General features: G+C 40.4%; 2 protein-coding genes across 3 annotated transcripts; both read right to left on the reverse strand.

The window, feature by feature from the left end:
* Positions 1–1,028: 1,028 nt before the first annotated feature.
* Positions 1,029–221,703, reverse strand: LOC126483731 (EH domain-binding protein 1). Of its 2 annotated transcripts, XM_050106838.1 has the most exons (24): positions 221,233–221,703; positions 210,504–210,711; positions 192,221–192,402; positions 190,905–190,987; positions 170,137–170,235; positions 163,204–163,399; positions 152,615–152,678; positions 125,568–125,740; positions 118,942–119,117; positions 117,368–117,548; positions 95,780–96,029; positions 81,522–81,613; positions 68,612–68,684; positions 66,747–66,845; positions 66,296–66,415; positions 61,782–61,887; positions 61,548–61,672; positions 48,401–48,613; positions 48,195–48,315; positions 42,240–42,339; positions 36,445–36,518; positions 27,334–27,448; positions 14,714–14,812; positions 1,029–5,767 (listed from the first exon to the last, which is right to left on the reverse strand). In XM_050106838.1, the coding sequence occupies exons 1-23, from the start codon at positions 221,334–221,336 to the stop codon at positions 14,731–14,733; spliced, it is 3,036 nt and encodes a 1,011-aa protein (XP_049962795.1). In that variant the 5' UTR covers positions 221,337–221,703; the 3' UTR covers positions 1,029–5,767; positions 14,714–14,730. The 2 variants fall into 2 exon arrangements, with proteins under 2 accessions (XP_049962795.1, XP_049962796.1); XM_050106839.1 differs by lacking the exon at positions 66,296–66,415.
* A 5,014-nt stretch (positions 221,704–226,717) lies between these two features.
* LOC126484969 (piggyBac transposable element-derived protein 3-like) lies at positions 226,718–243,206 on the reverse strand. Its single transcript, XM_050108571.1, has 2 exons — positions 242,313–243,206; positions 226,718–226,894 (listed from the first exon to the last, which is right to left on the reverse strand). Exons 1-2 carry the CDS (start codon positions 243,204–243,206, stop codon positions 226,718–226,720), a joined length of 1,071 nt encoding a protein of 356 aa, XP_049964528.1.
* Between the last annotated feature and the right edge of the window lie 45,152 nt (positions 243,207–288,358).

Here is a 288,358-nt window from a genome sequence, read left to right on the forward strand (position 1 = left end):
GAGCAGTTGAGTTTGCACAGAGTAGTCAGTGCTAACAGACAAGTAAAATTGAGTGAAATAACCACAGAAATCGATGTGGGACATACAATGAAATTTGTTAGGACAGAGTTGCACAGTTTGGCATTAACTGGCTATGCCAGTAGATGACCGATGCATGCGCCTTTACTAACAGCACGACATCACCTGCTGCACCTCTCCTGGGCTCGTGGCCATATCAATTGGATCCTAGACGACTGGAGAACTGTGGCCTGGCCAAATGATTCCCAATTTCACTTTGCAAGAGCTGATGGTAGGGTTCGAGTGTGGCACAGACCCCACAAAGCCATGAACCCAAGTTGCAAAGAAGATACTGTGCGAGCTAGTGGTGGCTACATAATGGTGTGCCTGTGTTTGCATGGAATGAAATGGGTGCTCTGGTCCAACTGAACTGAACATTGACTGGAAAGTGTTATGTTTGACTACGTGGAGACCATTTGAAGCCATTCATGAACTTAACAGTCCCAAACAACCATGGAATTGTTATTGATGACAATGCACCGTGTCATTAGACCACGTCTGTTTGTTGAACAGAAACACTTTCACAATTATAGACAGCTATAGAGTCAGCACGGCTCAATACCTCTGTAGGGGACATCCAAAGACTTGCTGAGTCCATGCTACATTGAGCTGCTGCACTATGCCAGGCAAAAGGTCTGACACAATATTAGGAGGGATCCCATTACTTTTGTCATCACAGTGTACACATCAGAAAGTTTGCCCTCTTATACTTGATTGGTAACATGGCTGTTACTGGTCTTACAGAGTTGGTCATTTAGTACATAACACAAATATTTAAATTTGTAATTTCATCATGATAAAAACTTGACGGTGACATCTGTCACACTTGTTGATAGAACCCGAACTATTTTTTACAAATGCTTTGTATCATCACTGACCAAACAGTTCAATATAACTTGCATACTGGGAATATATTTAGTAGTATATACAGGATCATCTTTCACTCAGCTACTACAATTCAAGATAAGAAATCCATTGTACACAAATATTTATTTTCTGAAATGTACACTAGTTAGTTATACTTAAAGTTGTACATAAAATGGCAAGAACTATGGTAACATTAGCACCAAATGACAAAATCAACAGTAAAAATGACAACCTGGCTCATTCAGTGATGTGTGCAATCATTTACATCATCATATTTTAAGTACAAAACTGAATTCTGAAATGGCCATAAATTGCTTCCCATTTCACAGACGGAAAAAAAAAAAAAAAAGCATTAGTGAGTATTCTAGTGAATAAGAAATAAGAGTATTATCAACTTTAAGCACATAATTGAAACTAGGGACAACAAAACCTAGATTTCCATGTTGTAGGCAAACTGTAGTGATCCAAATTGAAATAAATATAGCATCTTACACTAACAGATAATCTTGATAAGACAAAAAGGTACTGTTGGGAATTTCTATACAACAGATTGTACACACTATATATATCACACACCAAATCAGTAACACGAGTATATACCATTAAAAATGATTACATTGAAGCTTTATGATACAAATCTTCAATATTACAAGATATGGCACAAATTTGTAAGTAGACAGAATTTTCTTTATTACACTTGTGAATATAGGCTAACTTGCCCACCTTGAAATTTGTTGTGCTTGTATACCCTGACAATTCCCTTTTATGGCCTAAATAACTCTGCAACATGAGTGTTAAATTATATCTATATATAGACATTAACAAATATCAGTTTCACAGAATATATACAGATAGAAGAAATTATGTTGTGGTGTGACTCAATATACACGTAGCATTATAAGCGCAATGTTAATAGAACAAAAGCTTCCAACTACTGATTTTTCTTTGCAATACTCAATTTACTGTAGCTGTAGATCCTCCCCACAAAGCTATAAGTTATGAAAACCATGGAATGAAAGGAAAAGACCCATACTGCTTGACGAAACTGCTGAAATAAACCTTATGTGTCAGCAAAATTAAATCACACAATAATGGGTTTAAAATATAACACACTAAAGTATGTCAGTACAACTTAAATTTCGATGATAAAAATAATGGTATTATTTTACAGCTAAAGTGTGATGTATTTCTATAAAAACTGAAGCTTACAATGTAAAAGACAAAACTCACTGAATTTCCTTCACACAAGAAACTATCACCATACAGATGAACTTCCCATACCAGTACATATTATAGAATGTATACTTTCAGGCACGTATGTAATAATATTTTACACACAATTGTAAGACTTATTCTGCCATCAAAATAAGTGCATAAAAACTGATGTTACTTGGAAAGTGTATCTTCTATCAGTCACACCAGAAAAACGTCAGTCAATTTCATATTTATTTGTATACTGTTTTCTTACTCAGCTACAACACTTGCATCTTATTACTTACATGAAAGCTACAGTTACAAACATGGGGTAAATTTTTAGTTTCTTCATAAATGAAAGAAAAAATCATATCTTGCACAAAATGGTCTACAGTAAGGAATGGATATATGTTGCAGAGTTATGTCATAAATTGATTGTATTGTCAGAAGAAAATTATCATAAAAATAAATTACAAGAAGCATTATAAAGAAAACAGTACATTTTTATCAAAGACAAAATAATGTAATTACCTTTCAATCAGAACTTCACAATATTTCATATTCTACATACTAATGAAACTCAGCATTCATCAGACAGACAACAAGAAAATGTAGTAAATGTAAATGAATAACACACATCATTCCTGAGATTAGACTCACATTCACATCCTAAACACACAAAAAAGAAAGAAAGAAAGGAAGAAATTTCTCAACTTTTGCAGACACACAATCATGGAAATAGGAACAAAACTTATCACAAGTACAATTAAAAAGACCGTAACACAAATAGTTGCTAGTGAGTATTTGCACTTCAAATTAAAAATTATTCACTACTGTATACACATTCAACAATATTTTTACAACCTTGAACTTTAAAAACTTGCAACATACATGTGGGTGGTCTTACAGTAGTGCACAAAGAAAATGGAACATTGATTTGTGCATTTTGGGCATTAGATTGAGGCATGAAATATCCACTTACAAACATTTAACCAAAAATGAGTATAACATTATAAATGTAATAGGAGTGCAACATGTTGGGGGGAAAAGCAAGGAGGGAGAGCCAATAAATCATAAAAAAGACTACAAAGGGTAATTATCACAACACAGATGGTTTCATTCATCTTTCAACCGTCAAATAAAAAAATTGTCACAACCACATGCTAAACTGTTGTTTCATAAATTAATATATAAACAGCTTAAAAGGTTTTAAAATTGCACATCCAATATGACAGCAATAAAATGGAAGCATAATTTGTAATGAAATTGTAAATTTTTCTAGAAAAAATGCTGATCTATTAATATTCATTATACAAATATGCAGCTTTAAAGATAATGTCAATGGTACGGAAGCAACAGTGACCAAACTTGATGCTGAGCTGATATTTATTGAACATTTAAGAAAAATAAAAATTATGGAGCACTGTTCCCCACAAACTTGTGATGGATCAGAAGAAATGCTTTTCATTCTCATAAATTTTTAAAGAAAATGAGGAAAAGGGAGGGGAGAGAGAGATAGAGATAGAGAGAGAGAGAGAGAGAGAGAGAGAGAGAGAATTTACACAATGCCTTTCGATTTGACACGATATTTATATAATCATGACAGTTTAATATCACAGGATATGTTGCAGTGCACAAAAATAATAATCAAGCATGCATGTCACCAGCAGACATATGACCTAAAGAGACACTGTCACAGAAGCTAATGTAGCAAGTGAACTTCGTACTCAGAGAGTTGAAGTATTTCCACCCTTCAGTGTGAAAGACTGAATCAGCTATGATTGACTGACCTGTCACAGGCATTTGTTAGCATGTTAACCAAATTCAGAGTTTAATAATACGAGTTCAGGCTACACACAAACATTTATTTTGTTAACTAAGACATGAATGAAATTTATTGAACATAATAGCTCCATTATTATGAATTCAAACACAGAAAATTGTTACTAGTATCACTGTAAGTAATGAAAGGCATATTGTTTTTCTAATATTTAAAAGAGTACTGGTTGCCAGAAGGCAACTGTAATTATATCTTCCCACATTTTAGACAATATTTTCTGTTGTTGTCTCCAACTAAAAACAAATTCTTTTTATATTATTATGTTCAACAGGTGTTTTTCTTTTAAAATTTGTATCACACAGGGCAAATTGTCTGCAGTATGCCACACATCTACAGCTTGCACACACTCATGAAATTCTGTATAAAGTGTAATTTTGATCAGCTGAACCCACCCAAGTCTATCTGATGTTATCTACAACAAACTTGCTTGTTTATCAGCTCATAAAATGGCAGCATGCTGATATCATTCAAGAGTGAATTAGTCTCATGTTGTCCAAGTTCGATTACCTTTATGAGCCAAGAAGGATAGAAATTTTGAAGGCTTTCTGTCTTATTCTTTATAAATCTATAATCAAGAAGACATGAAAACTTTCACAATTAGATGGCAAAATCACTCAGAGCCCTGTAAAAGTAAATCCAAGAAATATTTTCTCGCCTTTATTAGTCCACATTTAACTTGCTGTCTATGTTTTCAATGTGTTCATTTTCTCCACATTTTACACAGCATCAAACTTATATGTTCCTGTATTACTGTGTGTTAAAAATACCACTACTAAAGAAATGAATCTGTCCTGTGATGGTTGATAGCTAGTGACTTGCTTGTCCCCTTAACTAAGCCATTTCTTTTGTATTAACTGCGTTTTATGACTATGTTGATTTTAGAAAGTATTTGACAAAGCACAACCATGTAAATCACAAGTGTCTGACAGGGCAGCAGCAACATTAAAAAACAGAAAAGGCCTAACATAAATTAACAAACAGACCAGCATTTCTGTACAGAAAAGTATTACACATGAAATCTGATGCAGCACATACAAATAAAATAAATCACATAATATTCTTCTCGGGTGTGCAGCCGGATCATAACGTCATCTTGACACAATATTTCAGGGGTCCAACTGGCCGCCATCTTCAAGTGAGAGTGTTGGTACACAATCTCACCAGAACTGACTTCTCAGCGGAAGCGGCGGTCCCTATAAAGGCCACAGAAGGCTGCTTGCACTAGAGGGCAGTTACGGCACCTTCTTGCACACGCGTTGTGGGCCTTCTGCGGTCTTTATAGGGGCCGCCGCATGCGCTGAGAAGTCAGTTCCGGTGAGATCGTGTACCAGCACTCTCACCTGAAGATGACGGCCAGTTGGACCGTTGAAATATTGTGTCAAGATGACATTATGATCCAGCTGCACACCAGAGCAGAATATTATCAGTTATTACGCCGGGAAAGCCTTCGGCGTCACAAAATAAATCAGTCTCTGCCAATTACATGCAAGCAGACTCATTGTGCACTTCAACATCTCTCTGTATTTCCAAGAAACAAAGTGGGATTTGGGTGATTGTGCCAAGACAGAATCTGCACATATCCAAAAGAAACAACAACAAAAACTGAGAACACAAATTAATTTCTAGGTAGCCACAACAGTCGCACATATACACACTTGTGTTCTTATTACATAATGGAGTACAATTTTTAAAAAAGTGTAAAAACAAGACCCAGCAAGGAGCACACGGCAGCGATATGATGATGACTATGGTGATCTTTGGCAGCACAATATTTTAATGACAGCCATATATGTATATACAGTCTTGTATCTGGAAAAAAAGAAAAATAATTAAAAATTCCTGCTCACTCTTTTACACTATAGGCACACGATAAAATAATTTCTAAGACACCACAATTTATGACACCACAGTTTAAATGTGAAGGAATACATGTTGGTTTATAGCACAGCTGTTCACTAAATTACAAATGCCAGAAAAGTTGTACAAAATGAAATAAGAATAAGCTTTGGACAAAACAGAAGATACGCACAAATCAAATTTTTAACTACAGTGTTTGATACTTGACAAGGAATTCCAACAATTACCACGTACATAATGATATTTTACGTCATACTGTTACACTAAAGACTTTGGTAAACAAGACAATATTTTTATCATTCTTTGAAAAATAATAAGTCATTATTTCAAACAATCCTTTTTTCCTTGTACCCACTTCCCATACTATTGTGTCTGTCAGGACATCATACACAAGATGCAAGAATTTTTTTCAGCTACTGTTCCTTTTTAACACTATAAATCAAAGTGGCTGGGCATGTGGATCAAGAACCACAACTATAAGTGCAGGAATTCTATTCATCATTCAATTATGTATCCTCCACAGGTCACCTCTTTGGCCTCTTCCTGTAAATGATGCAAAGCCCTATCATTTGGTTAAATTAACATAACAAACTCCTCCTTTCATTTTGTGCATTTGATATTACCTTTTCATTTTCACATTAAGGTCAATACTTTCTTAATCCCACAAGGACTTTTAAACTTCTTGGCAGATCAAAAGTGTATGCCAGAATGGAACTCAAACCTGGATCAAGTGATCTACCAGCTGTGCTATACAAGCACAGATCATGACCTGCCCTCACAATTTTCCTTCCACCAGTATCTCTGCTCCTACCTTCAAAGCTTCACAGAAGTTCTCCGGCACATTTTGTGAAAGGCAAAGGTCCTAGGTTCGAGTCTTGGTCTTGCAATAGTTTCAATCTGTCAGGAATTTTTAAATCAGCACACATTCACTGCTGTAGAGTAAAATTTCAGTCAGGCCAAGGACACTTTTGTCTTTGGTAAACTCTAATCACAATTACTTACCAATCAGATGTATCTGAAAGATAAATACAGCTGAACAGATGTGGATTTCAATACTGCCCATGTGTAAAGGAAGATAGGCATAAATAAATGCCCCTTCAATAATCAAAATTTTTGAGGAAGAGCAAAAATCCCATTGAAATAGTCAATGCTTATTCATGATTTCTGTGGCAAACATCCATGTGGGACAAACTGTTTTACATCCTGTACACCAAGTACTTTTTATCTTTACAGACAGTAACTGTTTAAAAATTACAGCTTCTAGTGTGCTAAGGTATACAACAGGACTTCAAATAAGTCTAAAAACTTCCATTCTGTCAACTAAGTTTAAAAATATCTGTGCTGATCCACCATTAAAATTTTTGTCGAGCAGAAAGCAAGTCAGTAGGAAACAGGAATTACAAAACTGTACTTGTGTAAAAACAGTGTGTAGTGCGTTTAAAAATATTCAGAAGGCTACTGAACATTTTAAAGCACAATGCATTGTCGCTGATGAAGCCAACGAAAAGGCAAAGGATGCTGCATATATTAATTTCCAAGGATGAGTTTTAACAGAATTGCTCGACACTCAAAGAACAAGACTGCTGTTTAGAGCTTCATATTGAAGATTGCTTCAAAGTGTACCACAACGAAAGTTTATTTTAAGGGAACATGTACATTGTCCAACATAATAAAGGTCTAATATTAACAATTCTTGAAACTCTCGTTAATTATTAGTAAATAACTTCTACACTATAGCAATTTTTATAATGCTGCCTTCCTGCACCAGCTGGCCTAAAAAACCATTATCACTATGCTAGTCACAAGCAGACACACTACTGGCTTTAAGGGATAATTGCTTGGATGGGAAAGCCTGTACTTCATTAAGTATTTTTCAAAATCTTTAAACATAATGGACCTTTGTGTATACCTATTCAAACATCATGTATGGCACATTTCCATAATGCAACAGCCTACTAATTAACAATGGAGAATTTATGTTGTTCTCTGTCTTTTATATAATCAAGTTTGCCGTCTTATCTCTTTTTGCAAGGCCTTCATGTACAAGCACTGAAGCCACTAAATAAAACAATGGAAACTCCACATACGAATATTAACACTGTAGGAAAAGATAGATTGCTACTTACTGTAAAGAAGAAATATTAAGTTGCAGAGGGGCACAATTAAGACACACTCACACAAAGTTTTCAGCCACAGCCTTCATCAGCAAAGGCAAACAGAGAAACACATCATTCATGCACACAGGCAGGCAGACTTCACACACATGTAACTGCCAACTCCAGCAGCTCAGACCAGACTGTAACTACCATGTGGGATGGCAGCAACAATGTAGAAGGAGCAGGGGAGGAAGTGCAACTAACAGCACCTGCATTTCGACAGCCGTCACTCCTTTCACACCAAAAAATCGCTTACAGCATGGCCACCTGGTAATGGCATATCTACAGTGAAAAGAACTTCCGTGTTCAGTATGCCGAGGGTCTCACCAAGGCCTTCATGTACAAGCACTATTCCCCAGACCTAGTCTGCAATCAGGTCTCCCGTGCGATTTCGCTCCACACCTCCCATTCCCCCACCAACCCAAAGAACTTGCCACAAAGGCGAGCCCTCTTTGTCACCGAGTACTACCCCAGACTGGAACAACTGAACCTTATCATTTACCAGGCATTTGATTACCTATTATCATGCCCTGAAATGAGGGAGATCCGTCCCACCCCTCCTAAAAAGGTGTTCCATTACTCACTAACCCCCACAAGTCTTAAGTACATCCCTATGCCATTCCCAAAACCTAACTCATTGCTACAAGGATCATACCCCAGTGGAAGGCCCAGGTGCAAGACCTGTCCAATCCACCCAACTAGCACTAACTATTCCAGCCCTGTCACATGTTTATCCTACCCTATCAGTGGCTGGGCCACCTGTGAAAGTAGCCATGCCATTTACCAGCTCTGCTGCAAACATTGCATAGCTTTTTATATTGGTGTGAATAGCAACCATATATCCACCAGGATGAAAAGCAGCCACCAAACTGTGGCCGAGAGCAAAGTAGACTACCCTGTAGCACAACATGCAGCTAAGCATAATATGCTCAATTTCTATGGCTGCTTAACTATGTGAACCATCTGTATCCTCCCCTCCACCACCACCTTTCCTGAACTGTGCAGATGGGAGTTATCCTTTCAATACATTCTCTACTCCCGGAATTATCCTGGCCTCAACATAATGGTAACATACTGTCCCCACATTCTCCAACCAACAGTTTCCACCCCTTCTATCCTATCATTTACTCCCCATTCTCATTTACCAGCCTCTGCCAATGCACCTGCCCGTCTTTCCCCACTCCTCTCCTTTTCGCTGCTTTTTTCCCCATCTCCCTGCCCACAACCTCCTGACACTGTGCCTGTTTCAATCTAGTCCCTGCACACTTCACCACACAGCATTCGTCTCTCTCCCCAACCATACACTACTAACCATTTGCCTTCCCACCCCATCCAGATTGCTGCTTGCATCCCACACAATGATGTATTCCGGCCCAAGATGCTGTTGGTTGTCATGGGTGCATGAGGTATGCTTGCTTGTGTGTATGAGTGGGGTGTGTTTCTCTTTTTCCTGTTGATGCAGGCTATCACCAAACGCTTTGTGTAAGTGTCTTAATTGTGCCTATCTGCAACTTAACACGTCTTCTTTACAGTAAGTATAAACCTATCTTTTCCTACAGTATTGATATTGGAGACACTAACAATCCAGGTAAGTATTATATCTGAAGTGGCGAAAAACACTGGAATCAATTTTTAACCACAGATTATGAAAACAGCATTCAAATTTTAACACTTTTTTTCCCTTGGTGGGTATAATATAATCAGCCTAACCCAGCAAAAACTCACAAATACAGGCTATGCCCAGCGACCAGAACACCTTTTTAATTGCATTCCATCTATCTTTAATTTGGGCATGAATCCGTATGATTTACATCTCTGTGATTGAAACGACACAGTTTTATGTTGCCTTTTTATCTTTTTCTATATAAAATGCCTTTTGTTGCCTTTTGATTATTTATTTATTTCTTAATTATTAAAAACAATAGTGATTGTCATTGTAAGGAGAGTAGCAGTAGGTATGGATTCAATAATCACCTGCGTTTATCAGGCACCCTATTGAATAATATTTCCTTACAAAGCAATAATCAGTGCCACAATTAAAACTCGGTAGCTGGCCTACGCTTTATGATGACGGCGTGGGAGAGGGCCGGGGGTGGGAGAGGGCCGGGGGTGGGAGAGGGCCGGGGGTGGGAGAGGGCCGGGGGTGGGAGAGGGCCGGGGGTGGGAGAGGGCCGGGGGTGGGAGAGGGCCGGGGGTGGGAGAGGGCCGGGGGTGGGAGAGGGCCGGGGGTGGGAGAGGGCCGGGGGTGGGAGAGGGCCGGGGGTGGGAGAGGGCCGGGGGTGGGAGAGGGCCGGGGGTGGGAGAGGGCCGGGGGTGGGAGAGGGCCGGGGGTGGGAGAGGGCCGGGGGTGGGAGAGGGCCGGGGGTGGGAGAGGGCCGGGGGTGGGAGAGGGCCGGGGGTGGGAGAGGGCCGGGGGTGGGAGAGGGCCGGGGGTGGGAGAGGGCCGGGGGTGGGAGAGGGCCGGGGGTGGGAGAGGGCCGGGGGTGGGAGAGGGCCGGGGTGGTAGATGGTTGGGGGTGAGAGAGGGGGAGGGGGAGAGCGATAGGGGGGAGAGGGATAGGGGGGAGAGGGAGAGGATAAGTTGTATCTAGCAAGGGGAGGCCGCCAATTGTGAAATTCAGATTCGATTCATACTGCGCATAATAAAAGCTTATGGCCAGAGGAGTAATGTGGCAAAGCACCAAGATGCACTTCTCAGCCGTTGTCGAGAAAATCGACAGTTAAAAGAAACCGTTGCGGTGAAATTCTCTCTACGATTAATAATTTTCCAGAGCGTCCTGGCGCAGCGGTAAGCACTCGGGTTCGTAATCTGAAGGTCGCCGAATCGAATCCCGCGCCATGCAACTTTTTTTTATACACACACACACACACACACACACACACACACACACACACACACACATCCATCCACACATATACAGACACAAGCAGACATATTTAAAGACAAAGAGTTTGACTTATATATATGGTTGGGGGAGAGCCCAAGATGCCCTTTGTCTTTAAATATGTCTGCTTGTGTCTGTATATGTGTGGATGGATATGTGTGTGTGTGCGCACGAGTGTATACCCGTCCTTTTTTCCCCCTAAGGTAAGTCTTTCCCCTCCCGGGATTGGAATGACTCCTTACCCTCTCCCTTAAAACCCACATCGCATGTTGGTGAAGGCGGATCGCTCTCCAATTGTACCGCCTCCATTTTTCCGTTTGTTTAACAGGGTGTACCAAAGCTCTCCCGTCCGCACTGATTTTCGACGATGTTATAAGTTGCGCTAGGGACCGCATCTACCGTCTTTCGAAGTTAGCAGGCAACTACGCTGTTATGTGGCGGCTCGTTTCGGCCCATTCAACATCTGTCCTTCAAGTGTAACGAGCGAGTAACGGAGTTTATATTTCATACCTGCCACAGCAAATTTGTGTTCGTGGGGTTTCTATTCTAATTCGAACGTTTGACTTATGCTATACGTATTCGTTTCGGAATATCGTTTCTACGTCTTCCGTTAACTATATGTGGTTAACATTATGAAGACAATTAATAACATTTGTGAAATACAACTTCGTTTGCGGAAAACATAATGATGTTCGAAGTCGCCAGTTTTTCCACGACAAACGACTTTTAACAACTTATTATATGCATAATTGTTGCAACTGATTGCTGGGAATTATATATACTAAAAAAAAAAAAAAAAAAAAAAAAAAAAGGTTTGCATGGCGCTAGATTCGAACCGGCGACCTTCGGATTACGAACCCGAGCGCTTACCGCTGCACCACAACGCTGTAGAAAATTATTAATCGTAGAGAGTATTTCATCGTAACAGTTTCTTTTAACTGTCGATTTTCTCGACAACGCCTGAGAAGTGCATCTTTGTGCTTTGCCACATTACACCTCTGGCCATGAGCTTTTATTATGCGAAGTATGAATCGAATCTGAATTTCACAATTGGCGGCCTCCCCTTGTAAGTGAATGTATGAGCATATGCTGTCCAATTCATAAGAAGGCCTTTTGGTCGAAAGCCTGCTTGTTTAGTAGCCTTTATTGTGCCGGTCTGCAACACAACATCTCCAGTAAACAGTGAGTAACAGTCTATCCTTTTCATAATACCATCAGAAACTTAGGTTAGGCAGATGCCACTTGTAAGTTACGATGGCAGCTGGCACAGTAATGATGTCAGAAGAAAATTCTTTAAATGTTTCTTCCATTTCATTTCTTGAATTATACACATAATTAATAATGAAGATAATGACTATCCACAAGTAATGGCAGATGAATCACACTGCCATGAGCTGTCTTGTTTAACACGTTGCATAGCAGTTCGTTTCGCTGGCTGACATGCTGCTGATTGTTAGTTCAAACCACCACTAATCTTTTATTATTTATGATTTCTGAAAGTTTCTCAAATTTTCCTGTTTGTAATGTTTGCGTATTGTAAAATACCCAATGTTTGTATAAATAGAAGCACACACTATCCAGGAGTTCAGCTCTATCTGTCTCTTGGTGGTCTAAGTAAACATGCTTTCAGTGCCAAGTGTTGTACTTCACTGATGACACTGATTCTGTATGAAGACTCAGTCGTGGTTCTGACGTGACACAGTTTGCTGGAGATTTACATCACCGTGGCTCCAATTATGCAAGGTAAAAGCCGCCATGTACACAGATAGGAAATGGAATACATGCAATAACTCATTCCAAAGGACGTCTGTGTCTTTAACAAACTAATGGATTCCACAATGTAGTAAGTCAGTTACACATCAGGCATCCAACAGTGTCACCCGGGACAATGGTCAGGATTCAATGAAATGTCTGACAGGATTTGACTGGGTTGCCAAATACAAGAGGTAGGATGACAATAAGTGTCTGGCAAATGTGAACTTTTACTTAGATATTCCAACCGAGCACTGGTTTGAGAACAATTATGAGAAGCTCAATAGCTGGGATGAACTCCAGGCCAAACTGGAGAAAACATCTGATAGCTAGAAGCAATAACTTCTAGCATAAAAATAAATGATAAACAGGGCACAGTGTCCTGGGGAAATGACACAGTCTTTCATACAGAATGTTTTGGCCCTATGCAACAGTGCGAATCCTCCGAATATGACAGATGTCAATGAAGTATCACACTTAATGGAAGGAGTCACAAAAGATGTGTCTTCTGACCACTTCAGAGCAGTTTCTTTCACTCTTCTTCTTTGGAATCCTTCCAGATTCAATACTCTTTCTCTAAACATTTCATTGGTTGCTGTTTCTTCAGCTTTTTTGTTATTTTTTTCAAAATCCTTTTGTACTTCATGGATCAAATTTCTTGTTGACATCTTATCCCACAAATATTTGAGGATCTTTACGGAAAATCTATTGTTTTGCGTTTGGTATAAATGCCAAAAAGTATGGTCTACTTTTTCTCGTTACTTCTTTTTTAAATTTTTTTCCCTACAGAAATTCTTAAGCCGGACCTATTAGCTATTTGTTCTAAAAGATTAATTTGTGTTGTAAGAACTCACATTTACATTAAGTATAAAAATGTCGCCTACAAATCGGAGAGTTTATTCCAGTTTTTTATTTCATCTTCCCAACTGTAATGGTGAATTTTGATATTCATTCAACTTTCCATTCTCACTGTTTTTTTCTCTGACACAATTAAAAACAATTGGGGACACGCCATCATCTTGCCATGCAATTGTCTTTATTCTGAAGGGCTGAGGTATTTCGCCCATAAATTTCACTTTAGATGCTGTGTCTGTAAGCGTTTGAGAGATTAGAGTTGCTAATTTAGACTTTACACCAAATTCTCACATTATTTTACCTGTTCTTTATCTGTTAAAACAATCAAATGTCTTTTTGAAATTAACAAACATTACTACAATATCTTTTGAATTCAGTAATCTGTGGTGAATCACTAAATTACATATTTGTTCAGAACATGATCTGACATTCCTAAAACTATCTAGATATTCACCAAAATGATACCCCAATATTGTTTCTATTCTGTTAAGTACAATCTTGGAAAATTTTTTACAGGCAACTGGTAGCAAAGAAATCTCTCTAATTTTTAACATTTTGTAAATTGCCTTTCTTATTGTAGTGAATGTATCAAGACTACCTTACAATCTCCTGGATTTTTTTCCATTTTTGAGATTTCCTTAAAGATTAATAATTTTAACTCATGTTTATTTTTTGTGGAGACCATTTCAAAAGTTCTGCTATAATACAGTCTCCCAACTAGCCTTACTGTTTTTTAAAGGTCTTCATTACTTCTTCAATTTTTCTGGTAGAGGTAAATCTTGTCCAAGATTTTCATGATTGTTTGAGAATCCCAACGTATCGATTGGTTCGGAACAATATACCCTTAATCAAGCGAGGTGATGACATGTGCGTCACTTCCAACAAACCGCAGCTGGTCTTCCTCCTACTTCCATTATTGACCAATTAACAAGATGTCAAAAAGTAAAATTTCATACATCACTACATAGCCAATTCAGAGAAGAAAAATGAAAGAAACAGGTGATGTCCTTGTTGAACAAACCGTCCTGACATTTTTCTTAAGTTGCACAGGGGCTCTACAGGAAACCTCAAAATGGATGGCTGGGCTGCTTTAGTTCTCCAAAGAAATTAATTCACTTTCTCTGTCAGTATTGCTACTAGTATATACAAGAAAGTAATCTGGAGAAGGGGATTAAAACAAAATGTAATGCTTTATAGAGTTGTACACCAATTGCAATAAGTATACATACAATGAATTTGGAATTACTTACATTATAGGAGCGACGCTTCACTGAATTACACAATTTCGGTTTTGTTGGCCAATTCCAACTCTGCTAACATCTCTCTCAATTTCATCATCATCTTCAATACTGTAATAAAAGAAAACATAATGATATCAGTTCTTAAAACTCAGAGTAATTGGGGTTCGCACATAAACTTTCAGCGAAATCAGAATATGACAGAATTGTACTCACACAAACATTGTACTAAGTTATTGTAACAAATGCTTACATATCATGGCAATAAATTATACTTTCTTAAGTGGTTTGATTAGCTGATACATAGTAAATGCTATAACCAGATCTATAACAACTTATTTAATTTTAGCTTGAGAATTAGGACTTCTAGTTAAATAAATTTTAAATATATCAAGGGTGCAGCCCACTGATATAAATCTTCAATTATGCTAAGAGTGTGGTGCAAGAAATTTTTTTAGGGTCTGGATCCATTATCATGGATAATTATTTTTCAGTTTCAATTCCCAAAAATTTATTCAGGAAGGGACTTTATTTAACTTTGCATGCTGTCTTCTAACTTTCCATCATCCATGTCTAATAACACATTTTGCATTACACACTGTAGAATCAAGATTTTTATCCTTTGTTTTAAAAATCATGAGAGCACTTGTGGTACTTCACTCTTTACTTTGCACCAACTTAACTATTTGACTAGAACAATTAATATACAATACGAAACTTCCTGGCAGATTAAAACTGTGTGCCGGACCGAGACTCGAACTCGGGACCTTTGCCTTTCGCTGGCAAGTGCTCTACCGACTGAGCTACCCAAGCACGACTCGCGCCCCGTCCTCACAGCTTTATTTCTGCCAGTACCTCGTCTCCTACCTTCCAAACTTTACAGAAGCTCTCCTGCGAACCTTGGAGAACTAGCACTCCTGAAAGAAAGGATATTGCGGAGACATGGCTTAGCCACAGCCTGGGGGATGTTTCCAGAATGAGGTTTTCACTCTGCAGTGGAGTGTGCGCTGATATGAAACTTCCTGGCAGATTAAAACTGTGTGCTGGACCGAGACTCGAACTCGGGACCTTTGCCTTCGAGTTCGGTCAGGCACACAGTTTTAATCTGCCAGGAAGTTTCATATCAGCGCACACTCCGCTGCAGAGTGAAAATCTCATTCTGGAATATACAATACAGTTTATGCACGTTGCAGCTGCAAGTACTGGATACAATTAGCACACTGAACTCCAATGGACAATGAACACACTACACTGATCACAAGATTGAATGTCAACAATAATTGGGGACATAAAATCAGTATCATATATTGAACTTGTAAAATGATAAATGAATTAATGACTTCACTGTCTCCCACAGATCCATGAAGGACGATCCTCAGGTACATGGAATGAATCCAGCCGAACAACATAATAATATTTGTGCCTGCCTCAATTAAGCAAGAACTAGTGAATTAGTAGAAAAGTAGCCATTTAAAAAAGAAGTGCTGCTTCTTCAGGTTATTAAATAGCTGCTGTTTATCTCTTTATGTTGACATGAATCCATTGATATTTTTAAAGAAAGTAGTTCCCTACATCTGTAATGATGGAAAGTTGTTTAAAATATAATACTTATAGGAATTTTTAACACTTGAATCTAAACAGATAATTTGCAGTAGTGACTAATGTGATGAGCTTTTAATTTTCTTTTGAGTAGGCTATTTTCTTATGTTAAAAATATGGTTCGGTTTGCTGTTATTCGGAGTGATTATAACATTCAAATACGGTCAATATTCTCACAAAATATCTCTTATTTTTATGTAATTAAAGCTTAAAAGTGATTAAATACCAAGATTTGCTCAAGTGATCGAAAACACACTGTTATCGGCTGAAGCTCCGGTGATGTCACAGACTAGGAGTAAGATGAAGCTATATGTGTGTTACAGGAATGTTAGCCGCAGTTACTACATTTTTCTGTATTTTTTCTGCAAATAGTTTAGCTATTTAGTGGTGGAAAATGCATTTGCAACTTAAGTAACAATTGAAAGGAATTTTCTGAACACCGATAATGGAAACCTTATGAAAATGGATGCATTTATGCTCCACTCAATTCGGGCAGTGATATCTGAAAGACGGACATTCTTTTCCCTGCTCCCTGCAACATCGTTAAGGAACTGTGGAACATTTGCAAATGGTTCTGTATCTTATATCTAAATTGTCAACTATCAGTCATGAAAAATGACCCAAAGCACAATAAAATTATTCTTGGCAAAGCTTAATGCCGATTCCTGCTACACAAGATGCTCAGCAGACACACTGCCAGATGCACACGCTCTGTGGTGCAACGGATAGCATGTGTGACTGTGGGTAAGATGAACACAGGTTTGTATCCTGGAAGGATCATAAATTTTTATGAAAGATGAAAAAAGTGTTAGCAGGCACTCATTGTAGCAGTTGTTTCGAGGCTGGGATGTATTGTATATAGCTTGGCATCAATCGTAACCTGAAAAATGGGCAACTGAGGGTAAATGCATGTACTTTGCTTACAAACAATTACCTGTTTTGGAAAGCATTGCTAGTAGTGTAGATAACACCACACTCCAACAGTACAATGAGGTGTAAGACGACGAGGTTTTGGATGCAGAGAGATATAAAGCACGTATGACATGCAGGTAATACAAATTTAACGGCTGTGCCGTTTGCGAGTGTAAACTAATGTCAGTGTCTGAAGCAGACTGAATTTCATTTTATGTAAGATGATGAAACTTCAAAACTTAAAGAGTGAGAATCCTAGCTGGACAGTATACATATATAAACAACAACATTGTTTCTAATAAAGTAAAAAGCATGTGGTCATATTAACTAGAAATTATCTTTTTGAATGAGGTGTGTGTGAACAGGTATTGCAAATATAAGTGCATGTAAACACCAAGGAAAACACAATAATACTCTGTTTCTAATTGTGGTGAAGTTTTGTAATTGTGATGCTGTTTTCATTCGAAAGGACTGTTGATTTGTTTTATAAATAAGTTAAAATATTATTGCAAGCTAGATTTAACAGCAACCTACAATTATCATTTTTGATATTTGACAGTCCACTGCTCTACAAACTGAACTGCAAATAATGAGTAATAATTTTTACCACGAGTTTAATTTCAACGACTGATGCTATCCTTTTTTGTAGCAGTGGGCAACCCTATCTTGGAGGTAAATTAATGTTAACTTCAGACTGTAACATATTTTTAATTTAAGTAAGGGAACTTTAGCATCGACATAGTGGTACAGAGCAACCAATTTTTACGTACATTCTCATTCTCTGGAACAGTCCAAATCAATTTTTTTTTATGGGTGCATTTGTACAGTGTGGCCCATTTGTAATCCATTTTCCAAAACATAAATTCCAAAACAAGGCATCACTGTGAATTAGCTTTATAACAGTAGCAGCAGTGAGCTCGCCAGTGACACAAATGGAGCATTTTAGTGGGCTTTCAAATTATTTGAATTTCATTTCAGTTTTTGTAAAAGAATACTGAGCATCTTATGAGCATAAAATGACATAATTAACCATTTATGGCTACTTCCAGAAAACAGTCAAATATTCTATTGGCAGTGGTGCCTAATGTCTTTCTTCATCTTAGCTGGGAGCTTGTTAAAGACTTTTACACCAGGCTATACAATTCCATTCTGTGCTCCCGCAGGAAGGTAATGTCTAAATGCAAATTATCCATTTGTTCAGCATTGTCATTCTGGAAATCACAGTTCAGCAGACACTGATTGTATCACCAGCAAAAAGTACAATTATGGGATAAATGTGCTGCAAAATGAGTGTAATAATTCCAAGATCCTTAAAACTGCCTCTGCAAGAAGTGTGGTTATCTACTTGATTCTACCGAATAAATATTTTATTTGGTTTAGATGCACTGTCCCAGAAGGGAACACAGCAGTGAGGGGTAAATATGCAAATAAAGTCAACACATTATTTCAATTGAAACAATGAGAAATACTTGTGGGTACCATGCAAAACTGAACTTTTGCATGTCAACTTCATTTTCACTTTATACCCAGCTGGACCATTTGAAAGGGATTTTACACACCATGTTTCTTTTAGTTAATGAGGATTAACGTTTGCCTGTGGTACAGGAAGGACAGTTTTCTGGTTTTATGTATCTTATGAGTCTCTGTAAGACTAAGACGTTCTGTGTAGCCTGTGAACCAGTTTTAGACCAGTTCATATACCATCTGGGCTGTGTATGGTAAAGTTGAGTTTCAGTCCTTGATTAGTATGCTTGTATCATCATCATCATCAGCAAACATTAGAGTTTTTGAATGGCCTTTTAACAAAATTCATGTACACAGTGTTTCACAAACAATGCTTGCGGGAAGCACAGAGCTCACTCAGCAGATTTACTGGCTGTCGCCCCCTGCATCCGTTGCACGATGGCAGCGTGTACTTCTCACAAATTGAGCGTAAACAATGAATCAGTCTGACTAAATTAAGCTCACCTTTATTTACAACACATGCTCCCAATGATGTCCCTCCATGGTAAGTGCAGCCTGAGATCTTCTGAACACATTACTAAACACCTGACAAATTTTGGCTTGTTGGTTGGTTGATTTGAGGGAGGGGACCGAACAGTGAGATCATCGGTTCAATCGAATTAGGGAAGGATGGGAAAGGAAGTCGGCCATGCCCTTTCAAGGGAACCATCCTGACATTTGCCTGAAGCCAAAATTTGGGAAGTGACTAGTCAAACCCTGTCTTCTGTTCTGAGTGTATGGGGATTGTATGCATACACCTGATATTTTAACATTAAGATAAGAACCACAGTGTTTTAGATCTGGAGATGATTGAGGCCAGTCAACTACCCTATCATCAAAAACACTTCATATTGCTGTCATAAAAGCATTGGTGATGTGTGGTCTTGCATTGTCCTGTATGAAACGACTGTAGGTGTTAGTTCTCTTTTTAAAAGAAAGAAAGAGAGAGGGAGAGGGAGAGGGGGAGGGGGAGGGAGAGGGGGGGAGAGAGAGAGAGAGGGAGAGGGGGGGGAGAGAGAGAGAGGGAGAGGGAGAGGGGGAGGGGGAGGGAGAGGGGGGGAGAGAGAGAGAGAGGGAGAGGGGGGGAGAGAGAGAGAGGGAGAGGGAGAGGGGGGGGGAGAGAGGGGGGAGAGAGGGGGGGAGAGAGAGGGGGGAGGGGGGAGGGAGAGAGGGGGAGGGGGGAGAGAGAGGGGGGAGGGGGGGAGAGAGAGGGGGGAGGGGGGAGAGAGAGGGGGAGGGGGGGGGGAGAGAGAGAGAGAGAGAGAGAGAGAGAGAGAGAGAGAGAGAGAGAGGGAGGGAGGGAGGGAGGGAGAGAGAGAGAGAGAGAGAGAGATATGCAGTATATTGGTCACATACCTATCAGAAGTTAATGTTTCACAGAAAAAGATTGGTCCAATCATTTGTCTTGCACTAACTGCACAACACACTCCCATTTTCACATCCTGCAGAGACTGCCAATGTAACTGCTGAGGATTTGCAGAACTCCAGTGTTCACTGCTCTGTGAATTAATGTACCCTCACAAATGCAGCCACACTTAATCAGAAAAAAAAGAGCATTTCAGGATCTACCTCCCCATCATGCACAGACTGTAACAGCTACTTCCGATAAAGACACTGAGCAACAATATCAGGGTTAGTCAGTTGATGCAGTACCACTATCTTGTAGAGATACAGTTTGAGTTTGTGCACAGCAGATACTACTTACTCACCAGTCTGAAGTGTTGAATGGAATGGTGATTTTCTCGGACTTCTTCCGAAGGCCTCTCCTACCTCATCTAATTCATTTTCAGTTTAAGGACTCTAGACCTTCATTTGTCTAACATGCGTCCAGCCTCTTGAAATTTTTTCACCAAGCTATGTATTGTTGAATCACTGGGAATGTGTACACCAGGAAATGTTCGAACAAATGCAAGCTGACATTCCACATAAGATTCCGTTTCACATAATTCAATGAAAGAAACATACTTAGATCTTTTGTCTATACTGTAGAAAATGGAAACTTGACAACAACTTGAAAGAAAACACCTGTACACTCAACTGGAGAGTACAGGAGGCACGCACACACAGAGCACAACTTACATCATCGCCAATTTAGTAATCGCAAAAGAAGGCTGCATAAATGGATGAGACATTGAGATTCTAAAAGGTTTCAGACAGATTACATAATGTTAAGACAAAAATTTCAAAACCAAATTTTAAACTGGAGAAAATTTCTAAGGGCAGATGTGGACACTGATAAAAATTTATTGGTTACGAATTGCAAATTGAAATGGAAGAAACTGCAGAAAGGTAAGAGATGTAGGAGATGGGAGCAGATAAATTGAAAGCATCAGAGGATGATTAGAAGTTCAAACAGAGCATTAGGCAATAACTGATTGGGACTAGGAAAATGAATGCAATGGATGACAAACGAGCTGCTTTGACAGGTGAAGTAGTGTGGGCAGCAGGAGATGAAATTGGAAAAAGAGCAAGGCCCAGTAGAAATATTGCATAACACAATATACTGCATTTAATTTACGAATGTACAAAAACAAATAAATAAATAAATAAATAAATGCTGCCAATGAAGGGCAATAGGGAATACAGCTTATAAAAAAATAGAAAAATGGGCAGTCTATAGGCAATGAGAGCTTTGGAGAAAAGAAAAGCACCTGCATGAATAATGAGAGCTTTGGAGAAAAGAAAAGCACCTGCATGAATATTAAGAGCTCAGATGCCATGCCAGCACTAAACAAAGAAGGGAAGGCTGAAAAGTGGGAAGGACGACACTCAGAACTATACATGGAAAATGAAATTCAAGACAATAACACAGAATGACACAGGAAACAGATGAACATAAGAGATATAACACTCCGAGAAGAATATGACAGAATAACAGAAGACTAAAGCTGAAGATGGACCTTGGGAATAGGATGTAAAGAAGAATGTAAAAATTCCGGAGGTGACATCTGCTTGCAGGGATTAATTTTACTGAACCATTATGTTTAGTAAGTCATGGTTGCAAAATACTATCACAAATTATTTACAGGTGAATGGAAAAATTGCTAAAAGCTGTCGTCTGTGATTATCAATTGGATTCTGAAGAAAAATACGAATACACGAGACAATATTGACCTATGACTTATCTAAAAGATAGATTCAAGAACAACACATTTACCTTTACATCACTTACATTTACACTTGTATGTTTAAGTAAAGTTTTTGACAATGTTGACTGGAATATACTCTTTGAAGTTCTGAAGGTAGTAAGGATAAAATACAGGGAGCTAATGGTTATTCACAACTTGTCCAGAAACCAGTCTGTAGTTATAAGATTTGAAGGATATGACAGGGAAGCAGTAGTTGAGAAGGGAGTGAGATAAGTGTTGTAGCTTACTAAATTTGTACACTGAGCGATCTGCGAAAGTTGGAAAAAGAATTAAAGTTTTGCAGAGAAGATATAAAAGCTCTTAGGTTTGCTGATGATGTAATTCTGAGATAGAGTGCGAAAGTCTTGGAAGAGCAGTTGCCTGGAATGGATAGGGTCTTGAAAAGAGGTTATAAGATGAATATTAACAAAAGTAAAACAAGGTTAATTGAATGTAGTCAGACTAAATCAGGTGATACTGAGGCAATTAAATTAAGAAGTGTGACACTCAAAGTAGCTAATGCATTTTGTTTTGCATTATTTAGGCAGGAAGACAAGTTATGGTGGGCAAAATACAGAGAATATAAAAAGCAGACTGGCAATACAAAGAAAAGATTTTCTGGAAAATGAGGAATTTGGTACCACACTATATAAATGTAAATGTTAGAAAGTCTTTTTTGAGGGTATTTGTCTGGCGTCTTTTGTGGAAGTGAAACGTGCATGATGAACATGAACAGGCAAGAAGAGAGTACAAGCTTTTGAAATGTGGTACAACAGAAAGCTGTTGAAGATTAGATACGGAAGAGATACCAAATTGAATTGGGGAGGAAACAAATTTGCGGCACTGCAAGGAATACGTTGACAGGCATCAAGAAATTGTCAGTTTGGTAATGGAGCAAAAGGTGTGGTGGGGAGGACGGGGAGGGGTAAACATTGGAGTGAGACCAAGACTTGACTACAGTAAGTGGGTTCAGACAAACATAAGTTGGTTGGGGGTTGGGTTGTTTGGGGAAGGAGACCAGACAGCGAGGTCATCGGTCTCATCGGATTAGGGAAGGATGGGGAAGGAAGTCGGCCATGCCCTTTCAAAGGAACCATCCCGGCATTTGCCTGGAGCGATTTAGGGAAATCACGGAAAACCTAAATCAGGACAGCTGGACACTGGATTGAACCGTCGTCCTCCCGAATGAGAGTCCAGTGTCTAACCACTGCGACACCTCGGTCGGTACAAACATAAGTTGGAGTATTTATGCAGAGATGTAGAGGATTGCACTGTTAGCATGGAGAGTTGCACCAAACCATGATAACAACTTAATTCACAGAATGTAAGTTAAATGTGATCTTCCCACTTTTTTACAAAGCTACTCAAATCTCAGTGATGTTCCACAGCTTTTTAATTCTCTTTCTAAATCAACCAACTATTAAAAACACTTCTACACTGAAATTTGCCACCATTTCCATACCAAAATGTCCCTCCGTTAGAGCCTTGTAACTTACAAGTGCTGTATCTGCAGTAGTGAGCAACTTCTGTTGATTCCATTATTAGAATGGTCTTACCTTCACATGTTGGCACACTTGGTCAATAACAGGACTCTCAAATGGTATTCTTAAATATTCATGCACACCCATTAGTAAAAAAAAAAAGTGTGTGAAATCTTATGGGAGTTAACTGCTAAGGTCATCACTCACTAAGCTTACACACTACTTAACCTAAATTATCCTAAAGAGAAACACACACACACACACACACACACACACACACACACACGCCCGAGGGAGGACTCAAACCTCCGCTGGAACCAGCCGCACAGTCCATGACTGCAGCGTCTTAGACCGCTCGGCTAATCCCGCGCGGCATTAGCTAGCCACAAAAGAACAACTCCATTATTATATATTATCTGGAACAAATTAAGTACTTTCTCTGTGAAAGCTTTTACTACCATTTAAAACCACCTGAAAGGAGAAACACTCCCCCAAAATGTCTCAAAATTTACATCCCATCAGTCAGTTAAACTGCAAAATGTACTTGCCACTTGTTGCTTATTCTTCCTTGGTAGCACTTTTAAATTCTTAGTCCGTTGCTGAAAATTGTTAGGACTATTTAACTAAATTAAGAAATAACACAAACAACATCATAGGTTTTTAGTTTACGTATTGGCATAATTACTTTGACTTGCACCCAAGTGAGCAAAGACCATTTCTTTATGCAATCCCTCATCTAATTTTCAGTTTGTTGTATGTCACTGAGTCAACCAAGCAAGCGATCCTACTCCTCGATGTCCAACACTGGTACAATAATTCTGTGGTACCTTTTGAACAAGTTCACAACTAACATTTCTCTTATCCCTCTTTCACATTCTTTCTTTCTTTGTTTCTTTCGCTTGTGCCTTGTCCTGCAAATTTCACAGGGTCGGCATTGTTACAATCAGATTTGGCATGGTTAATTTGAAGAGGTGGCCGGATGCCCTTCCTGCCACCACCCCGTACACCCCTGGATGGAATCAGAGCACCCAAGCTGTTTGCGTCTAGTGTAAATCATGAAATAGTGCAAACATGTTTTAAATGACTGTGAGTCATGTAACTGAGGCAGGATGTGGGGACCAACCCGGTATTCACATAAAAACCACACTGCACTTGCAACCACACTGCAAGCAGCAGCACCACTGGTTTTTATGTACATATTGTGATTACAAGATCTGACTTAGATATGTTGCTTTAGTGATTGCTAGCTCCAAAATTTTTACAAATAAGGCAGCTGGTTACACACAGCTATTCACTGGTTGAATCCTAACTGCCAATATATGGTTGGGGTGTGTATAAAGACTGGTGTTATGATATTCTGTGAACTCCATAATCACATTTTGTGTATAATACTGCAAGGTGGCTATTTAGTGCTGTTGTAAATTCATTCAGCCCAATAATATTTTGGTTTAACTGTATGTTAAGTGATCACAAAAGTACAAAAATTCAAGGTACTGTCTGAATGATACACTGTATGCCTACAAGTGGACCTATGTTCACGCAAAATTTTGATGTTCATAATTTTGCTAATCTGGACTATTTTCTAATTAGTGGTTTAATTTGGAAACTAAATGCATTATACGATTCAGGAAAATCATAGCAACAAAAGTTTAACACCAAACCTGCCAATTACACAAGCTGAAGAGCTTAAATGACGAAAGTGCTTAGGGCAAGGCAAACCTTTAACTGAGGATACTTTCTTAATTAATGAATTTTTGAAAAAGGTAAAGTGACTGCTGTAATGAATGGAATTATGGCTATCCAACTAGCTACCCAAGTTTCCTCAGATTTCTTCTTCTTCGGTTATCAACCCACAGGTTGGTTGGCAGCAGCACGCCATTCCGTTCTTTTGTCAACTTTCTTCTTCATATCTGCATAGGTCTGGCACCCGATGTCATTTATTACTTGTTGAATGTAGCTTAATCTAGGTCGTCCTCGGCGAGTTCTTCCTTCAATGATTCCTTCTAATATTCTCTTAATGAAGTTGTTATGCCGTAAAATGTGACCTATGAAGGTTATTCTTCTTTTCTGTATATTTCGCCAAAGAGATCTGTTTTCTTTCACTCTTCTGAGGACATCTTCGTTTGTAGCCTTGTCTCGCCAGCTGATTTTTTCCATTCTCCGGTAGCACCACATTTCGAATGCCTCTAATCTTCTCTTTTCTTCTTTTCCACTAGTCCAAGTTTCACATCCGTAAAGGGCTGTACTCCACACATAGGTTTTCATGACTCTCTTTCTTACGTCTAAACTAACATTTCTACTCGTCAGTAAGTTTCTTTTTCCATTGAATGCTATTTTGGCAAGTTGTATTCTGTTTTTAATGTCACTTTTGCTCCTTCCATCTGCTGTTATTTTGCTACCTAAGTAGTTAAATTCTGTAACCTGCCCTAGTTTCTCTCCCTTTATTGTTATTCGTATGGGTTCATTGTAGTTCAGGGCGCCACTCACCATCACTTTAGTCTTTTTCTTATTTATTTTCATTCCATACTGTTCTTTTAAGGTGTTTTCCATTTCATTGAGTGCGGCTTCTAAATCTTCTTTCCTTTCTGTAATTATGGCGATATCATCTGCATATCGCAACATATCTATTTTCATTCCGTTAAGTTTTATTCCTACTTCAATATTCTCTCTTATTTTGTCTATTGCTTCTTGGATATATGCGTTGAAAATTACTGGAGATAGTGGGCATCCCTGTCTCACTCCTTTCCTTATTCTTGCTGTTTCTTCTTTGTTTTCCTTCTTAACTAAGGCTGTTTCATTTTGGTATATTTTAAAGATTATCCTTCTATCATTATATTTCAGACCAGCCTTCTTCAGAATTCTAAACATTTCTGGCCATACAACATTGTCAAATGCCTTTTCGAGGTCTACGAAGGCTATAAATACTTGTTTGTTTTTGGAAATTTGTTTCTCAATTATTAGTCTTAAAGATAAGATTGCTTCCCTCGTCCCTACACCGCTTCTAAAACCGAATTGGTCTTCACTTAGAGTGCTATTCAATTGGTTTTCAACTCTTTTCAAAATTATTCTTATTAGAATTTTTGATGCGTGTGAAAGAAGACTGAGTGTTCGATGGTTTTCACAGTCCATAGTAGATGCTTTCTTAGGTATGGGGAATATGATGCATTTCTGATAGTCTTCAGGAACTTCACCTGTTTTGTATATTTTCTGTATGAGTTGCAGTAATGTAGCTTTCATTTTGTCTCCTGATTTCTTAATTAGTTCAGAAGGTATATCATCAACACCTGCCGCTTTCTTATCTGGTAGTTCTTTTAGTGCTTTTTCAAATTCATCTTTCAGAATTGTGTCCCCTAGTTCTTCTTTCTCTACTTCTTCGCTTAATTCTATCATATTATCTGTTAGAGGGTCTCCTTGATATAGCTCTTCAATGTATTCTTGCCATCTCTTCAGCGTGTCATATCCAAATAGTACCTTGCCCTCTTTGTTCTTTATAGTTCCTGAAGATTTTACTTTCCGTTTAGCAAAGTTTTGTTTTATTGTTCTGTAGGCCAAGTCAGTTTTTCCTTTAACCTCAGATTTACTGATTACTAATGACTTTTTCCCAGCTGCTTGGCACTCTAACAACTTCAACTACTGATTTATTTCAGATTAAGAAGTTTCCTGTAAATCTAACTATGCCTTGGGAATCAGTAGTTGTTAAATTAAGAAGTACATAATACAATTGTCTCAAGTATTACTTAATTGAGTACTTGACATTTCTGTATACACTTGCTATGTACATTATGTACATAATTGGAATTATTTGTAGGAGAAGAAAAAAATTATTAGGCAAAAGAGTAGAATGGTAGCAGGTGGATCACACCCAATTTCCCATATTTGAAAGCACAAAGAAAAACAAACTGACAATTCATATAACTAGGTCCAGCTTGACCACTCAGTTACAGAGCATACTGCTAATTACAAGGCACGCTCACACATGTGCTGAAATAATTAAATATATTATACTCACGCTCTTTCTTGGGTGTCCAAATGATGGACAAGCTCATCTCTCTTGTTTACAATGGTTACCAGCTCATCTAACAGCAAATTTTCACGCACCTTCTGCTCTTCTGTTTTCTGCCACTCTGCAATAAACACACGATTTTAAATAATGAGATGAATGCTGCTTCTACATATGCCACATTTTAGAGTTTTGAAAAGTTGAAGCATGCTTTGAATAAAGAAGTTCCCAACAGACATGTTAGGTTATCTCATTCAACACAGCACATTCAGTTTGCAGCATCAATGGGTAACATTAGCTGCAATTGCAAATTTACGAATACTGTATTTACAATCATCAGATGGCATACTTCTATCTACAAACAGCACTGCACTTTATTGCTCACTCTGATTTGCTCAAGCCCAGTGGTGCAGCCTGTGTTGTTGGTATTCTGCAGCAACAACTTCACACCAGTATGTATGCCAACTGCACTATCAGTAGTACCACCACAACAGCCAATTGTAATGTAGTAGTTATTCTGTAAACTATGTCAACCTCTAACTGCTTCTTTGGTGACACTCCCTCCTTTTTGTAGACACTACCTTGAACAACTGTGTTAAAATCTGCCATATTTTGCCCTTAGTTTTGAGTATCTGTGTTACATGTTCCATTCCATTTTTCATATGACTTGTTCCTAAATTTTTTGACAACTTAGTTTTTGAAACTTCCTGGCAGATTAAAACTGTGTGCCGGACTGCAACTCGAACTCGGCGACCTTTGCCTTACACGGGCAAGTGCTCTACTGACTGAGCTACCCAAGTACGACTCGCACCCCATCCTCACAGCTTTTATTTCACCAGTAACTCATCTCATACCTTCCAAACTTCATTTTGGGAACTTACTTGTTCTTGTACTGACATGATATAGGCCTTGACACCTCCATTTTCATGATACTGAACCTCTAGTAACCCTCTGCATCATATATGATAAGTCTGTTCACATTATGTCTGTTTATGAATTGTACAATGTTTCATATAAACTCTGATTACAACTTATCTAACCCTCTGCAGAATAACCACATCAGGTATTTGTCACTCACAGAATAACCGTCATGTTTCAGGAGCAACTATTAACAAGAGGTTCCAGAGTATTTGTGCAACTGCTACCACCTATGGCCAAAAGATACAATTATCTTTTGCACATGAAAAAAAAGGGCAAATCAGTACACAAGGAACAGTGTGTTCTGAATACGAGTACTTCTCAATTATTTCCTAAAAATATGCACCGACAGAAAAAACACACAACAGTAAGAAAGTGTTGTGTGACGCAAATGAAAGTTGGTAGGTGTGTTTCTACATCTGAACGATAATGTCTGTTCCAATCTCATGTCAGTCACATAAGAGTGGTGCTGTTAGTGCCACTCTGAGAATGTAAATAAGGTTTGATTTAAGTACATGTTGTAACAGACATGAGCATTAGTTACCTTTGAGTTTGGATGTGGTCTGAGTTGATGTTAGTCAAGGATGCCTTTAAGGTGACAAAGATGCCGTTACGAACATCTCACCGAGTTCGAATGGGGTTGTGTAATAAGACTATGAAAAGCCGGATGTTCCTTCTGCGATATTGCAGAAAGACTTGGCACAAACGTAGCCACTGTACACGACTACTGGCAGCGGTGGTCATGAAAACGTACAGTCAAAAGAAGACTGCGTTCCGGATGGCCTCCTGGCACTACTGACGGGGAAGACCATCATGTTCGGCATATGGCTGTGGCACATGAAACACAACATGTAGCTGCATCTTGAGCGGAAGTTGGCACTACATACACAATGAACTGTTACAAATTGGTTTCTTCAACGACATCTAAATGACATGTAGTGTACATTTCACAGACCCCAACCACCCACATTTGGGTTTTGGTGATGTCAAGCAAGATCTCACTGGAGGGCAGGATGGAAGTCTGTTGGGTTTTTTGATGACGGGTTCTGCATCAGTGCCAGTGATGGCCAATTGTTGGTTAGGAGGAGGACAGTTGAGGGCCTGCAACCAACCTGCCTATGTGCCAGACACACTGGACCTACACATACAGTTGTGTGTGTGGGGTGCAATTTTGTATGACAGCAGGAGCACTCTCGTGGTTATCCCGTGCACCCTGACTGCAAATTTGTACGTCTATCTGGTGATTCAACCTGTGGTGCTGCAGGATAATGCTCGCCCACATACCGCTGTTGTAGCCCGCTCTACAGAGAGTTGACATGTTGCCCTCGGCCTGGTCGATCACCAGACCTTTCCGCAATCGAGCACACGTGGGATATCATCGAATGACAATTCCAATGTCCTCCACAACCAGCATTAACCGTACCTGTACTGACTGGCAAAGGGCAACAGCTATGGAATTCCATCCTACGAACTGACATCTGGCACCTGTACAACAAAATGCACGCACATTTGCACGCTTGCATACAACATTCTGGTGGTCGCACCAGTTATTAATGTACCAGCATTTCACATTCGCAATTACTTATCTCACGTTTACCTGTGATCTTGCAATGTTAATTACTTAAAAAAATGTTACTGAGACAAGTATATACCTGTAATTTCATTATTCTACATTAATTAATAGCTGTTTAAGATATCTTGAGGAAGACTAGGCAGAAAGCATAATATGTGTGTACTCAGAAAATGCATTTGACATGGACTGGGAAAAAAAGGTTTCTGGGCAAACTTAATCAGGTATAAAATAATTTGTGAAAGTTGTGTAAGAAATAAGAGGAGTATTAAGAGTGTCATGGATGTGAGTCAATAAAGCTGTTTATTATCAAATTAGTTCAAAACACATTTTAAAGAAGTAGTAAACAACTGTATTCAGTATAAAGAATATGTAATAACAGCTTAAATAGAGGGCTGAAGTTGTAAAATTTTTCAATTATATGATGATATTGTATGGCTAAGTGTAACAGAGTAAACTCAAAGGTACGCGGTTTAGTCCTTGTCAGCCTGGGATTTTTCGTTGTAATTTTGTAATTTCTTCCACATCTGGAAATGCAATGATTTATTACTGTGAAAATTGTCAAGTTGTACCATGGTTAGGAGTCAATATTAAGCTGTAAGGAGCCCCCCTCCCCCCAAATACATGATTTGGCAAGTCCTCATAATGGTTGGAAATGAAGTCCCAAGGTTCTTGACAGAGCGTAGAGGAACGATGCGAAAGATGTGCACCACCGTACTAGGAAAGGTCCTAATGGAGGTGGTTTGCCGTTGCCTTCCTCCGACTGTAATGGGGATGAATGACGATGGTGGTGGTGATTACGAAGGCAACAACAACACTCAGTCATCTCGAGGCAGGTGAAAATCCCTGATCCCATCAGGAATCGATCCCGCGACCCCATGCTTAGGAAGTGAGAACACTAATGCGAGACCACGAGCTGCAGACTCCTAATAGTTGGAGGGAGGTAATGTCACGCCAATTCCAACAGGATACCTAGCTGTATACTATGGTTTTAAAATCAACTTCCAGTTATGAAACTTCCTGGCAGATTAAAACTGTGTGCCCGACCGCACACTCCGCTGCAGAGTGAAAATCTCATTCTCAACTTCCAGTTATGTTTTACTTAAGTATTATTATTATTATTATTATTATTATTATTATTATTGTGTGTTTTGCCTATTAGGCAAGTACATCACAGTAAGTTCAGCATTCACAAGTCCACCCACTCTTCTACCATTTTTTTTGTAGCTGCCTGTGATACATTTATCCTGATGCTGTCTGTTAACTGGTATGTTCCCGAAGAGCAATTCTTGGAAATTACCCTCCATCAATTCACCACCTGTGTAAAATTCTCACTCTTTTAGCAAAGTTTTTAAAACTTTCTTGAACTTATGTAAGGGAGTCAAGTGAGCTGTTTTGACTTGAAAAATGTAACGCTCATATGTTAACGGGTTTTTTGTGTGTGTGTGTGTGTGTGTGTGTGTGTGTGTGTGTGTGTGTGTGTCTTAAGTGTTTAGAACCGACGAGTTCTGCAAGTCTCTTGGGGGGGGAGGGGGGGGGGGATGGGGGGGGGGGCAAACAGAGAATACATCTAACGACTTTCTTCTGCCACTGAAAAATGTAAGCTGACTATGGCGCATTTTCGCACAGCAGTACTTCATATTGTGGGTGTGAGTGGAAGAACACATAATAAGAGCAAATTAGCAGATTCTTAGTGACATTTTATCTTAATTTACGTAACAAACCAAAACTCTTGCTAGTTTGCTTCTAAAGTAATTTGTGTGTCCACGCCCCGACAGTCTTTTGTCAATCACACGTCCAAGTAATTTCACATTCTTATTGTCAGACTTCATTTCTAGTTGTTCTGTTTATTTACTGGACAGCTGGTTAGCCAGACACCAGTGATTTTGTCACCTCAATTATATCTATATTGTAATTCTGAATACTTCGAAACTTTTCACCTGTTGTTGTCAATGTGATGTCAGCATACAGCACATTCTCACATGGTATGTGATTTGAGAAATTATTTATATACCAACCTCCCAACACAGATGATACAATTGTTGAAAGGTTCAAAGAAAATCTGAGTCTAATTTCAAACACATACCCAACTCATACAATTATAGCTGGTGGTGATTTAAATTTACCCTCAATATGTTGGTAAAAATAAATGTTTGAATCCAAAGGTGCACATGAAATATCCTCCGAAACTGTGCTAAGTACATTCTCTGAAAAACTAGTAGAAGCCGACCTCGGGGAAGATCAGTTTGGATTCCGTAGAAATATTGGAACACGTGAGGCAAAACTGACCCTAAGACTTATACTAGAAGAAAGATTAAGGAAAGGCAAACCTAAGTTTCTAGCATTTGTAGACTTAGACAAAGTTTTTGACAATGTTGACTGGAATACTCTCTTTCGAATTCTGAGGGTGGCAGGGGTAAAATACAGGGAGCGAAAGGCTATTTACAATTTGTACAGAAACCAGATGTCAGTTATAAAGAGTCGAGGGACATGAAAGGGAAGCAGTGGTTGGGAAGAGAGTGAGACAGGGTTGTAGTCTCTCCCCGATGTTATTCAATCCGTATATTGAGCAAGCAGTGAAGGAAACAAAAGAAAAATTCAGAGTAGGTATTAAAATCCATGGAGAAGAAATAAAAACTTTGAGGTTCGCCGATGACATTGTAATTCTGTCAGAGACAGCAAAGGACTTGGAAGAGCAGTTGAACGGGATGGACAGTGTCTTGAAAGGAGGATATAAGATGAACATCAACAGAAGCAAAACGAGGATAATGGAATGTAGTCAAATTAAGTCGGGTGATGCTGAGGGAATTAGATTAGGAAATGAGACACTTAAAGTAGTAAAGGAGTTTTGCTATTTGGGGAGCAAAATAACTAATGATGGTCGAAGTAGAGAGGATATAAAATGTAGACTGGCAATGGCAAGGAAAGCGTTTCTGAAGAAGAGAAATTTGTTAACATCGAGTATAGATTCAAGTGTCAGGAAGTCATTTCTGAAAGTATTTGTATGGAGTGTAGCCATGCATGGAAGTGAAACATGGACGATAAATAGTTTGGACAAGAAGAGAATAGAAGCTTTCGAAATGTGATGCTACAGAAGAATGCTTAAGATTAGATGGGTAGATCACATAGCTAATGAGGAGGTATTGAACAGAATTGGTGAGAAGAGGAGTCTGTGGCACAACTTGACTAGAAGAAGGGATCGGTTGGTAGGACATATTCTGAGGCATCAGGGGATCACCAATTTAGCATTGGAGGGCAGTGTGGAGGGTAAAAATTGTAGAGGGAGACCAAGAGATGAATACACTAAGCAGATTCAGAAGGATGTGGGTTGCAGTAAGTACTGGGTGATGAAGAAGCTTGCACAGGATAGAGTAGCATGGAGAGCTGCATCAAACCATTTTCAGGACAGAAGACCACAACAACAACAGTTTATGAGCCCACTTTGTGGCAAAACAAGCCGAGATATTTTTACTTCCCCGCTTCTTTTGCCATCTGCCTATTTAAATGTGTTTCTTAATTTTTGAATTAAGTCCCATTAACAGTGAATATAATCTGCATTTTCATAAAAGAGAAAGGTTGGCCATCAGTTTTAAAGAATAACACCAGATCTTATTCTGAGCTTAGTTTTTTGTATGTAGTTGATTTTCTAATTTATTTGGACTATTATAGAGTGAAATCAGTAATTGTTTCATAACTTGAATTCTATTATTGATATATAAATAAATATAAATTCTGTATTAATCATAAACATCTGGAAGACGATATGCGAGTGATCTTAAAGTATTTATTTGGCTCCGTTTGAAAACACGTTAGCAAAGTGAGACCTTAATTAATTCCAAAGTAATTAATAGTTTTGTCAAAAGTATTGTTTACGTAACTATATTTGTCAATTTCATGATTAAAGCAAATAATTCGGCTTAACCCTTGTAGTAGAAGAAACTTAAAAAGAACCAATTTTTCAATGTAGTCAGTTAATTTAATGAGTTAAGTTTTAATTGTAATTTCTGTAAATTAAACTTCGAACAATATGTAGTTTCAGCGCCTATTATTGCGAGGATATGTAAGGGCCCTATTTTTGGTCACAAGACAGTCGGTCCACGGCCAAATTTCAGATAAGGAACCTGTGTAGGTTAGAACAACAACAATGCGTCAACAGTGAAATAAGTGTTACACCAATAGGCCGTGTGTTAAAGTCTGTAAGTTTAACACCGCTTTCTTAACGTCTCCTACTTTTATCTGTAGTTTTCATTTTTTATGCAGAAGTGGTTAATGAGGAGATATGGAATATTACATCTTTTTTGCAAGGGACTTTGAGACTTTAATGCATAAGTATCTTTCCTTTGGGCAATGTCATCTTGGATGAGACTGCAGCCTTTGCTCTTTTACAATTGCCTTTCCATTTACAACTATTAGTATTGTGTCAGATGAAATAGTTTACATTGTGGATTCTACTTTGGAAATAGATCTTTTAGCAACAATAATAATAGCATTGGAAAAAAAAAATTGCACTTTTACGGCCCTGCACACTTGTAAGCTTCAACATTTGGGAGTCTACTCCACATATTGCTATTAACAGATCAGCTCATGCAAAATGGAGATGATGTGCATTGTGTTCCCTTTTAACGTGCATCTTTCTGGAATTATCACAGATAGTTTGTCCCTTACCAGCCAGTGTGGTATGTCCATAATGTTAGCATTTATAGCAGAAACAAGGAATTTAGATCAAATTTGCAAGCCTGCTTTGATATGTTATGGCAGTAATGGTAAGTGTTACTACGAAATGCAGCAGTTCTTTCTACCCCCGCACTCATACATTTGATATGTTACTCACACCTTTCAGTGTGCCAGGCACTGTAACTATGGGTGAAAGGACTACATGCTTCGACGAAATACTTATGTTGAGTCTGATGTCTCACTTACACAGTCTCCAGACTGTTGTTGTTATCCAACACTGAACATATAAACAAATGGCAGTAGGGTGTGGTGATGAACTGCTAACATTTTAAGCTTCTAATGTTTGAAAGACAGGCAAAGAAGAAAAAGACTATGGTCAGGGTCAGTTTTTCTTGTTACAAGTAGACTCACATCTAATTGCGCTCGTTTCTGCCCCCCCCCCCTCTCCTTTTTGTAATTTTTTTTTATCACATAGGGCATTTCAGACTATGTGCTTCTTTAAAAGAAAAAAGGGGGAGGGAGGATGGGTATGTAAGCAAATGGAAAACTTCAAAATTTTAAAGAAAAATGGTTTTTATTAATCACAAATTCCCTTACACCTGTTTGTATAAACAGTAAATATCTGAGGGTGCATGATTATATTGATGATGCTGGAGGACTTTTCTTCCAAACCACCAATGTTCTACCTGGAATGTATGTGAACTATGTGACACTAGTGGCCACTGCCCACCTAATCAAGATGATGATATAGTATGTGAGGAGAAAAGCTCAACAGGGATCTTGTTGGTGATGGCTCAAATTATTCCATGGAAATGTATAGCTTCATACTAGCAGAGCAGTTCAAGAGATGTAGATACCTTACACAGGCCAGGCTGCATACATTCAACTGTACCTAAATATGCTGAAAGGGTCAGTGTATTGTGCTAAACTAAATTTTGTTATTGTTATGTTTACATATGTATATATTTTAACTAAGAAATTAATTTTGATGAAGTGTCCTCAGGAAAGGTCAACAGCCCACTGAGAAGGCCAAGAGAATGGACCTATTATGAGGTAACAGTGCATTTGGGCAGCCTGTGCAGGTGGTTGACTCACATCCTACACAAAATGGATCTCTGAACACTCATAGGTGGACTGTAGTTAGAATAATTAAACAAAATCAAAGGCATTGATTCCTGAGTTAAGGAGCCAATCAATTACGAAAGTCACATAATTTATCCAGTAGATCACTGTGGCTATGTTTATATACAACCACCTGAGCATTACTTCTGATTTCTTCTCGTTAGTCTGTTCTGGTCCATTTTGACAATTGCTTCATCTTCATTTCTTCAATGAAGCATCACTGACTTCTTATTATGGATTATGCACCTTTCTGAGCCTTTAAGATCTTTATCAGTAATTTGGAGTAGATGATGCAAGTGAATCTCAATAACATTAAGTTCTGTAGATTATATAACATAAGGGCTTTACATTCAAAGAATGAAAGTATCAAGCAACTGAATATCTGCTAAATTTGATCTTTAACAGACAGATCCTTGGCTTCTCAACATTTAATTAACCACAAACCACTTTCATCTCACCTAACTCCTAGTGGAAGATACTTTGGGACTAAGTTTTTCCAAATCTCATTGTGACAACATTTCAATCAGCACTGTAATTTTTCCACTTGAAAGTACATCCCACTAAAAATAAATCTAAAGGTTATGGATATATTGTGCAGAGCATTCTACAGTTTGGTGTTACTTTCCACATTCAAAAAGATTAAGTAAACAGAAAATACTTTTTGTAATTTGGAGATGACTGTTAAAATAAAAGATAGGGGCCCTATGTTATATGTATCTTATTCCCAGTTGTTTATTTCAATGTTAATTTCAATTCAGTATTTACAATAAGGAACCTTGCATTTTGGAAGCAGCAGCAGCAGCTGCTATTGTCGCTATTCATACATACAAACTTACCTTCAATCGCCAATATACTGCGAAGTTCTCTGTTTAACAGCTCAGATCTTCTTTCTAGATCATCCTCTTTCTCACTGAAAATAAAGCATATATTTCAAATAGTAAAATACTGGAACAAAACTGCTGCTGTACATTGTCTGAATTTAATGTCTCCTCAAAATACGAGGGCCGTTCAGAAAGTAACCTCTGGTTGATTTAAAAAAATACACCAAGTTAAATAAAAATATTTTAATATATACATCTTACAACTACATCTTTGCACTATTTTTCTACATAGTCTCCATAGCGATTGAGGCACTTATCGTATCTCTTCACAAGCTTTGAAATTCCTTCTGCATAAAAATCACCCGCTTGTGCCTGGAGCCAGCCTGTGACCGCATCTTTGAGCTCTTCGTCGTCATCAAATCGCTGTGACCCAAGCCATTTCTTCAAATGCATGAAGAGGTGATAATCACTTGGCGCCAGGTCTGGGCTGTAAGGTGGATGGTTGATAACGTCCCACTTGAAGGACTCAAGAAGGGCCGTTGTTCTGCGAGCAGAGTGAGGACGGGCGTTATCGTGCAAAAAAACGATACCCGAAGTCAGCATACCATGGCGTTTGTTCTGTATAGCCCGTCGTAACTTTTTTATTGTTTCACAGTACACGTCTTGATTAATGGTCGTACCACATTCCATGAATTCAACCAACAACACCCCTTTGGCATCCCAAAACACCGTTGCCATCAGTTTTCTGGCAGAAAAATCTTGCGAGGCTTTTCTTGGTTTGGTAGGCGAATTTGAATGTGCCCACATCTTTGATTGTTCTTTTGTCTCAGGGTTCATGTACTTAATCCAGGTTTCGTCACCGGTCACGATTCTGTTTAACAATGGTTCTCCTTCGTCCTCATAACATGACAGAAAGTCTAATGCAGAGGCCATTCTTTGAGTTTTGTGGTGGTCGGTAAGAATTTTGGGCACCCATCGTGCACAGAACTTATGGTAACCCAATCTTGCTGTCACTATCTCGTACAAGAGAGTCTTAGAAATCTGTGGAAAACCAGTAGACAACTCCGACATTGAGAAACGTCGATTTTCACGAACTTTTGCATCAACTGTCTGAACGAGTTCGTCAGTCACTAATGATGGTCTACCACTCCTCTCTTCATCATGAACGTTTTCTCGTCCACTTTTAAATAAACGTACCCATTCACGGACAACTCCTTCACTCATAACTCTTGGTCCGTACACGGCACAAAGCTCACGATGAATAGCTGCTGCAGAATATCCTTTGGCTGTAAAAAACCTTATGACAGCACGCACTTCACATTTGGCGGGGTTTTCTATTGCAGCACACATTTCAAACTGCCACAAAAACTAAACTAGCGCAGCTACGACGTTCACTCGACCACGGCTTGATGCCGACTGACCTGTTGAGTGCGTGAACACACAGATGGCGTCGCTACTCCCCCCACAACCCGCACTGTGACCAATCGGAGGTTACTTTCTGAATCGCCCTCGTAAAAAAGAACATGTTATACAGATTTCAATCCTATTGTTACAATTACAATTAATTTATGATTTCCAACAAACAATTCATTACGACATACTGTTCCAAATGTATGCAAAGCATCTTCAACTGCCTGGTACCATTATTCAAAATACACTACCAACTGAAAATATTTTACTTCTGTCAGAGTTGGATTTTTCAGTACATTTAGGAACTATTTCACGAAAACTCAGTGTACATGCACTAACATTATTGAGAACTTGCAACACCAAATTCTGTGATAATGTGAGCTACACCTTTCCACATGGCAACAACAGCAGTACTGAAAAGTAACAGGAATATGCTTGCACTTAAACAAAAGATAAATTGATTGCTACCACAGCAAATGATAATACAGACCTAACACAAATTTAAATCAAACACATCTACATAGTACAGAGCTACTAATAAATCTATCTGTTTTTGAATGGTGTACAATGACTGTGGCTGGCGACCATGGGGCCCCAAGCTGAGTCCTGGCATTGCTTCCACTTACTTATGCCAGGCTCCTCACTCTTATCTTTCCTATCTGGCCACCCTCGGCCAGCTCTTGTTCTTTTCTGACCCTGACGCTATTAGGTTGCGAGGGCTAGGGGTCTTTCATTTTCCAACCTATACTTCTCATGCAGCGTCTGACATGGAGCGGGCGGCTGCAAAAAGCGTCTGTATCCCATGTTAGGGGCGGCCTCCAGAACTGTGGAAGGCAACAGAATACCACCGCAGATTATCTTCCCTGCATAATGCAGTCTCCATTTTATGCACAAAAAATGGCTTCCTCTCATGTTAAATCAGTGTCCGGAGACAAAATAGTCCCCCATTCGGATCTCCGGGAGGGGGGGGACAACTTGAAAGGAGGCAAAAAATCAAAACGAGAATTGGTACCTGGAATGTCAGAACTCTGCTACAAGCAGGAAAACTAGAAAACCTTAAAAGAGAGATGGAAAAGAATCATATGGACCTCGTAGGAGTTGCTGAGGTAAGATGGAATGGACATGGAGAGTTGCAGTCAGATGAATATGTATTCTACTACTCAGGAGGAGAAGTAAAAGGAATTAATGGAGTAGGAATGATTATGACAAAGGAATTGGCTAAATGTGTGGAATATGTAGACTATGCAAATGACCGGGTTATTGGTGTAAGGCTGAAAGGAGCACAAAAAGATTTACTGATTGTCCAGGTGTATATGCCAACTTCAGAACATGATGACCAAATTTTAGAGGAAATGTACAATGTAATAGAGAGGATAATGGACGAAAATAAAAAATGCTGCAAAATAGTAATGGGAGACTGGAACGCCATTGTGGGAGAAGGGAAAGAGGGAAACATAGTGGGCAGTCATGGTCTTGGAAAGAGAAATGACAGAGGTGAATGGTTAATTGACTTCTGCAGGGAAAGGCAGCTGATAGCGGCAAACACATGGTTCAAGAACCATAAGAGGAGGCTCTACACTTGGAAATCACCAGGGGATAAATATAGAAACCAAATCGATTTTATACTGGTAGAAGAAAGATACAGGAATGGAATCAAGAAGGTGCACACATTACCAGGTGCAGATATTAATAGTGACCACAACTTACTTATGGCAGAAATAGAAATAAGAATGAAAAACTGAAAAAGGTGACAATGGTGAAGAAATGGGATCTAGAGAAGATAAGGTCCAACAAAGAACAAATTACAGAAATGCTGTCTCGGGACTTTCTAAACACATTACGAGACAAAGAAGCACCTGATAATGCCAACGAGTACTGGAATATGCTGAAAGAAGGAATCATTAAAGCAGGACAGCAAAATATAGGATATGTAAAAGGGAAAAGGTCAAAAAAACCATGGGTCACACAAGAAATGATTTCCAAGATGGAGGAGAGAAGAAAATTGAAAAACAAGAACACTGAAGATGCAAGAAAGATATACCGAAGGTTAAATAACGAACTGCGAAGAGAAACAGAGCAGGCTAGGAAAAAATGGCTAAAAGAGGAATGTGATGAAATTGAAGAACTGGACAGGAAGGGAAGATACGACTTACTATACAACAGAGTAAAGACTATGACATGGGAACAAAACAGAGCAGGAAGTGCTACTATGGAAAATTTGAGTAAAGACGAAGAGGTAGTGTACAAAGATCGTGACGATGTCCTCCAGAGATGGGAAGAATATATAAAAGATCTATATGACACAAATAGCAAACCAGAAACTCTGGAACTCGAATCACACAACAGTGTAAGTGATGAAGAGAAAGGACCGACCATCAAAATGGCAAAGCAGTAGGTGCAGATACAATACCGGGAGAAATACTAAAATGCTTGAACCACAATGGAATAAGAGAAATATTGAGGTTATGTAATAAAATATATGACAGTGGTGAATGGCTTGAGGACTTTTTGACAACAGTAATGATTCCATTACCGAAAAAACAAGGAACCAAGAAATGCAGCGAGCACAGGACAAACAGCCTCATTTCACATGCAGCCAAAGTGATGTTAAGAATAATTAATAAAAGACTTGAAAAAGTAATAGAGGGCAATCTTGGCGAGGAGCAGTTTGGCTTTAGATGGAATACGGGCACCAGAGATGCAATAGGGCTCCTACGAATCTTGGGAGAAAGGTTTATTGAAAAAGGAAGAGACCTATATATGTGCTTCATCGATTTAGAAAAGGCATTTGACAATTTGGTTTGGGACAAGCTGGCGACTATTATGAGGGAAAACAGAGTGGACTGGAAAACCAGAAGACTTATAAACTCATTGTACCTTAATCAAAAAGTTTCAGTTAAAGTGAGAGGAGAAAGTACAAACTGGATCAGACTAGGGAAAGGAGTAAGACAAGGATGCTGTTTATCACCTACTCTTTTCAACCTGTACTTGGAAAATATGATTGACCAATGCTCATTAGATGACAAAGGAGTAGAAATTGGAGGAAGAAGAGTAGGGTGCTTGAGATTTGCTGATGACATGGTCCTTCTAGCCACAGGGGAAAAAGAATTACAGGATTTGGTGGACACCATTGCAACTAACGGAAAAAAATATGGAATGAAAATTAACACAAATAAAACAAAAGTATTGGCAATAGGAGGAAATAAGGAAATAAAAATTGTGCTGCATGGAGAAACACTAGAACAGGTGCAAAATTTTAAGTATCTTGGAAGCAGGATAGACACCGACTGGAAGTGCACCACAGAAATTAAAACAAGGATAGCAATGGCAAAAAAGGCGTTTTATAAGAAAAGGAGAATCTTCTGCAGCGGTCTGGACAGAGAACTCAGAAAGAGACTCATAAAATGTCTTGTATGGAGTGGTGTTCTATATGGCGCTGAAACATGGACTATGAGGAAAAAAGACAGAGAAAGGCTGGAGGCTTTTGAGATCTGGACATGGCGGAAGATCGAAAGAATAAGTTGGATGGACAGAGTAAAAAATGAAGAGGTACTGAGAAGAGTGGGAGAGAAAAGGCAGTTACTAGATGTAATAAAGAGAAGAAAAAGAAATTGGATTGGGCATATATTAAGAAAGAATGACGGACTGATAAAAACAGTTGTAGAAGGTTATGTAGAAGGGAAAAGGAAGCGAGGAAGGAAGAGATTCCAGTACTGGATGACATGATTGACGGTACAACATACAGCAGCCTTAAGAAGGAAGCAATGGATCGCAGAAAATGGAGAAGCAAAGGACCTGCTAATATAGCAGATAACTGATGATGATGACAATGACTGGCCAGTACTTACTTTAAGCGGGCAAAATTCGAATACTGCTGATAGCTACATTTAAAAGTGAAACCACTAATCCTAGATTTTTTAACTATTTGAGCCTTCTTAAGGGAGGATAGAAGGAAAAGTTGCAGAAGGTTAGAAGGAAGTGGCAATTTACTCAGACACCATCTGTTGCGAGGACGAGGAGGAAGAAGACGAAAGCTAGGATTAATATTTTTACTTTTGAATTTCTCTATAGGCAACAATACAATTTTTCCTTTTAAGGGTAAGTACATTCCAACCATTCTGTCTCTTTGTAATTTCTTAGTTTTCTTCACCAAATTTGCCTTTTGAAATGGTTTCTTGTAAGTGACAATTTGATGTCGCTTGACACATTCTCTTTACTTTTTTTTTATATTTAGTCTGAGCATTATTTTTTACTATAATTTTTCTCAATGATTTGATAATTAAGACATTCAGACTGTCACTGGCGTTGTGCACTATCTAAAGAAAAACTTGTCTTACATGAATATGGATCTTTAGAATATTATCACTCCTCAAACATTTACACTTAAACTGTGTACTTACAGGATATTCAGCTGCATTTGCCTCCTTAGCAACGCATTTTTCTTGTTGACTAATGTGAACCATTTAGACATAAGTATTTCTTCTCTTTCCCTGTCGTTACCTGCAATTTACATCACATACAGTAACAACTGCAGATAAAAAGGGAATAACTATTAGTGCAGAGAGGGATGCTACGGAGATTTTAATTGCAAACATAAATACACAAAAATAAGTTATGAATAAAAGGGACCACTCAGTGAACAGCAGAAGTACTGATTTGTCGACAGGGACATATGCAAAAGAGAATGAAAACTCTTTAAGGATTTCTTCTGAAAGCTAGCAAAGTTTTCATTCTCTTGTGTGTGTGTGTGTGTGTGTGTGTGTGTGTGTGTGTGTGTGTGTGTGCGTGCGTGCGTGTGCGTGCGCGCGCACGCACGCCCACGCACGCCTGTTGACAACTTAACACTTCTGCTATTCGGTGAGTGCTCTCTTTTACTCCCAACTTATTTTCACTTTTTCAGGAATTTCCTTACTACATTTATACCATCACTAAATGATACACATTGTATTTCAACATGTATGTATGAAACAAAAAGACTCCCTATGGACTCCAATCTTTGTAGTTTGTACACGGCAAATAAAGACTTTAGGAGATTATCTCCAATGAAACATTTTGTCAACATATCGGCCTTATCACCAGTAATGCAGAAGAAGAGAATCACTTATTTCATACAAATTTTGTAGCTCCCAAAACACACAATCATAAGACAATGAGAGATGAGAACTTCAAGAATGAAAATGAGAGGAAAATTGATCCATGTCAAAGCAGTTGAACTTCACATGGCAGATTCAGAAGACAAAAATAAAATCGACACGCTCCTTAACAATTACAAATTTTCAACAGAAATCGAGTATAGAAAGGATACAGATGTTTCAGTTGAACAGAGGAAAATCATAATCAAAATTAAAGGAAAGGTACTGGGTATATTAAATGAACCAAACAGCATTTCAAAGAAAAAGTTAGCATGACCAGTAATGAAAATAGTAATTAATTAGTTTGAAACAGTTCATGGATGAGCTGCCAGATTCCAGTGTCCTACAGGCACAATATTTTGGCAAATGACCATGTTGCCATCATCAGGTGTGCTGATGAACTGACTGATGGGGGCTGGCACCGCACTTTAATCTCCTTCCCCTCTCCCTCCAATTGGCCACTCCACAGATGAAGTGGCCGATCAAAGGGAGAGGGAGAGGGAGAGGGGGGGGGGGGGGGGGGGGGGAAGAGAGATATGCCTGGTGCTGGTCACATAATCATTTCGTGAAATATTGTGCCAATTGCACACTGACATCTGTTAGTTCACAAGTTAACTATTTTGACATGAAGTGCGGTGGGAGAAGCTGAAGAACCACAATTAGTTACATTCACACTGCAATTTTTTAAAAGGATATACACATGTGAGTTACTAATTTCTACCTATTACCTTTTACATGTCACAATAACAGAAATTCTTCTACAGAATAGAACGAATTGTGGCGAAACTTCCTCAGTTTGTTTTCAAATTTTGCTTTTCTGTGCGTCAGACATTTTTTTATCACTGTGTAACTGATCACAAATTTGTTGCAGCATTGTGTACACCTTTCTGTGTTAAGAGCTACCTTAATGTGGAGTACTGGATATCAATTTTCTTTCTGGTATTGTAAATATGCACATCATTGTTCCTTTTGAAATGTTGTGAACTATTTGCAACAAACTTCACACGGGAATAAATATACTGTGAAGCAATAGTCAGAATGTCCAACTTCTTAAACAGATGTGTGCATGACGGTCATGAGTGAGCACCCTCACTGCTCTTGCAGTATCCTTCTGAACAATGAAGACTTTCTTTTTTAAAGATGAGTTACCCCCGAAAACATTATTCCATTTGGCATTATTGAATGAAAATTTGTGCAACATGTCGTCTCACTGATTTGTCTCTCCCCAAGATTTGCAATGATCCTAAGTGCAAATGTGGCTGAACTGAGTTTTTTTAGGAATTCCAGAATGGGCTTTTTCCAGTTTAAATTCTCATCGATATGGACACTTAAGAATTTTGAAGTCTCCACTCCATCTAATTTTTCCTCACTTATCATTGGTGTAGTACCCCTGGAGGTGAAGAACTCAATACAATCTGTCTTTTTAAAACTGAGGGTGAGACTATTCACAGAAAACCAGTCAATGATACTTTTAAGAACATTGTTTACCATTTTTTCTGTTTCATTACATATGCTTTGACTGAACACAATACTAGTGTCATCTGCAAAATGAACTAATTCTGCTTGTTGTATGTTAGATGGAAGATCGTTTACATATATGAGAAGCGATAGTGGACCTAAGATTGAGCCTTGGGGAACCCCATGTGTGATTGATTCCTACCCAGTCAGAATTAGGTCCCGGACTATATTGGTTGAATTACTAGGTAAAACTTTCTGCATTCATTTGGTTAGATATGGCATTAACCATTACCAACAATCTTCTAACACTCCAGTTTATCTAGGAGAATACTGTGATTCACACAGTCAAATGCCTTAGACAGGTTGCGAAAAATACTGACTGTTTTATTATTTAATGGTTGAATGAAAAGACAGTGAGTGTGCTTCTCTTAGAACCTTCTGACAGCATGAAGTATTGCTGTCACAGTCTTTTTTTTAAAAAGAGTGACAGATCGCTTTGAAGGTTCATTTTGTACTGTCCATTGTACATTAAATATCTGGATGTATTGACTGCTTTGTAATTACGTCCAAATAACAATGAGCAATTATATTTTTAAAATAAAGTATTTGTAAAACTCAAGGAACTAGAAAGTCGTGACGTAGTGGAGTTTTCCCTCTCTTTTGTTTTAAGAAATTACAGATTATTATTGAAGAGGGGAAAAAAGAAGTGATAAGTGCTGCATCCAAAGTATGACAGTAGACTTTTCTGAAATATCTATAGTTACAGAATGGTGTGAGAAGCAATGATTTACAAATGTTAGGTACAGGGCAACATGGGCACAGCATCTGGGTGACCTGGTGATTCACATCTATGAGTGCCATATGAAACGAGACCAACAGTGTAGTCTGTGCATGACCTGCTGAAATAACATGTGATGTCATTACAGGTGAACATAGGACCATCAACCTCATTTACTGCTGCAAAGTAGCAAATATTCGAAAAAGGTTAAGAAAAGAAATAGATTAGGACAGATACATCACTCCAGACGTGTACGGGCAGGTAACAGCAGGATATGATACAGCAATGTACACAGTTCCAGATAAAACTGAATGTAAAACATATTTTATGTATGATGCAAGCACTGTTTCTGTAGTTAAATGGGGACCAATACTCTTGTAGGCAAGCTCTGATCACTGCACAATTGTGAGACCCATTGCTCAGAGTGGCAGGTGGTTAATCAGTTTTAACAGAGAGAAAAGTACATAGGTTAATGAGAGGCCTTGGTATCCTATTATCAAAAACATGTAATGATACTGCCATGGATTTTTGAGGACTCCTGCATTGTCCTGAATGAAATAACCAGATGTCTTTTCATTAGTTGTTAGCTTTTTGAAGATAGGTTGTAATGTACTGTTCATATACTCATCAGAAATCATGGACTGATGGAAAAAAATCAATCTCATAATTTGTGATGGACTAATTACATACAAATTCTTGTTTTCACAACATGCAGATGCTCTATGTGTCACTGGCGAGGATTTTCAGCACCCAATGTCAACAGTTCTGTGACTTCTTGTAACTGAGGCTATGCTTCATCGAAAAAAGATCAGTTCAAGATCAAACTTGAAAAATTTACTCCTATACATATGTACACACTTTGCAAGCCATGATATGGTATTTGGCTGAGAGTGCCTTGTACAGCTAATAGTCATTTCCTCCACTGTTCCACTGACAGATAGAGTGAGGGAAAAATGACTGCACTGCTTCTGTATGAGCTCTAATTTCTCTTACAACGTACGCTGGCAGCAGTACAATTTTTCTGTAGTCATCCCTAAAGCCACTTCTCTAAATTTTCTCAACTGCATTTTGCATACTGGACAATGTCTTCCCTACTGGGATTCCCATTTGAGCTCACAAAATGTTTTCATAATACTTGCATGTTGATTGAACCTAACAGTAAAAAAAGTAGCAGCACACCTCTGAACTGCTTCAATGTCTTTCTTTAATCTGACCTAGGATTCCAAACACTATAGTTGTACTCAAGAACAGGTCACACTAGTGTCCTATATGCGGTCTCTTTTACAGGTGAACCACTTTCCTAAAATTCTACCAATAAACCAAAGTCTTCTCTACTACTGACCTTACATGCTCATTCAAGTTCTTATCACTTTGCAATGTTACACCTGGATATTTAATTGGCATGACTATGTCAAGCAGCACACATACAATACCGTATTCGAACATTAGGGGATTATTTATTCTACTCATCTGCATTAACTTACATTTTTCTATATTAAGAGCATGCTGCCATTCATTGTAACAAACAGAAATTTTGTACAGACCATCCCGAACCATGAACAGTCACTTAATGAAGATACTTTTCCGTATACCACAGGGCCATCAGCGAACAGTTGCAGTTTCCTGCTCACCTTGTCCATCAAATCACACTCTCTGGGCACTCCTGATGATATCCTTGTCTTTGACCAACACTCACCATCCAGGACAATACACTGGGCTCTATTACTTAATAAGTCTTCACAGCATTCACATGCCTGGGAACCTATTTCATATACTCAAACTTTTGTTGACAGGCTGCAGCGAAGTGACGTGTCAAATGCTTCCCACAAATCTCAGATTATGGCATCCGCCTGTTGCCCTTCATCCATGGTTCACAAGATATCATGTGAGAAAAGGGCAAGCTGAGTTTCAAACGAAGCTTTTCGGTCTCAAGGAAATTTAATATATTCGAACTGAAAATATGTTCAAGAATTCTCCAGCAAACCAATTTTAAGGATGTTGGTATGTAATTTCGAGGGTTTGTTGTTTTATGCTTCTTTTAAACAGGAGCCACCTGCTCTTTTTTCCAGTAACTTTGGACTTTGTACTGGACGAGAGATTTGTAATGCAAACTAACCAATAGGCCAGTGATGATGAGTATTTTTTAAACCTTAACTTGATTTCTATCTGGACCTGGTGATTTGTTTGTCTTTAACTCTTTCAAGTGTTTCCCCTACACTGGGGATGCCTATTACTATGTCCTCCACACAGGAGTCTGTGCAACAGTCAAACTCTTGCACAAATGATTTCTTATATGTGAAATTTAAAACTTTGGCTTTCCTTTTGTAGTCTTCTATTGCCACAACAGATTGCTTGATGAATAAATGGATAGAGGCCTTTGACCCACTTAGATATTTTACATAGAACCAAAATTTTCTTGGGTTGTTGTCCAGATCTTTTGCTTTTCAAAAGTGCTCCTAATTTGTCTAGCTTAACCTGCTAAAACTGATAAGACACCTGCTGAACACTGAGTGACATGCCAGAAGTGGTGCTCAGAGCTTGCTTATGGTATATCGGTTGCCCTGCAATGGTGGAGACAATGTTCACATCATATGTTAAACACCCTTTACATCACAAGCTTTAATCATGTTGAAAGTATCACTTCTTAGCATGCAATGACTACACAGAACTGCCATGTTATTAATTTTTTGTTGATTAAATTTACATTTATTAATGAATATGAAATTGGGCACTTCATGGGCTTGAATAAAACTCAAATTTAAATTCTGTGTTATAACTGCTTACATAAAAAATTTTTGTGATTCTTTTTTTTTTTAAAAAAAAAGAAAGAAAAACCTGTTGAACAAAATGAAATGAATAAGTAGGTTTAAAAAACAAATTCCAAAAATTTTCAAATTTTATTTCTACCACCTGCATAGGGTTTTCCTTCAGTTTTTTTGAAACTATTTCTGTGTATAATTGCTGCAAAAGGTCTCAACAAACCTTACCTGCTTCCATTACCTTCCGTAGATCTTTTTCAAGCAATGCTGCCTGTTTATCTATTTGTTTCTGCTCTCGTTCTAATGCTTCCAGTTCATTCTGTATGTAGTTATTTACATCCTTTCCACACTAGAAACAAAAATCATAAATTAGTATAGAACAGTATGAATATGGAACAAAAACCATTTATTCCACTTAATTTGTAAGTACAGACCCCTCTTTGATGAGCGTCTGGAGACTTTTCTGGTGAAATTCTATCCATAAGAGCAGAGAATGAATGAAGTGGTGATATTGCTGGTTTATTAGTGTTTGCTTCATCCATAATATTTTGTGCAACATGACTATTATCAGAGGTCTCCAAAACCTTTGTGGGACTAGTCGGACTTTTCGTTGGACTCCATGGTGTGATGTTACCATTCTGTTCATCCTTTAGACAAAATTAATTCATTTATGTGGTTGGTAAAAACTGTGTAATTCAAACGAATGTTTCTGAACTAAAGAAAATATGTTAAAAAAATTTGAAGTGGCACAATTGTAAAGGACAGTAACTTTTACACTAAAGACACTGCTAGTTATAAATGGTGCCTCATAGTCCATTACAGTCAGAGAGAAAAGTTGTCAATACTATATCAATAGAAAACTGTAACTCTGGGAGAAAATTTTGTCCTTAAATTTCTACTAATACTTGTTAAAGCATAGGTGAACAATTTAGCAGGGCGTGCAGCAAAATATAACCACAAATTACAGTAAGCAAAAATATATTTTGCAAAAAGTAACTAAGGAGAATGGTGTAAAGAATCTTGGGTATAAACTGAAATAGAAACTGAATAGAAACTGTTTGCTATTCAGCATTTTTTATGGAGCAGCAACATGGCTTCTATTCTATAGATGACTTTATGGGTTCACAGCTTAGGATAAAGGGTACATAATACTGTGCGTTATTTCTGGTGCTTGTGTAGGTTTGTGTGTAAAAAAGGTAATACTTATTGTTCTGTAATACGCTTAATGTATGCCAATTCTGTCTGTTGTTGCCAGTCCCATAACTTTGTGAAAGCACAATCTAATAATTGTGGGCTGCTACTAATGAGATGGTGACGAGGAAAGGACACGGAAGTGACAATTTAACTGGCATCACTCAAGGTTTGGCTGATGAATTGATCTAGAATATCTGAAGAAGACAAGGAAAGCATCACAAGTTAAGGAAATTTGGGGCACAGCATAAAAATGCAAGGAACTCTAAAATAAGCTAGAAGAAAAACAGAATCAGAAAAGAAGATATCTATTGCTACACAGCAGTCGTGAGAAGCATGCAGGCCAGCAGCCAAAGGAAACAATTCATTCAGAGGAACAGGTAAAAAATTTTAAGAAACCAATTGCTAGTCTTAGTCATGTAGCTAAAGAGGTAAGAGATTTAAATAAGCAAGGAATAGCTCTATCAACAGAAAGAAGAAGACTGCAACCATCACACAAAGGCTAATTGATGTGACTGATGGGTTAGAAGTTCTAGTGTTGCATTCGAAATTCAAGCACACAATATTAAAAGAAATTAAACAAACATGTACCTCCAATTAATCACATAAGAATGGGGGTATGTGAAACCACAGTGACAGACAAAATTTTTGATGACAGTGTTGCTGTTTCCATACTTCCAGTTGAGATTCCTGGATTTCACTAAAGCTTGTATCAGTTCTTTTAATTAAATCTGACATGCACTACACTTCTTTATACTTTTGTAGTACTCACTATCAAGTCTGGTGATAATGGCTACTGAGAGTTCAATGATAAGAAAAAGCATATTCCACTCCGAAGCACTGCTTACAGTAGTGCAACAAAGGTTGGTACTTATGTGAAATAAAAAGTTTTGAAAAATATGAAGCTTTTATAAAGTTTTGTTAACTAATTTGAAAATCCTGCAAGATATCACATACAGCTGGACACAAAATGTTAGGCGCAGGAATCGCAGACTAACATCCGAAAATATAAGTTCTCTCTTCACGAAATATTACTCACACTTTATAATGTTATGGCAGAAGGCTCACTGCTGCAGGCAACTGCTTGGGGCAATATGCTCACACAATATTGCACCATGACACCCACACAGGCGACACCACCCACCTGCTGGTTTGTGACTGAGTTACCAAAACAACGGGCATACTGACATGCAGTGTACACAACATTTGTGTCGGACACATCACAACACACCCACTTTGGTACATTTAAATACTGGCTGCTAGGTCAGGCAGGTCATCTGGTCGAATTGGCAAGTCGTCATGTCAACGTCCAGTATGGCCTCAGCTTCAACCATGAAGCCAATACTGCCCCATCATTACCATACCACCTACCAGAGCATCCAGCCACAGCACAGATGGCCTGGGTGTCAAATTGGGGGCCTCCTAGCCACCAGTCAGGAAATGGATGGGCAGAAAACCTGACAACCAGCCTATGCGTCAGGGCAGCTAAATAAGGCAGAACTACGAAGGAAGAGGTCCTCAAGGCGATTTATGGTATTACATATTTTTATTGCTATCTTTGAAGTCATAACAGATTATGTAGCATCAAATGGATGATGAGCCTTAGGGATCCAACTAGTCTAACACTTCTGAGATTGAGTTAAGTCTCAAGGCATAATGTTTTAATGTATTATGTCTTTACTACTATTGGGTTGGTTCATAAGTTCATAGCATTTTCTGAAGTTAAATGAACACAACAGATACACATAACATAGAATTTAGTCATCAATAATATATTCTCCTGTGCTATTTACAACAGTCTGCCAATGCTGGAGTAACTTTCCGATTCTGCAATGATAGAAATTATTTGGTTTTGAGGCAACTCGCTGAGCCATGGTCGAAGCGCATTTTCATCTGGGAAGGAAGTTCCTTGGAGGCTGTTCAATACAGAGTGGAAAAAGGTGAAAATCCAAGGGCACAAGATCAGATGACTTCCCAACCCAATTCCTGTAACTGTTTTTTGTCAGTCCAGCAGAATGTGGGTGGACATTATTGTGGAGTAGTATCACTTCACACAGTCTTCCTGATTGTTGTTCTTAGATTGCATCTGCAAGATTCCCAGTTGTTAAGAGTAAATGTCAGCAGTGATGTTTACACCTTGGAAAATCAATTCAACAGTACACCACACCATCATTGTTCCACCAAATGAAATAACATTAACTTTTTTTGGATGTGCGCATGTCTTTGTAAGGGGACTTGCTGTTTTATTTGGGCACAACCATTCCTTTCTTTTTCTTATGTTAGAATGAAGATGTCATTTCTCATCACAACTAATGATACAGGATAAGAATGATTGATGTTGTTCATGAGCCAACTGAAGACCAGCAAGCAGAGCTGCAGATTTTTTTTTTTTTTTTTTTTTTTTTTTTTTTTTTTGACTGGCTTAGAACATGCAGTATCCGAACTCCTGATTTTTGAACCGTCCCCCATGCAAATGTTGCATGGTGGTAGAATGATCACAGTTCAAAACATCTGCCAGTTATTGAGTAGACTGATGTTGATCATTGTGGGTTAATGTGTTTAAATGATCCTCATCAAACCCCGGCAGTCTTCCTGAACATGGAGACACACTACTGTCAAAAACAGTCCTCCTTAAAACGAGAAAACCATTTTCTTGCAGTGCTCTCTGCAGTGGCATTATCCCCACACATGGCACAAATATTTCTGGCAGCTGTAACCCCCCTACTAAACTCAAACAGAAGAATACCTCAGAAATGTTCCTATTTCTCCACTTTTCTAGCATCCATAGCTCATTTCACTATCTCTGAGTCACAAAACAACAATATGCTAGCTCAAATAGCAACACTGAAGTACAAATAAAAAATGACAATTGATAAATAAACCAATAGCAACTGGAATACCAACATGCACAACAAAAGCATGACAAACTTGTGCACCAATCTAATACATTTATTCACATTAAATTTTGCAAACAGAATCCACATTATATACTAGTCAATGTACAGGGCTATTACAAATGATTGAAGCGATTTCATAAATTCACTGTAGCTCCATTCATTGACATATGGTCACGAAACATTACAGATACGTAGAAAAACTCAAAGTTTTTTTCGGCTGAAGCCGCACTTCAGGTTTCTGCTGCCAGAGCGCTCTAGAGCACAGTGAGACAAAATGGCGACAGGAGCCGAGAAAGCGTATGTCGTGCTTGAAATGCACTCACATCAGTCAGTCATAACAGTGCAACGACACTTCAGGACGAAATTCGACAAAGATCCACCAACTGCTAACTCCATTCGGCGATGGTATGCGCAGTTTAAAGCTTCTGGATGCCTCTGTAAGGGGAAATCAACGGGTCGGCCTGCAGTGAGCGAAGAAACTGTTGAACGCGTGCGGGCAAGTTTCACGCGTAGCCCACGGAAGTCGACGAATAAGGCAAGCAGGGAGCTAAACGTACTACAGCCGATGGTTTGGAAAATCTTACGGAAAAGGCTAAAGCAGAAGCCTTACCGTTTACAATTGCTACAAGCCCTGACAGCCGATGACAAAGTCAAACGCTTTGAATTTTCGGCGCGGTTGCAACAGCTCATGGAAGAGGATGTGTTCAGTGCGAAACTTGTTTTCAGTGATGAAGCAACATTTTTTCTTAATGGTGAAGTGAACAGACACAATGTGCGAATCTGGGCGGTAGAGAATCCTCACGCATTCGTGCAGCAAATTCGCAATTCACCAAAAGTTAACATGTTTTGTGCAATCTAACGGTTTAAAGTTTACGGCCCCTTTTTATTCTGCGAAAAAAATGTTACAGGACACGTGTATCTGGACATGCTGGAAAATTGGCTCATGCCACAACTGGAGAGCGACAGCGCCGACTTCATCTTTCAACAGGATGGTGCTCCACTGCACTTCCATCATGATGTTCTGCATTTCTTAAACAGGACATTGGAAAACCGATGGATCGGTCGTGCTGGAGATCATGATCAGCAATTCATGTCATGGCCTCCACGCTCTCCCAACTTAACCCCATGTGATTTCTTTCTGTGGGGTTATGTGAAAGATTCAGTGTTTAAACCTCCTCTACCAAGAAACGTGCCAGAACTGCGAGCTCGCATCAACGATGCTTTCGAACTCATCGATGGGAACATGCTGCGCCGAGTGTGGGAGGAACTTGATTATCGGCTTGATGTCTGCCGAATCACTAAAGGGGCACATATCGAACATTTGTGAATGCCTAAAAAAACTTTTTGAGTTTTTGTATGTGTGTGCAAAGCATTGTGAAAATATCTCAAATAATAAAGTTATCGTAGAGCTGTGAAATCGCTTCAATCATTTGTAATAACCCTGTACCAGCAAAATTATGTCATTGTTGGGTTGTTTTGGGGAAGACCAGACAGCGAGGTCATCGGTCTCATCGGACTAGGGAAGGACGGGGAAGGAAGTCGGCCGTGCCCTTGGAAAGGAACCATCCCGGCATTTACCCGGAGCTTATGTCATTGTACAACACATGGTTCAGAAGATATAATGTCTATGGTCATGGGCCAGAGGCCAAGTGCAACTCGAGCCTGTCACGAACATGATATCCCGAAGATCTTTCTGGTTAAGTGAACCTGATTTTGAAATAGTACACTGCCCTGGGTAATAACATGGCAATGCTGATGGATTAAGTCACAAGGTACAGGTGTTAGTATATTTCTGCAGACAACTGGCATACGGCTTAGACCACTGACAGACTGTCAGCAGTCTGCAATGCACGGCCAGTTCTGCGCTGATGAGCCAGCAAGTCAATGCGATGAAGTATTGAGGCAGGTTCACAATTATCTCAGCAGCACAAGGACACTGTCTACCTACCAGCATCATTTTGTGAAAAATTATTGATGGAGAATGCACAAGTGGGACCCGAAGCATTATGTGAAAACTGCATACTCACTGCATAAAGGGCTGAGATCAACCTTCAGCGAATTGTATTACAGCGACTACCAGAGGTCAACAGACGTTTCCAAATGATCGGTACAGATATCCTCAGACCATTTGCACAGACACTGACAGGGAATTAATGTATACTAACAACAACTGATCATTTTACGGAACATAGTTCTTATTATAGGAAACAGCAATCTATAATTATTATAAATAAACTGGAAGCAGTCTTAATCGAATAAATTTTTTAATGTGGTGACCGGTTTCGATCTTATTCTAATCGTCTGCCAGAGGCGGCGGCACATGGCAACCCTCTTGCTTGTGGCTGGTGGTTTACTGCCACAGTCTGGTCTGACGATGATCTTATAGTAAGATCGAAACCGGTCTCCACATTAAAAAATTTATGTGATCAAGACTGCTTCCAGTTTATTTACAACTGATCACTTTTCGTGTTATTTGGCTATGACTGTTGTGTCAAGCCAGTAGGCAGAGAAGCTGCTGATGCAATGGTGAACCATTTTGGATCACTGTAAACTGACAATTTATCTGGGCACCTATTCCATGTCAGAGTTAATAAAACAATTATGAGGTGTGATGAAAATGGAATTTTCATTTTTCTCCAAAATCTTTATTTATTCAACAACATCAATTTTGTCCCCTTCAAAGTAAGAGCTTTTTTCCAATCTTGGTTGCACTTCAGGAATTCATTTTTCGTTATGGCATTCAGCTCCTCCAGCAATTCTGTTTTTATCCCATCAATGGTGGTGAAACAATTACTTTTCGTGGTTTCTTTTTAGCCTCAGGAATAGAAAAGTTGCAGGGGGCCACGTCCAGCAAATACGGTGGCTGAGGTAACATAATTGCTTTATTTATTGCCAAAAAATCATGATCAAGCATTGAGGCAATTTAAAAAAGTAGTTTTGCCACAACTCTTGTCATTTTCTTCAGACTGCTTCAGGTTCATACAAACAGTGCACAACTTCCAGGAAGTATCCCTTATTGGCCGTACAGCCATAATGCAGGAACTCATGATCCACTATCACATTGTAATTGAGGGGGTTGGGTTGTTTGGGGGAAAAGACCAAACAGCGAGGTCATCGGTCTCATCGGATGAAGGAAGGATGGGGAAGGAAGTTGGCCGTGCCTGTTCAAAGGAACCATCCCGGCATTTGCCTGGAGTGATTTTGAAAAATCATGGAAAACCTAAATCAGGATAGCCGGACGCGGAACTGAACCGTCGTCCTCCCGAATGTGAGTCCAGTGTGCTAACCACTGCGCCACCTCGCTCGGTGTAATTGAGGGAAATGGTGAAAAGAACCTTCACATGTGATCAAATTTGTAGAATTTTTTTTGGTCTTGGTTCTTCAGGAAGTTTCCAGTGGGATGAATGGACCTTGGTTTCAATGTAATACCTACACACCCATGTTTTGTCATCTGTTATAAGAGACCACCTTAGAAGTTCTGGATTTTTGTAGAATTGATTCAGCAATTTCTGAGCAATGTCAACATGACATCAGTTTTGTTAAAAATCCAACAATTTTGGAACAAATTCTGCTACTACATGTTTCATGCCCAAAACACCTGAAAACATTGCTTGGCATGAGCCAAAGGATATGGTGAAACCATCAGCAAACCCTTTGATGGTGATTCAGCATTTTCCCGAACCATTTTCTTCACTTTTTCCACACTGTGGTCAGTAACTGATGTGCTAGGGCATCCAAGGGCAGTCATTGTCTTAAACATCTTCTCGACCCTCTTTGAAAGGTTTATACCACTCCAAATCTTGTCTTATTCATAGCAGAGTCACCAAAAGGCACAGTCTCCATTTAGATTGCGATGGCGTATTTTATTCCATTTTTCAAGCAAAATTTGATAGAAATTCTTCGATCCATCTTTTTTGAAAGAAAAATTCACTGAGCACCCAGAAACTTGTACAACCATTTCGACTGTCAACAACGAACTAAATATTCTAAACAGCTGAAAATGTGATAATACATCAGGACTGCATGTAGCAAGAAGATTAAGTTTGAAAATCTGACGTATAAAGCCATCTGATGTATAAAGCTCTCAAAATTAAAAATTATTGTTACTTTATGATCACATCTCTTACGTTTTTTGCAGGTTTAGAAATTGGAAATGAGCATATTACATCCAACATCTAATGGGAGAACAGAGTGAATGTAAAGAAGCACAGGGAAAATGTTGAGCTGTTACGTGAACAGTGTTCGCCACCTTAGCTGGGTGGCCAGTTCATCTGACTGCCGTGCAGCGGGCCCAGGTTCAATTCCCGGCTAGGTCAGAGATTTTCTCTGCTCGGGGAAGGGTGTTATGTTATCATCATCATTGTCAAACAAGTCGCCCAATGTGACGTCAAGTGAGAAGACTTAACTTGATGACAGAACTCCCACAGGCGGCCATCAATGCCATACGATCATTTCACTCCATTTTATGTGAACAGTTGCCATAGTGACAGGGATGCTCTCTACTATTGTATTTCTGTAACTCAAAGGTACACTGAAGTACAGGAGTATCACCGAACAAGCTCTTTTTTAGTCCCCTTTAGAAATGTCTGAACCACTTCCTGGATAAGATGTATCAGCTGTACATTATTTACCAAGAGGTTGAGGGGCATTTGGTGGTAGGTTCAAACAGCAAATACAAAAGAGCTGGGCTTGCAGGAAGAGATACAAAAAGAGATGGCCAAGCTGCCCAAGTACCAAGTTGGACAATGTGTAATGAGTAATGTTGGTAAATCCCTTTGTTCCCATGGGAAAAACAAAGAAATTCATTATACAGTACCAAGGGGCTTACTCGAAAACCGAAATGACCTCTCTGGTCAATGTTAAGTTACAACTCCCAACCTGGTATGTACTACTGTGGTGCACATAGAACCATTTAAAGGTGGCCTGAAAACACTGCCTCAGCTGCAGGTGGCTTCCTCCAAAGGGGAGTGAGTGAAATGGGGGAGAAGAAAGACAAGGCCCACCAAAAAAAAAAATTAGCCTTATGATTACTCCAGCTTATTCATATGCTCTAGGACCATGGTGTGGTCTAGTGAGCTAATTGAGGATTTTCTCTTCCTCTAGGGCACAATATGTATGCAAAATTTATCTGTGCTTTCTCATATTAGTTACTGTGTGTGTGTGTGTGTGTGTGTGTGTGTGTGTGTGTGTGTGTGTGCGATTATATTTGTGCACATTAAGAAATAGTGAGATTCAAATCATAAAAAAGTATTATATTTATGAAGGAGGTTTATAAGCAAGCACAAGGGAAACATTTTTCTGTAGTTAAAATATGTGTTTAAATAAAATTTTAAAGGAAATTTTAGGTGAGACTTCTATTTATGAGGAATGTGTAATGATGCAAAGAAATTTAGCACCAATGATTTCAAGCTCAGTAATGTGTACACGAATGTGCTAAACTCAGCAAAGACAGTTAATAATGTTATTTTCAAATCATATTTAATGGATAATATTAGTTGAGAAATTTGTATGTCTGAAGATAGGGGATGTACTGCTGGCTGCAACTGACCAGCACTTGCAAAGAGTAGGCCCACAAGGCTCTTTCCAGTGGCAGATCCAGCAGCTGTCATCTACATATGCTATGACCAGGGTCAGTTAAGGAACATGGAATGATCAGAACTGCAAAGGCAGAGTCTGTTAATAATCAATAGCACTCATTGTGACATCTTGGGTCATCTGTTCCTGCTAACTGCCACCATTACTGGAACCGCATCCATAAATACCTCCTTTTCCTTACTCTACCAACTCGCTTTTGCCTCAAAATTCTCTCCAGATAAATCCAACCTACCTAAATGCCACCCTGGACTCAACCTTTCTCACCTCCACAGATCAAATGCCAGCTATCCAGAATGGTTGGACTTTGAGGGAGCTAACGCAACCACATACTTGGGAATATATGACAGCACTGTAATGAACATTAGCACAGATTCATCACATGGGGAACCTCCATATCAGTCACACTCTTAATTTTGCACTGTCTATTACTGTCTCAGAGACAGAATTGCACAATCTTCCACCTGAAGGCTTATACTAAGCATCAGGTCCTGTGAGGAAGTAGCTTAGTTGATGAAGTGTTGTAGAAGACTAAAAATAATGTAACTCAAGTCCAACACAATGTGTCCATGAAGGAGTGTGAAAGTTAACTGGTTCTAGGTACAGCAGCAGAGAGAATTCGGAGAGCTGAATTTTTCCACAAGGAGAAGAGTGGTACGGCGTGAGCCTTACGCAAGAAGGCTCATTTCTGTAAGCAGCCACTTGCTACAATAAGGTGGTGTGATATTGCATCACGCCATCCACATAGGTGCCACCAGCTGTCTGTGTCACTTCAGCATGCAGATGTACGGCTGCCCAGCAAGGCCGGTCATTGGGTCACATCAGTGAGTCACTGTTTGCTGTAGTGTTGGCTTCCGCCACGAGGCCACTATCACTGCATCATTATCCTGACAGGACTGCCTACTGTGGGGTCCAGCCACAGCACAAACAGGTCAAGGGTCAAACTGAGGTGCTCATAGCCACCTAGCCATGGGGCACCCGCCTCGCATCCCAGACATCTACGCTACCATCACACACCACAGCTCGGGGAGGTGGCCAACATGTCCTGTACTCAGCTGGCTCCACCAGCTCCCGACACAACTCTGCTCAACCACTCTGCTGCCCAGTCAGGAATACTCGTGCTGCACATTTGGTTCACTGTAGTGTCAAACTGGGCGCAGTCACTATTTATGTCTCCATGACAACACTTCACAGCCGAAGTCCACAGAGTTCGACACCTATCACCCACCGCTGACCAGATGGGGGCACAAGCCACTAACATGAACTGCTGAAAAGTAGTAAAGGGACTCTGCTGTCACTGAGTGGCTTTTGACTCACCTCAACCCACCATTCTCCACCAGAAAACACCAGCCAGCACCCTTTACACTAAGACTGTGATGAGATGAACTGTAAGGAACTGTCCCAACCACTCATCCCCTTTTTCTTTTCAGGTTTCGTATCATCATCTAAGCCAAATGTACTGCTCAACCTGGTTTCTCTTCAAGGTTTATGCAGTGTCCATTTTCACTTGTTAGTTCATCTCTTCTATGGTTGTCTTGTTCATTTAACCAGTCATATTTTATTTGTTTGCCCTCTTGTTTAGAAACCTGTTTTTCTTTCTTTCTTCTTTTTTTTTTTTTCTTTGAAAACTGGCTGGCTATAAACTGAATACGTGGAGTACAGAAATGCAAAAAGTTGGTCCAAGCTGAGTTTTTCTGTAAAGACTGATGCTGCAATGACAGAACAATGTGCTCAGTCACTTCATGAAATCTTCTCAGGTGGCTAACTGAAAAAATACCAAATGTTGGATCAAATAGCCGAGTTTGTGTCCCAACCACAAGATAATTTTCACAGCCAAAAATGTCTATTTTACTGAATGCAGCCACAGAGAAAACAGACTCTACTAGAACGAAGTGTGTAAGTAACCCAAAAAGGAATATGTACAAACTCATAGTTAGTACAAATATTTCTCATGTAGTCAAATGACACAAAACAGTTATTAATGGGTAATACTGAACTATTATTTCATGAACCACTGAACCAATTTAACATATGCTATCAGCAACTTAGTAGCTAAAAGTGAAGATTCAGATGAAGGAAAGAATTCTGTAAAGGAGTGGGAAAGTGGCACCCAAGCATAAACCTCGCAAATTGAAATGTACATACATGGTGATTCAGCTGCCCCTACCAATGCCGTTTTATGCAGCCTGCAATGTTGTATCTGGCCTTCAAAAACCATATGTGAGATTTACATATTATCTTGCTTAATACGCGCAGTCTATTAGTCACACAGAAGAAATGAACATGACCTCTTTGTAGAAAATTTAATGCAGTTTGTCCTTTATATGCCACTGGCTGAGTCTAGAATTTACAAATTGTAAAACTGACATTTGTATAAATTTTATTTAACAATTTTGTGAATTTTAACAATATAAAATAAATTACATTATCATTGTACTTGCGCGGCCTTCTGACTCCAAAACTACTGTGCTTATAACGGTTAAGTTTGAATCAAGGAAGGAAGGCTGACTTTAACGTCCTGTCGACATCGAGGTCATTAGAGACTAAGCACAATTGCCAATTGGGCAAGGAAATTGACTATGCCCCCTCAAAGGAACCATTCCAGCATTTGCCTGGAGCGATTTGGGGAAATCGCGGAAAACCTAAATCTGGATGGCCGGAGGCGGGTTCGAATTGTCCTCCCGAATGCGAGTCCAATCTGCTAACCACTGCACCACCTTCCTCAGTACATTTGGACTGAATTGTCAATCCAATTAGTTTTAGTGTAACATTTCCAAATTTCTCTTTTCTTTCATTACCTTCATGGCCACATTAACAAAATAGGTGACTATGCCGGAAGTGTAATGACCCAATCAATAGAGACTGAAAAAGTTTAAATATTGGAAATAGTTTGTGTAGTCACAAATTTTTGCACAATTGCAGGAGGGAGTGCCACAAACAACAACTAGAAACCCTGACTGGTGAGGGATGAGGGTGGAGATGGAGTTGGGTTTGAAGATAACTTTTGTATGTTTTTCTTGATTAACACAAAAACTATGGCCTCCAGAAAAAAAAAAAAGCTAACCAGTACAAATTTTAACTACGTTAAATTTCCTACAAAATTGTCTTATTCATTTTTTTCTGTAGGATTATTAGTTTGTGCACAGCAAGTGAGAGACTATGAAAATCTCGGGTGTGGTTTCTGAATGTCAGATATGAGACTGTTGTTGTTGTTGTTGTTGTGGTCTTCAGTCCCGAGACTGGTTTGATGCAGCTCTCCATGCTACTCTATCCTGTGCAAGCTTCTTCATCTCTCAGTACCTACTGCAGCCTACATCCTTCTGAATCTGCTTAGTGTATTCATCCTTGGTCTCCCTCTACGATTTTTACGCTCCACGCTGCCCTCCAATACTAAATTGGTGATCCCTCGATGTCTCAGAACATGTCCTACCAACCGATCCCTTCTTCTAGTCAAGTTGTGCCACAAGCTCCTCTTCTCCCCAATTCTATTCAATACCTTCTCATTAGTTATGTGATCTACCCATCTAATCTTCAGCATTCTTCTGTAGCACCACATTTCGAAAGCTTCTATTCTCTTCTTATCCAAACTATTTATCGTCCATGTTTCACTTCCATACATGGCTACACTCCATACAAATACTTTCAGAAACAACTTCCTGATCTCCTAAAGACAAAGCTCAACTTCAGCAATAATCAACAATAAATCAACTTTAATGTGATGATAATGTCAAATTATTGCCATTTTATGTCACTTAGGAGACAGTTTTCTGACTTTCATAGAAATATTGATCTATTGATTAACATTATACAAACTATCTTACACAAATTTAGTGGGATCTGTTCACAAAGAAAATGGGAAGAGTGACAAACTGACAGGCTTTAGATCTACTGCCTGACTTACTTTATGCTCTGGTGATTGCACTGGAGATGATTCTTTCATTCTCTCCAAGGTCCGTGATAAAACATTATTCTGGTCATCAGACTTTTCATTCTCCCTAGAAGGACTATTATCACTAGCACCTGTGACTGCAAAAAAGATTTTAAAAAAATGCAACCTGTCAAGTTTCAGTTTTACAGTTTTACAGTTTCACGTACATAGAGATGTATTCAAAATAGAACAAAATTTCTTTTTTACCTTTGCTGTTAAACTCATTTGGTGAAGTAGGAACAACACCCATTCTTGCTTCAGCAATAAGCTTTCGTGCTCTTTCTCGTAACTGTTGCTGCCTCTCCTCATCATCCTGTAACACCAACAAACAGTAAAACGTAACAAATTTATAAGGACTGAGTGATTTCTCAGCATTGTTTTTAACCAGATTTTTAAATTACAATGTAATGTTATCTACAAAGTATTGATTGAGAGTTGTGGTAGTCATACAAGTGTGTTGTAAAACACACACACACACACACACACACACACACACACACACACACACCTCTGTATTGTGCTGGCTGTACATACAATTCTGAAACTGGAGTTTGGCTGGTTGACTAGGGTAGGGGTGCGTCAGATGGGGTGGTTAGAGGAGGAGCGGAGAGGCAGGAAAAGGGGGGGGGGGGGGGAGTTTGGGACAGACAGCTAGCAGCTCAGCAGGATGCAGCAGGTGTGCAGACTAGTAATGTGGGAGGGAGGATAGCCATGCAGCACACAGGACCAGAGACAATGAGACTCAGAGCATGATGAAGGTGATGTGGAGCAGTGTATTAGGAAGGGGTGAGAGGACAGAGGAAGGGGAGACAGTTGGGTAGAGGGTGTGGGGTCAGGGGTTAGCGGAGAATGAAGCCATGCAGATTATGGGAGCGAAGGATACGTTTCAAGGACAACCCCCATGTAAGTAGTTCAGAAATGTTGGTACTGGAGGGAAGAACCCATATGGCACATGTTGTGAAGCAACGCTTGAACTTTAGCATGTTACGCTCAGCAGCATGTTATGTGACTGGGTGGTCAACTTCGGTCTTGGCTACAGTTTGGTGGTGGCCATTCATTCTGGCAGATGACTAGTTGGTGCTAATGTCCACATAACATGATGTGCAGTGACAACTACTATACAATATGGATGCATTCACAGGTGGATCTGCCTCTGATGGGATATGATAAGCCTGTGACAGGACTGGTGTAGGATGTGCTGGGTGGATGAATCAGGCATGTCTTACACTTGGGTCTTCCACATGGACATGATCCATATGGCAAGGGGGTTGGGAGTGTGAGTGGCATAGGGATGCACCAGAATGGTGTGCAGTTCGGGTGGGCGATGGAATGCTACTTTGGTTGGGGTGGGAAGGATTGTAGGTAGAATGTCCATCATTTCTGGGGCATGATGATAGACTTGTGAAGAATATGGTTCAGTTGCTCCAGCAGTCTGGGCTGACGCTAGGTGATGAGGGTGGCACTTCTTTGCAGCTCATTCTTGGGGGTGGGGGAGGGGGTTAGGGGTGTGTGGAGTAATGGCATAGGAAATGGTCTATGGTCTGCATTTGGGGGTTAGTGACTGCCCTGAAGATGTTTGAGAGACCATTAGCATACTGGGCGAGGGAATTCTCGTCACTACAGACATGCCATCCACAGCTGGATGAGCTGTGTAGGAGGTGTTTTTTGGTGTGGAAAATGTGACAGCTGTCAAAATGCTGGTACTGTTGGTAGTTAGTGGGTTTAATGTGGACAGGGTTGTGGATGGTGCCATCAGAGAGGTGGAGGTTAATGTCCAGAAGAGTGGCATATTATCTTGAGTATGACCAGGTGAAGCAGATGGGCGAGAAGGTGTTGAGGTTATGGAGGAGTGAGGCCAGAGTGTCTTGGCCAGTGAAGTGTATGAAGAATGAGATAGTGTGTTTGGTGTTGGAAGGACTTCTGGAGAGCCAGTGTTTAGCTGTGGCAAAGACATGGGCATGAGGGCTGTTGGTGTATAGTGAGGTAGCACGAACAGTGATGAGAAGAGGTCCAGGAGGTAATGGGGTGGGGATTGGTGAACGAAGCAGTTATTATCTTTCAAATACAGGGAGACAACAATTTACCCACAAGCATACACTGAAGTTGCAGTCCATCTTAATAATTATTTAAAAAAGTACATAAGTGAAACTGGATTGTGTGACTGCTCAGATGGTGACAAGCACAACTCTGAATGGAATATAACAAAAAATTATGCACCACAATGCACATGAACAGATCATACAGGAGATAAGGTAAGGGACAGATTGTGCTTCAATCCCCCAGAAGGATGACAATGCTGGTGACGAAACAAGCTTGTGAAGACACAGACAACAGCTGAGAAGCCAAGTTAGAATTTGTTGTGGAAGTTAGGATCCATAGTTAAATTTAATCTTATGGTAAGATTATTTGTGGTAAGGATAGAAGAAACTTCTATAGTCTTCTTGAATGGACACACTATTACAGTTATCATTTGTGGGAATCAAGATGGTGACATTAAATCTTGAACTTGTTCTTTTCTAGTTTATGTCCAATATTTCTACATCACAAAGAAAACAGAGAAACAACTTACACTGTTTGAGGGGATAGTATAAGTTAAGAAAAGAAAGATAGTGTGTTGGAGTCTATGGGGCAACTGGCAATAAAGTCAGTTGAAAAGAGAAGAAACGAATGAGTGAGCAACAAAAAAATCAAAGATGACAGGGACCATGAAAACAGCTTTCAACTTAACCAAACCTCCATTCACACTATCTACATAGCATAGCTGTCTGGCACTGTAACAGCCAGAAGCCACCTTGCTCATACAATCTGTGATTACCTCCACTACAAAATCTATGCTACAGACCAAGTTGTTATCAGTTTTTTGAATTCAGGCAGTGTGTAGTATCATTTAAGTAATAAAATTAAGAAGATTTTTAAGAGCAATGCACGAGAATTTTTAATTTGCTGTCCACCATCTACCTTCTTGCTTCTTCAGTGAAAATTATAAATGGAATTATCCAGCATTATTCAGACTATTCTTGTCTTGTTATTGGACTGTTACTGATACTGATCTATGTTTCCATAGGCACATGGCCACCAAACTGTATTGTGTCTTATTTTTATTAATAATATGGTAGAGTCAATTTACATTCGAATTCAAAATTCTTACTGTGATCAACCTTGTCATTAATACATGCATTATAGTCTTTACAGATATTACAACTTCCATTGTTTGAGTGTGAATTACTGATATCATTTACCAAGCACACAGATTCTTGCATGTGTGGTTTAAATAACATGCAAGGATGTAGATCTAAGTCTGATTTAGAGAAAGTTAACAAGTTATTGGGACTTCAGTCAATATTTATGTGGTCAATATTTTCTGCATTTAGTTACTAACATCATTACTAAAAAATATACAAAAGGGTGATCAAAAATTTTCTGTTTGAAGACCATACAGTCCAGAATCAGTATGCCAATCATGCAAAATCATAGTGAGCATTGAGGCAATCAACCCTCTGATACACCAGCTGAAGATACCTGCTGCATGAAGAAGTCCGTAACTGCCTGCTGCACATCCTCATCAGACAGGAATTTTTTGACACTTCAGGGCTTTTCTTAATGGACCGAAGGCATGATAATCGCTTGGGGACTATAAAGCGGGTGCTCAAATGTCTCAAACTTGAGTTGGCGTAACTTCTACTTTATGATATTTGCGATATGGGGATGTGTCTTATCATGAACTTGCCAAAATATTCCAACATGATGGTTTTTCAACAGACATGCCGCCTCATGCACATTCTTCATTCTCTGAAGGAAGTCTAGGCAGTGTTTGCCCTTCAGCGGCCAAGTAAAGAACAACAGTACAATGGTCCTGTTTGGACTCATCATTTGTTCATAATGTCGCCATAGATCATGTTTCCACATTTAATGTACGCATGTCAGAAAGACACAAATACTACATTAATCCCTTGCCTACACGTCATGTCAGTGTTTATATACTCACATCCAAACCATGCTACACTGCATATACACTGCAACAACTCCCGCAAATGGAAACTTTTTTATCATCCCTTACAATGTAAGTGGTAGCGATACAAAATATCTGGTAGTACTTACATCACATGTTTTATCAACAAGTACTGGTCAACATTCTCAATTAAAAAAAAAGACTAATGATAGTAAGGGAAGTTATAATATTTTACTGCAAACTATTCAGTTACATGATATCGGTTCCACCCCTTAAACACACACACACACACACACACACACACACACACACCTCATCCCAGTACCATCATTTCAACAGAAAAACTGATTTTTTTTTTCCCTCATAGTACGTTGGAATTTTATTCTGAAGGTTATATCTGTTTCTGTCTTTCTGAGGTAAAATATATTCAGGCTACATAGTAGCTTATGGCTGATTAATTCTTCTAATATTTCACAAAAGGTGAATGTTTCCAAAGTTGGGGCACCACACCAAATCAGAGGCAAGGGGATACATTGTGAAACAGAAAATTGTGAGTTAATTATCATGACCTGCTCTGGTTTAGCTCACTTCTGTAGTAACATATGAAACTGCTTTGTATGCCATTAGCAAATATAAATAATTTTTGTATGATAATCCTGCAACAACTGTTTGCGCACATATAATGATCATTATTTTATACAACATTTTCAATATTAATACATATAAACTGAAGTTCATTTAAAAGGAAGAATGACAACCAAATTATACATACCTTGACTGGTGACTGAACTGTTAAATGGCTGTTAGTCCCACGAATTGTTACTTCTCTTCTGGCTTGTTCCAGGAGCTGACGAGCACGCTCTCTCAATTCATCATGACGTGTTAGAATTTGCTGACCAAGCATCAGTTACATTATTATTATTATTATTATTATTATTATCACTCATAATGGATAATTACATATTTAGTTGTGAAGAAAACTCACATGCAGTGAATGACATATTGTTCTATTTTTCAGAAAGCAAAAAGTTCAACTTTATCTAGACAAACAAAAAAATATCACGGTGTCTACAAATAAAACAGTATCTCACAAATACAAACAATGTTATAAGCATGGCAAGGGGAGGAAACATAACTGGATGCTATAATAAGAAAGTACACTTTTTTACTACTACAAAAATACCACACACCAGTTTAATATTCACAGCAAAGTAATTACTTACATGCCGCGTAAGTGGTTCACTATGGGCTGGTGAAGCAGGCTGGTCCTGCAAGTCTGGATTCTCTTTGTTCATCTTCGTGTCATATGATTTAACAGATTGCTGAAAACAGAAACAAAGCCCATCAATGTAGCTATCACTAAACATGTTAAGGGATTACTTACATATTTCTCACAAATGTAGATACCAATTTTCCAAACACTGCAGGCGTATCCAGTTGCCAAAGAACATACAAACATACTAATTTAGTAAACACAAAGGAGGAAGTCCGTGACAACTATGCTGTTACAGCTTCAACTATGACAGGGCTTCACCCTCTCTCTTCTCTCACATGCATTTAAAATACAATACGCTTCAGAACAGAAAGGTACCAAGTGTGCAAAGCAGGATTACCTTTCCCATTAGGGAGTGGAGCCTTCCCTCAAGGTCATACAGCCAACAATATCAAATGGTTATCTTTAACTGAATCTGTTGAAGGAATTTTCCCCCTCGCCAAGTGGGGAAAATAAATAAACTTTGCAGATTATATGGGTAAATAACATCCAAAGTTCATTTCCAGAGTTTAAAAAGATGGAGTATTAATACATAAAATTTACGAATACTGTATAAAACAGTTTATAAATTGTGCCAAGAAAGATTGTGAGGAGTGGTTCAATCGCCATGTCGGAAAGTTGCTACAAAAGCAATGAGTAATTCATCAGAGATTTAAATGGTGTCAAAGCCGCTTTCGCAAACAATAAGTGAACAAAGCCAGAAAGCCATAAGGAGGTAAATCTGAGAACCATTGAAAGTAAAATTCTATCTATCACTCAGAGATACTGAGATAAGTGATTGTGGAACAGAAAATCAACTAAAATGACTTAACACAAGAGAAAATGTAGATGAATCAAATGTGATTCCTACATAATCTTACATAGAATATTTATCTCTTTCTATCAGCAAATTTATCACTGGTTACAGGAGCAATGAATAGTTCAAAGTGACTAGAAAAAGGTGATAGTCAATCTCCACTTTTCAAGAAGGGTGATTGGACAAATACCCATAACTATGGGGCATACTGAAAGCATCAATCTGTTATAGAATTATGAATCATATTTTATGTATTTGTATTATAACTAAGGGACTGAAAATCTCTTCTGAAGGATCTACATGGATTTTGTGAAGCTCAACTCATTATGTTCAACAATAAGATAAGCCCAGCATTCCTTGATTTCTGGAAGATATTTGATACAGTGGCATACGAGGCACCTAATGTACAAAATAGAAGAGTATGCAATACCAGATCAGCTTTGTGGCTGGACCAGACAAGTCCCAACCTACAAAACTCAGCACATAATTCTTAATGAGGAGAAAGTAGCTTCAGGTGTACCCCATGGGAGAGTAATAAGATACCTGCATTACTTTAACAACTATGTTGAAACTGACAATTTCTGAGATTATTACATTAGTGGATTGATACAAAAAAGGGCACTGTAACTACTGTGAGGGTATCAAGGTCATGGTCCTAATCAGCATACTAATAACCATTGCAAATGTTATAAGTAAGAAAAATTATAAGCTGGTCATTCAGAATATCACGACATATGGTTTTTACTGCCACATCTGATAGTCTCTCTGTCTTTGTGGGATCCTGAAGTTCAAGAAAAATTATACTCAAATTCAGACATCATTTCCAACATTGCCCTCTGTATGCAAGGACTATTTACACTTCTTTTCTGCTTAATATTTCCCCCAATATTCCATGTACGTTTCTTTCCATATTCTAAGTAATCCATACGGACACTGCCATCATGTGTTTCTCCTCACCAAATGAACCACAAACCTGCTTGGATATCAACTATATTGCACAGTATATAGCAAATACTTACATTGTCTTGTGACAAGCGATAGAGGGACACCGTATTTGTTGGAGATTTCTTTTCTTCGCCATCATTTTTGGGACTGAAACAAACAACCCAGGTGGGTTCCTTTAAAAACTATACTGAGGGACATCAACTACAACACATAACACAGCAATGTAGAGGTGTTCTATGTGATTTTATACTATCCCTCATACAAAGTATTTTTTCCTTTTTTTGGTCTTTTATATATATGATAAATATACTGTGTGTATCTGAAATCCTTAAATTCTTATATGTGATGTTACTTTCTAAAATTAATGTTCACCAAGTAGGTTACATGCCACTGATGCTGGAGAGCTTATTATATATTTTACTTTAAGATATTTTCAACATTTATGATACCCACAAACTATGTGCACTTGAAAATTTGAGCCTGCTAGGAATTATTTGTTGAAAGATTGATATCCTTTGTTTGAAAGCCATAATTCCCCTCTTTTTGGAAAACAGTTTCTTTTTCAAAATCATAATCTTTCAGAAGTTAGACAATGGAAAATCCAGGATGGAATAATGCCAATATCATGAAATGCAATATTCCTATTCACCATCTACACTATATGGCGAACAACAACTTTTCTTTTCATAATATTGTCATTTTTCAGAAGTTATTCTCATAAGAGGTTGTCACAGTCTAGAATTTTAGAATCTATAAATCCTATTCTTTCCAAAATTCAATGTAATAGTTTTGTTGCCCTGATGTTTCTGAATACGAAAATGCATAATTTCACTAAACTAACATGTTAGTTTACAAAATAGTCTAATTAGAAATTTCAAGTTTCCAGAAAATTTTTCGCGGCCTTGGATGATCGAATTGCACATTCAACATTATGCACCATCAAGCAGTACTAGCAGTTTTTGCCATTTTTAGACCATATGGTTTATAGTTAATCAGAAAACTACCTTCTCTAGCACATATATATGGGTTAATCAAACAATGGAAAATCCAGGATGGAATGCAACAATACGAGAGAAGGAAAGCTGCTACTCACCATATAGCAGAGTTGCTGAGTTGTAATAGGCACAATAAAAAGATTCACTCAATTAAAGCTTTCGGGCATTAAGGCCTTTGTCAGCAGTACACACACACACACACACACACACACACACACACACACACACACACACAGTCACTGCTGATGTGCGTGCAAGTTGTGTTTATATGTGTGTGTGTGAGTGTGTGTGTGTGTGTGTGTGTGTGTGTGTGTGTGTGTGTGTGTGTGTACTGCTGACAAAGGCCTTAATGCCCGAAAGCTTTAATTGAGTGAATCTTTTTTTTTGTGCCTATCGCAACTCAGCATCTCCGCTATATGGTGAGTAACATATATGGGTTACCTATTTTTCATGTCTTTTAGATTATTATTGAGAGTACAACTATTAGTCAATTGCATTTTTACAAAAGCTTCACTCCACATGCATCTACATATTAACAATATACACAAACTCAGTCTTGTAGAGTTATATTAGGCTAAACGGAGCTTATATATAAGGTGCTGGCCTGGTGTTAAGAGCTTTGATAACAACTCAAAGCACTTATTTAGTCATCAGCAAGGAAAGGAGGAGATTTGGAAGACTACTGAGGCATTGAATAAACAGGTCAGTAACCTTAAAATCTCTGTATCTGAAGAAGGAAATTACCTATTCATACACTAAGCTCTGATCATCAGAATGCAGAGGAATTTTCCTGTTATTGTGAGGGATCAACCCTCTGAGCCTAAATTTCAAACAAGTGAGGTGTTGCCTAATGGGATAATCACTGTTTTTTAATGATAATGTATAAGGATTTATGTTTTATTGTTCCAGGTGAGCATCCAGCTGTCTGCTCACTAGATGCATTCTGGACGCCTACCTGGAACAGTCCACATCACGAGATCATAATGGAATTTTATTGTTCTGTTAATGTTGGTGTTGTGATTCGCCGATCTTTCAAAGTGCCGCCGCGCAGTTATGAGCGTCCTCTACATGCGGCGCTGTCTGCCAGCCATGCAGCAGCCGCGCCACCTAAGCGACCAGCCAGCCAGCGGCCGCTAGACTTGGACTCAGTGCTGATTTAACCGTTACAGTGTACACAGGTCTTACTTCGTTTACTTGATCTGTGACTTACATGTTTTGTGTCGTCTTAGAAATATATTTGTTCAACTTAACGTTATAACAATTGGCGACGAGGTAGTGAAAATTTCTTTTTCATCGTTGACCCACAGGTTTCCATGGCTACTTTAGAGGAACTATTGCAAGGTCTCTCAGAACAGCAAACGCTTCTCACATCGGCGATTTGTGATTTCACCGCAGCATCAAATGCGGGGTGTGTCTTGTCATTGTCTCTACCTCCTTTTCCTCCTTACGACGAGACGGCGGAAGACTGGTCTGATTACGAAAAATGTCTTCGACAGCACTTCTTGGCATTTCATGACGACCAAACATGTAAGTCTCTGTTCCTTTCATGGATTTCACCTCAAATGTATCGGTTGTTGTCGCAATTGGCTCCTTTGAAGGATCCTGCGTCCTTGTCCTTTGCTGAAATGTGCTCACTTCTATCCGTATATTTTCAAAAGCATACGCATGTGGTAGCCTCTCGTGTTGCCTTTTATCGCTGTCAAAAAAAACTGAATCAATCCTATCACGCTTGGGCTGCTGCACTTCACGGCCTCAGTTGAAAGTGTCAGTTTGTTACTGACGTTCACAAAGAATCTTACACCAATTCCATGGTACGGGATGCTATTATCCAGTCAGCGCCCAACAAAGAAGTTAGGCAACGTGCCCTTCAGTTGGTAAATCTGACTCTCGATGAAGTCCTATCCATCGCTCAGTCTTCTGAAATTTCTCGCGCCACTGGAGCACAAACAGAGGCATGGGGTGACGTCGGGGAAGACAACCTCTGTGCGCTGTTGACGAAGCGTGCGGCGTGTCCCTGGTGGCCGACGTGGCCGCAGTACGCTCCGAAGCGCAGCCTTGGCCTAACCATAAACAAACTCCTAAGAAACTGCAGCAAAACCCATGGCAACTTCCTTCACGTCCGCGGTGTTTTACGAAACATTCGCGGGAGGATTGTCCCCAACGTTGGACCGTGTGTTACAAATGCAAAAAGAAGGGTCATGTGTCATCCATTTGCAAATCCGACCGCATACCTGACGTCCATGTATGTGATGCTGATTCTGCTTCTGTGCTGTCTGTCAATGGTACTTCCTCACTGTCCAAATCCTCGGTCGGGATGTTCGCATGCAGGTGGATACTGGTTCTGCTGCCACTATCATCAATTCTCAGACGTATATTCAGTTGTGTTCTCCAGTCCTGTCACTTGTCACTAGGCAATTACGGACGTACAATAAACAGAAGATTTCTCTCTTGGGCCAATTTGATGCTGAGGTATCTGACAAATCTGTCGTTTGCACTGTTCCCATATTTGTGGTCGACCATAGTAACGTGGAGAATCTTTTTGGTTTCGATGCCTTTCGCGTTTTTGGGTTCTCCATAGATGACTGTCAATATCGTCTCTGATGCTATTCCTTATCCTCAATTGGATTCCTTGTCGACAACATTTTCGTCCCTTTTTTCTCCTGGGTTAGGCCATGCAAATGACTTTGAAAGTCATATCACGCTCAAACCCACTGCTCGGCCTAAGTTTTTTCGGACTCGGCCCATTCCTGTGGCCCTTCGTGATCGGGTAAAATGGGAGCCGGATCGTCTCACTGCTTCAGGGGTCTTGCTTCCTGTCACTTCCAGTGAGTGGTCCTCTCCTGTCGTCGTCGTTGCTAAGCCAAATGGTGATCTTCGTCTCTGTGGCGATTTCAAAGCCACTGTAAATGCTCAATGCCTCATCGACACTTACCCTATGCCCCGACCTGAAGAATTGTTCACCAAACTTGCTGGAGGCCAGTATTTTTCTAAACTTGACCTGTCAGAAGCTTATCATCAACTTCCTCTCAACGCTGCTTCAATGCAGTTCCTGGTCCTTAACACGCTTTTCGGCCTCTATCAATACCAACGATTGCCATTCGGGGTTGCCAGAGCCCCTGCTCTCTTTCAGCGATTCTTGGAACAATTATTGCTCGCTGTCCTTGGGTGTATAAATTACCAGGATGACATTGTTGTCACTGGCTCCCCCACTGAAGAACATCTTCAGAATCTCCAAACACTTTTTCATGTCTTACCTACTGCCGGTCTTAAGTGTAATCTTCAGAAATCAAATTTTTTCAGGCATCTATAACGTACTTGGGGCTTCAACTCTCTCGGGATGGTATTCGTCCGCTTCAGCAAACTGTTGCTGTGATCGATGCCCTTCCTCACCCTACATCTGTTAAGGAACTGCAGGCCTTCTTAGGGAAAATAGCATACGATCACAGGTTTTTACCATCTGCGGCTTCGGTGGCTCAGCCGTTGCATCGCCTGTTCCATAAAAACGTGCCCTTTCACTGGTCCGCGTCATGCAATGCGGCTTTTCAGAAATTGAAGACTATGCTGAAACAGGCCCCGTGTCTGGCTACTTATCGACCTGGCCAACATCTTGTTCTTGCCACGGACGCCTCTCAGTACAGGGTTGGTGCAGACCTTGCGCACTGTTTTTCTGACGGTTCTGAACAACCCATTGCTTATGCCTCCAAAACACTCGCGGATGCCCAACGAAAATATTCTCAAATTGGAAAGGAAGCTTTAGCCATTGTTTATGCTCTTCATAAGTTTGGGGTTTTTCTCTATGGATCCAAATTTCATCTTGTTACGGACCACAAACCACTTGTTTCCTTGTTTCATCCATCAATGTCGCTTCCTGACAAGGCCGGACACTGCTTCCAGCATTGGGCTCTTTACTTGTCTCGTTTCAATTATGAGATTCATTTCCGGCTGACGGCTCAACATGCAAATGCTGATGCACTGTCTTGCCTTCCCATGGGTTCTGATCTGGCATTCGATAGGGATGAACTTTTGTGCTTCCACCTGGATGTTGCCGAGCAGCAGGTTGTGGACAAGTTCCCATCACCGGGGACCGGCTGGCGGCTGCTATGGGTTCTGATCCTACCCTCTCCCGGGTTTTACGCTGTATTCAGAAGGGCTGGCCAGATCGTCCATCCGCTAACACTTCTGATCCGTTGTGGAACTACTACGCTTTGCATTACTGCCTCACGGCTAGGGATGGTTTTATCCTCCTTTCCACCGACAATGCTTCGGCGCGTGTTGTGGTACCTGCTTCTTTGCGTGCTTCGGTCTTGCGCCTCCTTCACTAAGGGCACTGGGGTGTCTCTCTCACAAAATCTCTGGCGCGCCGTCATGTGTACTGGCCCAGCATCGACTCTGAAATTGCACACAAGGTCGCTGCCTGCGGCCCTTGTGCGTCACAGGCTGCCACCCCTAAGTCATCTTTGTCACCATGGCCTTTGCCTGAGAACCCCTGGGAGCGTATTCATGCTGACTTCGTGGGACCCTTTTCAGGTACTTTTTGGCTTCTCGTTATTGAATCCTATTCTAACTTTCCTTTCATTGTCCATTGCATGCCGCCTACCACCGCAGCAATCACCAATGCTCTAGCTCGTATTTTCTCCTTGAAAGGCCTTCCCTCTACTCTTGTTACTGATAATGGTCCGCAATTTGCCTCTTCCGATTTTGCGGGTTTTTTGTGCCCGTCACGGCATAATGCATGTCACGGCCCCTCCGTTCCATCCACAGTCAAACGGTGAGGCTGAATGACTGGTCCGCACATTTAAGGCTGAGATGAGGAAACTCCTGACTTCTTCTGCTGCTGATGATGCGCTTCTCCATGGGCGACCACAGCCCAGCTGAGCTCTTACATGGCCGACAGCCCTGCACACTACTTCATCTTCTGCGGCCTTCCACCTCATGGCAGCGGGTGCCTTCGCTTGGTCATTCACCGCTGGCGACCTTGTATGGGTACGGGGATATGGCAGGCAGCCAAAATGGAGTCCTGGCCACATCTTACGACACCGTGGCTGACGCCTGTATGAAATCCAGACGGACACGGGTGTTGCAGTGCGTCATTCGGACCAGCTTCGGCCTCTTGTGCTGGCAACGCCTGTTCCAAATGCCGCTACACCACCTTCGGCTCTACCTGATGCTCGGGATCTTGGAATCTCTCATTACTCACAACACAATCCTCTCACCATCATCTCGGTGCCATCACAAGAGCTGACGCCACCAGGACACGTGCCCATGCAGGAACCAGACGACCATCATCTGTCGGAGCAACTCTACTCGCCTCCTTCTCCTATGGATGCCGACACATCGCCCATGCCTCCTTTTATAACAACCGGACTTGCCGCAACGGGCAGATTGGGGCAAGGGGCCCCAGCAGATTCGACCCATTATCATCGGGGACACTTCCGTCCGTACGGGAAGCCGCCTCCTCGAGACTTTATGGCCAGTCAAACAACACCTATGGACGTTAGCAATCTACAGGCCACCTCCATCAAGACCAGTGCAAAAAATTCTAAGGGGGGGGGAAAAGTGTTGTGACTTGCTGATCTTTCAAAGTGCCGCTGCGCAGTTACGCGTGTCCTCTACATGCGGCGCTGTCTGCCAGCCATGCAGCAGCCGCGCCACCTAAGCGACCAGCCAGCCAGCGGCCGCTAGACTTGGACTCAGTGCTGATTTGAGCATTACAGTGTACACACGTCTTACTTTGATTACTTGATCTGTGACTTACATGTTTTGTGTAGTCTTAGAAATATATTTGTTCAACTTGACATTATAACAGTTGGATACTACATTATCGAACCAAATTGGTTTTGTATGTAACTAAAAAAGAAAGACACTATTGATTATAGTCTCACCTTATAACATAGTAATCTATATTAGATTCATGATAAATATATATAGCCTACTCTCAACTGATGTATAGTTTTGTAGACTCGAGCTTAGCAATATTTATGAAAACATGCATCAACAAACTTCTTACATAAAGTTTATGATGGAAAGGTACTTGTAAGTGTTTTAATAAAATGTGAATGCACAAACTGCATAGATGTAATGACTAATTAATTAGAAATTAACTTGTGAGCTAACAAAGTAAAAATATTGCATATAATAAATTGATATGAAGGAAGACGACAAGAATTTTAATTCTAGTTGCATTGGAGCATCACACTTGCCATGCTGGTCAAAGGAGATGGAATGAAGGGATTGGGTAATGAACTTAATGGTTGAATGGACAATTTGGAAATTAAAATTAACAACAAAATTACAGAAACCACAAATATAAGAGAATGATGATATAACATTGAAGAAATAGTAGCCAATGATTATGGAGAGTGTATTTTGAGTATAGATGAACATGAAATGGTGTAGTGTATTTAATAATCAGGTCACTGGGATGTTACCTATGGAAAATATTGTGCAGTGTAAAACCCATACATGTTCTAAAAGTAGTGTGTGTGTGTGTGCTTTCTGCACATCTCTCCTAAACCTTTGGACCAATGTCAACCAAACTTGGTACATATATTCCTTACCGTCAGACAACAATCACTGTGGGGGTAACAACCGTCTACTTTTTACACTTCAGAACATAGACGTCACAAACAATGAGAAGCAGGAAAACTGCTGCATCATGCATTACTTTTATATCCACACATGCCACTGGATGTATCTACAAAATTATATCAATGTGTGAAATACAGATCAGGAGATATGACGCCATAAACACTGAGATGCAGGAAAAAATGCTGTGTCATGAATGAAATTTTAAGACATTTTTTCTTTATTACTAGGACACTCCTACAGTGGAGTCAACTTACAGAAATGCTTGACACCTGGTAGCACTTTTGGCAGCTTTCGACTATGAAGTGCAAATGGCTATAGGCCTAAACAAAAGCCATCTACAGAGTATGAAGATGCATTGAACATAGACACATTTACAAAATCACATTGTAGACATGTGAAGCAGCTGCACCCAGTATACAGATCATCTCACATGGAGTCTGCTGTAGGAGTACACATAAGGTTTCGGTTTTACAAGGGTGGTTTGAAAAGCTCTCGGAATCGAATAGAAAAAAAAGACTTGCATCACTGAAACTTTTTTTTAAAATTTTCCAATGTAGTCTCCTTGTAGATTAATGTGCTTGGTCCAACGATGATCCAGTGCCTTGATCCCATCTCGAAAATTAGTTTCCTCCTGGCCTGAAAAATAGTAGTCAGCTCTGGCAATCAATTCTTCATTTGAAGTGAATCTTCATACACCAAGAAAAATTTTCAGTTTTGGGAAGAGATGGAAGTCCGACAGAGCCATATCAGGTGAATAAGGTGGGTGTGGCAACAATTCATACCTTAGCTTGTGTAATTTTGTCATAGTGACAGCACGTGTGTGCAGGCGCGCATCAAGAGTTGCGGCACCCCTCTTCCAGATAATTTTTTCATTTCTAATTCTTCAGTTAAAATGTGATATACCCTTTCAGATGATGTCTGGCAAGCATGAGCAATTTCATGCACTTTCAATTGGTGATCCTCCATGACCATTTTGAGCACTTTTGCGATGATTTCTGGAGTAGACACACATCTTGGCCGACCACTGTGCTGATCATCATCTAAACTCTCCTGACCAAATTTAAATTCATTTGTCCACTTGGCCACAGTTGAATATGAAGGAGCAGAGTCCCTCAGTGTATTCTGGAAATTGAGATGAATGTCCTTTGCTTTCATACCTTTCTTTACGAAGTACTTAATCACTGCTTGAATCTCGATTTTTCCACCTTTGCAAATCACTACACGGGAACAACAACAGAGCCACCACAGCTCTCCTCCAAGAGCACTGACATGGCACGTGTTTACAGGCAACAATCAAATGAATATCACGTGAACAACTCATTGCGCTAGCACTGACCTCTCATGGTGATTCTGAGAACTTTTCAAACCACCCTCGCTCGTAATATAAAATTGGCAAATTGAATACCTGAGAAATGCCAAGTTTCGTCAGCTAGCAGAATACATAAGGAACAAAGAAACACGGTATACAGCAAATTCACCAACTGCATTACCAGGTCATAAAATGCAGGTTTTAATAACCGAGATTTGCATCCTTGGTGATTTTTGTGATAAGGGTCCTGTTATACAGCATATTTCTGTGCTTAATGTCTTATCTTCATAATGTGGAGACATCATCAGACTACGAAGGCTATATCACAATCCAGTCATTGTAGGGATATGTATAAACAGTTCAGCTTGCTTAGCTTGTTTGATTCTGAAATTACTATCTGAGTCTTCACAGGCTCTGATGATGTCTAGATCATTATGAGATGAAATGTTAGGCACAGAGGCATGCACTAGGCCATGGCCTAAAATTTCTGAAGGATGACCAAGTATGGTAGGATGTGCTTGCTCGTGTGAATGTGTGTGCGTTTCATTCGCTGAAAAAGGCTTTGGCTGAAAGCTAAAATGCATAACAGTCTTTTGTTTGTGGCTGTCTGCAACTCAATGGGTCATCTTTACAGTGGGTAGCAATCTATCCTTTCTCTGATATTGTTGATATTTCAACCTGACTTTCTGTTGCACTTTTTAGGTAGTGAAGCAAGAATAGTGCCTGAAGATACCTGTGTATTAAAAAACCATGATCATATTTTTAAAAACATAGTGAAACTAATTAGTACAGTTGAAGTGGAAGGCTATGAATACAACAACACACTACACAAGAAACTAAATTGTGAACAACTGAGAAATACTGTCAGATAAAATGTGAATGCTGCAGTTTAGCCATAGGAGCAAATCAATAGTCATTTATCGTAGTGGTACTGTTGTTAAGCGTTGTTACAAAATGCAGCAAAGAATAGTCAAAAGAGAAATGACTACTCTCATAACAATAAATAATACTCAGTGGATCATAGGTCTGCTAATTCTGACAGAACAAGTTCCAGACATCATAGCCATGGCAATTATTATGGAAATACTAAAAGGTACACAATCTATGGTTAAATTCCTGGGAGAAATTTTTGAACACTTTGAAAATCCTATCTGCTGACAAAGGCGCCACCACTATTTTTTGAACTGCAAGGATTACCTAGCAGAGGAACTTCACCAACTGTCAGATTCATTCGCCTAGAAATCCTGCTACAGTGACCCAATTCCAGAAATCCAGCGGCATCTCCAGTCTCTCCTCACATCCTTGGCCTCATCCCAGAACTGCTCCTGCAAGTCTATCTCTCTTGTCAGGCCTCTGAAGTCCATAAACTCAACTACTCAGGATGGCCCATTGTGGCTAGTTAGCGTGTGCCTCCACTGGGAGAATCTCTGCTCTCACAGGCCAACAACTTGAACTGATTACCTGCAACTTACTCTCCTATACAAAAAACACCAATCATTTCCTCCACCAACTGTCCTCAGTTTCTACTCCTTTACCATTGATACCAGATCCCTGTATACTAATACCCAGATGCCCCTAGTATCACTGCTATTGAACACTAGCCTTTTCGAACGCCTGACTGACTCCAAACATACTACATCCTTCCTGGTCACCATGACCAGTTATACTCTTACCCATAATTACTTCAGTGCAAAGGCATCACCTACAAACAAATGCGTGATATAGCGATGGACACCCGTACGGCACCATTCTACACCAACCTATTCATGGGTCATCTAGAGGAATCCCTGCTAACCACCCTGAATCCCAAACCCCTTACCTGGTTCAGAATCATTGATGTCATCTTCGTGATTTGAATCAAGGGTGAAGACACCCTATCTACATTCCTCCAGAGCATCAACACCTCCCGCTTTCACTTCACCTGGTCCTCCTCAACTCAACAGCAATCTTCCTTGATGTTTACCTCCACCTCAAAGACAGCCACATCAATAGCTCCATCCATATCAAACCCACAAACTCCACTCTGACACTGCCACCACTTCCACTCCAAGAAATCCTTCCACATAGCCTAGCCAACCATGGCCACCACACCTGTAGTGATGAGCAGTTCCCCTCCAGATACACTAAGAGTCTCATTCTGGCCTTCACAGACCAAAATTATCCTCCAAACCTCGTACAGAAAAAAATTTCCCATGACTTATCTTTCATATCACCCACCCCCTCCCAGAGGCCCACTGTCCAGTGACAAAGGAGCACTCCCCTTGTGACTCATACCACCTGTATCACCCATGACTGGAACAACTGAATAACATTCTCCATCAAGGTTTCAATTACCTCATCATGCCTTTAAATAAGGAACATCGCTGCCCAACACAATGTTCTCCATTTCAATGACTGCTTCACTGCCTGGTGCCACTTGCATCATTCCTAGCAACATAATTTTTTTCTGAATTGTGCAGGTGTGAACTCTCCCCGCAATATATATCCCATATTCCTGTAACCCCCCCCCCCCCCGGCATCAACCTTCATTAGACACTGTCCTTCAGCCATCTGTCCCCTTCCCTGCTCCTCCAACTCCAACTCCAACTCCTCTCCCCCCCCCCCCCCTTCCACACACACACACACACACACACACACACACACACACACACACTCTTCACCTAGCTGCTCTATCTTGCCCCACCATGTTCCTATACACTCCCACAAGCACCACTTTACTGGCCCCCAACCTTAACCTGCTATCCCCCCCCTCCACCACCACCACCACCACCACCACCACCACCACCACCACCACCCAGATTGCTCCTCTCACCATTCGCAGTTGCTTTCAATCTGGCCTCAACAGCAGTCGTGTGTGAGAGCTGTGCTTGTGTGTGTGTGTGTGTGTGTGTGTGTGTGTGTGCTTTAGAAGATGGTCTTTCAGCTCAAGTGTTTAGTGGTCTTCTTCTTGTACCTGTCTGCACTTGACATTTCCACTATGTGGTTAGTAGCAATCTATTCTTTCTATAATATTGTCATTATTCCATCCTGGTTCTTTCCACTGTTTAGTTGCAAAATTCGTGCCCCAAAATGGAAATAGCCTTAATACTTACAAAAGACTTCTATAGCATAAAATTCATCTCAAAATATGCAAAACTGAGATACTACAACACTTATCAAACCAGAATATCTTTAGGTGACTGAAATACTAATTTTAACCAGAAACAGAGGAATTAAAAAATCCAAAACAACAGAGAGAAAAATGACTGACTAAAAATATTTTAAGTTAAAATTATACTAAGAAAGAACATACAAGATTACAGCAAATAACGAAACTGAAAAGTATACAAACATTTATTTGTATATATAGAAAAAAAAAACAGGCTAAAATTTTATGGTACATTAAAAGAATGGAACTAACCAGATGAACTAGACACATTGTTGAACACAACTACACAAAATGACACAAACATTTTTCGACAGAAAATTCATGACTGGATAGTTGCCCAGGTAGAAAAACTCCAGGAGACTAGAGCATCTTGGTCCAACAAATGGAAAAGAACCCGCTCTGAGGAAATGAAAGCAATTGGGGGTGGGGGGTGGGGGGGGGGGGGGGAGCAGAAGAACCAAAATTCTGAAAATACCCTTTGTTGTGCATTATAACAATAACAATAAACACTCGTTCATTCTTATTCTCCCATAATGTAATCCACTGATATTGTAATGAGGGATATGAGGCAGGTATGTGGAATCTGTGTGTCTATTTTGTATATGCATGAAACAAAAGAAAGAAAGTATGTAAAAGAGAGAGACAGAGAGAGAGAGAGAGAGAGAGAGAGAGAGAGACTGAGAGAGTGTGTGTGTGTGTGTGTGTGTGTGTGTGTGTGTGTGTGTGTGTGTGTGTGGTTTGACGGGGTGGGGGTTTGAGCAATATTTATTTTCGTCAATCTTATGACAGTCTGTCAGTCTTTGCATTATGAACATCTGGATATTTATCCAAAATTAATGTAATTCATTACCATGGGCACTAATTCACAATTTTGTATTTTATACTCTTCTGTGAAGGGTCAAGACAGTAAGTTAGTAATAGTTTACTTTAGAGCATAACATCACCTCTCATCTTCTTCATCTGATGCAAACGGATCAGTCAGTTGACGCCTTGTCATAAGTACTGGACGCTGAGTATTTGCTACTGGAGATTTACTCTGTAAACATACAATGATCGAAAAGAGATATAGAACAGCTACAATTATTTTAAGTCGTGAACAATGCAAGTCTATAAAACTGAAACAGGAACTAAGGCTCCTAGTAATATTATACAAAGGATTTGCTAATTTCTGTTATATAAGGAGCGATCAAAAACTTCCTGTTCACAGTCCTTCCAGTCCAGACTCAGTATGCCAATCAGAGGCAAAATTACTGAGAGCATTGGGGCAATCACCCTGCTGATACACCACGTTGAAGATACACAGTCAGTGAAACTTCATGCCCTGCTGCATGAAGACGTCTGCAACTGCCTGTTGCACATCCTAGCCCACAGAAATCATAGACCCTTCAAGGCCCTTTTTAAGGGACCGAAGGTGTGGTGATTGCACAAGGAGAGATCAGGACTGTAGGGTGGGTGCTCAAGCATCTCCCTCTGGAGTTGGCATAACTTCAGCAATAAGAGAACAATGTGTCATCATGAAGCAGGAGCACCCCTTGTCACGTATCATTCCACAATGGTGGTTTTAGACAGACATGATGCCCCATACACATTCTTCATTATCAGATGGATGCCCATCATGTTTGTCATTTGGCAGCCAAGAAAAGAATAACAGCACAGTAGTTTGGATGTATTTGGTAATAACACCACCACAGTTTATATGTTTCCACATTTACCACACGTGTGTCAGAAAAACACAAATGCCACACTAACACCCTGCCTACGTGGTTGGTGCTTTCATAACCACTTCAGAGTTGTGCTACATTGCATATATGCTGCAGCAACACCCTCAAATGGAAAGTTTTTGATTGCCCCCTTATATAAGATGACTGAGGCAAAGTCAGAGAAGTCACATTGCTGCTAGATTCTCCCAACACACTGTTTTTGCTTTTAAGCCCAACAGAATGCATTCCAGTGTACAGAAAAGAACTATTTTGTCTGATCATCATCAGCACTATCAGTGGACTCTCATAGCATTTTATAGTTTTTTATAAACTCAAACAAACTGAGTTTAAGAAACAAAGACTGGTGGGGAAAAGAAAAAGGTATATTCTCAGTGTTTTTTTCCCATAGCACGAAGTATAACAAATCAGTATTAAATAATCTAGTTTACAGAACTATTATGAAAACGTACAATTATAATTAACAGTTATAAGCTAGTTCATTACTTATTAATATAAATTGTAGAAATATTACAGTTAAAATCTTCAGACTCTCTCAGGGTGTGCCGAAATCCCAGAACTAAAAAAAAAAAAAAAGAGGTGGTGATGGGTGGGGATGGGAGGGGGGGGGGGGGAGGAGTGAAATATGTTTAGCACTTTTCAAGGGTACTGGTAAAACCAACTGTGATGGAATGCATAGAGGAAACAATGTAGACATAATTTTCTACATTGTGCACATTGATCAAACTAATTTTAGGACGCATTTCCAGATGTGCCTACTTCAGTAGCAGCAGCAGCAGGTAAGGTAAACGAATGAGCAACTGCAAGTATTAGAAACCTCTATGAGGCTCAGCAAGCTCCAAATTACACAGTCTGCAGATTACCCGTGTATAGTCTGGAAATTTTTGAAGAAATAAGAAATGAAAGCTGAAGTATTCTATTACAATCAGAATAAATATTTTCATTTAGAATACACTATTACACTTGTGACTCGTGTTTTACCACCAGAAGATGAAGCCATCCCCAGTCACACTGTTGGATGTAACTGAAATATTTTTCTGTTGTTTTCCCATTTCACCTTCAAGTAAATGTAGAGACTCTATCCTGATACGTTCATGGCAGATTTTCTGTCTGTCTGTCAATTTAATAAATTCACTTGCAGTTAAGAATTGATAGCTTTTAACTCACATAAAACTGATAGTAAAAGAAAATGGTTTAGATTTTCTTCTGGGATGCTTCCCTTCTTTTTCTAGGTTGATAAGAAATGGCAGCATACTTTTGAAACACCACCAGCAGGTATGGGTAGCCAATCATACTTTTCTAGCCATTGACAATCGCAGCAACAACCTACCTCTGTCATCCTGCAGAAAACGTTCTTGTTTTGTATGAAAAGATGATTTTTGTGAGTTATCTTCCGCATCACTCACACAGCAAATAAACCAAGCTGTTATTGTGACAATGAAAATACATTACCCACTGAACAGTGAAAAAGCTTGTGCAAGAACGTTTTAGACGTCCTCAGTTTCTGGAAATCCTTATATATTCCTGATGCAATCAGCAGTATTTGTAAGGCCTGTGACAACCTGAAGACAACAATAACAGCTAACTCATGGAAAAAATTGCAACATCATCTACAAGTGGCTTTCAATGCTATAGTGGTGATGAGCATGACGATACCGCTACTCAACTTGCCAATCTTGCAAAACAAATTTCTTGTTGGGAAGACGTAAACGATAAAATTTGGCGAGTGGTTCAACAGTGATGACTTTGAACCAGAATTTCAGCTGCTAAATAATGTGGATATAGTGAGCAAAGTTAGTTTCGTACAGAGGACATTAAGGAGCTTATTAACACACAAACTGAGACACCGAAATGCGTTAACCTGTTATTGCAGTAATACATTTAATTAAAAGCACGGTGTGCTTTATTTCCCAGACTGCAAGCATCACACGCTCATGGACACTCTTGCCTTAGTAAGTAACCAAGTGTCAGAGTGTGCTTCTGAAGTGGAGATACTGCATGCATATTGTTACACTGTGCTTCATAGATCATTCCCTCCCCCCCCCCCCCCCCCCCCCACCATGAACCATGGACCTTGCCCTTGGTGGGAAGGTTTGCGTGTCTCAGTGATCCAGATAGCTGTGCCAAAGGTGCAACCACAACGGAGGGGTATCTGTTAAGAGGCCAGACAAACGTGTGGTTCCTGAAGGGGGGCAGCAGCCTTTTCTGTAGTTACTGGGGCAACAGTCTGGATGACTGACTGAACTGGGATTGTAACATCTACCGAAACAGCATTGCTGTGCTGGTACTGCAAATGGCTGAAAGCAAGGGGAAACTACGGCTGTAATTTTTCCAGAGGGCATGCAGCTTTACTGTTAGTCCCCCATTCGGATCTCTGGGTGGGGAATACTCAGGAGGACATCTTACCAGGAGAAACAAAACTGATGTTCTAGAGATTGGAGCATGGAATGTCAGATCCTTTAATCGGGCTGGTAGGTTGGAAAATTTAAAAAGCGAAATGGTTAGGCTAAGGTTATATATAGTGAAGTCTGAAGCCAATACGAACAGCTAGTCATGTGGATACAGGGTTGCAAATACAAAATCAAATAGGGGTAATGCAGAAGTAGCTTTTTTAAAAAAAAGTAGGAATGTGGATAAGCTATTATGAACAGCGTAGTGAATGCATTATTGTAGCCAAGACGGACACGAAGCCCGTGCCTACCACAGCAGCACAAGTTTATATGTCAACTAGCTCTGCAGATGAAGAGATTGAAGAAATGTATGGTGAGAGAAAATAAATTATTCAAATAGTTAAGAGAGACAAAAATTTAATAATCATGGAGGACTGGAATTCAATAGTATGAAAAGGAAGACAGGAAAAGCAGTAGATGAATATGGACTGGGGGTAAGGAATGAAAGAGGTAGCCGTCTGGTAGAATTTTGTAGAGCACAACTTAATCATCGCTAACACTTGTTTTAAGAATCATGAAAGAAGGCTGTCTACATGGAAGGGACCTGGAGACACCAGAAGGTTTCAAACTGATGATATAATGGTGAGACAGATTTAGGAACCAGGTTTTCAATTTTATGACATTTCTACAGGCAGATATGGACTCTGACCACAATCTATTGGTTATGGAATGTAGTTTAAAAGTGAAGAAACTGCAAAAAGGTGTGAATTTAAGGAGATGAGACCTGGATAAACTGAAAGAACCAGAGGTTTCAGAGATAGCATTAGGGAACGACTGACAAGAATGTGGGAAAGAAATACAATAGATGAAGAATGGGTATCTTTGACAGATGAAATAGTGAAGGCAGCAGAGGATCAAGTAGGAAAAAGACGAGGGCTATTAGAAATCCTAAGGTAACACAAGAGATACTAATTTTAATTGATGAAAGGGGAAAATATAAAAATGCACTAAATAATCAGGCAAAAAGGAATACAAATGTCTACAAAATTAGACTGATAGAAAGTGCAAAGCAGCTAAGCGGGAATGGCTAGAGGACAAATGTAAGCATGTAGAAGCATATATCACTAGAGGTATGAAAGATGCTGGCTACAGGAAAATCAGAGAGACCATAGGAGAAAAGAGAACCACCTGTATGCATACCAACAGCTCAGGTGGTAAATCAGTCCTAAGCAAAGAAGGAAAAGCTGAAAGGTGGAAGGAGTATGTAGAAGATCCATGCAAGAGCGATGTCCTTGAGGGCAATATTATGGAAATGGAAGAGACATAGATGAAGATGAGATGGGAGATATGATACGGCGTTAAGAATTTTAAAGAGCACCAAAAGAACAGAAGTAGAAACAAGACCCCAGAAGTAGACAACATCCCGTTAGAACTACTGATAGCCTTGGGAGAGCCAGCCATGACAAATCTCTTTGATCTAGTCAGCAAGATGTATGAGACAAGCAAAATACCCTCAGACTTCAAGAAGAATATAATAATTTCAATTCCAAAGAAAGCAGGTGATGACAGGTGTAATAATGACCGAACTATCACTTGAATAAGTCACAGTTGCAAAATACTAACACAAATTCTTCATCGACGAACGAAAAAACTAGTAGAAGCCGACCTCTGGGAAGATCAGTTTGGATTCCGTACAAATGTAGGAACACATGAGAAAATACTGACTCTACGACTTTTCTTAGAAGCTAGGCAAACCTACATTTATAGCATTTGTAGACTTACAAAAAGCTTTTGGCAATGTTGACTGGAATATTCTCTTTCAAATTCTAAAGGTGCAGAGGTAAAATACAGGGAGTGAAAGGCTATTTATTATTTGCACAGAAACCAGATGGCAGTTACAGGAGTTGAGGGGCACAAGAGGGAAGCAATGGTTGAGAAGGGAGTGAGAGAGTTGTAGCCTATCCCTGATGTTATTCAATCTGCACATTGAACAAGCAGTATAGGAAACTATAAAACAATCTGGAACAGGAATTAAAATCCAGGGAGAGGAAATAAAAACCTTGAGGTTTTCCAATGGCATTGTAATTCTGTCAGAGATAGCAAAGGACATGGAAGAGCACCTGAACGGAATGGACAGTGTCTTGAAATGAGTATATAAGATGGACATTAACAGAAGGAAAACAAGGATAATGTAATGTAGTTGAATTAAATCAAGTGATGCTGAGGGAATCAGATTAGGAAATGAGACAGTTAAAGTAGCAGATGAGTTTGCTATTTGGGCAGCAAAATAACCGATTATGGTCGAAGTAGAGAGGATACAAAATGTAGACTGGTGATGGCAAGGAAAGTGTTTCTGAAGAAGAGAAATTTGCTAACATCAACTATAGATTTAAGTATCTGGAAGTCTCTTTTGAAAGTATTTGTATGAAGTGTAGTGATGTATGGATGTGAAACATGGACAATAAACAGTTTAAACAAGGAGAGAACAGAAGCTTTCGAAATGTCGTGCTGCAGAAGAATACTGAAGGTTAGATGGGTAGATCACGTAACTAATGAGGAGGTACTGAGTAGAATTGGGCAGAAGAGGAATTTGTGGCACAACCTGACTAGAAGAACGGACTGATAGGTAGGACACATTCTGAGGCATCAAGGGATCACCAATTTAGTACTGCAGGGAAGCATGGAGGGTAAAAATCACAGAGGGAGACCAAGAGACAAATACACTATGCAGATTCAAAAGGATGTAGGTTGCAGTAGTTACTCGGAGAAGATGAGGCTTGCACAGGATAGAATAGCATGGAGCGCTGCATCAAACCAGTCTTTGGACTGAAGACAGCAGCACCACCACCACTTCACATTACATCTCCTACCTTTACATTCTGCACCAAGCTGAGAAAATAGAGATACAAACTTTCTCTACTGTAGGTAGGCTGGTAACACCACTTCCTTCATATCACAAAATACTGAATATAAGAATGGTACAGAGGGAATCACAGCACATGGTAAACACACTAGCCAAAAAAGTTCCCCTCTTGAGTATACAGAATCATATTGACTTTGATATCAAAAACTAGGAATTCATTCGAAGCACAAGCAAAATGAATAAACATCACTTAATATTCAGAATCCATGGTAATTACTCAAACTAGTATAGAAGAGAGAACTTCAGCAGTGGTCCCACGGCATCATCTGTTTCAATGGGTGGCTATGAGGTATATCATGCCAATTTCAGTAATGTCATGTTCGACCACTACACTCTTGGCACAATACAAGAGGTTTGTGTGACCCAATCATACCACTTCTGTGGCTATTAAGTTTTTCTTTCTGCAAAAACAACTAAGGTCATAAGTGCCCATGTCATAACCTTAGATAAAAAAAAACTTAAAAGTGACTATATGTTAAGCCTTATCAACAGAAAGAATGTGAGCTAAGAAAAAGGACTTCCTTGTGGAGAAAGGTGCCCAAATTACGCAAAGAAAACAGCAGGCGTCCCAAACCATAGATTCGCCATATTTCTATGACGGATAAAAAGTAAAATGCGGTCGAAAGCCTGCGCATATTTCACTAAAACAGCTGATAACTCAGATGGAAAATATACAATAGAATGTAAGTGGTTAAGAAAAGGGCATCAGGATAGGAAATGGCAAAACATATAAAGTTGACAACAATGAGCACTAAGCGGTGGGGAATCACCACTTAACAGATGGTGATGGCTAAAACGACAGTGCCCAATTCGTAACAAAGCTAAAATAATCTCCTTGTGGCGAGAGGGTCGAGATGAGGTCAGCCAAGCCGTTGGGATAGCTTTAATTCCCTGGAGCTTGTTTCCATGGAGAGAAGACCAGTGGTGAAACCAAAGTGACACCACCTGCCAACAGACGGCAACATATCCGAAGGGATGGAAGAGCTAGCAGACCGAGGTAGATGGACTTCAGCCTTGGCAGAAGCATCAATGGCCCCATTTCCCATCAGACCGACATGACCTGGAACCCCCATGAATGTCACAGTGGCTCCCTCAACAGTAAGTGGAAGCTTTCTTGAAAATGCTGCACTAAGGAGTCGGCTGTTTACCGGACACACAGGCTCTGAAGGACGCTGTGAGAATTGCAACATATGACAATTAAAAAGCCTGTATTGCCAAATGTACTGGGTGGCCTGTTTAGCAGTGTTCTGGAAGTCGATACCGAAAATGGTAGGTGCCAAGAGTGCACACCTAACCCCATGGTTGCTCTTAGAACCATTAGTGTACACATCAGATCAGTGTACATGAAGATGCTGTCACTAAGTTGTGTGCGAAGGTCGAGAAACTTAATGCGATAGACCAAATCTAGAGTACTTTCCTGAGGAAGTGAATAAAGTCCAAGATGAACAAGGGGCTGCCACACAAAACTAAGGTGGTGAAGGGTTCACACTCATCAGGAACATGGCAGGTTGCATGATGTTAAGCTGCTGGAGCAGGATCCAAAAGCAAACTCTGGGAGGTAACAGACAACGTGACAGCGGTAGTTCGGCAGCTTCTGGATAAAGGCTCTCAACCAGGCTGTGTAAAAGGCACCAGTCACCAAATGGATTCCATAATGGTGGATTGTGTTAAGACTGTTTAAGATGGACGAACGTGCAGATGACTAAACAAAACACCCATAGTCTAGTTTCAAATGAACAAGGGGTCGGTATACATGGAGAAGGGTGTCTGATCCTCTCCCCAGGAAGTACCACTTAGGACATGTAGGAATCGAGAGACTGGGTACAGTGTGCTGTCAGGTAAGACACATGGGAGGTCCAAGAAAGTTATCTATAATGCAAGAACGCCAGGAATTTTGTAGTTTCTGCAAACAGAAGAGCAACAGGCCCAAGATGTAAAGAAGTTGGAAGAAACTCTTTGTGCTGCCAGAAATTCATACAAATGGTTTTGTCAGTGGAAAAACAAAAGTCTGGACAAGTATAGACGATCAAGACATTGCTGAAGACACCACTCGGAGACAAGTGCGTGGAGAACAGCAATAGATCGCAGAGTTGTCAACAAAAAGAGAGTTGGAGATCCCTGGTGGGAGACATGCTATAATAGGGTTAATGGACATATCTCATGATGGAGCTTTGAAGCACCCCATTCTCCTGGTTGACGAACTCAGGCTTGGACGAACTCACACATAACTTGAAAATGTGATCTTTTAAAAATTCCTGAAGGAAACGGGGTAGGCGGCCTCAGAACCCCACGTGTATAGAGTACGGAGGGTACCAGCCCTCCAGCAGGTGTCTTAGACTTTCTCCAAATCAAAAAAAAACATGGTCACAGTGCGGTATTTCCTCAGAAAACCACTCATGATACGGGTTGGCAAAGTCACGAGATGGTCAACTGCAGAACGATGTACTCAAAATCCATACTGTGCAGTGGTTAGCAGATTGTGAGACTCAAGCCACCATATACGACCCAGCTTGAATCCATCCCTTTGCAAACACAGATAGTGGGAGAAATGGGGCAGTAGCTGGAAGGAAGGTGTTTGTCCTCATCAGGCATAGGTATGGGTATGACAGTGGCTTCACACCAGCATCTGGGAAATCTGCGATCTGACCAGAAAAATGTGATTGTACGTGTGGAGGAGAAATTGCTTGCCCACAGGAGAAAGTGCTGCACCATCTGAATGTTAACACTGTCCAGCCCTGACCGAAAGATCGCGATGAAGTAAGAGCAAGATCTAGCTCCCTCATAGTACACGCAGCTTTGTAGCATTCATGATTCTGAGAGGAGAAAGGTAATACCCAAGTTTCCTCCACTCATTTCGGAAGGAGGAAGGCATGATCGTAGAGAGTGGAGCTCAAAATCTCAACAAAATAGCAGCCGAAGGTGTTGCAGTTAGCTAAAGGGTCCACAATGACATCACCTGTTACAGTCAGACCGGAAATCTGGGAATCAACCTTGGTCTCCGAGAGCTGACCGAGATTGACCAACACGTCAAAAGAGGAAGTGAGTTGTTGAAAGAACAGGTAAATAAATCAAGCTAGCTTTTTTGCTATCACAAAGAATGCAACAGCACTGTGCACATAATTGTTTATAATGGATACAGTTCACCATTGTAGGATGGCAGTTAAAAAACTCTGATGTCTCTGTGAGAGAACTGTGTCACAGCACAGAACATCTCAGTCCACCAGGTGACTGGGACACTGTGCAGGAAAGATGAAGTAGGAGGTATGGAATGTTTTGCAGTGGCAAGAATAACGATCATGAGGTACTTTACCTGGTCATCACAACTGCAAAAACGTTGTTCATCGAAGGTCAGCAAAGAGGATACAGCCTCCAGTCATCCTCAGAAAGCTGCCAATTGGGTTTATACATAGGTGGGGTAGGAGTCAGCAAATGTATAGCACATGGGAAATGGTCCCTTGAGTAAATGTCAGAGAGAATGGACTACTCGACCAACAATCTGGGCAGCACAGAATGAGAGGTCCAAATGGGAATAGCAGTGCATGGAGTCTGAAAGGACCATGGGTGCTCCAGTGTTAAGACAGATGAGGCCGAGTTGATTGAGAAGGTCAGCCAACAGGGCACTTCTCAGACAGGTTCTGGAAGAGCCCCAAAGTGGGATGTGTGGATTAAAGCCACCAAGCAACATAAAGGGGTGACAGAGTTGACCAACAAGACGGAAAAAGTCTGCTCTGTTGACACCGAATGAAGGATGGAGTAGATGTTGCAAAGAGAAAAGATGAAGCAAGGAAGGATCATGTGGACTGCAACAGATTACAGCCAAGTGTTCAGTGAGATGGTTTGGCTATGAACGTCATCCCAGATGAGCAGCATGACTCACCCATGAGATGGAATGCTGTCCTCGGGGGAAAGTTCAAAGCGGACCGGAAGGAAATGCGAGAGGTCAAAGCAGTCGTTAGGACGTAATGTTGTTTCTTGGAGGCAGAGAACAAGTGCACGCTGGGATTCTAAGAGCAGTGCAATTCCTCCTTGTGGGACCTAATGCCATGAACATTCCATTGTAGAAGAGGCATAATGGGGAATGGGACGCAGGGAACAAATGAAGAGTAATCACCTCGGCAGCTGCTGAGTGTCAGGCTTTCAAGACTTGTTGCTACAGGACATAGAGGCTATGAGATCTACAGAGGCGTTGGCATTCTCACTGGGTTGGCCTGCTGATTCCAGGACAGAAAAAAAGGTAGGCAGTGCACATAAACATAATGGAGGTCAGTTGGGTGACGGTACCACATGAAGACATTGTTTAATAGCATCTGCAAGTCAAGAAAGGAGATGATCATTTGCTTTTGTTTGATTTCTTGGAGTCTTTGCAGTTGGCAGATGAAGACTCAGATGTTTGTTGGCTAGTGGGATGTAGTAAGTTTTCATGGGAATATTATGTCTTTTTCCTGGCCCATCAGTTGTGTAGCAGGCAATTCACCACCAGAGGTGAAGATTTGGTGACTTGTTGCACAGCTGGAGGAGAACAGGAATGGGATGCTACAATTATACTGGGCAATTTTACAATTGCAGTGCTGAACTGGAGGTCACAAGTTTGTGTGGCCATGGCCATGTCTTTTGTGGAGCGAGATGTAACAATAACGGTGCCGTAAGTGCAGGATGGTGACATGCAGAGCTTTCGACAAGCCAACAACTTGCAAGCAAGAGGGTAAGGTACTTCTTCCTTCACCCAGATCTCCTGGATGGCCTGCTCATCTAGATACATATGACATTCATGAGATAAGATGACACAGTTGCCTTTACAACTGATACAAAGGGGAGGTCACCTTTGTGAGCATCCCTACAATAAGTAACACATTTGGCCATGTTTTTACAGGACAGGCAAGTGTGGTTGTAATGTTGATGTTGGTAGCAATGCACTGGGTAGGGAATGTATGGTCAGACTGTGATGACTTCATAGCCTGCTTTTATCTTCAATGGAAGCACTATTCAATCAAACATACGGAAAAAAGTGTGTTTAGGCATTAAGATTGCAACAACCTTTTTCATTACCCGACGGACAGCAGTGACACCCTGATCAAAGCAGTAAGTTTGGATTACTCCTTCAGTCAGACCATCAAGCAGCTGAATGTAAATACCATAACATGAAGAATTCAGCGTTTGATGGGCCTCGACATGAACAGAATAGCCATGGAGCAGCTAAACTGTAAGCAGTTGTTGGGCTTGAAAATCACAACTGGTCTCCAGAAGTGAAGTCCATTGCATAAACGAGAGCAGGATTTCACAGGGCCTATAACAGCATCAACACCTTTTTGAACAATCAATGGATTAACTGTACCAAAGGACTCAACATCTTTGGTATGTGATGCCATGAGGAACCGAGGTGCAGCTGGGAGAGTCTTGGAACCTTTAGTCTCATTCTGTTCACTTTTAGTAGACATAGACTGAGATGGTGATTAGCTCACTGAGAAAAAATCCCCCCATGATTTCCAACATCTCTGATGGCAGGCTCCTTCCAACTGGGGGTCCCCAAGATTGGGGCTCACCCGCCTTACATGATTGTCCATACCTCAGGTCACATCTCCCGAACTCCTGACTGGGACAAACTGGCAATTTTGGAAGGTCACAGCTCAGGCAACCACCCCTCCGTGGGCCTGACCTGTAACAGGCAGTAAGTACAACCCCTATCTGTCAAGCTGGGTCTTGGAACTACACATTACTCAGTCACCTGTTACAAATCAAACACATGGACTGGCCTTAAGGAGCACACTGGGAGGAAGAAGAAACGAGGAACCTTACACACCCAGTCAGAGGAAGGGTAGGACATGCAAAGTGAATACAGAAAGAAAAAACATATGTGGGACTGCTCTGATAGCAGGCTACTAAAACTTCAGAACACATTCCACAAAATATCCCAGATGTGTTCCTCAAGGGAGGGGAAAAATTACAGCAGGAGGAAAGACATGCAGCACAGAAAGGGAAAAGGTGTTGCAATGGCTGTGGTTCCATGGTACCCAAGCACGAACTTACCAAACAATGGTGAGGCCCCTGGGATGGGGGTATTAAATTGGGGAACTTTCCACTGTGCACAGTTTCCTCTGACAGGTGCACCAGTAGATGTAAAGAGAAGCACCAATACTTTACTAGTCTCAGAGTAAAGAACAATGTAAGGACAAAAATCTGCAGAAGAAAACTGAATGGTGGTTGTGTTAGTTACGAGACAGAACTCAAAAATTATCTTATGTTGAAAGGAGATCTGAGCACGTGAATGATCTGTCAATCTATGTACAAAATATTAAGAACTAATTTACTTGTAAAACCATTTTTAAATATAACAGTTATTGCAAGAAACTTTGAGTTCCTTGGTAGTTTTGAGAGATGATGAAGTTATCTTTCCAGCACTGCAACTACACAAGAGGATATGAGGTCCATCTATTACTGCTGGAGCATGGTTATCAGGTACTGATTAGCAGGCCCCGATTCCCAGCAAAGTTCACACATCAAAAAAAGTTGTGCATCACCTCGGTTCCGAGAGTTCTGGAACCTGTACAGAAAATTGGAATAGATATCAACATAAACATCATTTCCGCCCTTTTTATTGCTCATGAAAACCACACATTGCATGTTGTACTACCATACAGCGGGATCATCAGAGATGATGGTCCAGACTGCTGTACACACTGATACCTCTAATACCCAGTAAGACATCCTCTTGCATTGGTGCAGGCCTGTATTCATCATGGCATACTAGCCACAAGTTCAAGTCACTTTTGGTCCAGATTGTCTCACTCCTCAATGGCAATTCGGCATAGATCCCTCAGTGTGGTTGGTGGGTCACGTCGTCCATAAACAGCCCTTCTCAATCTATCCCAGGCATGTTCGATAAGGCTCATGTCTGGAGAACATGCTGGTCACTCTAGTCTAACAATGTTGTTATCCTAAAGGAAGTCATTCACAAGAGGGGCACGATGGGGGCGCAAATTGTTATCCATGAAGATGAATGCCTCACCAATATGCTACTGATATGGGCACTATCGGTCGGAGGATGGCATTCACGTATCATACAGCCATTTCGTCGCATTCCATGGTCATCGGTGGCATATGTCGGCCCCAAATAATGCCACTACAAAACAGCAGGGAACCTCCACCTTGTTGCACTTGCTGGACAGTGTGTCTAAGGCATTCAGCCCAGCATATGTGACACTCATCAGTGAACAGAACATGATTCCATTCAGCATGTTGTTAGGCCCATCTGTACTGAGCTGCATGTGTCGTGGTTGCAAAGATAGACCTTGCCATAGACGTCGGGAGTGAAGTTGTGCATCATGCAGCCTAATGAGCACAGTTTGAGTTTTAACACGATGTCTTGTGGCTGCACGGAAAGCATTAATCAATATGGTGGCGTTGCAGTCAGGGTTCCTCCGAGCCATAATCCGTAGGTAGTGGTCACCCACTGCAGTAGCAGCCTTTGGGCAGCCTGAGTGAGGCACGTCATCAACAGTTCCTGTCTCTCTGTATGTCTTCCATGTCCGAACAACATCACTTTGGTTTACACCAAGACGCCTAGACACTTCCCTTGTTGAGAGCCCTTCCTGGCACAAAGTAACAAAGCGTACTTGATCGAACTGCAGTATTGAATGTCTAGGCTTGGTTGAACTACAGATAACACAAGCCGTGTACTTCCATCCTGATGGAATGACTGGAACTGATCGGCTGTCGACTCCCTCCGTCTCTAATAGGTGCTGCTCATGCATGGTTGTTTATGTCTTTGGACACGTTTAGTGACCTCTCTGAACCGTCAAAGGGACTGTGTCTGTGATACAATATCCACAGTCAACATCTATCTTCAGGAGTTCTGGGAACCAGGATGATGCAAGATTTTTCTTTGATATGTGTATATCAGGCAACTGGAATATTTTATAAGACACATGACTGACAATTCGAGAAACTGTAATATGTAATGTAGGGGTTGGTAAGAAAATGAACCCTATTCATAAGGAAGAAGACACCCATAAACCATTATTTATTAATATTCTTTTCATCAGCCACAGAAAGAAACCTGCCACGGCTGATAAGACAGGGAAGTCTGCTAGGATGCTGAGACAAGGGAGCCACAATGTAAATTATATTTACAGGTACACACTTTAATTGTGTGAAACTAACTTACGATAATATACCTTTTCTCTATTAAATTTGTCCTTGGTAGGGGACAAAACTTTTCCAATTATACTCTTTGAGCTGGCAAGAATTTTGTCTTTGACATCTTTTACCGATGTTGGAGACTTTTCTGAATTGTCCCCAGAGTCACCAGACACAAGTGGTAACCGGAGCCTAAGTAAAGAGTTCTGCCGAGCTGTCTTTGGGGAAAGAACTGCACTTTTGTTTCCTTCACTGTCACCTGTTCCTTCCGAATCAATTGAAGCAGACCTGAAACACACACAGACTCAAAAGTTACACATAAATAATAATTCAAGTTGTTGGCCATCTGGGCCAAACTAGAGATAAAACTTTAAATTTCTTCACACTGTGAGGGATCACATTTGCACAGCCATTTAGCATATAACTACCATCAGTAACAGATCATCCACAACTCAATCACTGTAAAATAGCATTTACTAACAGAAAAGCACTTATTTCAAGAAGAGATATGTATAGAAATTAGGACTTGCAGCCTGTTACAATTTTATACACTGAACACCCAAAATTCCAATAGTTAGATTTTCATCAAATATAGAGTGCAGTAGTTGTTCCATCATCCATACTTCGTTAATCAGGCAGTACTGTTAGGCTACAAGTCTGAACCAATGTGAATTTATTAATTTGCTTATGTCAATTGTTACAGCCATTACTGATCGAGGACCTGGATATCTGTTGACAAAAAATAAAGCAATGAGCTGGATATTACATGAATATTGCAGAAGGGACATACAAAGAAGAATTTAACAGGAAGTGCCAACACACATTCCTGCCAATGACGGCACTAAGTGGAAAACTGGAAATTTTCATCATCGAGCTGAAAGCATTAAGTTATGCATGACTAAAGAGTAAACAAAAATTATAGGAGTAATCAATGTCATTAAACAGTAGATACAAGACTCTTGATTAGCATGTGTAACTTTGATTCATCCCAAACAATGAGCTCCAAGGCTATTTTGTACTTAGATGTCTACTGCTACTTGAAAACATAATCAAAATTTACAGCTGCAATATCACAGTTCTTATAGCAAAGGTGCTCATTGTAGTGTGTCAGAGAACACGCTAGATGAATTACTAATTAAAGTTTATACCTATATTATCTAAATAGCGAGTTTAGTGTGGTGTGCACGGTGTTCCATGTTAACACACAGTCACTTATGAAGAATGGCAAGCCATCACATTCCCTCTACTTATTTCCAATTCTGGCCTGGTACATACAGAAAGTACGTCATGTAAATACATTAAACCACAGCATGTTCACATGCTTTATCCAACTATACCTTTCATACATTGTGAACCATCATGAAGTGTTATAAATTATGTAATGCAGTATTCCATCATCTACCTAGTGTGCATCCTGGATAGTATTTGTATTCTTTCTTCTTCTGATATTTTGGCTGATAACTTTACAGTAATCTTTAAGGTGAGTCATTGGCATGTTAGCAGGCAGAATATGTGAGGAATAAATAATACTATTATGGATCTGCACCTGAAAGATGATGGATTATTCTACCTGCTAGCAAAACTTCAAGAAACATATGTAATACTTTTCAATAGTGTCACTTCCTCTTTATTTTCTTTTGACACCCTACTGAATGCTTGCATTTTTTAAAATATTTGTATGTATCAAACAGTCTAATGCAACCCGAAAAGCAGAATCTGACCCCCCCCCCCCCAATTTCCACCACCATTTCTCTCTTTAGAGTTTGCAGAATGATTAAAATTGTATTAATTATGCTGGCTACATCAATTCATAAATTCTAGGTGACTGACCATGCTCTAGCATTTTCCTTCATAGGCCTACGACAGTACTGAATACAAATATCAGTGAATGGTACTAAATTACTTTTGGTTACAGACACATTTCCTCCAGATATACTTTGATATTCGTGTGACATGGCTTCTGAGTCAAAGATGTTGAGGATATGTTTAATTTATTTCGAACCATTCATTCTTCATATGTGGCCATAAAATAAAACACTGTGTTTGCACAACGTGTCCTCATTTTTTTTCTATTTTTGAACACATTTCTTGTATAGATTTTTTTATGTAGATCCTATTTTAATAATTCGAATCAATAGACTGTGTTAGACATTTCTCTCCTTTTGTCCTGAATGGAATTATAAAATGCGAATGGGAAACAAGCAGGGTTACAGTCTCTGTCCAAATATCCAGATATAGGTTTCCCATGGTTTGTTTAATGCTAAGATGATTTCTTTGAAATGGACACATGAATTTCCTATCCTTGTGCTGCGAGGCATTGTGAATTCCTTTTCTGGAGATTGACCTGTCATAGATTTATTACTTGAGACATGAAGAGGAAAACGAACATGGATGATACAAAAGAGTAGTTGGGTACAGGAGTTACTGTCATCCTAATGCTTACTGAGGCAGTAACAAGGGAAGGGATTGGACAAGGTGGTTCTGTGATTCAGCAGGCAGTGTTTCAACTCATGCTGTATTATCACTGGAGACTTCATTGTGAGTATGCCCATACAGTTGCTCATTTACACTTCTTAAAGTGCAAACTTGATGCTAAGTGCTACCTGTTGCTAATTATGGAGGAAAAAATGAGAAACTTCACAGAAAGCAAGTGCCACTATTACTCAAAAACAGATAACAGATTCTGAAGACTAGGGCAGATTACACATGCGCCTCTTTTTTTCTTTCTTTCTTTATTTTTCTTTTTTTTTTCAAATCAAGCACTGTGTGTGTGTGTGTGTGTGTGTGTGTGTGTGTGTGTAAAAAGTGTAATTTGATCAGTTATGAAGTCAGCACAAAATATTTAAAAATGCTACTAATTGAGACAGAGGAGGAACAAAGTGTCAAAACACACACATCCGGAACAAGGATGACATAAACATTAATTCCAATGTATGTTCAATTGCTAACTACAGTATTTGCTAATATTATCGTCAACTGCATAGGAGCACCTTAGATTACAATCAGGCAAGGGATCAAGTTGGCTGAAGACATAGATACACCACAATGAACCACTTGCAATTAAGTTAAAGAAGAGAGCAGTGAGTGAGAATTACTTTTTATCTGAAATACATAGATTTTGGGAAAGAGTTTGGCTCAGTTTTATCAAAATCTGTACAAATAGGCCTTGAAAAACAACACACTGGAATCAATCTAAATGTGTACACTGAAGAATATGCACATCATTGCTACATCATCAATTACACTTCATTAAACAATAATTCAGAATTCAGAGGCAAAATTCCGTATCACTAAATCAATTATCAGCAGCTGCAGAATACATTTTCATATCCTTAATGTGGGATAACGATAATACATGTTAATAGAACATACCTGAACCTCTTTCATTTTGTGGAAGACACTTTTTTACTTTAAGTGCAGATAGCCTTCAATAACAATCAGTATGCAGCACCAGTTTTGAATTCACTTGCGAAACATATTTTTCAAGGAAGTAAATATTTAAGCAAGCAAGGTTTCCTTAAAAATTATAATTTCTTAAAGTATCCAATAGCTAGCAAGATTCTAAAACAATAATTTCTACAAAAAAAGGTGATAGTACATTGAAATACTTTAGCTACATGTACAACATTGAACAATGAGTCAATTTTAATTTTTGAATGTAACAGTTTTTTCATATATCTAAAATATCACAATGATTATTCATTTCACAGTGCAGTGTACTATATTTGTCTATGAAATCTCTTATCTCAATGAGAAAAATACAACAATTCATTCTAAAGGCATAATATCCTGAAGCAACAGATCACAAAAGAGGAAGGTCTATTCATATTATATTACAACTAGCGAAACCTTGATTGGGAATTTGTGTGACTTGAAATGAATTGGTAAATTGGTTGGGATCTTTGGTATTAAATATTTAATATACACTGATCCGCTACAACATTATGACTACTGACCTACTATCGATACAAAACCATCCAGGCAACAGCAGTGTCACTTGGCGAGGAGTGACTGCTAGACACACACAGGCTGCATGTAGTATCAGTGAGCATGCTGCCCTAGAGTAGAATGGGGAAGGCGTGCGATCTATCTGAGTCTGACCAAGAACAGATCGTGATGACCTGGAGGCGCGGCAAAAACGTTTCAGAAACAGCACAGCTTTTTGGGTTTTCCAGGAGTGCTCTGGTGAGCGTCTTCAACACATGGCGAAACCAAAGTGAAAACACGTCCAGACATTGCGGGGTTAGGCAGCCACCCCTCAATAGAGAGCTGAATTTCGTAGGCTGGGCAGACTGGTGAAATGGGACAGGTGGCAAACTGTGGTAGAACTAACATCAGATTTTAATGCTGGACACAGTACAAGTGTGTCTGAACACCCAATGCACCAAACACTCCTAACAATGGGCCTCTACAGCCAACAACCCATGCATGTGCTAATGTTAACACCATGACTAAGACTAAAATGAGCACATGACCATCAGTACAGGATGTTGGCACAGTGGCAGAGCACTGCATGGTCTGATGAATCCCAGTACCTTGGGGGGGAACGAATCTGTTGTCTTCCAGGCGAACAGCTCCTCGACACCTGTACTGCAGGGTGAAGACAAGCTGGTGGTGGCTAATTATGCTCTGGGGAACATTCACATGGGAATCCATGGGTCCAGTGTAGCTCTTGCAAGGCATCATGATGGCCAAGGAGTGTCATACACTGGTTGCAGACCACATACACCCCTTCATGAAACATGCTTCCCGATAGCAGTTGCCTTTTTCAGCAACATAATGCACCATATCACAAGACCTGGAGTCTGCTGGACTGGTTTGAGGAACACAGTGGCGAGTTCAAACTGAGGGTTGCTCAGATTGTCTTCTAAATCGTTAACTGAACAGAAACAGAGGAATGCCTACAACACTTCCTTGCAAATGCCAGATATTACTTCTGTTTGACTATGATTTTACAATGATTACTACATACAACGATCTTCCTAACAGGAAATCATGAATGCAGTCGCACAACTAAGACTATACCCCACAGGCGCACAATTTAATTACTGTTGCTTGTGAGAAACTTCACGTTTATTGCCGTCACATGACATTTTCAGTTGGAAATCGCACTAAAACATTTACAGACACACATGCACGCAGCTATACTGCTACAAGAAAGTAACATCGACATCTGAATGAGTAATTTGATCACTCAGTGAATGAAACTGCATTGTCACAAAATATGGCAACAGCACAGCATGTGGGAGAGAGATTCTCTCAGTCTAATTTTAACTTATGTCTAGCCGCTTGGAACGAGAATGAATCTTACTGGCTGTTAGCATTTAATAGTGGGGGATGCACATGATGGCTGGAAATAGGTCCGCCTTCTAAAGTGACGTGAACTATAATTTTAAATAACAACAAAAATAATCAATTATTGATAATAAAATGTAAATAGAGAGATTTTAAAAATCTGCTCACCAAGCTGCGGCAGGGGAACACACACACACACACACACACACACACACACACACACACACAAGTATTTCACTTTCACAAGCTTTCGGAGCCAGTGGCGGCTCCTACTGGCAGAAGAGTTGAAGGGTAAGGAAGAAGGGTGAAGGAAAAGGACTTTAGGAGTTTAGGGAAAGGAGTACAGTTTAGAAGCCACTCAGAACCCCAAGTCAGGGCAGACTTACCGGACGGGATGAGAAGGAAAGACCAATTGTGGCCTGCACAGGATGAGGTTTGAAAACCTGAGAGCTTAAAGGTGGGGTCATGTCATGTAGTACAGGGTGCTCTGCAACAGGGTCTTGTGTGTTGCCTGTATACACCCTCTGCCTATGCCCATTCATCCTCACTGATAACTAGGCGGTAGTAATGCGACGTGGGAGGCTGAACAGGTTTTATATAACAGCTGGTATATGACATGTCATTTCACAGGTGGCTCTCCCTTTGGCAGTATATGTTTTGCCATTTACTGCACTGGAATATGTGGTGGTAGGAGGGTGCATAAGGCATGTCTTGTACCAGGGACAGTTACAGGGGTAGGACCCACGGGCTAGGGAGATGGGTGCAGAAGGCACATAGGGTCTGACAAAGATACTGCGGAGACTGGAAGGGTGATGAAAAGCTATTCTAGGTGTGGTGGGCAATATCTCAGACAGAATGGATCTCATTTCAGGGCATGATTTCAGAAAGTCATGGCCCTGTTGAAGAAGCTGATTGATACACTGAAGACAAGGATAATACTGGGTGATTAGATGTGATGGCCTGAGAAATCTGCTTTTGAACTAGGCTGTTGGGACTATTAAGTCCACTGAAGGCTGAAGTGAGAGTGGGGGTGCATTGCTCTAAAGAGTCTGCATCCAGACAAATACACTCCTGGAAATTGAAATAAGAACACCGTGAATTCATTGTCCCAGGAAGGGGAAACTTTATTGACACATTCCTGGGGTCAGATACATCACATGATCACACTGACAGAACCACAGGCACATAGACACAGGCAACAGAGCATGCACAATGTCGGCACTAGTACGGTGTATATCCACCTTTCGCAGCAATGCAGGCTGCTATTCTCCCATGGAGACGATCATAGAGATGCTGGATGTAGTCCTGTGGAACGGCTTGCCATGCCATTTCCACCTGGCGCCTCAGTTGGACCAGCGTTCGTGCTGGACGTGCAGACCGCGTGAGACGACGCTTCATCCAGTCCCAAATATGCTCAATGGGGGACAGATCCGGAGATCTTGCTGGCCAGGGTAGTTGACTTACACCTTCTAGAGCACGTTGGGTGGCACTTGATACATGCGGACGTGCATTGTCCTGTTGGAACAGCAAGTTCCCTTGCCGGTCTAGGAATGGTAGAACGATGGGTTCGATGACGGTTTGGATGTACCGTGCACTATTCAGTGTCCCCTCGACGATCACCAGTGGTGTACGGCCAGTGTAGGAGATCGCTCCCCACACCATGATGCCGGGTGTTGGCCCTGTGTGCCTCGGTCGTATGCAGTCCTGATTGTGGCGCTCACCTACACAGCGCCAAACACGCATACGACCATCATTGGCACCAAGGCAGAAGCGACTCTCATCGCTGAAGACGACACGTCTCCATTCGTCCCTTCATTCACGCCTGTCGCGACACCACTGGAGGCGGGCTGCACAATGTTGGGGCGTGAGCGGAAGACGGCCTAACGGTGTGCGGGACTGTAGCCCAGCTTCATGGAGACGGTTGCGATAGGTCCTCGCCGATACCCCAGGAGCAACAGTGTCCCTAATTTGCTGGGAAGTGGCGGTGCGGTCCCCTACGGCACTGCGTAGGATCCTACGGTCTTGGCGTGCATCCGTGCGTCGCTGCGGTCCGGTCCCAGGTCGACGGGCACGTGCACCTTCCGCCGACCACTGGCGACAACATCGATGTACTGTGGAGACCTCACGCCCCACGTGTTGAGCAATTCGGCGGTACGTCCACCCGGCCTCCCGCATGCCCACTATACGCCCTCGCTCACAATCCGTCAACTGCACATACGGTTCACGTCCACGCTGTCGCAGCATGCTACCAGTGTTAAAGACTGCGATGGAGCTCCGTATGCCACGGCAAACTGGCTGACACTGACGGCGGCGGTGCACAAATGCTGCGCAGCTAGCGCCATTCGACGGCCAACACCGCGGTTCCTGGTGTGTCCGTGTCCGCTGTGCCGTGCGTGTGATCATTGCTTGTACAGCCCTCTCGCAGTGTCCGGAGCAAGTATGGTGGGTCTGACACACCGGTGTCAATGTGTTCTTTTTTCCATTTCCAGGACTGTACATTTGCCTAGAATGCCAAGGCGTATGGGAGGGAATATTTGACATGCTAAGGACGGCAACTGTCAAGCTGCAAGTACTGTCAAACATTCCCTCTCATACAGCCTTGGCATTCGAGGTGAACGTATTTGTTCGGATGCAGACACTTAAGAGCAATACACCGCCTCACTCACTTCAGCCTTCACCGGACATAATAATCCCAACAGCCTAGTTCAAAAGCCGATTTCCTGGACCATCACATCCAATCCTGGTACTGCTGATCCCTCCAAAAAACAACTTATGAGCACACCACTTGTCACCCAGTACTATCCTGACCTTGAATGTATCAATCAGCTACTTCAACAAGGCCACGACTTCTTGTTGGCATCACAATATAGATCCAGAGGAAGATAACCATATAAACATTGCTTCCACCAAGTAGGCTCATGGACAGTGAGACTGTGAAGATACACTCTAATAACTGCCACCTCCATCCAATTCTTCTCCTGGTGAACTCACATGCAAAAAATCTAGTATGGCACTCCTCCTCTGCCCCAGGAGATAAAACACACTGTTATCGAGTATGAAGACTTCCACCTCCTCAATACTGGACTTATGTCTCATGTCACAACTGCTTCAGTGTTGTTTCTCCAGTGGTGACCTGTCATTATGCTCCCCATCCCTCAATAATGATGCTCTGTGCAAAGTGATTCTGATCTTCACTCAAGTTACCAATTCCCTGTTCAGCTTCACTAACAACACAGAGCAGTTCCTGAATGGAAGCTGCTGACATGGATCCTCGGAATGGAAATAATTATGATTCACCAGTCACGTACAGAAGGGTAGAAAGTTACAGGGATTTGCCAACTGTTGAGAAGCTCACAGCACTTTAGGTTATGAACAGCAAAAGCAAAGTGAAGACTAAAAAATGTCATGGTAGAAACTTCTGGACTTAATAAAACAAACCAGAAGTTCCATAAAAGTATGGGAAGGAGGATTTTCAACAGACAATCCAGCACACCACTATCACCTGTATTACCAATTAAGTCCACATACAAACACTGGAGACACTGGCCAGGTAATGACAGAATATTATGCTGGAGCAACCTCTACAAGTAGTCTAGATCCAGATTTTTCACTACTAAAAAAGACACTGAGTAGATGGACACGTGGAATTTCATTTAAAAAACTAAACAAGACCATAACATCCACATTCTGCTGGAGGTAAAATCCATACTAACTAAGGCTTGGAAAACTGCTCTTGCTAGTGGACAGAATCAGTGAAGCATATGAAAACTTAATAAGATAGTGAAAGTAAATAATCCAGAATGAATATTTCATTCTACAGTGGCGTGTGCAAAGATACGAAACTTCCTGGCAAATTAAAACCATGTGTTCTGGTTCGAGTCATGCTTCAGCGCACGAAGATGAGTGATGTAGCTCCTATGTGACATGGATTATATGCCAAAAATATGCTTTCTAAAGATCTAATCACATAGAAGAAGGGGTATACAGGTGAGACAATTTGCTGTTTGTGAAATGGAAAGACACTTGGAACATATTTCCTTTGATGACACAGCACAAAATGATTTCATCTCATGTCCATGTCAGAACAAAATTAGGAATGATAGACAAGATAAAACATGCCAATATTCTAGCTTATAATAAAAACACGGAAGGTGTGGACCACAGTGACTAGCTATTGGGCTACAACCCTTTTGAGAAGAAACAAATAAAGAGGCGGAAGAAACCTTCTTTTCACATTTTCAGGATGATGATCATAAATTTGTACTTTTTATGCAAGGAGTTGAAATATGTTAGCAAACATCTTGTTGAATTTGTTACTGAATTGGCAACAGCTTTGACAAACAAAGGAGGCTTGATGGAATCAACTTCCATTAAATTAGTTCACCTCTAAACAGACTCAGTGGTAGACTTTTCCTAAATTGATTCCACTTACAGAAATGTCAAAATGGCCTCAGAGGAGGTGTAAGGTTTTGTGCAGAATGAATCGAGGCAAGATCTGGAAAAGTGACAAGGAAAGATAACAGGTACTATTGTGAAGAATGATTGTTTTCCAAAATCCTCCATTGTTTTTAATACAAGACAAATGTCTCTAAGTAATTTTCAATAAGAAACTACATTTTCATACAGTTTTATTTTTAGTGCCAACAACTTCTTGTTCTATCACCTTGTGAAACAAATCATGACAAAATTTTTTTTTGTTGTTGAGAAAGTAGCACGTTTTCATTTCATTATAAAAAAAGTCAGTGACAGTTTTGTTTCTTTACAGAATTTCATAAAAAGGAGACCTTTCTTTGAAATGCAGTAAACTGAAGTCAGTCCTGCGCAGTAGAATCAACTACACAAAATCCAGAAAAACTATGAAAAAGCACAGTACCAGCCAGATGAATTAAAACCTAGTTGCCTAGTTCTCAAATTTTTAATCTGTCAAGAAGTTTCAAAATGAAATCCTGTTCATACTATCTAGTGACAGTTGGAAGGATGCACTTTTCCACAGCCTTAGAGGCAATCCTCATTCTCCTCTCAAAACAAAAGCTTATTAGCAGCAAAGGGAAGACCTTGGAGGGCATGGTGAACCAACAACTAATGTGTGTTGAAGAAATAAAAAGAGCTCTGTAGTTGCTTTCAGGATGTGTTCAAAAAATATTTGCCTAGTGATAAATGACAATACTGAAAGCAGCTTTACAGCAGGCATACCAATACAGGCAGAATCTAACTGTTCTACTCAACACAGAAAGAGACATTCCTTGGATTCTTAACCTCTAACAAGAACTCCACAAATGGAAATTCTGTGGTTCACTCTTCATAATCACACAGTTCCCTCACACTAGAATATTTCTCCAGGAATCACATTGATTCTGTCATGTGAGACCATTTAGAGCAGCGGAATGGCACACATGATCAATGGAACATTGCTTACTATGGTGCTCGCTAACTAACTGATTGATTGAGGGGGGTTGTGGGACTAAATGGCGAGGTCATCAGTTCCGCAATTCCAAAGTTACTCGCAGAAGAGAGGGGGTCCACTAAAAGTGAACAGTCCTGTCAGAGGAGCCAAACTATATAACAAGGAAGTTAAAACATACAGTAGAAGGCATAAAAGGGTATAACAAATCTAGAAACTGGAGAAACAGAGGGGTAAAAGATTGGTCTTTCCATGGGGGATTGGTCAGGGTCCCAAACGAAGAAAACATTATCTGCTCCAGGAGTAAAGCAAAACCTTATATCTAAAAATAAAAAACACTTTTACAGAGGAAACTGATGACCAATTCAACCATCTGAGCGTCATCTGCCAATATTAAAATTAAGGAATCTGGAAGTCTATACCTAGTACAAAGGGCTAAAAGAAGAGGACATTACACCAACATATGGGATACTGTTAGTCTGGCTCCACAGTCACATTGCGGGGGTTGTGGTTGAGCTTGGTATGGCCAATTCTTAGATGGCATAAGGCAGTGGACTCCTCCTGAGAGGAGCGGAAAGAAGAGTGTCAAACTGTAGTAGTCTCCTTGATTGTGTAGAGTTTATTACTGAGAGCAGTAGTGCACCAGATGTCATTCTACTTTTGAGCAAAGAGAGATTTGACATAAATCCGCATATCTGCAGCTGGAATCGTAAACAGAAACGGGGGACAAGTATCCGCTTCTCTAGCCAAACAGTCTGCCAGTTCATTCCCCGGGATGCCCACATGACTTGGGATCCAGAGAGAGACAACTGAGCAGGTGGCACGGCCAAAAGCAGAGAGAAGGTCATGGATAGCGGAGACCAGAGGGTGATGAGAGCATTGGTTGACAGCCTGCAGGCTGCTCATTAAGTCGGTTGATATTAAAATACTGTGCAGGGAGGCCGAATAGCAAAATGGAGGGCCCTGTTAATGGCAAACAGTTCTGCTGTGAACCACTACATGGTCCTGGCAATAAATGGTGTTCAAGTCAGTACAAGATGTGAAAGTGTATCCTGCCTTATCTATCATCTTAGAACTGCCAGTGTAGAAGATAGTAGCCCCGTGGAACTCTCTAAGGATGGATTGTACAAGATATCAGAAGACCATAGGGGCAACAGAGACCTTAGGATCCTGGAATAGGTCGGTCTTAATCCGTGATCAAGGCACTATCCAAGGGGACAGTGTGGGGGGACACACACAGGGCACATTCCAGTGAGTGGATATGGAGATCCTGACAGAGGAAAGAGAGACACATTCCAACTGGCTATCCCACCGGGGGGTGGGCAGGTTATTAGGAGGGAGACCACCCTCATTTGCAAAGAGGACAGGCTACATTGGACAGTCAGGGAATCAGCACATAGTGATGGTGTAAAAACCAGGAGTTGACTACGTTGTATTTGTAGAGGGGGAATCCCCACTTCTATGAGAATACTGTCAATGGGACTAGTGCGAAAGGTACCAGTAGCCAGTCGCACCCCACAACGGTGAACAGGGTCAAGTATTTTCAGGGTGGAAGGAGTCACTAAGCCATAATCTAATCCAGACAAGACCAGAGCATGGTGAAGATTGAGAAGAATAGCATGGTCTGCACCCAAAGATATGCGAGCCCGAAGGCGGACAGCATTAAGCATCAGCATGCAGGTAGTCTTCAGTTGGCGAATATGGGACAGCCATAAGCTGGATACGGGAACAGCAGTGCCAGAAGCAGAACCACCAGTTCATGGGTGGTGGGATGTACGGCTAAACATCACATCTGTAGCACATAAGCTTGACTTTCTCTGGGAGGGTATCTCCCTTGAAAGCCAGAAAGGGGGGACCATTATCAGTGTGGTTGTCTTTACAATCCTGCTGCACACGTCTAACAAAATGAACGCCACATCGCTCCAGATTAGCCGGAGTTCCTTATCAGTTGGCAGGATGAGATTCCTATGAAAATTCACTCCCTGTACCATATTCAGAAACTGATCAGCAGTAACCGACACTGGGACATTGCCAAGACGATCACAAACACGAAGAGCTGCAGGCTGGGCAGCAGAAGTAGCTTTGACCAACAGGGAGCTCAACCACATCTTACTGAGAGACTCCACTTCACTAAATTTGTCCTCTATATTCTCCACAAGAAACAATGGCTTTGTACAGTAAATGTCTCCCTATCCATCTATGTATGAAATAAGTAGCGAGGAAAGTGCTGCATCCCTCCCCCCATGCCACTGGGTCACATGAAGCAGCATTCGATGATCCTTTACCATTCCAAGAGATGGCCATTTGAGAACACCCAGATTTTTGCAGCTTGATACACTTTATGCACCAGGCATCTGCCCTGATACCACCCACTCTGATCAGGGGCTCTCCCCACGGTCACCACCCAGCCACAGCAAAGCCTGCCTGGCACGGCAGCTGTAGCCACGCGTTCCGATGCTCCGGGAAGACAAGCAACCATTCCTTGGCATACACATGGAGGGAACAGCTCAGGTAGCAGTGGTGTGATCCCTGTGTTGTCATGAGCTGGCTACACATGCTGGTGACCTAGTGGGATGGAGGAGGCTAAGGTGGGGAAAGAAGGGGAGAGAGGAACCACACTGTAGATACCAGGGAGGGAATTCTTCCCCAAATGGCTCACACTAAAAACAGAAAATTTAGAAGTGGATGTCAACCCTCATGCAGGGACCTAAGTGACAAAAATAGAGAACAGGCAGAAGGAACAAAATTGCAAGCAATACAGGGAATTAAGTTGATAGCCAGGTCGACATAAATCAGAGCACGAGAGAAGGAGTGTGCAGCAACGAAGGAGTGAGGATAGGGGAGGGAGGGGCATGGTGAAGGAAATGTAGCCAGGTACACTTGGGGACCCCATGTGTACCACAATGAACTCACTAAAGAACTGTGAGCCCAGTGCAGGGAGTGCTCACAATTTGTGAACTATTTCACTATTTTCTGGTTGACCTGTCAGTTATCAACCACCATGCACCAGTTTTAGCTCACAATGAAGTAGTTGTACGAGGGCTGGACATTAGTGGTTGTAAGTTCTTTAATGAGAAAGAGTGAGTCACTTCTATCAACTCTCATCAAGCTTTTGGTGCCCCTGAAAACTGAATGAGGGACACTATATCAAATATTACCAATTCTGCGAGGTATCTGACCCTTACTTTAATTGATAAACTATGGGGTTGGCTGTGCTAGGAACCGAAAGGCAAAATGCCGAAGTTTCTTAATTACAACTCAAGGAAAGAAATCAGAACCTATCCACACAAAAGCTACTGCATTTTATTATTATTTTCGATGATTTTTCAACAGGACCCTCTGGGTCTCTCTGGTTGTGGGTGTTGGTGTTATCTTGTGAACAGCCCAAGTCCCTGGGAATAGTAGTAGTAACTGTTGTGCACTACATCCCCATAAAGTGTACCTGAGCAAGGACAATACAATGGAAGTGGCAACTGAACCAAATAGAAAATTTGCAGTGAGTGACTATAAGAAACTTTATTTCTGATAATTTATTTCATTTTATGCTCCAGAAATAAACGAATGTAAATTAGTGAGCTCATCTCTCAAAAGAATATCAAGACACTATCCATTAACAGAAACAACAAATTTATTTTTAAACACAAATCAGTACCCCATGCAATGTTACTGCAGGCATATCAAATAATGTGTAAGCTTCATTTCAATCATGTTTACCTGACACCAAACATTCTGACCACTCAAAAGTGGTGAAAGGGCAGTCTTTGTAACTATCAATTTTTTCAAATTACAATGGCTTTCACAGAACTTCCTTTGTCTCTGTTAAGAGAGAATCTGAGTGCACTCACTGCACATTCTAATTTACTTTGGAGCTGTGGCATTCTATGGAAGTGCACAACGTGCAACAGAGAACGATACATTTATTAATAAAATAAACAAATTTATTGACCTATGCTTAGAACTTTTTGTTATGATAGGTTAACAACATTTTACATGCACATCAACATCAACTTGGCCACTAATTTGGCATCTGAGGCATCAAAAACATCATGCACAAAGTTCCCTCACTAGATATGGAACTAACTCCTGATACTGCACACCAACAACTTATTCATCTCAACAGCCATCCACCTCCATGGATTTTTTCCCCCAAACTATATCCACCTGAACCACCTTACTGTATTCGAGTCTTGGTCTCCCTCTACCATTTTTACCACCCATACTGTCTCCATTACCAAACTGATGATTTCTTGATGCCCAGTATGTGCCCTACCAACCAGTCCATTCTTTTAGTCAAGTTGTGCCACAAATGTCTTTTTCCCCAATAAGATTTAGTACCCCCTCCTTAGTTATTTCATCAACACATCTAACGTTCAAGCTTTCTTCTATAGCACCAAATTTCAAATCTATTCTACTCTTGTCCGAACCATCAGTGTCCACACTTCACACTTCATTGTATACGAGATTACATCCCAGGCACAAACCTTCAGGGAAGTTTTTCTTGCTACTGCCAGCCTACATTTTATATCCTCTCTAACTTGGCTATCATCATTTATTGTTCTACCAAAATAGTAAAACTTATCAAGAACTTCGAGCATCTGATTTCCTTATACAATTCCCCGATCATCACCCACTTTAATTTGGCTGCATTCTAATACTGTTATTTTCCTTTTGCTTGATGTTCTGTTTACCATCTCTAGCACATTACTCACTCCACTCAACTGATCTTGCAAGTCCTTTGTTGTATCTTGATAGAATCTCAGTATCATCAGCAAATCTAAAGGTTTTGATTACTTCTCCCTGCACACTAATTCCCTTTCCAGTATTCTCCTTGGTTCCTCTTACTGCTTGCTCAAAACAGAAACCTGCAACCATGTCTCACTCTCTTCTCAACTACTGCAATATGGTTTCTGTGTAAGTTGTGGATAACATTTCACTCACTCATTTTATCTCTGCTAGCTTCTGAATTCAATGAATCTAGTCCATTCAGCATTGTGAAAAGCTTTCTCTAAACCTACAAACGCTATAAATGAAAGTTTATCTTTCTTTAAGTTATCTCCTAAAGTAAGTCACTGGGTCAACATTGCCATGCATATTCCTAAATTTCTTTGGAACCCAAACTGATTAACCCTGAGACTGGCTCCTATCAGTTTTCATTTTTTCTGTAAATAAACTGTGTCAGTATTTTGCAACTGTGACTTACTAAACTGGTAGTTCAGTAATATATCTGTCAGCACTTGGCTCTTTTAGAATTAAAATTATTACACTCTTTTTGAAATCAGAGTTTTTTGTCTCTCTTCTGTATCCTGCACATCAAGTGGATTCGTTTTGTGAAGACTGGCTCTCCCAAGGATTTCAGTATTTCTGAGGGAATGTCATCTATTTTGCAGGATTCTTTTTTTTTTTTCCTTTCTTTCTTTTTAATATTCTGAGAAGAATCTGAAAGAACAATGAAACAGTGCTCTGTCAAATTCTCTTGCAGTATCACATTTTCCATTTGATCTTCATTTACTTCCTTCACGTACATTACCCTTTTACAGTCATCATCATCATCATCATCATTTAAGACTGATTATGCCTTTCAGCGTTCAGTCTGGAGCATAGCCCCCCTTATAAAATTTCTCCATGATCCCCTATTCAGTGCTAACATTGGTGCCTCTTCTGATGTTAAACCTATTACTTCAAAATCATTCTTAACCGAATCCAGGTACCTTCTCCTTGGTCTGCCCCGACTCCTCCTACCCTCTACTGCTGAACCCATGAGTCTCTTGGGTAACCTTGCTTCTCCCATGCGTGTAACATGACCCCACCATCTAAGCCTGTTCGCCCTGACTGCTACATCTATAGAGTTCATTCTCAGTTTTTCTTTGATTTCCTCATTGTGGACACCCTCCTGCCATTGTTCCCATCTACTAGTTCCTGCAATCATCCTAGCTACTTTCATATCCGTAACCTCAACCTTACTGATAAGGTAACCTGAATCCACCCAGCTTTCGCTCCCATACAATAAAGTTGGTCGAAAGATTGAACGGTGCACAGATAACTTAGTCTTGGTACTGACTTCCTTCTTGCAGAAGAGTAGATCGTAGCTGAGCGCTCACTGCATTAGCCTTGCTACACCTCGCTTCCAGTTCTTTCACTATGTTGCCATCCTGTGAGAATATGCATCCTAAGTACTTGAAACCGTCCACCTGTTCTAACTTTGTTCCTCCTATTTGGCACTCAATCCGTTTGTATTTCTTTCCCACTGACATTACTTTCGTTTTGGAGATGCTAATCTTCATACCATAGTCCTTACATTTCTGATCTAGCTCTGAAATATTACTCTGCAAACTTTCAATCGAATCTGCCATCACAACTAAGTCATCCGCATATGCAAGACTGCTTATTTTGTGTTCACATATCTTAATCTCACCCAGCCAGTCTACTGTTTTCAACATATGATCCATAAATAATATGAACAACAGTGGAGACAGGTTGCAGCCTTGTCTTACCCCTGAAACTACTCTGAACCATGAACTCAGTTTACCGTCAACTCTAACTGCTGCCTGACTATCCATGTAAAGACCTTTAATTGCTTGCAAAAGTTTGCCTCCTATTCCATAATCTCGTACAACAGACATTAACTTCCTCCTAGGAACCCGGTCATATGCCTTTTCTAGATCTATAAAGCATAGATACAATTCCCTGTTCCACTCATAACACTTCTCCATTATTTGTCGTAAGCTAAAGATCTGGTCCTGACAACCTCTAAGAGGCCTAAACCCACACTGATTTTCATCCAATTGCTCCTCAACTAATACTCGCACTTTCCTTTCAACAATACCTGAGAAGATTTTACCCACAACGCTGATTAAAGAGATACCTCTGTAGTTGTTACAATCTTTTCTGTTTCCATGTTTAAAGATTGGTGTGATTACTGCTTTTGTCTAGTCTGATGGAACCTGTCCCGACTCCCATGCCATTTCAATTATCCTGTGTAGCCATTTAAGACCTGACATTCCACTGTACTTGATGAGTTCCGACTTAATTTCATCCACCCCAGCTGCTTTACTGCACTGCAATCTATTGACCATTTTCTCCACTTCCTCAAACGTGATCCTATTTCCATCATCATTCCTATCCCATTCTACCTCGAAATCTGAAACATTACTGATCGTATTTTCACCTACATTGAGCAACTCTTCAAAATATTCCCTCCATCTGCCCAAGGCATCCACAGGATTCACCAGCAGTTTTCCTGACCTGTCCAAAATACTTGTCATTTCCTTCTTACCTCCCTTTCGAAGACTGCTAATTACACTCCAGAATGGTTTTCCAGCAGCTTGACCCAATGTCTCCAACCTGTTTCCAAAGTCTTCCCAAGATTTCTTCTTGGATGCGGCAATTATCTGTTTGGCTTTGTTTCTTTCTTCAACATAACTTTCTCTGTCTGCCTGAGTTCTAGTATGAAGCCATTTTTTATACGCCTTCTTTTTCCTTTTACAGGCTGCCTTGACTGTGTCATTCCACCAAGCTGTTTGCTTCCTCCTACTTTTACACACTACTGTTCCAAGACATTCTTTAGCCACTTCTAGTACTGTGTCCCTGTACCTTGTCCATTCCTTTTCCAATGACTGTAATTGACTACATTCAACTAACTGGTACCTTTCTGAGATCGCTGTTATGTACTTGTGCCTGATTTCCTTATCCTGAAGTTTCTCCACTCTTATCCTCCTACATATGGACCTGACCTCCTGCACTTTCGGCCTCACAATCCCAATTTCACTGCAGATTAAATAATGATCAGTGTCATCAAAGAATCCCCTGAATACACATGTGTCCCTCACAGCCTTCCTGAATTCCTGATCTGTTATTATATAGTCAATGACAGATCTGGTTCCCCTGCTTTCCCAAGTATACCGGTGAATGTTCTTATGTTTAAAAAAGGAGTTTGTGATTACAAAGCCCATACTGGCACAGAAATCCAAGAGTTGCTGCCCGTTCCTGTTGGCCTCCATATCCTCTCCAAATTTACCCATAACCTTTTCATACCCTTCTGTTCGATTTCCAATCCTGGCGTTAAAATCACCCATGAGCAGAACACTGTCCTTGTCCTTTACTCTAACACCTACATCACTGAGTGCCTCATAAAAACTATCCATCTTATCTTGATCAGTCCCTTCACAATGCGAATATACTGACACAATCCTAATTTTCTTGCTAGACACTGTCAAATCTATCCACATCAGTCGTTCGTTTACATACCTTATTGCAACTACGCTGGGTTCCATTTCTTTCCTGATGTAAAGCCCTACACCCCATTGTGCTATTCCTGCTTTGACTCCTGACAAGTAGACCTTGTATTCTCCCACTTCTTCTTCTTTCTCACCCCTTACCCGAATGTCACTAACAGCTAAAACGTCCAGCCCCATCTTACTTGCAGCCTCTGCCAGCTCTACCTTCTTCCAAGAGTAGCCCCCATTGATATTAATAGCTCCCCATCTCATTACCATTTGTTTGCCAAGTCGTATCTTAGGAGTCCCTGGTTTGTCAGTTAGAGGTGGGACTCCGTCACCTCCAAAGGTCCGAGGCATTTTGCTCTGATTGTTGCCAGCATCATATTTAAAGTACCAGGGAAGCAGGTTGCTAGCCTTACTTGCCCCGAGTCCCATTGGGTTTTACCCCTAACGGCTGAGGGACTTAACAGTATTTCTATATATTCCTTCTACCTTTCTGTTTTCCCTACTTTGCTTAGTACCAGCTTGCCATCTGAGCTCTTTATGCTCACATAACGGTCTCTGTTTTCTCCAAAGTTTGTCTACTTTTTCCAATTAGGTGGCATCCATCTTTCCCATGTTATGTATGGTTCTGCAGCCTTGTATCTGTGCTGTAGCCATACCTGCTTCCAACATCACAAATATAATAAGTGTTGATCGTGTACTGTAGAAGAATACAAGTAAGCAAATGAAGCAGGGTGAACTATGTACCTTGAAGCTTCCTGGCAAAGTAGAACTGTGTGCCGAAACAAGACTCAAACTCGCCATCTTTGCCTTTCACAGGCAAGTGCTCTAGTGACTGAGCTACCTAAGTGTGAGCCATCCTCACAGCTTTACTTCCATCAGTACCTTTTCTCCTAAACTCCAAACTTCACAGTAGCCCTCCCACAAATGTTCAAGACTAGCACTCCTTGAAGAAAGGATATGGCTTAGCTACAACCTGGGGGATGTTTTCAGGATGAAATTTTCACTCTGCAGGGGAGTGTGTGCTGATGTGGGAGGTAGAAGACAAGGTACTGGCGTAAGTAAAGCTGTTATGATGGGTCATGAGTTATGCTTGGGTAGCTCAGATGGTAGAGCACTTGCCCGTGAAAGGGAAAGGCCCAAAGTTCGAGTCTTGGTGCGGCACACAGCATTAACCTGCCAGGAACTTTCAATCAGCACACATTCTGCTGTAGAGCGAAAATTTCATGCTGGAACTATGTACCTTGCTTGTGATTATGCGCATGTGTCAAGTTTGCGAGGTATGCAAAGGCTTGCAAACACATTGCTACAGTGCCTCGCTGGGTATAAAATATTTGATAAGGCACAGAGTTGGAAGTTTGTGCTAACATGAGTATTAGCTGCAGAGCAAGGCAAGACGATATTTTATAGCACCTTCACCTTCAAAAGAAGTGTCAATGAATAGTGGTTACAATATCACAATTTGTGGAGGAACTTTGTCATCATCTAAAGATCTCTCGTAATGTTACCTGAATCAAAAGAAAGCAAATGGCTGCTTGTGTAACACCAGTGTGCCCTGTGTAAGACAATGACACTTTACACACTTGTCATGTGGCGGGATGTACCCAAGTGTGAACTCCAACAAAGAAAGAGAAATTTATTAATTATTAATCTATTCATCTAATTACAGATTTTGGATTCTTTCCTAATGATCAACCCACAGGTGAATATATCTTAGAGCTGTTTATTTTATGTCTGGCTTCCTTAAATATCAGTTGCAAATTAACCACTTAATAAAAACTACAAGAGAGAGGAGGCTGTAATAAACAGATTTCTGATGTACTGAGAAACTTAAATCTGGAATCAGGTTTTGATTGTGGTTCTTCAGAGAAAACATACAGGGATACAGTGACAACTACTTTTTTTCAACAGTTCCAATTGAGGCAGAACGTTAAATCTCTGTCACAAAAAGAAGTGGTCAGTTTCCTATGTCACAGCAGATAGTCCTTGGCCACCTCTACTCCTACCCATACTTGTCAACGGCCATATGTTTTTTGGTCAAAAGCTCACTAAAGTGCACTGATTCTGAGGCTATTAAGACCTGAAACTCAGCCATCCTCAGCAACAATCTATTGCTTGCATCCAGACTGATTACTACTGCGAGACAATATCCATGCAAACATGCTTAGCTCTTGGCATGTGCCACCTTCAGTTTTTAACAGTTTGCCTATTTATTAATTTGAGTACACTGTTGGAAGGTCACTCACATACAACTGTCACCATTTTTACTTGGCGAAAGTGGTTTAAATGCATCTTGACTGAATATTGGCAGCCCTATCCAGTCTCCTAAGTAATCAGAGACCCCTGCAAGCCAATGCTTTCCACAGTTGGAACTGAGCAAGAAGTTGATTTCAATCCCAGTGAAATGTTAATTCTGTTTACCCTGGTGCAAGCTCTTCTGAAACTGCTGTCTGAAGATGACCCTAACTGTGAGAGGGTAAATGAATTGACACTTGTTAGAACTGTGCAGTAGCTGGACACCAAAACGGAAATACTGAATGCGGAGCTGCCAACACTGTGCATGTGACACACACACACACACACACACACACACACACACAAAAGTGCCTACACTAGTGCATGCATCACCATCAGTTACGATAAATTTCAACGGCACATCAGTTGCAGGAAATTCACCTCTGATGATGCGAATGACAATCCAACATTCTCACCTCCTGTACGAAGACCTGTTCTGCTGATTTCGCTCTGCTGTTTCCCGTTTGCGGAGATTCATAATTTCTTGGCCAAACAGCTGGACTGTGACATCCGTGTCAGTATCCGTATTGAAACGACCAACCATGTATGAAGATTCATCAGTTGTTTTCCCAATTTGCTGCACTTCCAGTTCATGGCCTTGTTTGCAGGAGAGTTACAATGAAAATAATACATATACTCTGTACCATCTCTGAGCACACCAATCAAACTTAATGACTAGTAATTTAACAAATTTCACACTGCAGCAAATATATTTAGAAATTTTGTATTATTCTCCACTTTCATGCTCTTGTTATAAAACAAAGTTAATTAGTAGAAAATCAAACAATATAAAATCCAGGATGGAATAACAAAAACATTATCAAAAGTATAGATTATTGCTCACCATATAGAGGAGACAGTGAGCTGCAGAAAGGCACAACAAAAAGGTTGCTATACATCTGAGTTTTCAGCCAAAAGGACTTCTTCTAAAGTGGAAAACACATACATTTCACCCACGCGTAATATACAAACACACATGACCAAGCAGGGTTTGAGGTCAAGGAATTCTCAAATGTTAATAGGGGGGGGGGGGGGGGGGGGGGGGGATGATCTGGGGGCAGTGGGGGTGGATCACTGTTTGGTGGAGGTCAGGCAGGGTCCAACATTGGCTTTGGGTTCAGTCTGATTGGTGGGTTTGGAGGTGATAAAGTGTTTCCACTGTAGGAACTGGAAGGAGAAGAGAAGGTATTCAACAAGTCCAGCATTATTGAATTCAGGAGTGGGGGCAAAATGTAAGGCCTTTGGAAAGGCCTGATATTTTTGTGGGAATAAGGTTTTGGATGAAACATTGACAACTGTGTCAGGTTTGTTGAGGTTCTGGATTATGTATGAGGATGTATAAGCATGGAATGGCAGAATCTGAACAGATAAAAGTCATCTTGGAAGGAGGGTTTGCAGTTGGAGGTGGGTAATTTGCTGGTCAGGGCATTTGTGGAGACTCGATTAACTATACAACAATGGAGGAACAGTATACGGGACTGTGTTCTAACTAGGCATAGGAAACTTTTCTTTATTGGTGCAAAAGGAAGGAGCAATGAATCATGGGCAAGGATAAAAAATGTGTAAAAATATATAAACGACTATCGGGAAAAAACGAAAAACTCTCTGCTCCAGCCTCCTCCTCACCCCCACCACCCACAGACTACTTTTCTGTTAGGCACAGTTGCTGTACAAGGTTTGGCCTCAGCAGCCAGAGACAGGTTTGTGTGTGTGTGTGTGTGTGTGTGTGTTTATACTTAAGAAGGAGGCCTTTTGGCTGAAAGCTCAAATGTACAGCTGCCTTTTTGTTGTGCCCATCAGCATCTCAACATCTCCTCTAAATGGTGAGTATCAATCTACCCATTTAATGATATTAAAGTAGGTAGTTGGGTATATCAAACACATTTCTCAATATTACTAACAAAATTTCCAATACAAATTTAATAAAAAGTAAACATAATGTAAAGAACTCAACAGACAACAATCACAACTCATTATAGCACTAATGTACCTGTGAAATGGGCCCTCAACTGATATAAATATGTCATTACTGCCAACTTGTCTGGCACTGTTAACAAATCCATGTCTCCTGGTTCAATCACCTTTGGTATTCCCAGGGCTTCACCAGCCTCAAATGCTTTCTTACAATTTCCTTTCACATCATGAGTGGAGAGTGAATCAAATTCTCTGCAAAAAAGAAAAAATTATCAGCAAAATTATTATTCACATATATTTATACTTCTGCTCCAACAGAGACACAACCTACATAGCTATCTCTGTGTACTATACATGGGAGATTTTGTTTACTTTAGTAACCTGAATACTTCGTGAGTCATATTCATTTAACTATGACATGTAATTGGAAAGGTGGTTTCTGAACGCAAAAATATTCACACAACTGTTATACTTTTGTTAATCTAAATTTCAATGTAATAATCAAGTATAGTTTGAAATTTCTCTGTAGAATAATAGTAGTTATCAAGCAAAAACGATTTCAATTTGTGTTTAGAACTATTTTTAATATCTATTAGCGCCTTCAATTCAAGAGGAGGTGGTCAAAAATTTTATAGTTGCATACTTTGCTAGCTTATGTGCAAAAGTAAACTTAAGTTGATAGCAGTGGTGCCCATTATTAACTCACTCAATATGTTTATGAATACTACTTCATATTCTAATCCATCCTTAACAACAAATTTCATTAACAGTTCAAAGTACTGTTGGTTGACTGCTAGTTTTCCTACAAAGGTTTCAAGGATGTCCCCTCTCACTATTTTCATTTCATGATCAAGATTTTGAAAAAAGCAGTTTCACCAGCAAAACCTACTACATTTCCAACTTTTGGGAGACCAAAATAAGTGTTACTCATTGTCATTGTTGCTGAGGTCTTCAGTCCTGAGACTGGTTTGATGCAGCTCTCCATGCTGCTCTATCTTGTGTAAGCTTCATCTCCCAGTACCTAATGCAACCTACATCCTTCTGAATCTGCTTAGTGTATTCATCTCTTGGTCTCCCTCTACGATTTTTACCCTCCGTACTTCCCTCCAATACTAAAATGGTGATCCCTCGATGCCTCAGAACATGTCCTACCAACCGATACCTTCTTCTAGTCAAGTTGTGCCACAAATTTCTCTTCTTCCCAATTCTATTCAGTAACTCCTCATTAGTTATGTGATCTATCCATGTCATTTTCAGCATTCTTCTGTAGCACCACATTTCAAAAGTTTCTATTCTCTTCTTGTCCAAACTATTTATCGTCCATGTTTCACTTCCATACATGGCTACACTCCATACAAATACTTTCAGAAATGACTTCCTGACACTTGAATCTATACTCGATGTTAACAAATTTCTCTTCTTCAGAAACGCTTTCCTTGCCATTGCCAGTCTACATTTTATATCCTCTCTACTTCGACCATCATCAGTTATTTTGCTCCTCAAATAGCAAAACTCCTTTACTACTTTAAGTGTCTCATTTCCTAATCTAATTCCCTCAGCATCACCCGACTTAATTCGACTACATTCCATTAACCTCATTTTGCTTTCGTTTATGTTAATCTTATATCCTCCTATCAAGACATCGTCCATTTTGTTCAACTGCTCTTCCAGGTTCTTTTTGTCTCCGACAGAATTACAATGTCACTGGCAAACCTAGAAGTTTTTATTACTTCTCCATGGGTTTTAATTCCTGCTCCGAATTTTTCTTTTGTTTCCTTTACTGTTTGCTCAATATACAGATTGAATAACATCGGGGAGAGGCTACAACCCTGTCTCACTCCCTTCCCAACTGCTGCTTCCCTTTCATGCCCCTCGAGTCTTATAACTGCCATCTGGTTTCTGTAAAAATTGTAAATAGCCTTCCTCTCCCTGTATTTTACCCCTGCCACCTTCAGAATTTGAAAGAGTATTCCAGTCAACATTGTCAAAAGCTTTCTCTAAGTCTACAAATGCTAGAAACGTAGGTTTGCCTTTCCTTAATCTATTTTCTAAGATAAGTCGTAGGGTCAGTATTGCCTCACACGTTCCAACATTTCTACAGAATGCAAACTTATCTTCCCCGAGGTTGGCTTCTACCAGTTTTTCCATTTGTCTGTAAAGAATTCGCATTAGTATTTTGCAGCTTTGACTTACTAAACTGATAGTTCGGTAATTTTCACATCTGTCAACACCTGCTTTCTTTGGGATTGGAATTATTATATTATTCTTGAAGTCTGAGGGTATTTCGTCTGTCTCATACATCTTGCTCACCAGATGGTAGAGTATTGTCAGGGCTGGCTCTTCCAAGGCTGTCAGCAGTTCTAATGGAATGTTGTCTACTCCTGGGGCCTTGTTTTGACTTAGGTCTTTTGGTGCTCTGTCAAACTCTTTACGCAGTATCGCACCTCCCATTTCATCTTCACCTACATCCACTTCCCTTCGCGTAACATTGTCCTCAAATACATTGCCCTTGTATAGACCCTCAATATACTCCTTCCACCTTTCTGCTTTCCCTTCTTTGCTTAGAAGTGGGCTTCCATCTGAGCTTTTGATATTCATACAAGTGGTTCTCTTTTCTCCAAAGGTCTCTTTAATTGTTCTGTAGGCGATAACTATCTTACCCCTAGTGAGATATCTCTCTACATCCTTACATTTCTCCTCTAGCCATCCCTGTTTAGCCATTTTACATTTCCTGTCGATCTCATTTTTGAGACGTTTGTAATCCTTTTTGCCTGCTTCATTTACGGCATTTTTATATTTTCTTCTTTCATCAATTAAATTCAATATATCTTCTGTTACCCAAGGATTTCTACAACCCCTCATCTTTTTACCTACTTGATCCTCTGCTGCCTTCACTATTTCATCCCTCAAAGCTAACCATTCTTGTTCTACTGTATTTCTTTCCCCCATTCCTGTCAATTGTACCCTAACGCTCTCCCTGAAACTCTTTACAACCTCTGGATCTCACTTTTTTGCAGTTTCTTCAGTTTTAGTCTACAGTTCATAAGCAATAGATTGTGGTCAGAGTCCACAGTTTTACTGTATGGTTAAATGATGATGGCGTCCTCTTGGGTAAAATATTCCAGAAGTAAAATAATCCCCCATTCAGATCTCCGGGCGGGGACTACTCAGAAGGACGTCGTTATCAGGAGAAAGAAAACTGGCGTTCTACGGATCGGAGCGTGGAATGTCAGATCCCTTAATCGGGCAGGCAGGTTAGAAAATTTAAAAAGGGAAATGGATAGGTTAAAGTTAGATATAGTGGGAATTAGTGAAGTTCGGTGGCAGGAGGAACAAGACTTCTGGTCAGGTGACTACAGGGTTATAAATACAAAATCAAATAGAGGTAATGCAGGAGTAGGTTTAATAATGAATAAAAAAATTGGAATGCGGGTAAGCTACTACAAACAGCATAGTGAACACATTATTGTGGCCAAGATAGACACGAAGCCCACGTCTACTACAGTAGTACAAGTTTATATGCCAACTAGCTCTGCAGTGAAGAAATTGATGAAACGTATGAGGAGATAAAAGAAATTATTCAGGTAGTGAAGGGAGACGAAAATTTAATAGTCATGGGTGACTGGAATTCGAGAGTAGGAAAAGGGAGAGAAGGGAACAGTGGGTGAATATGGATTGGGGGTAAGAAATGAAAGAGGAAGCCACCTGGTAGAATTTTGCACAGAGCATAACTTAATCATAGCTAAAACTTGGTTCAGGAATCACGAAAGAAGGTTGTATACATGGAAGAATCCTGGAGATACCAGAAGGTATCAGATAGATTATATAATGGTAAGAGAGAGATTTAGGAACCTGGTTTTAAATTGTAAGACATTTCCAGGGGCAGATGTGGACACTGACCACAATCTATTGGTTATGAACTGTAGATTAAAACTGAAGAAACTGCAAAAAGGTGGGAATTTAAGGAGATGGGATCTGGATACACTGACTAAACCAGAGGTTGTACAGAGTTTCAGGGAGAGCATAAGGGAACAATTGACAGGAATGGGGGAAAGAAATACAGTAGAAGAAGAATGGGTAGTTCTGAGGGATGAAGTAGTGAAGGCAGCAGAGGCTCAAGTAGGTAAAAAGACGAGGGGTAGTAGAAATCCTTGGGTGACAGAAGAAATACTGAATTTAATTGATGAAAGGAGAAAATATAAAAATGCAGTAAATGAAGCAGGCAAAAGGAATACAAATGTCTCAAAAAAGAGATCGACAGGAAGTTCAGAATGGCTAAGCAGGGATGGCTAGAGGACAAATGTTAGGATGTAGAGGCTTACCTCACTAGGGGTAAGACAGGTACTGCCTACAGGAAAATTAAAGAGACCTTTGGAGAAAAGAGAGCCACTTGTATGAATATCAAGAGCTCAGATGGAAACCCAGTTTTAAGCAAAGAAGGGAAAGCAGAAAGGTGGAAGGAGTATATAGAGGGTCTATACAAGGGCGATGTACTTGAGGACAATATTATAGCAATGGAAGAGGATGTAGATGAAGATGAAATGGAAGATACGATACTGTGTGAAGAGTTTGACAGAGCACTGAAAGACCTGAGTCGAAACAAGGCCCCAGGAGTAGACAACATTCCATTAGAACTACTGACGGCCTTGGGAGAGCCAGTCCTGACAAAACTCTACCATCTGGTGAGCAAGATGTATGAGGCAGGCGAAATACCCTCAGACTTCAAGAAGAATATAATAATTCCGATCCCAAAGAAAAAAGGTGTTGCCAGATGTGGAAATTACTGAGCTATCAGTTTAATAAGTCACAGCTGCAAAATACTAACGCGAATTCTTTACAGACGAATGGAAAAACTGGTAGAAGCTGACCTCGGGGAAGATCAGTTTGGATTCCGTAGAATTGCTGGAACACGTGAGGCAATACTGACCTTACGACTTATCTTAGAAGAAAGATTAAGGAAAGGCAAACCTAAGTTTCTAGCATTTGTAGACTTAGAGAAAGCTTTTGGCAATGTTGACTGGAATACTCTCTTTCAAATTGTAAAGGTGGCAGGGGTAAAATACAGGGAGCGAAAGGTTATTTACAATTTGTACAGAAACCAGATGGCAGTTATAAGAGTCGAGGGGCACGAAAGGGAAGCAGTGGTTGGGAAGGAAGTGAGACAGGGTTGTAGCCTCTCCCCGATGTTATTCAATATGTATATTGAGCAAGCAGTGAAGGAAACAAAAGAAAAATTCGGAGTAGGTATTAAAATCCATGGAGAAGAAATAAAAACTTTGAGGTTTGCCGATGACATTGTAATTCTGTCAGAGACAGCAAAGGACTTGGAAGAGCAGTTGAACGGGATGGACAGTGTCTTGAAAGGAGGATATAAGATGAACATCAACAGAAGCAAAACGAGGATAATGGAATGTTGTCGAATTAAGTCGGGTGATGCTGAGGGAATTAGGTTAGGAAATGAGACACTTAAAGTAGTAAAGGAGTTTTGCTATTTGGGGAGCAAAATAACTAATGATGGTCGAAGCAGAGAGGATATAAAATAAAGACTGGCAATGGCAAGGAAAGTGTTTCTGAAGAAGAGAAATTTGTTAACATCGAGTATAGATTCAAGTGTCAGGAAGTCATTTCTGAAAGTATTTGTATGGAGTGTAGCCATGTATGGAAGTGAAACATGGAAGATAAATAGTTTGGACAAGAAGAGAATAGAAGCTTTCGAAATGTGATGCTACAGAAGAATGCTTAAGATTAGATGGGTAGATCACATAACTAGTGAGGAGGTATTGAATAGGATTGGGGAGAAGAGGAGTCTGTGGCACAACTTGACTAGAAGAAGGGATCAGTTGGTAGAACATGTTCTGAGGCATCAGGGGATCACAAATTTAGCATTGCAGGGCAGTGTGGAGGGTAAAAATCGTAGAGGGAGACCAAGAGATGTATACACTAAGCAGATTCAGAAGGATGTAGGTTGTAGTAAGTACTGGGAGATGAAGAAGCTTGCACAGGATAGAGTAGCAGGGAGAGCTGCATCAAACCAGTCTCAGGACTGAAGACCACAACAACAACAACATCTGCCTTGATAAACAATGATAATCACGTGGTTCCTCAAACCCATTTCTTCTTTATCTCCTGATAATGAAGCTTCATCAAAAAATACACCAAATATATATGTATTTGTTTCAGTCTTGTTGAACCTGTATAATAACTTTCACCAATTCACAAAATGCATAATGAACTGCATCTTGAATCTAACTCAAGTGAATGACAAACACAAACTTCGTACTGTGCCAAGACAAAGATACTCCTCACAGTCAGCCATCTAACTAAGCCATCGGTATTACTCACTCACATGCTTCCTACCATGGCAGGAAGTAAGCAGCACAAGGTTCAAGCTTTGAGTATCTCACTGGACCACAATCTAGATGACAGCTGAAAATTCATTTATTAGGAGAGACCAATGTATGTGGTGTTAAGATAGCCCAGCATGTAGTTTTAACCCATCACTGAACTTTACCTTATAACATTTTTAAATAGCTAGCTAAAGTGAGTGGGAATATTTCAGTCAAATCGTAAAAATATAATTTCATAATATTAAGAGACAAAGAACTTAAGTGAAATTACATGGGATCCCAAAAGAGTGCTTGATAGTCATTCATTCACCATATATATAAAATTAAACAAAAAATTACAATAATCTGGACTAACATAAGATCTGGACGGAAATGATGTATAACAGCACAGAAGGCCATGCCATTCCTCCAAGATGTTGTTAGATTGGTCACTTTCACTCCAGGATAATCTTGGGTTACCTCTTTGCACCATTCCAATAGGTCTTGGCCTGGAGTGGTTTCTGCAAGTTTTGGAGATTTTCGTTCACCCTGGGAAAAAAAAGGCTCTTGTGAATGTTTGGCACTAATACATGAACACCAGAAAAAAGAAAATCACACTGATGTGCCAGAAAAAAATAACAAGCAATTTTTAAAATACATAGCTGAACTCTCAAATAATAAAAGAAGGAAGTTGGAAGGTATGGAGATGAACAAGGACAGAGCTAATGGGTATTTAGGCTGAGAAGAAAGAGTAGAAAACAGCGACTACTCACTGAAATTAATCCATTGATGATAAAATAATTGTTCTTCATTTATTTACACAATATACAGCACTTGACAAACAATAAAATACAACTACTGGATATTGGATGTTGTCAGTGTAGGTATTGTCCCTATGGCCATTACTCTGACTGTTAGTTTCGTGGACGTCATGTAAAACAAAACTTGAGAGTCAATTATTAGGCTGGAAGTAACAAACAAAGCTTATAGTTTAAGATACCACCAATGACAGGTTGCATGTGTTCTCTGTCATGTTTCTCTATTCACATAATACAAATAACACACATTTATTACAGATGGGGCTGAAGTATATCATACTTGATGGTGTCAGATCAAAGGGCAGTCTTTACAACATGATTGTCACATATTAAGACTTATGAAACAATGTAACATGATAAGGAGTGTAATAAGATCAATAAGATCTAACAAATATATGATGGAGGCTGTGTAAATAACAGAAGATTGTTATCACAAGGATGTGAAAAGTGATGTATGTAGTTGCAATTTCTTCCCAGCATAGCATGGAAGCTGACTAACAGAACAAAATACAGAACCTGATACTTCGGAAAAATGACAATTTTTCAGTTATAATGATCAGTCCTTTTTCATGCAATAATGTCTCTTTCTTATAAGAATGTAGACATACAGCAATATGGGACTGAGGGGGATTGGGTGGGGGGTGGGGATTTTAAGCAGGTTGCCCACCATAGATTCATAGGTGGCTGAAGCATTACACAGTCCAAATGGCATAACTTTAAAGTCAGAGACTGTCAAGAGTTATGAAAATCTTTTCCTTGTCAACATCAACCTCATTTTGGCAGTAGTCTGTCTTCATGTCCATAGTTGAGAAATACTTTGCTCTTTTCAAGCGGTGTAGGATGTCAACACCAGACAGTGGATAAGCATCTTTCCCTGTAATTTTATTCAGTCTTTGGAAGTCGACACAGAAGCACCATGTGCTGTCCTTCACAAAGGCCACAGGAGAGCATTAAGGACTTTCTGAAGGTTCAATGTTATTAACTTGCGGCACCTTCTCCACTTCCTCCTGGGTTACCTGCTGTGCTGCTGGTGACACCCTATACACAAGTCATGGCTAATTGGTGAATGATCCCTAGTTTTGATACCGTGTTTGGCATGAGCTGCTTGGTCTCTCTCTTCTCCCCTCCTGATTAGGAGGCACCTGAAAATTGTTGCAGAACAGCTATCACTCACCTACACTGTTCATCTGTTAGTCCAGACCATATCGGCAATTCAATAGTGGCTTCCTCTCCTGCACTGCCTTTAGTGGTAATGGAGCACAATACTTCGTTGGTTAACACTAAGCTGCCTTTCCTGAACTTGTTTGCTGTCCCAAAGCACTTACCTTTATGAATGAGTTGGGGTTGCTCATGGCTATCATCCTTAGTTCTCCTTTACTGACGCCAATGCTTATGATTATCGCTGGCATGTAGGTTTCTTTGGTAAGCCTAGCAGCCGTTTGAAATCTACAAGAGCTTCACATATACTGAAGTAGAAAGGTCTGAAATATTTAGTGAGGCATGGATGGTATATTGGAAAGACAGATTAGATGCCACAGGAGGAGCATTGTTCATTGCAGTTGACAAAAATATTGTTTGTACTGAGGCCTGACTGAAAAGTTATCCGGACACATGTAACAAGTCTAGGTGAATTCAAGTCAATATTAGGGTGTTTTAACCGGCCACCTGATCCGGTCATCACAGTTTTATAATCGCACAAAGAAAATCTATGCACAGCAGTGTAGAAACAGGAAGATCATGCAATATCAATTGGAAATGACTAACTTACCAAGTATAGGATGAAATGTTTATGGACTCATTTCAAAAGACACAAATAGACAGTCTTGTTAAGTATTTTTGAACACTTTTCCAAAAATTGTCTTGAGCAATCAGTTAGACAGCCCACATGCAACAGGAATATTTTAGACCCTATAGCTTCAAACAAGCCTGACCTTATTGACAGTGTCAGTATAAAGACAGGGTTAGTGATCATGATATAACGACAATGGTTACTAAAGTTAATAAATCCACTACAAATGTCAGGAGAGTATTTTGCTAGAAACAGCAGATAAGTAGTTGTTAACATCCTACTCCAAAAATAAAGAGACTTCACTTACTTCCCATATGACAAGCAGAGATGAATTACAGGCAAAGTTTAAATGGACTGTACATTGTGCCCTGGAGAAGGATGTGCCAAGTAAGTGGACTAAAGATGGAAAAGACCTACCACATGGTTTAGTCACAAAATACAGAAAATGCTGAGGAAGCACACTCACTTGCAATATCAACTGAAAACAGAACGTATAAATCATGAAGAGCAAAAATTAGCAGAAATATGTATGTCTGTAAAAAGATTGAAGTATAAGGCACACAAAAACTATCACAATCAAAACTTAGCAAAAGAACAAGTTTGTTTGTGTGTTCATCCTCTGCAGTAAGCATATAAATACTTGTTTTGTAAATAAAACTGCCTTTTTCCTGCTGATAGTTGCTTTATTTATCCCATACACGTTTCACCTTCTCCTGTTCTAAGGCATCATCAGTGGGATCTATAACGATACAGTTTTGTTAGTTCTAGATTATTAAATAGTTCACTTCGCAATTTTTTTGTAAAAAAGAAGCAGTTACTTACGATTTGCTGATCTGCATTTCCTCACTTCTGGTCTGGAGGTCACACTACCACTTTTATCACTGCCATCTAATCACATCTTTGTGTTCTCGACTTCCACACACTGTTCACCATGTTTCTCGCTCTTTTTTGTGGGGTGGACTATTGTTCCTTTGTCACTCGATACAACTATTTCATCATACACTGTTTTTCACAATGTAAATATTGCGACTCCAGTATGTTTTTCATCTCCTTTGGTATGTTTACTATTTGTTGCCAACCCAACGAAGTGGGTTTAAGGGGCGGGGGCTTACTAGCTGTTAGAAAGTGGTTGAAAAGTTGAGGGGTTCATGGATGAGTGAGTGTAAAGATGTTGGGTTCTATTATTATTGTATTGGACAGTATTATTATATTAATACTTTCTGTCAACGTTATTCTATTATTTTATCTATTAGCGTAAATAATGAATTGCTTGGCATGTGTACTTGGTCATTCAACAGTATTTTCCCGTCTGCTTTGGTTTTCTGTATGTGGTAATTAAAAATCAAATAAAAGCAGAAAGCTCCGAACCACAGACAACAACACAACAGAACCAAACACAAACACGAAGTCTCATAACAACTACACAGGATAATCAGAAAAAGATGAAAGAAAACACATGCTGGTACACATTGACATACAAACACAAACTCACCCATAAAATCACCAACATTTTAAAAAGATAGGGAATAAACATAGCATACACAACAGACAATTCTATACAAAAAATACATCTACATCTACATGATTACTCTGCAATTCACATTTAAGTGCTTGGCAGAGGGTTCATCAAACCACAATCATACTATCTCCCTACCATTCCACTCCCGAACAGCGCGCGGGAAAAACGAACACCTAAACCTTTCTGTTCGAGCTCTGATTTCTCTTATTTTATTTTGATGATCATTCCTACCTATGTAGGTTGGGCTCAACAAAATATTTTCGCTTTCGGAAGAGAAAATTGGTGACTGAAATTTCGTAAATAGATCTTGCCGCAACGAAAATGACTTCCATCCCAACTCGCGCATCATATCTGCCACACACTCTCCCCTTTTACGTGATAATACAAAACGAGCTGCTCTTTTTTGCACCGTTTCGATGTCCTCCATCAATCCAACCTGGTAAGGATCCCACACCGTGCAGCAATATTCTAACAGAGGACGAACGAGTGTAGTGTAAGCTGTCTCTTTAGTGGACTTGTTGCATCTTCTAACTGTCCTGCCAATGAAACGCAACCTTTGGCTCGCCTTCCACACAATATTATCTATGTGGTCTTTCCAACTGAGGTTGTTCGTAATTTTAACACCCAGGTACTTAGTTGAATTGACAGCCTTGAGAATTGTACTATTTATCGAGTAATCGAATTCCAACGGATTTCTTTTGGAACTCATGTGGATCACCTCACACTTTTCGTTATTTAGCGTCAACTGCCATCTGCCACACCATACAGCAGTCTTTTCTAAATCACTTTGCAACTGATACTGGTCTTCGGGTGACCTTACTAGACGGTAAATTACAGCGTCATCTGCGAACAATCTAAGAGAACTGCTCAGATTGTCACCCAGGTCATTTACATAGATCAGGAACAGCAGAGGTCCCAGGACGCTTCCCTGGTGAACACCTGATATCACTTCATTTTTACTCAATGATTTTCCGTCTATTACTTACGAACTGCGACCTTCCTGACAGGAAATCACGAATCCAATCACACAACCGAGACAATACCCCATAGGCTCGCAGCTTGATTATAAGTCGCTTGTGAGGAACAGTGTCAAAATCGAGAAATATGGAATCAACTTGAGATCCCCTGTCGATAGCGGCCATTACTTCGTGTGAATAAAGAGCTAGCTGCGTTGCACAAGAACGATGTTTTCTGAAACCATGCTGATTACGTATCAATAGATCGTTCCCTTCCAGGTGATTCATAATGTTTGAATACAATATATGCTTCAAAACCCAACTGCAAACCGACGACAAAACTGACAAAAAACAGAGACATAAACCAGAAAGCAGGTATATATCAGCTACGGTGTAACACTTGTGAAGGCACATACATAGGGCAAACAGGAAGAACATCTGATGTCAGATACAAAGAACACAAGAGAGCCTGGAAACATGGGACAAACCACTCCCCATTTGCAGAGCACCTAAGAGAAAATGACCACAAACCAACAACTAGAGAAGATGACATGAAATAATTAGAATCAACAATAAAAACCACCTCCTAACCACGCAAGAAAATTACCACATACAGAAAACCAAAGCAGAGGGGAAAATCCTGTTGAATGGCCAAGTACTCATGCCAAGCAGTTCATTTTTTACACTAATAGATAAAATAATAGAATAAAGTTTGCAAAAAGTATTAATACAATAATACTGTCGAATATAATAATAATAGAACTCATCATCTTTGCACTCACTCACTCATGAACCCCTCCACAGAATATTGAAACAAAAAGTCAAATCAGCTGTCGCCAAAGTTTTCAACCCCTCGCTAACAGCTAGTACCCCCCCCCCCCCCCCAAAAAAAAAAAAAAAAAAAAAAAAAAAAAAAAAAAAAAAAAAAACTTGTCCTCTCTCTCTCTCTCTCTCTCTCTCTCTCTCTCTCAGACACACGGTATTAACAACATAAATAGAAGTTAGTCTCAAACATATACTTCGTTAGGTTGGCAACAAATAGGTAAACATACCAAAGAAGATGAAACACATAATGGAGTCGCAATATTTACGTTGTGAAAAACAGTGTATGACGAAATAGTTGTATTGAGTAACAAGAGAACAATAGTCCACCCCACAAAAAAAGAGCGAGAAACATGGTGAACAGTGTGTGGAAGGCGAGAACACAAAGATGTGATTTTATGGCAGTGATAAAAGTGGTAGTGTGACCTCCAGACCAGATGTGAGGAAATGCAGATCAGCAAATCGTAAGAAATTACTTTTTTTACAAAATCGTGAAGTGAACTGTTTAACAATCTAAAACTAACAAAATTGTATCGTTATAGATCCCACTGATGATGCCTTAGGACAGGAGAAGGCGAAATGAGTATGGGATAAATAAAGTAACTAGCCGGAAAAGGCAGTTTTATTTACAAAACAAGTACTTAGAAAAAGATCTTGCTGAGAATCCGATAAAATCTAGTCTTACATAAAATCACTAAGCAGGTCGAATATTTCTAACGAGTCACTCGTTGACCAGTCTTGTGTGGCAGTTGTAGAGAGCAAAAGAAAAACTGGTGTTTTAAATCTCGCATTTAAGAAATCATTCACACAAGAGGGACGTACAAACATACCATTGACCATCACACATGCTCCAATATGGAATAGATAGGAATGGGCATCCCTGGTGTACAGAAGTAACTGAAAGAGCTGAAAACAGGTAAGTCACCAGGCCTGGATGGAATCCCAATTTGGTTTTAAGAAAGTACTTTCTGCAATGGCCCCTTACTAAGCTCACATTTGCTGCCAATCTTTCACCCAGTGCCAAGTGCTACATGACTGGAAAAAAGCACAGGTGACTGCTGCATGCCAGAAGAGTAAAAGAACATACCCGTGGAATTACACACCAATATTATCATCATCAGTCTGCTGCAGAATTCTTGAACATATTCTCAATTCGAACATGAAAAATTTCCTTGAGACAGAAGAGCTTCTGTCCACAAATCAGCATGGATTTAGAAAGCATTACTCATGCAAAACTCTGCTTGCCCTTTGTTCACATGATGAATGATATCCTGAAAACCACTGGATGGAAGGCAACAGGCAAATTCCATATTCCAGGATTTCCAGAAAGCATTTGACACGGTGATCCACTGCAGTGAGTTAATGAAGGTATGAGCATATGGAGAAGGTTCACAGATGCACGAGTGGCTCTAAGACTCCTTAAGTAATAGAACCCAGTACAATGATCTCAATGCCGAGTGTTCAGCAGAGACATGGGTATCATTTGGAGTGCTCCATGGCAGTATGATAGGACCACTCTTATTCTCTATATAAATAAATTACCTAATGACAGGGTGAGCAGCAATTTGCAGCTGTTTGCTGATGATGCCGTAGTATAGGAGAAGGTATCATTGCTGCATGGCTGTAAGATACAAGACGAGTTAGATAAATTTTCTAGTTGGTGCTATTAATGGCAATTAGCTCAAAATGTAGAAAAACATAAGTTAATGCGGATGGGTAGGAAAAACAAAGCCATAATGTTTGGATACAGCATTAGTAGTGCACTGCTTGATATATGTCGTGTCAGTTAAATACCTGGGGCTTTACGCTGCGTTTTTGGGAGAAGTTTTGCCAAGTATGTTTCAGCCATAAAGGAGACTGCATACAGAACACTAGTGAAAACCATTCCTGAGTACTGTTAGAGTGTTTGAGATCCCCATCAGGTTGGGTTACAGGAAGACATTGAAGCAATTTGAGGCAAGTTGCTAGATTTGTTACTGGTAGGTTTGATAAACACATGAGTAGTACACACACACTTCACGAACTCAAGTGGGGTCCCTCAAGAGAAGATGAGGTTCTTTTTGTGGAATACCACTGAGCAAATTGGGAGAATTGGCATTTGAAGCTGATTGCAAGACAATTCTACTGCCGCCAATGCACATTTTGCATAAGGGCCATGAATATATGAGGATTTAGGGCTCATACTGAGGCATAAAACAGTTGTTTATCCCTTGCTCAATATGCGAGTGGAACAGGAAAGGAAATGGCTAGTACTGATATAAGGTACCCTCTATCACACACCATATGGTGGCTTGGGTAGTATGTATGGAGATGCAGATGTAGATCACCATTGACAACTGGGACTCATCTCATTGATGATGTGATAACAATGCCTTCAATGGCAAACAACCACCCACGGCAAGTTTGTTATGCATGCTTGTTCGGTTGGCTTCATCAATCTGGAGCTCTGATCTTGCACAGCAAGTGCTTGTGATGCCTACATGAAGTCCCGTCCAACATTAACATTATGACTATAGTCTGTCAAAATGATGAATTCGGGGGGCTGTGTTTTGTCATAGATAGTTATTCTCACAATACACGTTCCTATCAGACGGACATATTTATCATTTGAAACTTCCCGCACAATCGCTTTCATATCAAGTCAGCAGCCAGGCAAGCAGTTGGCACCTCTATATGGTGATTGGTAATGACTACAGCATGCTGGGGCACAATTTTTTTTTCCAACAGGTCGATTATAATCATCTGCAGTTGACTGGTGTTAATAAGACTCTTGTTGGGTGACATCTTGTGGCATAATAGTCATCGAACAATTATCTTCTTTCTCTGCAGTAATATACAATGTGTCTGGGGTGTCCACAATGAAAACATACCGATATGTTCATTATATCTTCTCCAAATGTCTGTCATTCTATAGGGCATCATATTAGGCAGAGGAGTTGGTTGTATCTGCCGGGTTGTCTCTTGATAGTTGCGGCATAAATATGAGTTGGCCGTGTCCTTTCTTCTCAACGAATTTCACTGGTGGTGGAGAATGGGGCTACAGATTATCTCAAATAACATACTGTCAAAGTCACAGTTTGGATTTCTAAAAGGTTCTGATATTGAGAAGGCTATCTACACTTACAGTGAAAATGTACTTAATTCATTAGACAAAAAATTGCAGGCAACTGGTATATTTTGTGATCTGTCAAAGGCATTTGACTGTGTAAATCACAATATCCTTTTAAGTAAACTAGAATATTATAGTGTAACAGGTAATGCTGCAAAATGGTTCAAATCTTATATCTCTGGCAGGAAACAAAGGGTGTTATTAGGAAAGAGACATGTATCAAGCTATCAGGCATCATCCAACTGGGAACTAATTACATGTGGGGTCCCACAAGGTTCCATTTTGGGGCCCTTACTTTTTCTTGTGTATATCAATGACCTTTCATCAGTAACATTACCAGATGCCAAGTTTGTTTTGTTTGCTGATGATACAAACATTGCAATAAATAGCAAATCAAGTGTAGTCTTAGAAAGATCAGCCAATAAAATATTTGTAGACATTAATCACTGGTTCCTAGCCAATTCTTTGTCACTAAACTTTGAAAAAACACACTACATGCAGTTCAGAACTTGTAAGGGGTGTCCCAAGAGTATATGTCTAACATATGATGACAAGAAGATAGAAGAAGTGGACGGTGTTAAATTCTTGGGGTTACAGCTTGATAATAAATTCAACTGGGAGGAGCACACCACAGAACTGCTGAAGCGTCTTAACAAATCTCTGTTTGCAATGCGAATTTTGTCAGACATAGGGGATATAAAAATGAAAAAGCTGGCATACTATGCTTACTTTCATTCCATAATGTCATATGGGATTATTTTCTGGGGTAATTCATCAAGCCAAGCTAAAGTTTTCCGGGCACAAAAACGTGCAGTAAGAATTATATGTGGTGTGAACTCAAGAACATCCTGCAGAAGCCTGTTTAGGGAACTAGGGATACTAACTACAGTTTCCCAGTATATTTATTCCTTAATGAAATTTGTCATTAAAAATATATCACTTTTTCAAACCAACAGCTCAATTCATGGAATCAATACTAGAAATAAGAATAATCTTCACAAGAATTTAAAGTCACTTAGTCTTGTACAAAAAGGTGTGCATTATTCAGGAACACACATTTTCAATAACTTGCCAGCAGCCATAAAAAGCTTAACAACCAATGAAATTCAGTTTAAGAGAAGCCTAAAGGATTTATTGGTGGCCAACTCCTTCTACTCCATTGATGAATTTCTGAGGAAAACCAACTGATTTGTATATAAGTACAACATAACTTCTGCACAATTTCAGTGCAGTAATGTGTTCACTGAAAATTTGTGTGTGTGTGTGTGTGTGTGTGTGTGTGTGTGTGTGTGTGTGTGTGTAAGTATAATCTAACTTCTGCACCATTTCAGTGCAGTAATGTGTTCATTGTAAATAAGTATTACAGTAGTTGTATTACATGTTTCTTACCTTATAAATAAATATAAAACTTTTTTATTTTAAATTCAGTGCAATAGTATTTGTAAAATGACTCTTAGTGTTCATTAAAAAATGACGATCATTCCACTTCGGACCTGTGGAATGGTACATTAGCTTATTTGTTTTAGTTTAAATATTTGTCATGTATTGTTGTTTTTCTGACATGTTCCACATCCTGGAGGACCTCCTCACTACGGATCAATTGGAATGAAAGTAAATCTAATCTAATCTAAACCTCTTCTTTGACTATTCTGTTACATATTGATGTATGAGGGTCAGCAGTTGTGGCTACCATCTCTGTGCCCTTGGTCCAACATTTGTGGCTGCCACATTGCTGTATCTTTTCTCTTATTACCTAGTTAATGAGAGAGATGAGCTCATAATCATCTTCCACAAGTGTCACATGGTACACATTCAGCAGTTGGTCATACCTCTTTCGTCTGAATCTTTCCTGTTGCATTTCCTCAATTTTCTGTGACAGCATATACCAGAACAGTGTGGTACATGTCTTCTGTGATTACTTTCATGAAACGTGAGATTTTGTCAGCTTCTGTAATATTCAGCTTCATGATTTGACATAAGACCAAAACATTCTTTATGTATTACTGAGTAGATCCCCATGGTATTTGGTACTGTTCTTCAGGTGTTCTTGCACTAAGTGTACTCACTGCTGTACATCGCCAAATGTTTTCTTTGGTTCGGCCTCAAATTTTCCCTAGTTACTAACCTTCTCTTCACTCTTCTCAAACCACTTCTAGGCTGCGCCGCAAAAGCAAAAGTACATACTTGCCGAACAACACATGATGTCATCCAACGTGTTACATTTGGCAGTTCAGTTTAAACCTTACAGCTATTTTGTCGGACCCTGACCAACTTCTCCAGAAAACACTGAAGAATGTCTGATTTATAGTTGACTTACTATTGTTTTGATATCAATCTACCTCCTGAATATATGGACCTTTGGAATGAACTACTGTTTGTATCCTGGTTTCTGCCTGTGAAGGAATTGGCTGTTAAGTTGCCTAATTGGAGCCGCAGTGAAGTAGATGTCCTGAAGCACTCGGCATCTCCACAAAACAATGTCGCACTGAAACCACAATCACGTCCAAATCTGAAGACAGGTTCACCAGTGATTTATACAGACATTGAATACTACTACTACTTCTTCTTCTTCTTCTTCTTCTTCTTCTTCTTCTTCTTAACTGTCACTTGGGCCTTGGAGACTGTACATGTTCTCTACATTCCTCTTTCAGTACTCTGTTCCTGGCTTTTGTAGTCCATTCTTCTTTATCAGGCCCATTGCCACCGCGTCCCCGTTGACGTCATCGTTCCATTTGGTTCGTGGTCTTCCTCGCTTCCTTCTGCCCCCTATGGATTCAGAGAATGACACTTTAGGTAGTCGTTCATCCTCCAGCCTAATTAGATGTCTGGCCCACATCAGTCTCCTCCTCTTCATCCTTTGACTAATATCAGCCTGCTGATACAGCTCCTTCAGTTCCTGGTTTTGAAGTATTCTCCATTCCTGTGTCTCTGGGTCTCTCTTGGGTCCAAAAATTTTCCTTTCAAAAACTAGTAATTTTTGTTCATCTGCTTTTCTGAATGTGAAGCTCTCTGACCCATGTAGAGCTACTGGCAGAATTACACTCTGATGTAGCCTAAGTTTGAAGCTTCTGGAAACAACTATACTGGATAACACATCTCGTAGGCCAAAATGAGCTTTATTCCCTGCTACTATCCTGGCTTTAATTTCAATTTCCATTTTTTCTGTTCATTGATGATGCTTCCCGAATATATGAAGGTGACTACTCTTTTAAATGTGAGAACATCAACTGTCAGTGGACTACCATTATTGGGTGCCCTGCTCATGACCATGTACTCTGTTTTCTTCTCATTAATTTCTAATCCTGCTTTCCTTGCAATGTTTCTGTAGGAACTTGAATACTCCAGAATATATTAATGTTATGGACATGAGGTATTTCAAGAACCTTCCAGAAATGATAAATACTAAACATATAACTTCTGTTGGTTGTTTCTTAATTGAGTGAGTATTGCACAACAATCCACCGCAATCGGTACTGGTCTAGTGCAACAGCCGTCTAGCTGTAGACCGGGTGAAACTTCAAAAATTAGCAGAGACATTATCCGCGTGCCAGAATAGACAGTAGTTCTAAACTGCCGTCAATCTGCGCATGCACACCAGGTAGCAATAACTCGCGCCATGTGCAGAATGGGCTACCTCAGTGCTTTCTGCTTGTTATTTTGCTTATTGTTCGGTGGCTAGTACTAACTTCAGTTTTAATGTTAGGGATTTTTTGCATTTTTTTCAGTAAGTAGGTTTACATAAATACAGAAAAAAAGACATTTTTTGTTTTTGCAGTAGACTTTCCTTTATACCAGCTATTTGTGAAAGCATTTTTTCTTTTGATTACTTCGTATTATAAAAATGAAATGGAGCAAAGAGGCGTTGAGCATCTTAAATCAGGCATGCAGCGAGAAAAGGTGTCTATATGACCCACTGTATCATAATACGGTATGCTGGCAATCGTTTCTTTTTGAGTGATATGCGTGTAACATTATATGGTGATTTTCAATTTGTATTGTAATGCCTTAGCTTACGAAAGTTCATGTTTGATTTGATTGCGTCTCTTGCTTTATTTCAGCATGTTAAAAAAGAGAAAATGGTAGTGATGGCGAGAAAGTCCATGCAGTTTCGCCCAGTGCGACAGACGATGACCGCAAAACTCTGAGTAGCACAATGCACATTGCATTCCATTTTCCAAACTTGGAAAAATAACACAAGTGCACCTTTAAGTATTGGTGCTTTGAAGTGTTGCAAATTGCAGTGGATATACCCACAACAACTTTTAAAATGGTGGGCTGAGCTATTCTGTGGCTAAAAGCCAGACTCTTAAAAGATTCCCCAGTCGCCAAGAAACAATGTTACAACCAGCCTGCAACACAACAGGGCATGTACTGTTATTTTATCAGTGATCTAAGTTGGTATGATCACAAAACATATGAACATATGATTTAATTATTACTTTTGAGAAGGTGACATAGTCTGCCTCATGACTGTGTCACATTTGCTAATTCCACCTTCTATCATAGACAGCAGCTTCTTGAAACAGGCCATGCCCATCCTCACGAAGTTCCAAAATTCTTGCAGATCTTCAGGCCTCAGTTCTTTCAATAAGCAATACAATCCCCTGCCTTTGTTCCTTCTTTACAGCCAGGGTTGAACTCAACAACATCTTGCTTTTCGTTTTTGTCGTCGTTCTGCCCTAATCCGAAGATTTACTGTCACTGCCAGGGAAAAAGCTCCAAAACCAAGTGGGTCCTCCACGTGCAAAATGTAAATATAAATATACATATGCCTGTGTAACCAAGTGTCATAATATAAAACTAACTGTTGAGTCTAATTCAGAACAGTAATAACCTACATAATAGAATAACAATTACTTAATAAATAATGATAAAAGACACTTTCTTATTAAAGAGGAACCTGGAGCTCACATAAATAATTACAATAAATGACATTCCAATATGTCACATGGTCCCCCTTGTGTTTCGCATGGTAGAACAAACGCTTTACAAGAGATCAGACGGTTCTATTTCTGTTTCATACGTTATTACCATCTACTGCGCATGTGTGCCAGGTATATCTCATGTGAGTGCTGTGATAGGTTTATATGAACCAGCCTGTAGTTACAGATATGCATGCTTGGGGTGCTGTGCTTGGGGTGATGGTGCATAGTTATACGGTTTACATGCATCATTGCCTTTGGCAACTCACAGCACGCCAGCCAACAATGCTAACCACTACACCACACTGCATGCGCTATAGCTCACAGCAATATGCTCAAATCATTAACAAATATTGCTGCTTTAGATACACAAAATGAGCTACTAACAATGTTAATGGATAAATCAAGAACAGTAGTAGTCCAAGTACTAGTTTTAAAGTGTCATGTTTTGAGTCCCCATTTCAAAGAGTCTATTAACACTGCACTCCTCACCACATAACCACTGCTGAAAATCAATTATAGGAGGGTGTGCTGAAAAGTAATGCCTCCAAATTGTTAGTGTGTTCTCTTGGTTGAGGTATTACAGGTCATGCATATTATTCTGTCCACTTTCCCACTTCAAAAACGCAAGCTGCAACCCTCTGCCACTAGTGGACTACAAATTATAGTAGGTAACATGGAAGTAATGTAACTATGTTGGTCTGTCAGGAACAGGGAGCTGTAATCAAGTTTCAAATTCAAAGAGTTCGTCCACATATGGAGCACCCTCTCTTTCAGTAGTATAATGTCAGACCGCACATGAGTGCTGCGGCATCTGCATTTCTGTCTCATTAGACAATGAAGGATGAAAAAATATTTGTCTGTTTATTTCCAAATGTGTGACAATTTCCGAGTGTGCCTTAAGCAGAAACCTAAGAGGACAACTCGCATTTCTGCGAGTAAAATGAGCAGCAATAAAATTCATTCTGTTCCTTGTCACAAATCCTTCACTGTTTATTTCTGAACATGTGGTGATTTCCTAGTGTGTTGTCAGGCAGGGACCTAAGAGGACAGCTTAAATTGCTGGAAGTGAAACAATGAGCAATAAAATTCATATTTTTCCTTGTCACAAATATTTCGCACATTGCACAACCACATAACATATTTACTCAAAGAGTTCTCGCTACAAACGAGATTCTCCTGTCACCAATGCATCCATAAACATCAACTTCATGCTATAGCGATCGACAAATCGATAGCCTCATTCCTGGTTGCCTTCACAGTGCCACCACGTCATGATTAAGTCAGTTCCTGCAAAAAGTAGTGTGAAACGTACTCAATCCATCATCATTGCATGGTGAAGCTAAACACTGGAAGTTGTGATGGCAATGCTGATCGAGGGTATTCATTATTTCTTCTCTCACATATCCCCCACCCTCCACAATGGCCCTTAACTCCACCACTACCCATGGTGATGTGGCTAGGGCCTCTCGTCGGGTAGACTGTTCGCCGGGTGTGAGTCTTTCAATTTGATGCCTCTTCGGTGACTTGTGCGTGCTACCCATGGTACGAACTGTGGGTCTTTTGTGCCACTTATAACTTATCCAGTCACATCAAATGTCAAAAGGAAGAAAACAGGATGAAGTGAAGAGAGGGGTCATGTAGGAACACAGAATTGAATAAATCTTACTATCAAGAAATGTAAAATTAGGGAATGTTTAGTATAGATCTTATGGGTTTTTCACAGGGGCCACGAATTTATGGCGTAGAATTGCGAAAAATGTAAAATCGGAGAATGCAAAATCGAAATTTCACTGTAACATAGTAACACAGAGTTCAGTGCGGAAATTTGTTGTTTCCTTGCAATTGACAAGCAGTTTATGTTCTATTGTGCGAGTAAACTGCTGCCATCATTGTCATAAATCTTTTAGTATTCCAGCAGAAAATTTATAATCTTTACCACCAGTGGTCTTCACACACACAGAAAAGTCTAGAAAAATGTAACCTTTAAGTAAGTGCCATGATTAATGATATGAAGAGGTTAGTATTAGTTGTGACAGCTTATTAGTATACTTTACATAAGTGAAGTAGCCTGCAATGATTGCATCAACATGTTAATGTGTGAGGGACATTTAATAAGTGATGCAACATTTTTTTCCTCAGCCAATTTCAGTTGAAAAAAATGAGAAAATTGTTGTGGGACATCGTGAAATATCCCCGCTTCAGCACCTATAGTTTCATTCCTGCTTCAGCACCTATAGTTTCATGAAGTTTCGATAGGTGGCAGCACTCTACATAACTGTCAAAAATGACGTCTGAAGTGGCAGCACTCTACATAACTGTCAAAATGACGTCTGTAATGGGGGTACGTTCCAAACAAAGAGCCGACATCGAGTTTCTTTCGAAGAAAACCAGATAATCACAGATATTTGTAGGCACTTGCAGAATGTCTATACAGACAGAGCACTGTATGTGAGTGGATGGATTTCATTACTTCATTTGTGAATGAAAAATTTTTTAAGTTCATTTTCACAAACACTTTATTGATGAGATCATGGACGATTCTCTCAGCAGAGTACCCTTTATGTAAATGAAACATGAAGGATAGTAATAAATTTCTCTGAAATATTACCGTGCATTATATTTTGGTACTGCCTCAGAAATGATTTTGGTGAAACTGGAAGAAGGTGTGTGTAATTTGAGGCTAATTCTTTGTCTAACTGTGGCAGGTTATTCAGACAGCAGTATTCACTATGGCCAATGGCCTTGCCACAGTGGCAACACCTGTTCCCGACATATCACCGAAGTTAAGCGCTTCAGGGCTGGGCTAGCAGTTGGATGGGTGACCGTCCAGTCTGCTGAGCGATATTGGCAAGCGTGGTGCACTCTGCCCTTGTGAGCCAAACTGAGAAGTTCTGGTCACGAAAACTGACAATGGCCAAGAGAGCAGTGTACCGACCACATAGCCCTCCGTATCCACTGCGCTGAGAGGATGACACGGGGGCCAGTCGGTACTGTTGGGCCTTCCAAGGCCTGTTCGGATAGAGGGTATTCATTATGTTCTACAATTTATTATTTGACTCTGATTTTACTATTTCTACAACTATACAATATTAGCTTCAGTCTTTCAAGATGGATTTCTTAATTTCAATTACTTCTATGAGATAATCAGTTTCAATTACTTCTACGAGATGTACAGCTGAGTTATATTGGAGCAAAAGAAAACTCCTCAGTGACTTGAACAGTTCAGCATGAAGTTGAGCTGTAGCAGTTATAAGCTAAGTACTGACAAACTTATTTGTGCTCTGTAATACAGTTATTAAATTTAATAGATATCAGCGGTGTTGCATGCCGTTTGTGGCGAAATAACGACTTAATAAACTTTTGTAATCGTTCGCTCGCTGTGTTTTATAGAGTTTTCAGTGTGTTGAAGTCGTTTAGTAAATTTCATGCTTTAGTTTTCAACTGACGTTTATTATTCTTTCTTGTGAAATATTTCAGTAAAATTTTCATTTAGTGTTTTAACTTCGCTTAGTGTTACAGTGGTCGTTTTAATTTTTTGGTTTTAGCTAATAATTTTGTGAAGTTTTGCTGGTATTGGTATCGGCTGTGTTGTAGTAGTATTAATACAAGTAGCAGCTTTCTTAGTAGGCAGAGAATTTCGAGACCATTATTGTTAGTTCTTAAATAGTTCTTCTGGTTTAACTCAACTTTGGTAACTTAGACGTATAGTTTTTTTCAGTAACTGTAAAATTTTACCATGAGTGAAAAGTGTGGGCTCTGTCGTAGGTTTGTGAGTAGTGGATTACGGTGTGGGATTTGTTCAAAGTATTTTCATTGGGGGGAATGCATGGGGAAACCAGCGGTCATTTTAGGGAGATCCTCTCCTGGGAATGTAGAATCTGTAGTAGAAACAAGTTAATAGAGGAGCAGGAGCGTAAAATCTCTGCCCTTCAGGTGCAGTTACAATGCGCAAAGGAGGAACTAGATAGGTTGAGGAGGGTGAAGGATGGTGGGGAATGGGAACTGGCAGTTGGCAAGAAGGTAGCTAGGAAGAGGAGGTATTCAGACAGTTTCACTTTGCATACATGCAAAAGATACGACCAACTGTCAGAGTTGAGTGGAGATGAGCCTCGTGTAGCCGTAGATGTAGGTAACTTGCAGCAGTCCTCAGCAATTAGGAGGCCTAGGTTAGTTGCAAAGTCTAGTAGAAAGAAGGTTCTGCTGCTAGGTAGTTCCCACGGTAGGGGGTGTGGACCAGCAGTTGCAGAAAGTGTTGGGGAGTGAGTACCAGGTCACCAGCATTGTGAAGCCTAGTGCAGGGTTGGCTCAGGTGACTGATAGCATAGGGGAGTTAAGTAAAAATTTTACGAAAGAGGATCAGGTAGTGATAGTGGGTGGAGCAGGGAACAGTCTCGATAGGGACGGGGAATATGATGTCAGTGGTGACTTGGTTAAGATAGCTACTCAAACTGGTGGCACTAATGTGCATTTCGTGCAACTGTTTCAGCGTCATGATCAGCCTCACCTTAATGCTGCTGTTAGGCGCGTTAATGTGGGGCTGGGGAGGGCACTGATGGCGGAGGGCATGGATCACATCTCAGTGGTGCCAGTTGGGTCTATCAGTAGATGGGGGTTTCACTAGGCATGGCCTGCACCTCAATAGGTATGGGAAGGGAAGGCTGGCTAAGCTTATAGGTGACAGTGTAGTGGGTGGTGGTGGTGGTGGTGGTGGTGGTGGCGGTGGTGGTGGTATCAGTCATGGAAAAATTTCTGTAGTCGTTGGTGTTAGAGCTGCACCTTTTTTAGACTGAAGTCAGCTGATAGGTATACCTGCTTAAAGGAAGTGCCTCTAACTAAGGGCTCACCTCCAGAGGATGTAATGTTTCCAAGTAGAGAAGGAATTAGCATATTTCATCAAAATATAAGAGGTATTAGAGATAAAGTTAGTGAACTGCTAATAGATGTTAACTCTGAAATTATTGGTATATCAGAGCACCACTTAAATAATTTGATAATTCTAATTGCTGTTGTTTATAGGTCTCCTAACTCCAACTTCAGAGCATTTTTGCTTAAGCTAGAGAGGGTTCCTGACTCACTTTGTAGGAAGTATCAGAAAGTAGTTATATGTGGTGACTTCAATATTAATTTTGTACATGATTGTGCAAGAAAAAAGATGTTGGTAGATATCCTAAACTCATATGATCTGATGCAAACTGTGTTTTTTCCAACTAGGGTGCAGGGGAACAGTAGCACAGTCATAGACAATATTTTTATTCATTCTTCATTACTAGATAGGCATTCTGTTAGTAAAAGGGTGAATGGCCTTTCAGACCATGATGCACAAATTTTAACACTAAAAGGTTTTTGTACTCAAACCAATGTCATATTTAATCACAAACTACGAAGGAAAGTTAATCCAACAGCAATAGAGAGTTTTTCAAAACTTGTCAAGGAACAAGAGTGGCAATATGTTTATAGTGTCGATAATATAGATGATAAATACACTGCTTTCCATAACACATTTCTCATGCTCTTTGAGAGTTGCTTTTCATTAGAACATTCTAAACAGGGTACAAGCAGTAATGGACAGCCAGGTTGGCTGACTAGTGGGATAAGGATATCATGTAGAACAAAGTGGGAATTATACCAAAATGTTAGAAGTGGTCACAATCAAGCTACAGTAGCCCATTACAAACAGTATTGTAAGGTGCTTAAAAATGTTATTAGCAAGGCAAAAAGTATGTGGTATGCAAATAGAATAGCTAATTCACAGGATAAAATTAAAGCCATATGGTCAGTTGTGAAGGAAGTGTCTGCTCAGCAGCACAAGGTTGATGATATAAAGTCAGTTCGCAGTAATAATATTTCTGTTACTGATAAATCAGATATATGTACAGTATTTAACAACTATTTTCTGAGCATTGCTGGTGAATTAAATAAAAATTTAGTTTCTACAGGAAATCATATAAATTTCTTAGCAAATGCCTTTCCGAGATTGACGTCTGAAATACTACTCTGTGATACAGACAAGAGGGAGATTGAGTCAATAATTAAATCACTGAAGACTAAGGACTCTCATGGTTATGATGGAGTGTCTAGTAGAATGTTAAAGTACTGTGCTGCACATGTTAGCCCTGTATTTAGCCATATTTGTAATTTTTCCTTTAGGAATGGTCAGTTTCCTGAGCGATTAAAGTACTCAGTAGTAAAGCAACTTTATAAAAAGGGAGAAAGGGATTGTGTAGATAATTTTAGACCTATTTCTATGCCATCAGTGTTTGCAAAAGTTATCGAAAAGGCTGTGTATGTAAGGTTAATTGATCATTTTATATCACACGATTTGCTATCAAATGTACAGTTCGGCTTTAGAAGTCGTTTGACAACTGAAAATGCTATATTCTTCTCTTTTCTCTGTGAGATACTGGATGGGCTAAACAAAAAGTTTCGAACGCTTGGCATATTTTTTGATTTAGCAAAGGCATTTGACTGTGTTGATCTCACAATATTGCTCCAGAAGTTGGACCATTACGGAATAAGGGGAGTAGCTCACAATTGGTTCACCTCTTACTTTAGCAACAGGCAGCAAAAGGTCATTATTCACAATGTTGATAACGGCTGTGATGTGGGATCTGAGTGGGGTACTGCCAAGTGGGGGGTGCCCCAGGGATCAGTGTTGGGGCCGCTCCTGTTCCTTATTTATATAAATGATATGCCCTCTAGTATTATGGGTAACTCTAAAATATTTCTGTTTGCTGATGACACTAGCTTGGTAGTAAAGGATGTTGTGTGCAACATTGACTCGGTTTCAAGTAATGCAGTACATGACCCCAGTTCATGGCTTGTAGAAAATAAACTAACGTTAAATCACAGTAAGACTCAGTTTTTACAGTTTCTAACACACAGTTCAACAAAACCTGACGTTTTAATCTCACAGAACGGGCATATGATTAGTGAAACTGAACAGTTCAAATTCCTAGGTGTTCAGATAGATAGTAAGCTGTCGTGGAAAGCCCACGTTCATGATCTTGTTCAAAGACTTAATACTGCCATTTTCACTATTTGAACGGTATCGAAAGTGAGTGATACTTTGACACGTAAATTAGTCTACTTTGCTTATTTTCATTCACTTATGTCGTATGGTATAATGTTTTGGGGTAACTCTTCCCATTCTAGAAGGATATTTTTGGCTCAGAAACGGGCGGTTCGGGCAGTAAGTGGTGTGAGTTCACGAACCTCTTGTCGACCTCTGTTCACGAGTCTGGGCATTTTTACATTGGCCTCTCAATATATATATTCCTTATTGTCGTTTCTTGTTGCCAATATTAGTTTATTTCCAACAATAAGCAGCTTTCACTCGGTTAATACTCAGTAGAAATCAAACCTCCATTTGGATCGGACTTCCTTAACCCTTGTGCAAAAAGGTGTGCAGTATACTGCTGCATCCATTTTCAATAAGCTGCCACTCGAATTCAAAAATCTTAGCAGTAATCCACGCGCTTTCAAATCGAAACTGAAGAGTTTCCTCATGGGTCACTCCTTCTATTCTGTCGAGGAGTTCCTTGAAAAATTAAGCTGATTCTCATTGTATTGCTGATAGCATTTGCTTAAACTTATGGACTGACTTTCTTTCAGGTTCACGAACATTTATTTTTATCTGTTATTACTTTTATGTTGTAAGTTCATGTACTGACACCTTCCATGACCTTGGAGATTTGCTCCTCAATTTGGTCCTACAGAACTTGACATTTAAATAAATAAATAAACGTGTTCATCATAACTTCAGACATTTCATTGGTTGGCAGAGAAACAGTCTTACTTAAGAAAGGGAAGTCTTTATTGCTGTCACTGCATCTTATCTTAGCCGGATCATCAGGGCCAAAAAGCATGGTGCACTCCACCTTTGCAACTGGTATTTCAGTTGGTGCCATGGTCAAGAGGATGCCACGAGCTTCTCTATCACAATTAAAGCCACGAGAAGTGTAATTCCATGGTCAACAGCATGAATGTGGTACTGGTTACAGTTATCAAGCTCTGACTACACTAGTGAACAGATCAGCTACAGTACAGCAGAATATATTCAAATTATTTGCTGAACAACAATGTAAAACCAGTCTATCATGAATTGTCCTTTCTTGTGTAGTACCGAAGATATCATCTCCATGACTGACTGCTAATTGCTCATTGAAGAGATAAGAGCATGAGATCAAGTACATCATCAGTGGCCACACAGAACATGGAAACAGTCATATGGAATATTGAACCACAATACATAGTCATAAGTGCCAATATAGTGGTGAAAGTGTATCACAAAGAACACAAGGTAACAGATTTTTCTAGCACAAAGTACGTTGTTCAGGTATATATGTGGAATGTTGAAGTGGGATATAACTGAATCCCTTGTACATCTCTCAAAGCCCCATGCATACAAACTACACTTTTACCTTCTGGGGTATCATATATGGGCACATAGTTTTCCTCTTAGAACTACAGTACTTTGTGTTCAGCAACACACTGGATCATTCCATCGTTTCTGCAGAATGTTGACTTCACAATGAACAAGAAGCTGCTTGCCTAGTCCAGTAGCTAATGTACTCTACCTTCTATTGAGCAATGTGTGATTCCACTAAAAGATACAGACTTGACTTTAGCACTTTACCCACTCTGACAAAGGGCTTTGAAAGCTAAGTTCCTCAATGTGTCTGCCTCCTTCTGGAGGTCTCTTCAATAATGTAAATAGTTATCTACCCCCTTACAGATACTTACATTCCATCCTGATTTTCTCCCCCCACAATATATAAGTAATTATTATCGTGTTTATGATATTTTCTTATGTGTGTGTGTTGCAAGAATTTATAAACTGTAAAATCTACATGGTGTGTAATTCACACACAACACTATAGAATATACAACCAAACAATAAAAGTAAAATAAAAGATTGTTGCGAACACATCAATGAATGAAAACAATGACATTCAAAATTCAAGTGTTGATGCAATTAACATACTACAAAAAGTGTTACACAAACAAATTTGCGAAATTAAGAAGAAAGCTGTACAAACTAAAGAAAACATTATATCAAAGCATAAATTCCAGCATAAGGAAAGACAACCACTCATATTCTGCAGATGAGTAAGTTATAAACAAATACATGTAAATTTCTGGGATGATATTTGTGTTCATCTAGATATACACAGAAAGAAAGGCATAGTAACTTTAAGAGGAACAAAAGAAAATAATGTTACTGAAAAAGTAGAAAAACGGGAAAAATTCAAAATGGGCAAGCTATATTAATACACAGCATTTACCACAAATATTGCAGAAAAAACAACAGCATTTTGATTTTATAGAGAGATAGAGAGAGAGAGAGAGAGAGAGAGAGAGAGAGAGAGAGAGAGACCCACCCTTAAACCAGCCTATTGATGGTGATTACTTTTTCTTCTTCTTCTTCTTCTTCTTCTATATCTCAGACACTTTCAACCAAAAGAGCTTCCAGATTTAGTACTGGTGCATTTCACTTCTATTCCTGATTTGAATTTAACATCTGTTCATTTTGCACTTCTTTCCTTCATACTTTTACTGCCTTCATTGGTTCTTAGACATGCTAGTTATACAGCTTTGGTGACCATTATTGAATTTCTGGGTTAGCATGCATGCCACTTCTAACTTATCATTCCACCTCACAGTTGTACTTCTTAAACAAAGACAGTGGTCAGGTGTATAAGAGTTTTTAGCAGTCTACAATGTAGGAAAAGATAGCTAGCTACTTACCATAAAGATGACACACTAAGCTGCAGACAGTCGTACGTAAAAGACACTTACACGTACGCCTCTGGCCACAGCCTTCATCATAAAAAGACAAACAGACACCATTTATTCGCTCAAGCAAGCATGCACGCACACACACACACACACACGCACACGCACACGCATGACCACCAATTTCGGCAGCTCAGGCCAGAATGTAGTCTTTTTGTTGTGCCTGTCTGTGACTCAAAATTTCCACTCAGTAGCAATCAATCCTTTTCATAATACTGTAATAATTCCGTCCTGGATTTTCCATTGTTTAAGTTATTTCAAAGGTATTATATAATCCAACATATTTTATTGGTTTGTGGTAATCTTTTCATGTCTCTATCTACTACATGCAAAATCCTGAATAATGTGTGCAACATTTTAATCTTTATCAGCTCCTATCTTTTTTTGCCCCTGCTTGTTTTTTCCAGAGCCAAGTTAGTTTGTGGGTACCTACACTTATCTCCTGCAAAATATTCTTTCTTCTGACAAAGGTTCTCCATAGAGTTCTTTCCTCCTCAAATCTTTCTGGCATGTCTCTAGCATCTACTTTATCTACCCATTTTATTTTCATAGTACCAAAAGTAGCAGCTATGACAGACACAGTATTACATTTTAAATGCGTCCAGTTTATTCACATTCAGTACCCCATCGGTCCAAGTTTTATTTCCATATAATAGTTGGTTTGAGATATGCAATCTGAAGGGTTTTTTTTTTTTTTTTTCCAAGTCAATATCCGATGCCAAAAGTCTTGTCACAAAAAGCTTTTCTCACTAGTACACATCTACTTCTGACAGCTCCATTGGCTGTGGTGTCTCGAGTAATTTGCAATTCCAGATAGCCAAATTCCTCCGCTAATTGTATTAGGTCTTCTCCAATTTTGAAGTATAGCAAATCTTTATTCTCTTTGTTACAATGTTCCAACCCTTTCAACTATGTTTTATTTACTCTTCATTCACATTGTGTATTAGGTAACCTATCTTCTTCACTCACTCAATATTTCTACTATATTATTACACTTTTTACCAAATAGACTTTGTTGTTTGAGAATATTAGCATTGGTATCTGTTCATTCACATTTCTAAGTATGCTGATGAATTTACTTTCCTTGACTTCGTTGTGTCTTTGACAGTTCAACAGTAGCAATGATAAGCTTTCCCTTACATCCCTTTTTTTTATTGCTGCAAGTTTTGCATCCATACATTCTCGTTGCTATCTCTTCCTAAATGACAAACATTTTACTGGTTGTGTTACTATTGGAAATTGTAGTAGATGTATACAAAAATATGATAGTATTTTTACTTGTAGGGTGACACTGTAGATACCTTTCAATTGTAAAATATGCATAACTGGGTTTACTGGTTATCTTATCTACTTGCTGATTTCATTTTAGTATTCTAGCCATGGGCACTGAAATTTTACACAATATTCCATTTAATTAGAGACAACCAATGTCTATTTTTTGTATCTTTAGCTTATTGCAATTTGTTTTAAATGACATAATCTGTGTTTCTCTAAGACTGCAGCTTAAACTTTTTTGCTGTTGATCAATTGTTTGTTTGTTCCGTTACGGTTTTGGTTATCTGGCTATACTAAGTTATGATCCATGATTAATAAGCAAGTGCCAAAAGCAAATATTATCCTTTTGGACATGCCATTACAGTCTCCAGAGGGTCAGACGTATATGTGAAGAGAGTGAGCATATCCCTTGTGAGAGTCCTTATTTTATCCCACATTCCAATATTTTGGTTCTTGTGATGCAACCTGTGGAAGTGGCCCTATACTTTGTATTTTGATAGCACAGCAAAATCCAAAATATTTGAAGAACTTGTCGTTGCATGGATCCAAAACTTAATCACAAAAATATTCCATTGTGCTTAACAATCGATGTGGCTTTCAACAAGGGAAAAACATCATAAATGCAATAAACAGTTTTGTTTGGAAAAGAAGCACATCATTAGATAACAGTGATCTCACAAAAGCACTTGATTCTGTAAACCATTCCTTGCTTTCTCAAAAACTTGACGAGTGCAACATTAGGGGCAGTGCCCTAAAATGGCTTAAATCCTACTCATCAAAAAGAAAGAAATGAGTTAGCTTTATTGTAATGGGGCTTTTTTATGTGGAAAATAATATTTCAGGGTTTCCCATAAGGCTCCATACCAGGCGCAGTCCAATTTCCGTTCTCTGTTACTGATTCACAATTACATATCAGCTCCCATTAGTTTTTCTCACAGATGACAGTTCTGTGTTAGCTACAAATTAGAATGCAGAAAAATTTCCAAATATTTGACCGCTACTCTCAGTACCTTACAAGCTTTATTTCAGTTAAATGGGCTGGACATTAGCAAATCTAAGATTCACGTGATACAATCCAAAATTAAACACAGGCAAAACTCAGTTAACATAGTGCAGATACTTAAGATATAGAAAAAAATCATTTGGAAAATGTGCACTGTAAATGATGAACACGTCACCCCTTATTTAGAAGACTTACCCTCCCATCCCTATATATTTATGAAATTATTATCTTTTTGTACCCCAAATAGGAATTGTTTGAGGGAAACTATTTTGTTCATACATGTGATACAAGAAACAAAGAAAGAGTCTAAACATGAAAGCTTTCGAGCAGAAGGGCTTCTTCTGAAATAGACAACATACATACATACACACACACAAATGCAGCTCACACACACGACCACTGTCTCTGGCTGCAGAGACCTTCTGACAAAAAGCTTACATGTTTAGTACTCTTTTTGTTGTGCCTGGCTACAAATCAACATCTCCACTATATGGTGAGTAGCAACCTATCCTTTTCCAAACACTGTCATTACCCCATCCTGGATTTTCCATTATTTAAAGAAACAAAGAAAATTGTTTGCTCCCCACCACCACCTAAAACTTCATACCCAGGCACCTCAATATATGAAAACTAAAGTTTATCCTAAATAAAAAGGGAACAAGTTAATGCAGATGAAGTTATGTCCACTGAAAAGAAAGCTACATGAGGGCGCTGATACTGAAATGCTATTACTGAGTGCATGAATTCATCCAGGATAAACCAGTAATTTGAGCTGGATGCAACTTACGAAAATAGAAAAAAAGGTCACAACCCATTTTTTGTGTGTGTGTGTGTGTGTGTGTGTGTGTGTGTGTGTGTGTGTGTGTACTTTTACTAGAGAGAACAAGATCTCAGTAGCTAGTCTAAATGCTACTTCCTGTTGTGTGTTTTGTGCATCACATGTAAGTCAGCAATAGGCAAATGGTTGCCATGCCTTTATATTATGTGTTACTACATCCGGGAATTTCCACTGTTGTTATACAATTCACAATTTCATACAGAAACAGGACATTAATGTCTTAATGCTCTAGTTTGTCACGTAGATTTTTACTGAGCACACAGTCCAAAACATTTATCTCCAATTTTTTACTTATAAACTCTTATTAAATCTACATCAAGCATTTGAGGATTGTAATGAATATTTAACTCTGAGAACAAACAACAACAGCATATTTTTGATGTGCCACCTAGCAACAAGTAGTTTTCACTTTCTTCTGTTTATTATGTAAACACGTGTATGACAGCATACTCTAATCTCCAATAAGAAACAATGCCACCGTTCATACAAATATAATTTCTTATGTATCAATCAACTATGAACCATTTTTAAGAGTTGAACAAAATGCACAAATGGTAAATATGTGAATGATTACCTGCTCAAAATTCAGAGGCTGCAAATTCAGGCTCAACTTTCTTTTGGGAGTACTCTCCTTTTCTCTGCAATGTATGAAATTGTGGATCAGACAGGTAATAAAACAAGAAATGACTGTACTCAACAAAATCAACAATATGAGCTTTAAAAAAATAAGAGCTTAAAAAAACAGGTAAACAACCTTTATTGATGCATACTAGATGCTAGTTCAGCAGTATTTACCTTCAGGAGATGAAATTCCAGTACAGTTGACACATGTTTTGAAGTAATAAAATATATAGTCTTTGAAGAAGTAATATTATATAATTGAATTTTTGCTGATTTTTTCTTACTTGGCCAATTAGTATGCTTGATTCTCAGCACATCTGTTGTTGGCACAGTAATGGCAAATTTTAAATTCTTTATGGTGAAAACTATGTTATACCAATACTGAGTAAGACAAACACAGGAAGGAATAGCTGGAAATTCTGCATAATTGGATCATCACACTTATTGTATACAATACTGTATAAATGCAAAAGTGTGTGCAGTGATGGCACATTAGTATTTTTGTCACATATTACGTTCGAAAGCAGTTTTCAAGTCAAAGCTTCAGTTCATGAAAGTGGACAGTGTTTCACAACACAACCTTTTTACCAAAGAAGAAATTGTTTCTCACTGGAAGTGGATTCATTCCTGAGAGTGACTGACTACCATAACAAAATTATAATATTATCTATATCCCATAACATCACTCACTAAAACTAAGAAATTTTGTAGTATATTGGCTGCTTTATTTTAACCAACTGGCTGTTATTTATTGTGATGAAATGTTTTCATTACTCTGCACTTTGTTGGTTCTGCTGAAGATTTTAGAATATTCATTTAACTGTAAGTTCTCCTGTAAATGAAAAACAGATAACTTGTGAAAACATGAGAAGATTCAGTTAATTTACTTACACAGCAGAAGAATTAAATCTCTACATGAACACTTTGGAAGAATTGTGAGTAGATGCAAGACTAGAGAACTAATCTGCAAGACTCTCACAGACACAACACCTCAAGTGAAGTTTCTTGGTGAAATATCCAAGCATTTTGAAGTACATACAGGAGTTCAACAAGGAGATGGCCTCTTTCTGTGACTGTTTAATATCGTATTAGACTAAATCTTTTGCTGGCAATCTATCTTCACAAAGAAATCAAGTATGCCATAGAGAAATTACACGATATAGCATCAAAGACAGGCCTTCAAATATTATATGAGGAGACTCATTTGATGGAAAATTTACATCATCAATATATCAGATAACTTCTACTACAAGTGAAATATAGGACAATTTTAAGTGTATCTTCTTCTAAATATCTCACAGAAATCATAATACCATGAGGACTAGACAGTAAAGCCAATTTAGAAAGCGTGTACAGAACAACACAGAATCACTACAACAAATGAGTGATATCCCATTATGGGAAATTTCAGTATTACAAGACAGTTGTTTTATGTGGCACATTAAATGATTTAGAAACTACATTAAAATTGATGAAATTGGAAAGTAAGAGTGAAAAATTCGCAGAAAAATATATGGTCCCATCAGTATAAATGGCATACGGACTAAAAGCCTGTGGACAGCAACAGACACAGACAAGAGGTAAAAGACACTATGTTCTATGGTCACATCTACAGAATGGATGACACCAGAGTAATTAAAAACCACTCAATATAGGATGTAAAGAAATTAAGTATCAATTTTGTAGAAAATGATGGTGTAAGGGTAAGGCGTATAATTATGCTAGTACGCTGCAGGTGCACTGCAAATGTCAAATTTTTAGTTGTTACTGTAAACTCAGAATTGGCTTCATGGCACCACTAAATGTGTGTTCTGTTGTTATAGGTATCCGAACATCGTGATGTTAACTGGGCAGGAGGGGATATCCACTGTAGTGGTGGAGTGATAGAGGTTGTAATATGGTGAAATTCAGATGAGATTTTATCGCTGATTCCATAAAGCTGGACCTACTGGTAAGGCAATTCAACAATTAGTGAAGTAATTCAAACACCCCGATCTCCGCCGATCAAATATGCACTGAACGTAGTCTTAAGTCGGTGTGGCGATTGTTGGTGTAAATGGTCATTCCACGCTCGATGGTACATAAAGTATTGTGATACACGCTGAAAAAAATGCCGTACCATCTGCATGTTCTCCGCCAATTACAGGATGAGGATTTGGCAGAGTGTATGAATATTTACCACGCCTAATTATTATTATTATTATGGACTTGCCAAACTTTAATAATGCTTACTGTGATAATAGGATCAGAATATGAACAGTGCTACTTCCAATACTTGCAGGCTGTGCACAGTTTTTGTACGGGATTGACAGATTTCAAGAAAAGTTACTTATGAATTTCATACAGTGACTGTGTTTGTTAGAAATGTTTGCAACACACGAATAATTACAACTATGTTTGGTTACTGCACTCAAACATTATTATTACATGACATCAACTGTGTGCAGTATGTGGCTAACACTTCATATGTGCAAAAATTATGATAGATAAGACATGATCTGGCCCTAAAATACTGGTTATCTAACATCGAAATGCAATTAAAGTGTTTGAACTGCAAGCTTTGTGTGGACCTCATTATTTAAAATAGCCTACTTCAGATGACCACTGTTCAGCCAGATTCAATGGCGGCACAACTACTGATGCAAAATTAGCACATGTAAACAGAGTTATGTTTCACAGACAAAATCTACAGCCCACTGTCCTTCACTGAGAACTCCATCAGTTGAGAAGTGTATCTGGATACGTAGCAACAGTTTCTTTTACCACAGCTTGTGCAGGATGAAAGTGTGCATAACGTCATAGATATGGGTACTTTTAAATGATGTGTTTCCTAGAAGACCGATGGGCACGCAGAACCCATGATATGGGTGGTGCATTCTCAATTCCTCATACCCAAGGACTACTACATTTGAGGATACATCACGAGACTTGTGTTTCACCAACACTGTATCATCTCATTGGCAGAGCACTGAGACTGTATTAGACAAGCTGCTGCAGCTATAGCACCACAAATGCCCTGGAAATGTCTTTCATGCGGCAGCCAGGAGATGGGAGCTGTGGTGGGATGCAAATGGTGCTCATGCTAAATGTAGCATGTGATAAACATATGTCACTACAAATTATTTCAATAAAATTTATACTTAGCTGTATAATAAATTCACAAAAGGTAAAAATCACTAACAGTTAGAAGAAGTTAAGCAGGACTTATGAGAAATGAATGCCATCTTCAGACAATGCAAAGCATTTGGATTTATAGTAGCAAATCACACATTTGCAGAGATCAAATGTTCTCTAACTGGGCATAAAAAAAAGGAAGATTATTATTATCTTTCCTTTCTCAGACCTTAGGTCTGGTTCGGAATGAAAGTGACGCGGACCTTGATCAAGCGTCACTTCCTTTTAACTGTACGGTATATGTTACATTGCGTTTAGGAACTTTCGGGTAATTGAACATGTATCAATAATTACGGATTTCTGAAGTTGTATATATAAGTTTGGATGTAGCTGTATTGCATTGATGTACTGGTGGATATTGCGTGGTATGACTCCTGTAGTTGAAAGTATAATTGGTATAATGTCAACTTTATCCTGATGCCACATGTCCTTGACTTCCTCAGCCAGTTGGATGTATTTTTCAATTTTTTCTCCTGTTTTCTTCTGTATATTTGCTGTATTGGGTATGGATATTTCAATTAGTTGTGTTAATTTCTTCTTTTTATTGGTGAGTATGATGTCAGGTTTGTTATGTGTCGTTGTTTTATCTGTTATAATGGTTCTGTTCCAGTATAATTTGTATTCATCATTCTCCAGTACATTTTGTGGTGTATACTTGTATGTAGGAACGTGTTGTTTTAAAAGTTTATGTTGTAAGGCAAGCTGTTGATGTATTATTTTTGCGATGTTGTCATGTCTTCTGGGGTATTCTGTATTTGCTAGTATTGTACATCCGCTTGTGATGTGATCTACTGTTTCTATTTGTTGTTTGCAAAGTCTGCATTTATCTGTTGTGGTATTGAGATCTTTAATAATATGCTTGCTGTAATATCTGGTGTTTATTGTTTGATCCTGTATTGCAATCATGAATCCTTCTGTCTCACTGTATATATTGCCTCTTCTTAGCCATGTGTTGGATGCGTCTTGATCGATGTGTGGCTGTGTTAGATGATACGGGTGCTTGCCATGTAGTGTTTTCTTTTTCCAATTTACTTTCTTTGTATCTGTTGATGTTATTTGATCTAAAGGGTTGTAGAGGTGGTTATGAAATTGTAGTGGTGTAGCCGATGTATTTATGTGGGTGATTGCTTTGTGTATTTTGCTAGTTTCTGCTCGTTCTAGAAAGAATTTTCTTAAATTGTCTACCTGTCCATAATGTAGGTTTTTTATGTCGATAAATCCCCTTCCTCCTTCCTTTCTGCTTAATGTGAATCTTTCTGTTGCTGAATGTATGTGATGTATTCTATATTTGTGGCATTGTGATCATGTAAGTGTATTGAGTGCTTCTAGGTCTGTGTTACTCCATTTCACTACTCCAAATGAGTAGGTCAATATTGGTATAGCATAGGTATTTATAGCTTTTGTCTTGTTTCTTGCTGTCAATTCTGTTTTCAGTATTTTTGTTAGTCTTTGTCTATATTTTTCTTTTAGCTCTTCCTTAATATTTCTATCATCTGTTCCTATTTTTTGTCTGTATCCTAGATATTTATAGGCATCTGTTTTTTCCATCGCTTCTATGCAGTCGCTGTGGTTATCCAATATGTAATCTTCTTGTTTAGTGTGTTTTCCCTTGACTATGCTATTTTTCTTACATTTGTCTGTTCCAAAAGCCATATTTATATCATTGCTAAATACTTCTGTTATCTTTAGTAATTGGTTGAGTTGTTGATTTGTTGCTGCCAGTAGTTTTAGATCATCCATGTATAGCAAATGTGTGATTTTGTGTGGGTATGTTCCAGTAATATTGTAACCATAATTTGTATTATTTAGCATGTTGGATAGTGGGTTCAGAGCAAGGCAGAACCAGAAAGGACTTAATGAATCTCCTTGGTATATTCCACACTTAATCCGTATTGGCTGTGATGTGATATTATTTGAATTTGTTTGGATATTAAGTGTGGTTTTCCAGTTTTTCATTACTATGTTTAGGAACTGTATCAATTTAGGATCTACTTTATATATTTCCAATATTTGTAGTAACCATGAGTGGGGTACACTATCAAAAGCTTTTTGGTAATCGATGTATGCATAGTGTAGCGACCTTTGTTTAGTTTTAGCTTGATATGTCACCTCTGCATCTATTATCAGTTGCTCTTCACATCCTCGTGCTCCTTTGCAACAGCCTTTTTGTTCTTCATTTATAATTTTGTTCTGTATTGTATGTGTCACTAGTTTCTGTTTAATGACTGAAGTTAATATTTTGTATATTGTTGGTAGGCATGTTAAGGGGCGATATTTAGCTGGGTTCGCTGTGTCTGCTTGATCTTTAGGTTTCAGGTAAGTTATTCCATGTGTAAGTGTATCAGGGAATGTGTATGGGTCTGCAATGTAACTGTTAAATAATTTAGTTAGATGTGAATGTGTTGAGGTGAACTTCTTTAACCAGAAATTTGCTATTTTATCATTTCCAGGGGCTTTCCAATTGTGAGTAGAATTAATTGCTTGGGTGACTTCATGTTGCAAAATTGTCACTTCAGGCATTTGTGGTATCATCTTGTATGTGTCTGTTTCTGCTTGTATCCACCGTGCATGCCTGTTATGTTGTACCGGGTTTGACCATATGTTGCTCCAGAAGTGTTCCATGTCTGTTATGTTTGGTGGATTGTTTATTTCAATGTGTGTGTTATCTATTGTCTGGTAAAATTTCTTTTGGTTTGTGTTGAATGTTTGGTTTTGTTTCCTTCTATTTTCACTTTTTTTGTATCTTCTGAGTCGTTTGGCGAATGCTTGTAATTTCTGCTTCTTTTTGTCTAATTGCTCTGTCGCTTCTTGTTGTGAGATTTTACCTAACCTTTTTCGTTTTTTTCCCGAGATTTCATTTCTTATAAATTGTGTTAGCTGTCCGATGTCTTTTCTCAGTTTTTCTATTTTGATCTGTAGCCTGTGTTGCCATGCTGGTTTTGTGGGTTTCCTCTGTGTGTTGGTTGGTTCTGATCTCTGCCTAGTGTGTATATTTAGTGTAGTGAGTGCTCCTATATATACTATATATTATTATTATTATTATTATTATTATTATTATTATTATTATTATTATTGTAATTGGATGAATATCCAGTTAAGCTTGACACTCGATCATCTTAAACTGATTTATGAATATTTTTCATTTATAGACATTGCTGACTGTATCCAAGAAGGCAATAGTAGCCAACAAAGATGCCAGTAATTCACTGCACTCATTGCTGAATATTGGTGCTGTATTTTACAAGAAAATTCAGGTAATTTACAGGAAGATGATGGAAGCAAGACTGTTAAAAGCATTTTATGGTGACTTGGGCAGAAAAGGAAGTGTACAGGCAAGGACAGGAAGAAAAACTCCAATAATATGCCAAGAGTGCCTGTACATGCCTACACTGAGTACAGGAGAAACTGCAGTAATAAAATTACTCAATATAATACAAGATAGACCTAACTTTTTTTTTATCATGAAAACAGACCAGAGACCTGCTCAAAAAAGTGTCCTGAATTTTCTGCTGATGGTATTTGACATATTCAAAGATAGGATGTCATTCGATCAGAGGAAGATTTTTTATGAACTTACAAGTGGTCATGGTAGTACATATGTGTGTGTGTAGTCTACCTCAAAGGATTTATTCAAAAGGTAGTAAGTTTTCATTCTTTTTTTGTGTGCCTGTCAACAACTCTACACTGCTACTATGGGGGGGAGTTGTCTCCTTTTCATATAAGGCATTAGTGACTCTTAAAACATTTAGTTCTGAGCAAGAGTACATGAGAAGCCTTCAGTGACTGCCATAGCAGAGTTTTAATAAAGGACCTCTCCCAAAACATGAAAAAATTCTGGTTGCCTGTAAAGTCTCTAAGCTGCACCAAAGTTAGGAAACCTATTCTGCCAGCCATAGCTCAAAACTGGATTTCTTGTTTATCATGAGGACCCACTTTAACAATTAGGCTATCTGAGCACACTTCCATCTCTAGTTAAAACTTTCACTGTCAATGGTGTTTTCATCATCATTTCCATGCATTTCTAGCAGAGGTTCGTAAACAGGGTAAGTGGGAGCAGTACCAATGGGGAAATGGAGGCAGTGATGAACAATGACTTACACTGCCACAAGCAACGTATATTAAATGAATTTAACAAGTGGCCAGTGGTGGCCACAGCAGACAGTTTTGTTGCACCAATGGCAGTCAGTGTATTAATGGACTGAAATGAATGAATGGACTGATTGTGATGAAAGCAGGAGATTGGAGTTGAAGTCCTGGCCTGACACAAAGAACAGTTTGCACTGGTATCACTTCATGAGACTGCCTCTTCACAGATTTTACCCCATCATTTCATTCACTCAATGCATTTAATTTTTGTACATGAATCTTGTGGCAGGGTAAGCCTCCATCTAGTCCCTGCCCCAATGGTCCTATGACTATATATTCCTTGGGAGAACCTATGATACAAGATGTGGCAATTTAATAACCACACTAGTGCTACAAAACATTTTATTTGTCACCAATTACATCACAAAATTTATCACCTTCAATATATTCTTCTTACTGATTCCTACAACAATCCATAAGAATTTTGCATTACTCACAAAGCAGTGCTAAAGGGCTGTTTCTGTCAGCTTGTTGAAAACCTTCAGCACTTTTGCTTTCACCACTTCCATAATGTCAAATCATCTTGTCCCCTTAAGCACCAATTGGACTTAAAAGGAGCCACCACCACAGGGGACCTGGCCGGCGAATATAGTGAGTGGTCCAACATGGTGATGCTGCATTCCATACGGAACGCCTTTACAGACAAGGTGGACTGGGTTGATGCATTATCTTGATGGAGCACACAGGACTCATTGTTCTAAAAATCTGATCATCATTTCACGTCATTTGCATTAGCAATAAACATTCGCTCTGTACACTTCCTTTAACATGGCACGAGTTTGCCCCAGTTTCACAAGAAACTTCAGGTTAACTTTTTGCTCCATCTGAACACAGGATGTCCACCCAGATGCGAGCACAAGGACTTTAATGGATGTCTGTTAGCACAGGACTGAGTGATGTCTAACTAGGCCCACAGAACACTGAGTGGAGAAGCATCAACTGACACAAACATGTTAAGACCTGGCACAGTGCGCTCACCGTTTACTGGTAGCAGCACCAATCCAGTTATTTAATTGTCATGCCACGTAGTCTCCAGAAATCACATGTGAAACACTAGTGACAATGAGAGTTTGACTCAGATTTGGTAGTATGTTCAAATAGCCTGATCGTTAAAAGACTGCTCATAATAATCAGGAAACCTATGTTAAAGTGCAAGTATGGCATAAATTGTAAATTTTCAGTTGTCGCTATAAGTTTGTTAATATCCAGGTTTAGCATGTCTGAATAGTTTGCACTGATGTCATTTCACATTACTACACCTTCACTGATTTCATCCTCATTGTTCCACTATTTTCATTAACAAGAATTTAATTACTTCCACAAAACTTACAAGTCCAGACACTCGTGAATGACACAAACTGAAATCAAGGGTAGCAAAGCTACTGCAGTAATGCTGAACTCCGCTTTCAAATGATCTGTCTACAGAGGAGTATCCAGGAGTACTGGCCCAATTCTATCATCAAACCACAGCAGATATGATTGACATAGATATTAGTGCAGCAGCTTTGAGAAGCAAATAGAATTGTTGAAACTGAGAACTGCCACAGGACCCAATGGAACCTTTATCATATTCTATATAGCATTTATGGATGAGTTAACACCTCTTAACTATAATATACTGTATATACCTCTCAGAAAGCAAAAGTGTCCAGCACTTTAAAGAAAGCACTGGTTACAACCCTCTACAAGAGTAGCAGAAGAATTGATCCACAAAACTACTGTCCAGTATTACTTGCATCCTTGTGTTGTACAAACTTAGAACATATTCCAAGCTCAAATACAATGAGATGGCTGAAACATAATTAACTACTCTTGCCAAGCATGGATTCGGAAAACATCAGTCACATGAAACCCAACTCTGATTATTCTCACAGGGCATCCCGAATGCCATGGATCAAGACAACCTGTAGATCCAGTATTTCTTGACTTCCAAGAAGTTTTTGACTCTTTATCACATCAGCACTTATTAACAAAAGTACAATCAAATAGGGGTATCAAATGAAATTTGTGACACTATTGAGGATTTTTTGGTATGGAAGATGCAGATGGTGATCTGGGATGGCGAGTCACTGACATATGTTGAAATAGCTTCAGAAGTGCCACAGAGAAGTGTGTTGGGATCCTTGCCATTCCTGCAGTAATGTATTAATGACATGGCACACAACAGTTTGGTTTGTTAAGTGTACAAGCGCATTCCATAGCACAATCCTTTGAAAACAGTGGAGTACAACTTGAGTTCAACCAGCCAGTCAGAGTGTGTCACTAGAGACAGCAAATACCAGTTTGTGTTTTGATTGATGCATGCAACTGTAGGAGAATATCTACTTCAGAAGTAAGAATTAAGGTTGGAAAATCTGAGATTACTATTGCTGGTGGAAAAAAAAAAAGCAAGAGATGCCGCTCCAAATCTGAAGTAAGAAGTATTTGAAACTTACTTCTTAACTGTTAATATAAAAATGACAAGTAGGATTTCCAAAACATATCTCCACCCATGGGGTCTATTCCACCATCTGATTCCTTACATGTTTCACTTTTCTGCACATTATAATGGATCTGAGATGATGAGTCTTGCAGTTTTCATACAAAATGCAGCAAAACTGCAGAAGCTGTCATTTGCCCCGTATAAAGTGAGTGATGTTATCTGGACTTAAAATTAAAACATAAGATTGCCATTTATATGTGATTACATCAAGATACAGCATATCTGGAAGTCCTTCAAAATTATTCAATATGCAGAAGACTAACTGAAATTTGTTCTCCTACTTTATACATATAGCAGACTTTACTTTCCAGCTTTACTGTTTTATTCTTATTTGGAAGACTTTTTTAATAAAAATATTTTTACTTTAATAAACATACTGAACATAGCATCATACTGAATATGAGAAAACAGATGCTATTTTTTATATAAGCTGGTCCAGCATTCTTAGAAATCAGTTTTTGTCAGTAACTGTATACCACTTTTCCACTAGTGTCAGCTTTAGAGAATACAATCAACAAATGTCTACTTTCATGCTCTTCAATGCAGCCGAGCAACACATCCCATGCAAAACTATTATAACTTCAATGTTTACAATTTAGTGCTACAAGATACTAATTTTAAAATTGTTTACTACATTCAAGAACAAAAAGTTTGTCAAAAGCTTTGCAACAAACAAATGAACAGAGTACTGTGTCTTCTACTTTTGTGCAATTGAATTAAAAACAAACAAACAAACTCACTGAATTTCCAGGGTCTCTTGTGGGGCACCATGAGTACTGCTTTCAATCATGCTTTTGCTTCTTGCATCATCACTCTTTTTATCGAGTTCAGCGACAACATCTGGAACCCCTGTAACTACTGAGTCCCCCATGAAGCTCATATTTTCAGTTGCTATAGGTGTTGTTTCATCTTTAATATAGGAGGACAAACTTGCAACTGAAAAATTGACAGATCCCTAAAATCAGTACAAACTAACAGAGAATAAATGAAATATACACAATATTTACACAAGTGTAAAATGCATTTAGTTGTTGCAGTACCTGCACACAATGTAACTAAAATCTCCTTTAATGTGAAGAGAGATTCTATGTGTTACTAAAACAAATAGACACGCAAACTGCCATAAAAGAGAAGAATGACTGTTAAAGAGTAGCCATGTCATGGAATCAGAACAACTAAGTTATCAAAATAGTGCACTTACAATCTCATGGGAATTACAACCTCCTACGGTACTCTATTGGTTGTATGGAGATTAATGGGCCACACTATGGTGTCACGAGTGCCTTGTTCACAAAATAAGCCCCAAGAGGGTATTGTTGCCAGATTGTGGTAAAGGCTGTCTGGTTGTGTTGCTACGGTGTGTTGAACTGAGGTATTGGGGACAATAACGATCCTTCAGTTTGAAGTAATTGCATAAGATATAAAATGAATGTAGGGTCAGGTCCACTTGTAGACTGGGGAGTAGATGGGGACCCTGATGAGCTCACTCTGTGGTGAGAGGGCACACACTGCATATAAGCCCCAGCCAACGTACTGCAGATATGAAACAGTGACATAATAAATAACACCCCATTAGACCATGGATGGGAAGAGAATTCAAGCAAAAGTGGGAAAAGAATAAAGAAAATAGTGAAGATCGTGAAGACACAGATGATGACAAAACAAGATAAAAAAAAAAGATAAAAGAAAGCCAGCAGGCAGAAGCCAATATGAATGCGCTAGCAGAGAAACACTTGTCACTGAGGCCTAAGAGAAGACCTTGTATATGTGTTACCAAAGGATACTGTGAATTACAGTGGTCTATAGCCCGTAGACTGCTCATGAGTCACTGTATATGTGACTTGGTGCGGACGTAGTGAAGGGCACACACAATTTCCATCCATTCTGTCATATAAATACTTGATCCACTAGGCAGGAAGTCTTGTTCACTGGTCCTAGTGCAAATGAAGGAGTATCAAACATATCTGGTCTTCAACTCTTGAGCCATCGGAGGAAGAACAATTGAAGGGCTCTGCACAAGAGAGTGCTATGCCACATATTCCTCTTATCCAAGTTGGTAGTTTCCTTATTGTCTCTAGGAGCAGCACAACCCACTATCTCTGTTAGTTTCTTGAATCAGGCTACAGTTAGCAACTCAGGTATTCAAGCTTCTTATTGTCTCAAAGAGATCACAGTGGATATTTCAACACAAGTAAAAAAAAAAAAAAAAAAAAAAAAAAAAAAAAAAAAAAAAAAAAAACCAACAACACACACACACACACACACACACACACACACACACAAAAAAAAAATGGCATTGCCTGATTGTAGCAGTGGAAAGACGTCAGTATGGAAACAGCTTTATCTTTCAGGAAGCTGTTCTCTCAGATTTTGAAAATAAATATATTCCTCACACATCTGACCAAGAATCTTCTGGGAAAGAGACATCTGGGGTATGTATTACATTTTCTTTGATATTGTGGCATAGTACTGCATTGTTGAAAAATTTGTCCAGTTAATGTTGCATTGTATGCTATAACCAAAATAATTTATCTGACCTTTACACAATGGGTAGGTAATGTATTTAGTATATTAGGAGGTGCATATTTGTATATTAAGCTATTACAGCACGCTAGATTCAACATAGACCTTGTAACTCTTGAATAAGTAGCATAGTATTCTGCAGTGCGCATAGCACTATACTGCCAAAATTTTATCCAATGTATTTATAGTTTCTCAAAGTCAAGGTTTAATTGCTATGCAACAATAATAACCACATGCAGGTTGTTGACAGTCCGATTATTTCTAAAAAGGCCACAATAAAACAAAGTGGTGATGTCCATTTTCAGGACGAGGATGAAACTACCAATAGACCAACCATCATGACACCTATGAAGATTAAGAAAGCTTATTGGAGAAACAGAAATCCAAATAGCACCCAAAAAATGAAGAGGCAAGTAAGATGAAACAAAGGTTCTGCCTATGTCAGTGATAGAACAAAAGAGAGTTACTGGGCAAAGGCGCTGGAGCCTAACTGTAAATGCAAAAATCAGTGCTGGGTATTAATAGAAGGTAAAGCTTCCACAAATTTTAATTCTTTCTGGAATATGTTCAGTTTCAACATACACACACACACACAATGCGTAATTGTTTTCTTGCATTATGGCAAACGCAGTTACAAGGAAGAGCGTAAAAAAGGGCAAACATACCAATTAATCTAGAAGAAGCTTTAGCTATTCGTATTCAGTAAACATTTCCGGAAAACATGTAGATATTTGTCATGATTAGTTTTTGTCTTTGCATCAGTTACACAATAACAGGGGATATCTTTGAAACATTCGGAAAATAGTAGTACAGGTTCTGTGAAAACTGATGGTAGAGGAAAGCATTCAAAACAGGCCAATGTTCGCCTTATTCTGAAATACCAATCACATTCAAGAAGCCGAAACCCAACTGAAGTTTATCTGGATTATGACTTAACCATACAGTCTCTTTACACAAAATATTATGTACCTTGGTGTAATGAAAGTGGTCATGATACTGTCAGTGTCAACAAATACAGATGTATATTTTGAACACAGTTCAACATTGGATTTAAGATCCCCAATCAGATACAGGCAATAAGGGTGATAAGTTAACCATAGCAAAAGAAAATGCCAGCACAACAAACGACCACTAACTTTGAAAACTCGAAGCCGAACACAAAGCACATTTACTCAAGAGCAGAGTGAATGAAGATGCTCCTACAACAGTGAGCTGAAGAAGCAAAGGAAAATGCTAACATACATGTGATAACCACAGATCTTCACAAGTGCTTCCTACGCCTATGGAGCGGTGTTCTACAAATGCTAATTGTGGATTTTTAACTTTGGTGTCCATGACTGTGCCAAAGAGGAGATGTATATGTTCCTGTGGAATGAGATAGTGGCAAAGAGAGGTAGTGCTGAAATTGTTAGCTCTATTATGAAGTGCTAAGAAATCGGCAATGCTAAAAACACAAAGAATCTTTTTGTGTTCTCAGACAACTGCATTGGGCAGAATAAGAATTGGAACATTATGGCTTTCTGGAACCATATAGTAACCAGTGGTCAATTTGATTCTGTGGAGCACTGCTTTCTTATCCCAGGCCACATTTTTCTGCCTACAGACAGGGATTTTTCTAGAATCGAGAAGTTCAAAACAGCTCACTACGGAAATGTGTATACCACTAATGAATGGAAAGATATTATTTCAAAAAGCTGCAAGAAGAAACCATTCAAAGTATCCAATATGGCAAAAGGAGATATTTTTAATGCAACTGACTGTTTTTCGAACAACATTCAGAAGAGGACAACTACTGATGACACAATGCCTCTTAAGTTCACCAACATTCACAGTTTCGAATTCCTGGGTGAAACAACATGAACAACAATGCATGTGAAATTTTCTGTGCACAGTGATGCAGTTCCAGTCACAATGGCAAAGTGAGGAGGGCCAGCAGAAGTTCAGCTCATTCAGATGAACATGGAACCAATTCCATTCGGCTCAAAGCAGTTCACAGAATCTACTCCAGTTCATCCTGCACTATTCACTTTATAATAGTGTTAAGTGCGAAGAGATGGGAGGCGTAGCAAGTGGTGGTGATTATGACTGCCCTCTTAATGTATAAACTGAACAATCTGAGCTTTTTGTCAACAAAGAATATTTTGATTTGCTCGACATTTGTTTCATATATCATATTAAAACACACTTTTATAATACACTGCCAAATAATTAGTATGTAATAGGTATTAATTAATAAACATCATTCTTTACTGACATTGTGCCAAGTTCTGAGCAAGAAAGTGATAAGCCACCATTATTCGTGCAAGCCTTCATTTAACTGCAATTTACGTAATGTTTTTGAGATATACAATGCCGTTATACAAACTGAAAATATGCCAAACATTAACCAATACAAGTAAAGGCACTTAAAGTAAAATACGAAAATCTGACTTACAGAATTTTTTGAAACTTTTCAAATGCACTTTTCTCACTTTTCTCTCACTTGATACACTTAAAAATGATAAGAGCACCTTTCTACAGATGGCACTTACAGTGTTGGAGAGCCCTTCTGCAAGATTTAATGGCTACAGTGATCTCTTACATCCATCATACAACTGGCCTCCAATGGGGGAATCTTGAGGAAAATTTTATCACTAGGTCTGCTGAGTGCACGATCATCATGGTCATGTGTGTCTGAGGGACTCTCCAGCAGTCCCACAGGAAGGCGTGTCACACATTAGGGAAGTGCTAAAGTGTGCCAGTCAACATTCTTAAGCATCCAATGCAGAGAGTATCCAGCTGAGTATTAGTATGGGAGGCATGAAATGACCGAAATGACTGGGGGGGTGGGGGGGGGGTGGTGATTACCACTACAGAAATCATCATGAACCTTCCATTGAATAGAAGGGCTACAGACCATAATGTCTAAGGCTGAAATAATTGGCGGGAGGGGGCAGTATTTAGCATAAAACGTCAAAGTGTAAAAACTCTTGTTCTAACAATTACCACAGTTAGCGGTTTTAAAAGTTACACCATTAAGGATGAAGAGCATTAAAATCAGCGTGGGGGTAACTGAGATTAAACCTAATTATCTTGTGGAATGTCCTCTCTCCCTTGAGGGCGCCCACACACACAGGGTCTCTTTCACATTCAATTTCTTCTTTTAACAGGTTCAATAATAATCTAGAATAGGTAAACATGTCATAGCAAATTGGGGTCCTTGAAGAGCTATCCAAATCACTAAGTGAAGGGAGAGCAAGTGTTTTAGTTCACAGCAAAGCTGTGACAACAGCCATTAAAATTCCTTTGCGTTATGTTTCTGTGTGTATGATAATGAGTGCAGAAAGAATAGAATTGTTGATCATTATTTTGTTTGGGTTATTAGCACCACCTGTTTATTATCTACTGGGGGTAGGGGGTCTGGGGTCCCGAGTGCAGTTGTAAAGGTATTGGTGGGAGGAGGGGGGAGGCATTCTTTTACATGAACGGATGAATTGAGGTGGCTGCTAGGGTGCAGTGATGAGGCAGGAGAAGGAATATGCATCCTTGTGGTTGATGATGGAAGACTTACTTTTTGGGATTAGCTTTCATCATACGGACATGGAAAAGGCAACTTTACTTGTTCCTGGCTACCTTACATATAAAACAATCAAACATCTTGAAATCTTGGATCTTATGTTCTTCCAACATGGCAGCCTGGTGATTAGGTGACATGATCTATGGATTCATTTGTAGATGACATATAGCACAATTTCAAACATATGAAGCATCTCATAACGGCTGGTACAGAAGATTTTATATTACACAGGTAGACTAACCTTTTCTTTATACAGTAGTAAGCCTCCTTCAAAACCCAAGATAAATGCTTTGGTGACTGCTCTGTTATCTTTAGAATGTCACTTAACCCAACGGATGAAACAGTCACCATGTTGTTCCAAATTAGCATGAAATTTTTCCATTCATTTTAAGTATAAGGTCTTTGTGGAAAATTATACCTGTCAACATATTTAGGTTCCTTTGAGCAATAATTGTGACAAGGGCATTACCACGTTTGTCATAGATTAACAATGCCCGTGGTAGAGCAGAGAAGATCGTTTGGATCAGTACAGATTCTATATGTATTGTTTATTGAGTTGACACCTCCACAAAAAATAACTGCTTCATATTTAGAAAAGATTCACTCCCAGTCCTGGTGCAGACCACAAATTGAGATATTTATCTCTCTCCTTGTTAGATAGGTTGGTTTCCCTCTCAATTTGTACATAAAATTAGGGAAATGTACTGGAGTTTTATCCTTCTGGCTTAAAAACACTATTGCTCTGATGAGGCTGCTGGGGCCATATGGAAACTAGTGTGGTTCAACTTAATCCTGTTTAGTACAACTGATTCGCTCTTGCCAGTGAACTACTCACTCTGACCAGAGACTCTCCCTATGCGCACACCCTGCCTAACCAATGATCACCTGGCACGAAGGTCTTTTCCCAGAGTTCTCATGTCCCAAAGAAGATAAACATATACTCCTTGGCATTCGTGGAGAGAAACAGCATGTTCCCTGTACAGGTACCTGACTAACTGCCACCCCCCTCCCACTTTCTATACTGTTCTCATGATCCAGTAGAACCAAAGCACTCTAACAATGCCAGCTGCTCTATTCAACTCCAGTCCAGGTACTTTTCCTCCTTTCATGGTCTTCATCGCATCCTCTACTTCTGTCCACATTAGAGCCATCTCTACATGCCCTACATTCTCAAGCTTCTGATTTTCCCTCTTCCACATTTCCATTGGGATTTATTAACTCATCAAAATATTCCTGTATTTCCTGTTGATTAACAACTTCCTTTCCTTCTTTATTTTTCACTCAGACATTTTCCATCACACCTGTTTTCTTAGTCTCAACCATTCCACAGACAACCTTCTTATTCTCCTCACTGTCTACTTCCATCATATTTGTTTATCCTTCCATCCATTTCATCTTCTCCCAAACTACCACTCTCTTACCCACTTTCTTCCTGCAGTATTCATTTCTTGCTTCCACTGTTCGCTTTTGAAACCATTAAATTACAAAAAATATAATGTTCCAGAAATATTTTCTGTGGTTTTTTACCTTTAATTACTAAATAAATCTGTTGTTTCTAAAACTGAATGTAACATCTATGTCATTATATACTTACCACTGATGGGTGTGCTAGCAAATTCTGACTCACTCAAACTATTAGTCAACAAGTCAATCTGATTTGCAAGATCTGCCACTTCCTGAAGTTTTGAACTATCTGGAAAATGAAACAGCAGCAAGTCAGTCACATGTCACCACAGGAACATTATAGCAATGGCTGAATCCCTGACTAGACCCACATGCAAGTAAAGAGCATAATGTGTTGTGTGTGCTGAATAGGTGGAAAGGAAGGGATATCAAGTAGCCAAATGCAAAAATTTGACAGACCATAATTCCAGAGTTCTACGAATTTTCCCGGTATCCACTACACTGTTTTTATTTTGGTCTCCACATACGCTTTAAAGAAAAATTACAATATTTATTTCTTTTCAAAATTACATAACCAGAAAATGATTAAAATCTCAGAAATGTCAGTTCAAATTTTGTTTTAAGCCACAGCAACGAACAAACTTATTTTGAACAACACACAACATTCATCAATTTTATACTGCTGTCCATCTACGAATACTTATAGGCATAAAAAGTCAGTGTCATTTGGTAAGCTGTGCTTCAAAGAAACTACTCCAAAGAAACTACTCCACTTTTACAGTACGGAGAAGTTGATTCTGAATGTTCAATGTCAGGTCACTTTGGGTGGAACCCACAAGGCAGTGCTGCATTAACAGGCACAAGCTGGTAACTGCCAGTTTTGCGAGATGTGGGTTACAGTGACAGACATGCCAGCACATTATGAAGCCAGGATAACCAAGTGCAGCAGTAAACTGTACTTTGCAGCAGAAAGTGTGTCGCACATGGGGGCAATGTCGTCACACCAGAATAAGTCTCTTGTTATGGGTGATGTAAATAGGTGCCGGGTTTCAGTGAAACAAATGTGTGTAAGAGGCATATAAATAAGTCTGCACTTTGAGGTAGGTGCTCATTTCTCATCACTGGAAACCAGCAGCAGCACCACCGCAACATCAGAGGTACACTAGACTGTGAGACAACTGGGCACCACCAGTAGCAGCCATGGGTTCAAGACCGAGCTGCACCTGCTGCCAGCTCTATGCCCTTCACAGGACCTTACAGCCCCAGTGACCTGCCATCTCTGCCTGCCACCTACAATGCCAATTCCTTCATAGGATTTTGTGCCACAGTGGCAGCTGTTGCCCAACTTCTACCACAGGGCAGCAATACATACCCCACCCACAGTAGTCCCCACATACCATAATCGAGCACAAATTTTAGTACTGCGTGGGCAAAATATAACTTTTCGTGCGCACGTCATTTTAGTAATAAGAACTTGTGTCCTGAAGGTAGATGCAATGTGAAACTAGGCACCAAGTTTTATCTGTGATGCACCCATGAACTGACTGATGTTCTGTATGAAATGGATAATTTTAATCAAGCTACTATATTACAAAAACTGACAATCTTACTGTGAAGGAAAAAATGTTGGCTAACAATATGTGTTTTAAATATTAAAGAGGTTTTGTTTCATCCAGTTCAGGTTAAGGGTAATGAACAACCAACTTAAAGTGAACACATGCTGGAATATTCACTCACGCATCATAATACTGAAAATCAAAAGGCAGAGCTTATGGAGGGAAGGGATCACTGTGAGGGACATGATCATCAGCTCCTGATGTCATTTGCACAGCATTTGAATCTGATCTATTGCATAAATCTTTTTGGCCAATTGGTTCAGAGTTGTACAAAACTGTAATATAATGCACATCACTAGGATGGAGTGGCATAGTAGGGCAGAGATGAGAGCGGCAACCAACAGGAAGCAAACAAAAAGACGTAGTGGGCAAGTCATATTTAAGCTGGTCTTTAAAGCGTGAGAAGCTCATTTTTAAGGGTGCAAGTTTTGGTGACATTTGTGTGATTGATTTTTAGGTGTCTAGTGGCCATTTAGTACGACTGTGGAGACTGATTATTTCGCGAGTCCACTGCAACATAGAATTTTTCAGAAAGCATGATCTAAGAGGAACTGGAAAGTTTCATATGGAAATAAGTTAATACATATAAACAGTCTGAACTGTTTTAATTATGCATAGCGGGAAATAATTTACGTCTGCTTTGAGAATTCGGTTGTCTGCCAAAGTGGACTGAAGTAACTAATGCCACCACTAAAATTGCGTTTAGGGAATGAACATTATAATTTCAAAAGTGTTTGTTGTTGCTTTGTTCATTTGTTACAAGCTATGAGCTACACTGATCAGCCTGAACATTTTGACCACCTACCTAATAGTTGGTATGTCCTTTGGCACAGATAACAGCAGAAACATGTTATGGTGTGGAAGCAATGAGCCCCCATAGGTCACTGGAGGGAGTTGGCACCACATACACACATACAAGTCACCCATTTCCCGTACATCCTGGGCAGGGGGATGAGCTCTGACACTATTTCCAACCACATCCCAGACGTGTTCGGGTTCAGATCTGTCAAGTTGGGGGGCCAGCACATCAATTGGAACTCGCCACTGCATCCCTCGAACCTCTCCATCATACTCATGGCCTTGTGAAATGGTCCATTATCTCACTGAAAAATGGCACTGCCATCAGGAAACGTGATCGTCATGGGGAGGTGTACGTCGTCTGCAACCAGTGTATAATACTCCTTGGTCATCATGGTGCCTTGCACAAGCTCCACTGGACCCATGGATGCCCACGTGAGTGCTTCACAGAGCAGAATGGAGCTGCCATAGCTGTCCCATAGTTCACCTGGAAGGCGATGAATTCACACCTTTCCGTTGGCAGGATGAAGTAGGTATTGGGCTCCATCATACCACACAAAACGCTGCCACTGCACCTATGTCTGCTGCCAATGGTCAAGTGCCCATTTCAGTAATGCAATGTGTTAATAATGGCACATGCATGGGTCGTTGGCTGCAGAAGGCCATCATTAGGAGCGTTTGGTGCACTGCGTGTTCAGACACACTTTTATTCTGCCCAGCATTAAAGTCTTATGTTAGTTCTGCAATGGTTCACTACCTGTCCTGTTTTACCAGTCCACACAGTCGACAATGTCCAACACCTGTAATGACGTGGCCGCCCGATCCACAATGTCTGGATGTAGTTTTGGCTCAGTTTTGCCATGTGCTGAAGACATTCACCACTGTACTGCTTGAACACCCAACAAGTCGTGCAGTTTCCTATCTGCTTGTGCTGAGCCTTTAGGCCATTGCAAATTGCTCTCAGTCAAACTCAGATAGATCGTGTGCTTTGAACAGGGACAGCACACAGATACTAAATGCACCATGTGCGTGTTCACTAGCAGTCATTCCTAACCAGGTGATGTTGCTATCGCCTGGACAGGATTATATTAATAGTAGGTTGGGGGTCGAACGTTCTGGCCGATCAGTGTAGATTGACAAGCCCACAAAGAACTTCTAAGGCTAGTATACATAGTGACATTAGGTTGCACAATCTTTTCCAGAAACGAGTTCTGTGCATGTAGTTTCTTACATAGCTGTAGACACAGCGACACCAGCGTACACACCAGTTTCGTTGTTTTGTGAGTGCTGGACTCGGGTCTGGAAGTTTTGGCAGCTGCATAAGTTGTAGCGAAATTAATACTTGTCAGCATGAAATCGCTGCATAAAAAAGGAAACAAGAGATTTTTTGGGTTTGTAACTGGTTAAACAAATGATATCAAGCTCAGTTGGTCAGCACCCTTGCTGAAAGAAATTGTTGTGGAAGACCTGAGAAGTTATTTCTGTCTATAAACATTACAAGATCATGAAACTTCCTGGCAGATTAAAACTGTGTGCCGGACCGAGACTAGAACTTGGGACCTTTGCCTTTCGCGGGCAAGTGCTCTACCAACTGAGTTACCCAAGCACAACTCACGTCCCGTCCTCACAGCTTTAATTCCGCCTCGTCTCCTCAGTTGCCTGCGAAAAGCTAAGGTCCCGAGTTTGAGTCTCGGTTCGGCACACAGTTTTAACCTGCCAGGAAGTTTCATATCAGCGCACACTCTGCTGTAGAGTGAAAATTTCATTCTAATCACCAGATCAGTTTACATTTCTTCTAAACGAAGTTAATAATGCAATAATGAAGAAAGATAGTGTAACGCATGAAGCATTGTAGCCACAACTGAAACTACAAATTAAACTGTCTACATGAATACTCTGCAAATCACAATTAAGTGCCTGGCAGAGGGTGTGTTTCTTGGCAACTGGTGAATCATATTCATCTCTACAATACCTATAATGTGTTCCAAAAATCAATACTGCCAAATTCAGCACTGTTCTCTTAGCAGTTGCAGACAGTAATTACTTTTCAAATAATTTTGGGTGAATCAGGAAGCGTACCCGACAGTGAAATTTTTACAAGCAGTACTCTAAAACCGGCAACAGAGCCAGAACTCTCAGCCTGCCAGAAGAAACAGTTTTTAGCTGGTGATGATGCATTTCTGTTAACACCACATTTAATGGAATCTTTATCAAAGCATGGTCCACTGAGTATCAAAGAAAGAATATTCAATTACAAATTGTCAAGAGTTCACCCTGTAGTGGAAAATGCACTTGGGAATTTAGTTTCCAAATTTCCTGTACACACATCACCTTAAGAAAGAATCGGTATATTCAAAAGATGGAATTTTAACCTTGTAGACATGAGCTGTTCCACAGCCAGATGTTTTGTTTATCTGTATTTTTCTGAATTCATTGTATATTACTCCTAATTGTATGACTTTTGCTCTTCAGCTCAGATATTGTCAACCCATCTATAGGCAGACTGTTTAGGACAATCTCAATTGCAGCATCATGTCACTGCTTGTTTTTGTATTCCACATCGTAGATCTACAAAAAGCAAACAATCTCCTCCATTCCCAACTTCATATTTCACTTTACCACTTTACCAACATGACATCTACCCACAGAACGAGTGCAGCTAGTGTTGCCGAACTTGTACCAAGCCGAAACTATTTAGTTTCACCAATGAGTTACACAAACCTGCGCCACGCATATAGAGTGCCTGGTAAGGCCGGTAGTGCAGTCTAGAGTCATAGTGTAAACTACGCTTTACACATGTAATCTTTATAAATAGGAAATATTTTGCTAGGTTGTGTGATCATAGACTACAATTGACAGACCATAAACAGATAATTTGATTGATCATTTATGTTTCCCACCTGCCGGTAGCTAGCAGGGATCCAGGTTGAAGGTGAGAAAAATCACGTATCTAGCATCTGCCAATGACATGATCCGATTTCCCAGATCTAAGGAAGCACTGATACAGTGAGAGACAATGTAGAAGCTGCAGTGAGCAAGCCCTGTTTTCTGGTGAATGAAGTGAAGATTGAATAACTGGTGACATAATTTTTTCAAATTCATGGCAGGATTTGACAGCAAGTGGTGATAAATGTTTTGAAGAGAAACAGTCTTGACTGCAAAACAGGATTTATTACTTTATATTTTGCTAGTAACATCTCACATTGTTTAAAGGATCTTCAGATTGGCCTACAAAGAAAATACAAACTTTTCTTGCACAGTGATGATGCAGCCCTTTTCTCTGCCCAGCTTATCTGATGATAACCAGAACTCGTGCTTATCCAAGATACCCACTCCAGCTACTTGTAGTCACAACCAAATCTTAAGAAGGGTTCACGATCTTAAATATCTGGAGGTTATCTTTAAAGAGGATGCAATGCATGAAGCAGACAACAAAATGAGGATCTAAGCCAAAAACCATTCATACGTAAGTCTGTCAGCTTTCTAAATTTCTTAGTCTGTTGCGGAATTTCAAACTCCAGCAGTTTAACAAAAATCTAATCCACCCATAAGGCTGTAAGCTCCGGTCCAAAATGATATCACTGGAGAACAGAGGTTACAACATTGTGGGCCAGATGAGTGCTACAACTGTCAAAATATTGTAAACCTGATGTGAACCAAACATCTTGTTGCAGATCGGCATAGGGGCTATCTGATGGCAGAAAACAGGAAACACAATCCTGTGGAAGAGGAGCCTTGGTGTCACATGTGGTCCTCTGGGTCCGAAAGTGTAAATAAACTAAGAAGTAGTACTAAAACTGATAGTACATTTTCAGATTTTATCAATCAGTTACATCAATAACAGTAGAATAAAATACTATCCTCAGAAATAATTATACTTATTTGTGAAGATACAAAATACTTTAGAGTAAATGGAAATCACCATCTACACTGCTCTTTGAAAATATTTCAATTTTCACTACTGGTTTGTTTCATCATCAAACATCACCAGGTGGCAATTACCTAATTACTAAATGAAGTTCAATGAAATGATTTGATAGTGAATATTTACATGTTTTCTGAACAGCAGGTAAGGTAGTGATTTCCAGATACTTCTTTATCCTACGTTTGGAGATGGAGAAGCCAATTTAGAAACAATTTTCAATTTTATCTGATTTCCAAATAGTAATTACTTGCAGAACAGAAGGAATGGTATAAGATACAAATCTCTCTTCCTCAACTAAGTTCAAGAACCCCTGTATCTATACTACACAAAATTAGTTAGGTATTCCAATTCAGTAGATTCAAAGCATGAAAAATTGTGCAGCAGTGAACAACAGCACTCACTTTTAAATAATAATAAAACCTATTATAAAGGGTGTTCCACCTAAACTTTTCACTGCCAGTATCTCTGGAACAACAATAGAGATTGACAAACAGCTTTCAAGGCATGACTACAGCTGGAACTCACAATAGTAAATACTATGAGACCTTCTAAACAGTGTGCAAATATTGGTTTCAACACAAACTGACACCCCACATTATTCTACACACAATCATTAACATGAGGAACCACAATAATAATGGTGTTGGTTGCATCGGGATATGTTAATTACATCATGAGAATTTGGAATGTGAAGTCGATGCGTGAAATGAACAAAATGCGCCACTATTGCACTTCCTGCGATGCAAGCGTGACCCGCACATTGCTTGTAATCACAATGTGATTGATGTCCATATTCTTACTTTCACTGTTATCCTAAGGACAGAAAATAATATTAGGGAGTCCTGCCACACACATTGATATGTACATAATGGTGTCCCTTGTTCATACTGTCTTTGTCTACGTACAGACTACAGAACCAGCTGGTGTACACCTCACCATTACGCCATCCAAGTCAAATATTTCCCTCTGCAGTTGTGTACAGGAATGGGCCGCAATCAGCACTGTGTGTGGGAACAACTCATTGCGAAGCAGGCTGGTCTGTGTGGAAGTGCACAGAGGTACACAGCATCAGTGACTGTACATTGTAATTGGGGTCACTTTGGTAATCGTGATATTACGAGGGCAGTTCAATAAGTAATGCAACACATTTTTTTTCTCGGCCAATTTTGGTTGAAAAAAACCGGAAATTTCTTGTGGAATATTTTCAAACATTCCCGCTTCGTCTCGTATAGTTTCATTGACTTCCGACAGGTGGCAGCGCTGTACGGAGCTGTTAAAATGGCGTCTGTAACGGATGTGCGTTGCAAACAACGGGCAGTGATCGAGTTTCTTTTGGCGGAAAACCAGGGCATCTCAAATATTCATAGGCGCTTGCAGAATGTCTACGGTGATCTGGCAGTGGACAAAAGCACGGTGAGTCGTTGGGCAAAGCGTGTGTCATCATCGCCGCAAGGTCAAGCAAGACTGTCTGATCTCCTGCGTGCGGGCCGGCCGTGCACAGCTGTGACTCCTGCAATGGCGGAGCATGCGAACACACTCGTTCGAGATGATCGACGGATCACCATCAAACTACTCAGTGCTCAACTTGACATCTCTGTTATTAGTGCTGTCACAATTGTTCACCAGTTGGGATATTCAAAGGTTTGTTCCCGCTGGGTCCCTCGTTGTCTAGCCGAACACCATAAAGAGCAAAGGAGAACCATCTGTGCGGAATTGCTTGCTCGTCATGTGGCTGAGGGTGACAATTTCTTATCAAAGATTGTTACAGGCGATAAAACATGGGTTCATCACTTCGAACCTGAAACAAAACGGCAATCAATGGAGTGGCGCCACACCCACTCCCCTACCAAGAAAAAGTTTAAAGCCATACCCTCAGCCGGTAAAGTCATGGTTACAAATTCTGGGACACTGAAGGGGTTATTCTGTTCGATGTCCTTCCCCATGGTCAAACGATCAACTCTGAAGTGTATTGTGCTACTCTTCAGAAATTGAAGAAACGACTTCAGCGTGTTCGTAGGCACAAAAATCTGAACGAACTTCTCCTTCTTCATGACAACGCAAGACCTCACACAAGTCTTCGCACCCGAGAGGAGCTCACAAAACTTCAGTGGACTGTTCTTCCTCATGCACCCTACAGCCCCGATCTCGCACCGTCGGATTTCCATATGTTTGGCCCAATGAAGGACGCAATCCGTGGGAGGCACTACGCGGATGATGAAGAAGTTATTGATGCAGTACGACGTTGGCTCCGACATCGACCAGTGGAATGGTACCGTGCAGGCATACACGCCCTCATTTCAAGGTGGCGTAAGGCCGTAGCATTGAATGGAGATTATGTTGAAAAATAGTGTTGTGTAGCTAAAAGATTGGGGAATAACCTGGTGTATTTCAATGCTGAATAAAACAACCCCTGTTTCAGAAAAAAAATGTGTTGCATTACTTATTGAACTGCCCTCGTAAATTATATGTACATCCGTTCAAGGAATTTGAACTGGTATTCACAAAAGAGGAAATGGCTGACATAATATTACTGTATGGAGAATGTCACCAAAATGGCAGATCTGTGGCACAGGTGTATGCCCAATGGTACCCTAACAAATGTTATTCGACCCATCATACATTTATGAATATTGTTACAAGACTCCGCATGACGGGGCGATTATCTCCACGAACGCATATCTGGAGCAGAGGCATAACACATGAAACAACAGAGGTAGCTCTTCTGGCAGCTACTGCAATAAACTGTCATGTAAGTATTCGTGAAATGGAGAGACAGATGGGAATCCTTCGAACAAGCATTATGCATATTCTGCACGGGCACAGATAACACCCAATCACATGGTGCTGCATCAAGTCCTCCATGGCAATGACATTCACTGGAATACTGTCAGTGGGTTCTGCAGCAAGGCTATGAATTTGTGCATAGGGTACTTTTTACTGATGAAGCCATGTTTAAAAACCATGGGAATGTCAGCTTTCACAATATGCACTGCTGTCACGAGAAAACCCACATTGGAATCGCCGGGTTGAACATCAACATCAAAGCATGGTGTGGTATTGTAGGACACCACATCATTGGACCATATTTCAAAGATGGCACTCTTAATGGGCGAAAGTATGAGCGGTTCCCGAGATGTACCTTGTTGTTGTTGTTGTGGTCTTCAGTCCTGAGACTGGTTTGATGCAGCTCTCCATGCTACTCTATCCTGTGCAAGCTTTTTCATCTCCCAATACCTACTGCAACCTACATCCTTCTGAATCTGCTTAGTGTATTCATCTCTTGGTCTCCCTCTACGATTTTTACCCTCCACACTGCCCTCCAATACTAAATTGGTGATCCCTTGATGCCTCAGAACATCTCCTACCAACCGATCCCTTCTTCTGGTCAAGTTGTGCCACAAACTTCTCTTCTCCCCAATCCTATTCAATACTTCCTCATTAGTTATGTGATCTACCCATCTAATCTTCAGCATTCTTCTGTAGCACCACATTTCGAAAGCTTCTATTCTCTTCTTGTCCAAACTGGTTATCGTCCATGTTTCACTTCCATACATGGCTACACTCCATACAAATACTTTCAGAAACGACTTCCTGACACTTAAATCAATACTGGATGTTAACAAATTTCTCTTCTTCAGAAACGCTTTCCTTGCCATAGCCAGCCTACATTTTATATCCTCTCTACTTCAACCATCATCAGTTATTTTGCTCCCCAAATAGCAAAACTCCTTTACTACTTTAAGTGTCTCATTTCCTAATCTAATACCCTCAGCATCACCCGACTTAATTCGACTACATTCCATTATCCTTGTTTTGCTTTTGTTGATGTTCATCTTATATCCTCCTTTCAAGACACTGTCCATTCCATTCAACTGCTCTTCCAAGTCCTTTGCTGTCTCTGACAGAATTACAATGTCATCGGCGAACCTCAAAGTTTTTATTTCTTCTCCATGAATTTTAATACCTACTCCGAATTTTTCTTTTGTTTCCTTTACTGCTTGCTCAATATACAGATTGAACAACATCGGGGAGAGGCTACAACCCTGTCTTACTCCCTTCCCAACCACTGCTTCCCTTTCATGTCCCTCGAGTCTTATAACTGCCATCTGGTTTCTGTACAAATTGTAAATAGCCTTTCGCTCCCTGTATTTTACCCCTGCCACCTTTAGAATTTGAAAGAGAGTATTCCAGTCAACATTGTCAAAAGCTTTCTCTAAGTCTACAAATGCTAGAAACGTAGGTTTGCCTTTCCTTAATCTTTCTTCTAAGATAAGTCGTAAGGTCAGTATTGCCTCACGTGTTCCAGTGCTTCTACGGAACCCAAACTGATCTTCCCCGAGGTTGGCTTCTACTAGTTTTTCCATTCGTCTGTAAAGAATTCGTGTTAGTATTTTGCAGCTGTGACTTATTAAGCTGATAGTTCGGTAATTTTCACATCTGTCAACACCTGCTTTCTTTGGGATTGGAATTATAATATTCTTCTTGAAGTCTGAGGGTATTTCGCCTGTTTCATACATCTTGCTCACCAGTTTTGTCAGGACTGGCTCTCCCACGGCCGTCAGTAGTTCCAATGGAATATTGTCTACTCCGGGGGCCTTGTTTCGACTCAGGTCTTTCAGTGCTCTGTCAAACTCTTCACGCAGTATCATATCTCCCATTTCATCTTCATCTACATCCTCTTCCATTTCCATAATATTGTCCTCAAGTACATCGCCCTTGTATAGACCCTCTATATACTCCTTCCACCTTTCTGCTTTCCCTTCTTTGCTTAGAACTGGGTTTCCATCTGAGCTCTTGATAGTCATACAAGTTGTTCTCTTATCTCCAAAGGTCTCTTTAATTTTCCTGTAGGCGGTATCTATCTTACCCCTAGTGAGATAGGCCTCTACATCCTTACATTTGTCCTCTAGCCATCCCTGCTTAGCCATTTTGCACTTCCTGTCGATCTCATTTTTGAGACGTTTGTATTCCTTTTTACCTGTTTCACTTAGTGCATTTTTATATTTTCTCCTTTCATCAATTAAATTCAATATTTCTTCTGTTACCCAAGGATTTCTACTAGCCCTCGTCTTTTTACCTACTTGATCCTCTGCTGCCTTCACTACTTCATCCCTCACAGCTACCCATTCTTCTTCTACTGTATTTCTTTCCCCCATTCCTGTCAATTGTTCCCTTATGCTCTCCCTGAAACTCTCTACAACCTCTGGTTCTTTCAGTTTATCCAGGTCCCATCTCCTTAAATTCCCACCTTTTTGCAGTTTCTTCAGTTTTAATCTACAGGTCATAACCAATAGATTGTGGTCAGAGTCCACATCTGCCCCTGGAAATGTCTTACAATTTAAAACCTGGTTCCTAAATCTCTGTCTTACCATTATATAATCTATCTGAAACCTTTTAGTATCTCCAGGGTTCTTCCATGTATACAACCTTCTTTCATGATTCTTAAACCAAGTGTTAGTTATGATTATGTTGTGCTCTGTGCAAAATTCGACCAGGCGGCTTCCTCTTTCATTTCTGTCCCCCAATCCATATTCACCTACTATGTTTCCTTCTCTCCCTTTTCCTACACTCGAATTCCAGTCACCCATGACTATTAAATTTTCGTCTCCCTTCACAATCTGAATAATTTCTTTTATTTCATCATACATTTCTTCAATTTCTTCATCATCTGCAGAGCTAGTTGGCATATAAACTTGTACTACTGTAGTAGGCGTGGGCTTCGTATCTATCTTGGCCACAATAATGCGTTCACTATGCTGTTTGTAGTAGCTTACCCGCATTCCTATTTTCCTATTCATTATTAAACCTACTCCTGCATTACCCCTATTTGATTTTGTGTTTATAACCCTGTAGTCACCTGACCAGAAGTCTTGTTCCTCCTGCCACCGAACTTCACTAATTCCCACTATATCTAACTTCAACCTATCCATTTCCCTTTTTAAATTGTCTAACCTACCTGCCCAATTAAGGGATCTGACATTCCACGCTCCGATCCGTAGAACGCCAGTTTTCTTTCTCCTGATAACGACATCCTCTTGAGTAGTCCCCACCCGGAGATCCGAATGGGGGACTATTTTACCTCCGGAATATTTTACCCAAGAGGACGCCATCATCATGTAATCATACAGTAAAGCTGCATGCCCTTGGGAAAAATTACGGCTGTAGTTTCCCCTTGCTTTCAGCCGTTCGCAGTACCAGCACAGCAAGGCCGTTTTGGTTATTGTTACAAGGCCAGATCAGTCAATCATCCAGACTGTTGCCCTTGCAACCTTACCTGGACCAATTGAAGATGCACCCCTTCATATGTGTAAAGTATCATCATGATGGATGCCCTACGCATAATGCCATGGTGGCACGACAGGTGATAAACCAACAATTCCTACAACAATGGATTGGACGGGGCAGCCCCATTCAGGTATTTGCAGCACAGTCACCAGACCTCACCCATATGGACTTTTTTTCTCTGGGGACATGTGAAAGATGTCACTTATCAGCAGGTCCCAACAATAATGGCCAACGTGAAAGCCCGTATTACCGCTGCATGTGCTGCAATAACACCACAAACAGTGACAGCTGTGAATGGAGCTGTGATGGATTGCGCACAGCGCGGTTGCCGAACAAATGGCAATCTCTTCTAACATACATGGTAGCGTTTCGGCTGCAAGACATGTATGTGATTGCACACCAGCAAACATGTTCTGTATTACAGAGAAGATATATGTTTGTTTTGTTAGTACTAGTTTATGTATGCATTGCACCATCTGCAACAGTTCAATTGTGTTGCAGTCATTAAAGATGTTCAGTGACTGTCCTGTACATAGCACGTGCCGTCTTGTAATTGATGTAGAACTACGTACAAATAATATGTAGCCCCTGTGAGACCCTTTGACAGCCATTAATTTTGTTTACTCTGGCTGGTGGTTATTGGTATTTCATTACTGTTCTGTCCATTTTATTACTGTCAAAAAGTTCAATAAACCATGCCCTTGTTTTCATTGTGGATGACATGAATCCCAGGCCACATATTAGCAGTATGTAAGTACAGTGTCTGTGGCATCATAATACATCAATCACATCACGATTACGAGAAACGTGTGGGTCACACATGCATTGCAGCAAGTGCAACAGTGATGCGTTTTGTTCATTGCATCTGTCAATTTCACATTCCAATTTCTCAGGAAGTAACAGATCTATTGCAATGTAAACAATGCCATTATTATTGTGATTTCTCGTGTTATTGGCTGCATGTGGAATAAAATGGGGTGTCCACTTTAAAAAAACATAAGTATATGTTGAAACCAATATTTTCACAGTTTAGAATGTGTCTCAGTATTTACTTTCGCGAGCCCCTGCCGTACATTGTTACCCATGAAAGCCATTTGTAAATATCTATTGTGGTTCCAGAGATACTGGCAGTGAAAAGTTTAGGTGGGACACCCTGTATAGTAGCAGTACTCTCCAAGGGTACACACTTTATGTGTAATTTCATTTCAAAATAACATATGGAATTTAAGGCTTTGTAGCATTAATTACATGCAATTATAAGTAATACACAAAATGAAACTGGTACTCAAACAGTTTTGTTTGTATACCTGTGCACAAAGAAATAAGTATGGAATGACACAGAGTTACTGAAGAACATGTTGAAGGAGTGAGAGTGTTTCACACATAGCCCCAAGACATCAATTCAGAAGGCTAGTCATAAATTAGTAATTCTAGTGATGTCTGTGGGGAGACTTAAGGAGATGCCTACAGCTGTGTCCTTATTGTTTGCAGATGTTACAACCTCTAAAACTTACAAACTATGGTTTATGTGCCAATTTTGCAAATTAAAGTTGCTGCATGATGAAGATTTTTCAGGATTGTATTTTTTCAGTGATGAATCAACATTTCCCCAAAGTAGAAATGCGAACGCGTAAAGAGTACATCTGGCGGTCAGCAAATCCCCAAGAGATTGTACAGTTGCAACATCACTCCTTTAAATTGAACATTTTTTGTACTTTATCCTGGCAGAAGGTTTATGGGCCTTTCTTTTTCGAATCAACTGTAACTGGTGTTTCTTATCGTGATGTGCTAGAACTATGGCTATTCCCTCAACTGGATGAAGCTGATGCACAGAAATTTATTTGGCAGCAAGATAGCGAACTGCCTCAATGACAAACTCAAATGCGTGATTGGTTAAACAACGTTGTACACAACTACTGGATTGGACACAAGGGCCGAGATGACAGAACTTGTTCTGCACGACCTCTACATTCACACATGATCTGGCATTCACACAAAAGCTGACACCACGAGATTTTTACTTTTGGTGTGTCATATAGGATATTGTTTCTGTGCCTCTGTCACAAGCTGATCCAACTTTAGAAACAGCAGTGCTGCAACAATTACACCAGACGCTCTCCTAACGATTCTGTATGAGGAATGGTGTTCACATTAAACACTTGCAAGAAAAACTTGTTTGAGTTGCTCTTTCATTCTGTGTATTATTTATAGCTGTAAGTTTAATGTAATAAAAGCTGCAAAGCCTTAAAACCAGTACATTTGTTTTGAAACCCCCTGCATATACTGCCCAGCATTCTTTTGCAACTAAAACCAACTTACAATATCTACAAGGAAAAGAGTTACCAAATTTCGATTTCAACTAAAGATCTCAGTTTTCTTACTTATCAGACAACTGCTATGAATCTTTGCTGCAGGCTACAATAATACAGTAAAAAAAAAAAAAATAAATAAATAAACTAGTGTGACAACCCGGTCTACTGCCACAACTCTCAAGCTTTTTACCCCCTCCCCTCTCCCCCGCCCCCCCCCCCCCCCCCCACACACACACACACTAGCCAGTCTGGGAATAACTAGCTTACTACATTACCTTTCCACAGTGCTTGCTGGTATTCATCAATTTCCTCGCATACCAAATTAACCCTTCCCCTTTCCCCACTATCCTTCCCCTCTCTCCTAATTCCATTCATGTTAGCACTGCTTAGACAGTACGAAGACATTGTAAGTGCAATCCAACTTCGCATAGTTAGTCTTATCCCACAGAAGACTAATGTTCTCAGATGACATTTGGAATCATGAAGTTGCTCCACTCTTTTCTCTTGTATGCCTCTACACCTACCATTCTCTCAATGAAATTTCATAATTTCCTTTCCTTATCCTATTGCAATGGAGCATGAGATGAATCCAAATTATTTGAGACATTTATGGCTATCATCAGACCTTGATGTCCAAGGTAACAATGATGGTAACACTCAATAGTACAGTAACAAATGGGTTTTAATAAAACAAGTTTAGATTCTGTGGAATTTTTTTGGACTTACCATGATAGCTATTTAGTAGCTTAAAAGCATTTACCATTTTTTTTTAAGCAGTGGCATAAAGTTGAAATAAGGAGGCTTGCATACGATAAAATTGCATATGAGCTCAATGTCATGGTTCAGGTAATGAATGACGTACGAACAATATTCAAATGATTAAAGAGATGTGTTACCAACGGCAAACAATCTTTGAAGCAACATCACAAAACACAGAGACAACTGGAAATAATGGTGATTTCGAAAAGAGTAAACTGCCAGTGCAACATTGTGGTATCACTAAGCGGCAGCAGTCTGCGGCCGGGCAGGGTGAAACAGCAAGCGGCAGCTTTATCCACACGCTGATATCAACAGCAATGTTCTGCCTTCATGCATATTGTGGAGAGCAGCAAAATTCCAACTGAGAAGTAGAAATGACAAAGTGTATTGTCTTGTATAACACTATGTTTCCGAGACTTGTGGTAGGTGTAGTAAGAAAACAAAAAGAATAATTCATCACTGAAGGCTCACTGATCGGTTGTGAAATGGAAGTAGTTGCTGTAAATATCATACTGGAAGCTATAGCAAAATTGGATGGCCAATTGGTAGACAATGAGAACACTACTAAGGATCAAGCAACTAAACTTCATAAGCTGATCTTGGAAACACGTCAAGTCAGAGATACAACACACACAGCCGGGCAAAGAAAGGAAATGAAATGAAATTAATTTCATGGATTCAGAGGGCATGTGATGCTACTTCAGTGATTGCAAAATTGAGTCCTATTTACAAGGAACTTGGCAGTACGACATTCACCCCCTCTGTGCTGGATGCATGCCTTAATTTGGTTGGAAAAGATGTCAAAGCCGTTCTATGCTCCTTTGAAACAAAAAACACTATCTGAACAGGCCTTAAAGGCCCAATTGAACTGACCAACCTCCATGTTGTCCTCAGCCTTTGTGAGTCACTGGATGCAGATACAAAGGGGCCTGTGGTCAGCACACTGCTCTCCCAGGTATTGTCAGTTTTCATGACTGTTGCTACTATTTCTCAATCAAGTAGCCCCTCAAGTGCCCTCACAAGGGCTGAGTGCACCTCGCTCGCCGACAGCACTCGGCAGACCCGGACGGTGCCCCACCCGAGTGCTAACCAAGTCTGACAGGAACCAGTACTACCACTGCAGCAAGGCCATTGACAACATGCTAACAAGCTGCCCCACGAATGTTTTAATTGTTCCTTGATATCCTGGATACTGCCACTGGAATGGAGTTTATATCCAAGCTGGTCCCACACATTCTATCATGGAGAGATCTGAGTCTCTCAATAGCCACACGAGTGCCTCAACATCCACAGCCACAAACCATGTGTGAACAAGCACTATCCTGTTGAAAAAATGACACCACGATACTCTCACACGAGAACACAGGGTGCCTGTGATGAATTCTTGTGCAGTCACAGTTCCCTCAGTCACTACCAGCTGACTTGACATCGTACCTGCAGTTGATGCAGCAGGGAGAAGGAGACAATCACCTTTAAGAGCATCCCTACTACAGGTTACACATTTGGCTGGGTGTCGACAGGACACTAGTATGGTTGTAATGATGGCACTAGTAGCAGCGCATCTGGTTTAGAGTATACAGGCTGACTGTGATAACTTTATAACCTGCTTCGATGTTTAACAGAAGAACCACTCTATCAAAACTGAGAAAGAGTGTATGTGGGCACTAAGGAGGCATCTACATTTTTCATCACCAAATGGACAGCAACGACACCTCAATTAGAGAGGTACGTTCTAATTTCTGCCTCGGTCAGACCATCGAGCACCCTAGCGTAAATAACACGACAGGAAGAATTCAGCATCCCATGGGCCTCGACATGAACAGGATAGCCACAGAGGAGTGAAGCTGCAAGCAGTAGATGTGCTTGAGAATCAGTAGTAGTCTCCAAAAGCTAAGTGTCACTGTATAAATGAGAGCAGGATTTCACAGAGCCAGCAACTGCATCAACACCTTCCTGAATAATAAACAGATGTATTGTAGCAAAGGACTGGCTGTCTTCAATACATGAAACCACAAGGAGCTTTGGAGCAGCTCTGAGGGTCTTTGAATCATTAGCCTCATACCATTTAAGTTTCGTAGCCACTGACTGAAGGCGATTGGCTCACTGCGAGAAAATCCCCCAAGACTGCCAGCGTCTCCAATGGCGCGATCCTTCCAACTGGGGTCCCCCTCCACAATGGGGCACACCCACCTTAAGTGACTGTTCATGCCTCAGGCCTCAGGCCTCCTGAACACCTTATAGAGGGACCAGTCAGCAATTTGGGAAGGTAGCAGCTCAGGCAATCACCCCTCCCTGGGCCTGGCCTATACCAGGGGTACGCGCAAACCCTACCTGTCAACCCAGGGCTGGGAATTGCGTGTAACCCTGTCACCTGTTATGCATCAGATGCATGGACCGATCTTTAGGAGCGCACAGGGAGGAAGAAAAAGAGGAACATCAAACGCCGAAGTGGAGGAAGGATAGGAGAAGGTGAATGAAGAAAGAAGAAAAGGACAGTGGAGAGTATTCTGATACCGACTACTGAAAATGCAGAATACATTTCCAAAAACAACCCAGACATTTTCCCCAAGGGACGGGAGAAAGAACAGCAAGAGGATACACATGCAGCATAGAAGGGAAAAGATGCTGCAAAGGTTGGGGCCCCGTGGTAGCCAAGCACAAACCCACCAAAGAGCAGCAATCCCTTGTGGGGCTAGATAATGTGTTTTAATAAATGAGTACAGATCCAGGGAAAGTTTATTTGACTATTATGACAGTTATTCACCATTTGGAAAGTATCAAGCAGTTGTTTTTAAAACTGTTGTACAATCTCTCCGTGCGCTGAGAGTTACACTTGGCCAGCAGAACCCTGTGCCTCAATTGTATTGAAACTTATAAATATTTGGGCTAGAGTCAAGTCTAACTTATAAATGGCACGCGCCATAATATAATAAATATAAATTAATTTACTTGCATTTTCCTTTAATGAATGATATCTCAATAACACATGTAATCCTGTTAAACTTGTGAACACACACACACACACACACACACACACACACACACACACACACACACACACTCTGCCAGTATGTCGAATACTTTATTACTGAACCTGGGGATTACATTCGTGGACTCACTCTTCTTCAATCATTACGTTTTACTTGGAAACGTCCGACTGAATGATAACTGAGCAGCAAGTGACTGAATTTTTTAGAATTCAATTTCTCACATTTTATACAGATCAGATAATAGGACCATATCTACTCTACATGAGGTGAAAGAAAAAGTACTGTGAAAAGAAAGAAATGAACAAACACAAAGGAACCCATGAATTTACCACTGTCACATACAGACTCTGATCTCTCGTCAGATAAAAATCCCATCACACTTTCAAAATCTTAAGAACAAATTTGCATCTGGTTTCAGTGTCTCCTAGAGTGTATAATGAAGCACAACAGAGCTAAATTATTAAAGTTTTAATGTAACATTTCTAATTCAAGCTATAGCATGCTCTTTGAATAAGGCGTCAAAATATTTCATGGTGTCTCAAACACAATTTTAAGTGAAATCTAATTTCTTTTATATAATTAAACTTACAATTTCAACATTTCTCCAAAAAGTGTGAACATAGTTTAGTCATCATTATTTCTGCAATACATATAAATTAATTTACTCGCATGTACCTTTAATGAATGATATCTCAATAACACATGTAATCCTGTTAAACTTGTGATTCACCAAAACATGAACAACACTAAAACACATTCACACTAAAAAAACTCAGTATGCATTAGGAATCAATTTTACGGTACACATTTATTAATTATTTCATATCTACATGGTGGCGCAGATAAAAGAAACCTGTGTAAGTATAAAGGAAATCCACTGAAATTACAGAAACAAAGAGCCAAAATGCACTTACCATTTATTTATAATGAAAAATACAGTGAAAAAATATACTTATATAAGATGCTGAAAGTGACTTCAGTACACAGCTATGAACATCTAAGAATATTCAGGGATACACCCTGTGTCAAGTTCAGATATCAATGGCAGTAGCTTTACGGCTGATGATGTCTTTCAGTTCCTCTACTGCATGTGGATTTGTCTCTTCGAGTGTCCCAAAAAAAAAAAAAAAAAAAAAAAAAAAAAAAAAAAAAAAAAAAAAAAAAAAAATATATATATATATATATATATATATATATATATATATATATATATATATATATATATATATCACATGTTGTTAGATCTGGTGAATGTAGTGGCCATAAAAATTTGCTGACAGTTCATTACTCAATGAAGACATCATGTACTTGTTCCTAAGATGCCTCAGATGCGTGGCATGTTGCCCCATCTTGCTGGAAGAAGCGTTATTAGCTTTCATATTCAGTGAGGTGAACAAAAAATTTAATGAAAATTTCCATATATGCAACCGTGTTGAAGGCAACGTAAAGAAAATATCAGTCCAATGATGCACGTCCCTGCTATACTGCACCAAACACCGATGTTTTCCATTGTGGAGTGGTTGGTGATGCACAATGTTAGGATCTTTCATTGCCCAGTACCTCATGTTCTGTGAATTCATACGACCAGAAAAATGAAACCCTGCTTCATCACTCACAATGTAATGGAAAGAATCTAACAAACCATTGTTGTTGTTATTCAAAAGCTACATGCAATAATCGGTGTGTTTCTGAGTATCATCCTCCCTAATTGCTGCTCAGCCATCATACAACATGGCTTCCAATTTAGACTTTTCAATATCTGCTAGTAACTCTTGCTGCCGACATGGGCCTGTTGGGCCCGTTTATGAGTAAATTTCGTTGGGCTTTGAATAATCCTCCAGCAAATGTTTGCCATAACTTCTGGTGAGCAAACTTAAGGAATTCTTTGTCATTTTACATTTTGTATAGATCCTTAGATGCACCAGTTTTTATACAGGCTCTATCCTGTTACCCGAGCATGGAAATTTTGCGAGTTTCTTTAATAGAACTTGTTTTCACATGTGTCCGCGATTTCATTTCTTTCTTCTACCAAGAAAGTCATTTTGCAGACTGCAAAGAGAAATGTCTACCTTCACTGACGAAATAAACTGAAATGTTAACAGAAGATCGCTAACCATCAATTATTGCATAAAACTTTGCACTGTTGTAGCCATTTATTTCAGAAGCCAATATATTGCATTTGCATTCAAAGGGAAGGCGGGCTACTTTTAACTGCGCCACCCGTACTGTTCCATAAGAAATATTCCTATATCTACATTCCACTTTTAACTCACCTTCCTCCTCATCCTCAAAATCTTCAAGAGGTGCTATGTCACTCATACTCATCAGGCTCGCCATACTCTGCATATCTTCATCTCTGAATAGTATTAAAATATTGATCAATTATATTTTTCTCACGTATGGGCACTGAGATTATAAACACTTAACTGTATATGAAACACATAGTCAGTCTGTAACATTCATATTGCACAAAACTACAGTGCTCACACACTGCAGCACAGGAAGGAAAGATAACATAAATGTTTCACCATTCTCGAGAAACAATGGATACAGCAAACTTAGTAGTGTAAAAAAAGTTCTGTCATAATATGTTGTACTCACCACATACAGAAACACTTCGTGTGTCTACCTAGGTTGACATGTATGAAAACAGAAATGCATTACTTTGAATACTGTACAAATGTTACAGTTTGAATAAGTGTGGATGATCTGCCACTTTACTCATATACTAAAGATAGTTTTACAGTTGTGAACACAAAGCATTGTGTACATAATACAAAATCATGGAAGTTACTTATTATAAGAGATATTTCTCAGAACAGAGTAGGAAACTAGTTTACTGTCCAATAAACATTCTTATAATTGTAGAGCTTACGAGCATGAAGGAATTCCAATTACTATAATTATAATAAATTGAGGATAAGCTGTCTTAAAACAAAGGTAGTACAGTGATTTGTGATATATTCAGAACAATATAGAACATATATCTATAAAATTCTGTGAATGGGAGAACATTACACATGCTGCATGCAGTGAACAAAGACAATTAAAGAACTGTGAATTCTGAGAAAAGCATGTTTTCATTCCATTTTCTCATGCATACAAACAACACAAAACAAACATTACAAGAAAGAGAACAGCAACTTTCCATTCTCTTTCTATATATAGGATGATGTAGACATTTGCTGCATGCTGGCATACGCCAAATTTCTCTAATACAAGGTTTCATTTTCAAACACATCTGCATAACATAATATTCACACTATGTCCAATGTGTATATGATCTCTTATTCCAGCTTGGAAATACTACACAGAAACAAGAAAAATTTCCAGTGTCCATTGTTTACATGTTGCAAATTAAATCATTACTCCTATTAACTCCATTTATTTTGCCTTCATATGCTCAGGAAACTAGAGAATGTGAGACAGCATTTTGGTACTATAATTTGCAGTGTTTATTTTGAAAAAATGGAAACATGTTGAATTATATGCTGGCACAACATGTGATGCTCTCATTTCACATGCAGTAACACATACATTATGAAACAGTAAAGTAGCATGTGCCAGACACATTAATTCAAATACTTACGTGGCTTTCCCTTCCCGGACAAGAACACAAAATAGTGTTGCCTCCAACGTGGCACCAACAATTTTCTTAGTTACTGGTTTCAAAGTCATGTTCAAATGACTCTGCTTGGACTCTACACTGGCATATTTGCGCATGTTAATATTTGTTGCTGCCAACTGACGACGTTTGCCAGTTGCTGGAACCTTCACCAAGCAAAAATAGAAAATAAAGTATGAAAATGGGACACGTGGTTATGATATTCTGTATCTTTACTGCCTCGATCTTTTGCTAATATACTAGACAATAATCTGCTATTTCAGTGATACTCATGATATTTACACACACACACACACACACACACACACACACACACACACACACACACACAGTAATATTTAAAATTTGTACTAAAATTCACATTATACACAACATAAAACTCCTATAAGCATAAATTTAAGCTGTTAGTAGATCACAAAACAGTTTGTAAAAATTTTGTTAGATTGAGTCCCTCGAAACACAACAATTTAAATTTCATATGCACACATCCTACCACATAATAAAATTGCAATCTGTCACTAATAAAACTAAGACTGTGCTCTTCACCAGTGTATAAAACAATCAAGTATAGAGTGTTTCACTGAATTCAGTAAGCGACAGACACCACAAAATGGCAGGTCTTTTCATCAAAACAGAACATGCATCCATAGCATGCTCCAAAGATAGAGACATGTCAGAACACAATCTTCTTCATGCCCAGATGGCACTATCCTTAGACCACCCGGCCAGCTTTGTGAAATGAAGCTGCTTAGTCCACATAACCAGCCACAGAGAGGTAAATGCGGGCCAGAGAAAGGACACTGTGTTACTGTCTGCATCTCATAATAGTATTATGCTACTTATGAGAAATGTCACATCCTTGCATGATCACACAGTAAGATAGCAAGCAGGGTGCAATTATCTTCCCTTGCTGCTGTAAATGGACATGATGTCCACATTCTGCACAATATCCTGCATATTTTGATCATCATCATCCTCTAGAGACAAGTGTTGGTTGCACTGCAGGATATATGGGGGAAATCACCAGCTGAGGAATTTCATATCTTAATCCTGTCTACTCAGCTGGAGTGACATAGCAGTTGAGAGATTTTCTCCACTACATATAGCCAGCTCATTAAAGACATATCTAGAAGATGCAATCAGGGAAAACAATTGCAGCCAAATGTGCCACCAGCTGACAGCTATCTGTGTATCCAATTTTAAAATAACAGTGTTTTACTTAACTGCTATAAAGATAAAACGATATCTGGGCTACGAGACTTATGACATCTACATGCACATATAATAAATACTCCACACACCCTGCAGAGGACAGTGAGGAACACTAGTTTGTACTACTGCTAGTCATTCCCTTTCCTTTTAAGTTGTAAGGAAAACAATTGCTTCAATGCCTCTCTGAAAGTCCTAATCTCTCTTATTTTTTCCTTATGCTCTTTATATAAGATCAACACAGAGACAAAAGAATCTTTTCATAGTCTCTCTCACGTGCAGTTCTCTAAATTTCCTCAATAGCATTTTGTAAAAAGATCATCTTCCCTCCATGCATTCCCATTCCTCAACACCCTTGTACTGATCACATCAACCAGTAGCTATCTAGCTGCACACCTCTGAATTCTTTGTTGTCTACCTTTAATCAAACCTGGTGAGAATTCAAATACACTAGCAGTATTCAAGAATAGGTTGCAAAAATGTTATGGAAATTGTATCCTTTATAACTGCACATCATTTTCACCACAACTCTACCAATAAACTGTATTTGGCCATTCACCTTCTCTGCAACTGATGTTATGTGATATTTTGGTGTCCTGTGCATGTGAGTTTTTGCACTCTCATGAAGATAAGTTGTTTCTACTGTAATAACAGCTTTTTAGGCTTACTGTTAGAGGTATCTTTACATATTATTCCAGAAAGAACTGAAAAAAATCATAATGTCAGGTTGTAGTCATACCTTTGTTTACATTTTTGTGCAGTTAACTTAAAGAATCCCATTATTTCTGCTCTTTTTCTTTCCATAAATTTAAGTACAGCATATCCATCATTATTAAGTTCATATTTCCAGACAGTAGTATGAATCTTAAATTATGAAATTTAAAATTTTCCCAGCAAATTAAATGCTCAAAGAGATTTCAAGATTGCAGCCGATCATCATAAACTTCATTCCATGATATTTCAACTGGACACCTGCCAGTCATCTTCAGGTGAGCCATCAAAGACTGACAAAGGCTTTCTCCACTCCAACTTATATAGTGTGCTGATGCTACTATTGCACATACTTAAGAGTCACTGTGACAGAAGGGCCGCACTGCCAAGTGGCAGCACCCTCGCTGGTGGAACTGCAAGGATAGTTGATCCTTGTAGTTCCACCAGCGAAGGCGCTGCCGCCGGGCGGTCTGGTCCTTCTGTCACCGTGACAATGACGCATGCACAGCAGTATTATGAGCACGCTACATAAAGCAGGGCGGAGAACGTCTTCACAGTCTTCAATGGCTCACCTGAAGATGACTGGCAGGTGTCCAATTGAAATATTGTAGAATGAAGTTAATGACGACTGGCTGTAATCCTGAAATCTCTTCGAACAAATCTTAAATTGTTTGATTCAGAAATTTTTGCATTAGTAGTTTGTTTACATAAAGTTTGTACATTGAAGTTGCATTTCTACTTTTTTTTTTTTTTGTGGTTTTAGGGCGCACAACTTCAACGGTCATTAGCGCCCAGACTACGTTAGGAATGCACCGCGAGTCACAAGTTTAAAACAGCAACGAAACGGAAAACACGATAAAAGACAGACTGACAGGCATAGTATTAAAAAACAGCATAATCAAATGTCCTTAGAGAGGGTTGCTAAGTTGATAAAATGAAGAACGCGAGCAGCTGCTCATGGGTCATCCGCTAAAATGGCATCGAGAGTACATGGCAGGCCAAGATCAAGACGCAGTGTGTTAAAATCTGGACAGGACGTTAAAATGTGGCGGACCGTCAGCAATTGCCCACACGGGCAGAACGGCGCCGGCGCAGCCGTCAGCAGATGGCGATGGCTGAACCGGCAGTGTCCAATTCGTAACCGGGCCAAAACTACCTCCTCCCGCCGAGAAGGGTGAGAGGAGGACGTCCAAGCCGCAGGAAGAGGTTTCACGGCCCGAAGCTTGTTATCTCTAAGTGCAGCCCAATTGGCATGCCACAGCGATAAAATGCGCCGACAAATGACCCTGCTACAATCTGACGAAGGGACACAACAAGAAGCTGTCCGAGGCTGGAGGACCGCAGCCTTGGCCGCGGCATCTGCAGCTTCGTTCCCAGGGATACCGACATGCCCAGGAACCCACATAAAGCTAACCTGAGAACCGACGTCCACCAGCTGCTGAAGAGAGCGTTGGATCCGGTGCACGAAAGGGTGAACCGGGTACGGATCACTGAGGCTCTGGATGGCGCACAGGGAATCGGAGCAGATGACATAAGCAGAATGTCGGTGGCAGCAGATGTAAAGAACAGCCTGGTAGAGGGCAAAGAGCTCAGCTGTGAAGACCAAACAATGGCCATGGAGCCGGTATTTGAAACTTTGTGCCCCGACAATAAAAGAACACCCGACCCCGTCATTGGTCTTAGAGCCATCTGTATAAATGAAGGTCATATTAATGAACTTCGAACGAAGTTCGACAAAACAGGAGTGGTAGACCGAACCGGGGGTAACCTCCTTTGGGAGCGAGCTGAGGTCAAGGTGAACGCGAACCTGAGCCTGGAGCCAAGGTGGCGTGTGGCTCTCGCCCACTCTAAAGGTTGCAGGGAGTGAAAAATTAAGGTGTTGAAGGAGGCGACGAAAGCGAACTCCAGGGGGTAGCAGGGCAGAGACATACAACCCGTAATGACGGTCGAGAGAGTCATCAAAAAAGGAACGATAAGACGGGTGTCGGGCATTGACAGTAGTCGACAGGCATACCGACATAGCAGTATATCGCGCCGGTAGGTGAGTGGCAATTCACCAGCGTCAGCATGAAGACTCTCGACGGGACTAGTATAAAACGTTCCGATCGCAAGTCGTAAACCCCGATGTTGTATGGAGTTGAGGCGGCGTAAGATGGATGGCCGTGCAGAGGAGTATACGAAGCTCCCATAATCCAGCTTGGAGCGGACGATCGACCGATATAGACGAAGTAGGACGGTTCGATCCGCTCCCCACGACATACCACTGAGAACACGGAGGACATTTAGAGAACGGGTACAACGGGCAGCCAAATATGATACATGTGGAGACCAGCTAAGTTTCCTGTCAAATGTAAGACCTAAAAATTTTGTTGTCTCCACAAATGGGAGAGCAACGGGACCGAGTCGTAAGGATGGTGGGAGAAACTCTTTGTAGCGCCAGAAGTTAATACAGACCGTCTTCTCGGCAGAAAAACGGAAGCCATTGGCGACACTCCAGGAGTAAAGACGGTCAAGAGAACGCTGAAGACAGCGCTCCAGGAAACATGTACGCTGCGCGCTGCAATAGATGGTAAAATCGTCCACAAAAAGGGAGCCTGATACATCAGCTGGGAGGCAATCCATTATTGGATTGATCGCTATGGCGAAGAGAGCGACGCTCAAAACTGAGCCCTGTGGCACCCCATTCTCCTGGCGAAAGGTGTCCGACAGGGCAGAACCCACACGTACCCTGAACTGTCGATCCATTAAAAAGGAACGAATAAAAAGAGGGAGGCGACCGCGAAGGCCCCACGTATGCATGGTGCGGAGAATGCCTGCCTTCCAACAGGTGTCGTAAGCCTTCTCCAAATCAAAGAACACAGCCGCGGTCGGGCGCTTCCGCAAGAAGTTATTCATAATGAAGGTCGACAAGGTAACCAGATGGTCAACAGCATACCGGTGCCTACGAAATCCACATTGTACATTGGTAAGTAGGCGTCGAGACTCGAGCAGCCAAACCAAACGAGAGTGAACCATTCGCTCCATCACTTTACAGACACAGCTGGTAAGCGAGATGGGTCGATAACTGGAAGACAAGTGCTTGTCCTTCCCCGGCTTAGGGATCGGGACAACAATAGACTCGCACCAGCATGGGGGAACATGTCCCTCAATCCAGATGCGATTGTAAGTACGAAGAAGAAAACCTTTACCCGCAGGAGAAAGGTTCTTCAGCATCTGAATATGAATAGAATCAGGCCCTGGAGCGGAGGACCGTGACCGGCCAAGTGCGTTTTCGAGTTCCCGCATGGTGAATGGGGCATTATAACTTTCACGATTCGAGGAGCGGAAGTTAGGTGGCCTAGCCTCCTCTGCCTGTTTGCGGGGGAGGAAGGCAGGGTGGTAATGAGCGGAGCTCGAAACCTCTGCGAAAAAGCGGCCAAAGGCATTGGAGACATCCTCAGGGGCCAGAAGGACGTCATTCGCAACCATCAAGCCAGAAACTGGTGAGTGGACCTTAGTGCCAGATAGCCGGCGCAGGCTACCCCAGACAACAGAAGAAGGAGTAAAACTGTTGAAGGTGCTTGTGAAAGCAGCCCAGCTGGCTTTCTTTAATAATACGACGACACTGTGCACGTAATCGTTTATAATTGATACAATTCGCCACTGTAGGGTGGCGTTTAAAGGTGCGTAAAGCACGTCGACGAGCACGTAAAGTGTGTCTACATGCTGCGGTCCACCAGGGGACCGGTACGCAACGTGGAGAAGAAGTAGGGTGAGGGATGGAATATTCAGCAGCAATGAGAATGACTTCCGTGAGGTGTGCGACCTGACGATCGCAGCTTGTGAAGGTTTGATCCTGAAAGGTCGCCCTGGAAGAGAAGAGCCCCCAGTCTGCTTTGGAGATGGTCCAACTAGATGAGCACGGAGAGGGGGTATGAAGCAGGAGATGGATAACACACGGGAAGTGGTCGCTCGAATATGTATCAGAAAGTGCATTCCACTCAAACCGGCGTGCAAGCTGGGTAGTACATATAGAGAGGTCTAAATGGGAATAGGTGTGAGATGTGTCCGAAAGAAAAGTAGGGGCGCCAGTATTGAGGCAGACAAGATTGAGCTGGTTGAAAAGGTCTGCTAACAGGGAGCCCCTCGGGCAGGATGGATGGTGGGTATTGAAGTCTCCAGGTAACAAAAGCGGTGCAGGTAGCTGAGCAATAATTTGCATCATGTCTGCCCTGGTAACGGCAGACGACGATGGAATGTAAACGGTACAAATGGAAAATGTAAAAGTGGGGAGAGTAATTCAGATGGCAACTGCCTGCAGGCCAGTGTGCAACGTGATGGGATCGTAGTAAATATCAACCCGGACCAGCAACATAACCCCTCCATGAGCCGGGATACCTACCACAGGGGGTAGGTCAAAACGCACAGAGGTGTAGTGTGCCAAGGCAATTTGATCGCATGGGCGTAGCTTCGTTTCCTGGAGGGCTACGACGAGCGGACGGTGCAAGCGGAGCAGCAACTTCAAGTCCTCTCGGTTGGAGCAAATGCTGCGAATATTCCAGTGAATAAGTGCCATCGTAAGAAGAAAAGGAAGATAAAAGAAGGGGTCACCTCGAAGCCCGCTGAGGGCCTGGCTTCGAGCGAGCACTGCCACCGCTATCAGCAGGCGGACAGTCATCGTCCATTGGTTCTATAGGTTCATGGGCCATCTTGGTAAGATGGCCGGGAGGGGGACCTTCCTTCGCCGGTGAACGGCCAGATGTTCGGCTACCGGCGGTGCAGCCAGGCGAAACGGATGACGGCCTGGGGCGGCAACCGCTGGGTGGCGCAGGAGAAGAAATGCGCCATGGCGGAGAAGGAGAACTGTGCTTCCTATGAGCCTTCTTGGAAGGTCGTTTGGTGGAAGTACCGGTCAATGGCTGGGAGGTCGAGGTACGTAGGAAGTCTGCACGGGACAGTTCCTTCTTGAAGGCCCGTGCATCTGACTTCTGGGTCTTCGTCTTAGCAGAAGCTGATGAAGGGGCTGGTGTCTGTGGGGTGATGGGAGGAAGAGGAGACGTCGACCGCGCGATCTTAGCACTGGCCGAACGGACGACCGTGGTGCTGAAGGTCAGATCGCATGTCTGGGTTGCCACCTCCCTGGTAGTCCGAGGAGAGGCGTGGCGAGGACAGTACTGTATTTCCCCGCTGGGAGCAGCGTGGGGTTCCTACTAGCCAATAGCTTGCGAGCAGCCGAGGTGGACACTTTCTTTTTGACCCGAATTTCTTGGATACAGCATTCTTCCTTATAGACGGGACAGTCGCAGGAGGATGCTGCATGGTCACCCTGACAGTTCACACAACGAGGAGACGGAGGTGGACAGTCACCCTCATGGGCATCCCTGCCACAAGTGACACATTTAGCCGCATTGGAACAAGACTGTCGAGTGTGATTGAAATGCTGACACTGGTAGCAGCGCGTAGGTGTCGGGACATAGGGGCGAACAGAAATAACCTCGTAGCCCGCTTTGATGCGCGATGGCAGCTTAACACTATCAAAGGTCAAGAAAAGTGTCCGGGTCGGTACAAGGTCATTGTTGACCTTTTTCATGACCCTATGGACAGCCGTCACGCCCTGCTCAGCGAGGAAAGACTGAATCTCCTCGTCAGTCAATCCGTCGAGGGATCTAGTATAGACCACACCACGAGACGAATTCAAAGTTCGATGAGCCTCCACCCGGACAGGGAACGTGTACAGGAGTGTGGCTCGAAGCAGTTTCTGTGCCTGAAAGGCGCTCTCAGTTTCTAGTAACAAGGTACCATTACGCAACCTCGTACGAGACTTAACAGTACCAGCTATGGCATCTACGCCCTTCTGGATAACGAAAGGGTTGACAGAGGAAAAATCCTTTCCGTCCTCAGATCGAGAAATGACGAGGAACTGTGGGGTAGGCAGTAGTACTTTTGTCACTGGGGGCTGGTCATGTTTCCGTTTGTGGGCAGAAGTCGAGAGAGAAGAAGAGAAATCCATTGCGGAGGAATCCCCCATAATTGCCAGCGTCTCCGATGGCACGCTCCTTCCTTATGGGGCACTCCCGCCTTAGGTGAATGTTTACACCTCAGGTCACACCTCCCGAGAAACAGACGGAGGGACCAATCGGCATGGTCAGAAGGTATCAGCTCAGGCAATCACCCCTCCCTGGGCCTGGCCTTTACCAGGGGGTACGTGCGTGCCTTACTTGTCTACCCAGGGCGGGGAATTACGCGTTACCCCGTCACCGGCTACGCGTGCGAATGCGTGGGTCGGCCTTCAGGCGCGCACAGGGAGGAAGGAAGAAGAGGAAAAGGAAGAGAGAGAGGACAGACTGACTCAAACGCCGAAGCGGAGACCAGAGAAGGCAAGGAAAAGAAGGCAAGGAAAAGAAGGCAAGGAGAAGAAGGCAAGGAGAAGAAGGCAAGGAGAAGAGGGCAAGGAGAAGAGGGCAAGGAGAAGAGGGCAAGGAGAAGAAGGCAAGGAGAAGAAGGCAAGGAGAAGAAGGCAAGGGAAAGAGTAAGGAAGACAGTGAGATGGAGAAGAACAAAGAAAGGAACCAACCAAAGAAGGAAGAAACGAGAAGTGAAAAACAAAAAAGACCACAAATATAGGTCGTGGGACCGTCCGTCTCCGGACGCAGGCGCTAACTACCCCCTTGAGGGGGATGGACTCCTTTTAGTCGCCTCTTACGACAGGCAGGAAGACCTCGGGCCTATTCTAACCCCCGGACCCGCAGGGGAGATTTCTACTGTGAATAAGTTAATTAAAAGCTACTGTAGTTAAGTGAGTACCGAGTTCTTGTTGTAAGCGGAAATAATTGACTTTTTACATTACATCACTTCTTAATCGCTAACCATTTGACTAATTTTGCGGTTTATAAATAATAAAAATTCATGAAGCATAAAGTTTGTTAAGTGATTTAATTCTAGTTTTAAACATGTAATCTGTATTGCAATACACGATAAGTATGGATGTTGCCACAAGGTAGTCAGAGAGGGAGAGGTATGTGTAGATTGTAGAATGGAATTTCACTTGGGTGACTGTAGTCACGAAACGTATGTTGAACTCAATGAGGCTCTGCCATGGAACTATAGACTCTATAAAGACAAAAGAATCACTGGAGGCACAGATTTGTGCCCTTCAGGCCAAATTAGAACACATGAAATTTGGACTAGATGGGGTAAAGGAGGGAAAAAGATCATGGGAACTGGATAACGGTCAAAAGCAATAGGAAAAAACAGAACAGCTCTTCAACTTCATCATCTACATTTGAGCTTACAGTATCGAATAAATTTGACTTTTTAACTGAAGTACGAGGGGAAGAGCCTCATCTGCTGCAGCTCACAGTAAGGTGCAGTGGACTTCTAGCAAATGAGGGTAGGAACAAATGAGCCTTGCATCTAAGTAGTAGCCATGGGAGGGGCATGGGCCAGATGACACAGGGCAAATCAGGGACAGGATGTCAGGTCACAAGTTCATTGCAGTTGACAAAAATATTGTATCTATTGACGTTGAATTTCAGAGCGACAGTGAAGTTATCCTGATATATATTAGGGGTCTACATGATATCAAGTTAATTGCGGGATGCTTTTACCATTCACTCGCTTCTGCTATCACAGTTTTAGGGTCATTCGGAGAAAGTCTATGGTCGGTAGTGCAGATGTATCATGAACATGTAATATTAGTTGGAAGTTACTCTAAACAAGAATGTATACACCGGGATGTCTACGGATCCATAGCAAAGGGTACACACAGACAGTCTTGCGAAGTACTTTTGAACACATTTTCAGTAAACAGTCTTGATTGGCTAGATAGACAGCTCATGCACATTGGAAACATTATAGACACTGTAGCTACAAACGGGTCTGACCTTATCAACAGCAGCAGTGTAGGGTCAGGGATTAGTGATCATATCATAGTTACTGTGGTTAAGTTAATAAACTAATCAAGAAGGCTAGGAGAGCTTTTCTGCTAGCAAGTGCAGATAAGCAGTTGTTAGCATTCCATTTAGACAATGAACTAATCTCACTTAGTTCCAGTACGACTGATGGATGGAAAAGATCCACCATGGTTTAACAACAAAATTCGGAAAATGCTGAGGAAGCAAAGGCTGTTGCACTCTCTATTCAAAAGAGAATGTGCAAATGTGCAAGGAAAAGTTAATAGATATTTGTGCGGCTCTAAATAGATTGATGTGTGAAGCATACAACTACCACTGTCATACCTTAGAAAAAATTCTGCCACACTCGAGAAAATTCTGGTCCTACATTAAATCGCTAAGCAGATCTCAGGCTTCTGTGCAGTCTCTCATTAACCAGTCTGGTATGGCAGTAGAAGACAGCAAAAGGAAAGTAAAAGTTTTAAATTTTGCACTTAAGAAATTGTTCATGCACAAGAATTGTACAAACATACTACCATTTGACTATCACATACACTCCCGTAAGGAGGACATTGTAATAAGCACCCTTGGCATAAAGAAACAACTGAAAGAGCTGAAAACAAATAAGTAACTAAGTTCAGGTGGATCCCAACTCAGTTTTACAAAGCATATTCTATGGCACTGGCCCCTTATGTAGTTTGCTTTTATTGTGAATCCCTCAACCAACAGTGTCCCAAGCAACTGGAAAAAAAACACAAGTTTCTCCAGGATATAAGGAGTGTAAAAGAACAGACCCAAAAAAATGTTCTTTGGGATAGAAAAGCTTCTGTCCACGAATCAGCACAGCTTTAGAAAGCAACAGCTGTGTGAAACTCCACATGTCCTTTTCTCACAATATATTCCAAACCACGGATGAAGGGCAATAAGCAGATTCCATATTTCTAGGTTTACAAAAAGCATTTGACACAGTGCCCCATAGCTCACTGTTAACGATGATATGAGCATACAAAATAGGTTCCCAGATATGTGAGTGGCTCACACTCTTCTTAAGCAATAGAATGCAGTATGTTGTCCTCAATTTCAAGTGTCCATCAGAGACAAGTGTATTATCAGGAGTGCCCCAGGAATGCATGATAGGAGTTCTGTTGTTATCTATATCTATAACGATCTGGCGGACAGGGTGAGCAACAATCTGTGGCTGTTTGCCAATGGTGCTGTGGTGTACAGGCAGGTGTCATTGGTGCAGGAAGATACAAGATGACAGACAAGATCTGTAGTTGGTGTGATGAATGACAGCTAGCTCTAAAGTAGAAAAATATAAGTTAATGCAAATTAGTAGGAAAAACAAATCCATAATGTTCATAAACAGCCCTAGCAGTGTGCTGCTCATCACAGTCATGTTGATTAAATATGTAGATGTAACATTGCAAAGCGATATGAAATGGAATGAGCATGTAAGAATTGTAGTAGGGAAAGTGAGTGGTTGACTTCGGTTTATGGGGAGAAGTTTAAGTTTAGGGAAGTGGTTTACTCATAAGGCAGACCACATATAGGATGCTAGTGTGAACCATTGCTGAATACTGCTGAATGTCTGGGATCTGCACCAGGTAGGATCGGAGGAAGACATCGAAGCAATTCAGAAGTGAGCTGCTAGATTTGTTATAAGTAGGTTTCAACAACACACAAGTATTACCCAGATGCTGCTGCCACCAAAATAGATGTCAAATAAGCAAGAACATAAGAGAGTTTAAGGCTCGTGCAGTGGCATATATACAGTTGTGTTTTTCTCGCTTTGTTTGCGAGTGGAACAGGAAAGGAAATGACTAGTATTAGTATACAGTGTGCTCTCTCCCATCTCCCATGCACTGTGTGGTGGCATGTGGAGTATGTATGTAGATCTAGAAGCACAAGTATTGTGACGCCAAATGCTAGAGGTGGAAGAGAACATAAGGAACCTGTGCACATATTTTGGAAAAGAGGATCAGGTTACTGTAACAGGTGGAGCCGACAACAGCCTCGCTAAGGACAATAATCACAGCATTAGGGATGACCTGCACAAAATAGAAGTAGCAGCTACACACAAATGTGAGTTTTGTGGACAATGTCATGACCGTCCTTGGATTAACAGCACTGTCAGCCATGTGAACAATGCGTTGAGTAGACTGCTGCTGACTGAAATTCACATGAGTGCAGTGCTGCCTATACTAAACATGGCCTACACCTGAACGGGAGACTGAAAGATTGATTGGATGAGCTTTTTGCACAAAATGTATGGGGGGCCGCCATCACACAAAGCAAGATCCCTGTCATTACTGGCGACACAGAAGTATCATTTTTAGGTTAGAATCACGATTTAGGCATCCTTTTGAGAGAAGTCAAAATAAGAAAAGTGCCCCACAAACACTTAATAATGCACAGAAAAGTAAGGTTAACTTATTTCACCCCAATATTAGAGGACTGAGTGATAAGGTAGTTTCTGGTCTGTTTGGAAAATTTAGAGAGCTCTGAAAACAGACATCCTGTGTCTCCCTGAGCACTACATAACCACAGTGTTAGATAAACCACATGTAAAAGACTACACTCTAGCAGCTTACTCATACAAAACTAATACAGAAAACGGAGGAGTTGTTACATATATTAAAACAGAACACAATTTCAAAAACACTAACACAAATAGATTTTGCAGTGATTAGCTCATACAAGCACATGCTTGTGAATTAATGCTGAAAAATAGTTCACTATTAACTGTAACTGTATACAGATTCCCACTGGGGAATTTTGATCTGTTTATGAGGAATCAGGACTCCTTACTGTGCTACAAATCAAACAGCAGCAAGCAGTTAATAGTCTGTGATGATTTCACTGCAGATTTTCTACAGAATTCTGATATGAAAAGTGGTCTGTAAACCTTATTTGGATCCTAGAATTTGATCTCAGTAATTAACTTTTGCAACACAGATGCATAAAGACAGTAAGAGCCAAATGGATACTGTTCTCTTTGGTAAAGCTCAGAGCAAGACAGTAACTCTTTACCATGTAACAAATGCTCTCTATGATGCGCAGTTAGTGAGGATGGATAAGATAGCACCTTACAGAAAAGATGCACCTCAGTGGATATCTGTTAGAATAATTAATGACTCCAGGACAATTTTTTTAAGACTAAGATACAAGAGATGACCAGGAATGAAATTTATAATGAACTAAATGCTAGCATAAAATTTAATATATTTCATGATACATTTATATCTTTGTTTGAAAACAGATTTCCAAATGCTAACAAGGAAGGACATTAAACAGCCACGTAAAGACTTTGGCTCACTAGAGTGATTGAAGTATCTTGTGAGAAGAAAAGTGAAATGTATCTGCTGGCAAAAACAAGTACAGATCATGCAGTAGTTGCTCACTACAAAAACTACTCAAAATTACTGAGAAAAGTTTTTAAACATCAAGCAAATCTGCAAATGTCAGAAATCAGTAATTCTGACAACAGACTTAAAGACTATATGGAATGCAGTGAAATGGGAGACAGGAAGACAGGACAAGTAGCCACTGTAATCATTTCTTAAACACACTATGTGATCAAAAATATCTGGACACCTGGCTGAAAATGACTTACAAGTTCCTGACACCCTCCATCAGTAATGCTGGAATTCAATATGGTGTTGGCCCACCCTTGCCTCGATGACAGCTTCCACTCTCATTGGCATAGGTTCAATGAGGTGCTGGAAGGTTTCTTGGGAAATGGCAGCCCATTCTTCACGGAGTGCTGCACTGAGGAGAGGTATCAATGTCGGTGAGTGAAGCCTGGCACAAAGCCGGCGTTCCAAAACATCCCAAAAGTGTTCTGCAGGATTCAGGTCAGGACACTGTGCTCGTCAGTCCATTACAGGGATGTTATCGTCATGTAACCACTCCGTCATAGGCCGTGCATTATAAACAGGTGCTCGATGATGTTGACAGATGCAATTGCCATCCCCAAATTGCTCTTCAACAGTGGGAAGCAAGAAGGTGCTTAAAACATCAATGTAGGCCTGTGCTGTGATAGTGCCACACAAAACAAGGGGTGCAAGCCCCCTCCATGAGAAACATGACCACACCATAACATTACCGCCTCCGAATTTTACTGTTGGCACTACACACACTGGCAGATGACATTCAACGGGAATTCGCCATACCCACACCCTGCCATCGGATCGCCACATTATGTACCGTGATTCATCATTCCACACAACGGTTCTTCAGTATTCAATCATCCAACATTTATGCTCCCTACACCAGTCGAGGTGTTGTTTGGCATTTAATGGCACGATGTGTGGGTTATGAGCACCCGCTCAACCATGAAACCCAAGTTTTCTCACCTCCTGTCTAACTGACCTAACTGACATAGCACTTGCAGTGGATCCTGATGCAGTTTGGAATTTCTGTGTGATGGTCTGGATAGATGCCTGCCTATTACACATTACGACCCTCTTCAACTGTCGGCAGTCTGTCAGTCAACAGACGAGGTCGGCCTGTACGCTTTTGTGCTGTACGCGTCCCTTTACGTTTCCACTTCACTATCACATTAGAAACAGTGGACCTAGGGAGGTTTAAGAGTGTTGAAATCTTGTGTACATCACCAGACCACATCCGAAGTCTGTGGCTTCTGCTGAGCGCTCCATTCTGTTCTCTCGCAATGTCTAATGACTACTCAGGTCACAGATATGGAGTACCTGGCAGCACAATGCACCTAATATGAAAAACTTATGTTTTTGGGGGTATCCAGATACTTTTGATCACATAGTATATTTATTTGATCACGAAATTCATAAAATAAAATCCACTGCAGTTCAAGAGGAACAATGATGTAAATAATTCTTTTGACTACTGCTTCAAAGTATATTTATTAAATCATGAAATTTGTTGTAAATAATCCTCTGTAATTCATGAGGAACAACAATGTAAATAATTACAATACCAGAATGAAAAATGGCATTCATTACTCCACATTAAGGCTGTCTTTAGCACAAAAAGGGGTTCACAATGCTGCAACTAATATTACTGATAACTTACCCAGTGATATAAAATGTCTGACAGACAAACAAGTAAAATTTGAAAACAACTGAAAAGTTTCTCCTTGACAAATCCTTCTATTCCATGGAAGAATTTCTATTTTTGTAATGTGTAAAAGGTAGTTGATAGGAATTACTTACTCACATCTATAGATTTAATAAAAATAAATGTTCAGCGTGTAGCCATATTTACAAATTAATTTGCAATGTGTATGTAAAATGACTCAGTCCAGATCTTTACGATTTATTGTGCAAATGAGCCACAGAAGATGAAACTAATGAACTGCCTTGTCATTTTACAACAAGTAGGTACTGGGAGATGAAGAACCTTGCACAGGATAGAGTAGCATGGAGAGCTGCATCAAACCAGTCTCTAGACTGAAGACAACAACAACAACATGCCTAGGTATTTAATGGACAAGACTGAGTCAAGCAGAAACCCATAAATACACTAATTGGATTAGCCATCTGCAGCACCCACATTTAAATCAAAACTGCCATTCATCACACTCAATATAGATTCTGTTCGTGCCATCCTGACTCCCTCTACAGTCACTGACAAAATATTCCCACCACGTACAACTGAAACATCAGCAAACAATAATAGATTGCAGCTCGCTCTATCCAACACACTGTTTATGAACAAGGAGACACTGCCCTATCAAACTATCCACACTATCCTATACTGTGCAAATATCTCCATCTTCGAATGACGACTATATTCTACATCTATTTTAACCTGCTTACTGTACTCTTGCCTAGGTATCCCTCTACAGTTTTTACTCCCTCCCCCCTCCATCTCAGTCCACCCCATTAGTCCTTGGTGCCTCAGGATATGTCGTATCACTGATCCCTTCTTTTCACCAAGTTTTTCAATAAATTTCTTTTCTCCCCAATTCTATTCAGTACTTTCTGATTAGTTATGCAATCTACCAAATTACTCTTCAGCATTCTTGTGTAGTATTACCATTTATGTAATGAAAACATTTCTTTTATTATAAGTTGGTCCATAGCTATCAGGCACATGGTATAATAAACAGTAGTTTATGCGCCTTGGTACCACTATACATTTTGTAACGCCTCCTGGAGGCAAAGATGTCTTCTTGTTCCGCACTCTGCAGAATTATCTCAGCAGTATGCAAATGTTTGTTTCACATACAACTGGAAACATTACATCTACATGCAGCAATCACTTTTGATTAGATGTATTACAGTTTGTTCCAGGTGGAGTGCTATAGACATCCATTACTACGCTATATTAAATATTTTTGTATCTGACTTTTTGTAGGTATCCGACGATGGATAAATTCTGAAATGCATCATATGAGCAATAACATCACTCCTTGCCCAATGTTTAATGATTTTATCATTGCAATCCAGTTAGTTTGAATACAGAACTACTGATGGTTTAATTCAGCTCCATTCCATTACCTTTGTTTTACTTTTGTTGATGTTCATCTCATATCCCATTGCTGACACACTATTCCATTCAACCTATAATCCAAGTCCTTTGCTGTCTGAAACATGATTACAATGCCATTGGCATATCTTGAAGTTATAATTTCTTCTTCCTGAACCTCTACTTCCTTTCCAAATTCATCCTTGGTTTCCTCTATTGTTTGTTCAATTTACAGATTGAATAATAAGAGCAATAGACTACAACACTGCATCACTCCACTCCCAACCACCGTCGTGTCCTTTGAATCATAAGCGCAGCCACATTTGTGTACATGTAGGAAATAATTTTTCCCTCCCTGCATTTTATACTTACTACCTTCAGAATTTGAAAGTGTGTATTCTGCTAAAATTGTCAAACTTCCTGTAAATCTACGAATGAAAAATATGGGAAGTATCCTTACTTCAACTCATCTTCTAAGACTAGGCACAATATACAATGAATAGCCACATAGAAGGAGGTCGTGTCTAACAACTGTATGGTTTTGCAAATAAGAAGTAATGGAAGTTTAAAAAGATTCAGAAAAATAAAAAAAAGCAAATTCCAACATTTGGTTAAATGATACTTCAAAAAGTGGAGGCTTCTTTGGATAGAATCAGTGCTACAGAAGAAGCTGTACTCAACTAACTAAAATCATCCCAGAAGTAGAAGCACTGCAACAAGTAATACAGGCTTCAAATAAAGCCAAGTAGAAATGTACTTACTGTGTAAACTTGTAAGGACTCAGAGTAAGCACAGATTAACATTTAATTAAATTCAATCCTTTATGAATTTTGTGAGGAATTTAAATTAAGAAAGATGAAACATAGCCAATTATTTTAAAATGCTGAAACTTTTTAATAATTCGATCATTAGTGTGACAATTATCACGTTACAATTGTCAAAACAGGCTGCAGCATTAAGCTTGGCTGCTGCTGCAGTTCACTAAACTCAGTCACTAACACTAACTGTAATTTCAACCAACCACTGGTGACAGACAATATGAGTTCGTAATTGTTCTGAAAGCTAGCTACCTTTTGAATTTTGTGAAGTGTTGCATCTGTTGTGTCAGAATTTAATGTACACAGTTGCAAAGCTCCTCACTGTTGTAATCAGTAGAGTAAGTTCTATTTAGTTATAGAATCCTAAAAAGGCAAATTTCCTCACTTCGTTGTAAAACAAATTTCATGTCATAAACGAAGGGAAGAAATTATATACTTGTCAAAGAATTAATTTACTCATGATTAGTTCAGAAGAGGGCCTTGTTTCTTTTCACATTTTGCAGATAATGTTATTATTTCCATTACTTTCTGATACTGTTTCTTCTCTCTTGGGACACAAAATCTAGTGAAATGATTGGAACTGAAAAAAGAGAGAAAATCTCTCTGTTCTCTAAGAAAGTGCGTAAATGACTGGCTAGACACTGCTTTAACAGCTCTCATGTTTTCCTTTCTGATTGGAACTGAAAAAGAGAGAAAATCTTTCTGTTCTCTAAGAAAGTGCGTGGATGACTGGCTAGACACTGCTTTAACAGCTCTCATGTTTTCCTTTCATTCTTTATTCTGCCTTCATATTACAACATCCCTGAGCTGATTAAACTGTAGATGAATGGCAAGGGATTCTGAAGACACTTTACCCACTCTGCGTATCTACCACTTTAAATAATTATACTTATAACCATCTGCAACTAAAGACTTATGAAAATTGGTATTTGCATGCACAGCAGTAAATAAAACAAAGAAACTGACACATAACTGAGTCTTCAATGAACATCATATTATTACTGAACATACCATTAACACCACAGTTAATTATGAAGGTCAACAAAACAAGTATCACAGCACTGTCAGCCAAGTTTTTTCATAATGGTGCTGTGTATCATTTCTCGAACACAGCGTTCTCCTTTAATTTATTTATTGATACCAAGGGTAGCAATTAGTGAAGAAATTTAACACTACAGCAAAGCTTACATCTTCAACTAGAAAAGTCCAGTCCTTGTCTTCCAGCTCCTGTGTTCTTGGATCTTTGAATAACGTTACTGTGATTTCTTTATTCTCTGGAACTGCCCACACGACAACACCACGGAGTGGATCTTTCATGGTTGGTTCCCACGCCAAGGGCTCTGTTACAACACGTCGACTTCGGCGAGTCCATACAACACTTAATTTTGTTGGCTTCCTGAAAGAAAAAAATTTCATTGTTAGCCGTCTATTATCTGTTAATTTAATTTCTCCCAGAAAAAGACTCATCATTAATTCATTGTGTTGTGAAGAACTTTCAGGACTATGAAGTAAATCAAGGAATACATTAATAAAAGAGTAGCAACTCTCTCAGATTTAATCTGCACACTGTATTAACAAAGATTTATACTACTCTGTTTACACCAACTACATTTGACCCACTTAATAACAAGAAATTTAAATTTAAAGCAGATTTATTTGCCTGTAAATGATTGTGGTGGTTTACATCATATCAATACATATGTAATAATGTAAATGATTTGCGTGCATCTAAAGCACATATATGCAATAACATACAACTTTCTTTGTTCGCTGTCACATTTGTAAAAAACGAAAATAGTTTTTGATTGGCTACAAAATAATTTGTTTTACAGAAAGCTTTTACTTTCAACGAACACTCCACCACAATGCAATTCCTTGTGTCACATGGAACATTATTGAAAAATATTTAAGCAACAGGTAAACAATTTGTTTCGACTTTACTTAGCCTAGGCCAAGGTATGTCCAGTAATTTCCAGTTTATGGTCCCATAAGAATGCACATCTGATCTAATTTCATATTTCTGGCTATTCTGTTTGGCACATACAAGCAGTCTACTTGGAGTACGTATAGACTGGAAGCAATAAGCATTCTGTGTTCAAATAAGTATTTACTGAAATCATTTATGCTACTTAAATGAAAAATAAACCTAATGACTATTCTATATTTACAAACAGAATACTGCTGCTTCCCCCATTATATTAAATACCTTATATTTATCTTATATTGTTATTTAAATATAGGCTATACTTTTATATTCAGCTATTTATCAAATAAAATAAATACCTACACTCATGAATGTTTATAATATATTAACACTTATTTCTTGCTTTAAAATGAACATTGCCATTTGGCATGTAGATAATAGAAATGTTTAATCGTTTGATCTAAATAATTAGATAATTTAACATAATTGCATAGATAAAAAATCTACTCACCAGGAGGCGGCAGGAGAACTTACATATAAAAAGGTGTTTCTGGAGCCAGTGGCTCCTTCTTATGGTAGGAGGCTGGAAGGGAAAGAAACAAGGGTGAAGGAAAAGGCCTGGAGAAGTTTAAGAAAAGGGGTGGAGTTCAGAAAAGTCACTCAAAGCCTGGGATAAGAAGCAACAATAATTAGTAGGAGTTACTAATGAAGTATGTACTTAATATTCTTTCGAACAGGCAGAATTATAAATTTCTTTCTTTATGTTACATGGAAGTGCTCTGAATTCCATTAACCCCATCTCCTTCACAAACCACGGTGGGATTGCTTGTGTGCCTCATCAATACAGATAAATTGTGCACAGATGCAACCACACCAGAGTGGTACCTGGAGGCAGGCCAGACTAAATACATTACCTGAAGGGGAAATACGGAAGCATCCAATCCCGCCCGTCTCCTTTGAACCATGGCGTCTCAAATATGGCGGAAATGAACATAAACCACGATTCCAATATGGCGCATATAAAGTCGGTACGTACACATTATGAGGATGAAAATACATCGAAAAACAAACACACACACGTTCCACAAAAAGCCTAATGACACTAACGGGGCATGCGGGGGAAACTGGGGGTTTTTGGGTGGGGACAAACTAAATACAAACAAGTTTAGACACCCACCCCCAAACAAAACGATGAAAAAAACCGACATCACTAAACTCCTCAAATTCCACTAAACACAATATCATCTGGAATCGGACACTTCCCTTGACCTATATAGCTCAACAGCTCCCGATTCCATAAATTGGGATCGAACACTTCCCTTGACCTATATAGCTCAGCTCCGCCCCCCCCCCCCCCCCCCCCGAGAACCATGGACCTTGCCGTTGGTGGGGAAGCTTGCGTGCCTCAGCGATACAGATGGCCGTACCGTAGGTGCAACCACAACGGAGGGGTATCTGTTGAGAGGCCAGACAAACGTGTGGTTCCTGAAGAGGGGCAGCAGCCTTTTCAGTAGTTGCAGGGGCAACAGTCTGGATGATTGACTGATCTGGCCTTGTAACACTAACCAAAACGGCCTTGCTGTGCTGGTACTGCAAACGGCTGAAAGCAAGGGGAAACTACAGACATAATTTTTCCCGAGGGCATGCAGCTTTACTGTATGGTTAAATGATGATGGCGTCCTCTTGGGTAAAATATTCAGGAGGTAAAATAGTCCCCCATTCGATCTCTGGGCAGGGACTACTCAAGAGGACGTTGTTATCAGGAGAAAGAAAACTGACGTTCTACGGATCGGAGTGTGGAATGTCAGATCCCTTAATCGGGCAGGTAGGTTAGAAAATTTAAAAAGGGAAATGGATAGGTTAAAGTTAGATATAGTGGGAATTAGTGAAGTTCGGTGGCAGGAGGAACAAGACTTTTGGTCAGGTGAATACAGGGTTATAAATATAAAATCAAATAGAGGTAATGCAGGAGTAGGTTTAATAATGAATAAAAAAGTAAGAATGCGGGTAAGCTACTACAAACAGCATAGTGAATGGATTATTGTGGCTAAGATAGACACGAAGCCCATGCCTACTACAGTAGTACACGTTTATATGCCAACTAGCTCTGCAGATGATGAAGAAATTGATGAAATGTATGATGAGATTAAAGAAATTATTCAGGTAGTAAAGGGAGACGAAAATTTAATAGTCATGGGTGACTGGAATTCAAGAGTAGGAAAAGGGAGAGAAGGAAACATGATAGGTGAAGACGGATTGGGGTTAAGAAATGAAAGAGGAAACCACCTGGTAGAATTTTGCACAGAGCATAACCTAATCATAGCTAACACTTGGTTCAAGAATCTTAAAAGAAGGTTGTATACATGGAAGAATCCTGGAGAACTAGTAGGTATCAGATAGATTATATGATGGTAAGACAGAGATTTAGGAATCAGGTTTTAAATTGTAAGACATTTCCAGGGGCAGATGTGGACTGACCACAATCTAATGGTTATGAACTGTAGATGAAAACTGAAGAAACTGCAAAAAGGTGGGAATTTAAGGAGGTGGGACCTGGATAAACTGACTAAACCAGAGGTAGTACAGAGTTTCAGGTAGAGCATAAGGGAACAATTGACAGGAATGGGGGAAAGAAATACAGTAGAAGAAGAATGAGTAGCTTTGAGGGATGAAGTAGTGAAGGCAGCAGAGGATCAAGTAGGTAAAAAGATGATGGCTAGTAGAAGCCCTTGGGTAACAGAAGAAATATTGAATTTAATTGATGAAAGGAGAAAATATAAAAATGCAATAAATGAAGCAGGCAAAAAGGAATATAAACGTCTCAAAAATGAGATCGACAGGAAGTGTAAAATGGCTAAGCAGGGATGGCTAGAGGATAAATGTAAGGATGTAGAGGCTTATCTCACTAGGGGTAAGATAGATACTGCCTACAGGAAAATTAAAGAGACCTTTGGAGAAAGGAGAACCACTTGCATGAATATCAAGAGCTTTGATTTCCAAACCCAGTTCTAAGCAAAGAAGGGAAAGCAGAAAGGTGGAAGGAGTATATAGAGGGTCTATACAAGGGCGATGTACTTCTGGACAATATTATAGAAATGGAAGAGGAGGTAGATGAAGATGAAATGGGAGATATGATACTGCGTGAAGAGTTTGACAGAGCACTGAAAGACCTGAGTCGAACAAGGCCGCGCGAGTAGACAACATTCCATTGGAACTACTGACAGCCTTGGGAGAGCCAGTCCTGACAAAACTCCACCATCTGGTGAGCAAGATTTATGAGACAGCTGAATGACCCTCAGACTTCAAGAAGAATATAATAATTCAAATCCCAAAGAAAGCAGGTGTTGAGCGATTTGAAAATTACTGAACTATCAGTTTAATAAGTCACAGCTGCAAAATACTAACACGAAATCTTAACAGATGAATGGAAAAACCGGTAGAAGCCGACCTCGGGGAAGATCAGTTTGGATTCCGTAGAAATATTGGAACACGTGAGGCAATACTGACCTTATGACTTATCTTAGAAGAAAGATTAAGGAAAGGCTAACCTACGTTTCTAGCATTTGTAGACTCAGAGAAAGCTTTTGACACTGTTGACTGTAATACTCTCTTTCAAATTCTAAAGGTGGCAGGGGTAAAATACAGGGAGCGAAAGGCTATTTACAATCTGTACAGAAACCAGATGGCAGTTATAAGAGTGGAGGGGCACGAAAGGGAAGCAGTGGTTGGGAAGGGAGTGAGACAGGGTTGTAGCCTTTTGAGGTTTGCCGATGATATTGTAATTCTGTCAGAGACAGCAAAGGACTTGGAAGAGCAGTTGAACGGAATGGACAGCGTCTTGAAAGGAGGATATAAGATGAACATCAACAAAAGCAAAACGAGGATAATGGAATGTAGTCCAATTAAGTCAGGTGATGCTGAGGGGATTAGATTAGGAAATGAGACACTTAAAGTAGTAAAGGAGTTTTGCTATTTGAGGAGCAAAATAACCAATGATGGTCGAAGTAGAAAGGATATAAAATGTAGACTGGCAATGGCAAGGAAAGCGTTTCTGAAGAAGAGAAATTTGATAACATCGAGTATAGATTTAAGTGTCAGGAAGTCGTTTCTGAAAGTATTTGTATGGAGTGTAGCAATGTATGGAAGTGAAACATGGATGATAAATAGTTTGGACAAGAAGAGAATAGAAGCTTTTGAAATGTGGTGCTACAGAAGAATGCTGAAGATTAGATGGGTAGATCACATAACTAATGAGGAGGTATTGAATAGAATTGGGGAGAAGAGGAGTTTGTGGCACAACTTGACAAGAAGAAGGGACAGGTTGGTAGGACATGTGCTGAGGCATCAGGGGATCACAAATTTAGCATTGGAGGGCAGTGTGGAGGGGGAAAAATCGTAGAGGGAGACCAAGAGATGAATACACTAAGCAGATTCAGAAGGATGTAGGTTGCAGTAGATACTGGGAGATGAAGAAGCTTGCACAGCATAGAGTAGCATGGAGAGCTGCAACAAACCAGTCTCAGGACTGAAGACCACAACAACAACAACAACATATATCTCAGCAGCAGTTCCCGATCCCATAAATTGGGATCGAACACTTCCCTTGACCTATATAGCTCAACAGCAGCTCCCTATCCCACAAATTAGGATCAAACACTACCCTTGACGTATATAGCTCAAAAACATCTCCTGATACCAATACCAACATTCACAGCCACTCATTACAATAAAACACTTCCTTCAACCCCAACACATACACTAATAACAAAAAAATAAAAACTTACCACAAAAAAGTTCCAGTTCCACAAACTAGGTTGGTCACCACAATCTCGCGCGCGCGCTCACACACACACACACACACACACACACACACACACACACACACACACACACACACACACACTAACGAAAAAATACTCAACCAAAAGAAAGACCCAACCCACCCACACCTCAACCCCCTCCCCCCAAGCAACCCAACCTCCCCCCTAACCCCAAAATAGAAAACCCACAAACAAAAACCAAACGCAACATAAGAAAATCTCAGTCACACACTACAACTCAACAAAATAGATCCTCCAAAACTAAAACACAAACCAGCACAGTCCCTCCCCCCCCCCCCCCCTCACAAACACTAACACGAAATTAACCACCCACCCCATCCTGAGATGCAGCCAACCACCCACCAACCCACCCACCCAAACTAACCACTTTCAGCCTATACAGTTTACTAACAGCCCTTAAAAAAACTCGAGAAACACACTAGCCCTCATGGACACTCTTCTGCCAACAATACTCATATAAATGAGACTGAAGGTCTCCTAGAACTGACTTAACAACCCCTCACATCCTCTCTATTGTATTTGAGCAAGCCCCCGTCTCATAATTTTTGAACTCTAAGCTATGGTTAACGACTAAATGATTGAATCCCCCTCTCACCCAAACTCCTATATGAAGAAAATGCATTTGAAACTACTGTGGACCCCAGTTTTATGTACTCCTCAATTAACCCCACTAATTCCACCTTAGACCTCCCTTCCACAACCCTAAAAACACATTCAGAACACCCCCCCCCCCCCCCCGGAACAACAGCCTCCCACACCCAGACACCAACCACAGACTTACCCCTCCCAAATTTCCTTTTCCCAAACTGCGACTCTTCCACCTCCACAACCACCCCATGCCCCCCCCCCCAACTTACCCCTGTACTTAATAAACTCAGATCACACTTCACAGCAAAAAGAAAACCAATCAAGCACACTCCTCTCACTCGCACCAGTCTCATGCGCGCAAAAACTGTGTGGGGATCTATAACAAAAATAATAAGTCACCAATACAATCTCGCGCATACCCAACCTAGACTTCTCGAACCAGGAACCACGCCGTATGGAACGCCAAATGTCATCCTTTCGACAGTGCCACAGTCCCTGGTCCGAGACGCTGGAACTTTAGCCAACTTCATTTCTTCGCCAAAAATAGAGCACTTGGCGATCTCGGCAATTAAACCAAACAGCTGTAAAAACTTTGTAAGTTCCAAAGCAGTGTTTCCCAACATTTCCCGTAGACGCGCACTATTAATTTTATCCTTCATATCCATTCCTGAACAAAAACGACAACCGATTAATTTACTAAAATTACCACACGACCTACAGCAAACAGCACTAAATTAACCTTCACACAAAACCACTAAATCGTTAACTCACTGAAACGAATTCCACTACAAACACAGCCAACACTTGAACAATTCCGTATAATGAGCAAGACCAAACTGAGCCCATGACACCACACAAACGAAAGCCCTAAACATACCACCAGAGAGCACAACAAAACACAACACGACGACATCTACAAACACACCACACTCACAAACCAAACTCCGCGCCATCATGACGTCACACAACAACAACCTTATGTCATGGGTCAAAGCCGACACGCGGGATCAGACACTTCTGTCGACCCCCTGAAGGGTTGCAACAGCCTTCTTAGTTGTATAGGCAACAGTGATGACCGACTGACCTGGCCTTGTTACATTAGCCAACAAGGCCTTCATATGTGTAGTAAGGCAGGAGAATGCAATAACAGAGTCATGCAGATTGTGCCTGAAGCTACACGTGTAGTGATGGCTGTTAAAAATCTATAAATGAGTTGAGAAGAAACTTTGTTTAGCAAAACAGACATTCTGTAGTAACAATATGTTTGTAACATGTTGAACGTGAGCTGTAAGCTGTATGGGGATGGCTGTTTACAACCTTCTGATAGGAACAAGCAAAAAACTACAGAACAGCACAGAGAAATCATATTCTATATGATAGTTTCTATTGCTTTTTTTTTAATCTATATCAATTTGTTTTCTGTAAGTACAGAGGGAGTGGTTAGATGGGGGGAGGCAACTGCCATTTGTGTGTATCGGAAAAAGAAGAGAAATTGGTGGATAGACAAATAGTGGTATTAGTAGTTTATTTATCAGCTATGTTGGAAGTGTTTTTGTTGTGCCTTCAACCTTAAGAATGGTTTGATGTAAGCGTCCACTCTAGTCTATTTTCTACAAGCCTCTCCATTTCTGCTTAATCACCGCAACCTACATTCATTTCAACTATCTTACTGTAGTCAAGTCAGCCTCTTACACTTTGAAATAAAATTACGAGCAGTTGCTGCTGTAGGGCATGTACCAAAAGATGCTCTAGACAATGAAGTTCTGTTACAGCACCACTCCACATAATACGCTTTGGAGCTCCATTACTGGTGAAATTTACATATTTGAAGCCCTTTAGTTTTTCAATATGGCACAGACATTAACATTATGCTTTGCTACCAGTCAATTCGTTCCCACAACCAGACAATATACTTTCACACTCACTGGCTTTGCCAACTCACAATTAAAGTGTCACCCAAATTGTCACCTCCCAACCTAAACTAGACCTCAGACTGCACTATATCTACATCTATACTCTGCAAACCACCGTGAGTTGCATGGCAGAGGGTACTTTCCATTGTACCATTAGTGGAGTTTCTTCCTGTTCCATTCATGTAAGGAGTGTGGGAAGAATCCCATGGTCCCTATGTGAGCAATATGTAGGGGGTTGTAGCATGTTCCTATAGTCATCAATTAAAGCCGGTTCTTGAAACTTGGTTAACAGTTTTTCTTGGCAGAGTTCAAGAGACTTTCAGTTCAGTTCCTGGAATCCACGCTGGTTGACATTGAGGAGATCATTCTGATTGAGATATCTCATTCTGTTTGTGCTTAGAATATGTTCTAAGATTCTACAACAAATTGATGCGAAGGATATTGGATGGTCTTTTTGTGGATAGCTTCTACTACCCTTCTTGCAGACAGATGTGACCTCCGCTTTTTTCCATGAACAGGGCACATCTTTTTGTTTGAGGGATCTACAATAGATGATTGACAGAAGAAGGGCTAACTCGGCCACAAATTTGGTCTAGAATCTTATAGGGATTCCATCGAGCCCTAGACCTTTGTCCAGTTTTAACGATTTCAGCTGTTTCTCATCACTACTGACACTAACACTCATTTCATTCATCTTTTCAGTGGTACGAGGATCAACTTGGGGCTGTTCACCTGGGTTTTCCTTTTTTAAGGAACATTTGAAAACAGAGTTCAGCATTTCAGCTTTTGCTTTGCTACCATCAATTTCAGTTCCTGTCTCATTCGCTAAGAGCTGGATACTGACTTTTGATCTGCTAACAGCCTTTGCATACAAGCCAGAATTTCTTTGGGTTTCATGGAATATCATTTGAGAATATTCTGTTACAATATTACGGATCAGTCTGCCACCACAAATAAGTATTCAAGGCAGGGAAGAGGGGGGGCGGCCTTTAGAAGATTAATGTCTTCTGAACATACAGCAAAGCACACACACTTCAACACCACTAAAGAGTCATTCCCCACCACTGATCCACCTCTCTGCTTAAGGAGGAAGAACTATCAGTTCCAACAGTTAAAAGGGGGTCGTCACCTTTACATTCATATGCGCATACTGCTGTATGTACTAAACATTTTGACTTTGGAAGGTATAAATCCACTTCAGTAAGGTGTTTTACTCTGTTACTTAGAAAAAAATAGTGAAAGGTATAGTTTTTTAGATAGGCATACATACACAATGTTACTATTTCTGCAGTGTTATGAAAGTACTCTGCAAATCAAATTACTCTCTTATAATGGGAAGTGGGTTTACGAACAACTAACTATACAATTTTTTTTGGCATAATTTCCCATACATGAGCCACACTGAAGATGATAATTTATTTAGATTTGGAAGGAGCTGGCTGTGTGAGTAGAAAGTTGTTTCAATCAATGTAGGGCCTATAAATTTGATGACAATACATATGCTAACAGCATGGAGATTGCATTTTTCGTACACACCAGATGCATACTGGAACTGAAGGTACCCATATAGCCTTAACCATCAACTTTATTATATATCCACATGATCCAAACCAACACACTAAACACCTGAAGTACTCCAGATACACACTTATTCTCTTTTCATCACTAAGCAACTTTTCCTAAAGTCATCATCTAGGTGCCGTGAAGCGTATACCAACACTGTTGAACTACGTCAGGAAGTCATATCACAGCCTTTGAGTCCTTTACTAACACATGCAAACAAAGAACAGCTAAGCCTCAAACTGAAGTAACACTGACAGAAAAAACATGAACATCACATATTCTGATCCAACAGCCCACAGGTGTACTGCCAGTTCACAGTGTGCAACAGACTCGCTGGACACTATGAACCATCAATACACCCATGAACTGTTCGATCAACAAATATGCCACGAGACACTGAAGAATCACCACACAGATTTTTTTTCTTGTTTTTACACTGAAACTGAAAACGATCAGCAGCAGTATATATTTTGTGTTAAAAGTATGACCACATGAAACTTCGAAAAATGATGCAAGTGAATTACTGAAGACTCAACATTGCTGCATCATCACAGCAAGTCAAGTGCATATTAAGGCAAGGCACGAATTGGCAGATTATTCAAGCACCTCTGAAATATATCTCTGTGAAAAAAAAAAAAGTTAACACATCAAACAATCTTAGAAGTTTCCAATGCTGGTTATTTCAAGGAGTCCATAGCATACACAAATTGTTCATGGGTAGAGCATCGTCATAAATAGAGGACGATAATGTTCGTCGTTTCATCGCATTACATATCACTGAATTTTAGTCAAAGCATTGGTGTCCAAACTAAAATATGCAAAACCTATTTGATGGTCGGTCATGGATTTGATTATTTGGCGATTCATATACACTACACTTTTAAACTGTCATTTGATTTAGCACATTTAATTTTTGGCACGTCAAACCATAAAACTCCTCATTATGTGCACAATCATAACAAACACGCGAAGCGTATAAATGGGACGCTGAAAGATCGAAGGAAATTTACTGAATGAATTTGGAAGTATTAAAATGACAGGAGAATATATAATCGCAAAAGTTATATTATTTCAACGGGTTAACTCACCATTTCGAAGTAGTCTCTAACGTTAGCTGGTGATAGGAAATAGTAAACTGAAATTTTGCTGCTCTCTTGTTAACTCGCTGCAGTCTTTTCCACACAGAAGTCATGTTTATAAATACAGTCCTCTCATCCTCGACATGCCAGTGTACATCGCACTTCCCAGTGAATCATCCAAACGAAGAGTGAAGCACTGTGATAACTATTCAGCGTCTTTATTTTCCCTTTCTCGTAGTGTCTTACTTACTCCCCAAAAAAACAAAACAAAAAGAAAAATTTCTAAGTTGTTGATTCTGCAAAATGCATTTCCTTGGATTAGATGACAGTGTCTTGACAACAAACTACGCACATTTCGTAACACGGCCTGTCTTTCAATATCAAGTTAAAAATACAACACACGGATAAACAAGGCACAGTAACTCACGCCCACAAACTTCCTCCCTCATCGCACACTCGCTTCCCTTCTGTGTCAAACACGTCCTTGGTTCCCTCTCCCTGGGTTCTTGCTCTTTCATCGATAATCGGGACTTTATGACAATCGGTTTACGCACTCGATAACGTGATAGCTTCGTTGCAAGATAATATCGAAAATTTTCTGCGTAGCTTCGTATTTCATAACTTTCCACGTATCGGCAAATAGATGTCGCGACATTGAAAGTCCTTTTACAATCCTTTCACTTTGTCATCTGTAGAGCCGCTATCTAGAGATGAACATCCATGGCACAAGATACGCTCTTTGTGGAGAGGCATAATTTCAATAGAAATGAACCACTTATATACGAGATCTTCAGAAAGTTTGTTGACATTTCCTATGTTGATGTCTGAGTTCTCTAGGTCTTATGTTTCATACGGATCCGCTTCTAGTGATTTTACAGTTGATGGCACGTTAAACCCTTGTCTTACATCATTCCATATGCAGTGCTCGGCAGAAGTTGTCTTTCGTTAAATACATAGCAGACCATAGTTTAGGCAGAAGGAAGAGAAGCTATAACGCGAGTATTACGATTTAAATTTCTATTCTTCGTATAACTGCCTTTTATTTCCAAGTCCATTACTAATAAAATTCACAAGAAGAGTTACGTGAACCAGCAACATCATTGCAGACAACATTTTTATGGACGCATCGAGACAGCAAAGTCATAGCGTAATATCCATTATTAATGTTCTTATAGACAGCGATGGTCTTAAATAGCAAGGTGTATGTTGTTGCTGTTGTTGTCTTCAGTCCTGAGACTGGTTTGATGCAGCTCTCCATGCTACTCTATCCTGCGCAAGCTTCATCTCCCAGTACCTACTGCACCCTACGTCCTTCTGAATCTGCTTAGTGTATTCATCTCTTGGTCTCCCTTCACGATTTTTTATCCCTTGGTGCCTCAGAACATGTCCTTCCAACCGATCCCTTCTTGTAGTCATGTTGTACCACAAACTTCACTTCCATACATGGCTACACTCCATACAAATACTTTCTGAAACGACTTCCTGACACTTAAATCTATACTCGATGTTAACAAATTTCTCTTCTTCAGAAACGTTTTCCTTGCCATTGCCAGTCTACATTTTATATCCACTCTACTTTGACCATCATCAGTTATTTTGCTCCCCAAATAGCAAAACGTCTTACTACTTTAAGTGTCTCATTTCCTAATCTAATTCCCTCAGCATCACCAGACTTAATTGGACTACATTCCATTATCCTCGTTTTGCTTTTGTTGATGTTCATCTTACATCCTCCTTTCAAGACACTGACCATTCTGTTCACTACTCTTCCAAGTCTTTTGCTGTCTCTGACAGAATTACAATGTCATTGGTGAACCTCAACGTTTTTATTTCTTCTTCATGGGTTTTAATACCTACTCCCAATTTTTCTTTCGTTTCCTTTACAGAGGCATGATAAAAATTAGTCTTGAATTCCTCAATTAGTTTTTCATTTATCAATCTTCTAATTCTCAATTATTGTTAATTTTTATCATTTTTTAGCGACATGATAAAAATTAAAAATAATTTCAAATTAAAAGACTGATAAATGGGAAACGGATTGAGGAATTCAAGACTAATTTACGAAATACATACTGGAAAAATGTACACATAAATAAAAAAATGTATTTTGTAAAATAGTTACAAGTAACTTTAGAACTGTTTTCGTACAAAAATGACTGGTGAAAGGTTATTAACACTAAAACACTTGTGTTGCTGTACTGCATACACCACTTCTCCATTTTTTCTTATTCTTTGAAGAAACTGTGTTGCTTAACCTTGTCCATGCGCCTTCCATATCACTGTTGCGTTTGTGCGTTAGGGGCGCTCAATATAGAGCTTATCAGTGCCCATACGAACATCAACTGAAACGAGCGTGGTACAAGAAAGGAAACATAGATGATATTTCCAGTTACAGATAATTGGCACGTTTGTCTATTTTCTCAAAAGTATTAGAATGGCTCTTCATTAAGAGACTAACAGACTTCTTAGAGGATAATGGCATCCTGTCAGAATCTCAACATGGATTTAGAGCAGAGTGTTCAACCGAATAAGCAGTTCATTCCTTTCTATTAGAGGCGCTGTTAGCATTAGACAACAAAAAACTTACCATGGACATATTTTTAGATTTGTCAAATGCTTGACACCATAAATCATGACAAATTGCTACGCAAGCTAGAAAATCTTGGCATCAGAGGAACACATAACAACTGGCTCAGCTCTTATCGTAAGAACAGGGAACAATATATGGAAACAGATCAGGAAAGGGACAATGTCATTAGGAAACATAATTCCAAGCCAGTGACTGTTAAATAAGGTGTGCCACAAGGATCAGTAAAATATTTTAATTTACTGATGATACAAGCGTTCTAATTACAGGAAACTCAGAAGAAACACTTGTAAAAAACATACGAGAAGTCACAGACAGGCCAACATGTTACTTTAATAACAATGACTTAATAATAAACATTGGTAAAGCTATAGCTGTGGATATATAAACACCACAACAATTTAGAGTCAAAAACGAAACCTAGAAACATCCCTGTATCTTTAAATGTAGAATGGTGTCCCTCATATGCAAGCCAGGTAAACTGAAGATACTGTGAGAATGATTAAAATGAACACACACACATTTTGATGCAGAAAATTGCAAATTCGTCTTTGCCTCCCACTCCTATATCCTCTGCACTGTAAATTGTAACTGACAAGTCGTTGTTGCAACACCTGAGGAGGAACAGAAAATTGCAGAATCGTCCACAAATAAGTAGCATTGGACAGGACTCCCTACTGTGGATGTGATATTTTTTATAGCTATGGTGTCCGCCCTGGTAGCTGAGTGGTCAGCGTGACAGACTGTCAATCCTAAGGGCCCGGGTTCGATTCCCGGCTGGGTCGGAAATTTTCTCCGCTCAGGGACTGGGTGTTGTGTTGTCCTAATCATCATCATTTCATCCCCATCGACGCGCAGGTCGCCGAAGTGGCGTCAAATCGAAAGACCTGCACTAGGCGAACGGTCTACCCGACGGGAGGCCCTAGCCACACGACATTTCCATTTTTATAGCTATGGTAAAGATGGTAACAATGAAAACATTGCCCTGAGGGACACCATTCTCTTGCTCTAAACGATCCGATCGTCACCAACGTGAGACGTAAAAAAGCGCTTAGACAGGGAAGACCATATGCAAATGAGAAGCTGCCTACAAAACCCCTATTGATGGAGTTGCACGAGAATATTGTATTTCCAAGTAGCAGCCTACACCTTACTGATGTTGAAACTCTGATAACTACTGCTACATGTTCAGTCCGTTCCTGTTTTGAGGAGGGATATCAAAATTGCCTCTCTCCATGAGTTCGGAAACTAACCTGTTGCCATATCGAATTGAAACAGTCTAGAAGGATTTTCTGTGATGCTGTTGGCAAATGTCAAAGCATGCAGTACTGGTTTTAGTCATGACTGGGTGCAGTATCATGAGTCTCTGACAGTGCCGAATGCAACTCCCACATGGAGAAGCGGCAGTCGTGAGACTCAGAATTGTTAGATCTGAGGTCCAGCTTTCCCCTCTCTATGGTTGTATGGTAGCGGTGGATCTCCTGAACCTGGCTGGCATTGGCAGTAGTCACTGAAAAATGCTCTGCCTTCACCTGAGATGTCTCTGGGCATTGTTTAGACACACCCCTCTTTCAGCATTGCTGCTACTGGGAAACGACTATGTTTACCAGAAATCCTCGTGATGGCTTCCCATACTTTCGTAGACCAAGTGGAATGGTTGATAGAGTCAGGAACGCTTATCATGAACTTTCTTTACTCCCCTTAATTATGGGTTGAGCTTTAGCTCTTACGATTCGAAAGGCTGTGAGATTGCCTGCTATTGGACGGTATTATTTTTCATATCAGCCACCACAATTTCAAGATTCATTCCTGAAGTTCTCCAGGCAAGCATAAGTGGATTACGACATTACTTAAAGGTAATTTCTAGTGGTTGATTATTGTGTAATTTGATAAAAGTAGACATGTAGAGACTCATCTAGACATACCTTCTATTAATTATGTAACTATTTAACTGATTATATTATCACTGTTATTTAGAAACAAAAAATTCACAACCTATTATTACAAAACTTTGTCCTCCTTTGTAGCTCAGTCCACATCATTGCTGACTATGAGGCAGGGGTTCAAATGGTTCAAATGGCTCTGAGCACTATGGGACTTAACTGCTGAGGTCATCAGTCCCCTACAACTTAGAACTACTTAAACCTAACTAACCCAAGGACATCACACACATCCATGCCCGAGGCAGGATTCGAACCTGCGACCGTAGCGGTCGCGCGGTTCCAGACTGTAGCGCCTAGAACCGCTCGGCCACACCAGCCCGCTACGAGGCAGGGGGCCTGGGTTCAAATCCTGGCAGGGGACTGAGTGTTGTGTGTTTGTCATCATCATTTCATCATCATTGGCAAGTAGGTCGCCGAAGTGGCTTCAACTAAAGAGACTTGCACTATGCAATAAAATGCCACACTATCATTTCATTTCATTATGAAACTTTGACAAGGCACATAATAAATTCATCTCTTTTTTCACAACTATTATAATTGACCCAAAGTTTTCTACAAATGAAACATTATTTTATACAAACATTATATAAACATTAACTCAGTATTTATTTCTGGAGAAGTTATTGAAGATTTCTGCATATCGTGTCATCAATTGTGAATACAAACTGGTAAGTTCTTCTTCTTCTTCTGACACATGAGAAGATGTACTTCCGTATGGTGATGGAAAAGTAACAGGTGAATATGGTGGCAAGTATTTTAGCTTTTCTTTCATGATAAGGCTATGGAACTTTCCTTGCAAGATTGCAGAGCTTCTGGCAGGAAGTGTTCTCATTTGGCCAGCAATGTGTTGGCCAAACAGGTCATACTTGTCCACTTTTTTTTGTAGACAATGGTCTGTAGCAATTTTTTGTAATTTATTAATTGCACTTTCAACTTCGGAAAGTTTTGAAATGCGTCTTTTCTTTTAAACTGGCGTCGCAAATTGGTTCTCTTGCGCCGACGTTCCTGTTGCTTTTACTGTGCTCTTAGCAATGCTGTCGTCATCCATGTCTTGAGTATTTTCTTCATCATTTTCTTGACGTTCAGCACGGAGGCTAATGGTTTCCTGATGTCCATCATCATATTCTTCAGTGGGACTTTTCTGAAAGATACAAATGCGACATTATAGAACTATTTGAATAGTATATTGTTTGGATTTTATATAGATTAACAAATCAATAAATTATATTTTAATGTTTATATATGTATTTATTTATTTTGTTTTTTGTTGAAGGTACCTCAAACTTTGGATGAATGGAGACATGTACAAAACAGTTTTGAGATAAAATGGAATTTTCCATCATGTTGTGGTACATTGGATGGTAAACATACTTCCATCAAAGGACCACCTGGAAGTTGTGCAGAATTTTACAACTACGAAGGGGGTTACAGTGTAATACTGTTGGTTGTGGTTGACTCTGATTGTAAATTCATTTATGTAGATTTTGGCACAAATGGAAGGGCTAATGATAGAAGTGTGTTTAGGCTGTCTACTTTGAAAACAGTAATTGACAACAACAGCCTAAATTTGCCTCCATATTACATTATTGTAGTAGATGACGCATTTTCCCTGACTACAAATTTAATGAAACCCATTGTCAAGAAGAAACTTGTCCTTAGAAGATCGCATATTCAACTACCAGTTATCAAGAGCACAAAGAGTTGATTTCGGCATATTAGCAGCTAGATTTACATCTGCATCTATGTCTATGTGATTACTCTGCTATTCACAATAAAGTGCCCAGCAGAGGGTTCAATGAACTACCTTCATACTGTCTCTCTTCCACTCTCGAACGGCACGCGGGAAAAACGAGTACTTAAATTTTTCTGCGCGAGCCCTGATTTCTCTTACTTTATCGTGATGATCATTTCTCCCTATGTAGGTGGGTATCAACAGATTGTTTTTGCAATTGGAGGAAAAACTTGTGATTGAAACTTCATGGGAAATCCTGTTGCAACGAAAATCACCTTTGTTTTAATGATTGCCACTCCAATTCATGTACCATGTCTGTGACACTATCTCCCCTATTTCGACAAGCTGCCCTTCTTCGTACTTTTTCGATGTCATCTGTCAGTCCCATCTGGTGCGGATCCCACACTGCACAGATATAATCCAGGATAGGGCAGACGAGCGTGGTGTAAGCAGTCTCTTTGGTAGACCTGTTGCATCTTCTAAGTGTTCTGCCAATGACTCGCAGTCTTTGGTTTGCTCTACCCACAATATTATATATGTGATCGTTCCAATTTAGGTTATTTGTAATTGTAATCCCTAAGTATTTAGTTGAATTTACAGCCCTCAGATTTGTGTGACTTATCGTGTAATCGAAATTTAGCTGATTTCTTTTAGTACTCATGTGAATAACTTCACACTTTTCTCTTTTCTTTATTCAGGGTCAATTGCCACTTTTCGCACCATACAGATATCTTACCTAATCATTTTTCAAGTCGTTTTGATCATCTGATGACTTAACAAGACGGTAAATGACAGCATCATCTGCAAACAATCTAAGATGGCTACTCAGATTGTCTCCTATGTCGTTAATATAGATCAGGAACAATAGAGGGCCTATAACACTTCCTTGGGGAACGCTGGATATTATTTCTGTTTTACTCGATGACTTTCTGTCTATTACTACGAACTGTGACCTTTCTGACAGGAAATAACGAATCGAGTCGCACAACTGAGCTGATACTCCATAGGCATGCAGTTTGGTTAGAAGACGCTTGTGAGGAACGGTGTCGAAAACCTTCTGGAAATCTAAAAATATGGAATCAATTTGATATCCCCTGTCGATAGCACTTATTGCTTCATGAGTATAAAGAGTTAGTTGTGTTTTACAAGAACGATATAGTCTGAATCCGTGCTGACTATAAGTCAATAAATCGTCTTCTTCGAGGTACTTCATAATGTTCGAGTAAAGTATATGTTCTAAAGCCCTACTGCAAATCGACGTTAGCGATATAGGCCTTTAATGCAGTAGATTACTCCTACTTCCCTCTTTGGATATTGGTGTGACTTGAGCAATTTTCCAATCTTTAGGTACAGATCTTTCTGTGAGCGAGTGGTTGTATGTAATTGCTAAATATGGAGCTATTTTATCAGCATATTCTGATAGGAACCTGACTGGTATACAATCTGGACCGGAGGCCTTGCCTTTATTAAGTGATTTAAGCTGCTTTGTTAATTGGATTTGGGTTGTTTTGGGGAAGAGACCAAACTGTGAGGTCATCGGTCTCATCGGATTAGGGAAGGACGGGGAAGGAAGCCGGCCAGCCCTTCTAAGGAACGATCCCGGCATTTGCCTGGAGCGATTAAGGGAAATCACGGAAAACCTAAATCAGGATGGCCCGACGTGGGATTGAACCGTCGTCCTCCCGAATGAGAGTCCAGTGTGCTAACCACTGCGACGCCTTGCTCCGTCTGCTTTGTTACACCGAGGATATCTACTTCAATGTTTCTCATCTTGGCAGTTGTTCTTGATTGGAGTTCAGGAATATTTACTTCGTCTTCTTTGGTGAAGGAGTTTTGGAAAACCGTGTTTAATAACTCTGCTTTAGTGGCACTACCATCAGTGACTTCACCGTTGTTATCGCGCAGTGAAGGTATTGATTGCGTCTTGCCACTGGTGTGCTTTATTTATGACCAGAATCTCTTACGGTTTTCTGCCGGATTTCGAGACAGAAATTTATTATGGAAATTATTAAAAGCATCTCGCACTGAAGTATAGGCTATATTTCGAACTTCTGTAAAACTTTGCCAATCTTGGGGATTTTACGTTCTTTTAAATTTGGCATGCTGTTTTCGTTTAGAGTATTTTGAAAAGAGATTGAAGTTAATTTATCCACAGTGCAAGCTGCATGTACAACTCACAACTGGTTACGTACAGTATCGCCAGGTACAAACTTTGAAAGGGAATGGGCTGATTATGAAGACACAGAAACAGGAGTGCTGCATCTGGGCTATGGCGCACAGCTGGAACTGAGCGACCATCCATAAGTAGCGTTCGTACAGCAAACGCCTACTCAAAGCAGGATCCAGAAAGGAGAGATAATATGGCTGCTTACTTCAACAACGAAGGACAAGTTCCTTGGCAAATGGACGCCATCGGAATGTAAATACGGTGCAAGATGATTAGTAATTCAAACTTCAGATTGTATCTACTTTTGTTCAACGATTTAGCTTTTCTACTCTTATAAAATTAGGATTTTAATAATCTCTAATAAACAGTTCAGAAGCTAGTAATACTTCTTTGTAAATAATCAATAAAATTTGCCTTTAACATTTCTTGCTTACATTGGAAAATACAATTAAACATTCCATGTAGTAACAATTCTAAAAAGGCAATTTTTAGTTATTTCTTAATTTAGGAATTTTCAAGCCATGTACCTAGAATAGAATATGTTTATTTACCAAATTTAATTGAGAGACTCGAGTTATGACGATGCTGTTTAGAAACATGTCAGCTGTTTTGAACAAAGGTAGCTTCAGTGTATAAACATCATCAGCCCCAGCTCCTTTTCTTTTATACGAGATAACTTTTAGTAACTCACTTCTGTATGTTGTCTTGATAGTCTTTATTCTAGCTCTCAAAAACGCAACATCGGGAACAACTACATCCTGACTTTCAAGGTCTTCTTTCAGTTTCAGAATACTACTTTCTCTTTTTATTTTGTTGGAGTAATCATCCTGGTGTATATTCCACAGTAGTTTATAGTTTCGGAAAGTTTCTAAAAATGTTTCATTATTATCTGTACCCCACTTCACGATCTTTTGAGTACCAGATCTTTGTTTGCACTTAACAAGACATATCAAGTCACTACACGACAGCACGGCATGACAACCACTTGATCTAAGCTCAAAATCAATGGCATAGCAACTCACACGATAGTGGAATCAGCTCCAGTGGCGGCCACTGCACTTAAGAACCGTCCAATAATGACCGCCAGTAGGTCACGTGATCGGCTACTGGCCGCCTCACTGGCCACAAAAATCAAATATGTTTGACTTTAGTGGACGCCACTCGCTACTGGCCACACAAGGCGCCAGTACCCGTACACACAAGGCCACTGGCACGATAAATGGTGGCAGCCACTACTGGCCAGTTATAGTGGACACCACTACTGGCCTCGTGTACAGCAGCCTATAGTCAGCTGATTGAACTGCATCCAGTTAGCTCTCCTGATTATCCACTTCCATGGCTTCTATGCAAGTATATCTCCATCCAGTAATTGGATCCACGGTGGGAATTGGTCACTGGAATGAGGGTCATTAATTGCATCCCACTGAGCAGTGTCTCCAAGGACTGGAGAGCAGAAATAGAGGTCGATTGCTGAGGATGACTGAGTAACATCTGAGAAATGAGTGGGGTCACCTGTGTTGAGGATGCACAGGTCTTCAGATATCATGACATTATCCAAGACTCGACTTCCTACTGCAAGTATATTTTGAGCCCCATAATACAAAATTGGCATAGAAATCGCCTAGTAGAAGAACTGGGAGGGGGAGTAGTTCTGTAAGATCTGTGAGAGCCCCAGTGTTTATCGATTCTTTTGAGGGTAAGTACAGAGAGCAAATAGGGTCTTCTGACGCACACGAACTGCAATGGCTACAGCTTATAGGTCAATAATCATGGAGAGAGTAGAGGAATGATGTGTGTTATTGACAAATACAGCAATCCCTCCCTTCGCCCTTTCCCCAGAAGGTCATAAAATGTATTTCATCCAAACAGAAGTACAGGGGGCGTTCCTGTCTCAGTTTCTCCACATGTATCTTGAAGCCACTAATGTTCCTCTGCCAGGGGCAGCATTCCAACCCTGTCTTTGCTTCAGGCGGAGTAGCCCATAGCAGTGGAGGCTCTGTCTTGGGGCGAGTTGAGGTCCCATGCCGACATCAAGGTTCATTGGCTCTGAAGACTGATCATGAGAAATGTAAGAGAGAGCGACGTCGCCAGAGGCAGACTGCTTATTTCCCATCTCAGTCAGAGGCTCATCCTTTGCTTTTGACTTTGATTTTTTTGCCTGGGTATGCTTTGGAGCCACAACCATAGAGTTGGTACTGGCAGTGCTGGACGGTGTACCTTTGGATAACCATGGAGCTCAGCACTGTCGGCAACCAAGAACTTTTATGATGTTCTGGAGGGAGGTGTGGGCTTTGAAGTAACTCCAGCATCGTAAGTGCATTGACAAATGTAGGTAACAGTGCTGACCCTAGCAACATCCGTTTGTGTAGCAGTATCAGTCTTATGACCTGGCTGTTTAAGAACAGAAGCAAACGAAGTAGCTAATACAGGGCATAGCGTGGCTTTATATCTTTTTGGCTTCACCACACAGCATGAGCTTCATAGTTTTAAGTACTTGTATCTTCCATTCTTCAAGATATGTGCTGAATTGCTGCAGTCCTTACTCCAGACAGGGTGATCCCCTGAGCAATTCACATACTTCAGAGGAGTTTCCGACAGCAAAAGGCACTCTGCTGAAGCCTTCTGTACACCGTTTGCCTCAATACAAAACGTCCAGTGGAAGTTGCGAGGTCAGATACCAGCAGCTGTGCAATACTGAGGCGATATCTTTGTACCCTTACCGCCAAATATCGGTCTTCTCTTTCTGATGTCATACATGGTTGTCTCTGCCATGGTATTTTGGATACAGTTTCGGTCTCTACAAACTGTCACCACATCCGAGAAACAACAGAACGATTCATGTTAAACCATTGGGCCGCATTGGTTTTGTGACTGTCCTGCTTCCATTCCTCCTACTCCTCTCCACTGCAGAGACTGTAGCAGGCGTCGTCTCTGAGCCATACTACAGCGCCTGTGACTGTGTAAACAGTGATTGTTAATGTGGGACTACCAAACAAAATACTACCCCATTTGATGGGTGCCCTGACGTCATCACTGAGGTGGATGTACATTGACCAGAATGCTATCTTACATGCAGAACACTATCGTACAAACACATTTTGACAGTTGGTATGATTATATCTTGACTTACACACAGGATGGGAAAATATCGGTTTGTTGCTTTAAATTTGGACACCAGTGTATTTTGGACATTAACAATGCCTTCTTGGCCCCCATTTAACTTTAATTTCATCTTTGGGAGTGTCCATTAGATCTGCATCACCTTTCCTGTAGTTTACAGTGGTATGGAGCTCAGTCCTGTGGCATATTCCCCAAAGCTTTTGACTTTCTGCAGGTCTGACGCTAGTTGTAACGTTCAGGTTTTGACAAACAGTGTCCCACTTTGAAACCGCTTCATATGTTTTAGTGTACCTGCAGTCCCCTCTAAACCCTTTTGAACATAAAAGGATGAGACTTTTTCAAAGCTCCCCTCCCTATTTTAACTAAAAAAAAAACACATTCCGATTAGCAGCATGCATTCTGGTACTATATGCACCAGGACTCTAAAATATTCCTGAGTCTGGACACTGGCTATGCGAACCTTCTTGTTGTACTGGGTCTTAGTACATACCAGCGGGCCATCCATTCTGCTGGGAGGAGGAGGAGCGAATTTAGAGACTTCCATCTCGGTCCCATCAGCAGCTAGGGATATAAGGGTCCACTCTTGTCAGATAGAGCCCCACTTGCTTGCGTAAACTTTATGCTGCAGCTTTCCCAGAGGTTGCCCACTACCGACTGTTCTAGCTATGCGTGTCATTGGCATGCAGTACACCTTGAGATTATATATATATACATCAGGGCAAGCTTCAATGACCACCATATGTCATGATAGTTGAACATTGTGTGTCACAGGGTACTGGGATCTCAACCTGACCCCTTGGATTGGGCAGATGGCGAAACACCCTCCCCTCTCTGTCTGTCCCTGTCTTTGTCTGTCTGTCTCTCTCTCTCTCTCTCTCTCTCTCTCTCTCTCTCTCTCTATATATATATATATATATATATATATATATATATATATATATATGAGAGAGAGACGGAGAAAGAGGGAGAGGCGGGGGTGGGGGGTGGGGGGGGAGATTTTCACAATAAGCTCAATCCAAGGGGTCGGGCTGAGATCCCAGTTCCCTGTGACACACACTGTTCCACTATCATGACATAAGTTGGTCATTGAAGCATGCCCAGAGGTTATGGTGACGGCAGACTGGCAGCACTTACCAGTCCCCAGCTCAGGACCTTGGCAGTCGCCAAGGCCATATCCAGTAATGAATGCTGAGTCCCTAAGGGCTACCATATCACTGAAGTTTGCACCCTTGCCTGGTATTGTAAAGTTATATTTACATTTACTGCTTTTATTATCTTTAACTGTTAGAATGATTATGGATAAAGGTATCACAAATCATTGCTGAAACACATTTATTCTTCTTACAGTGAAAAACATGAAAATCACACACAAGTTTTCAACATAACATTGGAAGATGGCTTTGACAAACTACACACCTACGTTTCCTACATCCTATGAATTTTTTCTGGGGCATGTACGCCTCAATACATTCAAATTATGTGCAAACCAGCAGACTTACTGTGGTTTGTAGTAATGTTTCGAAACAGAGTTTATGATGTATAAGAAACAGAATTAGTTATAGTTACTATAGACATTCTTCGAATGGAGAAGATGGTGATTTGAGTTGATTTTCGTGAAATAGGCTCGACTGACTAATAACAGGAGGTGGAAAGGCGTGTGTCAAGCTTTCATCTGAAATAAGAACTCGGTTACCTGCCGTCCTTCTGCTTGACTGAACTCGGAAATAATCTACGTGATGTTCCTCGCAATCTGTGTCTAGTCCGTCGAATCTGCCAAATTCACGAAATCATAGATCAAAGTATAGTGTACTACACGTTAAATGAAATTGACGCTCAGCATAGTAGCTAATGGGCGCGACCATAAATGCATTTTCCATTTACAGTCGCTCCAATCAGCCCCCACGTCGAGTAGAATTTAGTTTGTGCGGATAGTACCTTGCCTAGCAAAACTTCTGCAGATTCGGCGATCTAGATAAAGATTACCACACGTGGCGAGGAACGTGACATGGCCGATCTCCGGGTTCATCCTAACAGAGGAACGTCGCATGAATGATTTTCGAATTCAACCAGAAGCCAGGTGCACGCCTTTGCAGCTCCTATTATTAGTCACTCGTAAAGAGGCGCGCTGTGGCACCTATAAATACAAGATACCTCATTTGATCGTTCATAGCCTTCTATATGTCCTTCCCATAGTCCATTTTCCTCGTAGTTCCGAAAGCATCTCGTTACACTTGATAGATACAAAATATAGACATCACAGTGCTCAAAACAGTATATTACTTTAGTGGGACATACGCATCCTATGACCCACAAAAGAGTTAAAAATAAATGTGCAAGTAGATGTGATGAATTCAGTACTAAAATAATGAAATATTGTACCTCTGAACTTATGAAAATATTGAATGAATTACATAATTAAACTTCTCACACTGGTACTTTCTTAGAGAGATTTAAATATGCTATTGTCAAGCAACTTCACGAAAAAGGAGACAAAATGTCAGGAAAGAATTAATGACCCATATGATAACTGCCAGCATTTACAACTGTCGAAAAGTTCATGTATAGTAGCTGTGATAAAGACTTAATACAGGAAAACATACCCAGTAGTTAATACTTCACTTTGACAGATCAGAAATCACTACTGCTGAGAATATTTGGTGATTTGGTTAATGGTTATAATTGTGCGGATGGTGATGTTCTCTGGCATTAGTTACAATATTTTGAAGTGATAGACTCAGCACGTTTATAATTTTCATATTACTAAAATTACAGAAGCCAACATGGAATTTCGATATGTGATATAAATGTGGTTACGTTAGTTTATTCTGCATATTTCCATTGAGTAATAAGTCATGGAATCATTTTTTAAGGAAGCTCAGCTTACAGTGACAGCATTTTCAGAATTCAGAAACGTTTTGTAAGAATTGTACTTCTTGTTTATTTTGGACATGCTTCACACACCTTTTCAAAAAACTATAAAGACGTCTATAGGTTAATATTGAAACCTTCAGGACTGGTATGGGGAACCAAAAGCAATCTTTGGAGCAGGACAGACTTGAACACAATGGTTTGAAAGTGAACAGCCTCTGAGCACCTTGATACAATACTCAAAGTACCCTCCGCCACACACCGTCAGGTGGCTTGCGGAGTATGGATGTAGATGTAGATGTAGACAATGTTAATGTATCAGTTCTTTTATTTTACACAGGCACATAATTGCACGAAAGCAACACAGTCCAGTGAGATACTTTTAGACACCAAACTTAAGCCCCTTTGACATATTACTGGAAGCTTAGAAATATGCAGCAAAATATTTGGCAAATTTGGAGTTACTTTATTAACACCACTTTTAACAAACTCTAATAATTAAATCCTTAACTAAACTTGAGTTAATCCAAAACATTTAAAATCATTTTATAACAACATTACCACTTTAAGAAAAGAACATTATTAGAACTTCAAAAAGATTAGCAAAAACTATTAATTTTGAAATTGGTCCACAGAGTGAATGTAGCCCGCAATTGAATTTAATCCAGAACTTGGGCACCGCCCCCTTTCTGAAAAATTATTTACACAGTTCAGTTGACAAAATGGACACAGACAGACAGAATCAATATTTGGGCAGAAACCCTATTAGAAAAACACTAATAACCTTGAAACTGGTCAGCAGAATGAGTGTAGTTCCCAGATGAACCTAATCCAGACTCTAGGGACTGGCCATTCTTGTGCAATTATTCGCACAGTTACGAATACCAGGATAGGCAAGGACAAAAAAAATTAACATTCAGTCATGGGCAGAAACCCTATTACGAAAAATAGCATTAACCTTCAATTGGTCAGCAAAGCGAGTGTAGCTTCCAATTGCAGTTCACTCAGGTCTCAGGCACTGCCTTTTTTATGAAATTAATTACAGAGTAAAAAATTCTAAGATCGACAAGAATAACCAAAATTAACATTCAGTCATGGAGAGAGACACTGTTAGCAAAAATACTGTTAACCTTGAAACTGGTCCAACTCCCAGTTGGACTTAAGCCAGACCATGGGCACTGGTGCTTTTGTGATAAAGCTTGTACAGTTAAATATACCATTACAGACGAACACAAAGAATTGATTAATCTTAGTTACGAATCTTGACTCTTAAATAAAAATATCCAATACAGCACACATAATATGATAAAAGGGATGACTTCCAGTGAGCGTCCATAGTTTAGATAAGTAGGCTGCAATCAAGCCAAAAGCAGCATTGACTGAACTGAGTTGTTCTTAATATTACGACGCTGAATCAATGTATACTCAGTCTCAATTAAACTAGGAACTCTATATTTGATTATTTACTCAGTTTGGGGGGTAACATATCAATCATATGACTTTGGGGAAAGTGATGGTATTCTTTCTATCTCTCTAACCAACAAGGGATAGTAGCAATTTTGAACATGCCATTTTTGTTATTTTAGTAAGTAAGTGTTTGTTTTGGGCTGCATATTGTGCCAGAAATTTTGTTTCTTTTGTGCATGTCATGAGAGCGAAGGTGGACGCTATGTATCTGCAAGGCAGGGGCCATGGACACCTGAATTTCCTGTGCACGGAGACGTCTGCTCATTGGGAATGGTATTCTATGAGAACACCATCTGACCTCGGAGGTTTGCTGCAAGCCACAGAACTTCTCTGTGCAAGATAATGTTCATGACACCACTTGTCAACAGAAGCTCATATAGGACAGACCGGGTTAAATGACAAAGCCATATATGTACTGTGAGTTTTGTTAAAGCTTTGCTATGGTAAAATATAACATTGAATGTAATAAAACAAACAAACAAACAATGTCCAAACAGTCCTTGGAGGCCCAATGATACTGACCGGCCGCCATATCATCCTCAGCCCTAAGGTGTTACCAGATGTGGATACAGAGGGGCATGTCAACATGTGGACAGCACACCACTCTCCCAGCCAGTTTTTGTGACCAGTGCCGCTACTTCTCAATCAAGTAGTTCCTCAACTGGTTGCACAAGGGATGAGTGGACCCTGTTTGCTAACAGCACTCGGTAGACCCATCCAAGTGCTAGTCAGGACTGACAGTGCTGAACTTCGCTGATCTGATGGTAACCAGTGTTACAACTGCGGCAAGGCCATTGGCATGGAATGTAATAATGGAGGTAAAATATAGTTGCGATAAAGAAGCAGCAAGTGAATTTGTTTTGTAGTGAGTGGTGTTTGCGATTTCCAGCTGGCTTGGACTTTGCCTCTTCGAGAAGGAGTCTGCTGCCTCAAGAGAGAGCAACATTTTCGAGTTAAACAGTTGACAGAGATAAGTAACGGAGACCAAAAAGACTTGTAGCCTACATAGCCCACCTCCATACGACGCCTGAACAACAGTAAGCATGTTACATTCCGAATTACAGATGGAATTCAACATAAACGATTAACGGTTTTGATTGTTGTTTGGCATTTTGAGATCTACAAGAACATTAGAAGAAAAATGACAAGTACGTCAAACGAGCCAAGCTACCTTGCTACCTATATGGTATAAGCGTCTTTTGGATGAAATTTTTTTGTAGATATGAAAGTGGCTGAAACCTGTAACGACTTATATTAAATCAAAACTGTGACAGAAATAAATAATCGTCAAAAACTTTCAACAGTTGCTTCAGTTCTCTAGAGGAATCGTGGTTGCCTTCAAAGAAGCTCTAAAATGTCTTTAATCACTATACTATTCATATAGTTTCCGCATAATATGATCTACTACTCTTATTCTCACCTTCATTCATCGAAAAGAACGACCTTCCCCATGTCATCCAGCATAGTTTTCAAAGAAACTGATCATGCCAAACCCAACTCATGCTCCACACATCTGAGAAGCTGAGAGTCAAGGATTAAGACAATCAGATGGATGCAGTATGTTTTGACTTCCAAATAATATTTTATTTGGTACAGAATCATACCTACTAGTGAAACTTAAGGACGAAAGTAACTTTTGCATGATGTTTTGATGCCAAGTAGCATAATTCAATGAAACTTGGATCATACATAGAAAGAACTGTTACAGTGTAGTACAGAAGGTAACTGAAAGGAATACGCAATGAGATAAACAGAAATGACACTTTTACCCGAAGACAATAATTACACTGAAGTCACCACGATTCATGATGGTGTCTTGGACATTACCAGATGCAGGACATGGACGAGGGCACCAGCAGAATTTTTTCCGAGACGGACAAGACTCAAAGATCTTCTTTCTAATGTACCGGTAACTACTTTAGTGAGTTTGAAAACCTGTCATGCCCAAGAACTAACTATGACAAGGAGTACTTAAAACTTATTACATATAAAAAGACTGATACTTACTAACTTATTATTTCCAAAATAGATTACTTTGGTACTTGAACAGTAAGCATATTGGAAATGGAATAGTATATGCAAGGTTCGTCTTTTTATGTAATTAATATGAATATGGGTGTCATCTTTCTGATGCAACGATCATGCATGAGAATGACAGCATGACAATGCCAGAACACACACGATCGCTGCAACATCTGTAACAATCCAACGCCTTGGTTTTAGTGTCATTGATCATTCTCCCTACAGTCCTGACCAGGCACTGTTGGAAAAACTGGACTCTCCTTCAGAGAAGTGTGTTCGCCGCCAGGATGACCATGTTCAGTAATAAATATGTAGACATGAATAATAGATATGTTGAACGTTAATAACGGTTGTTATATTTAAAAAGCATTATGAGTTCTAACATAAAAAATTCAGAGGCATTACTTTTCAGCATGCCTTCATAAAACTAGCATAGACTCAGAAAGCCAACATGGTTTTTCTTATCAAGAGACAAATGGTAAACCACAATCGTGATTCCACTTTGCAGATAGGGCATCCTTTTGAAAATCGGGGATGGTTGACTGGCACATATGCGGCAGCCATGTTTATGTAATGTTGGGAACTGGTGACAGAAGCCGTGTGCCTGGATGGGTAATTAGCTCCTTTCTGAGAACAGTAAGAGCTGAGTGGAGAAAGGACTGAAAAAGGCTGAAGATATTATTTCAGCACTCTTCTGCAAAGGTTGGCATTTATTTTGTCTGCAGAAAAGTGATGAAACTTTAGGTACACCAAGGAATTGGCATAATTTCCCACGAACAAAGTACTGATTTCCCATCACAGTCGGCAGTGTTAAATCTATAGTTTAGTGCATTCGCAGACAATGACTGCTAAAAATTCGAGAGAATTCCGTAATGAATAAAAAGCCTGTACCCAGAATCCAGGAGGGGCAAATGCTACCTCCTTCCCTCAATCTTTCGCTCTCGTTGCAGACCCCTATGGACATTTTTAATAGGGTGTGTGAACACCCCAGATAGCAGTGAATATTCTGGAAAGTGCTCTCTTGTTGCTCAGCAAGGCTACTAAGAATTTTTTGTGGTAGGGCGTTCCACTACTCTTCGTGTGAGACTGAAAACTGCTGGATGGTCGATGGTGCATCTGGATGAACTGCATTACATCACCCCCACACAAGCTTGATGGGATTTAAGTCCAGGGAATGGGAAGGTGAGACCACTCACTAAGTATCCTCTCATTCCAAGAGCTTCTACATTGGCACAGTTCGATGCAATCATATATTGTCATCCATGAAAATTAAGTCAGTCTCAATGCACCTCTAGAAAGATGCACATGGGAAAGGAGTACAGTGTCACAATGACCTTGCCAGGTGAGTGTATTGATTCACAGATCTGGAGGTCAGTGAGCCAATGCAAAATTATGCCTCCACACACCATAAAACATGACTCATAAAAAGATCATGCTTGATGACACTGGACATACTCCCATATGGTTAATGCACCTTGGAACATTGTCTATAAAGATTGTTTAGGTGATCCAGGTGTTATGGTGTCTGGAGACATAATGTTGCATGTATGTACGGACGTCCAAATCTTTGAACATGGTACATTCACTGGTCAACGTTATTGTGACACTGTACTCCACCCCCATGTGTGTCTTTTCAGAGGTGCATTTGGCCATGACTTCGTTTTTATGGATGACAATGTGTGGGTAGGTGCAGGAGCTTTATGAATGAGATGATATTCAGCAAGTGGCACTGCCTGACCATTTCTCTGACCACAGCAACATCGAGCGCATGTGAGATACACTGGGGAGATAAACTGAAGCATATCTACATGCACCAATCACCATCCAACAGTTATCAACTGCGTTGGTGGTGGAATGGCCGTACATCAAGAACTCCTTACCAACCTTATGGCCTGCAAGGGGACATGTTGCAGAACATGCACTGTGCCTATGGTGATTGCACACCGTATATCAACTATCTCTTACCGTTTGTAACGTTCAGGGGACCATCATGAATCGCATTGACTTCAGTGTGATTACAGTCTTCAAATAAAAGTGTCGTTTCTGTTCGTTTCATTGTGTATTTTTTTCGATTACTTTCTGTACTACACCATAGCAGTTCCTTCTGTCCTTGATTCAAGTTTCATCGAGCTATGTTAGTTAGCAGTGATACATCATGCGAAAGTGTTGAGTAGGGTAGCACAGTGGTTAGCACACTGGACTTGTATTCGAGAGGACAATGGTTCAAACCTATGAATGGCCATCCTTATTTAGGCTTTCCGTGATTTCCCTAAATCTCATAAGGCAAATACCAGGATGGTTCTTTCAAAAGGGCATGACCGCTTTCCTTCTCCATCCTTCGCTGATCAGAGAGTGTGCAAAGAGTCTAATGACTTCGTTGTTGATGAGACATTAAACATGTCTTTCCTCCTCATCCTCCCCCACGCGAAAGTGTACAATGGATATATATAAAGAAGACTACTTCTGCTTACCTACATCTGCAAGTCGTGCTACATAGTTGTGTTTATTTAAAATGTAATAGATTAACGAATTAAAAACATTTGCCAGATTGAAGTGTCTTTAGTAACTAGAGTGACATTCAGTTGGAACTGTAGATCCAGAGTGAAATTTACACACATCAAATGCCTCCTGAGACCTGGCGACAATTGTCATGATTTTTTAAAAAACAGATATTCTGTACCTGTTAAACAGAAGGTAGTGAAATAAGATTCACAAAAGTTTTTCTTTTTTTCTTTTAAATTCATGGTTTTCTGAAGTGTCCATTACAATGGACACTGGGTCTTGGAGACATGTAAGTAAACATTAGAAAAGAAGTAAAGTGTCCATTACAATGGACACTGGGTCTTGGAGACGTATAAGTAAACATTAGAAAGAAAGCTGAAAATGTAAAAAAAGTACTTTATTTTTAGTTTATTGAACAAAATACAGTCTTATTATGCAGATATTATTTGAATCATACACTGATTATTAATTTAAAATAATTAATATAAATTTAAAAAGTAAAATAAATGACGAATTTTGACAGTTTTATTTCTGATGATACTCAGAGAAACAGTTTTTCTGTGATGTCAGACAGAGGAAAACTGAACAACCTTTGCACCTTATTTTGGTTTTCTTTGTGCAGCCACTGTTCTTACACCTCATGCTATTTTTCAACCCTGTCATTTCTGGTAAATGGGTTACAGAAGGTGAAGGTGATTGTGGCGGCAGTAATCTTCGCCTTTTAGGAGTTGACTCCTCAGCGTCTTCATCAGAATGTTGTTCCTTTTGGCCCCTTAACAAATGCTCAGCAATTCTAATTTTGAAATCAAGGTACTGCAGGATATTCTTCTTTGGCTCATCTTTCTTAATTCTGTCACTTCTGTACTGAATCCAGCTATTTGCAATTCCCAGATCTATGAAGTGAAAAATAGTTTTTACGGTCCACTTTTTGGTTCTGGTGCAGATCCTGTAAAAACTCATCATTCTGTCAATCAGGTCTATGCCACCCATATTTTTATTGTAGCAGCTGACTACTGCTGGACGGGGAACCTGAATGTATATCCGATCTTTTTTCGACCACCTTGTACATTGATCCATAGGGTTCTTCCCAACCTTCGTCGATGCAGTTATGACTGGCTTTTGGTCATACCATTTTACAATAGAAATGAGTTTGTCTTTTCTCACTGTCTGGTCAACAGACCCACGTCCTTGATTTGCAAGAATCTTGTCTGCTGTCAGATGCACTGCTCTGGGTATTCTTGACTTCATGATTGTTCCAGTGGCAGGCAAGTTTTTTTCAGCCAGTGATTCCAGTAACGGAACAGAGGTAAAATACCTATCAAAGAACACATGTGTTCCTTCTGGAAGGCTGTGGCAAAGCCTGAGGACTGCTGAGGCCCCTATTCCTTGTTTTAATTGTTGACCAATAGCTTCTGGGAATGTTCCTTTACCCTGATAAATCTCAAAGTCAAGGACTAGTCCTGAAGGAGCAGCCAACACAAAATTTTTAAGCCCTTCAGGATTTGGCTTTCCCATGACAAATTGTTTTATTGCACATGCTCCACTAAACGGGATCATTTGTTCATCCACTGCCATTTCAGGAGGTCAAGGTAAACCGAGGCATGCTCTCTTTACACGTTCTAAAAGTGGCCTTATTTTCCACAACTTATCTTTCCTTCTAGTTTCCTCTGTTACAGCATTATCGTCTGTCACCTTCAAATTACTTCTAATGGTGAAGTATCAGTCTCGAGTCATAATTTCAGTAATGCTAATAACTCTTGTTGTTTTACCCCAGTACATCCTAACTCTAGGGTATCTCAAACAAGACATTAGTATTGTTGCTCCAATAAATACTTGCAATTCCTTGGCAGACAGCTTTAAAGACCTTCCAGTCTGCTGTAAATATCTCATATTGGTAAGTTCAGAAGTATCCTTAAAAAAGGCCAAGTCAAAGTATTGCTGAAAGTAGTCCATGATCTGCTTCTCATTATGTTCTGTAACTTCCGTGGACGAGAAGGTAGCCTGGAGTCCCTCAAACCTGAAATTTGGAAACAAAGCATCAAGGAAAGATCGAAAATATCAGGAATAATAGAAAACTGTTTACAAGAAGGTATCACACTTACTTTTCGCATTTCTCCCAAAACATCCTGCGATTCTGCGAAGAACTCTCGTCAGCATCAGAATTATCAGTGCAGCTGCTACTCTGTTCACTTGGGGAAGGAACATTCGATTGCTGCACAGCATCATCTGCCAGATCAAAATCACCACCCTCCTCCTCACTAATCACAAGATCTGACACGTCTCCATTCAAAAGAAGTTCTAAAATTCTTCTCAACTGAGCTTTGATGTGTATCCTTAAGAAAATTATTGTTTTAACATAGTGCCTACTTTCCTTACAGAAAATAATGATAGTAGTGCATCACATAATGTCATTGAGCAACAGTCACAACACGAAATGTATTGGAAATTAGCAAAGGTAATCGCCACTAAAGCCTACGAAATAGAGCTCAGAAATGTGGCCGCAAGTCCCAGCGTCCACTATAGTGGACATTACTGTTTTGCAACAATAATTTATGGAAATACACAGTACTACCAAACCTTATTGCACAGAAAGGTCGTATAAGCACCACTTATTGATACTGTCTACAATAGGTCCTTTTTTTCATAAAATAAGTTTCGAAAAATACACAATAATGACGGAGAACTCATCTGCCATTGTAACACGTCGTAAACAAAGCTGTTACTTGGCGCCAAGTGATCGTAGTGACTGTTTCTCCCACCAGATGGCTGCAGCATACAATCCATTCAAATGTGCCACAGGTATCACAACGGAAAATGCAGAATCTCTGACAGCAGGACAGGAAACCCGATGTCCATTATAACGGACATCAGGTCTCAGGAGGATATCAACTATCTCTTACCGTTTGTAACGTTCAGGGGACCATCATGAATCGCATTGACTTCAGTGTGATTACAGTCTTCAAATAAAAGTGTCGTTTCTGTTCGTTTCATTGTGTATTTTTTTCGATTACTTTCTGTACTACACCATAGCAGTTCCTTCTGTCCTTGATTCAAGTTTCATCGAGCTATGTTAGTTAGCAGTGATACATCATGCGAAAGTGTTGAGTAGGGTAGCACAGTGGTTAGCACACTGGACTTGTATTCGAGAGGACAATGGTTCAAACCTATGAATGGCCATCCTTATTTAGGCTTTCCGTGATTTCCCTAAATCTCATAAGGCAAATACCAGGATGGTTCTTTCAAAAGGGCATGACCGCTTTCCTTCTCCATCCTTCGCTGATCAGAGAGTGTGCAAAGAGTCTAATGACTTCGTTGTTGATGAGACATTAAACATGTCTTTCCTCCTCATCCTCCCCCACGCGAAAGTGTACAATGGATATATATAAAGAAGACTACTTCTGCTTACCTACATCTGCAAGTCGTGCTACATAGTTGTGTTTATTTAAAATGTAATAGATTAACGAATTAAAAACATTTGCCAGATTGAAGTGTCTTTAGTAACTAGAGTGACATTCAGTTGGAACTGTAGATCCAGAGTGAAATTTACACACATCAAATGCCACATGGTCATGCTCCATAGGAAACTCAAATTGCCTTAGTGCTCACAGACACTTTTCTAAAATTGGTGCCAATCAAGGGCAAGTAGTGGTTTTCTCTCGTAGTGACTCTGGGACAGCAAGGACCTGAAATGTGATGCACTATGATGAGTTGCTTCCAGAAGGTATGTGTTGGTTCGCCAACCTTATGGCAGATACTGTGTGTAATACTGGTCCTCCAGGCCACAGTGGTCAGCACGATTCATTCATGGACGATGGAGTCAATTATTTTCAGACTAGAAATTTCTCTGATCTTGTGCATCCACATTCTAGCCAGAATCACACAAAAGCCATATATCATCCCCACCCACTATTTGCTAAAGATCTGTGATTATGGAAACAATATCTTCAAGGGTATTGCTTAATGATTCCTTTGGAGAGGTGAACTGTACAGTTTTGAATCAAATATGAGACCCTAAATTTCAGTGGAATCTCTTACATTTGAACAGTTTCCTTTATTTGCAAGCCAAGTGCATTAGAAATACGATAAGAGCAGTTATATTAGTATAAACATATTCATATACTTATCTGAGGAAATTTAAACTTTGTCCTTGCCACATAAACCTACAATGACCTGAATGTTTGGAATAGGGCAAGGATGTAACTAAAGGGTGGGATGGGAGAGGAGGCGGGGAGAGGGGAGGGGTCCATGGGGTCTGGCTCCCTATCATCTAAGTGAAATTGTACCTGGGCTAGTTGTTTCATACTGAAGTTGAAGGATATTTTGATTTTCCTCCATATGGCAAATAAGCGATGCATACTGTTGATAGTAAAAAAGGCCATCGATATATTTCAGTTATCGATATATCGATAGCACTATCAGCTATAACCCATCCATGCCTTTAGTCAAGGACAAGTACTGCACACTGTTGGCCTTGCTTGAGCACAGTTGTTGTTGCCTTATTAAGTTCATTTCCTATTTGCAGTTCAATTTAACGTAAGTGCTGACGTTTATTGCTTCTGTTCTATATGTTGTTGGGATAGTTCCTAATTACATGTAAATTTGTAAAAATAAAGATGTGGAAAATCAATTTTTATTCGTCAACAGGGTGTTATGGCAAATTAAAAATATGTAGACGCTACTATAGTAGCCTAATTACGTATCTATAGCAGTTTAATATTAGTACTGGAGTCTTTATTTGGAGAGTGATAGAACTTTGGAGTTGTAATATTGCAGCATTTAATTAACCAGCTGAGCAGTAAACATAACTGCAAATAATATTAAATTAAAATCAACTTGTGTCGCCCAAAAATCGCTTTGATTAACAAAAATGTCGCCCAAATGGCGATGGTTGAATTTCTTCAAAAATTCTATCATTAATAGTTCAAATGGCAAAATATCGCCCAGTCTGATCACCCTGGTCATAGTGAATTATGAAAACTAGTTCTGATATAGAACAATTGGGAGGGGTTTGTAGAGACCAGAAAGGATATGTGATCACAATACATTCTGTAGTTCATTCATTTATAAAGGATTTTTTCAGTGGGTTGCTTCAATTCGAGGCAACTGCGACCTACATCCCCACCCCACTCCCCTCTCCCTCCCCACTCCTTTTGTCCATAATCTGTTTATGTAGTTGAAATCAATGCATGAATTAATGTTAAGATCTCAAACTGGTCTTACAGTATTTGTGTATTCTGTTTTGTTTTATAGGTAAATTTGGTTGCTATAGTTTCAAATTTACTGTGAAAATAATAATTATAAAATAAGTTCTTGATCACTTAGGAAATTGAAGAATTTTAGTGAAATGAAAGATTCCTTACTAAAATTTGAGATTAAATTGAGGAACTTGGGATGCTTTTATGTGCTGAACTAACTCTGACCTGGTTTTAGTAAGTGGAAAATTTAAATGCAAGATTGTATTATGAGAAAGACAACTATTATCAAAACAGGTTTGAACCCTTTAACATTATAAGTTATTCAATACAGCGTTAAGATTCTTATGTTCTGCAATAGTGAACCTTGTATTTGGAGACTGAGCTGTGCTATGCTACGAAAAAGGCAACATATTATATAAGAGATATAATTCGTTTGGCAATAAAGTGAAGTTATCATATTCATCAATGAAAAAATATTTAATTGTGCATCTGCATATTTCTCATATACGTATTTTTGTGCTTGATTTTATAGACCGAATACTATTTGTGTGAAGGCCTTCCAAAGGCAAATAATGTACATAAAATAAAATAATTGTTTTCAGAGTAAATAAAAAATGAGCTTTTTTAAGGTTCTCTTTAACAACTCGGAGCCCCCCCCCCTTTTTGCCAAAATCCTGGCTATGCCATTCAATAGGGTCACGAAAAACCGACAGTTAATAACGAAAATAATTATATTCTGAAATAATTCCAGGTGGGATGATAGAGGCATGATAGGTCAACAGTAAGATGAAAGGAAAGGTGAGTTCTTGTTCAAAACTGCAGCAGGAACAAAAGAAAGACACAAGTGTCCTCGAATAAGGAGCATTCCATGGGTGTCCTTGCCGTGGACATTATACTGGTCATGGATATTGTACAGGTGCAGAGGGGTTTCTGGTCTGGATGATCAAGGATGTCAGTGTCTGAAGGAAGTTACATAAAGCAAACATTTATTGGAATTGTCGAGGAAGGACACAGGCTTCTCATATACGAGTCGCATAGGCAGTATGGGTCAGCGATCAAAATTTAAAAAGGTTAAAAAGGAACAATGCTATCTCAGGGTGGATGCAGAATAACAGAAAGAGACTGAATCAGAGACAAATGGCATCTCTTCCACACTTCGTAATTGCTTATTCAAAGGATGCTGGATTATGCAGCACTTAGTACGAGCTCTGTGTTGCCCTTGGGCTTTGAGCTATCGATTCACCACACATATAATAGTACGTGCGGCTGGCTGGAACGACTGGGTATTGAACGGGAATCTTACTGAGACAGAAAGGCAATAAAAGTATCAAATTTTTGAAGTCCACAGGGCGATTGGCAATTGGGGTTGTGCATACAATTACTGGGGATATACAGTGTGGTAATGAGCATGACACTGAAAACACTTCCTTAAGAGACACCCTTCTCCAGCTCAAAACTGCTGGACAGAACTTCAGTAGCTTTGTTTCTAAAAAGATTTATGTTAAGAAGAATCAAATTATCCCAGGTAGACGGCAAGAGAAGCCTTGTCGAAGGAACTATCTCAGACTAACACACCTCCAAGTAGCGCTGCATGGTTTTTGTGCACCAAAATCGTATCACCTTGTACTACTAGCTATCTACGGAGTCCTTCTGTGTATCTGCTCCAGCAATTTCAGTAGATCAGTACCTCTTGAAACCATACCGAAAGCTGTAAGCAGTTACCTGGTCACTGGTATATATTCCAAGAAATGGTTATCTGTTCACTCAGGCTATTTCATTAAGACTCGTTAGTTGGCACTTCTGTAACTACTGAAGATTGTACAGTCTTCTCTTGGTTCGAGGAGAGGGTCCAAAATAGCCTCCCTCCAAGATTTGGGAAAATGTCCTCTCTACTGCACTGAATCAAACATTCTATGAGGAATTCTTTTGACGGGTTTCGCAAGTATGGCAGTGTGCTGTTTTGGATTCGGCCATTACTCATCACATTGTCATGAGCCATAAACGATGACAACATCAACTCCCACGTGCAGAACGTACATTTTTAATACAAAAAATTGTTGGATTTAATGTCTAAAGCATTCCTCTCCATGGCAGCACTGTAGCAGAGGAAAATGGGGTCCTGTCTCGAAAACTTAGTAACCACTGGAAAGCGCTCTGTTGTTGTTTGGGCGATGACGCCAGATGTTGCTTAAAGACACACTTTCCTGAACCCAGGTGCTGTAATGTAGAGAATGAGTTACTGGAAATTCTCCTGATCGCTTACCATGCTTATGTGTAACAAATAGATTGTTTGACAGTGCCCAGAGCAATGACTATGAATCGTTTTTTTTTTTTTTCTTTCTGTTAAAACAGAGACCAAAGTTCTCTCAATATTCTTGAGTTGTAGGTAAAGTGATGATTCATGCTGTTTGCTCCATTCTGTAATTCCATTCGTGATTTGTCAGTGGTGCGTTATGCATTATCCATTTCCAAAGCCTCCTCAATACTTTGGCTGACTAGTGTCTACTATTCCTTTGGGCTGACAGAATTTTGGTGACTGTTGTAATCCTATCCTGGTTTTTTACTTCGGCGAAAATATTGTTCGTTTGGTTTGGATTATCCTCATTTATCATTTCTTAATGGATTTTGATACGCATCTACAGCTTGGGTATGTAAGCTGCAATCTCGGATGTAGACAGATAATCGATTTTATGTCGTTTCTGTGAGGTTTTCTCCAGTCTGCAGATAATGGACCGGTTCTACTTTAACATCGATAAAAGAGCAGCGGTCTTAGCATAAGAGGCAGGCTCAAGAAAAAGTAAATTCACCTTAGTGACGGATTTTCTCCAAAATCCATTGCAGTGATAGTTCTAAAGTTCCTGCCAGGAAGCACCACTTGTGAGAGAATCGTTATACGTGTGAGCAGGAAATGACTGATGAAAATGCCAACATTCTGCTCCTGGTTCTAATCCTCTGAAAGACCTAAATGTTATATAATGTCGTGGAGCGGTTTGCACATCTCGAAATTGGAATCGGGTGAGAGTCCTTGTGGGTGTAGATTGTGTGAGGTGTCTTCTGGGACGGGAATAACGCTGTGAAGCGTGTTTCTGAAGTAAGTGGTTGGTAAGACAGAGCGATCAACCAACTTATTTACCAGTACAGAGAATCTACAGGAATCGAACGTTCGTTCCCCTGAGCTTACAAGAAAACATCACCAACTTGACACGACACAGGGTGGCCCCGTTAAAAGCAACCTACATCCGCTTTGCATGCGAATACAGTATTTTGACTTGTGAAAAAAAACAGCTACAACAATGCACACTTTTATGGAATAATCGTTTGTTAGCACGGGGCACAGTTTTATGAAATAATCAATTGTTAGCATTCTTCTGCCAGCATTTCAGTTTATTGCAACAATAATGTTAGACATTTCTCTTTGCGGCCTGCAAAATGACTTTCTCGATAGAAGAAAATATTGAAATTGCGGAAACACGTGAAAACAGGTTCGATTTTGGAAATTCGCAAAATTTTCGGTGTCAAGTATCTCGACAGAGGACTACCAGCAAAGAGAACTTCATAGTGTTTGTATAAAAATAGAGGCACCTGCAGATCTGTAAAAATGTAAAACGACAAAGAATTCCTTCAATTCGCACACCTAAAGGTACTGCAGACATTCGCCGAAGAGTTATTCGGAGCCCAGAGAAGTCTACACGTGAACTGGCCCAGCAGGCGGCTAAGAGTAGGAGTTGCCAGCAGATACTGATAACTCTTAATCTGAAGCCATTTTGTGTGACGGTTGTGCAGCAGTTACGGGAGGGTGAAAGTCAGAAACGTGCAGATTACTGCACGTGACTTTTGAATAACATCAACGATGATTTGTTTGACCCTTTCCATTACATCATGAGTAATGAAACATGGTTTCATCTGACAGTTCGGAATTATGACTTTCTGAAAGTACAGCTTTCAAACTTTCTCACGCACTGGTTGTTCGTCACACCGCCCCACTGCGGACGCCTAATGCCCGAGCGCATGTACTGTGCAGCTGAGTGACAAACGGAGCCCTGCTATTTGCGGAATGTTGAAGGCGAGGGAAAAGGAGTGGCGGCCTGGACACATCTGCCCAATGTAGTTTGAAATATTGTTCGAGTACACGCGTAATTCTATGAGAAAAATAGGCAACTAGCACAACTACATAATGTGTCAACATCATGCACACCTACATGTAATATTATTTTAACAGCGTTCTCGTATTAATATTCTGCAGCTGTACATAGTCTCAAACGCATAAATCTAAGCAAATGTAGAATTATTATGAAGTGCACTTAATGATTTTCGATTTGAAGTTGAATTACGCCAATCACGTTAATGAATAGCACTTCTCTTGCAGATGTACTTAGCTTTAGCATTGTCAACTTTAAAACCCAAAGAAAATACCGCGCTATAGTAGTGTTAAAAATTAAACACCACTACGCTAGTTCTTTAATCACTCTGGGATTATAATGGCATTGAAACAGATGATGACATGCGTAAAGCGGAAATACTAAACACTGCTGTTTCACAGAGGAAGACCGTACTGCGGTTCCTTCTCTAAATCCTCGCACGAACGAAAAAATGGCTGACATCGAAATAAGTGTCCAAGAAATAGAAAATCAACTGAAATCACTCAACAGAGGAAAGTCCACTGGACCTGACGGGATACTAATTCGATTGTACACAGAGTACGCGAAAGAACTTGCCCCCCTTCTAACATCCGTGTACAAGTCTCTAGAGGAACGGAAGGTTCTAAATGATTGGCAAAGAGCACAGGTAGTTTCAGTTTTCAAGAAGGGTCGTCGAGCAGATGCGCAAAACTATAGGCCTATATCTCTGACATCGATCTGTTGTAGAATTTTAGAACATGTTTTTTACCCGCGTATCTTGTCATTTCTGGAAAACCAGAATCTACTCTGTAGGAATCAACATGGATTCCGGAAACAGCGATGGTGTGAGACCCAACTCGCTTTATTTGTTCGTGAGACCCAGAAAATATTAGATACAGGCTCCCAGGTAGATGCCATTTTCCTTGACTTCTGGAAGGCGTTCGATACAGTTCCGAACTGTCGCCTGATAAACAAAGTAAGAGCCTACGGAATATCAGACCAGCTGTGTGGCTGGATTGAAGAGTTTTTAGCAAACAGAACACAGCATGTTGTTCTCAATGGAGAGACGTCTACAGGCGTTAAAGTAACCTCTGGCGTGCCACAGAGGAGTGTTATGGGACCATTGCTTATCGCAATATATATAAATGACCTAGTACATAGTGTCGGAAGTTCCATGCGGCTTTTCGCGGATGATGCTGTAGTGTACAGAGAAGTTGCAGCATTAGAAAATTGCAGCGAAATGCAGGAAGATGTGCAGCGGATAAGCACTTGGTGGCAATTAACCCTTAACAGAGGCAAATGTAATGTATTGCGAATACACAGAAAGAAGGATCCTTTATTGTATGATTATATGATAGCAGAACAAACACTGGTAGCAGTTACTTCCGTAAAATATCTGGGAGTATGCGTACGGAACGATTTGAAGTGGACTGATCATATAAAATTAATTGTTGTAAGGCGGGTGTCAGGTTCATATTCATTGGGAGAGTCCTTAGAAAATGTAGTCCATCAACAAAGGAGGTGGCTTGCAAAACACTCGTTCGACCTACACTTGAGTATTGCTCATCGGTGTGGGATCCATACCAGGTCGGGTTGACAGAGGAGATAGAGAAGATCCAAAGAAGAGCGGCGCGTTTCGTCACAGGGTTATTTGGTAAGCGTGATAGCGTTACGGAGATGATTAGCAAACTCAAGTGGCAGACTCTGCAAGAGAGGCGCTCTGCATCGCGGTGTAGCTTGCTGTCCGGGTTTCGAGAGGGTGCGCTTCTGGATGAGGTATCGAATATATTGCTTCCCCCTACTTATACCTCCCGAGAAGATGACGAATGTAAAATTAGAGAGATTCGAGCGCGCACGGAGGCTTTCCGGCAGTCGTTCTTCCCGCGAACCATACGCGACTGGAACAGGAAAGGGAGGTAATGACAGTGGCACTAAAGTGCCCTCCGCCACACACCGTTGGGTGGCTTGCGGAGTATAAATGTAGATGTAGATGTAATGACACATTCATTCGTTTCACTGATTTATACTGCATTTGAGGATCGTAGCATAAAAATGTTCAAAGCAAAATGATATCTGACACCAGCTACAGGTTAAAAACCGCACACTTCGACACTGTGAACAAAGCGTCTTACCAATGTCAAAACAGTATTTCACGAACCTCTTACTCACTCACCATACAGTACTTCGCGCTCGGGCATTAAGCAGCTGCAGTGTGAACAGAATTAAGGCTCAAATTTTCGGTCGGGATCGATTTCTGGGAATGATACCTTGCAAGTCTGCTTTTTTCCTCCTTAAAATACACTCTAAGAAGAGAAAACGACGCGCCACGAAGGAATTATCCGGATGGGACGGAAATCGCTAGGTGTGATGTACATGTACGGACAAAGTAGTGATTACAATTTCAGAAAAATTGGATGATTTATTCAAGAGAAAAAACTTCACGAACTGAGAAAGTCACTATCGCATTTCTGGCCCTTATGCAAGCATTTATTCGGCTTCGCATCGACTGATACAGTTGTCGGATGCCCTCCTGAGGGATGTCGTCCCAAATTCCGTCCAATTGGCGCGTTGGATCTGCAAAATCCCGAGTTGGTTGGAGGGCCCTGCCCATAAGACTCCAAATGTTTTCAAATGGGGAGAGATCCGTCGACGTTACTGGCCAAGCAATGGAAACTTTCGTCATGTGCGGGTGGACATTATCTTGCTGAAATGTAAGCCGAGAATGGCTTGCCATTAAGGGCAACAAAACGGGACATAGAATAAAATCGACATACTGCTGTGCTGTAAGGGTGCCGCAAATGAGAACCGAAGGGTTCCTGCTATGAAAGGAAATGAAACCCCAAGACATCACTCATAGCTGACAGTCAGAATGGCGGGCGACAGTCAGTGCTATCCAGGTCGGCTCTGGGCACATTTGCGGTGGTCATCGGGGCTCAGTTTGAAGCGGGACTCGTCACCGAAGACACTTCTACCCCAGTTAATGAGATTCCACACCGAATGTGCCCGACACCACTGAAACTGGGCTTGTTGGTTATTTATTTATTTAGCGTATGGCTCATAACATCACAGTAAAAATTACAGAAACAACACGATTTAAGAAAAATCACATATGTATAAACAGAGCAATAAATAACAGTTTGTATATAAGAACACCGCCAATTGTAAATTTACACTCACAGAAGAGCAATCACAAGCAGACGTCCAGCTTAGATAATAAATAGTCGATTGCCTCTTGGGTCGCCATTAGGAAATCCTGTGGGTCACCCTCGTATGCACTTAGTGGGCATTCCTGCACGATGTGTTTGACCGTCTGTCTCTCAGCGCCACAGTCGCAAGCGGCCGAAGGAAGTTTATCCCATCTGTGTAAGGAGTCGGAGCATCTCCCACAGTTGGTTCTGATGCGATTAAGAGTTGACCAAACTTTGCGAGGGCAATCAAATCCTTTTGGTTTACTAAAGATGCATGGCATACTGTGGCAGTTTACTGCTGTTCTGCTCTCCCATTCCTCTTTCCATCGGTCATTTATTTTAAAGTTGGTTTGGTGCAGAGCCTGTGCGGTCTTTAGTGGAGGATGCCTAGATCAGAGTCGGTTTCCTTGGATGTCGTGAGTATCTTCATGGATTTTTAATTGAGGGTTAGTCATGATTTTTTGAAATTCTCTAACCAGAGCGTGTTCACGGCGCAGGTTAGGAGGGGCTATGTTACTGAGAACGGGCAGCCACACTGTAGGAGTTGACCTGATTGTGCCTGATATAATACACATTGTTGCATTAAGTTGGCTATCTATCATGTGTGTGTGTTTGCTGTTGAGCCACACTGGAGCACAGTATTCTGCCACTGGATACACCAATCCAAGTGCGGATGTTCTTAAGGTAGATGCTGTGGAACCCCAAGTGGTGCCACAGAGCTTCTGCAATATGTTGTTGTGTGTTTTAAGTTTCGCTGCAGTTTTCGTCAGGTGTTCTTTGAATGTTAGTGTCCTATCTAGGGTAACCCCAAGGTACTTTGGGTGTTTGTTGTGATTTAGTAGTTTTCCGTCTAGATAGACTTGTAGTTCTCTGTTGGCCATTTTGTTGTTCAAATGGAAGGCAGATACTTCCGTCTTTGTAGCACTAGGTTGTAGCCTCCATTTTCTAAAGTACTCACTGAGAATCCCTAGGTCACTCGTAAGGATATCTTCGGCAGTTTCTATATTTCTGTTGGCTGTTGCTAGAGCCCAGTCGTCAGCATAACCAAATTTGCGCGATCTGGTTGCAGGCATGCCAGCGATGTAAAGGCTGAAAAGAAGGGGCGCAAGGACAGAGCCTTGTGGGAGTCCATTATTGAGTTTCATCTGTTTACTTCTCTCATTCCCCATTATCATCAGTGAGGTTGGTTATCTTTTTGCAGGGGACGGCACAGATTAATTTGTACATGAGCCCCTTTTTCCAAACTGTATCATAGGCTGCTGTTAGGTCTATGAATGCTGCAGCTACTTTATGTTTCTTCTGGAACCCCGCCTCTATATATGTTGTCAGTGATAGGACTTGATCTGTACAGCAATGATATGGACGGAATCCTGCTTGTTCGATAGGGATTTTTTTGAGTATAGTCTGGCCTATTCTGTTGAGGAGCAGTCTTTCTAGTAATTTATAGACCATACTGAGAAGGGCAATGGGGCGGTAACTCTCTGGTCTATCGCCTGGTTTACCAGGTTTCAGGACTGCGATGATCTTTTGCTCGTTTAAGTGAGGGAGGAATGTTACCCACTTGGAGAATGTCCGTAAAGAACTTAGCCAACCATTGTTTTGTGTAGGTTCCGACATGTATGAGGAACTCAGGGTGGATACCATCGAAACCCGGAGCTTTGCCAGATTTAACCTTCTTCAGGGCATTGGTAACCTCCTCGATGCGAATATCTGATGAATATTCTGAGTCCATTACACGGGTCCTTTTTAATGTTTTTAAGTCTTTCTTCACTTTTGTTGTGTGCTTTCTATTTCGTGGGGCTCTAGACACAGAAACTATGCGGGATGTAACCTTGTGGGGGATATTTCGTCCTTTCTATGTTCAGATGGATTTGCGCCTCCAAGTTTACGCAGTAGGGACCAGGCTTGTCGGCTTGACTTTGAAAGGTCTAGATTTTCAACAGTATTCTCCCATTTTTGCCGTCTAATAAAGTCGATGTTATGTAATAGTTCATCCGTTATTTCCCAGTCTCCATTCTTGAGGAACTCCGCATACAGGTCATCGCATATCCCTGTCCAACCGGGAATGAATTTTTTGCGGTACCCTCTTGGGATCGCTGTTTTCGCAGAGCTAATGACCGCTCCCACAAACCTCTCATAGCTCTTACTGGTTGGAGGGATCCAGCTCAAGGTATAATCAAGTTGTACAGAGAATTTTGTCCAGTCAGCTTTTGTAAAATTCCACCTTGGTCGAGGGTAAGACCTTATTATCGGGATGGATACACCGATATTAATAAGCACAGGGCGGTGCTGGCTATGAGGGAAGTCCGTCAGGACCCTTCTAGAGGCTGGCAGTGGTTTATCGTTTGTATCCCTCGAAACAAAGCACAGATCCGGGTTATAGTCGCAGTTCCATGCGGCTGATCTGAATGTCCCTCGGTCCTTGGCATCAAAGACCAGATATGTATTTTGTTCCTCGGACCAATCGACCAGCATGTCTCCATTGCTATCATTCGTACTATATTTCCACATTTCGTGGTGACTATTATAGTCCCCAACGTAAACGCTTGGGTGTGGGTGGATCTTTATCACTTCAGCTGGCCATGTAGTAGCAGGAGGTTTATAGATGTTAGTTACTGCAACTTCTCCTATTTTGATGACAACTTCATGGATATCATTTGCAATGGAGGCTTCAGCTGGAAAGGCATCCCCTATGTCCCCACGCACATATGTCGCAACGCCATAGTGTCTGTCATACGTGGCTCCAAGAAGATCATATCCCAGAATCCTTCCTCTAGCTTCAAGTTGGACTCTATTTTCAGCATGAGTTTCCTGTATGGCTACCAGGTCAATGTCGTTATCGTGTAAAATTCTCTGCAATACTTGACATTTTGCTCTGCTTATGCCCTCAATATTGAAATGGCAGATTCGGATGCATGGTCCGAGATCCTTTGTCAGTTGGTCCCTAAAAGGACCGTTGTATGTATCTTGCATAGCGCTTTGTCTGTCGTTCTGTTTCACTGTGATGTGGGGCAGGAATCCTTCGTTCGGTCTGCCGCCAGTTGTGTGAGTTCATTTAGCGTTACCCAGGGTGCACCACGTGGAGGCGAACTAACTTGTTGGTGAACAGAGGTCAATGGTATTCGGCGCAAGGGCGCCGTGTGCTCAGCCCCCTTATGTGAGCATCCTTTTAATGGTCCTCTTGATCAATGAAACACCTGTTGCACGTCATGTCGATGATTATGATGAATCCAAGGCTCTGAGTGCCTCTCTGACGATTGCACGGTCCTCACGTTCTCTCTATGTCGACCGTTTCCTACTTTACTCCGTGCTTGGGCACGAGTCACCCATTCCAGCCAACACCTTCGAATAATGGCATCGCTTCTATTCAGATATCGAGAGATTCTCCGATTTCTCCAACCGGCTTCTTTGAACCCAACTACACGTCCTCTCTCAAATGCTGACATCTGCGTATATTGTTCACGCGCTTGTCTGCAAGGCATTGTTACTGTCCAACTGTTTAAACGGAATGAAATTCGCAAAGACCTTATGCTCTGGTATCGACAAGCCTCCCGTTTATTATGCTTAGCAGCTGCACGGTGAAACTGTGCTACAAGATCGTGCATTCATCCATACGCCGCCAAAGTTTACTGTTCTGTATTTTACGTCGGTACCTGTACGAATATTAATTTGTGTTGAATTTGCATGACTCCTTCGTGGTACATCTTTAGAATGTATATGAGAATGTCAGATAGGATGAGTTGCTTGAAATGATAAAATGTGTACTTTGACAGCAATGCGGAAGCTGGGCATCTGCAGCTTGATGCAAATATTTCGGTATCAGGCGCGTCACAAGGCGGGAAGTTAGCTTTTCCGCTTAAGATAATCAACGAGTGTCGAAGGATAGCAGCTGCAGACCTACGGCTCACAAAAGGCACACTCCAAGTCGCAATATTGGAATATTCCCTGTTCTGGTGCCACACTTAAGATGCCTTCCCCATTGAGAAAAACGAAATATGCCTCTTGTGAAATAAAACGAGCATCTGATATCCCACTGCAAATACTCTGACGTGCAAATCTTAATACCGAAACTTTCTCTGATCGAACGGTTGATTAGAGTGTGTGAGATTTTAAAAACTGATATTATTATTATTTCTTTTAAAACGCGTTTCTGATCGGAAAGTCCTTCCCTGATATTATTTTTGGATACTTTTTCCAAGGAAATTTTACATTACGATGCAAGTGGCGATTAATTATTGAGATTAAATATCTAAAGGAAAACATTAACTGCAGGTGGAATGTACATGGTAGTGCACTGCGTAGCGATCGTTTTTAGCTAATGGTTCGCAATGTTTTGTCGACGTAAAAATAATTAAATCTCCCTTTAGGAAAGTACTAGAATTTAAAACTTGATCCGAAGTTGCAGGCCGCGTTGGGCCAGAGCATGAGGTGTGGGATGACAGCCATTCCATTCCACTTTCATTGAAGGACGAAAGAAAGACGATAAGTGATCAGAGAATTTATAATTACAAAATTATTACGGTACGTAGAAAATTTATCGGTTCTCACCAGAAAGAGTTTATCAATATTTCTTCAACGGTTTTTGATACAGAGTAACTGTAATCTGTCTCAGGACCATGAAATTATGTCTTTACTAGAGAGAGGACAAAGAAGAACCGAGATAATATAACTGCATCCTCTTAGCATGAAACTAATAAAACAATGGAACGATACAGCGGTTAATCTATGCGCGGTGCCGTGTAACATACACTGAAACGCCAAAGAAACTGTTATAGGCATGCGTATTCAAATACAGACACATGTATACATGCAGAATACGGCGCTGTGGTCAGCAACGCCTATATAAGACAACAAGTGTCTGACGCAGTTCTTAGATCAGTTACTGCTGCTACAGTGGCAGGTTATCAAGATTCAACTGAAGTTTGAACGTGGTGTTACAGCCGGCACGGGCGATGGGACACGGCATCGGCGTGCGATTTGAGGCGCCATACGGATTGCGCGGCCCCTACATCCGGAGGTTCGAGTCCTCCCTCGGGCATGGGTGTGTGTGTTGTTCTTCTTAGCGTAAGTGAGTTTAGGTTGTGTGTAAGTCTAGTGACCGATGACCTCAGCGGTTTGGTCCCTTAGGAATCCACACACATTTGAACATTTTGTTACAGCATCTCCGAGGTAGCTATGAAGTGGGGATTTTTCCGTACAACTATTTCACGACTGTACCATGGATATCACGAATCCGGTAAAACGTCAAATCTCCGAAATCGCTACGGCCGGAAAAAGATCGTGCAAGAACGAGGCAAACGACGACTGTAGACAATCGTTCAGCGTGACAGAAGTGCAACCCCTCTGCGCTATCAACAAGTGCCAGTGTGCAAATCATTCAAAGAAACATCATTGATATCGGCTTTTGAAGCCAACGGCCCACTTGTGGACCCTTGATGACTGCATGACACAAAGCTTTACGTCTCGCCTGAGCCCACAACACCGACATTGGACTGTTGATGACTGGAAACATGTTGCCTGATCGGACGAGTCTCGTTTCAAATTATATTGAGCGGATGAACATCTACAGATATGGAGACAACCTAATGAAACCATGGACACTGCATGTCAGCAGGGGACTGTTGAAGCTGCTGGTGGCTCTGTAATGGTGTGGGACGTGTGCAGTTGGAGTGATACGGGACCCCTGATACATCTAGATATGACTGTGACATGTGACATGTAAATAAGCATCCTGCCTGATCACCTGCATCCATTCATGGTTATCATGCGTTCCGACGAACTTGGTCAATTCCAGCAGGACAACGCGACTCCCCACACTACTAGAATTGCTACACAGTGACCCCTGGAACACTCTTCTGAGTTTAAACACTTCCACTGGCCACCAAACTCCCTAGACATGAACATTATTGAGCACATCTAGGATGTATACAACATGCTGTTCAGAAGAGATCTCCACCCCCTCATACTTTTATGGATTTCAGGGTGTCAGTTCCTTCCAGCACTACTTCAGACATTAGTCGAGTCCATGCCACGTCATGCTGCAGCACTTCTGTATGCTCGGGGGAGACCTACACGATATTAGGCAGCTGTACAAGTTTCTTTGGCTCTTCAGTGTATATGTATTAATCACTGCTTAAACATATTCTCTGAGTCGCACAGGGCAAATTACGATTAAGAAGTATTGTACAGCTGAACACAACGAATAATTGTCCAGGTATATTATACAGCTGCGAATGATAACAGGAATCTTTACTGCTTTAATGCTTCCATTCCAGGAGTTGATCTCGAAGTGATTGTGACGTGATGGTGCTACTCAGTGGCGGATTTACACAAAGCCCCACTAGGCACGGGCCTAGGGGCAGCACCTTAAGAGGGGCAGCATTTTTTGCGCTGTACTCATTTTAACCTTTTACGTTTTAAAATAACTGCGTTTACAAATGATAAAAATTTTTAATATTGTTAAACAACTTGCTAGTTTAAATAAGCCTTAGGAACGAAATTCGACAATACAATCTTGGAAATATACATAGTTTACTTGGTGACTGAATGGAAATTTAACATTGGGTTCCTGCCTAGTATCTTCATGACTATTCAAAATATTTTGCAGGAAACTGTCAGGACAGCAATCTACAATACAATCTTCTGCTTAATCCTAGCATATCTTTCCCCACGAAAATACTGGGACCCCTGAAAAGCTGTGATAAACTAATCAGCAGTTTCTTAAATACTGTAACAATTGCTGGCCTCAGTATATAAAACCCGACTCTATTTAAATTTCTTGCAGAAATTATGGGGAAGTATCAAGTCAACGGAGGGTTGACTGTAATTAATGTGAAAGCTCTGTGGTCTTCAATATCTGAGCTTTGATTTAATGACACCCATTTAACAGAACATGTTGATACTGGGAATGTTTTACATTTTTAAACACATGTATATATGAAAATAACATAAGCAGAATATCTAATAATGTGTGAAATACACTTCACAATAGTTTGAAAATGTTATTTATTTAGTTACATTTTTGGCGAAAAAAGAAGAAGAAACCAACTTTCGTTTGTCTCATTTATTGTGCTGCAGCCTGCACGATATCAATGTTCCCACTCTGTGCAATTGAACAGTACGTGGCATTGAAAATTTTATATTAAACTTCTCAGCTAACATTTTTTCTTCGAAGAAAAGCTATTTTTATTTTATATTGGAATAAAAGATGCATTTTCATTTAGACATAACGGCAGTGTTCACACATATGACAACACATCACATCAACTGCCGACAAGACTACTTAAACTTTGTAGTCTGTCTTCTCTGCCCACAGAAACTGCTAAAATGTTATAAGAGTAAGTGGGATAAGAGTCGATCCAGCACACCTCACTGCAAGAAATTGCAAAAATTATTTGATTTTTAAATTAGAAAGACAGTGTCAAGAATATGCAGAACGTATTTCGTCCCAGCTAAAATTCCGGCGACGTGGGAAACAGAAGCCTTAAAGGGACTGTCCCGTTTTTTTTTGCGAGACGAATTCCAGCCGGCAGGTGTGCTTCTACTGTTCATCGACAACAGAGAAACAGCCGACAATGAAATTAAATTATTCTGCATTGTCGTTCTTTCATAGCACAGTTATGTCGAGTAATCCGAGTTGGTCAGTTCATCGCTCCATCTTTAAAGGAAAAATCTTTGTGCTCGTGTGTAGTGTTTAAAGTAAAAAGCTTTGTGCTCATGTGTGGTGTAGTACGATTGGAACTGTATACAGTCTTTCTTTTACAAATTTTTTCTTTTGTTTTGACTGTTGGTTGACAATTTTGTAAGTGCCTAAACATGAATAGCAGTGAAAAAAGCAAACGTTCAAAATTAAGTGGGGTGGCATTTCAGAAATTATCGAAGGAAAGGAGAGAACGATAAGCCAATGTTCTAAAACCGCTTGTCAGAATAGATACATTTTTCGCAAAAAATGTTGCTGGTTCGACTTCGAGTTCAAGTAGTACAGATGATATTTCTGGCACTGCAGCTATTGTAAAATTGCACTTACCAACTGCGCCATGGTTAAGCTACCCCCAATCTGGCAACATAATCCAGTTTCATTGTTTGTGCAACTGGAGAATCAGTTCGTGCCGAATCCCACGAGAAAGACAGGCTGTGGCGCATTTGTCAGAGCTCTTACGTGCCAGCACCTATCTCTGGCGGGGAGTGAGTAAGTATTGTAGATGGATTCAACAATTCTTGACTGCATGTTTAAATGCATGCAAGCTCTCGACAGCATAAGAAAAAGTTAGACCTTTAGTGGGTACCTTTTCCATTGCATATTGATTTCCTGTGGGCGCTGCTTCGAGACGAGCTTCGCAGAAGTGTAGCGGACGAGCTGACAAGGGTAACGTCACAAGTTCATTGCGGGGACCGTATTTCTCATGGGCCCTGGTTCATGATTGCTCACAGAGATAGAGAAAGCTCTTAGCACTCCATCATGAGCCAAAAATTAACTTAATATTCTAGTCCTGTGATGGAGGATGTGGCAGATATTAAGCTGATAATAACAGATTTTTCTACCTCATGATAGAATACTTAGGGGAAATATAGCTATGCTATAGTGTAGTACAGGATTTTCACAACAAGTAAAGATACTTTAGCGACGTGAAAATGCATGTGTGGTTTGATTTCTTCTGTCTTCGAAAATAACTTGTATAAAAGGGAGCAATCTACATTTCACGAGAGAAATTCGAGAGGTTTTGACAAAATATTCTAAGTGTTTTGATGAAACAATATCCCCATTTCCGATTGGGTAAAGTGGATTCTATATCAGGGCTGGAACTACAGTTAGTCCAGTGGCGCCTGCTTCTGTCGCATTGTGCCACTGCCAGCAGCAGGTGTGGTCATCAAGGGTTGGCGACCAGAAGTCATAGCTTAAGGCTTTCGTGGCTGGCCAGCTCTTCAGGTACACAATACACCCCTTCAAAGGCGCTGGACTAAATTGGTGACTGGTCTTTTTTTTCTGTCATGAGATGCCATGTTCAAGTAAGATAATGAGCATTAAACTTGTAAAAAATATTGTAGAACGTATGTCACATGTTTCTGTTGGCTAGGGTGCGGCTTGTGACTCATAAGTGGGTGTAAGTGTGTTTCATTTCGCAATGATGTTGCTACAGGATTCCTGTAGATAGGGGCAAGGACTTATAGATGTACTTGGACAGTGGGTCGCTGTTCTAATATTATTACCCATCCTTATGTTTCTCTCAACTGCAGCTGCTCACTTGCAGATCGACAGGAGGCTATTCCCCTGTACTTCAGTGATAGCTTGCTGTTCTGTCTCTATTACCCACCCTTCCCATATAGGGCTATTGGCTAGATAGGCTGGAGCAATTCTCTAGTATTAGACTAATAGCTAAAATGTGCTCCTTACATCTGAGTTAATGATGAAAGAGCTACCATGCAGTCGTCAATCAATGGCAACACCCATCCCCAATGCTCATGCCACTCAGCCAGAGGAATAAATTTGGATTTTCCCACTAATTCTTGAGTTTCCCACCAAGAGTAATAGGGGCATTAGACTGCATCAGTATTTTGGGTTGGGCATCTTGGATTGCTATGTCATTATTATGCTTTGTCAATATTCCAAAGATGATATCCAAATTCAATCTCTATGAATAAAGAATATATTATTATATCTTGTGCAGCACAATGTAAATAAAATTTGAATTTACCGCCAAAATTCGAAATTATCACGAAATTTTGAATTTCACACCATTCTTTTGGGTGGAAGAAGAGGAGGGGCAGGGATATCCCAGAGAGGTGGTGAGGAAAGGGGACATGTGCCGGTTGGGGAAAACCCATGACATCGTCTGGGGTGGGCGTAATTAATGGATCAATTTAATTAATTTACTCAATTTATTTGATAATAATTTGATATAAAAGTGTCCTCGTACCACCATTGTCCCTACAGCTCGGACATGGGTGCACCAGACTTCTACTTGTTCCCAAGGTTGATAAAACATACGTTTGGACATTACTATCTTTCTCTGGAAGAGCTTTTCACCACCGTTACCTGAGCCATTCAACAGAAGATCAGAAGTGGTTTTTCGACGCAACAATAGAGTCCGAGATGTTGGCATTCAGTTATCGAGAAACAGGGAGACTATATTGAAGGACTGTAAAGAAGTACTGAAAAAAAGTAAATGTGTATAGTTAAGTAAAAAATTAATGTTCATCATTAACGAAATGTTTCTAATATGAAAGCATCCATTCATCATTTTTGACTGACTTTGATGCTTAACTTCACACAGATTACTTCTCATTCGGGATCCGTGTTAACCTCACTAGATATTACCTAGTTCTTTACTGCAATGAATACGCCGCCACCATGGGAGACTGACGTATCCTTACAATAAATATTCCGATCTGAACTTAGGATTTTCTTACTATTCACTTCCGATTTCAAACAATTTTCTGTTTCTCTCTGGGCATTATAACCCAAAATGAGCGATGTTAATTCTGGTACCTTTCCTCGGGTGCCGGCCGCGGTGGTCTCGCGGTTCTAGGCGCGCAGTCCGGAACCGTGCGACTGCTACGGTCGCAGGTTCGAATCCTGCCTCGGGCATGGATGTGTGTGATGTCCTTAGGTTAGTTAGGTTTAAGTAGTTCTAAGTTCTAGGGGACTGATGACCACAGCAGTTGAGTCCCATAGTGCTCAGAGCCATTTGAACCATTTTCCTCGGGTGTTTCAGGAATTTATTGATATCATATAAACGTTTTCTGTATCCAATCTGAGAGCTGTGAGACAAAACAGCTAGAGACGTTAGTCCATAATGAGGAATGATCACACTCATTTGCAGTTAGTGCACCACCTGCAGACTCTAGCGAGTAATGCCGTTAACGAGGGCAAGTTACGGAATGTCTGGTTGTCAAATCTTCCATTTGCTGCAAAGAAGTTTTCGACAATATGCGCCCGCGATCTCGATGCGTTCGCACAGACTGCAGATCGCAATGCGCAATTGTAGCCATCTGCGTGTGTCGCAGCCTCTTAGTGCATTGCAAGCAGTTACTGTTACAGTGCCGAAGTTACTGTACAAGTCGTCGCCTTGCAGACACAGCATTCCAGTCGCTAGTCACATCGCCACCGCTCACCAATGAAGCAAAGCTGCTCGCCTTCCACTGTGAGTCTGTTGATGCCACAGACGGTTTGGATCAGAGACGCAGAAATGCAGTCCTCTGTGCGAGATGGGAAGCGCTTCCAGGAGTCAGAGATGAGGCAACTGGCTCACCAGACAGCAGCCATCAACTGTTCATTGTGGAACATTATACGAAGCTGCAATCCTTAGTGGACATAGGTACTGACATGTCAGTATGTCCATCTGACAGGCTACCTTTCCTCAGCAGCGATGACTGCCGTCTGCCATCATTCTGACGCATGGTCATGTCACACTGGTATAGAATCTAAGCCTCCGTCGTAAATTCAGGTAGCAATTTATTGAGGCAGTTGCGGTGCGCTTTATTATTGGGGCAGACTTTTTGTGATTGTATTGACTACAGTGCACACTGTGGGGCGGCGAGTAAGTCTCTTCACTCCTTTCTAGTTTTGATGCCGTCTTTAATCACGTGAACCTGGCAACTAATTTGGTGGTCAGCCAGAAAGCGAAGGGAAACATACTGACCTTAGTTCCCAGTCTGCACGGCCACATTCCGGTCCAGCCCACTGAAAGAAAAGTGTCTATTTCCCATTTCTTTGCGGGATCAGGACTATGACATCAGTAAAAGTTTAAAGTTCCAATCAAGATTTAATTTAATTAAAGTTTCTCACAAACAACACTTAAAATTGCATTATGTTCAATTGAAAAAAGTCTTTCTAATCTAACAGCACCTTTAGCAGTTCAGAGGCGACCTCTACGGTAACTTCCTACCAGATTATTTTTCGCCCTTACTAACATCACTCAATTGAGAGTTCGCAATAAATGTTCAAAAATTAATGCTCGCCATAAAAGTGGAAATAAATTCACCACTTGGCACGCGGAATTGAATTCCACACGGACGGGACACTAACAGTTATTTTGCCGAATTCTAAACGACCCAGGACGGTGTACAGTCCTCGCGAGTTCACTATCCGTTTTCACTGCCAAATACGCGCTTGTCACAGCTCGGCTCTGACGTCATCCGAGGCAGAGCGCGACCAGACATTTAAGTGGCGGGGACCTCGCAGTGTCTGAGAGCGAAGTGAACCTTCCTGTTCCTACTGCTTCAGGGGCTGTATTTAAAAGGTGCCGGTGCGGACTGCCGAGAAAACATCTGTTGCCTGTCTATTTGCATACGGCGGCCCGCTATCTCGGGCACATAATCTTTAATAATATGGTTACCAATTACTTCAGAAACTTCTTAATTTTTTGCTGGGATACAGATAAGCAGTTTGAAAGCACGTAGAAAGTTTCAGCTCGCTAGAATGAAAGCTTGGCTTAATAGAATTTATTCAGTGGAACTAACGGTAGATTGTTACCTCTGAACCATACCTTTGCTAAGACTTATATCAGTTGCTATTTGTGTTACAAGTCTTAAACTTACCGAGCGAGGTGGCGCAGTGGTTAGCACACTGGACTCGCATTCGGGAGGACGACGGTTCAATCCCGTCTCCGGCCATCCTGATTTAGGTTTTCCGTGATTTCCCTAAAACCGTTTCAGGCAAATGCCGGAATGGTTCCTTTGAAAGGGCACGGCCGATTTCCTTCCCAATCCTTCCCTAACCCGAGCTTGCGCTCCGTCTCTAATGACCTCGTTGTCGACGGGACGACAAACACTAACCACCACCACAAGTCTTAAACTTGGTGTAGCTCTATTATTTGATATATTTGATCATCTGGTTTAACCAAAATCCTCTATCATTAAAATTTAAAGTACTTAATCTACAACACATAGGTACATTTTAGTTACAAAATTAGTTTCTATTTAATCACTCAAAAACTATAAGAGGTAGATTAACGTGGACTCTCTGTTATTATTTTAGGGGTATACTGAAGCATAAAACAAATTTTCAAGTTTCTAAGTCCATTATTTAGCGCCTCTGATTTTTCCGAAAAACGTGGACTCTAGCGTTAATTTTTGTTTTATGGTTTTGGAAACCAGCATCTCTTATTTATAACTTCCAACTGCACCTTCTGACCAAATTCTGGCTTCCTAGCGTCATTATTTAGCGCCTCTGATTTTTCTCTTAAAACGGCATTTTTCCGTAAACTATTAAGTTTAGAACATCAAGACTTGGTGTCTGGAACATTATTACACTAAAATATAATTTAACAAAGTTTTAAACATAAATTTTGATTTTTAATTTCATACTAAATTGTGGTGCAATACTTGCGACTACATGCAGACGCGTGAAGGTGACGTGGCGCTATTAGCAGTGAACTGGGGTAAGTCCCGGCGCACTCGCTCGCCTCTGTATCTCGCACTTGATACAGCGCTTGGTTTGCTTCAACAAGTTCTCAGGTGACTCTCCATCCATAGAACTGTTGAAGCAGTTCCCAGAAGTCATTCCACAATTACCTACAGTAGCATCGGTTCACAGCATTTGAAGATGCATTATGTGAAGACCACCCGATGACTACCAGTTCACATTCGATCTCGTCGTTAAACGTCAGAGAAGTTGAGAGTAGCAAAGAAGGAGGTCTCCTTTATGTTTGTACTAGAAATCTGCCGCTTGACAAGCTGTAGTTCAGCATCTCCACTCTACCTAGTCCTGAAGAAGAATAATGATTGGTGTCCATGTGGGAATTATAGACAGCTGAAAGCCAGGCCTATGCCTGATCATTGTCCTGTACTGCACATCGAAGACATTGAATTCAACACCTTCAGCAAATGCTTCTTCTCCACGTTGGATGTTGCACTTCCATTCTGTCAGGTACCTGTCGCTCTGAACAATATAACTAAACTGCTGTCTGCACCCCATTCGCACTCTTTGAATTTACCAGAATTCTTTCTGGGCTACGCAATTCTGCACAAACTTTCAACGGTTCATGGACGAAGTCATGCACGACCTCAATGTTTGCTGTATTTACACTGATGATATCTTGCTGACATCAAGCCCAGAGATGAAACACCTAACTCCTTTGTGCCAAGTTTTTACTCGCCTCTGTTCATTTGAATTACTTATCAGCAGCTGAGGTCCAATTTCTGTGTTAAACCATCAACACCCAAGGGATACAGCCACCACAGGAGATAGTCGAGGCAATAACTAACTTTCCACGGCCTTTGAGAGGTCGAGACTTGCGACAATTTCTTGGCGCCATCGATTTTTGTCGCCATTTCGAGCGCCACCAGGCACTCTTAGCTATTCCATTGAACGACTTACTGTGAGAGCCACGGAAACCAAATGAAAAACTGCTCTGGAGTAGGATGGTCAAGTTGGCCTTTACCAAAGTGAGGGTTGCCATTGCAGGGACTACTCTGTTAGCTCATCCTGTTCCGCGGGCACCTCTCGCTCTAATGGGTGACGTGGCTGCCTTTGCAATTGGTGCTGTACAGCAACAATGGGCAGACAAACAATTGCAGCCCTTGGCAGCTTTCAGCCATAAGTTATTACCATCACAATATTGCTGGGGAACCTACGATAATGAATTGTATGCAGCAAATACTGTCAAGCAGTTCCACCACATCCACATGCTCGAGGCACAGTTTACAATGGTCCCAGATCATTTGAAGGCTACCTAACAGCTATTGACTGTTTCACACTCTGGTCTGAAGTGTTTCTCATGGTCGACGTTATCATCAAAACAGTTCCGACACTTTCTTCCATGGACGAATTATCTATTTTCGAGTACCCCTACACCATATTACAACCGACCAGGACAGACAGTTTGAGTCACACCTATTCAAAACACTCGGCATCCTATTGGGCATGAAGCGTATCAGGACTACTGCATACCATCCGGCAGCAAATGGATTAACAGAATACATGCACTGACATGACTCACAACAATGGACACAGTCACTACCAATTGTCCTCATGGGTCTCCACGCATCCATAAAGAAAGATCTAAAAGCCATGACTGCTGAGCTTGTCTATGGTCAACTTATCCAGCTGCCCAGCAGATTCATCAGCAACGAGCCAAACGGCCTTACTGAGACATCAGACTTCATCTATAACGTGCGTTCACAAATTTGGCACCTACGACTTGTTGTCCTGATGGATCAACAGACTCACTGACGTCTCATTTTCAACGACATGTGGAAGTGAAATAAAGTCTTTGACATGACAAGGTACGCAAACCACTGCAGCCACCATATGACAGATCATATTCAGTTATCAGCAGGGAGCAGAAAATGTTTCAGGTCAGTGTTATAGGATCGCCAATCAGCACCTTTGTTGACCATCTGAAGCTTACCTATAGGGCTTCCTATACTGGTACAGACGCATCACTGGATAAACTTTACAGGGACAGGACTGACTTGCCCACCACGCCATCGCCTGTCACAGACCAGCTGCACCGGCCATTGAATGCTTACTTTGACAGCTCAATGACAGCTTGCACAAGCAATCTGGAATGAGCGCAAACAAAGCAGCAACTCCCCATACAAAAACCTGCACACATCCACAAAAGATAATGTTATGCATCTGGTTGAAGAGTGACGGAGTGGAATATTACAAACTGCTCCAACGAGGTGTAACTATCACTGTTGTTATTTTTGTCAACAACGCAAATGCCTCAAAAAAAAAAAAAAAAGTTTCAAATGGCTCTAAGCACTATGGGACTTAACATCTGAGGTCGTCAGTCCTCTAGACTTAGAACTACTTAAACCTAACTAACCTAAGGACATCACACACATCCATGTCCAAGGCAGGATTCGAACCTGTGACTGTAGCATCAACACGGTTCCGGACTGAAGCACCTTTTCTTTTTTTAATTTTGAGGGATCAGGTCACGGGCTGGCAGAGGCAGGGCAGGCAGGGGTTGCAACCTGAGGCCTGGACACCATGTCTCCACCCTCCCTTTCCTGGGATTGTGGGCCAAGGTATGAAAGGGATTTATTTGAGTGTTTTTCTTTTGTTTGTGTCTATTGATTTTTATTGTCTTCCATAGAAGCTAAACACAATACTCGGAAACTAAAGGTGCCATTCAACACATCCAAACGTAAAAAAACAGCTTCTAACGCCATCTAGATCTAAAGAGTTCACTAGCAAAAGAAAGAAAAGGAAACAGGACCCTGAACAGCCCTGTTGGCGTGTATACAGGTCGGCTTCTCGTTAACTTAAAAACTATGTATAGTCCCCTGAATACATCAGGCTTGAACGTTAGTTCCTGAACGTTGAGCTACCTCCTCATTTCACTTCTCATACCCAGAACACCCCACTAGCTGGAGGGTCCGTGAATAACAAACTCAAGTAATTGGAAAAAACATGTTCTATATTTCATGTGTCGCTGCAAGATATCATGTTGCTCTTGCAGTACGTACCAGAAGTCTATGACGTTCTTCTCATTGGTGTGATACAAATAATACGTCACCATCCCCTTTATCCAGTTTATGGCATTTGTCCTGGCTGTGGGAAAGTATACTTTGTCCGGGAACAGTAGGTCGTCAGCTTAGATCGCTGTGCGCCGTATGCAGTAAAAGGGCCAGCAAGAGGATCGCACTGAACAGCATCACTCAGTAGACGTGGAAGTTCCACCACGAAAACAGCGGTTGAAGAAACGAAAGAAGAGACGGCTGTCCACAGAAGACGAGCAACACAACCGAGGCGATTAACCATACAATGGGAACGATCAAGATTCGTTTCCACTGCCAGGCCAGGACAGCGTAACATCCACAGCGTTGGTGCTACAAACTGTGGAGAGGAGATTCTCGCAATTTCCGTTATGCAGGCATAAAAAAAACCTAAATCATGTTATATGAATATGGTTCAATATTAGAAAAACTGACTACTATTAGTGTTTCAATATTAGAACCACTAATCAAGAGAAATCTCTTACATTTACATTTATTTTTAATTATTTGTCAATATTAGCAAATATTAAAATATTTATTAAGACTCTAGGCTGTTATAATTTAGAACAATGGTGTTGACCTCTGCACCAATGTTCCCCTACAAAATTTGCATAAATTATTTTAGTCACTCACTTCATGAGTATAGGACCTGTCACAGGAAAACATTAGCGACACTTTTAAGTAATATTTTATTATATTTAGATTAAATATTACATGAAACTTCCACGTTTTCATGCCTCATCACAGAATGACTTGTTACACAACCATTAAACAAAAGGGAAGTGTGTGCGATCGTTTATCAAAAGGAACAGAGATTACAATAACAATCAAGGAACACAGATTACAATAACAATCATAGATCATATTAGCTGATTACATAGTCCTTTCGATTTTTTTGCGATAATATTTATTTCATTACGATGTCAGTTTTGTTATATTGGCGAAGATCTTCAATATTATTTTTTCACGTCATGTGCATACTGCCACATCATCTGACCAGGCAACACGTTTCCAGTCATCAACAGTGCAGTGTTGGTGTTCACGGGCCCAGGGTAGGCATAAGAGTTTGTGTCATGCAGTCATATAGTGTACACGAGTGGGCCTTCGTCTCCGAAAGCCCACATCGAAGATGTTTTGTTGAATGGTTCGCTTGATGACATCTGATGGCCCAGCATTGAAATCTACAGCAATTTTTCGAAGTTGTCATTGGTCCTGTTCTTGCAGGATTTTTTTCCGTCTGCAGCGATATCAGAGATTTGATGTTTTACCGGATTCCTGATATTCACAGTGCACTAGTGAAATTATTGTACGGGAAAATCCCCACTTCATCGCTACCTTGGAGATGCTGTGTCCCATCACTCATGCACTGACTATAACACCACGTTCAAACACACTTAAATCTTGATAACCTACAATTGTAGCAGCAGTAACAGAAAACACTTGTCTTATATAGGCATTGCTGAATACAGCCCCGTATTCTGCCTGTTTTCATATCTCAGTGTTTGAATATGCATGCCTATACCATTTTCCCTGGCGCTTCAGTGTAGCTTAAGAGTGCAGGGCCGGACTGCAGTCTCCATACTGCACCTGACTGACGTCTTTGGCAGTGGATTTCACAGCTGTTGTTCAGAACATAATGGCTAGCTGTTGGTCAGAACATAATGGCTCAACAGGGTCAGTATGCAGAGCTTGAGCTTTAGCTTTCAGCAGAGTTTAGTCAGACACCCTAGTCAGCATATGGACTCTTCTGCGGCCAGTAGGCATACCTCAAATTACCATTGAGTCTTTGGTGGGCGCATTGATAGATAGATCCGTAGTGCAGTTTTGTAGCTTTGGGTAGATGTTCCATCCAACTGAGACGTGTTCCGCACGCTACTTGAGAGTGTGTCTGGTCCAAATCTGTGAGTCTAGGCACCTCCTGGGCAGTCATGAGGAATTTGTCCAGTAAGTTATTAATGTTGTAATTGAACTGGAAACACAGTACCTCTTGCTGATGAACTCTATAGTCAGCACCCATCAGTAAACCGTATCAAGGTTTGCAAGTTGAGCACCGGACCATAGTGTCTCATAATAGTAGTTGCCCAAAAATAGCCCCCACTGCTGCGTGTGCTGTGCCGTTTTATCTGTTAGATTATCTTGGTGGCCAAAACCCCAAAATTGGCAGCTTGTGGTACATGAGGTGAACTTTGATTCTGTATTAGGTGCTGTTTTGCCAGACTGGTCAAGTGGTCATTGACACTGATAACTGGTAGGGTGCCAATTCAGGATGGAGAGCTGGGTGCTGGGTGCGAGGGGCCAGTTCCTTGGTGGTTGGGGAATCCACAACGCAGCTTGGGCAACATCATACTTTATTTACCAAGAATTCCATGGCTTGTGGCTGTCTCAGGCATTTCACTGATATCAAGGTGCATAAGCGATGGAGACCAGTGTTAGCTGCAGTAGATACCCAAGCACGGACTGTGAACACAGGACTTCTTGGAGAGACCCAGGAGCCAGTTGACGATAGCCTTGGGGTGGCCCTAGGTGGATAGCATCTACCCACCCAGCCAGACACCAGCTACAAAAGGAATAGGAGTGGCACGTAGCACAGCAGCAAGTGGAGGTTATTGCTACATGCTTTGCGCCGGGTCAACAGCTGACACAAAATAATTCTCAGCATAGGCAGCAGTCAAAAACAGGTGTCACTGGAGTCAGGCAGCGAGTATTTATGCCAACTGGCCCCTTGCAACAAAGAATATAATTCTTGACGTCACAAATCACAGCAAGTACCTCGTTTGCTGGAGGAATGAGTTGCCAAAGACTTATATTTTTCGTCTACTCTGCGATTTTTGTAAATATTTTCCTGTTATTCTTGCCGCTGAGTTCTTAAGCTCTGTTACTGAGTCATTCGGTCAGATCTACAGCATTTTCCTTTTACTATCTAAGCTAAATGCTCAATTTAGAAAGTGCTACTGCCATGTAGAAGATACGAGTCCTATATGAGGCCTTGTCCTGTAGTGTGTGTGTTTGTGGTTCATTGACACTCAACAGTGAGGTCCTGTACCCAGTTTTAAAAAGTTACAGATGTACATTATCTAGATCAAGGACAAGATGTAAGACATCTTTATGTAGTGAACATTTACTGTCCTCCAGTCTTTCAGTACGTACACTGGTGTACAAAACTCAAGGATGAAAGTAACTTCCTCAAGAAATGTCACTACCAAATATCATAACTCGATGAAACATGGGCCACACATACAAAGAACTGCTACAGTATAGTACAGAAGGTAAATGAAAGAAATGTGCAATAAGATGAACACAAATGACACTTCTCTTCAAAAGCAAGTCACGCGATCTATGATGGTGCCCTGTAGATTAAAAACGATGGGGGGACATGCTTCGTAATAGGGAGTATGTCACCATGTACTCCCCTGCCGGCCAGAAGGTTGCTAAGGAGTTCTTGTGGTACGGCCTTCCACATACTTTATACAGGATGCCATTCTCTTGTCTATAACAATGAAAGAATTCTAATCTGACGAATAACTTTGAAAAACTCCAATAGTTGGGTAAAATTGTAGGTCTCAACATTTTTGTATGTGTACACCTGCAACTAATATCTGACTTCTTCATATTCTTGTTCTTAACTTAAGCTATAATACTTAATGCCAAAATCATACAAAGTGAAGCAAATGTAATTTTTCTGAAATATAATATCTTTTAACTATGAAAAGATTGTTGCAGGTTGAAACAGATTTACTTTATTCACTATATTAAACACCATAACTGCAACTTGACATTTTTCAGTCCAAGCAACTAGATACGAACAGCAACAGAATACTAATTAAAGGCTAAGAATAAAGTAATTGGGTTGGTGCATTAGTTCGTAGTGTTTTTTCACAAGTTTAATAAACAGAGACTATAGTAATCAACAATATATTCTCCTTACAATGGTCTGCCCATTTTGGGGTAGCTTTTCGATTTTGCGACTGTAGAAATTATGTGGTTTTAAGGTGAGGAAATTGACGAGCCATTTGTTTGGAGCGCATTTTCATCTGGAAAGAAATTCCTTGAAGACTGTTCGATAGTGAGCGGCAAAGGTGAGAATCTGAAGGTGTGGGCATTATCTTGGAGTAGCATGTCTTCACGCAGTCTTCCTGGTTGTTGTCCTTGGATTGTGTCTGCAAGGCCTCTGCAGGCCGCTGTGGCCGAACGGTTTTAGGCAGTCCGCCTTCGGCGTTGCAGCGGCTTGGATGTGCCTAGCACACTGGCCGCGCCCTGTTTAACGAGAGCTTTGTTTACATCTGTGAGGCTTCGCATAGCAGTGTATTGATTACTACAGATCATGATGGGTCTTTCTTACAGGAAGGAAACTATCAAGTTCATGTGTGACGCACAATACACAAGACCAAAAGCACACAAAATCAAATGTTTCATGTGTGAAGTGGTCAAACTAGATCCCCGGGAACTGATAGGAAGTCACCTGTCATTAGTGGCCAGTGTTGCATACATAAAACTCATAGATGAGGCAGCATGCGACAGACTTATCCATCGATCCACCAAAGGTTACCACTTTTGCAATGCCGACGGCAATGTGGGTGTGGTTTCTGTTGATCATGCTGGTCCCGGAGTGAGAACAGTGTGCTTATTCGAACTTCCGTTCAAAGTTCCTGTGAACATGGTTATCGTAGCACTTTGCCCTTACGGCACGGTCCTTAATCATGCTGCAGAGAAATGGACCAGCTTCAAGATGTATCCCATACTCAACAGAGTGCGCCAAATAAGAAGTGAACTCCAGAAGCACATACCATTTTATGTGACAATAGGTGGCTGCCGAGCCATCGTTATATATGATGGTCAACTGAAAACCTGTTCTGGCTGTGGCTAGGAAGGCCATGTCCCAACTGACTGTCTTAAGCGACGTCTAGTACAGCTACCTTGGGACACCCAGCAACCGCCACAGCCGATGACATCGCTGCCTATTACGTACGTGTAAGCACTACAGTACGACATGGGTGACACGCATGACAAGCCATTGCCCATAGACTCTGCGAGTATCGTCCCTGATCCCACGTCACTGATGGAGCAAATGGCCTTGTCACACCAACAACCAGATGCCCCACAATAAGCTGCAGAGCCATGGTCCTACCACGCTCCAGTTGAACCCACATACGTGCTACCTGATATATCAGACAAGCATACACAACCATACATTGAGCCACAGTTAAGTGGTTGTAGTGTACTACAGTTTGCAACAACACATAATTTAACCACCTGCAGACTGAAGAGATTGAGTATAAGCATAAAATCAGACAGTGAATGTCTATTAGTGATGGAAATTGAGAATGTCAAGGATGGTGGTAAAGTGTGGTTTAGTTAGACAGGGTCAAAGGAGCTATACTGTGCAGTGCCATACTTTGATGCTCAGATGGTTACTGAGTGTAACGTATTTCAGCCACTTCCAGACGATGTCTACTTTGGTTTGAAGATTTCTGTCATAGAGATGTATGGGGATCACCACTCATGGTAGCCCATGGAGACTCATCCATTTGTCTACATTAATCAAGTGTTATGAAGTTATGTGATCTAGGGAGTGAATTGCGAGCTGCGTACAACAGACTGACTGGGTGGCAGCCTTACGTTAAAGCTGTATTCAATGATGTAACATGTTGTCTGTACAACACACTGTAAATATGAATGACTTATAGCAGTGTATAAGTTCATGTGCCTGCACAGTACCAAAGTCAGACACTATTAGCTCGATAAGTATTAACTCTATATATGCTGAATTTCTAGATGGAATACCAAAACTTTTTATTGCTCTTATATGTACGCATGTCATGTAGGTTCGGTTTATTGTGCTTAAGAAACAATTATTTGGAAAATACTGTAAAGTTGTTGAAGAGTCCATGAAAGATGATTTACTGCACTTGATGTATGATTATTGATGTACAATAAAATAATGTTTTATCAAAAGTTCTTTTATTTCACCATCCCCTCATTCAAATAAGAGTTTTAAAGTTTATACAGATGTACAGCCATTGTAGCTCAGTGAGAACAGTTATGAAATAAATAGTCACTACCAAACTGAAAAGCACATCACTCTGAAACACTTGCAGTAGTCATTAAAAGATATGTAACTTTGGTGTCAGACGTTTTGGGAACACATAATAGTCAATTGTGTTCAAATTTAGACACCTTTCTGTAAGTTTCCCACAAATGTCAAAAAGCATCTAACATACATTTCTAGATTCAAAACTGCTCAGACAAGGCAGAAACATCAACACCCTACTCTTTCTTCCCATCAAATCTGTAGTCCTCTAGGGAAACCAGGATCAAATTTGGAAATATTTCTGTTTCATCTGTCGTATGGGAGTTGCCATATTTTATTTCAGTCAGACATATTCTATAATTCTGAACAGTTGGTGAGGTGTAATGCAAACTTTATATTGTTTTCAGACAGTGCATTATGAATTTAACACACATTTATCAAATGCATGTAGGACCTGACATGATATTCAATGAATTTATAAAGATATGTGGAGATTTAAAAAAAATTAGTGATGGATGATATAAGAGAAACTTCCAGGATTTTCTCTAAATATAGCAGTCAAGGAGATGAATATATCAGTATACATTACGTCATGAACAAATTTGCATGTATGTCATGTGTTCAGTCTGAGAGGAGGGGTATGCATACACAGAACATTCATTTGTACATGGGTGCACAAACTGTCTCTACCAAGGAAAGCCTGGAATTACATAGTGAGAAAAAAAAAGGACATTGATAAAAGCTTGACCAGACTGGCTGACACAAAGTTTGTTAAGTATGTGATGGTTAATCAGTGGATGTATGCAAAATTCAAGAAGAAAGACAGCATGTAGAAGATAATAAATATGCAAGCTGCAAGGGAGCAAGGGTTGTGTTAACGAATAAATGTTATAAGATGCGGAAGAAACCCATCTTGAGAATATTAATGGTGCAAAAGCTCAACAGCAAATGAATGTCACAACCCTTCTGAAGTTAATCGATATACTACATGCAAAGGTCAATGAAAGTGAATGAATCTTAGAAATACAGCAAAAATAAGTCTACAGGTAAGTTCATGAGACTATATAAGTTGCATACTGTATAGAGGTCAGTTTAGTATGTAACAGTATATCAACAAAACATAAAATCATCAAGGAATGAAAGGCTATTTAATAGAAACTGAGAATCCTAAGGATAGGATGTTTGGAAGGAGATCAGTCTCTCAAAGAAACACTTAAACCAATTACTGAATACATTGAGTGACTTTCACATATATCTGCTGACAATATTATGAGAAGGAAAGTTGCTGATCACCATATAGTGAACTGCAGATAGGCACAATAAAAAGACTCTCACAAGTAAGGCTTTCAGGCATTAAGGCTTTCATCAACCCCCCCCCCCCCCCCCCACACACACACACAAATGCAACTCGCACACACGACTGCACTCTTAGGCAACTGAAACCAAACTGTGAGCTAGTATGGTGGGGTTGGCAGAAACTGAAGTGCTGCGCATTAGAAGGAGGGCAGGGGAGACATGGGGAGGGGGGGGGGGGGGGGAAGGTAGCAGAAAAGGAGAGAAATAAAAAGACTGGGTGTGGTGGTGGAATGACTGTGTAGTGCTGGAATGGGAACAGGGAAGGGGCTGGATGGGTGAGGACAGTGCCCAACAAAGGTTGAGGTCAGGAGGGTTACAGGAATGTATGATGTATTGCAGGGAAAGTTCCCACCTGCACAATGCAGAAAAGCTGGTGTTGGTGGGTAGGATCCACATGGCACAGGCTGAGAAGCAGTCATTGAAATGAAGGATATCATGTTTGGCAGCATGTTCAGCAACAAGGTGGTCCACTTGTTTCTTGGCCACAGTTTGTTGGTGGCCATTCATGCGAACAGACAGCTTATTGGTTGTCATACCTACATAGAATGCAGCACAGTGGGTGCAGCTTAGCTTGTAAACCACACTGGTTTCACATGTAGCTATGCCTTTGGGCAGCACAGTGGGTGCAGCTTAGCTTGTAAACCACACTGGTTTCACATGTAGCTATGCCTTTGGTGGGAGATGGTGGAAGATTGGAAAGATGTGGCACGGGAGATTTGTTTTGTACAAGGTTGGGAGGATAATTACGGTCAGTGAAGGCTTCAGTGAGACCCTCGGTATATTTTGAGAGGGACTGCTCATCACTGCAGATACCTACAGCCTAGCCATCCATGGTCATCCCATCTACAGTGACGAGCAGTCCCACTCAAAATAGACCAAGGGTCTCACTGAAGCCTTCACTGACCATAATTATCCTCCCAATCTTGTACAAAAATAAATCTCCTGTGCCTTAACTATGTAGTCTCCCACCACCTCCCAAGTCCCACCGTCCAGCCACAGAGGAGCATTCCCCTCATAACTCAGTACCACCCAGGGCTGGAGCAACCGAATTACATTCTCCACCAGGGTTTTAATTACCTTTCATCATGCCCTGAAATGAGAAATGTCCTGCCCACTATCCTTCCCACACAGTGGTATTCTGCCATCCACTGAACCTACACAATATACTCGTCCATCCTTACACAACCCCTGCACCCAATCCCTTACCTCATGGCTCATACCCCTGTAATAGACCTAGATGTGTGACCTGTCCCATACATCCTCCCACCACCACCTATTCCAGTCTGGTCACTAACATCACCTATTCCATCAGAGGCAGGGCACCTGTGAAACCAGTCATGTGGTTTACAAGCTAAGCTGCAACCACTGAGCTGCATTCTATGTAGGCATGACAACCAATAAGCTATCTGTCCACATGAATGGCCACCAACAAACTGTGGCCAAGAAACAAGTGGATCACCCTGTTGCTGAACACTCTCCCAAACATGATATCCTTCATTTCAATGACTGCTTCACAGCCTGTGCCATATGGATCCTCCTCACCAACACCAGCTTTTCTGAATTGCGCAGGTGGGAACTTTCCCTGCAATACATCCTATGTTTCTGTAACCCTCCTGACCTCAACTTTTGTTAGTCACTGCCTCCACCCATCCTGCCCCTTCCCCGTTCCCATTCCAGCACTACACAGCCATCATTCCACCACCACACCCAGTATTTTTATTTATCTCCTTTTCTGCTACTTCTCACCCCCTTCCCCATGTCTCCCCTGCCCTCCTTCTAATGTGCAGCACTTCAGTGTCTGCCAACCCCACCATACTACCCCTCCCCCTCCCCGCCCCGCCCCAGTCTCCTCCCTACCTCTACCCAGTGGCCACTCCCATCATGCATTTGTGCTGCTGCTCACAGTTTGGATTCAGTTGCCTGAGACTGCAGTCGTGTGTGTGTGTGTGTGTGTCCGTGTGTCCGTGTGTGTGTGTGTGTGTGTGTGTGTGTGTGTGTGTGTGTGTGTGTCCGTGTGTGCATGTGCATGCATGCACGTGCATGCGCATATGTGTGGCTACTGTTGACGAAGGACTTAATGGTGGAAGCTTTAATTGTGAGAGTCTTTTATCTGTGACTCAGCATCTCTGCTATATGGTGAACAGCAACTTTCCTTCTCATAATATTATTACATTCCACCATAGATTTTCCACTGTTTGACATATCTGCTAAGACAGATAGAGGTAGAGAAGATGATGGATATACTACTCCACTTTCATTAACCATGACAGAGATGGTGAACTAGATTGGATATATGTGGTCAATATGGAAGAACTGTATATGTTGGGTACCCTATAAGTTTAACTAAGCACTTAATATACGTTGGGAATAAGGGAGTTGGAAGCAAACCTGGTTTAATTGACTTAATATTGTTAAAAACCCCGAAACCTGACAACTATGTACAGAAAGATGTAAAAATATGCAGTGAAATATTATGTATGATTAGTGCATGTAGGAAAAATAGGTCAATAAAAAGCCCTAATGCTAGGAAATACAGAAGCATCATTAAAAAGGTGTTATCCAGTAGCACTGATAAAGGTATCAGGATTTAGCATAAAGAATATATATTATGTTGATCCCAATGAAATAATAGAACAGCTATAACTGCTCACAGTATCAGCCAGTGCTGGACACACAGCTTATATGAAAGTCAGGAAGATTAGGATTTAACATCCCATTGACAATGAGGCCATAAGAGATGGAACTCAAGCTCAGAATGTTTCAAGGATGGGGAAGGAAATTGGCCATGCCCTTTCACAGAAACCATTCTGGGATTTGCCTGCAGCAATTTAGGGAAATAATGGAATACCTTAATTTGGATAGCCAAATGCAGACATGAACTATCATCCTCATGGATGCAAGTCCAGTGTGCTAACTGCTATACCACATCACTCATTTTCAGAGTTTGAAAAAGGTGAAATATGTAGTATAGAAGATATGGCAACATTATTCTGACAGACCACAGAGACAGCTGTCTGTAGTGCAATGACAGCAGAATGGGGGTTGTGACATAGAGTCAGGACAATGGTGTGGCAAAAAGAGTAGGCATGGGTCCTTTCACAAGGGTTGTACCATGAGAAGATTGTACGGTTATTTGACTGGTTATGATGAACAGACAGATGACAAAAGCTGAAATCTTGGTAGTGTTTACAAGCAGAGTGTCAACATGTACTGTTGGGAGCAGACTATTCGGAGCTGGGTTCAGATCTCATGTTGCCATGCATTGTTTATCACAGGCACCATACCACAGATAACAGACACTTGCATAGTGCAAAACCAGAGTCAACTGGGGTATCAACTGGCAATCTGTGGTGTTCAGTGATGGTCTCACTTCTGTTCATCATGGTCAGATTGATGCCACCATGTCCACAGATGACCTGTTGAATTGTCACGAAAGGTGACCCATATCTCTCCAACTCCTGGAGTCAAGGTGAAGGGAGCTATTGTATGCTTGCCAGTATCTGTTAAAAATAGAAATTCTGTTGTCATATCCTTTTTGACCAGGGTACTAAATGGCATGCTCCAGCATGATAATGCAAGACTCCACATGACATTTCGCATGCCTAACACCTTGAGAAATGTAGGGATACTTGTCTGTGATGCAGTGGGGTGACATAAACTTTCATATCACCCTCCAGCCAGCAGACTTCATGAATTGACACAGCTTGTGCTGGATTTGGCAAGAAATTCTTAAAAATTATGTTAAGAGGCTACCTGCTTCCAAGCCACAACAAATGCAAGAATGTGTCATACATTATATTAATGTTGATTTAATATCCATTATATAAAGACCATCTCTACAAAATTTATAAGATTGGGCTGATATATAAAAAACAGATACTTCGAAAACAGCCACTGCTCTTCCTCCCACACTACTCAGCTGCTTGCTTTACATGGAACACCATCAGCTTCTATTTCAGGCAAAGTTAAATCCTGTTTAATGTAAACCAAATTGTTAACTGTAATGTACAATATGGAGTCTAAATATTCTTATAATTTATGGGAGGAATGGCTAATAAGGTACTCTTTTACTTTATTTTTTGAATGAGTTCATGATGCCTCTGGCTTTATTTTATGTACGATTGTACAAATTCAGCTTTAGACCATTTTCAAGTATTGTCTGGATCACTCTTTAGTAGCATATTATGCCACATATCTCCTTCATCCTTGCCCCTATGACTACACGTTATGGTCATAAAATAAATTAGACAGGTTTTTCGTTATTTTAGGGATACATTACTTTTGAGCAGTTGTTGCAAAGGAAGGAAATAAGCAGGCTGTTAGGAAGTAGTGTGCACAATGTGAAAAAAAAATTAAAGCTTCATTGACACCTTTTTGCCATGAATGACAGAGAGAAACAGACAAAACAGGAATTGGGAAGTCTACAAAATTGAAATGGTTTGCTTTTAGCAGGATGGGTTTTCTGCAGGATAAATTTTGAAAAAAAAAAAAAAAATCACAAATTTTAGAGCTTACACATTTTAAAATCTGCAGCTTTCATTTGGATAGCCCATAATCCAATTCTACTTCATGGTCAGACATATCCCACAACACTGGTCCCTAAGTCTTAAAAGAGAGGCTCCCTACCAGCATTATTACTTCATCTTTTTCAAATGACCAGCCTCCTGAGTAAAATAAACACTACACATGTGAAGACTGCTAAATCCTTCCCTCAAAATATCAGTCAGTGAAATGATAATTAAAACAGTACTTTCTAACAGTAATGAAATGGGAGGAACCTTGACGTGTTACCAGACCCAACTGCGATTCCACATGGCTGAATCCCTTGGGCCCAACCCTGGGCTCAATGCAGATGAGAGGCTGATTGACAATGTGTTGGTGAACAATATTCAGGCAGATCTACTGATTACCATTCATTAGGCTTGGCTGGCCTATTGTGTATGCACCTTGAACAGTTCTGACCTAAAGTCAAGCCTATTGACTCATTTTTCATATTTCAGCACAGCTACAACAGGTAAATCATTCATCCAACAGATCTTCAGTTTAGTTTCCAATATATTTATTTCTCTATGGTTTTTATTATTGACAATAAAAATCAGTTTCAGCTGAAATGTGATTTGCACACTCAAGACGCAAAAATAATTTTCATGTAGACTTTGCCTCCTCACCCAGGGTTTCGAATGGAGTTACGTACAGTGATTGAAAGGTATGCAACAAGCTCCATCTAACATAGTCCGCCTCCACAGCTGAGTGGTCAGCGCAGCAGAATGCTGTGAGAGGGGCACAGTCAGAGATTTGCAGGACTGGGTGTTGTGTCATCTATGTCACCATTTCACCCACATCAGCATGCGAGTTGCCAAAGCGAATTTGAACGAAAACACTTGTACCACGTGACCAGTCTACCCAACAGGAGGCCCTAGCCACATGCACATTTACATTTACATCTAACAAAGTAAGAAATTGGAAATCCCAACAAATTCAAAAGAAAATTAAGTACATAACCCAATACTCCCTCTTTTTACAAATTATCTAACAACCTACAGATTCAAGGACTGAAAACTGCTTTCAGGCTGTTTATATTATAGGTATCCACTGCCCTGTGTAGTACTATGTTGGCCTGGCCTGTAGTGTTCTAATTATTATTTACAGTACATATACACCAACAAGTAGTTTGTAAGTTATTCTGCATGTTCAGTTTATCTTAAATGTGATCTCTTATATAATGTTGGATTTAAGATCAACTGAACATCCAGAATAACTTACAAATGTCTTATTGGTATAATAGAGGGAAACATTCCACGTGGGAAAAATTATATATAAAAACAAAGATGAGGTGACTTACCGAACGAAAGCGCTGGCAGGTTGATAGACACACAAACAAACACAAACATACACGCAAAATTCAAGCTTTCGCAACAAACTGTTGCCTCATCAGGAAAGAGGGAAGGAGAGGGAAAGACGAAAGGAAGTGGGTTTTAAGGGAGAGGGTAAGGAGTCATTCCAATCCCGGGAGCGGAAAGACTTACCTTAGGGGGAAAAAAGGACAGGTATACACTCGCACACACACACATATCCATCCACACATACAGACACAAGCAGGCATATTTAAAGACAAAGAGTTTGGGCAGAGATGTCAGTCGAGGCGGAAGTGTAGAGGCAAAGAAGTTGTTGAAAGACAGGTGAGGTATGAGTGGCGGCAACTTGAAATTAGCGGAGATTGAGGCCTGGCGGATAACGAGAAGAGAGGATATACTGAAGGGCAAGTTCCCATCTCCGGAGTTCGGATAGGTTGGTGTTGGTGGGAAGTATCCAGATAACCCGGACGGTGTAACACTGTGCCAAGATGTGCTGGCTGTGCACCAAGGCATGTTTAGCCACAGGGTGATCCTCATTACCAACAAACACTATCTGCCTGTGTCCATTCATGCGAATGGACAGTTTGTTGCTGGTCATTCCCACACAGAATGCATCACAGTGTAGGCAGGTCAGTTGGTAAATCACGTGGGTGCTTTCACACTTGGCTCTGCCTTTGATCGTGTACACCTTACGGGTTACAGGACTGGAGTAGGTGGTGGTGGGAGGGTGCATGGGACAGGTTTTGCACCGGGGGCAGTTACAAGGATAGGAGCCAGAGGGTAGGGAAGGTGGTTTGGGGATTTCATAGGGATTAACTAACAGGTTACGAAGGTTAGGTGGACGGCGGAAAGACACTCTTGGCGGAGTGGGGAGGATTTCATGAAGGATAGATCTCATTTCAGGGCAGGATTTGAGGAAGTTGTATCCCTGCTGGAGAGCCACATTCAGAGTCTGGTCCAGTCCCGGAAAGTATCCTGTCACAAGTGGGGCACTTTTGTGGTTCTTCTGTGGGGGATTCTGGATTTGAGGGGATGAGGAAGTGGCTCTGGTTATTTGCTTCTGTACCAAACGCTGGAAATATCACTTTGCCACGAAGAAAAATGATCCTAATCCTACTCCTAATGATCCAACTCCCCAAGACACCATCCAAATTGAACCCTGCCTGGAACAGTTCCGTCCTCCGTCACAGCGGGACCCACCTCCTCTCCCTCAAAATCACCCTCTCCAAACCTTCCAGGATTTTCTGACTTCCAGCCTTGCATCTCAATCCTTCTTAAAAAACCTTAATCCTACACCCAACATCACCACTGCTGAAGCCCAGGCTATCCGTGATCTGAAGGCTGACCGATCCATCGTCATTCTTCCGGCGGACAAGGGTTCCACGACCGTGATACTTGATCGTCGGGAGTATGTGGCTGAGGGACTGCGTCACCTTTCAGACAACACCACATACAAAGTTTGCCAAGGTGACCCCATTCCCGATGTCCAGACGGAGCTTCAAGGAATCCTCAGAACCTTAGGCCCCCTGCAAAACCTTTCACCTGACTCCATCAACCTCCTGACCCCACCAACACCCCGCACCCCTACCTTCTACCTTCTTCCTAAAATCCACAAACCCAATCATCCCGACAGCCCCATTGTAGCTGGTTACCAAGCCCCCACAGAACGTATCTCTGCCTACGTAGATCAACACCTTCAACCCATTACATGCAGTCTCCAATCCTTCATCAAAGACACCAACCACTTCCTTGAACGCCTGGAATCCTTACCCAATCTGTTACCCCTGGAAACCATCCTTGTAACCATTGATGCCACTTCCTTATACACAAATATTCCGCACGTCCAGGGCCTCGCTGCGATGGAGCATTTCCTTTCACGCCGAATCCCTGCCATCCTACCTAAAACCTCTTTCCTCATTACCTTAGCCAGCTTCATCCTGACCCACAACTTCTTCACTTTTGAAGGCCAGACATACCAACAACTAAAGGGAACAGCCATGGGTACCAGGATGGCCCCCTCCTATGCCAACCTATTCATGGGTCACTTAGAGGAAGCCTTCTTGGTTACCCAGGTCTGCCAACCCAAAGTTTGGTACAGATTTATTGATGACATCTTCATGATCTGGACTCACAGTGAAGAAGAACTCCAGAATTTCCTCTCCAACCTCAACTCCTTTGGTTCCATCAGATTCACCTGGTCCTACTCCAAATCCCATGCCACTTTCCTTGACGTTGACCTCCACCTGTCCAATGGCCAACTTCACACGTCCGTCCACATCAAACCCACCAACAAGCAACAGTACCTCCATTATGACAGCTGACACCCATTCCACATCAAACGGTCCCTTCCCTACAGACTAGGTCTTCGTGGCAAACGAATCTGCTCCAGTCCAGAATCCCTGAATCATTACACCAACAACCTGACAACAGCTTTCGCATCCTGCAACTACCCTCCCGACCTGGTACAGAAGCAAATAACCAGAGCCACTTCCTCATCCCCTCAAACCCAGAATCCCCCACAGAAGAACCACAAAAGTGCCCCACTTGTGACAGGATACTTTCCGGGACTGGACCAGACTCTGAATGTGGCTCTCCAGCAGGGATACGACTTCCTCAAATCCTGCCCTGAAATGAGATCCATCCTTCATGAAATCCTCCCCACTCCGCCAAGAGTGTCTTTCCGCCGTCCACCTAACCTTCGTAACCTGTTAGTTCATCCCTATGAAATCCCCAAACCACCTTCCCTACCCTCTGGCTCCTATCCTTGTAACTGCCCCCGGTGCAAAACCTGTCCCATGCACCCTCCCACCACCACCTACTCCAGTCCTGTAACCCGTAAGGTGTACACGATCAAAGGCAGAGCCACGTGTGAAAGCACCCACGTGATTTACCAACTGACCTGCCTACACTGTGATGCATTGTATGTGGGAATGACCAGCAACAAACTGTCCATTCGCATGAATGGACACAGGCAGACAGTGGTTGTTGGTAATGAGGATCACCCTGTGGCTAAACATGCCTTGGTGCACAGCCAGCACATCTTGGCACAGTGTTACACCATCCGGGTTATCTGGATACTTCCCACCAACACCAACCTATCCGAACTCCGGAGATGGGAACTTGTCCTTCAGTATATCCTCTCTTCTCGTTATCCGCCAGGCCTCAATCTCCGCTAATTTCAAGTTGCCGCCACTCATACCTCACCTGTCTTTCAACAACTTCTTTGCCTCTACACTTCCGCCTCGACTGACATCTCTGCCCAAACTCTTTGTCTTTAAATATGCCTGCTTGTGTCTGTATGTGTGGATGGATATGTGTGTGTGTGCGAGTGTATACCTGTCCTTTTTTCCCCCTAAGGTAAGTCTTTCCGCTCCCGGGATTGGAATGACTCCTTACCCTCTCCCTTAAAACCCACTTCCTTTCGTCTTTCCCTCTCCTTCCCTCTTTCCTGATGGGGCAACAGTTCGTTGCAAAAGCTTGAATTTTGTGTGTATGTTTGTGTTTGTTTGTGTGTCTATCGACCTGCCAGCGCTTTCGTTCGGTAAGTCACCTCATCTTTGTTTTTATATAAAATGTCTTATTGGTGTATATGTGTTTTAATTGAGACCACTCATATGATGTGCCCTCCCTCCCCACCCTCCCGATCCCCCCCCCACCCCCCCGATCCCCCCCCCACCCCCACCCCACCAATGAACCATGGATTCAGTCATCAATGGGGTAGCTTACATGCCTCAGTGATACAGATAGCTGTAGCGTATGTTCAACCACAATGGAAGGGATCTGTTGAGATGCCAGACAAATGTGTGATTCTTGAAGAGGGGCAGCAGCCTTTTCACTAGTTGCAGGCGCAACAGTCTGGATGATTGACTGATCTGGCCTTGTAACATCAACCAAAATGGCCTCACTGTGCTGATAATGTGAATGGCTGAAAGCAAGGGGAAACTATAGCCATAATTTTTCCCAAGTGCGTACAGCTCTACTGTATGGTTAAATGATGAAGGCACCCTCTTGGGTAAAAAAATCCGGAGGTAAAATAGTCCCCCATTTGGATCTCCAGGCAGAGACTACTCAGGAGGATGTCATCATCGATATAGTGGCAAATAGTGAAGTTTGGAGGCAGGAGGAACAGGACTAATGGCCAGGTGAATACAGGGTTTTAAAAACAAAATCAAATGTAGATGAGGGAGAGATGGGAGAAATGATATTGAAACAAGAATTTGTCAGAGCACTTAAAGGCCTTAGTCCAAAAAGCCCCAAGAGTAGATGATATTCCGTCATAACTGCTGTTAGCCTTGAGAGAACCAGCCATGACTAAATTATTCCATCTGGTGTGCAAGATGCATGAGACAAGTGAAATACCCTCAGACTTCAAGAAGAATGTAATAATTGCAATTCCAAAGAAAGCAGGTGCTGGCAGGTGTGGAAATTACCAAACTATCAGTTTAATAAGTCATGGTTGCAAAATACTAACATGAATTCTTTAAAGAAGAATAGAAAAACTGGTAAAGATAACCTGGGAGGATTAGTTTGGATTTTGG

Source organism: Schistocerca serialis, chromosome 6 (assembly GCF_023864345.2).
Source record: "Schistocerca serialis cubense isolate TAMUIC-IGC-003099 chromosome 6, iqSchSeri2.2, whole genome shotgun sequence".
Classification (NCBI taxonomy): domain Eukaryota; kingdom Metazoa; phylum Arthropoda; class Insecta; order Orthoptera; family Acrididae; genus Schistocerca; species Schistocerca serialis.

Excerpts from the sequence above, each read along its gene's own strand:
- LOC126483731 (XM_050106838.1), bottom strand. The coding sequence starts at position 221,336 with ATGACTTCTGTGTGGAAAAGACTGCAGCGAGTTAACAAGAGAGCAGCA. Across the intron at positions 210,712-221,232 it reads TTAGAGACTACTTCGAAATG|GAAGCCAACAAAATTAAGTG; the intron begins GTGAGTTAACCC and ends TTTTTCTTTCAG. Across the intron at positions 42,340-48,194 it reads ACGGAAGGTAATGGAAGCAG|GTAACGACAGGGAAAGAGAA; the intron begins GTAAGGTTTGTT and ends TGTAAATTGCAG.
- LOC126484969 (XM_050108571.1), bottom strand. The coding sequence starts at position 243,206 with ATGGCAGTGGATGAACAAATGATCCCGTTTAGTGGAGCATGTGCAATA. Across the intron at positions 226,895-242,312 it reads CACAATCACCTTCACCTTCT|AAAAGTCCCACTGAAGAATA; the intron begins GTAACCCATTTA and ends TGTATCTTTCAG.